The sequence below is a fragment of the Streptopelia decaocto genome, assembly GCF_964273445.1.
Source record: "Streptopelia decaocto genome assembly, chromosome: 2".
Lineage (NCBI taxonomy): Eukaryota > Metazoa > Chordata > Aves > Columbiformes > Columbidae > Streptopelia > Streptopelia decaocto.
In genome coordinates this window covers 104,103,332-104,391,689 of record NC_138655.1, presented here as the reverse complement: position 1 = coordinate 104,391,689, position 288,358 = coordinate 104,103,332, and the positions used below count along the sequence as shown (strand labels likewise).

General features: G+C 40.4%; 4 protein-coding genes across 12 annotated transcripts in view; 2 read left to right on the top strand and 2 right to left on the bottom strand.

The window, feature by feature from the left end:
• Positions 1-43,235, top strand: part of CNTNAP2 (contactin associated protein 2) — a gene marked incomplete at its 5' end in the record, with an annotated part of 1,159,740 nt that extends 1,116,505 nt beyond the window's left edge. Inside the window, 3 exons of the mRNA XM_082045698.1 lie at positions 20,111-20,341; positions 33,591-33,662; positions 34,596-43,235. Of these exons, the coding sequence (XP_081901824.1) occupies positions 20,111-20,341; positions 33,591-33,662; positions 34,596-34,795 (503 nt within the window). The 3' untranslated portion in view covers positions 34,796-43,235. The remainder of the gene's footprint in view (positions 1-20,110; positions 20,342-33,590; positions 33,663-34,595) is intronic.
• Positions 43,236-98,519: 55,284 nt separating this feature from the next.
• On the top strand, positions 98,520-159,805 carry CUL1 (cullin 1). Of its 2 annotated transcripts, none has more exons than XM_082046015.1 (22): positions 98,520-98,608; positions 113,493-113,785; positions 123,858-124,032; positions 125,161-125,328; positions 126,372-126,422; positions 127,388-127,478; positions 128,160-128,323; positions 132,094-132,256; positions 133,810-133,940; positions 146,235-146,342; positions 146,428-146,534; positions 147,701-147,749; positions 148,277-148,408; positions 148,948-149,065; positions 151,260-151,336; positions 152,530-152,661; positions 154,361-154,453; positions 155,744-155,791; positions 155,901-155,983; positions 157,398-157,503; positions 158,232-158,345; positions 159,245-159,805. In XM_082046015.1, exons 2-22 carry the CDS (start codon positions 113,646-113,648, stop codon positions 159,323-159,325), a joined length of 2,331 nt encoding a protein of 776 aa, XP_081902141.1. In that variant the 5' UTR covers positions 98,520-98,608; positions 113,493-113,645; the 3' UTR covers positions 159,326-159,805. The 2 variants fall into 2 exon arrangements, with proteins under 2 accessions (XP_081902141.1, XP_081902142.1); XM_082046016.1 differs by lacking the exon at positions 98,520-98,608 and adding an exon at positions 98,803-98,824.
• Positions 159,806-161,897: 2,092 nt separating this feature from the next.
• Positions 161,898-211,491, bottom strand: EZH2 (enhancer of zeste 2 polycomb repressive complex 2 subunit). Of its 7 annotated transcripts, none has more exons than XM_082044808.1 (21): positions 211,371-211,491; positions 192,881-193,004; positions 192,320-192,448; positions 190,377-190,454; positions 189,318-189,434; positions 186,039-186,177; positions 183,766-183,909; positions 183,120-183,222; positions 182,402-182,565; positions 175,953-176,044; positions 174,789-175,029; positions 174,210-174,379; positions 173,748-173,842; positions 167,496-167,536; positions 166,238-166,363; positions 165,680-165,858; positions 164,751-164,846; positions 164,062-164,143; positions 163,180-163,260; positions 163,000-163,084; positions 161,898-162,237 (listed from the first exon to the last, which is right to left on the bottom strand). In XM_082044808.1, exons 2-21 carry the CDS (start codon positions 192,995-192,997, stop codon positions 162,177-162,179), a joined length of 2,340 nt encoding a protein of 779 aa, XP_081900934.1. In that variant the 5' UTR covers positions 192,998-193,004; positions 211,371-211,491; the 3' UTR covers positions 161,898-162,176. The 7 variants fall into 7 exon arrangements, with proteins under 7 accessions (XP_081900934.1, XP_081900935.1, XP_081900936.1 ...); XM_082044809.1 differs by having other exon boundaries at positions 183,778-183,909; XM_082044810.1 differs by having other exon boundaries at positions 186,057-186,177; positions 211,371-211,490.
• Positions 211,492-265,617: 54,126 nt separating this feature from the next.
• PDIA4 (protein disulfide isomerase family A member 4) lies at positions 265,618-280,548 on the bottom strand. Of its 2 annotated transcripts, none has more exons than XM_082045051.1 (10): positions 280,355-280,548; positions 274,780-274,957; positions 272,864-273,069; positions 272,178-272,316; positions 271,449-271,654; positions 270,615-270,773; positions 267,784-267,935; positions 267,222-267,381; positions 266,898-267,131; positions 265,618-266,281 (listed from the first exon to the last, which is right to left on the bottom strand). In XM_082045051.1, exons 1-10 carry the CDS (start codon positions 280,452-280,454, stop codon positions 265,866-265,868), a joined length of 1,950 nt encoding a protein of 649 aa, XP_081901177.1. In that variant the 5' UTR covers positions 280,455-280,548; the 3' UTR covers positions 265,618-265,865. The 2 variants fall into 2 exon arrangements, with proteins under 2 accessions (XP_081901177.1, XP_081901178.1); XM_082045052.1 differs by having other exon boundaries at positions 267,222-267,378; positions 280,355-280,547.
• Between the last annotated feature and the right edge of the window lie 7,810 nt (positions 280,549-288,358).

Genomic DNA, 288,358 nt, shown 5'->3' with positions numbered 1-288,358 from the left:
CCATTTCCGTATTTCATTGATGATGTTCTTCTGAAGATCTGAAACAAAGCCCTGGAAACGCTCCAGTTAAAATGTTTTAGCTAAATCATCATCCCATTATATATTATTTAGAATTCCTACATGTTGTAAGTCAGAAATTTGTCAGAAATTTTTTTCATAGTTTTTTCCCTACTGTCAAGTATGTCTAATTTACTACCAAAATTGTCCTCTGTATGCCAAGAGCAACATCATTTGGCCATGTGTATCTGTATTCTCACACACATCCCATCCACAAAATTATTCTTCAATCTACAGTTCTTGCTTTTGGATCAAGCATGTGCAGGGAATAAAAACAAAAAACAACAACAACAACAACAACAAATACCCAACAAAACAAAACAAACAAACAAACACAAAACAAACCACCTCACAGTGACAATTTGCTCAAAGTTTCCATGACAGCACAACCATTTCTCAGATGGCTTCCAAAAGGAGCCTCCTTGAGATCAACTCTCTTAACATCAGTTGTCTTAAGATTGTATTTGCTAAGAGGATTTGCTGCTGAACCAATACCAGTGTTTAAAATGATTGATGAGTTTTCTTTTTTAATGTATGGAATAATTACTGGAAGCATATGACACATGTGATGCAAGAAGATGTTTTCCTTAAAGAAAGACTTCCAACGTCTTTTGTGTCTCTTTTCCTCATCCCAAGACAGTCTCCCCACATAATAAAAAGAAATATTGTGTTACTCAGTTACAAGATGGCCCTTGAGTAAAAATGATTAATTGTCCATGCAGCTGCAGATGTCAGAAAATAAAGCACAGGAGCACAAGAACACCCCAGCTGCCTGATTGCCTTTTGGGGAGAACTTCACTCAGGTTGTGATAAACTTTGAATAAGCCTTGTTGCACTACTGGAAAGGATTTATTGCATTCAGATAGAACAGTAGTAAATATGGTAAAGGCATTTAACTCTATTAAATATCCTTCAGTTGCTCTTAATTTCTCAGCCAAGGACTGGATGATACTTTCAACTCAACATCCTGTGCTATAACTTGGTGTTTTAACTGAATGAGCCGAAGTAAAGCGTCACTGTCTGCTTTCATTCAGTTGAGTGAAAGATGATGTTTCTGTCTTTTTCTTTCTCACAATAGAGAATGGCTTAGGCCTGAGTCTCAACCATGGTATTTCTATGTCAACACAAATTAACTGAGCTCATTCTGTAAATTTTCTGTTGTCCATTTTAACAGATTTTTTTTCTCGCTTTCTGTAGTCATAACAGCAAAAAGTAATGGCAGTACTCTTGGAATTTTAGTTAGTGTTTTTATCTTATTAAATAATAACAAATTTGCTTAGTGAATATTTATCCCCATTTACAGGTGACTATTTCAAGTTACTTGTCTTGCTGTAAACTAGCAGTTCCAGCTCTAGTAGACAGATGGCACTGCCTGTGTTTGGTATGGGATGGAAACAGCTGGAGCAATCTGGAGTTGCACCTTTAAAAGTGAAGCTAATGGGGCCTTTGCCCTTTGGCATCAGTTGAGCTTATGTTCAGGTTCTCTGTATCTAAAAGGGTGTTGGTTGCAGAGCTTTTTTGGAAGTTGGGGCTGTATTACTTCAAGTGTTCTGCAGATGTGTTTCAATCACATTTTCTTAAGTAGTTGGATCACACCTCCTGCAAGACACGTAGAATAGTAGAAAATTTGCAAACATTTTCTTGAACTCCAAGTGAGCAGTAGAGGTTGGTGTCATGAGCTAGCTAGAGACAGGCATTGATGTTCCAGTAGCATGCAAGAGGTACCAAAAATAATAATGAAAGCAAGGCCATGTTGCTCACATTCAAATACTCCATGGAAAAGCTCAATGTGCTTCTGGAACTGAAACACAGCATCAGGTGATGACAGGGTGCTCATAATTTAACAAGGACAGGAGCTTTTAATGAAATGAGTAAGCACTTGTGGTGAGTCCCAGAAATAATTCTGCTCCCTTCAATTAGAGCAGCTATCAGTTTAAATATAGGTTTCAGAGGGACTGAGAGGGAACCTAGATAGCATCACAAAACTCTAATGCTTCTGCTGAAGCACAACTTAACCATGCACTTTGGACCAAGCGGCATAAAATAACACAATGTAATCCTGGGCCTGGACCTTTTGAAATATTTTTTCATTTACTTCAGTAGAATCACCCTTAAGTCCCTAAAACATAGAAAAGGGCTGATTAAAACAGAAGTTCCCCTCCTCCAAACTGTGCTCTGCAAGTTGGATTTTTAGGAGTCATTTACTGAAAGAGCAAATCCTGTTCTTTTTTTCACTGTAAGGTGTATGCTGTCTCCGTAGATTGCATATCTGTCCAGATCCTTCTGTAGTTATTATTCACAGGGTCTTTCAGATCACACAATGGTGATATGCAGGACTGTCCATCAGCCTGAACAGTGGCAGAGAATGACTACTATAGCACATGCAATTAATATCTAATCACCATTTCAAAGTGCAACTTCACTGTGATAAACTACAGTTGATTTAAGAGAATAGTCCCAATATAATGACAAAGAGAAAAATACTTAACTAAGAAATAATTGCAATTATAGTCCATATTCTTCAGCCTCTCAGGCCTCTTGAGCAGATATGAGAGCTAAATGAAAGCTCTGACTTTTCAGCACATGAAAACTCTCTGTTGGTTCCAAAAACTTCCCTGTGTAAAACACATCTTCCAGAAAGGGCATCCATTCCATGTTTGAAGTCATCCCCTCCTTGGGTAGCTTCTTTCAACAGTTAGTCTACTACACCTTTAAAAATTGCAGTTTATTTCCATAATGTGTTTAGCTTTTGCTGACAGACACTGACTTTTCCTATGCCTTTCTTGGCTCAGTTAAAGAGCTTTTTAGCTCATTGTACCTGCTTAGGTAGCTTCTAAGCTTTTAAGCTTATGATCCATTATTTGCTTCTGCTGAGCATGTGCTATTGTGATATTGTGGATTCTAATTTCATTAATCCAACATGCTACGAAGGCACACACGCCTTTCTAAAATGTACTCCATCTATAGTTATCTAGCTTGGCCGAACTTGTACTCGAAGTCTGAAATTTGAAATTTATTTTAATAAAACATTTTTATTTATTCATTTATTTGAAGATTTCATTTATTTGGAAATGTCATTCATTTACTTACAAATTTTTAAATTTATTTGCTACTTTTAGAATTCTATATTTCTTCCACTGCTTTTATGAAAAGTGATATCAGGCTAATTATCCAATAGTTAATCATCTCATTTTTTAACATCATTTAAAAAAAAAAATACATTTTTTTTAAAGGACCTAGAGATTCTTCTGGTTTTCTGTAACTTCTCCAGTGCTTAAAGGTCTATCAAATGCTGTAGGGACAGTAATCTCTTCTATTTACACCCAGGAGGTGTAGGTGACGTATAGATCCACATAAGCATGTATGATTTAGATTTTGGTTTTTTTTTTTTTCTTGTTTCATGATACAAGCATAAAGTTTTAAAAGTGTGGAACCTTGCTCTTTGAGGTACAAGCTAGTCTTAAACATCCGCTTCCATCCACAGATTTCTTCCTGCCTCTCCTCCTTCTCACTGCCCTTCATTATTTGCCTTGGCTTTGGCCAGTTAGGCTTTTTAAAGCACATACATCACATATTAAACATAATCAGGTTATCATTGTTGGTCCCTAGGCAACCACCATCTTCTAGTCCAGTGATTAAGTCATCTTTATCCATCATAATGAAAGTCCAAACTAATTACCTTATGTCACAGTCAGTAAAATTTTTAGGGGATTTTTTTTTCCCCGAAATCTAATGATGCTTTACTACTGCCTACATGGGATCCCAGTACAATCAGCTCAAATGGATGTCTCCAGGAAACGAGAATGAGGAGATTTTTTCCACACACAGCAGCCATCCCTATCATCCCCTTTTCATGGACTTTATTAGCATACATTTTAGGACACCTCCATTTAGGATCATGGTGGCTTGAGGTACTCACCAACAGAAAACCACGAGTGATGTGCTTCTTCCCTTCTGTCTATCCCAAGCCGTCTTCAGCATTCTGTACCCAGAAATTAACATTCCTGTCAAGTAAGTTGTCTCTCAATAATGTAATTATAAGTGAGAAATTTCCATTCCCTTTGTTTTCCTCTCAGATTCAGAGCTTATGAATACAGGCAATTAAAAATTGATTCTGGTAGGGTCCTTTTCTACTAAATTATTATTTTATACTTCTAAGAGGTGGAATAAATATGCTGCACAGAGTTCTTTTCATCTGCAGCTAAAGTTTCCAGTACTTGGGCCAACTGAGTATCTCTAAACTGCAGATTGCCATGCTGAGACACCTTTCAGCTCTCTATTAAACTCTGCCTTCACTGTGTGTGGTTGAACTGCTGCTTGCACAAATTGTGTATTTTCTCTGCTAGAATTATTACAAACAACCATTCATCAATTAGAGATTCTTTATTTACTAGTTATTTTTTCATTATAAAAATGAACAAGTTCATGCATTAACTTGTGCAGACCAAGGATGCTCTCTATGAGTTTTCAATGTCAAATATTCAAACAGACCAGGACATAGTGTGCCTGTGCAGAACAGGACCCAATTTTATTACATCAAAGCTGACCTGTTTCAGAACAACCAAAGATAATGGACGTCAGTAAAATTATGAGGGCAGCTGGTTTACAGGTCTCAGATTGCAGCCTCCTCAGAAATACATAGATAACAAAACTGTCAACATAAGTTTTGTTCAATGAAGTCCTCCATTTTATGTTCCCATTTAATAAATCCAAATAGGAAAAAGCCCTTCGGTCAAGTATTTACTGCTGCTGCTATTTTCTGTCAGAAAAGGTAAGCCATGCTGAGTTTCTAGTCCAGAGGTGAGCATCACAGAATTTAAAAAATATGGTCATTTTATGATGATTTAGTGAGGAAAGTACCTGCTGCTGCATGCAGTGGTGTTAATGAAATGCTATGGCAAACACTCTTCCAAGAGTGAAGACTGATGCATCACAAATAAGAAGGAAGTGAATCAGATCAAATTAAAGAGGGAACTTTAACGAAAGTGCAAACAGTTGTAGTACCAAAAAAAAAAAACAAACCACACACTTCTTCCCTTCTTCCACTGAGTAGACTCCTTTTAACACAAGAAAAGAAAAAAATATAGAGCAAATAAACCCTTAAGAATATGTAGGCCATACTGTGAGGAATCCGGTACTGTTTCTCTGAAAACATGGAGAGGAGAAACTACTATTTTTTTCTCTGGAATACCAATCTAAAAAATACTGTGTGTAAGATGTTGCAGAGTTGGTAACCATGGCTGTTTCTCTAGCAGTAAGAGCTGAATGATTCAGCAGTGACCTTGTGAAAGTTTTGCCGTTCTGGGCAACACAGAAACCTCCAGGACAGGGACAGGACAGTGAAAGTGTCAGTTGAATTGATGTGGCTAAATGCAATACCACGCTAGCTGAATAGAGATCTTAGATGAGCTCCTGCTGATGAGTACCATGATCTCTGGTTTGATTCTGGAGCGACAGCATTTAGGTCTTATGATGGGAGACTCTGGTGCCACATTTCCTCCATCCTGGTTCCTCCTAGATCAATTATTCCCATTATGGCACACTTCTAGTAAAGTACTATTTAATTTTTTGCTTTACTTGCTCACTTCCCACTACTCGCCTGTATAATAGTTTGTCCCCTGGCCAGTGCATTTTGTTGCCTGCAGTGATATTCTTGGTCTGGGTCAGTACTGGTAGCGTTCTTCTCCCAAAGCCATGTAGCATCTACATCCATGCTGGTACCGCCACAAAGTGCTGGTAGCAGCGAGATGGGCAGCAGATAGCAATGGCCAAGCCCAGCCATCCCTCCTGAGCTGTAGCCTACATTATTATTGACTCTTCAGGGTTTATGTCAATCCCCAATTCTGATCTGCTCCTTCTGTCTTCCTCCTGTCCTCTCCAGCATGAGGGACCCTCTCTCCATTTGGCAGCTTGGGTGATGGTGCAGGGATGAGGAGGAAGGTGGTAGTGCAACTAGGGGAGAAGGAGAAAGCAAAGAGGCACTTGTCAGTCTGAGGAGGGGAGAGAAGGAAGAGGTGGTCTCCAAGTCTCTTTGCTAGTAAGTGATTATTGTGTTTGTAATTGGCTGTTTTAACCCCTGCTTTTTCCAGAGCCCTGTAGGCAGGCTGCTAAGTCTCTATTCTTTCATCTTAAAAGCGAGCAAGTGAAGTCAGCTCAGTAATTTCAACTTTTTAAAACCATTCCATGCAGGTTCTTATTTGGCTTTCCTCACCCTTGTATGTGAGTAAATTAAAAGCCAAAATATTAGAACAGTACCTTTCAAAACCCATTAAATACCACAATAACCTTCACAGAATCACAGAATGTTAGGCATTGGAAGGGATCTCGAAAGGTCATCTAGTCCAATCCACCCGCCGGAGCAGGAGCACCCAGATGAGGTTACACAGGAAGGTGTCCACAACCTCCCTGGGTAGCTTGTTCAGTGCTCTGTCACCCTCACTGTGAAGAAGTTTCTTCTCATATTTAAGTGGAACCTCTTGTGTTCCAGTTTGCACTCATTACCCCTTGTCTTATCATTGGTTGTCACCGAGAAGAGCCTGGCTCCATCCTCGGGACACTCACCCTTCATATATTTATAAACATTAATGAGGTCTAACATTAATGGTAAGCAACCTAGCTACCTTTTCGCTGAGAACGGCTGCTTAACAGTACCAGCTCTTGATGCTGAGCAGCATCTTCTACAAAGATGATTAATGCCCCTACTGCCCCTTTAGCACCACAAAAACCCCAAACCAACAAAACCAAAACTAAAAAAACAAACAGAGAAACAAACAAAAAAAACCCCCAACAACAAACAAAAAAACCCTACAAACAAAACCCACGATGCTGGTGAAAGAAAGGCGGCCGAGCCGGACCCGCACCTTTCCCCTTCTCTCCGGTGACCGCGGGATGAGGATCCAGCCGCACTCGGGGCCACGGCACCTCCCAGCAAGCGGGGAACCAGCCGCCGCCATCGGCTCCCCCGCTCGCCGCCCACTCTCACGCTGAATCCAGTCCGTGTTTTTCTGCCTCCAGGCCGCAGCAGGCAGGTCGGGGGAGGCTCCGCTCCGCGTTTCCCGCCCGCTCCCCCCAGCAGCCTCGCCGTGCGGGGCGCCGCTGCTGCCGCCGCTCTCGGCCAGGCCGCCCCCAGGGCCCGGCGGGCAGGGCCAGGAACACGGCAGGTAGCCTGGATGCGGGGAAGGGGGCGGGGGGGCTTGCCCTACAAGGCGAGGGGGCACGGCAGCCCGCGGGCTGCTCCTGGCGAGGCACCCGCCGCGGGGCTTGGGGCACTGGTGTGATGAGCTGGCGCCAGTTCTCAGCCTGGGGGGTGGGTGGGTGGACCGCGGTCTCCGCAGCGTTTGCCGAGTCGCCGGAGCCCGCCTGCCCCTGCCGGCGTGTTCGAGGCGGGGGGAAGCAGCTCTGCTCGGCGCCTGCAAGCGAGACGAGATAAATGACCACACGTCTTGTGCCAGAAACAAAGCTGCAATGCATGTTTCGAGGCACCCAGGATGCCCGTCTGGTGTTTGTGGTTTCCTGGCCTTGATTTATATGTTTATTTCTGCGTGGGGCTCATTTTACTCAGGAGGCTGGGGGTGAGGAGAGAGGGACGAGGAAGGGCAATCTGATTAAGACCATCTGATGCTGATCCTGTGACCCACCTGTAAGTTTTTGTTTATTTTGATACAAACTAGTTGTAAAGGAAGCAAGTTAATAAGCTGTCCTGTTGGACATATCCCCAGCTGATGTGAGTGTTTAATCTAGTACAAGATTTAAGGAACATGCAAATGGCAGTGCTTCTTGTCAGTGTAGCATCTTGAACTAACTTAATGTACTGTTTTAATGTATCTCTATGCTAGAACAAGCATAAGGAGACACTATAATTCTAATATTTTTTGTATTGATTTTCATTGTAGCTTGATCAAAGGTTCCCCTGTCCCTCTGAAGAAATCTTTTAGGTTTGAGGTTAGAATACCCAAAGCTCTGTTTCAGTATTTGAGTAGGAGCACTTGGTGCAGCTTGTTAACAAAGCCATTATGGTGCAAATGTCATTGTGTCCTCAAGACGCTATTCTGGAATATTTTTCCATGCTTGGATGTGATAATAATAATGATAAAGCATGGTGGTAGTGCACAGTTTGATTTAGACCAGCTAGAAGTGTTTGCCTTACATCACCTAATGAGATGTACAGGTAGTCACCAAGTTAGTCCTTATACATTGTCTGGTCCTTTTCATCCATCATCCTTCCACACGCCCAGCTCTGTGTCTTTTTGTCAAAATGTCTATTATCGTTGCCTACTGTGGATGAGCAAATCATGAAACTGTGAAAATGAGCATCCGAATTTTGACACAGCACAGTCCTGTAATAGTGGAGGCGTGCAGTGCTTTCCACAGCACAGGAGGCTGAGGCACTCAGTCACCTTGCCAGGCTGCATGCAGCCTTAAAGTGAGTGGCAAGAAGGTGGTTAGTGGCAGAGCTCAGCGCTGGAACTCACTGGTGTGGGATGCTGTGGAGGCCAGAACCATTGGTGCTTTCTGAAATGGTTTGACACTGGAGATAGTTCTGCTGATAGCTAAAAATAAAAAGCAAGATGCAGCTTCATCTCAGAAAGGTTTAAAGCCCGTGCTTTTGGGAAGCTGAAAAGGTATTCTAGGAGAGGATCATTTTACACGCTCCATGCTGTTATACTATTTGTGAATCATCTACTATCAGTCACCTATTTTTTTGAAGAGAAAACAATGAACTAGGTAATTCATTGATCTATCTAATGCAGCTGTTAAATTTTTATGATAATTTGATATTGTGCTTTGAATAGCAGTAGTTTTCAGAAGTAAATTTCTTGCAAGCAAGCCTGTTCCTGCAGAAGAAATACGAAAGAGTATTTCACATATGCGTATGTATAACAAAGAAAAGAAGGAAAAGCCTTTAGCATTTCTTGGATCAACCTCATCGTTGACTTTGAGACATAATAGAGACTGTTCAAGTATAAATTGCTCAGCTTCAAATTGTAAAGCATTCAATGTGGGGAAAAAAAGCATAAAAGAAATTGGTTATAAGAAATGAAATTATTTTTCCCTACACTGTTCTACAGTATTTTTCCAGTTGTTAAAATGAATGGTGTTTTTCAGGACTACACATCGGTTGATATTGTCTCTACACAAAGTATATGTTCTGATCTGAGAAAAAATAAATTCCAAGTGAAGGAGTAAAGCAAACAATGAAAATGTTAGAAAAAAATGACCTACTAAGTTACAGCATTCTCATCCTTGCTGGCATTCTGCTTTTCATTTGCTTGCTATTTCCAGGCTTTTGATAACTTAATTAAAACTGCCACTACTTAGAAAAGTCATTGCTTATTTGCAGTGTGATAGTCTGAATATCTTCTGCAAAATGTCAGTTCCCAAAAAAACTTTTATTTATATATGACATTGTATTGAAATCTGACATTGTAGGTGCAATAGCCATGGATTTCTTTCGAATTAAGTAAATAAAAATTATGTGGGAATGATGAAGAAGTTTTATCTTTGTGATACTAACACCCCTGAAAGTGGTTTAACAAACAGATAGCAGATCCTTACCTTTTTAATTTAAAAAAAACCCTTAAGAATACAGAAGGTTACTATTGGGCATACCTGGTATATAAATAAAAATAATATCTTACTGAAAAATCATTTTCCAGTTTTAGTTTCATACCATAAATCTTCTTCAAACAGTTATTCTAGCTTTTTCACCATCTCTAAGTGTGACAGTAATATAAGCAAGGGAAGAGGGAGGCAAGAGAGGGAATTTCAGCCTACCCACTCTTTGATGCAGCTGCAGTTTTATTAAGATACTTGAGGCTGGTAATATAGAATGCAAAGCATAGTATGAGGACATTTGCAAATAGTCATAGAATGGTACCCACTAAACGACAAAATAATAATCAGACTGAAATTGTATTATTTTATTATAGTTTTAACAAAAGCACAATATAAATAAATGCATTGGAGTTCGACCAAGACACATTATGTTTGACTACAGGTTGTAAGAGTCTTATTTGATTATTTATTTATTTTCTGGCCTCAAAAGCATTTGCTGAGTTATGTTGCAGCAAGCCTGCACAGACATAAAAGCGCATTTAGGCAAACTATATGAACAAAACTGCATATTTCTTTTGCATAGTAATGCTACCTCTATATATTTGTTTTACATTCTCCTCTAAAGGTTATGAAAGATGCTGTGAAAATAATTTATCATGAGCATAAATTAAAATGGGCTTATAAATCCTGCTGAAGTCCAGTGTCCCAGCCAATTCTGAGGATGTTTTCTATGTGATAACTTTTATTTTTTAATAGTGATATCTATGGTGATAAAACAATTATTTTTTGTTAGCCATTTATATTTGTGGGTTTTTTGTTTGTTTGTTTTAAATCAGCTATATAATTTCATCTCCTCCCCTATCGCAATGCTTTCTCTCACTCTGTTTAGAGCTCACCTGCAGACAAAAAGTAGATGAACCATTTAATTCTTTGTTGTGGATGAGACACCTAGTGGTAGCTCATTTTCTGCTGCCCTCCAGCCATACATAGCTCTTGCATCCTGTGAAGAGGATAGAGGACAGGGTAGAAAAAAAATCATTGCTCTTGAAGCTAATTATGAGATACTTCTTATGTGGTTTTGCCTTGAAAACTGCTGATCTCTGTAGCCTGGCTGGTGTCAGTGGGTACTGAGCACTTTGCTTGTCAGTCAGAAGATTTCCATTAGCACTCAGGAGGGTTTGCAGTCAAGGCACACTGTATGACCTGACCAAATGTTAGTGCCTCCTTCTGTCAGCTCAGGCTACCATCTAGGTGGGTCTCCTTTCTTTTAGGTCTCCTTAAATTTGGGATTCCTGCTTTAAACAACAGGCTGAGATTTTTGCCTCTGGTACCCAGGGAGAATGATTATTCATCCAGAGGAGAAATAAAATGCTGCACCAATTTGTGAAATGATTGTATTACCACTCATAGTTGGTTAAAAAGGGTAATGCACGGGGAGGTCTCTCTTCCCCGAGACCCATGGGTCCCACTGGCACAAAGCTGACTGTTCACTCCCTTTGAGGTTCTTCTCCCAGCTGAACATTTCCCAGGGGGCCATCCTTTAGTGGGAGCATTTGAAGACTTATGTCAAAATCAAGAGTTCCAGTTGACGTCTGTGTGTTAGGTATCATTCCTTGGTATCAAAAGGGTCTCTAAAAACTTGGTGTTTCTTTGCTTTTGCCCTGATTTTTGCATTATTCCATTATGCTTCAGTAAGCTTTATTTTTAATCAATGGAAATACACCAGTATGAACTGTGCCTCCATTAGTGACCTTTCCAAAGTAATGAGAAATTTGTGGCATGTTTAGAAAAAATATTTTATTATCATATTTAAAGGGAATGCCCATGTGGTTTTTACTTATATCTCAAAACATCTCAAGCGAGACACATCCCAACTAGAGGGCAGGGGGAATTCTCTATGTCCTACTAAGAGGGAGGGAGAGAGTTTGATCTGAATATCTGAAGTGACTCACTTAAGGTTATACAGCAAGTCAGTAACAAAATGTGAAGAACACACCTGTTTCTGTGAAAGAGTGCTGTTCACTTTTACTGTTGGCTTTAGTGTTGTCTTTTTACAATGCAATTACTAAGAACCTTGCAGCATCAGTTAATTCCCTTTTTGTTAGAAGGCAATGGGAATTACTGAATAATAACTTGCTGGTACACATGAAATTTTTAAATGGAAAATTCCAGGAAATCATACATCCGATGTAATATCTTGCAACATTCAGTAACTATACCATCAGTAGAGGAGAAAAAACCCAACTTGTTCTCAAACCATCTTCATATGTGGCAATGTGAAACCAGGTTGCTGTCAAATAACATCTCTAGTTTTTAGCATTCTTCACAGTCCTTTCTTTTTACTGAGGAGCTGCAGTTCAGCACTAGTCTTTATTATTTCTGCAATAATGGGATCCTGACAGGAATACATTTCACATCGTCGATTTACTATCTCCCATAGAGCATGACCCGAAAGTTCTAACTCCTCTGCCAGGGCCTGGGCTTTGGAAGCACTCCAGAGCTGTGGCACAGCTTCCAGGGTGGCTCAGGTTCTCTAATTCTGTGTATTTTTCACGTGGTTCAGTCATTTCCAGCTTGTGCAAAAGGTATCAGGAATGATTCATAAAGAAATGGCCTTTGGGCAATGCTGATAAGCTGCTGCTGCAACTGAAAAATGCAATCAGCTGTTACAGTCTTCCTGAGTAATTTTTCTCTTGTTTGCACTGTGGATAAGTCCATTTCTTAAGTGTCAGACAGCACATGAAAGCACCATGTGCTTGTCATGCAATGCTATCACTTGACACTGCTGGGTTAACGTTATTTCCTTTGGTTTCTGTCGCAGTGCTTCATAAACTGCAAACAGCATCTTCTCCATATGTCAGTGTGTGGTCAGTGAGTTTGTCAGTCTAGACTTAAATTGTCTAAACAAAATTACTCCATACAAGCTATAATTTCTTATAAAAGAAAATCAGAAAAGTTACAATAAGTAACATAAAGTTGCAAAGAAAAAGTTAAAATAGCTGTGGAAAGACCACGTCAAATGATAAGGCCATACTATGGGCAGTACCTGAAGGGTCTGGAGAGCAATCGGGTATAGGCAGGTATGAAGGCATCTGACTTTGGGATCTGATCAGGAGTCCAGGGCAGAGGGGATGGCAAGTGTCTCACAACACATGACCGAATAAGAAGTGACAGGATGGCTGTCCCAGCCCCATGGGGGCTGGAGACCACCCTGCTGCTTCTCATCATATTTACTCTGTCCACACAGGCCCCTGGGCAGCACAAGCGTATTAGCGTGACAGGAAAGGAACATGTGGGGAGGCACCCAGATACTGCCTGGCCCTTGCAGACCAGTAGATTAAAAAAAGCGTGTCTGCTATGTGGGATTTCAGTTTTTGCATAAAGAGGAGTTGGTAGTCATTTGCACTTGGGTCCTGTGAAGCTCAGGTCCCCGTTCTCAGGGATCACACACCCCTTCACTACCCCCAGCACCCCTGTAACAAGTTCTCTGTGACTGAGCATCTTCTGCTGCTGGCACGAGTGTCCTGAGAGCTAAATGCACTAGCTCAGTTTTGAGTAATGGACAAAATAAAGTTCCTGTTGTTTTTATGTTCAGTTCACGTACTAAATTTTAATTTAGAGGCTGAAATTAAAAGTGAAGGAAGTTTGAAGGCCATGGCAAGTCTTTACAGTACCTCAGTTTGGTGTCCATATGTGCCTCACGGTTTTACATCAACTACAGCTCCATTAAACATCATTCTGAACGTTTAGCTTCTTTGTCTCATACTGTGGATGTTGAGTGTCTCTGATGTGGTATCTACATGGTTAAGTTGTATTAGTATGCTTTTTAATAGAAATTGCTGATTTAGGACAGAGAACGTATAAACAGCCAATAAGCAAACAGATGCTTAGGCTTCATACTGGAGAACATTTATTTCAAGAACCAGCTGATGTATCAGAACATAATTTTCCCTTTTTCTAATATTATCCCCCTTTTTGAGTGTATAGTTGTTGCTCCTGACATGGATGTCTTAGCCCTCTTAGCCCCTTGGCTTCATTCTAGCAGGTTTATGTCACACCAGATAGGTTCTCCCTGTGACTATGTACTGCATGTGATTCAAGCCTCTTTTTTTTTTTTTTTTTAGTTGAAACACCACACCAGTCCTTATATATTGGAATGTGCCAGGGTTTGATATTGCATTGGACCACTGCAGCTGGGCATCAAATACTGCAAATAAGAGAAAGTGCTTTAGCAATCTCAGTGGCCTGTGACTTTTTGAAATCAATAGTTTCCTTTCAGGCGGAGTTTAAACTGTTTTCTATTATGTGGAGCCTGATGCTGTAGCACAGAGATGCTTAAGATGCCGACTGAGCTGATCTTCAAGCAGAGGGTAATGTAAGAAGAAATCTTTCTGAGTACAGGGACAAGAGAGCACATGGTGCTTTATTTTGCAGGGAAAATGTATTGCTAAGGTTGACCTGAAAGCAATTAGTGGTTCATTTAATTGAATCCATTAATTCACCTGTGCAGTCTATTATAACATTATATCGAGATAATTTAAGTTCAGTTTAGTACAGCTAGCTGAGGGGTTATAGAGATTTATAACAGATTACCTCCTATCTATCTGCTGAGTGGATGCTTAATTTAAATGAAAGAGCGTCCTGGTTGTTCAGCCATGAATACTGCCCTGTGGCAAACCTGGACTTTTCCCGCTAGAGATATGGCTACTCTCTTTCCAAAATCATTAAGCTGTTATATTTCTGGGCATACATGGGCACATGTAAAGAGGTCGTTGTCCTAAATCCAAACAGCTGAGTTTTTCATCATTTTTAAAGCAAAACTCAAATGTTGTCTTCTGTTGAGTAAATTGAACTGAAAGGGCTTTGGTTGTGCTGCTGAGACTTTTCTTTGTTTAAAATGCATCTTCTGTCACAACCAAAATCCCTCTACTATATAGTGCTTTTCTTCTCCCTTCCCTGCTATGTGCTGCTTCGGTCAGAGCTTTCCCACTGTCAAAGAAAGAACTAGATGGCTATAACATTTGGTGAGAGCCTTGCTTTGCTGTAAGTATTCATAGCTATGGCTTATTTCTGCTTTGAAGGGCATCACTGGAAAACTCCAAGGGAATTCGTAACAGGATGTTTATTACATACATTGTTGTGCTCACCCACAAACAGTACTTCGAGATCTATTACATTTCCTTCCTAATGGATAATAATTCACAATAAATGGATGCCTTGATCCTTTCTTTATGTATTGAACACCACGTAAGGTTCAGGATTTTTTATAACTTTTTGTATTGATCCGCGTTTCGGAGTCCTATAAAGAAAAAAATGTACAGATCAGTTAGAATAGAAAATGTATTCAGCACATATTATTAAGAAAAGCAGTTTTTATAGGTTTACAGAGATTAGCAGTGGGGGTGTTTACCTCTTCACTCACAGCCTACTCCCTCTTCTTCCTCTTTCCAAGGTCGGTGTTTAACACCGTCCAAGGCTGGCTGTCCACATGTGATATGACTATACTAGAACGGCACAGGGCTGTGCTGGATTGTACAGCTTTGTGCTGCAGAGCCTTGTATACATACAAATCATCCTCGGATCCTCACATAGGGAACCTTTCATAAGTAGAAACATTTCTGTTTCATCTATCAAAAACCTGCTCAGGACTGTGGGATCAAATGCATCTTATTTTTTTTTTCTGCCAGATCATGCTGTCATTTTTCTTTAGCTTTTCTAAGTGATGCTACAAGAATGTATAAAAAATAAATGGCAGAGTTAAGCAGAGCTGGACCTCTGCAGCAGTGCGATAACCTTTTATGCTGTTAGAATCACCATGACCTTTTTGGCTACTCCATAGATCTTTTACTTGTAGATAGGGAAAGTAGAGAAGGGAGAGAAAGAGTAGATAAAAACTATATTTGGCAGTGTGTCTGCTTCTACAAGTAGCTCATCAGATGCATACTAACTACATCAACTTTGGTAATAATCTGAACCGTACTGTTTATTTGTTTGCCTTATAATGGTGCCTAGGCAGGAGCCACAACCCTGCATCTCCAGGTAGCGTGGTAAGGCCAAAAAGGCTTTAAAAAAAAGATAACCTAATTACACTGATAAGTATCACTATGTGCTACTTATACATCTGTTACTTATGCACAGGTCCAGCCACAATTTTTTCCTCTATACAATTTATTTTTGCTTGTTTTCTTCTAGATTCATAGAATATTGAATTTCAGTTTGGTGGGTACTAATTAATGGTGCTTTGTGTCATCAGCAGTCTCAAAAATAGATACATCTTTTCACTTGAGTGGAAAAGAGCTTCTACACTAGTAGCGCATAATTTTCAATAGAGAAATAATAGTATTTTCACTATGTGGTGATGAAATCAACACCAGTAACTGAGGATTAAAATCCTGTATCTTTTTTACCGTTAAAGAAATAACAAAACATAAAGAATAAGTAATTGATGTTAAGTATATCTTCAGTGAATGATAACACAGAAGACATGGGGCAACTTAGTATACTGTTGGTTTACTGTGTTAGTATACTGTGGTTTAACCACAGCTGGCAACTAAGCGCCACTCAGCTGCTCACTCAAACCCCCCAGTGGGATGGTGGAGACAGAAGAGTAAAAGTGAGAAAACTCATGGGTTTACGTAAAGACAGTTTAATAGGTAAAGCAAAAGCCATGCACACAAGCAAAGCAAAATAAGGGATTCATTCACCACTTCCCATCAGTAGGCAGATGTTCAGCCATCTCCAGGAAAGCTGAGCTACATCATGTGTAATGGTTACTTTGGAAGACAAACATCATCACTTCAAACATCCATGCCCTTCCTTCTGCTTCCCCCCAGCTTTTAATTTCTGATTATGACATCATATGGTATAGAATATCCCTTTGGTCAATTGGGGTCAGCTGTCCTGGTTGTGTCCCCTCCCAGCTTCCTGTGCACCCCCAGCCTACTTGCTGGTGGGATTATATGAAAAGCAGAAAAGGCCATGACTGCTTAGCAACAACTAAAACATGAGTGTATTATCACCATTATTCTCATACTAAATCCAAAACACAGCACTATACCAGCTACTAGGAAGAAAATTGACTCTATCCCAGCAAAACCAGGACAGCTGCATATTAGTTATATGTATTTTTTGAATGTTTGAGTAATCAGGGTAGGTGTTTGCATAGTTATTGTGTGAACGTTCAACATTAAGGATTTGTATAGTGCAGTGCATTTGTGCTAGAATGGATTTGCCTGAATGGTATCTGTCTTGTAATCATGGTCTTCATCTCAAGTCAGCAGGTTCTGTGGCCAAGAGAGCAAATAGTTAAAACCATTTAAAGTTTAAGAAGGCCTATAAGTGGTATTTTTTGAAGTCTTTAATTACAGAAATGCTTGTGGGTAGAGTGCCAGCAGAAGATCGCTGCATCAGAGCTGAAAGCAATAATAGTAATGTTGCTATTAACTAATGCAAATACTATGTACTATGGTATATGACCTTGCACTGGCTTATGTGCTGAAAATTAGAACAAGGGAAAGTAGTTGCATTGTACACTTCGCTTTATTTTAAATGTGATTGTCATCTTTACTTTTTGTCCCTCCTTTGTTATAGGGAGAAAATTGAATTTTAGTCACGACAACAAAGGCACATTTCATTATGTAATCATTACACTCTCCAGGGATGGGTTTATAGCAAGCTCAACTACACAGGGAGGCAAAGTATAATGGCCTAATATCAAGAGAGTATCAGTGCACTGAGCCCTGTGGGATGTGCACGGGAAGGAATGTGGTCACAGTCTTAGAAGTCGATCTGTCTTGTTTTAGCACTGATGTGATGGGAGCCAGTGGTAAATTTCCCTGAGGTGACTTCCACAACCATCATTTGTGGAATGTTTTAAACAAAAATGCAGGACTTCAGCAAGGTGCCATCTTGGGGTTTTGTGTGTGTTTGTTTTCCTTAATTCTTTCAGGATCTAGTATCCATTGCTTATTATCCACAGAGTTGGAGAAGAATGGTGCTGAAGCTGCTAACGTAGCACGATCATATTCACAGATTTTCTTGTCATGTAGAATTGAGAGTGGGAGGCTATTAGCATTGCTGCATGAAATTCCACAGAATATATAAAATATGAAGAAAAGGTAATCACTAAACTGTTATTGACAGTTGTTACAGTGTTTAAAGAGAAATATGGTCTTCTAATTGTTCCTTAGTTTATAAGGATTACTCAAAATTGCAGCTATTCACTGAATATACCCTGAATATTTTATTGAAGTGAGATATAGTGAATATTGTAGTCAGATAGGAACCTTGTCTGAGTGGTATGGTCTACAAGTAGCATTCATTTGTATGAACACTTGCTTTTGTACAGCTTTTCTGCTAACAATGGAAAGTGTGTGTGGACATGTGGGGTTTTTTTATTTACTATCAAATTTTTGCGGGAGATGATGCTGTTTGGTTAAGCCATTGTCTTAAAGGAGAGCTGGATGAAAGACCCACATGACTAATACAGCAATTTTAATGCATTTAAGCTAGTCTCTGTCTGAGTCCTGAGCATGTTACAATTTTGTCACAGGTGACAGTCACTGCTTACTGACAGCCTGTGAAATGTGGCTATAATATTGACACAGACTGGATAAGCACTAGCAGAAAGAGAAAAAGGGAAACTGTGGGGGGCAGTGGGGGTAGAACAAATCTATTACTGTACAGTGGATCACATAAAGATCTAATGCAAGTAATTTTCAGATTATGCATATTCCTTTTGTATCCTGATGCTGGTGGGGGCAGGACTTACATGTTGTCTGCTTGTCACTCTAATGGGGTTACAAAGACAGATAAACATACAGCTTAGTTTAGCATGAAAACCAGTAAGCTGGTTTAATTGTGTTTAAGATTTGTCCAGTTTCTGCCAGTTCTCCCCCACGTCATGTTTAACATGTGAACCCAAAAAAATAAAGTGTACTTGAAATACCCTGCCTGCTTTGTAGCCTTGAAACTGCTCTTACATAGCCCTGATGCAAAACCCTCAGTACTCTGAGGAACAGCACGGACATATATAGCATGGTATTTTTTAGGGAGCCCTGATAGCAGTTCAGCCCTCATATAACTGATCCTGGGTTGGTTAGAGCTGAAAACAAATACATCCAAAAGTTTTGTAATGCATTTTCTGATAACTCTGATTTCATTTTTTTTGGTAGCAAAACTCAAAGACAGATGTGCTTTGCTTCCCAGCTCTTCCCCAAACTCTTACAGTAAAACTTTTTCCTGCTTTCTTCTCACACCCCTCAGGAGAATCCTCTTTCTTTTTTTATGGCACTATGTTGTGATTGGTATATGTAATTTTTTTCCAGAAACGCCATTTTTCAAGCCCTCATCATTGTTCCTATCTGAAAAGCTTGCCTTTGAACAGCCTGGGGCTGCACCCTGTTCTCTGTCACTGGGATATCATCTTGCCTTGCTCGGCTGAGTGTGATTTTTTCCACTGGCTTCAAGGACCAGACATTAACTCCTATCCCTGCTGACCCAGGGAAAGGGAGTTAAAAGCATCTCAGCGCCTCCAGAGCAATACTCCCTGGTACAGCACAAACATCATGCTGCCATGTTTCTTTTTCATTCACTCCATGCTACCATAGAAGAAAGGAAGCCAAACTCCTCACTGCCATGTAGATATTACATTGGACACTACAGTGATGCTTTGAAATGTTAATACCCCCTCAAACACAGGCAGCTGAGGGAGAGCAGTGGTTTGGTTTCTGTTGTGACTCAGACTGTCACAACAGGTCCTGGCAGAAATAAAATAAAACAGTCATGAGCGGCCTGCAGGCTCCTGGGTGGTAAGGGCATGTGCCACATTTTATGGCTACCATTTCAGAATCATTTTAACTGATGTGCCAGAAGTGAGAAAACCACTTGTCTCTCAGCCGACGTCGGCTCTGTTGTGGTGGTGCGGGGGCACACCTGCTGCTCCTCAGCCTGTGGCAGGGGTGAGTGGGCTCCTGCTGGCTCTCACCCCTGCCAGGGGAAGGAAGGAGGCTGGAGTGGGGCAGCTTTCCACCTTGGGCCAAAGGGACACTTGGTCTCCTAGTGAGGAGACAGGAGGCAGATGGAAGTAAATAGGGGTGGTCCCGGCCCACTGAGAGGGGCCAGAGGGTGATGGGCCAGGGTGAAGGAAGAGGCATGTCTCACAGCAGCAGCTTCAGCTGGGAGGAAAAACCCTGGTGATGACTGTCCCTCTGCCTTCTTTTTCACCACCTCTTCTTGTTCTCTGATGACTCCTTCATACAGGCCTTTCATTTTAATGATAGCGTAGCAGTGAAGCCAAGTCATACCAAGGCCTGAAGGCTTACAGCTTTAATCTGTAATGAAATGTAGAGAAACCTAGCAAGGTCTGACACATTCTCAGTCTCCTGAAAGAGAGACTTGGGAACTGAGATCTGGGAATCAAATGTTCAGACCAGTGTGCTTCCCAAAGCAGTGAATTGTTTTGATTCATCATTTTTTTTCCCCCCTTAATTTCCCATAGAAATTGGGAAGATTGACCAAGATATATATAAATACAACACCCCAGGATTCACTGGCTGCCTATCGAGAGTGCGGTTCAACCAGATTGCTCCACTCAAAGCAGCTCTGAGACCTACCAACGCGTCCTCTCACGTTCACGTCGAAGGAGAGCTGGTGGAATCCAACTGCGGAGCATCTCCACTCACCATTCCACCAATGTCGGCTGCTACCGACCCGTGGCACTTAGACTCAGGTAAGCTGGGGTTCATGCCACATTAGCTCAGTGGAGCAGTTCAGAGAAGAAATACATCCACCTTCCTCTGTGAGGAAACTAAAACTGAGTGGATGTGATTGATAGATGACTCTAGGACTGTAATCGTGATAGGAAGGGCGAAGCTGGAATGACAGAAATTAGCCACCACTTCTAAGTGCAGTTACAGGATATTTTCTTTGCCTTTTTTTAATACTCTACTTTATTTTTCTTTTCCGTAAGTTTACACTCTTTGAATGTTGCTTTTTTACCTCATGCTGTGATAGCACATTCATTGTCGTATTAGGTATGTAGTAAGCAAAAAGTTTCAGTTACAAATAAATAGGTACAGTAGCATTTCTTACACTTTATTCCTAATAAGTGAGTATATTGTAGTCAGTTTCATACAAAAAAAAAGCAAATCTAATTTTATGTGTAAATAGATTTATATGAAGTGCTGATTTGTTTTCTGAAATGTCTGCTTTCCTTAGGCCATGTTTAATGGGAAATCCCATTAGTCATGATGGCATTCATCTCATACTGAAAATGCTGGAAAGCTATAACAATTTTCTGATCTCAGCAATCTCATTCTGCTTTTGCGACTGAAAGTCTTTGAAAGTATACATTGTGCCTAATTTTAGAAGTGTTTTTTTTTTTCTCTCTTTGAATACTTAAAAATAATCTTTTCCCTCTAGATTTATAGGGTCAAGTGTTTGTTGACCTCTCTCTTGTATTTTGTCCTCATTCTGATTTCACTTGTAGCAGTGTAAATTAGAACCTGTAAAGGCAAAGCTGATGGGTTTTCAGTGGTATAAAATTAAAATGCTAGAGCAAAAACTGTGTCAATAATTATTTTTATTCTGATTAGTCTTTGTCTATTGTGTTTGGGGATACAACCACCCATTTTTGTATAGGAGGGGACAGGTATATATGTTTTTCTTAGAAGTATGTGCCAAGGTAATTCCTTTGGGGTTTGGATTTTTTTTTTTCCTTTAAATGTCGAGGAACTCCTTGCAGTATGTCCTTTCAGCTTTTCTTCAGTAGAGAAATAGGACAGATGTTTATAAGAGGCAGATATTCCAAGGCTGAGGGTCCCAAGCATCAACACAAGCAGCATCATGCTCTAAAACATGCCATTTCCTCCTTGCTGCCATGCCATTATAAGAGTTCAGTTCGTCTCTTCCCTTTTTATAACATGCAATCTCCTACTTGATTCTTTTCATTGCAACTTCATAGTCCCTTTCTTCTCTGAAATTATTAGGTCAGTTTGTACCTGAAGGTTGTGTTCTGTGCTTTTTCTGTAAAAGCACATTTCCTGAAGGATACTTTACTGACTCACGTCTTTGAAAAGTGTGCCATAAACAACTTGAGGATGCACTGCTGCTGTGAATCTTGTGCAGCTAATGGGTTTTGGTTGCTAATTTTCATTGGTTTATTTTTCCTGCACTTACTTTGACTGCAAGCTAGTAAAAGACTATGATTGGATTTATTCAAGATATTTGAACTGTTCCTCATAGCTCCTGTTGTTTGTTCTTTCCATGTGCTACTACACTCGTCCTTGTGTTAGCTAAATCTCCTTTTGAAAACTTTTGCTGGGTTGATTCAACTTTGTTGACCTGACAGATTACAAATTTACCTATTTTCTTCTGGATTAATTGTAGTATTTGATCATGGAGCCAGCCTGAAGGATATCAGGGAACATACAGCATGCAATTAGGTTGGCTCAAGCTGTCTGTTAATTTTTGCTGAGCAAAAAATCTGATTGCCGTAGCCAGACTTGACTGCTTCAAGTCATGGGCAGACAGAATGCAAGTGACCCACCTTCATTTTTGATTGTTATAAGCTTTAGTACGACTGTGAGCTCAGGACCCCTCCTATTATCCTCTCCAGTGTTCTGGAGCAGTAGAGGAAAAAGATCATATTGCTTTAAATAACTCTAGTGGGGGACTGCTGTACACTGAAGGGAACCACATTGTCAGGTGAGTCACAGTAGAAAGAGTTTTCACAGCAAGGGGGTGTTGTTTCACCGGGACAGGAGTGAAAGGGCATATGAGTGTGGGTGAACAATTCCTGACTTTCACTCTGAGTGACATTCCCGTGGCACAAAGAGGAGGCATCATGGCAACTCATTTATTGGTGTCAGGTAAGAACAACTCAATCTTTGTAAAAGTATCTCTGGTGGTCTGACACAGCCAGCTGTGTTTCAGTCTCAGGAAAAATATATACTGTAGACTGTGTAACCTCACACACAGGTGATCTTGATGACTGGTACATGGGTTTGGCTTCAGTGTCGCTTTGCTTTAGTACGTTGGCAGGTTGCACTGATGATTTATGTTTCCCAAACCCCACTACAAGACTTTCTAATACAAGTTGTGTTGAAAGAGAAAATGGAAAAATCAAAGGTATAAGTAATGTTTCCCATTGGCTCCAAAGCTGGAATAGTCTTGGTACTCTCAGCATGAATTTACTCCTTCACTAAACCAGCTGAAGTGGTAAAGACAAAAAGCCCTTTTGAAATTCACAGAAATAGTTGCAGTTGTGCTAAAACAAAAGCCACAGATGCTCTGCCACAAAGGAATGGTTGCAAAGAACATGGCTTTGAAAGCAGCAGTTACTTTGTAGAGGGTTTCTAATTTAAAAAATGTTTTCATCTGTAATTTTTATTGTTTTTCTTACTTCATTTTAAGTAGATGTTAACAGAACATGAGAGTTGAGGATGGGTGGTTCATAGTGAAAATATCAGGAAAAATTTTCTGGCAGGTGTCATGGTTTAAATCTCGTTCAGTGACATACTCCACACTTATCCTGATTCATATTTTGAGTTAAGTGTAGATTTGTAGGTTTGCTTCTCAAATACTGTAGAATTGAACACTGAGTATTGAAAAATGCTATAGGAGGGATCAAATAAGTGTTTAAATAGGACAGATACAACAGACAGCAAATGGAATGATCTTTTCACCTCTAAACTGCAGTGCTGGATCAGACCTTATGAGTAATTACCAAACGTTAAGCAGGTTCTGCCTGATGGGTGACCTACATGAAAGGTTTGCCTTAAACTCTTCTATGTAGTTACTCCATGGACGCCTCCTGCTAGCTGCAAAACATTTTGGATGCCTGAACAGAAAGGCTGAAGGGAAAATTGTAAAGACATGCATCAGTCACTTGCAGTTGACCCTTAGAAACAAGTTCAGGGGTTTATCAATAAGAAACCTTGTTGATTTACTCCCCAGACAAATGGACCTTACAGCTTCTCAATTCATGATCTTGCTCTTTCTAGTAGCCTTGAATTCACATATATTTCACATTCACAACATTTGTTCTTTTAAAATGTATTTGTCATTGTAAAAATGCCACTTCCCTCCCTCCCCAACCCTGGCTGGCATTTTGCCATGCTACTGGGAAATTATCTTAAACTATTATCTTTTTCAGCTTGTGAGTATTCTTACAATGCATAATCTTCCTGTTGCTATGGCAATCCTTTCTTGGTGTTGATGAAGTGCAGGAATTCCACAAGTCATTCTTTTCTAGCATATGACTTTCTAGTGATTTAAAAGTCAGTAATCAAACTCAAGCAGATCATCAATCTAGTTCCCTTCTTTTATTTTCCTCCCATCCGTATTATCTCAGTTCGTGTCAGACAGTCCGATTTGCCTTGGTTATATCAAAAGGAGTGTAGAAAGGAGGGAAAAGAGAGCCTGATCAATTACCATCTTACTTAAAAGTTACATGTCCTACCTTTACATGTTGTCCAAACCCAGCGAATTACCTGTCTAGCATACATTTGAAGACAAAAGTTATAACTGCATGCCTTTAACTATATCAGCATGCATGTTTTAATATCTATTACTGTAGTGTATGTAAAAAAAAAAAAAAAAACAAAAAACAAAACACCAAGGGGTTTTTTAATAGCACTCAGTTCAAATTAGCAAAGATGTATGTCAATAATAACTGACACCTTGCTCATTTTAGAGAAGGAAACAAAAGCCCAAACAGATGCTTATTTTTGTAGTAAATAAACTCCTATGATTGAAGAGCCCTGTACTTAAAATCAGCAGATACATATTATTGGGGTGGAGTTGTTTAGTTTGTGGGTGTTTTTATCTAAGATAAAGGTTCTGCAGTTTATTAATAAGGTTTTACCTCCAAACTTTTTTTATTTCTATAAAAAAGGATTAAAAAAATCCTACTACATGTATGTGCCTCTTCATTTTAGGTAAAATGTGCTCCAGCTTGCCAAGCTACCTGATCTTGAATTTAGTAAAAGCAAATGATAACAGAAGCATCAAGGCATATACAACAGTTGATAAACCATGCTTTAGCACCTCTAAGCTGCCATGGCACTGTGCAGCTGCAAGTTGCATTTATTCTGATTATGAACAGAATGGCATTTAGAGTATTTAACGTGGGATTTAGTTAAACCCTTATTAGCATCAACATTATAAGAATTAAATGGAGTGGGATTAAATGCTACATCTGGAATGTTCTTCCAAGTGGTGTCACTTTTTTTCTGACTGTATGTTTTTAAACCCTAAATGTTCTTTAGTTTTGTAGAAGATGAAAAGCCTAGCCTTTTAAGAATCAACAGCTTACTTTGAAACCTGTACTGAACATGGCCGGCAAAGACATTGTATGAAGCCATGCACCACTGTCACCAAGATTAAAACAACTGCCTGCAGGATTAACTCCCTTTTTGTTACAAATTCATCCTTTAACAAGTGATGGCAGAAGAGAGTGGGAGGGCTCAATATTGGCCGTATCATCCATGTTCGCCTAGTTGGCTAACTAGTTACCTTTGCTAAGCAAAAGATAGTAAATTTCTGAACTAAAAGAAAGTGCCACTCATGTGTTACTGGTGACAGTGATGAAGGTCACCTTCTGGATTCAGATGCCATTGGCTGGGTTGTTGTCCCAATGGTACCCACATCTCAGAGGGAAGAACAACAGCATCTGAGGAGAAGCTGTGTCAGACGTGCACTAGGATGGTTGTGGCAACTGAAAGGGGAAATAGCTTTTGCCCTTGTCAAGTACAGCACAGTGGGAAGGAAGGATCAAAGGCTTTACTTGCTGGAGGGCAGCCATTTAGCCCTCAAAACGGTCTTGGGTTACAAACAAGTGAACAAAAGGATATTCTCCTGACCACAGACATTGAAAGCCTCCTGTATGCATCAGTGAATCCAACAGCAGGAGGATTAGAGTCAATGGTAAGGTGTGATGCAGCACTCAGTCTCCCCTCTAAGGGACAGCAGGGGAGCAGGGTCTCTTCTCCGGGCTTCCTGCAAGGGGCAAGTGAGTTGGGTGAGAGGGACGGAAGAAGTGCACCACTTTTGTTCATGATGCAGCCTTACATATCTAAATTTGATCTCCTAGGTGCTAGCAAAATTAGAAATGGATGCGAAGGCAGTAGCTAGGATAAAATGATGCCCCTCCTTTTTCAAGCATAGCAAACAGAATTGGTTACCTGTACTGCAATCAGAGAAAGACGCCAGATTCTCTCTTTGAAGTTACTGATCACACAAGGTGGCTGGGTTTTTTAAATTAACGTGTAAACATTGGGGTGCTCTTTGTCTGCCAGTAAGCTAGTTTAATATTTATACTTCTTATACAAGAGATGGAAGATACACTTGCAACTTGCCCTGTGGGCGAGCAGATTCTTCCACTGACAGCAAAATCAGGTTTCCTCTTCTGGGAGTGACCAGCATTCATCCCTAGTTCTACCAATATAAATATTGTTTCTGAAGTCCGTAGTGTTGGCCTGAGTTCTTTTCAAACAGGGAGGTGGCATCTTTTTTTAGGCAGTCAGCAATTAAGTCTAGCAGAAATTCATATCTCAGTTTCTAAGCACTGAGTGTTTCTTGCAGGCGAGAAGTTAAGTAGTAAACATTGAGATGCAACAGCTTCTACTTTTTTCCTCCCCATCGAGTAGCTAACTAGGAAGAGCATCTGTCTGAAATTTGGCACAATCAGTGCTTCATCCTTGAATGGCTTAATTATTGTCTTTGAATTACTGTAAGTCTATTGATTTGGAATAAAAATGCCTCCTTCAGTCTCATCTAGTTCCTTCACACAATTATGCATAGTGTTTTCTTATCTTTAACAATATATAATTTCAGCGTGAAATTTCTGACACTGTCTAGTATGTCAGACAGCTGACAGACTGCCAAGCTTGTAAATTCTTCTGGCATTCCTTGAGTGACCAGCATAGTAGCTATTTCATAAGCAGTGATTTGAATGTTAATGCTGCTACCTAACATCAAGACAAGAAGGAGGTAATATTAAAAAGAGGGTGTTTTCCATCCTCTGCAAAGACTGTATTTTTTCCACAAGTACTAACTTTAACCAGGAACTTGGGGATGGCATAAATTAGGGAAAAAATGAAGTAGCGATGGAAGCATTTAGATGCCTGAGCACTTCATGCAACTGCCTTCTTTTTCCTTTCCTTAGGCTGAAAAGCACTTCGCTTCCTGTGTAAGAGGTTATTTGAGACTACAGTCAGGTCACTACAGGTATTAAAGTTTGTTTAGATTTAAATTCTCCAGTCTGACTCATTCCTCATTCCCAGTCCAAGCCTTTCTTTTTTATAAGCGCATGAATGCTGAAAGTGCAGAACCTGATATTGTTGTTCATATTCTGCCTGTGAGAAGCTTTTTCTTCCAATGACCTCAATAAACAGAGTCCATAATTTTTTTTCTAGCTGTCATAAGTTTACAGTTTTGTTTTGTATTCTTGTTCATTGGGTTGGATATTTTATTTTTTTGGTTTGGTTTGGTTTGGCTGTTGTTTTTTTGTTTGTTTCTTTGTTTCTTTCAGGTATTCCCTGTGGGTCCATTGTCAGCAATTAGCCATGTACAGCTAGGCTTTGATCAGCACTTAACTCTGCTGTTCCTTTGAGACCACCAAAGAGTTTCGTATTCTACATTAATTATAAAAGGAAGTATTTGTTTGTCTTCCTTAACAGGTGAAATGTAAGCACTGCTCATAAAATTTTCATGAAAGTGATAGCTTAGGCCAGCATGACTAATACAGTTCTTGTCTGGAGTTGTAGTGAGACCCACTGTGAGACAGATGTTAATACCAGGAGTTAAAACACAGGTGAGTTTAGGTCTTTGAGTGATGAGGATGCTCTAATATGCTGCAAATGAATTGGAAATTTGGCAAAGCAAATGTTCAAAATGCTGCTTCTGAGACAGAACTTGCTGAAGTTCAAACTGCTGATAAACACAATGCAAAAATGATGCTAACTGTCTGCTGTCATTTTAAACTAAGGAAGGAAATCCTGTAGTATACAAGTACTAGTTAGTAAAATGTTTTGGTCTTGCCTTCCACTACTTTGTACAATTACTTGCTTCTATGCAAAAGGAAGTGCCCCTCAGTTCAAGAAGGACAGGGAAATGCTTACTTGATTAAGGGAGTGGAGCATCTCCCTTACGAGGAAAGGCTGAGGGAGCTGGGTCTCTTTAGTGTGGAGGAGACTGAGGGGTGACCTCATTAATGTTTATAAATATGTAAAGGGTGAGTGTCAGGAGGATGGAGCCAGGCTCTTCTCAGTTGACAACCAATGATACGACAAGGCGTAATGGGTACAAACTGGCACACAGGAGGTTCCACTTAAATTTGAGAAGAAACTTCTTCTCAGTGAGTGTGACAGAGCACTGGAACAGGCTGCCCAGGGAGGTTGTGGAGTCTCCTTCTCTGGAGACATTCAAGACCTGCCTGGATGCCTTCCTGTGTAACCTCATCTGGGTGTTCCTGCTCCAGCAGAGGGATTGGACTAGATGATCTTTTGAGGTCCCTTCCAATCCCTAACATCCTGTGATTCTGTGAAGTGTAAAAGTTACTATTGGGAAATGACCATACAAAGGGCAAAGCAGAGGAGAAGCGTCTAACGCCTCCCAACCAACAGAACAGGAATGTGTTCCACGTTCCATATTTCATCTAGAATTGATTTGGGACAGTTTAAGCTGCAAAGATTGGTCTCCTAATGAGGCACAGGTTTTTCTGTCCCTTTGCTGGGAAGATTGCTTGTTAAGACTGAAAGAATATTGTACTGCCCTTTCAAAGCAAGCCATTCATAAAACTCCATTTCCTCTTCTACTTAAGGTTGTGGACAGCAAAGTTCACCTGCAAAATGAAATTCAAGGCCTAATAACACAGCTGGTTCAGAAACAACTATCATGACTTACTGAGTTGCCGACTGTCGTGTCTAGTGGTGAGAACTGGCATTGTCCTAGTTCATTGACCATGGAGTGGTCGATCATTGGAACATCATTCAGTGGATTTCCCTCCAGCGCTGCCGTTGTTCATTGTTGGCATTTCCATTGTTCGCTCCAAAATTCATGCTGTTTTAACAGAAACATCCAACTGCTCTTTCTTCTATAATCTGCGCTTACTTTCCCACACTGTCCCAGGCATTTGCATACAGAAGGGTTGTTCAGAGGACAATTTGCTACTAAGCCATGATTTCAGAGGATTTTAAAATTTATGCACATTTCACATTAGAATAGAAAGACACAATTGGAGACCCTTCACAACGAAAATGTAAAAAAGTGGGGTTTTTGTTTTCTGTCATATCTGTGCATGACTGTCTCTCTCAGCAGAGCTCACCAATAACTCAGTAAAAGCGCTTGCGATTCAGTGAAAAATTCTTAGAAAAAAAAATAACAGAAGCCTTCAAAATGTTTTTGATCTTACAGAACATACCTAAAAAAAACTTAGTTTAAATAATTGTTCCTAATAGCACCGAAGCATTGGAGGACTTTTAGTCATTTATGAACTTTTTTTCTCATTTTGTTTTCTCCCTTTCCCTCCCAGCAAAGAAGGTTGCAAAGAATTTAATAAATTTGTGAATTTTGAGCTTATGTTGAGGATTTCATGTTCCAAATAATTTGCATTACTGATGACAGAAGAAAATTACATTTTTAAAGTCAAAAGCCTGCATGTCTGTTCTGGTAGCTTCAGAATTACTATATGGGTGTACTTTTTCCAGTATCCCATAATTTACACCAAAACCATTATTAAGTCTGTGACTGTGAAGACTTCTATTTCCATAGAGACAGAAAAATGGTTCATATTAGGGATTTACTTGTGAGCGTCTAATGCTACAGTTGAGGCATCACTAAAAACTCAGGGAGTAATGATTGTCCCCCATGCTAGAACAAAAATAACTTTTTGCAAATAATATAGTTGTGGTTAATAATATCTCTCAAATATTTTATGGTTGGGTGTGGGTATTTTTTTTTAACTTGGAAATGCTTAATATTAGCTGCAGCTAAATTCTCAGTTGTATACTTAAGCTGATATCAGTGGTACTTTAATTAAACTCTGTTAACAGAGTTTAATGTTAAACAGTGCTCCCTCAGAATCTGCTCTCAAATGCCTAGAAAAGCAGGAGGAAGGGCAGTTTTCCTCCTTTCTCTGTTTTCAGCTTGGAGAAGTAGGAAAAAAATAGATGTGTTAATAAAGTTTAAAAAAAAGGGGGGAACTTTAACTTTTTGCCTTGGCAGCATAAAAGCACACAGTATTTTTAATAACGCTTCGGTTTGTTTTCTTCTTTTCCTGAAATTTACTTGTCATGGCTCTTCACAGAGCCAGGCTTGGGAGGAGAGCAGTGGATGAGACAAACATGGGCAGTGGGATGAGCAAGAAAGGGCAAGTAGAGTCTACAGATTGTGGTGTCCACCTTTGATGCAGGACTGTGTAATGGAGTTGTTTACTCCTGCTCCATCATTTCTGTGCATGTATTCAGAGTTTCTCTTGTAATCTAGTCCCCTTAGGAAGGGAAAATTGACTGTGACTGAACATTAGTTTCTACTATCAAGAGTCAAGCTATTAGTTTCTGTACTTGCAGGCTTTAATAAGGACTGCTCTGTGATCACGACATCCGGTTGTTACAGTTGTGTCTCTGGTTCATATTTATGTTAAAATATAGATGGTCTTAATAATGGGAGAATACTTCTCATAATTGTGGACATCTGTAAAGCTGACAGGTTACAGCAGCCTCGCAACCTATGTTAGTTTTAGGCTGAACAAACTCAGTTTCTAGCATTTCACAGGTTTCATCCATTGTTTATTTTAGACTTGTGATCATGTCCACCGTTCCTTTTGTGGAGCAAATATAAATGGTAGCTTCCTTTGTAGCATGGTGCATTTTAACTAAGACTTGCCCACTCAGTAAAAAATTTTAACTAAAAGAGTTACTTCTAATGGCTTATATGTAACAGTCCTGGCAGTGTATGTCAAAATGAGATTTGCCTTTTACTTTGTAATTCTCAGTACTGCTCTCTAGCTGAAAAGTTTCCCCATTTGTTGTTGGTTTTCCCCTTGCATTTACTGAACAGGCTTTTTCTGATTTCTCTGCCCACACCTACTTCCTGGACTACTTTTGTACTTTAACAGGGCCATTTTGGATTTCAATTTTGTGAATTTGTAGAAGGCTTTGTAAAAACCCTGCCTCTGCAAATGGCAGATGCAAAATCATGCCTACTGTGATGAAGCAACATTATTATTCACTCTGTTAAACAACCACATCTGTCATCTTTAACATCTAAATCCTAATCATGGTCTGTTTATTCAGTCCTGTCTCCCCTTTCCATTCAGCGAGTGCTGCTGAACTGCAGCTGGCTGTGGCAATGACCATGCCAAGCGTGCTGGATGATGGTAGGTCTCCTACTGCATTTTTGTGGTCATCTGAAATTTCAAATGTCATTAAAATGATGACCAAAACATGAATTTTGCCTGCAGTCAGTCTTTAATCACTCTTTTAAGTGCCGCAAAGTTTCTTTAACCCCATTTGCCCTGAGACTAATAACAGAAAGTTGAAAAGCGCAAAATCTAATAACAGGCTCTGTAGATTTACTCTATGCTTATTGCAACTATGGCTTCATAAACAGCATCCCATTAAAGAAAAAGCAAAATATGCTGTGTCCTTTTACGTAAGTTAGCTTCAGGATGATAGTGTTTGAAGCAAACCCAATTGCCTGCTGTGGGAAAACATGTTGCAAAGAACAGCATCACCCAGCTTGGATACTGGAAGGGAATCAGATGAAGTGATGTTCATAAGCCACAGATGAGCTCAGCATTTGCTGGTGCAGTTTGGTCTGTCCTCACACTAGCTGCAGGTTTTAGGAGAATGTTTTTGATGTGTCTGACAGCAAACTGCTGGCTCTGTGCCACAACTGTGTGAGCAGAGGATTTCAGGGAACTGGCAGCACATCTCTTGTGCCAGGGTTTTCCAGGCTAGCTCTCTGCTCTGCTTTTTATATTTTGATTCACACAGAGGAACGTAGGGAAGATTCAGAAAAAGCTCTCAAGGTAAGGAAACCTTTCCAGTACAGTCCCCAGACCAAATGGGAATCAGCTGTTCAAAACCAACTTTATAGGGCAGGTATTAAAGGAAAACTGAATAGTCCTATTTGTGGCCTCAGCTAACAATTAAATCACACAGTATGTAGGACAAGACTCCTGCAGTATCCTTCCCAAACCCACCTTATGTTCCATTCTCAACTCACTTGCTGTCCACATGGGCTTTTCAGAGTAACTACACACAGGAACTGCAGCTCCATGGCACACATTTGCTCTGGGCAAGTCATGACTTGAAACTGTTGAGGTAGACGTATCAGGCAGTGTGAAAGCGCTTGCTGAGATGTAGTAAAAAATGATGTCACAATGATAATAGAAGAATCTGAACAGGAAAGAGGTGTTCCCAACTGCGACAGAGAAATGAAGGTAACACACTTGGCCATTAGCAATTCGCCCTGTACTTCATCTGCATATTACAGCTATGCAAATTAGTTATTATACCACTGTGATTTAGATTCCCATGAAACATGAGCGTCAGTAGTAACAATACTAATTTTATCTGTCTAGTAATTTTAAAAGATTTTAGGAGTTACTCTTTACAACCTGCTTTTGCCAGAGCATCAGTATTACTGTTGCCCCTTTGTCAGCCTCCTTTAGCATGTTCTTTCCTTGTTTAGTTCCTGAATTTCAGCAATGATGGAAGAAAGAATCTCGGTTGTCTTCTTGACAAAGTTGCTTGATATTGCTGAGGAATTTGACCGTAGTAAGGTCAGAGATGAATCACTATGTGTTTGAATGACATAACTGCTATCTGAAATAACTGTACTTGGTGCCTATTGGTGACAGTGCTCTGTTTTTAAGCTCACCTTGAAGGGTCAAGGAATGTGCCCTCATACATTCTCTTCTGCCTAATTGCTGTGGCAGCCGCTACCCTTTTGCAGTTCTTAGACCCCTGGTCTGTAGCTATTTCGGATCATTTGAGAAGCTGCTGCTGCTCGGAAGAATTTCAAGGGATCTTCCACCTAAGAAAGAAAGTAATGAGTGCTTTTCTTCCTCCTCTATCCATCGGTAATAATACATTCAGTAAAAAACTGGTATAGACACTTCTGTAGCAAAAGGTATTCTATACCTCCACATTTGTCTGAGATTTTAGATACAATTTTTCAGTCAAACTAAACCAAACCATAATATAAAAGCAGGTAAGCAGGTCTCCTGCTGACACAAGAGTAACTGAACAGGATTTCATGAATTATGGTGATAATAATCTACCAACACTGCCATAGATGCTTTAAAAAAGCATGGACATCTAAGCTCATTTTTTCACGACAGCACTCCTGGTTCTCCAGCAGTTGCAGCAGGGTACAACTTATCCAGTCTCCAGTTAAATACATCTACCAACAATTCTTCTATTTCAAAATCAATGCCATAGTCCAGTGGAAGAGAATGATTGCAACCACTTGCTGAGCTCCCTGGGCCTGCTTAGTCACTGTAGTGTCTAGCTGGTATGTCTGACTATAAAGAAAATGTTGATGATAAGTTTGATGAGATTGGCCTTGAAAAGCCTCTGTGTTGTTTTCTGGGGATTAAAGCCAAGACCACCATCCAAATTCTACTTTAAACCTATACTGATTCTTTAAACCTGTACTGGTTTTGTTTGGTTTTGTGCTAAAGAAGTTTGCTGAATTTGTGTTAGTAGGGTAACAAAGTGATGTTCTGTGTTAACAGCAATGCTTACTGAGGGTAACCTCCTTTATTTTATTTTTAGTTTTCTTAAGAGGAGGAAGCAAGAAGTTCTGAGGGATTAGATAATAGTAAAAGATTTTTTCTTCTTCTTTGGATAAATATCTAGTGATCATGATTTTTTTTAAATTGTATCTGAGGATGTTGGATGTATTCTGAACTACTGTGTGAAGTTTCACTAATACTGCAACATGAATCTTTAATTCCTTATTTACAGCCAGTGCTGATTTCCCATACAACGGACAAGCTATAGGAGATGGAGTTAACAGAAACTCTGCCATTATTGGAGGTAGGAAAAATGTCTGCTTTTCTAAGAAATTTTGGACATGACAGTGACAGCTAAATTGCAGTTGGTAACATATTCAAACTATTTGTTAAGAGCTGACTATGTGGGAAAACTACACGTGAACAGAATAGAGATTTTTGTAAGTCAGTTCCAGCACATTGTCCTAGTGGAATGATTTGTTCTCACTTAGTTTGTCCCCTCAGACTCAGTTTTAACCAAATCAAAATACTCATTTATGTAATCCACATATTAAGCATCCATGTGGGGAGCTACTTTGCTGTAGTTACTTACGTTAACAGAGTGATTAATTTCTATGAAATGGCATGGGCACATTTCCAGTTACAGCAGATTCAATGTGAATCTGTGTCAAACACTAATGGCTCTTGACAAAAATCCCTCATGATTTTGCGTTGTTTTTTAGGAGCCAAGTTCTCCTATAACTTACGTGCCAGAAAAGGCCCATTCGGTGTGCTAGGTGATGTTAAGCAATACCAGAGTTGAACTTTGAATTAGCATTCAACTGAGTACATTCTGGCCAGCTGCTTCCAGAAATAGGATCCTGATTAATTTTATGTGTACACCACGCAGTTTTCTCTGCCCTGTCCTGCAGTACAGAAATGTTATACCATAACTCTTAATGGGAGAAATTTGCCACTGAAATTTGCCACATCAAATACTGAAGGCATATTAAAAAAATTATAAAGATCAGCCTCATAGCTTTCAGTCATATAAATGCCTGTAAAATGACATACTGGTGGTAGGTTTGTCCTTTCATCCACTAAGCTATGTATAAATATTAGAGTAGTGGAAACCAAATAACTATGGTAACATTGAACTGCCCAGGTAGCTTTGGCTCAGCTCAGAGTTGTGAGATCCTTTTTTTTTGTCAAAATTTGGTGTTCTCCTCACTAGTGGCATCTTTCCTCTTCTGCGTAGGCGTCATCGCAGTGGTGATCTTCACCATCCTCTGCACCTTGGTGTTCTTGATCCGCTACATGTTTCGTCACAAGGGAACCTACCACACCAATGAGGCCAAAGGGGCAGAGTCAGCTGAGAGTGCCGACGCTGCCATCATGAACAATGATCCCAACTTCACGGAAACCATCGACGAGAGCAAGAAGGAATGGCTTATCTAAGCCCTGGAGGATGGGGCCTGGGGTGGGACAGAAGCTGGGCCAGGGTGGGACTGGGATTACTCTTGCAATGGGGCGAGAACACTCTGTGTCAGACACGTGAGCATATGTACGGTAGAAAGATCAGCACAACTGGAGGAGCAAGTGACACGAAAATACCACTGAGACTGGAGGAAAAAAATTATATCTCAAGCATTTAAGAAAAAATACTTTTTAATATTTATTTACAGCAAATTGCCCCTTTCATATCCGAGCAACTAAAACAAAGAGCAGTTTTGCAGCTTCAGCATTGTTTAAAACTTTCAGTAATTCCTTTCTATTTCTGTGGGTGTTTAGAAGTGTTCCGGATACTTGCTACAAGAAAAAGGAGCCGTTTTTTTACATTTTTTAAAAGGCGTTTAAAACATTGGCAGTTCTGTCCTGAGAGCAAGTGGCAGGCCTTTCTTCCTAGCATTTTGTTCCCTCATGGCCAGCCACTTCCCCACAGGCTGCCCTCAGCCCCGCACCTTGTCCATATCACCATTCATTTTGGTGGTGTTGAGCCAGGAGTTCAGGGCTGGGGGTGGGACACGGAAGTGAGGATTAATGCAAATCATGCTCACCAGTTTTTCAGCGTATCATCAACCCATACCAACCTGGCAGGATCAGTCTTCTTGAGCCAGGCACTTTTTGGTTGCATACAATTCCCATCAGCAGTGTAAAAATACTGTTATTGCAACTCCTGCTACCAGAGAGGGTGATCATAAAGCACAGTAAGCTTTGGGGTTTTTATTATTATTACTATTCTTATTATTTTGTTGGTCTCTGAGGGAGGATGATGCTGTGTGAGTCTGTAGACCTAATCTGTTCCTGTGTCTTTAGTTATGGCACTGGTGACATGAGGCAGATGCCAGTTTAAACTTGGCTCTGCCTATGGCATATTGGCATATACTGTACTTAGGTGTAAGCATTGTAGTAGGGAATTAGAGCCAGACTTCGTTTGCTTCTGTTTCTTTTTTATAGGCTGTCACAGAAATACTAGCATAGCTCTAGTCAATGCATATGAACCCACACGCTTCACATAGTACTTTTTTTTCTAACTCTAGCATAGCAATTTATTCTTTAAATCCTTTGTTTCAGTCCCTTTGCGAGGAGAGCCTCTGCCAGTAGTGTTCGCAAAGGCAGGAACCTAAGGCAAAGGTGGCTCGGAAGCTCTGCCCAGAGAGCATGTGAGAAACAGAGTGCACAGTGGAGAGTTACTTTTCAATACAGAGATGTACCTATTTTGCTATTTTGCTGTCTTTGTAGGGCATTTTTAAGAATAGCAAGGCTAATTCCAATTGCAGCATTGCACCCCATACCCCCTTTCAGGCCAGGGAAGTTTTAGGTATCATCTGAGAAGCAGGCAGGCAGCTTGTAGGGAAGGCAAAGGGGCAGCCTGAAGACCTAATATCCCTTTATGGCAATAAAATAGCTTTAGCATGCTCTCTGCAGAGGAGCATGGTTCTCCAGTGGTCTGATTTGATAGGAATTTAAGGCCTTAATGGGCTGGTTTTACAGTGGAACAGAATGAAGGAATTGATGTATTGCAGGACATTTCTTTTGTGCTAAAAGAACAGAAACAATACCAAGATTTTCACTTTAGAAGGGTTTATGTTTCTAGATTTGCTATAATATTTCTGGGTTTTTTATGCACAGATTTAATCCATTTTTCTGTACAAGAAAGATTTATTTTTAACACATATCTGCAGTCTACTACACTGAGCAATGCTGGCATCTTTAATTTCCTTATATTTTTGGTTGTATCTTTCATTGTTCTAGTCGATGCTTTAAAATGAAAAAAAGAAAATCATGTCTTACCAGACAACGAATTTATAAGCACAATTTGTCAGACAGACAAGACGGAGTAATTTGGGTTTTAAGGACGGTAGCCTGAAGTTCTCTTCTGGATTCATTGAACACAGACATCAGAACAAACCAAACTCATTGATTTCTTCTGTTTGTGGATTTGGAATTAGCATACAAAAAAGTTGCCAGTTTAAAAAAAAAAATTACTGTTTCTCAGGTAACATTATGTGGCATAGAGGTTTGGGTAGGCATAAAAGTCACCTCTGTCACTCTTGTGTTCTGCAGTCTTTTGCCTTGCCTCCAGTTTTAACTTCTCCCTCTCTTGTGTTTAATTGAGCAGATGAGTCCTTATTCTTGTTTAATCATGAATGTAAGATAGATCTCCATCCCTTGGAGAGTATCAACATGGGGTAGATCTAGGCTGCATCACTAACTTTTGCAAAATACATAGCAATCACGCACGTCTTTGTAGGATTGAAAAGGCATTATCTTTTCTATATTATCTTACGTTTAATTTGCTTTTACCGTTATTTTAGTCCACTCTGAAAAACATCCTTGCCTGCAACTTTGAGTTACCGAGAGAAGTGAATATAGCATCATTTGCATAGTTTGGGATATGGTTTGCAGCAAAAAGTTACTTACTAAGCTGAACTTAATGTCTGGGAGGAGAATCAGACTTGTATGTCCTGAGAGATTAGAGTCCTCTGCTGCTTCATGTGGGAGAGACAGACTTAGCAGCCACAGCACAAATTTGCCAAATTCTGCCATCTGTGCCTAACCAAGTCCCCAGTGAAGCCAAGGGCAGTTGTCTGGGTTATGGTAGCAAGGCCTGTGGTACCTATTCACTGATTTTCTAAAAGTTTACCAACTAATCTCCCACAACCCCATAAGGCAGAATTTCTGGAAAACAACCTTTGACCATAGCACAAGCAATGGTTGTAAATTAGTGTCTTAAATTTGAAAAAGAAGTTTTGAATTTCTGAAATCAGGTTGTAAGCATCTGCATCTCTCCATTGACTGGACACCACGGACCTCTTTATGTGAAGTTCATTAGTGCTGTGTTAAAATGTTGATAATCTTCAATCTTGTCATTATTCTCATGATACAGTCACTTTTATAACTCTAGAAACTCTTTTAAGTATTAGAATCGTTGTTTCTTCTTAAATTGGACTGTAGACATGGTACTGTAGACTAACAGCTGGTCTCTGTATAGGCATTTGGTGACTGTAGGTGAATTCCTGCCTGTCTGCTTTGTATTTCATTTTTGAGAATGGCGTACATTTAATTCTAGGCAGTGGTCATTCAGCAGCCTAGCAGTAAAGCAGGAGAAGGCTCAGAGAAGTAGCTTGTATATTTTGCTAGCACTATGTCTATTCTGAGGACTTCTTCATCTGCAGACCTATTACGGAGGTTGAAACAACGTCTACAGTTTACTTCACCCACTCTTATTTGTGCCAAAAATCCATGTTGTTTGACAGGTATTAGCCACACGCCTGTAGTGGGAAAATCTGGTGGAGTGGAGAGTGGATTCTGCTTTTATAAAACTCTGTATTTTCCCCAAGGAATATTAAAATAGTCAGTGTTTTGTCACCTCTTTTTAGTTGTTTCACCTATTTGAACTGTGCAGGAAAATGTAGCTTTTTGTACTGGTTGGAGAACCAAAGTGTCACAGTTGTGTTTCTAAAAGGCTCATTCCTGATTCCACGGGAATTGGTGGCAAAACTGCCACCAGTGGTGTGAAGAACAAGACTCGACTGGAGACTAGAGCTCTCGGTTTTAGTGAAATAATGTAAGCAATATTTCAGATCCTCATTCATAACACATACAGACCACCAGGTAAAGAGTCATGGAGCTCCAAAGAACCAAAATGGTGGAAAACTGATTTTGATGTCAACCCAGCCTCGAGGGGAAGTCCACGATCCAATCTGGTGGTTTTGAATCAGGTCTTTCACACACCGCTTATTCCATATACTGATAGAAAATTCAGATGTATTAAATAGGAATATGTATCTTTAACTGGTACTGGAGTTATTTCTGCTTTGTATTTTTCCTGTCTTAAACATTACCTATACTTTATTTATCTCTTCTAGCAGTTACCACTTCAAAGGCATGGCAGCATTTTAATATCATGCTCTAGGTAGCATGGTGTATGTGAAAAGATGGTCATCATAAATATTTTACTAAGACCGCAAAAGCAGTGGTATATGAGGCATATGAGAGTCTAGTAAATAATTACATTTTCTTTAAAATGGTGCCCTTTAATGGCAGATGCATCTAATTTCCTGGGTATATGTTGAAATGTGAAGCTATCTCAGTTTGACAAGCAATAGCTTTTAATATGGTTTCTCCCTTAAATGATTTAACGTTCCATCAAGCATGGTGATCCTGAAAAGGTGTGATCTTTGAAGAGCAGAACCTAAATTCTGTCAATCAGATTTCATTATCCATTGTAGAGAAAAGAAACAGAAACCTTGCCTTCTAAAAGCAACAGCATGTAAACTAGAATGAAAGAAGGACAGTGTGTATGTACACCTAATATCTTCTGGAAATGTCTTTTCATCTAACTAAAGTTCTATTAGAAACCAGATTGGTAAATTAAAACAAACAAACAAACAAACAAAAAAGTAGTTTTAATTACCCTAACAGCTGTTTCCTCATACTTTGTATATTCTGATCTTTGTCTATATTTTTCCTTCTCTAGTACCAGGAAGTCAGTTTGGAAAGGCCAGAAGTTGGAAAGGCCTCTTAAAAAAAAGACCCAAAATACATGAGAACAGGGACCTCAGAACACAGTTATACATTAGAAGAGAGGCTTCTAAAACCAGAGAAGATGTACTGAAGTGCATGTATGTTCCTCCTGCATGATGCAACCCTGACTGCCTTTCTGAGATTTTTCCCTTTCTGATCACTTTGCAGATCTCAGCAAGCACTCTGCCATCAGTTCTGCTCACATTTATTATTGCAGGCTCTGTAGTATTGCCAGCTTCACAAGACTTACTACAAATGGCTGAGTGTGGGTCGTTTGCCTTCTTTTCCTACCATAGCCCTGTCCTTTCCTTTGTGAATGTGAGCCTTTTATTGAAGTTGACAAGAAAAATGTATACCTAGGTCAACAGACTTGTTTCTGTTCCTTTTACAAACTACCTTATGAGGCTTTAAAAAGTTTTTATGATGTGAAGCATTTTATAAAAGAATTACATTAAGTGCACTTGAATGGGAGAGCATGAAATCTAAGCAAAGAAGCATCAGTGTGAATTGCTTTAACCACCAACCCAAAGCCCTGACCCCATCAAAGACCTTAACTTACTTTGTGGAACACAGTAGTGGCAAAGTCCTGTTGTGATGCCTTGTGACCATGTTTTGACTGTTCATTTGTACTGACTTTTGTAACCCCTAGAAGAAGAGTCACGCTTTCTACAGAAATATTTTTCATTTTTATAGGAAAACTCTAGAACAAAGACATGGGAGCAAAGGTTCAAGTTTAAATTCCTTCTGATACTTGTACACTGTGACATGGGGAGTCTTTCCTCCTTTCTGTCACCATCTGTGTTTCACTGCAGTCAGAAGTGTGTGAGTGTGCACGTGCACCTCTGAAATCTGAGGTTATTTGGGATGCAATTTTTACAGCTCTTGGGTAATTACTCCTGTACTGTGGGTCTGTGGTGGATAAGATACCAAACTTGCTTCAAGTCCATGAGTCTGCAGTGATAGCAAAATCACTCACTCTTGAGATTAAGTGCAATTTTGGAGGTAAACTCAGACTTTGCCCTACAGTAGTAGGCACATATGGTTCCTCAAATGAGAGCAGGCTTGGACCTGGTTACTGAAAAGCATTTATTTAACAATCTGTAGCACGCTTCTTTTAACACCCTGTATAAGCAGACTTCTCAAAGCACTGTGCTCAAACCATTGATTATGCCAACAGTATAAGAACCAGGAAGAAAAGTGGCTGATTCGTGGCTTCTTTACAAATGAGGTTTTTTTAAAAAGTTACTTCACATCGAAAAGCTTGGTATCAACGGTTCTTTCGCAGACAAGTGTTTATTTTGACTAGTTTTCTATTTTCAAAACATCATATGAGAAAAATTAAGCAATTATTCCACATGATACAAAGTACAACCAGAACTGGTTTTTGAAAAAAAAACTTAAGATATGCTCTGGAAACATACACAGAATCAAGTTACAAATTCAGTGCATCCCACTCCTGTGATGCAGCAACTTCCAATAGTGTCTACTTATGCTCCCACTGCTACTTTTTCCTTAATGGAAAAACACCTGGATTAAACAACAAACATAAGAAAAATTGTGTACCCTTTGTTTTACCATAGATCTATGTTCTTACTTGATATGTAATAGGGTAATAGAGAATAGCAAATGGTTATTTCCTCAAATTTCATAGCATTAATTCCTCTGTCCCCAAGGGTCAGAGATTAATTATTAGAACCTAGAGGTATTTATACTGATAATATTAAAGAGCTGGCATTCTGGATTCTAGCAAAGGGCTGCTCTAGGATTCTTATTTATTGAAAACCTATGTCAAGGTGTAGATGATGTTTTCTAACAAGAAAAGTAAATTACTGGAATGGCACTAGAGCAGAAAGCATGTGACAGAATGTTTAGCATCCTGAACAATAAACTATACCAGAAAGAATTTCTTCTTGCCTTCCAGTTAGGGATTTGGGATGGGTACAGTGCTGCTACACCATGTCTGCATTGCCTTTTTGGCCAAAATATTTGAGGTTCTGCCATCTTTTACATGCTTTAAAACAGGCTGTTACGGGAATACAGCGGAAGACATGAAACTTAAGGAGGCTGCTCTAGGCTGCTGGTGAGAGCACAGAATCACAAGTCCCAAGCTCTTCTTCTACCTGCATGTCTGTCCTTGCTTAGAAGACAATTCTCAGATGTGTTCCTACCTGTCCCTGTCTTGTCCCCTTTCCCCCATCTTACAGAACCACAGAATAGCCCAGGTTGGAAGGGACCACGAAAGACCTTCTGGTTCAACCTTCCGGTCCAACCTTCCATGGGAAAGAGAGGCTAGATAAGATTATCCAGCATCCTGTCCAGTCACTTTTTTCCCCCCACTGGCTATCAACAGACTCTTGTTTAAGACAGACTGAAAGAGTCACTGGAGCGAGTCAACAAACTCTTGAATCAGCCAAAAAGCAGTAACTTTAGATGACTCACATCTAGTGGAAGCAGGCTTTATCTGGAAAATTTCCAGCCTAACAGCCCTCTGACATTTAGTCATAGCTTTGATTAGCAATGGAGCAACCAACCAAGTCTATGTAGTATTTCTTTTAATCTATGTGAAGGTAGGCAAGATAAATAAACTTGGCCGAATAAAGGTGAGGTAGTCATCCCCTGTATGCTAATGTTTATTTTCTAAACTGCACATCCTCACACGTCACTGAAGGAGTCTGACCTTGGCAGAGTCAATAAATTCACAAGCTTTGTCTTAAAAATCTCTATTGGGTAGATACTTTAAAATCTATGGTTTGCTGTCGTAAAGCACTGGCCACATATCAATGGCTAGTTGTAATTTACTTCCGTTATAAAATCAAGGTCTGTCTGCAGAGTTTTCTTATGTAACTTGCACTAACAAGACCTTTATCCCTGAAACATGAACTACTGCAACAGGGTGAGGTAGCAAAGAGAAATCAATCCCCCTTGCTGCACACCCTGAAACACAACCTAAAGTCCCTTTTGTTACACAGTTCCTGGTATAGGAGTAAGATCTCTATACACATCTAACGTTTCTTTCTTTGGGAACCCCTTACCCACCACTCCAAGGCCAGCGTGGAAAGGAATGTCTGACAGTTCTGTTTGGTTTTGTTTTTCTTCATCTCTGTTCCCCTTCAGAAATATTCCTTCTCACCAATAAATTCATGATCTTTTACTGTCATCTTTAAACTCCTTCTCAGCAAGGCTTGCTACTTTGACCAAGGTGAAGCTTCTCACCTTCCTAAAATGTGAGTATTGTAGTGGGAGAGTTTTATGCCACTAAATTCCTGCCATCTGTTATGTTTGCATCTGTTTTTTATCTATTTATAATACTCAGTGACTGAAAGTAAAAGTTTGGTTTCTGGCATCCCCAGCATTATTTTATAACTGATTTATATTTGGTTCAAAATCATGGTACCATCTGGCAATGAGAATCTGAAAATGAGGCAGCTGCACCTCTTTCCATTAAGCGTACTTGCTTTCTTCTGTTTGGTTCAAATTTTCCCAAGAGATATCAATACTAAAATAAATGCCTAGCAAACACCAACTTCTGTTTCCTTAGAGCCACAAGATTTCACAATTAACCCTCAGACATCCCTTTCCCTTGTGCTTTTGTGGCGTATGTAGAAGGCCACTGTAGCCTCTAAAAGAGGACACAAAAATAGTGACATTATAAAAGCCTCTAATGGTTTTCGTCTCTTGGAGTTTTAAAGGTCCATCTCAACCAGGGCACCTGATGAGCATTCTTACAGGTTTCAGTTACTAGCACATCCAAGAAAATTCTCAGCATTGGTTCTTAAAGAATTTTATTTTCATTGCACTAGCTTCTCAGAGACAGAAAAAAAATGCTTTTGTATTTGGAGTACCTGAGATATTATACTCACCGCATTGCGACTCCTGCATTGTGTCCAATCTTTTGAAGCTCCCAGCTACTTAAGGTAAGGGATCAGAGTCGCTTGGATAAAGAAGGCTAAGACATCACTTGATTCCCATTAACTCTGAAGCCCAGGGAAGTGGCTTTCCACAAACCTGCTTTACGTGGTCGATCTCACTCATACACTGGTAAGGAGGATCTTTTCTTTTTCTCTGCTTTTCAGTAGATCAAGACCCATCAGTGTGCTGGGTAGGTGTCACATAAAATATCTTCAGTCCTAGTGAACTGAACAATGCATTGAGCACTCCGAGTCCAGGGAGTTCCTCTGATACAACAGCATGATTTGGCACAATATTCTTGAAAGGCTTCAGCTCCTCCATCAGCCTGCTACCCAATTTGAATAGTGCTAATTACCAGGCGCCTGCTGGAAATCATCTGTACTGATTCAATCCTATATGTGGATGCCAACTTTAACTAAGAGCACTTCATTTCATGGGGATTAAATAGATTCTTCCCCATTATGGAGTGCTTGGGCTGTGCTCAGTCTGAAGCTTCTTACTAACATATATAAATAGAGATATAGAGATAAATAGATATTTTTATGGAGATGTTTTATAAGTGGCCTTTACTTTGTGCATGGTAATTATTGCCAAACTCTTGTTATTTAGGAGATACAGAGTGACTGGTTCTGGAGTTCTAGAAAGCAACCAGCCTTTTCTGTTGCAAGGGAGACTTGGGGTGTGGGCTTGGATTTTGATTTTTATTATCCAGCTATAATTTGCATGGTTTAGATTTGGGTTTTCTATCAGTGTCTTCTTTTTTTTTTTTCCTTTCCGCATTGGTTCTCTGGCAGGGACACACTGGGCTCAAGCACGAACTTCTCAGTCTTTGAGAGATGGATTGAAGCCATCCGTGTCATTCAGCACTTCAGAAACACCTGCTTGGCACAGCCTATGGTGTCGATCAGTATGAAAGCCTTGAAACACAGTTTCTTCAGCAGGCTATTGGGGTTTTCACAGTTCAGTGAGGTGCTCCGATTTCTCTGTCATTGCTTGGCAAGATAGCAAGCTAGCCACAGCATGGCTATGGGTATATAGCCTCATGAGCAGAAAAAGGGGTCAGGAGAGACTAGAACATGAATGAGGGTTCAGAAGTATTAATAGCTTCATGAACACAGCAGTAGCAAAAGACAGTCAAAATTGCTACTGAGGCAGGCCATTTTACTTCCTTTTTTCTTGTAGTCCTTTTTCTTTAAATACTGTTTGTACACCACGTCTCTACCGGCCAGCCAGCTCTCAACAACCTGGGCTCTTGGTTAGAGTCAGAAATGTGGTTGTGCTTTCCTGTCAGCCTCATTCCTGCTGCTGTGGAGTTGTCTGCACCCAGGAAAGGACCAGGGCCATTAGCTACTAGGAAAGCAAAACCAGCCTCTCAGCCCTTCCCTCCAGATCAGGTTGAAAGCCAATCCCAGGGTTATGTGCCTAAAAAGCTGGCCCAGTTTCCTGGCAGGTGAACCAAGACCTTGTCTGTTTGCAGTTATTCCAGTCCACAAGTTTCTTTCTTGAGCACAATTTTCCCATGGGAAGCATAACCAGGATGGGACCGTTACCCTATTTAAACAAAAATGTGTATATTAAAAAAAATCCTAATCTGAAAATATAGTGTATCTGAGATTCCTCTGTTATAGACATTTAGTCTACAGATTTATGGCTACATTTGCTATGTTATGCTTGAATAAACATATAATTCATTGAAATACAGAAGACTGATAAAAGTAACATGATCTCTTTAAGGAGAATAAACTGTTTGTAAATTTATAAAGAGTATAATCTGTTAGGCCTTATTTGAAGTATGTACTGTGGTTTGGTAAAAGTACAACATTAAAAGAGCCTTGCCAGATGAGGACTTGTTTTGGGGTTTTTGTGTGTGTGTGTGTACAGTTGCTTTGAATATTTGAAATCTTAATTTAACAAAAAAAAACCAAAAGCTCTGGCTGTATGAAAGCCTGAGATGATGTGCAGAGTGCTCTTCAGGTTTCTGTGTATCAGTGGCTCCAGGGAGAGGACAAGTGTTTCTGTTTTCCTGAATAATTTGGACCCAATTTTATTTGGAAACAAAAGTGGTTGGTAATGCAAATGACTGGCTGGAGATTTTTAAAAGAGGATTTGATAAAATTAAATTATAGTAAGAATTCAGGCTAATGCTGCCACTGCACACCCAACTGGCGTTTATTTAATGAGGGAAAGAACTAGGGAAGCTTTAGGCCCCTTCAGAGCAAGAGCTGTCGTGCCACTGCTCTTTTACCACACACCCTGTACACATCTGCCCTGTTTGGATGGAGTGTTTCCATCCATGCCCAAAAAACACCATGTGCATTTGAATAATGACTTTATTGCTCATGAGACTACTCATTAGGGGAATAGACATCCTGGAGACTGCTCTCCCTGCAGGCATCCTCCCGCCTGGTCCCTGTGCAGACCAACAACAGCTGTGTGGGACGCGATGGATGGGGACTCCTGCCAGCTCTCCCTCCATGTGCAGCCCAGCTGATACCCGTGGATACTGAAGACACACCAGTACTGCCAGCAGGACAGAAAACCATGCTCTTGTACACATGAAGTGCTGGGTGCTGGCACAGGCACAATGGCCTGCTGCCTCTTCATGCAAGGTTTTTGCTTTTCCTGGTGAAAGACCTCAGCTGGCTCCTTATCGCAGGCAACTCTGCCTCCCCCACACCACTATGTGAGTCCTTCCCTGCGACTCAGTCAGCAAGAGAAAAAAAGCATCTGCCTGGATAATGAGGGGACAGGGAATCTCATCTCTGACAGCCCTCTGGTTAATTAATTGCATCTCAGGAGATGCCTTCAGCTTTTCAGTGATGTAGCCCAGGGTAGGTCAGATCAAAGGTATATTTCATGCTGTACCCTGGTGTTGTCATGCCCAAAAGCAGATGCCTAGGGACAATGATAATGAGGTAAGTACACAGCGCAGTATACTTGTGATACTTCCTCAGAAGAGCCTCTCAGCTGCCAGCCGTGCGCAGTTTAAGGACTTTCTGGGCCAGAGGTGGTTTTGTATGTTAAGCTGTCTTTTTCATCCCTACTTGCCATGTGGTTGTGCAGAACAAGTGGCATCCTCTCACAACTCCAGTAATTTCAAAACAGCAAATTGCTGTGATATTTAATTCAAAAAACACCTAGCAAGTTTTTTCTTTGCTGGCTATTGAAATAACCTCACCATGTCTTTAAACAGAGATGCCAAATAAAATTTTAAAACCAAATTTGTGCTCTACACAGTTCCAATTACATCTCTGCATGTGCCCATAAAGATCACTGCATTTTATAATGATACACTGAGGACAAACTGCACAGTCCCAATACCCAGATACATCTGCAGCCCTGTGTGAATTGACTTCTGACAAGTACTTCACATCATCACCTAACAAGATTTGTAGCTTGATCCCATGTTCCATGTGCCCTAAAAGATTATTTTTTACCTGTGACTTCCTCATCTATCAGTGTCCATTGCTAGTCATGTTTCTTGTATGAGAGCCGGGCAGATGCTTTGCTTTTTGGAGCTGACTGCTGTTATCCCCCTGCTTAAAGGCAGATGGCAGAAAGAAGGATGGCAGAAAGAAAGTCCTGAAAGAAGGTTTTGGCAAGTCTGCTGCAACACAGGAGGGCCTGGAAAGTTGTTGAACTGAGGGCAAGGATGAAGGAAAGGGGCTGGCCTGGGAAGGAAATGCAGGCAAGGGAAAGATCTGCTCTGCTTCTGTTCTGAATCACCCATCAAAGCTGAGTGGTTGTGTTGTTTTGCTTTGTTTTCAGAAGTTCCCTTGTGCTAGTTTGATTCTAAATGAAAACTAACTGTGTGGTTGAACAGCACCTTTGGTATATTCATACTGAGGAAGAACTATAGGCAGTGCTACCTCAGAGTCCTGGCTGACTGTCGGTCCTGCTGCTATATGAACCAAGAAAAGCCAGAGGTGCCTGACCTCTCCAAGCCTCTCCATTCCTGTTTACCTTGAAACACCCCTGTGGTGTTTCATGATGTATTCCTGCAGAAGTCTCTTCCCAGGTGAGGGTTTTACCTGGCCTTGATGACTGAATCCTGCAAGTGTGGCAGTATGCTACAGGGGTTGGTGGCTGGCAGAGCTCCTGGAAGAACTGCTCTCCCCTCCCCATAGAGTCAAAAGCCACTGGAGAAGAGAACAAGATAGCTTCAGTTCTTCCACCAGCCTTTGTGCTACTCCTTCGTGCCACGCACAGCTTTTTGTACATCTCCATTTTGTTAGCATCCTTAAGCACACAGCAGATTAAGCATTGTTCCCAACACACCTCAGCTTCTGTCTTCAGTTGAAAGACCTGAAGGTCCTGAAGAGTTCCAGCTACTACTTTCCCTTCCAACAAGTGAGAAGTTCATTGATGCTGAAAACACATCATTGCGGTGCCTGCTCACCTGTTGAAGCCAGGTCTTTGTGACACCTTTTTCCCAGGAGTGTTCAGAGGGAAACCTTCACTAGCTGGAAAAAGGGCTCCTGTACCTTCTTTTTACCGATAGTTTGGTCACAAAGATGAGGTGAAGAACTGCATAGACACAGCAGTTTCAAATTACTAAGCATCTGAGCAGGATATGGCGAAGCAAAGGGTAGAAGCCAAGGGGTTAGATGCTTGATTTATAGGGGCTATGGTAAACGTGCGTTTTAAATCCTGTTGAACACTAAGTCTCAGAAGTCAATGAGACAGGATTTCCCTTTGCAGACTTGTGCTGGGTAAGCCTGTTAATCTCAAAATCCTTCCGTTGTTTCATGAAGGGATGTGGTAGGCAGGTTAGTGTTAACTGGCTTTTCTCCATTTCCAGGTGCCTGCACATGTTTATCTAGCTGGCTAAGAAGTGAAGTGAAAGTATTACTTTTGTATGTAAGGGATTTGTGGGGCAATACTTTCTACTGTCTGAAAGCAAGCTTAAAGGACAGGCATTCAAAATGTAAGGCTTATTTATGAAGTTAGATTTTCTTTTTGAAAGAGAGAGTGATACCAGTCCCTTAGATGGTTGAGGGAGGAAGGAGCAGGAGAGCATGGTTTCTGGAAGCCTCCTCATGTGCCCTAGTCTGGCTGCCAGCTTCGTTCCCTAGGCAAGCATTTCTCAGATTAAGGCACACGCCTGGTTTATTGCCAGTTATTCTGGTGGTCCACCAAGACCAGCTGTAAAAAACCTCCTGTAGGTCTTTGCAGTGCTGTGGTTGCCCATCTACACTGTCCCAGTGTGCTGGTTTGACTGAAAATGGGCTTGTTTTCTCTGTGCAGTTAGAAACCTTTCTTTTTCATAGCTACCACGCTCATTATTTGGACTTAGTTTGAGAACAAGAAGATAACAAGCCAGCACAGAGTCAATGTTTTTAATTGCTCTGGTCTGAGTGTCAAGGATGTTCTGAGTGCTCTGCCCACAGGTGTGAGGTATCGAGGAAGGGGGGCATGGATGGGGCAGAGCTTGACTGACATCCAGACTGATCAATAAGAGTATTCCATCCCATGAGTGTCATGCTTCGTATTTAAGAGACCTTCCATTTTGGGCTCTTCCAATCCCTCAGGTTCTTCTCTTCTTCCACTATCTCCCTCTCTCTGTGGGTAGCCGGGAAGTTCGGTCGGGACGTTTAGCCTGGCCTTTGCCATCCTGCAGAGGTCTCTGGGCTTTCTTTTCTGTCTCTGGGATTGGCTGTTCAGGTCAGTTGTGGCTTGCTGGGACTGGCTGCTCAGTTGTGGACAGTGTTCATGAGGAATTGCCTTGAGTACTTATTTTTTTTTATTTTTTAAATTTATATATTTACTAGTAGTGTATTAGTATTTTGTTATTTTATTGAACTGTGTTTATCTCAATCCAAGTTTCTCCCTTCCCTTTTGATTCTCTCCCCTGTTGGGGGCATGGGGAAGGGGGTGAGTGAGCAGCTATCGTGGTTGTACTGCTAGCTCGGGTTAACCCAGCCACCAGTCTTCACACCAAGCAATGTGTGGTGCAAGAACTCCTTTGTGGTTGTCCCTGTGTGCAGGAAGCTGTGAAAAAGTTGAACCTCTGTGTCATGACATAGAAACCTGGACATGGGGATTAAGGTGCCCTGAGAGTTACCATCAGGCATGACCTCACAGCTCCCTCCATAGCAGGAGCACCGTGGCAACTTTAAGTGGGACTGGCCCACTGGTCGGCAGCCAAATGGAAGCAAATAGGCCAAAACTTTGCTCACACCTGCTGCTGCCCAGAAGGAAGGTTTGCAGGTGTGCGGTGATAATGTTGACAAGCTAAAGGAGGGTGAGCAGGCATGCTCAGGACCTGCAGAAGTAGTGCCCAGTTTGCAGACACACTCCCTTTTTCAGTTGACGTTGATTTTAATTCATCCCTGGTGAGGCTGCCAGCTTTCCAGGACTGCTTTTCCAGATATGCCTCGGAGACCCACACTGAGGTTTTAGCTGCTGGCTTCCCACAACCCATTTGGCAGTGGATAAACCGCAGGGCTGCAAACACACCTCCGTGCAGCTGAGGATGCAATCAGATCCCCTCCCAGTGCAGCCAAGGCTAGAAGTCTTTTAGCCCTGGTTAACCAGGCACCAGCCACTGCACTCTGTCTGCAACAGGCAGAAGGGCAGCAGGTTTCACAAGCCCCTAATAAAGCAAATTGTTTGAATGGTGTTAGGGCTTCTGAACCTAACCAGGTGCTTTGCTACTGCCTAGAACAAATTTCTGCACTGCTCTCCTTCCACCTTTCTAGTTTTCTCCCATTTGTAAAGGCCACAAGGACTCTTTCACACGGGCAGAAAGAAGAATTACTCTGATGCATTGTAGTAAGTTGCAATACATTGCATTGACTTATTTTCCTCTTATTTTCCCACTTCTGCTTCTTGTACAACTGATTTCGGGACCAAGCATGCAATCCCAATTCACTCACAGTGCCACAGCATGGACCCAGTTACCTAAGAGAAAAAGGGGTTGGTAAAAAACTGTGAATTATTTCATTATACACCAAAAGAACCCATCATTTTTCTGCATCAGGCAAGAGTGAGTGTTGCCTACGAACCATAGATCAGGTAACACCATAAATCAGGTGGCATTCCAACCTTAGCTTCTTTTGAAATTCTATTCTACTCTTTTGAAATTATTAAATGCTTACATTTGCCTGTAATTTTGTAGGGTTTTGTCCCTCACCCTAAGGAAGTGTTCTGTGAAGGTCCATTACTGCTTCCTTTTCTTACAGACATCAACTGCTTTTAAGACCGTCCCTGGGCACACCGAGGAGTCACAAGCGGGAATTTGAGGGAAAAGAATGGGGAAAAGCATAATAATGTTATTGTGGCCTCTCACAAGTGTGATTAAGGCTGGCAGGCAAACAGAGGCAGAGGAGCAGAGGAAAGGCAGCACAGAGGACAGAAGAGTGACACTCATCGCCAGCAGCATGGCTGGCAGCTCCTGGCCAGAGGTGACATAGGGGTGGGAGGCCAGGCAAGCCTGTGTACCCCCGAAGATCATTTCATTTCTAATGGCAGTGAGGACGGGAGAACATAATGGCGACCATTCACACATGTAAAGAGGTTGCTGCAGATAGCAGTGTAAGGTATTATCCACTTTCTGGACAATACAAGAAGTAATAAGAAAAAGGACAGGGAGGAAAAAACAGAAATGCCAAAGTTGCTGGAGTCAGTTTAGGAGCTTTTGGGCGGCATTCTAGCATTTCTAATGCTAATGATAGACATTGTCATTAGAGGCTCAGACTCCATAAACATGATAATATTTATCAGCTTGCTTTCTCCATCTCACTTCTTCCATTAGTATTTCCACTTGCTGCAAAGGGTGCCCTTGAGATTTATGGCTGTAGAGCAATGGCATTTTGGACTTCTGTCAGGAATTGCATTTTGTTACCAGAAGCTTAAGATGAATTTTGGAATAAAGATCACTAAACAAATCTGTTTCAAACAAACAAACAAAAACACCCACACCACTAAATTGAAAATAAATTTATAAAATTTCCAGTAACCAAATAATCATCAGAAAATGAATATGCTAACAGCGGCTGACTGTGACTGATCTGTTGTGCACTGGCTGACTATGATCTGGGGAAAAGTCCTCTTCCCTCCCACCCCTGCAAGACTCAGTAAGGAGAAAAATTAGGAATGCTGATGTATAAAACATGCTATTCAACTTCTGTTCTCAGTTGTTTTACCTCTCTGTAAATCCACGCCACAGAATTAAAAAACAGTGGATTCAAACAGCCAACAGAGCCTCAAAGCACACTCTTTGCTTCTAAACAATAATTTCCTTCCAGAATATTTCCTGCTATACAACAAAGCAAGCGATTCTGAGAGTTTGTGACTGTAAATCCCCAGTGCAGGTATGAGTGAAATGAGCAGCAGAGTTAGTTATTTCCCTTTTCACACAATGGCAATATTGAGATCATCCTGCCAACACTGAATATTAATTCAGTTGCAAATTATGGATGTGCATGTGAACTCCCATGGCAATCTTTGCCTCCCCAGCAAAAGCACAGTGTGGCTGGCATCCTGGTATCACCAGCACCATCTGAGGTGCATAAATGGTTTGCTGTACTGTCAGATTATAAAATCAATGAACTGTTGGTTTTTCTTAGCCCTGTCACACAAACATTCAGTCGCTGCATTACTGTGCAGCACCTCCTAGTGAAGTTCCTTAGCTTTGACTACAGAACAAAATTAATTGGGCTGGCCACCTGCTCTCTGGATTAACTAGTTGCTGTCAGAGTGCATCGTCTAAGCATCTCAGCACGGCAAGGACCTCCAGCAGAGTCAAAAGGCAATGTCTCACAGGTGGAGATGACAGCCCCTCCATCTTGTTGTGAATCCAGAAAAGCGCCTCGAAAGAGAATTTCACAAATGCAAATTTAAAACAAAAAAAAAAGGGCCAGGCAAAAGGAGCACATGGTTTACTTCCCCAGCTGTGGTGTGCATTCTAACAAACGCAGAGCTCCTGTATGAGATGTCAAGAGCAAGGACTGAATTTTGCTGTTTCCCTGGACCTGAGCAAAACAAAGCACATCAGCAGGGCCTCTGTGGAGCTCTTCAGAGAGGCCAGAAAAGGAAGATAGAATGGGACATGGGAAAGCAAAGACGAAGCAGAGCGACAGGCTGGGTGCAGGCAGTCGTTGTGTGACTTTGTGTTTTTCCACTATAAAAAAGGATAGGAAAAAAATTATCATCCCGTTCTATTATTGGGAACATGCTATGAAAAACCTGTGAGAATGGCTAGTTCTTACATTGTTCATTTGTGTAGGTCATTTAGCAGTCTTGAAAGATGCAAGATGGAGAGAGCAAGCATCCATTTACTCTCGAGAGTTAAAAAGAGAGATGAGAACATTGGAAATACTGTGGTGTAACCACAAAAACCTAGAAACTCTAGATTTGTCCTCATACTCAGTTTCTTAGGTTGTTTTCTTTTCTTCTTTTTTTTTTTTAACTGTGCCTAAAATAAAATTTCAGATAAGCAAATTTTTATGGTTTATATATTTTGCTGAGAACCAAATATTGGTGTGGGTGTACAAATGTGCCTGTTTCTATTAATATAAAAATCACTTAGAGTAAGTTAATCTAAAGAGTGCCATCTACTGCTTGTAAGAACAAGTCACGTGCACAGCGCAGCAAAGTTGGGTGCTGGATGTGGCTTCCTGCATGAAGCTGGTGTTACGATATGAGGACTTCAGGTATCTCAGACCATTTAATTTCCTTCTTGGGACCAACCCGAAGCTGCGAGACCGGCTGCATGGGCCAGCGGTCCCAGCAGCACTGTAGTTCTCCTGCCAACAATGTTGCAAAGGATTTTTTTGTTTTTCCCTTTTTCTTTCTCAGGTTAGTTCTGAGTTTATCATCTCAAGGCAAGCAAAGCTTAACCTCTCTCTGCACCAAGACTTCCAGGCTTGGCTGCTGACAGGATGTGCAAGAGCTGGCAAAAAGCCTGCAGGCACACAGTAAATCTGACTGGTGACACAGGGTGACCACGGGATAGCTATTACCTGGTGTGCCAGTTGCTGGCATTGTCTCTCTTTCTTCATCTGAGACTGGCATTGTGTGACTGCTTCCCTTCAGAAAGCTCTTCTGCTCAGTCTCATGGTCCACCTCTTTAGAAAGAAAGTGGGACAGTTTTGTGAGAAGTAACTTCCTCATCAGGAACACAATACCTTCAGGAGACAATACTCTCCAAACACCGTAATAAAGCATAGAAAAAATCCTGGGCTTTTGGGGGTGCATCTAGTCCAATCAATGTGTCATTCAGAGACAAAATTAAGCACATGACACTTTTCACTTTACAAGTACAGACAGCAAAACCTGACCTGCTGGGAAACCAGGAAATTGTATGTGATCTTCCTGTTCACATTACATGTGGGGCATTTTTGGCAAACTAAATTACTTACTTCAAAGAGAATGGCAAAAAGCTGCAGGTAGTTCAGCTGGGGAAAGAGCCCCCTGAGAAGCACGTCCCACCAGGCCAACTCTGTCACACGGAAAGGGTAACATACATGGGACACTGAACCCCAGGCTCCTGCAACCGTGTTCTGGGCACTTTCACAAGAGGCACTGAAGAGCCCACTGTCCTCTGAAACAAGAGGAAAACCACAGCCAAGTTTTCGGAAATGAAACTCGAAACAGAGAGACAAACCACACAAGGATGAACTAAATGAAGGTACCACTCAAGGCTGCCCAGATGTTTGGTGTCCAGCCTCAAGCTGAGTGTTCAGCTCCAACCCACCCCGACCCCGAGGTGACACTGAGATCCCGTAGACATCAAGGAGAGCAACGGGGCTGGATGTCCATCCTGGCTGAGCTGTGGTGGGTGCCATGATGCACTGCTTGGGGCTGGGTGCTGGCACCTGCCTGCCCTATGGGACAGCAATGGGACAGACACTGAGACAGAGGAATGAAGACAGAAAAGAATGGGGCAAGAAGAAGGACAGAAGGACAGCGAGAGGAAAAAAGGGGCAGGGAACAGGACACGGGTGGAGAAAGAAGCAGTAGAAACAGAGGGATAGATAGAAAAGAAAAATATATGAAGAAGGACGTGGGAGAGAAAGAGAAAGACAAGGAAAAGGAGCAGGACACAGATCGTCAGAGAAACACAAAGGTAGAAGGACAGGGTGACACAGAGGGAGAAAAAAAGGGTCAGAGAGGCAGGACAAAGAGAGAGACAGGCAAAAACAAGAGACAGGGAGCAGGACATAGATGGAGGTAAAAAAGCCTGGACTGGGCAACAGGACAGAGATGAGAAAAAAAAAACAGCATTGGGCTGCAGAACAAAGGTGGAGTGAGTAATGACAGCAACAGGGAGCAGGATAGAGTGACAGAAAGAGAAGAAATATTGAAGCAGGAGCAGGAGAGAAAAGTATTGTGGGGGAGAGAAAGGGAGAAGGACAGAGAAACAGAAGGGGAATGAGAGGGGCCAGGAGCAGGACAGAGAGCAAGAAGGGAAAAAGAAATGGAAGGAGAGACAAAGATGGGCAGGAAGCAGGACAAAGGGGTGGAAGAAGAAAAGAATAGTGATGGGCTGCAGGACTGAGATGGAGGAATCTTTAAAAAAAGACACAGAGAGCAGGACAGAGCAACAGAGAAAGAGCAAAGGAACAGTGGACAGGACAGCACTGAAGGAAAAGGACAACTGTGATGGGCAATGGGACAAAGAGATGGAGAAAGGAAAAACAGAGCAAGAGAGAGAGGAAAGAAGGGGCAGCCAGCTGGACAGGGGGATATAGTGAGAAAGGATAAGACCTATAACAGGGCAGAAAGACAGAAAAAGGAAAAAAGGACAGAAGGACAGCAAGAGGGAAAAAAGGATCTGGACAAGGAGAAAGAAGCAGCAGGGAAAGAGGAAGAGAGGCAGAAAGAGGAAGAGGAAGCAAGAGAGAGAAAGAAAAGTAAGGGATGGAGCCAGGAAAGAGATGGGGAAAAAAGGCTGGGGTGGGCAGCAAGGCAGAGAAGGAGTAAAAAAAGAAAAGAGGTGGGGATAGGGGCAGGGAGCAGGACAGAAGGATATAGCAAGAAATGATGGGGCAAGGAACAGGACAGAGGGACAGGCAAGAGTAACAACAAGAAAGAGAAAACAAAGCACAGCGAGCAGCACAGATGGATGGAGAAAGAGAAATAGGAGTCAGGAGGAAGAGGTGGAGAAAACAGTCAGGGAACAGCACAGAGGGACAGAGAGAGAAGAGATTAACAGGAAGAAGAACAGGGATGCTGGGATACAGAATGTAAAAACACAGTGAGAGTGAACAAGAGAGAGTGATAGAGAAAGCAAGAGAAGTAGAAAGAAGGAAGGAGAGGGGAACGCAAGGTCAGGGAGGGAGATGTGCAGACAGAGACACAAAGAACAGGGAACAGGCCAGAGAGACTGTGAGAAACAGAGAAGGTTGCGTATCAGGACAAAGAGACAAAGAAGGAAAAAGCTGAGATGGCTGAAGGACAGAGAGAGACAGGAAAAAAAAAAGAAGAGGCACAGGGAGCAGGAAAGAGGCGCAAAGAGGAAAAGAAAGGTAGGATGACAAAGAGAGAGAGAGGGACTTGGAGAAAACAGAAATGAGGGACAGAGAGCAGAGCATAGTAATAGAGAGAGGAAGAGAGGTACAAGGAAGTGAAAAACATACAGAGAGGGAAAAGCCAGGGAGGCAAGGCACAGGGAGGTAGTGAGATGCAGCAAAGGGGTGACATGGTCCCAGGGGCCTGGGACTCACTGGAGCTCTGACTCTCTGCACTGCCAGGCAAATTTTAGAGTTCAGGCACTTCCCCATCTCGGTCTGTCTGTTCTTTCCTCCCTTCCTTTTCTGTAGCTCCAGTCACTTGCCTGTCTTCCACCTAAGAGAACACATCAGTGTCTTACAGCTCTTACAACACGAGGCTTCCCAGACACAAACCACACACACCCTCATACACACTGCAGGGCCATACCATACTTTTCCTGCCATACAGAGACCCTGTGGTGCACATACGTGATCTGCTCTGCTGAGGGCTGCTCACAGGGACCCTTCCTCACCTGGAGTGCACACTGTCTCTTGCCTGAAGCTGAAGGCAGCAGCTCTTGGGATCCCCTTCTTTTCATTCTGCAGGTGCTTTAGATTTTCCTGATCACTTCAGCCTCAGCAGCACCTCTCCAAAGCCAGCAAGTGCCCACCTGCACCTTTCCCCCTGCCCCAGGAGAACAAGGCCAAAGCAGCCCATGCACACCTGAGCCAGATGCAGCAACAACATCCCCAAGGCCCCAGTGCAGTGTCTGGCAGAGGAACAAAACAGCAACCATGATTCCTGCAGCTGCCCTGGCTGGATCCTCCTCCTGCTGCAGGAGCTCCTGCAGACCCTGCTCCTTTGCATGGAAACAGGTATGCTTATAAATGCTTGTCTGTCCACATGCATGTGCCTTGATATGGGCTCTATTCATCCATATGCTGGTGTGAGGGCACAACTGTGCTGTTTGTTGAAAAGGTACTACATATGTGGACAGATCAAAGGAAACTCTGCTAGTAAAGGAACCAACACAGAAGGAGGCAGAACTGAAAGGTGTGCCATGCTCTCTCTTTCTCTTGTCAGACTCTTCACAGTCACACAAAGAAAGATGCTTAGCAATCGATCTACAAGAGAAATGTAACAGAAGATGTCATAATGAGAAAGAACAGCAGGGCATCTGTTCACAAGCTTGTCTGTGATATATGGTTGAATGCAAAACTCTTCCTGCTTCTGTGAGAGTAAATACCTTTTCTGTAACAGTTTGGTAGTTTTGCAGAGGTCTAAGTGGTGGCACGACTGTTAATGTCTAGGATACCTACAGACTCGAGCCTGTGATTGTGGACACACTGTGCCTAAAAGCTGGGGTCTGTATAAGCACCTGCGGTATGTGTCCGACTCTCCACACGCATGTGAGTTCATGTCATTCTGTCAACAAGCACGTGTGTTAATGTCGCCGCATATGTACATCTGCTGGTGTGTGAGCTCAACTGCATGCGTTTGTTGAAACTGTGTTTGTTGTGCCTGTCTGTAACCCAACAACCATGATGCTCATCTGAACAGATAGAAGAGAAATCAGCTAGGTAGACGAAACAAAGCACAAACAAGGTAGAAATGAAATTTGTTCAATACAGTCTGTTTCCCTTCAGTGACTTCTCACAATTACACAATGAAAAAAGGTTAGCAGTAGATGTATTAGAGAAATGTTTCCAAACAGGTCATTTATTAGCAAAAGAACAGCAGAGCCCATGTTAAAGAGCTTTTTGTTTTGTGGCTGCATGTATACAAGTTCATATGTCTGTGAGTGTACAAACATCTGTGTAGGAGTTTGTCAGTCTGCACAGAGGTATATGTGGTTGTACGTTTATACATGTGGATAGTGATGCTTTTGGACGTGCTCCTGTGTGTGGATATGCATATATGTTGGTCCATGCCTGTGCACATGCATGTGTGTTTATATGGAAGCTTATTTATACAAGAGCTGTAGCATGTGCACAACTGTGAGTGTTTGGGAAAAAGTTTCTGTATATAGGTAGCTGACCTCTCCCCTGCTTGCGTGTGGACACACAAGCGACATGAAGAGAAGCTGCTAAATTAATTTATACTGTGATTAAGTTACGAAGGATGCACCCATCATTAACTAGTTGATGTGATAAATGCTTTCTAACCACCTGCAAAACAAGAGGATATTTTCCAAGTTTTAGATCCTTCTGCATGACAAGAGGGAGACAGAAGATTATGTAATACGTTGTTTAGAAGCAGACTGCTTAGCTTACATTTTACTAGTGATTAATAGACGTATTCTAAGAAAGAAACTCATCAATTACTTACGAGTTTTACTAGTTGTGCTTCCGCGAAGAGCTGCCAACGTGGAGAGGTCAGTCAGAGACACAAGAAGACGCTCAGAAGCCCCCCCGAAAGAGACTGCAGTACCTAAAAAGCACGCTAGAGGGAAGCAAAGACCGTGAAATAAATAACTCCACACTGACCTTATGTTTAAGCAACTATTTCTTAGTATAGATGTATTGTATGTTAAAAATTTCCAAAAATTGTAATGAATATGCAATAATTGTGTGACTTGAAGCAATGCAAGAGCGTCCAGTCGTTGGAGCACTTCAGGTGGATAATTCCCACTGTTTCCCAGTGCTGTTAATAAAGAATGCCTGCTTAACAATATAATTGACTTTGTTGTTAAGTTTATTTCTCTGTTTCAGATAGCTTCCACGAAAGTTTCAGAAACAGAAGAAAGCTGAACTGAAAGTTGTGCCATGCAATCTGTTTTCCTTGGCAGACTCTTCACAGTCGCACAAAGAACAATGCTTAGCTGTAGCGTTCAAAGGGAAATGTAATCAAAGAGCTTATATCAGCAAAGAACAACGGAGAGTGGGTGCAGAAGTGTGTGCCTGATATGTGGGTGTATGGACAACTGTGACCATTCTCATGTGTGCGTACTTTTTTTTGCTTTTGCACACAGGCATACATGACTGCAAGGGTATAAAGCTGTCCAGAATTCAAAGTTGATCTTCATCATCTGTTTCTCTTGCCAGAATCTTACACTTGCATGAAGAATAACACTATAGCACTAGGTCTAAAAGAAAAATGTAACAGTTTGGTAGTTTTGCAAAGTTCTAAGTGGTGGCATGACTATCAACATCTAGGACACCACAGATTCGACCTTGTGATTGTGGACATACCGTGCCTAAATGCTGGGGGGGTGTGTGTAAGCGCCTGCAGTATCTATCCGTCTCTCCACACACATACGAGTACATGCCTTTCTGTCAACAAGCAGGTGTGTTAATGTTCCTTCTACAAGGCATGAGCCACATACCTCCCCAACACCTACAGGGCTGCTTGGACAAACCCTGGGGCTGACAAGCAGCAGATCACAACATCACATGGGGAAAAAGAAAACCTTTCATGAAAGCATGTGATATGGCATTATAAAACACAGCAAAATACACTGAACTCCAAAGTCTAGGGGAATTTAAAAGAGAGAAGTTCTTTTTTTTTTTCTCCCTTCATCATGAAAGCCACCTGAGGAGATCCCCTGAAGACGGATGTTCAGGATGTCATGAAACTACAATAGCATTTTGGAAGTTGACAGTTTACAAAATCCTGGCATTTGCACGGGCAGAAGTGTGCAGAAGCTTGTGAGGTACGTTGTTTGAGTTTTGCTTTTTTCCCGCTTGCAGCCACAACAACCACTATTTGAAAAACTGAAAACAATTCCTCCAGCATTAACCCATGATGAATCATTCTAGCAATTATCCCCTGCAGCACCAAGTGTTGTGTTCTGTTTTACAGTACTTTGGCATACAGTGGTGGGAAAGCAAGTGGCAGTCTAAGTCAATGGCTTCTCTACAGGCTCAACTCTGAAGTTCTACAGCTAATGGGAGCTGGCTTCAACAGGAGGAAAAACAGCCTGGATGGGGAGACTAATCCTGTGCCCCTCAGATATCTTCTGAGGGGATCAGTTGGCATTTTGTATGCACCATTTGCAGCAGCACAGAGTGGGCCAGAGACCACCAGCATTTATGGATGAAGTTGCCACCATGTTATCTCCCAGTCCCAAAGACATTTGATGTTCTCAGTCACAGAAGGATGCTTGCAATAGTGGGGAAGCAGAGGAGGGACCTCACAAGGAAGCGAACCATTCTCTGAACGACCTACAAATGACAGATGAACCCTTGACTGCTACCCTGCAGATGCATGGATTTTGCTGCTGGATGCTTATCACAACATGCACCTTTTGATTCTTTCAGGTATCCTGAGGGAACAAAAGCTTTAGTTGCTTGTTTTAGCTCTGAAAGACATCCTTCCTGTCTCCTCATTATAAGGGCTGTTGTCTTTGACTTGGTCAGACCAATAATCCCAAGTAAATCAATAGTATAGCTGACTCTCTCTTTACTTGCCCTAATGGGCCTTGGAGATGAATACAGAGATTTGGTGTCTTTAGACATACTATGGTCCTCTGAAAATAGCATCACTGAGCTAAAACTATTGTGTGCTGTCTTACACAGAAATTATCACTACCACTGCTTGACCTGAATCCATCAGACTAGTTTTACCTGACCCAGCTGAGAGCAGACAATTGCAAGGTAACCAGAGCATGTTGGTGACCAGCTGTAGGGGAGTCCTGGTCTTTAACTCTGTCAACTCTTTTGTGCCAGGCCGCAGCAAAAAGTTACATAGTGCTCAAAACTAGCAAGCATGGCAGGTATTAGGATGGAAGAGAAGGGTTGGACGAAAGACTTATAGAAGTTGTGAGAGGTAGTAACCTTCAGGGGAGCAATATGGGCTGGCAAGCAAACAGCAAGCTTGTCACCAAAGACAGGAAGTCCCAAAGCAAGTCAGAGAGTCAAGGAGACAGGTACGCAGGGATGTAAACCACAAGGTGGTCACAACACACATAGGTTGTTTAGGAAAAGCTGAGAGACCTTCTCATATGGTACTATTTAACACAACTTTTTTTAAAAAAATGAAATTACTTGTATTTCCTGTAAGACTAGCTTATTCGTGTTTAAAAACATTGTATAGCCACCTGCATTTTTTTTTTTTCAGCTGGCCAAAAGTTGTAACAGTTTGAACACCTTCCCTTGGGTAAAACATTAACAGGAACATAATCCAATCTGAGTTGCTTTGATATAATATATTCCTGCCAATTGCCATTTTAGATTTTTCTGAAAGACCAGGGAGTTACGTTGTGTTTTAAGGGGGTGAGTTATGTTGCTCTATAAAGCTAAATGAAAAGTAAAGTACATGGAAAGTAAAAATGTTCAAGGCAATTTATATAAATCAGTGCAAGCAGAATATGAAGACTCAAGCCTTTTGGGGCCTATGGGAAACAGAAATGCTCCCAGCAGGTGAGTAGAAGCAAACAGTAACAGCACGATGGGAAATATTCTCTCACACACTTCATCAATTAAGGCTTCTAAAATCATAAATCCACAAGAAACCCCTCTTCTCAGTTTGTTTTCTGCTACTTCCATCTCTACTCTTCCTCTTCCTACCCTTATCCTTTCTGTTCTCCTTTTTTACCCTTAGGGCAGTATGAGCAGACATCCCTAAACCAGCTATTAACATAGATAAGCTGGTTAACAGCAGCAGTCAAGTCATAGGACATGTCCACATTATGTTTTTCAGGGAGCTATTAAATCACCTGCCCTAAACTCCCAAGGTGTTCTGACACCAGTCATCCCTGTCCTCGCCAGTAATCAGAGAAATTTGGGCAAAACTAAATAGGAAGCAAGCAAATCCCAAAACACTCTGATGGCTGTAGAAAGGAGAGATCATGTTTTATATGCTTGGCTTGCACAGTCCTACCAAACTGTAGTCTCAGTTTAACTTTCAATGAACCTCATGTTACCCTAGCAAGGGTGCAGAGCGAAGCCACCATGTTGGTGAGAGCCACAGCAGGTGACCAACCAGAGCATTGTTTAACTAAGTGATGTGGAAATGCACCAACAGCTCCTCACTTCCATATGTGCTGGGATTTCTCAAGGGACTGGTTGAACTGGTTGCAATGGCTACTTTATAGAAGCAGAGCAGCAAGAACTGATCACAGTAACATCAAAAAATCGTCAGAAAGCGCGGACTTATCCTGTGTTTGACCATGTAAAATGAGCCCCTTTTCAGTAACTGTTCTGTTCCTAGAGCGTGTACAAGCACAACTGCTGCTTTTAATAGCGAAGTTAAGATAGACACTAACTTTCTCCTGCTGATCCTCAGAAAAATTGCAAGCAATTGCTCAAGTACAGGTTCAGCCAGAGTGTGTGCAAACCTGACACTGAGAGCAAAGGTGTTTGGATGTAGCTGAGGGTTTATTTTGGTCCGGAGCATGGCTATTAATGACAAAAAGCATTATAAGAATGCAGAGTTCAGTGTCCCTAGCTAAGTATACAGGACCAAGAGTTAAAAATATCCTTACACATGGTGAAAGGTAAATACACATCACCCTCCATAAAAGCATTCTAATAATTTAATAACTATGATATTTTAATAATTTTAGAGCATGTCAAATCTTTAAAGTCATCCCGAACTGACAGGTTGCTTTACAGGTAGCATCACCCCTGCCTAGCTGACTTGGTGTAACATACACATAAGTGGGAGGAATTCAAGATTTAACTCAAACTCTGCATCTGTACAGATACTATAATCTGTAATGTAGTTAGTCTGCAACACCAAATTTCCAAAGTCTGTAAATTATTTCAAATTATGCAACTTTAGAGTGCATTTATGCAAGGCTTGTGAGATATGGTTACCATCTCATGAACTAAATATTTTGCTGTGCTATGCGGATTTAGTTGAGGAATAAATTATTGAGCAGTTACCATGGGTGAATGACCTTTTTGTGATTTACCACACACCAGTTTATAAAGTGTAGCTCCTGTTAAATTCAATACTTTCCCCTTCAGCTTTTAACTAAGAATGGCTTTTAAAGGTGCCACACATCTCTCGCATTCAAATTACCTTCCATCTGTCCTGGAAGAACTGAGAGAATGTACAGGCTGGAGGTTAAGTGCTAGTTTGGGATAAATCAAAACAAAACAAAACACACACCCCCGCCCCAACTTTAAAAACATTAAAAGCAAGTAGCAGAAACTACAGATGAACAGCTAATAAGCTAAAGAAAAAACACTTGGTTTAGCCCTCACGTGTGCACCTGGTCATCCTTGAGTACTTTTAATTGTCTTTGGGGTAGGTTTTCTTTTTCAAGTTTTACTGCTAATGCAGACATGAGATTAGCATTAATTAGAAGGTGCTTTTTTATTATTACTAAAAGTATTACCAACAGAAATTTTACTGTTGTTGTGCATTACAAATGCACAGCTGAATTCCTGCTTAATGTTCCAAAAACTTCATGTAGTTATTATGGAAACTTAGAAGCATTGCTAGGAAAGTACAGACTTGGATAGGAGTGATATGTCCGCAGGGTAAATCAGGACCAATTCTGTCATTTAAAATGTTCTATATATGCACATATATAGTATAATATATATGCACATATATAGTATATGCATATAACATATATGCACATATATAGTATAATATATATTACATAATGTATCATATAATAAAAAGTAACATTTTTAATATATAGTATAATATAGACTATATTACATTACGGATCTATTATATATTTTCTATGATATGTAATGTATTCTAGATATGATGTGTTCTATATGTGTTATATATGTTATTATTAATATGTTTAATCTCTCTTAATATTTCCTTAAGAATTGTCTATATTGGATATGTTCAGAAAGGTATAGGATCTACTCTTTTATCTTGCTTCCTGCAAAACAGTCCTTCTTTGACTGGGCCAGTCTTTCTGGGAATTCAAGTGCTTTCTTGTCCTGGTTTAATCAACTTCAGGAAAGCTACAGGAACTGCATGCACTGTCACAACAGAAGCAGTGGGAGCCTTTGCACAAAGCTTTACCATGGAAATGGGTTGTGAGGGAAAGGGAAATAAATTATTTTGAAGACAAAATCTAAAGCACAAAAGTAGCTTGCTTTCTGCCTTTCTGGAATTGCAAGGATATTGTGCTCTGACTTTATCTACTGTCTGGGAGTGTTTCATCTTTGGTCTATTCTGTAAAGATAACTTCCATGTAAATTGTTTCTTTGGGACTGAAAAGGTGGGCTGGTGTAGAAGGGGTCAGATGGTTGTTACTGTTCAAACAGTTTCAAGACATTTCAGACTTTGATTTAAAATTCTAATACAATGCATGAGAGAACCCTCTGGGCAAATACCATGGCACTTAAGCCACTATTTGATGGATATGTGTCTAATGTGTGGTATGCTTAATAAGTCACATTAGCCCATGGTTGGTGATAAAGAGCTCCTGAAAGCAAACAAGCAGTTGTGCAGCATTTTTACAGAAGGGTTGCTATTCCTGGCACTCAGACAACCTTGAGCCAACCTACAGAGTGCCCAAAGTCCACGAACATCCAAGGTGCCACCCATGAGGTTCTCTTGTCAGCTTGGCTTCTGCTCCTAAATTGTACAGGCACAGTAACGTCACAGAGCTGTTTGGCAGCACATTTGGGCTGAAATCCCATCAGAAGGCCATGCATGCTCTTTGCAGGACTAGATATGCTGGGCTTGCCTCGTTATGCCAAACCCTGCCAGCACAGTACAACTGAGAGAGTCACCACACCGTATGCATATTCCCTAGTTAATGTATTAAACTGGGAAGCCAGGTACAATGTGCTCTTGCTAGACGATGTCCAAACTACAGGGAGTTGAAGAGGGCAGGTTGTGTAGTGGGTGAAGATTGCACTAGAGACCTCCAAGAAAAAGTCACCATAACTCTGAAATTTGCCCAAAGCAGAGTATTTCTCTCTGTTTCCATTCTGCAAAATGACTTAAATATTTTGGCTAAAACTAAAATGATCTCTATCTGGAAATACTTATATATGAGTACATATTGTGTGCTTGAGTGTGTGCGTCTGCATATATATACATGCACCTGTGTGCATGTGTGTACATGCTTATATAAAGATACATGTGTACAAAATTTGGACAAAGAACAGAAAATTTCAGCCAATAAGCAGCTGATCTCTGAACTAAAAGCAATGAGCCATCTTCATCAGCAATGCAGAAACCACTTTGGGGGACACTGTTCTGGAGCCTATTCCCATTACAGACCAACAAAACCAGCTTTTGCCCTGACAGATATTACAATGCAGACAAGTCTTGCCCAGTTTAAAAAGATTACCAACAGACTTTTAGTTTTCCTAGCACAGATGAGTTTTATTTTTAAAGTTGTTAGGAATATCTAAAGTACTTTGCATCAGTCCTATTGCTTCACTTAAACCAGACAACACTTTAAGCTGATGCTGATCCAATGTTTCTCATTATACAGCCAGCCGCCTACTTAGCACAGTCTTGTGCTAAGGTCGTTGTAGGGATTGTTGCTCTTGATGCATCTATAAACTACAGTTAAACATAGTGCGGTGTGATGAAGTGACAATGAGTTGCCAACACAAGCAAAAGACACTGGTAAAATGCCTCTGATGTCTCACCCAGTCCTGGATTCCTCCCAGAGAAGCGTCCTGTGGGTTTGGGAAAACTATTTATTTCTTCCAGACAGCTGTAACCAAAAGAGATTGTCACATATTTTGCAAACAGAGTATTTCAGAAAGCCTCTAGCTTGTGTCAATGAAGCTAGGAAAGGTGGAAGAGGGTTGCAGAATGGCCCATGGGCTGGGTTTTCTGCTTGTCGCCTGCAGCATATGATGAGCTGGAAACATCTGGCACTGATGCAGCTTCATTCTGAAGGCAAATATTTGCTGTGCAGAGTACTTGCAGGGGGAGCAGAAGTTCTTGCTACCTGTTGCCAGACCAATACATTAACCAAAGGAGAGGAAAGACTTAATTATTCCTTTTATCACAGAAGAAGAGACTTAATAACGTACTTCTAGGATACCCCCATGCAATTAAAAATAGAATAAAATAAAATAAAATAAAATAAAATAAAATAAAATAAAATAAAATAAAATAAAATAAAATAAAATAAAATAAAATAATCTTAATCTGTACTTACCTAATGTGGATTTAGGTATGCTAAGAAGATCTGCATGGTGGTTATGCTCTGAGGGAAACAGCAACAGGGAGACAATCCACTTTCCTCTGTGGAAGTGCTTATTGCAACATACAGATACATTATTTGCATCTGATTGACAGCTTGGTATGAGAAGGAAGAGCTGGAATTTAGCCTATGTTTGCCCTTCACTGCTGATTCCTTTTTCTATTCTTTTTTTCTTCTATTCCTTTGTGATATAAGGACTGAAAACTACTTTGAAAAATTTTGTTATGGATGAACATACATGTGTGCACATCCATGTCTCTGCATGTAAAATAACCTAGTTTTATTCTGTATCTAGAATGAGAAATAATTGTCCTATAGGTAACTTTACAATGCATATTTTTAATATCACCGATAATTTGTCTTTACTTTACACAGTATCTTAGGAAGCAATTCTTGTAGCAGCAGCGCTACTGAAAGTATTATTTTTGGATAATCAGGACTAAAAGCCCACAGCTCTACCACTTTGCAAGAATCAAAGGCAGGTTTTCCCAGATAGGAAGGAGTATGAATCTATGGGGCAAAAATCCAAATCAGATTAAAACAAAACTCAAACCTTGTATAGCTGCCTAACAGATGTCTTGAGGAGGAGACAGTGAAGGGACATCTATGGAGCTGGTCAGCCAATACCTACTTTGTTCAGGGGCTGCTGGACACATAACTGAACTTATTACTTCCATTTCCTAGTATTTGTATTTTCAGTTATGACTGGAATGGAATTACAAGCAAGCATAAAGTATGGAGACTAGAAATTATTCTTCCCCAAACTGTGCTGCTTAATAGAGCACTGGATCATGATTTTTTAACAAGGTACAATTCCTGACAGCATTTTAAGTTTAATGACTTTAATTCACTTCTATCTCCATATCAACAGGAAGACTTCTAGTCTTACTTTTATAAGAACATTTCCAGTTGCTTCCCCTCCTGCATTGGTGTCTGGAAAGTGAGACAAAACAGAAGATTGCTGGTACCCAGTTGTGCATCACAATCTTCACTTGGTTTAAGGTGTGGAAGTCAGCAGCCAGCACAGGTTTATGAGCTACAAGTCCTGCTTAACAAACTTAATTTTGTTCTATGACAAGGTTACCCACCTAGTTGACCAAGGGAAGCCTGTTGATGTGATCTTTTTGGATTTCAGTAAACCCTTTGGTACTGTCTCTCACAATATCTTCCTGGACAAGAGGTCCAGCATACAGCCAGATGAACACTCACTGCAGTGGCTGACAGGCTGGGCTCAAAGGGTTCTAGTAAGTGGGGTTATGTCGGGCTGGCAAACAGTCACTAGTGGGGTTCCATAGGGATCCATCATAGGGCCAGCACTCTTCAATGTCTTCATAAATGACTTAGATGCAGGGCTAGAGGGAATACTAAGTAAGTTCACCAATGACACAAAATTGGGAGGAGCTGTTGACACTCTCGAGGGCAGAGAGGCCCTGCAGAGGGATCTGGACAAATTGGGGAACTGGGCAATCACCAACTGCATGAAGTTCAACAAGGGCAAGTGCTGGATTTTGCACGTGGGACATGGCAACCCTGGCTATACCTACAGACTGGGGGATGAGAGGTTGGAGGGCAGCTCCTTGGAGAGGGATCTAGGGGTTCTGGTCAAGGGCAAGTAGAACATGAGCCAGCAGTGTGCCCTGGCAGCCAAGAGGGCCAACCGTGTCCTGGGTGCATCCAGCACAGCATTGCCAGCCGGGCGAGGAAGGTGATTGTCCCGCTCTGCTCTGCACTGATGCAGCCTCACCTGGAGCACTGTGTGCAGTTCTGGGCGCCACAGGATAAAAAGGATATAAAGCTACTGGTGAGTGTCCAGAAGAGGGCTACAAAGTTTATTAAGGGTTTGAAGGGGAAGCTGTATGAGGAGCGGCTAAAGTCACTTGTTTTGTTCAGACTGGAGGAGACTGAGGGGAGACCTCATGGTGGCTATGGCTTCCTCGCAAGGGGAGGAGGAGGGGCAGGTGCTGATCTCTTCTCTCTGGTGACCAATGACAGAACCCGAGGGAATGGCAGGAAGATGTGCCAGGGGAGGTTTAGGTTGGACATTAGGAAAAGGTTCTTCACCCAGAGGGTGGTGGAGCACTGGAACAGGCTCCCCAGGGAGGTGTCACAGCCCCAAGCCTGGCAGTTTTCAAGAGACTGGACAATGCCCTCAGACACATGGTGCGAACTGTGGGGTTGTCATATGCAGGGACAGGTGTTGGACTTGATGATCCTTGTGGGTCCTTTCCAACTCAGGACATTCTGTGATTCTATGTTTTTCAGGTTGCATGGATGGGTTCTCTTTAAAATAACGATACTGACAATGACAGATTTGGTTTTGTTTTGTAAGATGTCAAAATCTTATGTTCCAAAGTATTTTGCTAACAGTAAAATAAATATATAAAAAGTTTTTTCACAGTTTTGTAATTAATAGCTGCACAGGCATTCATGTTATATAAACTTAAGGAGCAGTGATTCTGGAACAAATTCATTGAAAAAATTAAAACTAGTAGTTTTGTTTTCTGTTCCCAGATGCAACTAAAATATGAACATAGCAATTTCTAGAGCACCTGGAAAGAAACTGTGCTAGATATGATTAAAAAACCCAGGAATGACCCATGATTAATGAACAGAGTTGAAGTCTGGAAATCCCAGATTTGAATGACTGGTCTGCCAGGTTTTCTATGCAACTTGTAGTGAGCTCCTAGAGAGGAACATTTATTTAAAAACCAGTTGCCTAACTTTAGCTATTCTAATAAAGATGGTCTGTTTGCCAGAGCCACTGAGTCTGGTTGCTGAATTTAAGCTGTGCAGAGGCTGTGAGGCTCTCCCTATCTCTGAAAATCAGCCTGCTGTTTTTTCTTTTAGGTTACCAAATTGCCATATAGTTGAGTACCATTAGAAATTCAGCTTTGTAAACCTTGTTTTGTGTTTGTTTGGGTGAAATTTGCTGTGAGAGAGATCTTATATAAGCGAGAGAGATCTTATATAAGCATATAAAGCCTAGGTGAATATCAACTCTAAGTCGAGGGACAGGAGTTTTTGCGTATGTGTGTTCAACTGTAAAATGCAGCTATGGGTATCAACCTGATTGGCCAAAGCACATCCATTACATTTTGTATAATGCTTATCTTCTGTTTGAGTTTCTCCAAAATCGAAGATTTTTTGGTCAGTTGAAACTATGCCCTGAGTCTAGCCTTCACACCAATGACACTTTCTCATTTTGTGTTCCAAGGATTGTCTTTCAAGACTTTGAAGTTAACCTGAACTTTTTCTGTCATGTTTTGAGTACTATCATTCACAGTTCTCAAAGGTAAAGCTCATGGGATAAAACAGACATAAAACAGAGGTAAAGGAAGTTTTGAAGGATAAGAGGCAGTAAAAAGAAAGACACTGATAACTGGAAAACAGAAATACAAGTGAGCAAAAGTGCAAAAGAATAATACCAAATTCCATAAGAGAAAGAATACATCAGAGAGGAAAAGTCTGGGAATTAAAAATATTCAGAAAATCAATGAGAAATGTCCAGCAACAGTTTTGCTGTTTGGTTTGGTTTGGTTTGAATAGGAAATGTTATTTGGCCTTTTAAAAAGTCTAGAATTAAAAACTGTGGAAAAAACAAACAAACAAACAAACAAAAAACATTGGAGGACATGAAAAAGATTATTAAAGAAAGAGAAATGAAAATGGAAAGAAGGGAAAAAGAAAATGTATATGCTTATTTTCACTGTTTTTTAGTGATAGATATGAAAGGGATGAGGAAATTACAAAAAAAGACATCAGGCTTTATTTGAAAAGGGCATTGGTTACTACACAACTTAGTTGTAATGGCTTTTGGACTCCTCAATTTTTCATTGATAAAATGCTCACTACTCAATACCTACAAAGATTACAGTATCATAAAGTCATTGCAGCACAATCTCATTACTGTGTACATTTTAAAATGCAGAAACATAATATTAACACTTATTCATATCATTGAAATAATAGTAATAGTTATTTATAATGTTAATGTTTACTTAACATTATATTAATGCCGCAACTTTTCTGAGGTAAGATTGTAATTTTTCAGTTTCTTCTGTTTCAAACAAAATTCCCTCCCCAGACATATTTAACTGCTGAGCAGATGTCACTGTTTTCTTGTCTGACTGTGCCAGACCCAGCACCAGAAACAGAGTTCATAACCAAGTGGAGAAGGCTTCAAACTGTTAAGGAAAAGTAGGTATAGCTTCACAGACCAACAGAATCTATCCTGTTCTGCAGAGGAACTGCTCTTCCTATTCCTGGCTTTGATCCCATTTCCTAGAGCTCAAACGGGATAGGAGAGCTGCAGGCCTTGAGTAGGTTCATTGTTGGGCAGGGGTGGCGGGATTTATATCACTTCATTTTGCCACCAAGAAGGTTAGGTGTCTAATCTAAGATCTTCCTCCATCTACAGGATACAGACACACAGCATTCAACTTTGCTGGCAATTGTTTCCAATAAATCTCCAGCAATTGCTGGCTAAAAGGAGGGTCAGAAAACTTGGTGAGCACACTGACAGCTGTGGAATGGAGAAAAACTTCAATTTACAAAGGAACCGAGTCCCCCCTGGAATGCATTTCTTCATCTAGTAATCTCTGCACAGCCTGTGATGTTTAAGATCATAAATATTTGCTTTGCATATACATTTAAACATAAAGGCAGCGAGCAGATCCCACTGCTGCATTTGGTATTAAAAGGCCTGTGATTTTAAATACTCTCTGCCCAGCTAAGAGTGGGCTATGGTTCAGTCAACAAGACAATTATGTGTTACTTCAATATGTACTGTTCTCTGCACTGCCTCCATCTACCAGTACATCACTTGTTAATGAACACATTACATTTCTCCTATGACTCACTGTATTTTTCCAAATGCTTTCAGTACTGAGCAAATACTGTAGAGCTAGCAAGGAAAAGAGTGAGAGGGAGGTAATCAACTCATGCAGGCCTTTTGAAAGGAATTTATCTGTTTCAACTTGCAAATAGAAATTTGGGTGATATTGTTAACAGCACATCTGTACCTAACTTCTGTTTAAAACAAGAGGGGCTAGAAACATCTGCATTTGGGGAAAATCTACCTGCATACCTGCTGTGGTAGTTTAGCCCTGTCCCGTCCCCCAGCTAGCAGCTAAAGCCATAAGCCGCTTCACTCACCCCTCCCTGGCCCCCAGTGGGGTGGAGAGGAGAATCAAAGACAAAGGCAAAACTCATGGGTTAGGATAAGAACAGTTTAACAGAATAACAAAGGAGAAAAAACAAACAAACAAACAAACACAAACAAAACAAAAAACACCCCCCCCCCCCCCAAACCCAAACAACAACAAAAAACCACGAACAAGCAGTAACAACAATAATGTAAGAACCCACAAAGTGATGGACACCCAGCTCAATCTGTCCCCCTCAGCAACCACCCCTGCAATCATCTTACCAATATAATAGACCCAGGCAGGTTCTCTCAGCAAAGCATATTTTATTAACAATTTTGCAAGACCAGGTGTTCTACCTAATGGTAGGCACACAGAATAGGGCAAAAAGGCCCTGCTTATATCCCCTGCAAATCCTGGCCGCAAATTCCCTCCTCTGTTCCCCATTGGTTGGGTATTGCAGGGTTTACAGACTACCCAACACCTGCCTCAGTTTACATATTTCATTCATCTAATCCTAACAATACCCTTCCCCTTATCGATCTATTTAAAATATGGATTTCTGGCTCTTTGGCTACCCTTCCCCCTAGATTAACTTTTGTAGATACAGGTATCAGTATGCATTCCAGGATTAGTTCGAAGAGACTTTGTTTTACATTAAGGATTTATAGTCTGATGTCTCTCAGTCCTTGCTCGTCACTGGGGTCAGGCGCCAGGCCCTAGTTTTGTAAAAACAACATTTATTTGCTAATGGTTCCTTACACTGCTGCAGCTCTTGCTGAAACCCTCCCATTGCCCTGGCCATAGCTCATGCTGAAACCACTCTCCCCTTGCCCCAAACCGCAGCTCGTGCCTGAAATACCAAAGCACTGAACTGTGTGGTCAAGAAGGAGCAGACAGTAACTACCATCAAAAGTGGAAAAGAGAACAAGGGTCAGTACTGGGACCAGTGCTATTCAATATATTCATCAGTGACTTGGATGAGTGAATAGAGTGCACTGTCAGCAAGTTTGCTGATGACACTAAGCTGGGAGGAGTGGCTGACACGCCAGAAGGCTGTGCTGCCATCCAGTGGGACCTGGACAGGCTGGAGAGTTGGGCAGGGAAAAAATTAATGAAATATAACAAGGGAAAGTGTAGAGTCTTGCATCTGGGCAAGAACAATCCCAGGTTCCAGTATAAGTTGGGGAACGACCTGTTGGAGAGCAGTGCAGGGGAAAGGGACCTGGGGGTCCTGGTGGACAACAGGATGACCATGAGCCAGCACTGTGCCCTTGTGGCCAAGAAGGCCAATGGCATCCTGGGATGTATTAGAAGGGGGATGGTTAGTAGGTCCAGAGAGGTTCTCCTCCCCCTCTACTCTGCCCTGGTGAGACCACATCTGGAATATTGTGTCCAGTTCTGGGCCCCTCAGTTCAAGAAGGACAGGGAACTGCTGGAGAGAGTCCAGCACAGGGCAACAAAGATGATTAAGGGAGTGGAGCATCTCCCTTATGAGGAAAGGCTGAGGGAGCTGGGTCTCTTTAGCTTGGAGAAGAGGAGACTGAGGGGTGACCTCATTAATGTTTACAAATATATAAAGGGTGAGTGTCAGGAGCATGGAGCCAGGCTCTTCTCAGTGACAACCAATGATAAGACAAGGGGCAATGGGTACAAACTGGAACACAGGAGGCTCCACTTAAATATGAGAAGAAACCTCTTCACAGTGAGGGTAACAGAACACTGGAACAGGCTGCCCAGGGTGGTTGTGGAGTCTCCTACTCTGGAGGCATTCAAGACCTGCCTGGACGCCTTCCTGTGTAACCTCATCCAGGTGTTCCTGCTCCGGCAGGGGGAGTGGACTAGGTGGTCTTTCGAAGTCCCTTCCAATCCCTGACATTCTGTGATTTTGTGAACAGGCCCTTCGCTTCTCTCTCCTTTATACCTGAGCTTCACATTATATGGTATAAAATATCTATATGTTCTGGCAGTGCAGAAATTAACACCATCTTGACCAACCCAGCACATTCCACTCCTTATTCTATACTATTTATGTCATGCTCAGGTCTTACATGTACCCATACACTTCAACTAATTACAACTACCTTAAATACATACATACATATACACATATATACACACAGATATTTTCTCCCTTAGTTCATGGCATAGTCTCATTCCTTTGAAATATTCTCTGAGTCCATGATTTTTGGATCCTATCAGGATATGCAGGAAAAATGGCGTGTCATGCTGGAGTGTTGTTTGCTGCATGCTGCACCTGGAACAGGTAGTTCGTATTCACAGTTTTCATATCAAAGGCATCGACCTCGAGGAGGTGGCTGGATACCAGTTGTTGCAGGCAAGCTTTTGTTGCACCAAACCATGTGGTCAAGAAGAAGCAGTTCCAGATCAGCATCAAAAGTGGAAAATAGAACATGCCCCTGGCTTCTCTCTCCTTTATACCTGAGCTTGACCTTATATGGTACAGAATACCCAGATGTCCCGGCAGCGTAGAAATCAATCCCACCTTGACCGAGCTAGCACACTTGCCTTCATCTTCAGATATAAGAAATAGGATATTTAGACTTTCAGGTCCTCTTACAGTTTCACTTAAATAAAATTTAAAAAAAAAAAAAAAAAAGGAGATGCACTGTGAAGATAATTTCACAAAATTATCACTGAAATGTTCTTAGATTATCTCTTGTGAGTGTCTTATGAAATAAACAGAAGTGATAACATGCCTAGTTAGTTGTAACTGGTGTGGTTTTCCTGCTGCTGGTCTAATTTGGCACATTGATGGCTTTGATTTGACCTGCTGATTGCTTCCTGTTAGACAACATTTTTGCAATGATTTTTGGTATTTTGTACTTTATAGCAATTCAGACTGCACCTACTACAGGCACTATGTATTTGACTCCTTCATGCATCATTTTTTCTCTGGCACATACCAGAAGTCAGTCTTTTCGATAAGTCACGAGCTGCTGTAAAAATTTGATTCATAGAAGTCTGCACTTTCCACTAGTGACGCTCAGAGCTGAAGAGGAAAGAGAAAAGGCAACCAGCCATAAGGAGCACACTGCAACCAAAGACTAGGCTCATAATAAAGTCACGGAAGAATAATCTTACAAAACTTCTGTACTTTTTTTTTTAAAGATCACATTTTCAAACTTGGAGCCATAAATATTAGGCATTTCAACAAGGTGCCTTCAGTGCTGAATACCTACTACATGCATGGAAACATACTTGCTCAGCAACTCTAAAATTCAGTTTACCCATAATTTAGCTGCACAAATACGGAGTGATACACCTAACCCAGTTCTGAAAAGCTGCGCTGTGCTATGCCATGGGCTTCCAATTTAAAAGCGGGACATTTCAAAACCCTCCAGCTATGCTGAAATAGAAGCCATGCTTGTTAAGATCCTTTTATTGAAAGATTCGTTAGGAAAACCTTTCCCTTTCCACTCCCCACTCCCCAACCAATCCACTGTCTTTGGAAACACAGATGCTATCTGTTCTGGGCACCATAGACTACCAGTGGAGCAGCATCTGTGTATTAATAACAGCTTCAATGAGCAGAAGAAATCTTGATATCCAGATAACAGGATGACAGAGAGGGCAGGAGCTCCAGTTCTTCCCCATGCCATCCCACACATATGCACATCACTCACTGCCTAACAGCATACATGGGCTATGCTGCCTGGTACAGCCAGAGCTCAGCACCTACCCATCACCTCCTCCTGCCCCAGCACCACTGCATTTACAGCGAGAGTTTAATAGACTCATTGCTGGTGCCTGGAGCTTTGGAGGCCAGAAATGTCAAGGACAGCTAACAAAAACAACAGCCACCACACAATCTTGAAGAAGATCATACAAGCCTTCTGACCAGCCTCCCCAGTGTGAAGCAGCCGGGGCACTAGCATCTCTAATTCAGTTCATTTGTAATGCTTTGTAAAAATGGCTTTCCAAACTTAATAGGGGAAAATCTGCAGTGGTCTTTATCTTCTAGTCTTAATTAAATACTCAAAGTCTTAACAAGAAAAATGATGCTAAGATAGGAACAGTTACAGTAATAATAATTAGTTTCACAGTGTTCCCTAAATCCTTAAAAATTGAGAGGTCATTACAAAATGGGAATCACTGGACTTTACATAAGGGAGGTGAGCATTGCTTTGAAAAAAAATTAAAACAGATATTAATTGCTCTGTTAGAGGTCAGGGTATTTTTGCTGTTTCTTTCATCAGAAGTAAACTGAGAAGAGATCACACTTCTGAACTAATGCAGGCTTTCATGATGGTGACTGAGTCACTTCAAGAGTAAATGAAAATTTCTGGCTTGCTAGAGGTCAGTTTCATAGAAAAATAAGATCATAGAATACAAGGTTGGAAGGGACCTCAAAGATCACCTGGTCCAACTTTTCTTGGCAAAAGCACAGTCTAGACAAGATGGCCCAGCACCCTGTCCAGCTGAATCTTAAAAGTGTCCAATGATGGGGAACCTACCACTTCCCTGTGGATATTATTCTAATGGCTAACTGTTCCCATCATTAAAATCTTCCCTCTTGTGCCCAATAGGAATGTCCCCAGGAGCAACTTATACCTATTGCACCTCATCTTTTCCATGTGACTCCTTTTAAAAAGAGAATCTCTATCTTCTTTGTAGCCAACTTTTAAATACTAGAACACGGTGATGATGTCTCATGCATATGAGGTGGTTGTCCACCAGGATCCCCAGGTCACTTTCCACAGAGCTGCTCCCTAGCTGAGTAGATCCCAGCCTGTGCTGCACTCCTAGATTGTTTTCCCAGGTGCAAGACCTTACACTTGTCCTCGTTGAACTTCATAAGGTTCTTGTTAGCCCACTCTTCCAGCCTGTTCGGATCTTCCTGCAGGGTGGCTCTCCCTTCCGAAGTGTCCACTTTCACTTAGTTTGGTGTCATTGGCAAACTACAACAGGGTATACTTGATCCCATCATACAGGTCATTTATGAAGATGCTGAAGAGTGTTGGGCCCAATATTGATTCGTGGGGGACCCCACTCATGACCGGTTGCCAGTTTGAAAAGGAGTCATTTACCACCACCCTCTGGGTACAGCCTGTCAGCCAGTTCCCCACCCACCACAGCGACCACTTATCTAGACCATAACACAACAGTTTCCCCAGGAGGAGGCTGTGGGAAACCATATTGAAAGCCTTGGAGAAATTCAGGTAGACAACATCCGCCACTTGCCCTAGATCAATCGAGCATGTTACTTGGTTTAACAAATATTAACTTGTAGTTCCTCCTCACAGTGTTAATTTCTGACTCAAAATGGTTTCATTTTGAAACACCAAAATGCACAAGTATACATCAGGAAAGTAAGGTGTGAGGACATAGGTTCACGTAATAACCTAGAACTATCTCTAGGTATACTTTATTCATTTGGACAACAAGAGTGCTTCTGGAAATTTCTTGAGTGAGGTCTACTCTATGGGTAAGCAAAGAACAGTAGTCTTCTGCTACTGCAAATAGATCTCAGTTGCATTTCCAATATTAAATAATGGCACTCAGGATGGTTTTAATCAAATAGGAATTTTTTCATGTTTATGCCAAATAGCAGCAGTATTTAGCCTCTCAAGCAAGCACATATGTGTCAGCTGACCAGCTTGTGTATGTAGAACCTCTTTTGTGGTGGAACTTGGCTACAGTGATCCATCAGTTACTGTCAGACATCGACCAACTAGGCTGATGTCTAATATTAGGCAAAACCAAGACTGTCCAAGTGGAAAACTAAGCTGCACTTAGCATTTTATTCACTTACATGTTCTAAAGTATGGTAAGCCTTCCAGTTTATACAATCCATTAGACATAGGCTTTCATCTGCTTTACTTTAAGTGCCTTCCTGAACTTCTCAAAGATCAAAAAACCCAAACCAAACCAAAAAGCCAGAGCATTAAATCCAGTAGACATTGTCTAGATCATCTCGGTAATAATTAGTCCTAGTTTTATAATGTCATTTTACACAGCATGGAAACAAAATAAATAATAAGCATCATATTTAGTGGTAGAAACAGATAAAAATGTCTCCAGTCCAGCACCTGGTCTGTTTTCAGCCTACAACTTTACAGGTTGTGTACTATGAGGGTGCACAATGCATCTGTGTGATTGACTGACCTTTATGTCATTAGAATTATTTTCAAATGTTTTTATATGCTGTTCCTTAGGGATTAGTTGCCTTGGGAATCACTTGTATTATTTAACATTATTTTCCCTACTGGCATAGCATGATCTTGACAGATAGCCTTAAATGGTGCAGAAGAGGGGGCAGTGTACCTTTTGACCATCAATCTGATACTCCGATTTAACAAAATTGCCTTATTGAACTTAAGTAATCATTCCCAAGCATACAGCTAAGCCTGTGTCAAAGGATGAAAGTTTATGCTATTTTGTGTCTTGAGCAGAAAAAAATAAAGTCAGCAGGAACTAAAAGGTCTGAAGGGTGCCAAGGGGTGCGTACAGTGGCATAGCACGTATCCTGGGTATGGCATGTGGGCCTGAACACTACATGTAGCTCTTGAAAAATCATTTAGTTTTGTTGTCTTGGCAGATTGTATAACTGAAGTACATGTGGTTCATGCAGATAGGTGCAATAATAATAACAAGAGTTAAGTGGGACTATCTTGTTTTCAGAAATCAATATGTGAAAAGAGAGGAAAAAATTAACACAATTCAGCTTTTGGGCATATTTTTGTGTGTTTATTTCAAAGGGGGCAGATGTGATTTGGTAATGTCTTTAAGTAGATCACATTCTAAACTGTCCCAGATTTTAATCAAGTTTAGTGTTATCACAATTTCTATGACAAAGAGGCATTTTTTTCCTGTAATTACAGTTCAAGTGTATTTACAATGGCTTTTGAAGCACTAGGTTTTTCACATACTAATACTACTATTATTCATTTTATGCAGTCTTTTGTTCAGTGAAAAGATAAAAGTATTTGTTATCCAGCAAAGTAGGCTAATTTGCAATAATATGTGGGAGACCCACTGTAAATTGCTGAACAAAAAAACAAACCATAGTAACAAATAAGTAAAAGCATCAGTCATAAATAACACAATGTACTTTGTTTATTTTAGCAACAGTTCTTTTAATTCCTTCATAATCGGCTTGCAAATTAGCCCACTTAAAAAAAAAATAATCTGTTACTATCTGGGTTTAGTACTTGGTTATGAAAAAACTCCAGAAAATTAGGGAAAAAAATTATAACTTGCTCCACTGAGTGTAAGTCTGCTACTGCTTTTTCTTTGCAATAGTGTGAAGGTAGTTCTTATTAGCCAACAGCATAGGTCTCTTAGCTATAAAAATTCATTAGGTTTTCACAGACTTCTGGGATAGGAACATTAAGGCATTTTGGCAGCTCTCTCATTATGCAAATAACTAAAACATAAGATAACCCAGAAATCAGGCCCAGTCAGCATGGGTTTATGAAAGGCAGGTCATGCTTGACCTGCCTGATCTCCTTCTGTGACAAGGTGACCCACTTAGTGGATGAGGGAAAGGCTGTGGATGTTGTCTACCCAGACTTCAGTAAAGCCTTTCACTCTGTTTCCCACAGCATTCTCCTGGAGAAACTGGCAGATCATGGCTTGGACGCAGGTACTCTTTGCTGGTGTTGTGGTTTAACCCGAGCTAGCAATACAACCATGATAGCTGCTCACTCACCCCTTTTCCCCCTAATAGGGAAGAGAATCGCAAGGGAGAAACTTGGACTGAGATAAACACAGTTTAATAAAATAACAAAATACTAATACACTACTAGCAAATATATCTATATAAAATAGAAATAAAAGATACTCAAGGCAATTCTTCACAACCTCTGTCCACAACTGAGCAGCCAGTCCCAGGAAGCTGCACCCCGGTCTCGAAAATAGGAAAAAAGGAAAAAGGCAGAAAGGCCCAGAGGCCTCTGCAAAATGGAAGAAAGCCAAACTAAATGTCCTGCACTAAACTTCCCCAGCTCAAGAGAGAAAACGCCACAGAGCAAGAGTGAGAAAACACCTGAGAGAGAGAGAGTGAGAGAGAGAGCAAGAGAGGGAGAGAGAGACAGAGAAATGGGATGGAATACTCTTATTGACCAGTCAAGCTCTGCCCCACCCATGCCCCCCTTCCTCGATATCTCACACCTGTGGGCAGAGCGCTCAGAACTTCCTTGGCTGTCAGACCAGAGCAAATAAAGACATTAACATTGTGCTGTGGTGTTACCTCTTGTTCTCAAACTAAGTCCAAATAATGAGCGTGCTAGCTATGAAAAAGAAAGGTTTCTAACTGCATGAAGAAAATCAACTCATTTTGAGTCAAACCAGCACAGCTGGGTAAAGAACTGGCTGGATGGCCAGGCCCTAAAACTTGTGGTGAATGGAGTCAAATCCAGTTGGTGGCTGGTCATGACTGGTGTTCCCCAGGGCTTGGTACTGGGGCCAGTTCTGTTTGATATCTTTATCAATGATCTGGATCATTGGTAAGTTGGGTGGGAGTGCTGATCTGCTTGAGGGTAGGAGGGATCTACAGAGGGATCTAGACCAGCTGGATCATTGAGCCGAGGCCAGTTGTATGAGGATCAACAAGGCCAAGTGCCAGGTCCTGCACTTGAGTCACAACAACCCCAGGCAGTGCTACAGGCTCGGGGAAGAGTGGCTGGTAAAGCTGCCTGGCAGAAAGGGATCTGTGGGTGTTGGTCAACACCCATCTGAATATGAGCCAGCAGTGTGTCCAGGTAGCCAAAAAGGCCATCAGCATCCTGGCATGCATCAAGAATAGTGGGGCCAGCAGGACTAGAGAAGTGATCGTCCCACTGTAACTGGCACTGGTGGGGTGGCACGTTGAATACTGTGTTCAGTTTTGGGACCCTCACTACAGAAAAGATATTGAGGTGCTGGAGAGAGTTCAGAGGAGGGCAAGGAAGCTGGTGAAGGGTCTGGAGAACAAGTCTTATGAGAAGCAGCTGAGGGAACTGGGGCTGTTTAGCCTGGCAAAGAGGGTCTCTACAACTACCTGAAAGGAGGTTGTAGCATGGAGGGTGTTGGCCTCTTCTCCCAAGTAGCAAGTGATAGGATCAGAGGAAATGGCTTCAAGTTGCACCAGGGAAGGTTTGGATTGGATATTAGGAAAAAATTTCTTCATGGAAAGGCTTGTCAAGTGTTGGAACAGGCTGCCCAGGGAAGTGGTTGAGTCACTATCCCTGGAGCTGTTTAAAGGACATGTAGATAAGGCTCTTAGGGACATGGTTTGGTGTCAGTGTTAGGTGAATGGTTGGAGTCAATGATCTTGAAGGTCTCTTCCAACCAAAATGATTCTATGATCTAGACAGACAACACACAAACTAGATTTTTTTACATTTACTGATTGTTCTTCACCTTGAAATAGCAAATTAACTCAAGATTTTGGCTGTACTAGACCTTAAGAGTCTAGAGAGCATTATACTTAAGTACTGGGTTCCAGCTATAATAATTTTCAACATTCAGTTTCGCAACGTCTTTGTTTCTGATGATACCAAAGAAGCATTCTTGCTACCATGTTGTTCAAACACAGTTCAGACTGAAGTACTGCTTTGCCAGTTTCTACAACAGTAAAAAAACCTAAGCAATGGCACAGAGAATGTGTGAGCAGCTTCCCCTTGAAATGTCTGCCACATGCCTGTCAATGCTGAAGAGACACTCAGACAATGCCCTTAATACCATGCTTTAACTTTTGTTCAGTGCTGAAGTGGTCTGGTATGAGGGCTAAATGGTCAGTGTAGGTCCCTTCCCTTTCCTTCTCTTCTATGTGTTCACCATGAGTCAAATAACTACAATACTGTTATTTGCCTGTAATGCCAACAGTTTTTCAGCTCAAAAAACTCTTTCAGGGACACATATCAAAAAGGTTACAAATGGAAATAGGATTTGATGTTCTTTTGTTCTGAATCTGTTTCATAACCAATGCTCACAAGCATTCAGACAATGCACATATACAGCCAGGAGCAGGCTGACACATTCTTCAGTTTGGGTTGAAAAAGCGTCCCTTGCAGTCTGGCAAAGAAAAGCCACAGAGCCACAGAAAGTAGCAGCAGGAATACAGGCCAAGTAGTCCCTGTTTCCTGAAGAAGGAGAACTTGAAGAATGAGAAATGGTACCAACCATACACAAATGTGGAAGAAAAAGAAGGTGTGTGGTACTGTGGAGCATTTCCCAAAGTAGGACACATAGGGATGACAAACACACTTTTTGCCTTACAAAACTTGCTCCATTCTGCTTCTTGGCCAGTGATACATGACAAGGGTTCTTGTGCCTGCCCTGCACTTGTGTTGCACACAGCCAGAGCTGAACAGTGGCAGCTCCAGATGGTGCAGCAAGCCTGGAGCCCTTCCAAGCACAGGCTGTTTTGCACAGAAGAAGCCCTGGGAAAATGGAGCCCAGGAAAGAGCAGAATTCACTCCTGCTACAAACTTGCACTGGGCAAGAGAGCACCAGGGCACAAGTGGTGCAAAAGCAGCAGGCAAGAGCAGAGAGCTGAAAGAGCCCAGAGGGGCCCTGACAAAGGGCCATGGTCAGTGCTACAGAGGAAGGCAAAAAACCCCCCATGAACACTTGTTAGCCCACTGTGGGGGAAAAAAGCCTTCCTCCCCGCAACTGCAGGGCATGAGAGGCCATCTTTGTGGTGCATATCAGGCAGTAACTGAGCCAAAAGCGACCAGAGGAGCCCTGACAAGGGACTGTGCTCAGTGCTGCAGAGGAAGGCAAAAAAAACCTCAGGGACCAGTGCCAATCTGCCCCAGGGGAAAATTCCTTCCTGACCCCAGGACTGGCGATCAGCTGTTCCCTGAGCATGTGAGCAAGACCTGGCTCCTTGTCCCACAGGCTGCTCATGCCCCCCAGGAGCTGCCCAGGCCCTATTCTCCCTCAGTCTGGAGCAATTTCAGGAGCTTCTGAGAGTGGCCAAATGCTTCCAGCCTGATTCGCATTGGGGGCAAGAAGCCTTCCCATGCCTGGCAGGACAGCAGTGGCTACTCCAAAGAACTGGGACCCCTGGCACATCTCTGCATCCCATTTCTTATAGCTGCTGCCCATGGCTCTGCAGGGGATGATGACAACAAGCTCTGCAGTGCTCCACAAGAAGGCATTACCTTGATCTTCCTGCTGCTTTCCAGCTGAAAAAGATTTCTGTCCCTCAGATGTGCTTTGAAGTTGGTCCCGCTGGAATCTGGCCTTGGAGTGGGGAACCTTCAGCAGCTTCATCCAGCCTCCTCCAGTCATCCTGTCTCAGCCTACTCCAAGTAATTCCACCGGTTTTTGGGCTGTCCCCAGGCCAGCTCTGGCAGCTGACACGGGAGGATGGTCCCTTTTATCCTCTGCTGGGGCATTGTGACTGCTGCGTTGCTGGGTGGTTGCACTGTGACATGGGGGTGATGGCGCCTCCCCTGCGCAGCCTTGCCTGCCACCCCTCCACCCAGCATCCTATGGAGGAAGCCTTTGGGGTACTGACCCAAGGTAGCCTCTGTGCCCAGGAGGCCCCAGGGGCTGTCCCTGCCCTTGGTGACCAGGCACTGGGCACAGCTGCTGGGCAGCCCTTGTACATTCATCTGTACATTCAGACTGTGCAATAAGGGCACTGATACCATAGACATTCCTTTGGCTGTGGACATGCCAGAGGTGAATGAAAGCCATTTGGTTCCCTTTGCATAAACTTTGCAGAGACACAGATGTCGTGCAAGATTTCTTCACCATTCCTTACTAATGCACCAAGGGACACCTGCTACTAGCCTGCTTATGGTGAGTCCTGAACTTTTTTGTGTTCTCAACCACCTTTTTCCTTGCACTTCAGTAGTTCTTTTCCTTGTTTGGCCTTCACCCTTGATGTCTTCCTTGAAAGCAATGGCAACTCTCTCAGCCTTTCACAGAATCACAGAATGGTTGGGGACCTCTGGAGATAGTCTAGTCTAACCCAACTGCTAAAGCAGGTTCACCTAGAGCAGATTGCGCAGGAATGTGTCCAGGTGAGTTTTGAATGTCTCCAGAGGAGACTCCACAACCTCTCTGGACAGCCTTTTCCAGTGCTCTGGCACCCTCGAAGTAAAGAAGTTTCTCTTCGTACTTAGATGGAACCTCCCATGCTTCAGCCTGTGACTGTTGCCCCTCATCCTGTCGTTGGGCATCACTGAAAAGAGTCTGGTCCCGTCCTCTTGACACCCACCCTTGAGATATTTATAAGCATAAAAATGGTCCCTCCTCAGCCTTCTCTTCTCCAGGCTGAACAGACCCAGATCTCTCAGTTTTTCCTCGTAAGAAAGATGGTCCAGATCCCTAAGCATCTCTGTAACTCTCTGCTCAAGTCCCTCCAGTAATTCCTTGTCCTGCTTAGACTGGGGGGCTCAGAAATGGACACAGTACTGCAGATGTGGCCTCACCACAGCTGACTAAAGGAGGACGATAACCTCCCTTGACCTGCTGGTCACACTCTTTCTAATACACCCCAGGATACCATTTGGCCTTCTTGGCCACAAGGGCACATTGCTGAATTCATGGTCAACCTGTTGTCCACCAGGACTCCCAAGTCCTTCTCTGCAATGCTGCTTTCCAGCAGGTCAAACCCTAACCTGTAGTGGTGCCTGGGGTTATTCCTCCCCAGGTGAAGGACCCTACACTTGCCCTTGTTTAATTTCATTAGGTTCTTCTCTGCCCTGTCCTCCAGCCTGTCCAATTCATGCTGAATGGCAACACAGCCTTCTGTTGTATCAGTCACTTCTCTCAGTTTTGTACCATCAGCAAACTTGCTGAGGGTGCACTCATCCAGGTCACTGATGAACAGGTTGGACAAGACTGGACCCAGACTGACCCCTGGGGAACACCACTAGCTACAGGCCTCCAACTAGACTCTGCATTGTTGATCACAACCTTCTGAGCTTTGCCAGCCAGCCAGTTCTCAATCCATCTCACTGTCCACTCATCCAACCCACACTTCCTGATCTTACCTGTGAGGATGTTGTGGGACACAGTGTCAAAAGCCTTGCTGAAATCAAGGTAGACAACATCCACTGCTCTGCCCCCATCTACCCAGCCAATCATGCCATCATAGAAAGCTATCAGGTTGGTCAAGCGTGATTTCCCATTGGTGAATCCATGTTGACTACTCCAAATAACATTATTTTCCTCCACATGATTGGAGATGACATCCAGAATGAGTTGTTCCATCACCTTTCGAGGGATGGAGATGAGGCTAACTGGCCTGTAGTTTCCTGGGTCATCCTTCTTGCCCTTTTTGAAGACTGGGGTGATACTGACTTTCTTCCAGTACTCAGGCACCGCTCCTGTTCTCCATGACCTTTCAGTGATGATGGAGAGTGGCTTAGGAATAATGTCTGCCAGATCTCTCAGCACTCAGGGGTGCATCCCATTAGGGCCTATGGTTTTGTGGGTGTCCAGTTTGCCTAAATGTTCTCTATCCTGACCCTCCTTGACCAAGGGAAAGTTTTCCTTTCTCCATACTTTCTCTCTTACCTCCACAGTCTGAGATTCCTGAGGGCCAGTCTTAGCTGTAAAAACAGAAGCGAATAAGGCATTCAATAACTTTACTTTCTTCGTATCATCTGTCACCAGGGTACCCACTTCATTCAGCAGTGGACCTATATTTTCCCTAACCTTCCTTTTGCTGCTGATATACTTGAAGAAGCTCTTCTTGTTGTCCTTGACATCCCTGGCCAGATTTAATTCCAAGTGGAGCGTGGCCTTCCTTACCACATCCCTGCATAGTCTAACAGCAACCTAACATTCCTCCCAAGTGGTCTATCCCTTTTTCCACATTTCATGAACATCGTTCTTCTATCAGAGTTTTGAGAGGAGCTCCTTCCTTATGCTGGCCTCCTAGTCCCTTTACTTGATTTCTTGCTCACAGGAATGCATCGATTTTAAGCTTGGAGTAAGTGATGCTTGAATATTAACCAGCTCTCTTGGACTCCTTTACCTTCTAGAGCTCTAACCCATGGGATTCTTCCAAGTAGAACCTCCAAGAGGCCAAAGTTCGCCCTGCCAAAGTTCGTGGTTGTAATGCTACTTACTGCCCTGCTTCCTCCATGCAGAATCCTGAACTCCACCATCTCACAGTTGCTGCAGCTGAGGCTGCCTCCAGCCTTCACATCTCCAACCAGTTCTTCTTGGTTTATTAGGACAAGGTCCAGCATAGGCTCCTCCACCACCTGTGTCAACAAGTTATCAACAATGATCTGTAGGAACCTTCTGGACTGAGTCTGCTTAGCAGTGTTGTCTTCCCAGCAAATGTTAGGGTGATTGAAGTCCCCTGTGATACCTATGACTTCTGACTGTGAGGCTACTTACAGCTCTTTACAGAAGGCCTCATGAACTTCCTCTTCCTGATCAGGTCACCTGTAGTAAACATGCACAACAGTATTACCCTTGTTAGCCTGTGCCTCAGTTTTTAATCACAATGACTCAACTTATTCTTCGTTCCCCACTAAGCCTTTGTCTTGCTCCTGCTAGTAGTCTTCTATAGGTCCTCCGTGGCCCTGATCAACTGCTTAGACTTTGTTTGTCTTCATCCCGGATGGAACTGATATTTCTTGAACCTGAGGAATGAGAAAGGTCCCTAGTGGTCCAGCTGAGTTTGCACCAGGGCTTTGCACAATGCTTGCCTTTCCTAAGGAAATGCTTCTAGCACTTCAGAAATCTTTTTTGCATTTGGTACAGAGGGTGTTTAGAAATTTGCTGGTGTTTCTTAACCTTCTCAAGTGTCTACTTCAGGGATTTACATGTTCTGTTACTAGTATTGATCTTGAATGCAGTGCTTCACTGTTTCCTGCTTAATTTCATGTTGTTGACAGATCAAAAAAGCTCTTGCATCCCAATTTTGTTTGAGCCCCATGGACTGAGCAGGTTTTCCCTGCAACACTCAGGAAAAACAAGTAACTGGCTCAGTTCTGTAGATCAGTTTAGACAACCTCAGCTAAATATCACTGAAGAAAAAGGTACTGTACAGAGGGAAGAGACTGAGACATTGAGAACAAATCATGCCAGGAAGTTTGTTCACATCCTTTAAATGCAGAAGGACTGTTGGTCTCTTTCCCATGAGGCTGATTTCTTGAGTGGTCTGTCAGGAAAAAAGGAAAACCACCATGTTTGTTATTGGAGATGTTGCTGTAGGCTGCAGAAGACAGCCCCAGCTGAGTTCCTGTCTGAAATAAGGAAATGTTTGCGTCTGTCTGAACAAACTGTTCTTTAGGCAAAACACCATTATTCACACTGAAAACAACAGGAGAAAATGCTACTTCTTCTGCCCACTCCTGGTCAAAAACGAGCCTAATCACCTCTTAGAAACAACACGGAACAAATAATACATACACACACAAGCACACGCATACCTATACCTGTATCTATCTCTATATCTACCTCTATACCTATCTCCTGGGTTAGTGCAAGAAAACCCTCACATCACACCAGTACTAGTAAGTCCAAGGGAGGGCATGTGCTGAGCATACCAGTTAGAAACAGCAGGCAAGGCAAGGAGGAGACAAGCTGGAGGGAAATGCAGCAGCAGTGCTCTCGCAAGAGCTGTAGAGAAGCAAAGGCAGGAGACAGAAGAAGCCATGAAGGCATAGTACCAAACCACACGATGTCCTGAGTTGCCACCAAAAGAGAAAGGCGGGCTCTAGAAGTAAAGGATCAAGAAATAGTGACCTCCCTAGCCAGGCTGTTGGGGAAAGGAGACAATGGATCAAAATCTCTGGGTCAGAGAAACACATGGTATGCAGCATACATTTCAGAGAGCTTTTCAGGTATCATGTCTTTTCCCGACCACACTTATTAGAGACCACCTGCTTCGCAGAATTATGTTTATGGTGCCTAAACCTGATACTGATCAGAAAGATACTAATTCCCCCACAAGAGAATGTCCTGTGAAGCATCTACAAGGGATCACAGCAAGAAACATAAGCCTTGGAAGGTCAGAAGTTTCAGCCTGGGCAAGCATGCAGGAAGGATAAAATCTGCTTGTTGGACTAGCATGAGCCTTAACATGCTTTGCAGAAATGAAAAAGAGTGGGGAGCTATTATGCCATTCAGCTGGGAGGTGGGACCTCCTGCCCATAGTTCAAATTTGCTAATAGTTTGAGATTACCAAATTACAGCTGTCTTTTTTTCTGGCTATTACATTTGCCAAAAACAGCAGGGATTGTTGTGAGTGTTAAGAGAAAGCAGTATTATGAAGGCTGACATAAGGAATACACACCAACTGTAATCTTTATTATTCATATGCATTACCTCTCCAGAACCACAAAATATCCTCCTCTTGTGCTTTTCAATTTCCATGCTTAAACTCACGGAGTCTCAAAACAAAGCAAAACTGAGATTACATGCTTAGATGGTGTCAGCTACTTTTGTGTTGGTTTGTTTATCTTAATGAAGCACATCAAATCTGCCAATTATTGGTCATATCACTAGTGTTAAGAAGCAATACAATCACTGCTAGTAATGCCTAGTTGTTCCTGTGTGATACTGCATTACAGTACTAATACTTATATCTGGTAAAGGTTGCATAGCTGTATTGAACATCTCTTGCTTTTACTGGCAGATCCATTTTCCTCAGTGCTTTAGTCAGGAATGTTTGGCTAGGCTTACAAGTGATGGTTCCCCATTTTAAAGCTTTATTCCTGCCTTTGAGCGAAGCAGTTTTCCCCCCAGCTCTGAGAACCTCTGTTGGCTGAACTAGCAAGAGGCAGAAGCCATGTTTTTGCCCTTACTGTTCCTTCTTGTGGAGGTTGCAAGCTAAGATACAGGAAAAAACCAAAGTTTTTGGGAAAGGGATATATGGTTGTGCACAGTATTTGAACATACTGTGAAACAGCTACCAATTTCTACAGCTTTTCCGTTGAGTGGAAAATTTGAGTTTCAGGATTGTCCATCATCACTAGTAAATCAGTCTCGGGTTCACTGTTTTTGTGTGAACTGAGAAGAGAGATCACCTGTGCTTCCAGATTCAAAGGTGCGTGAAACAATCTATCAGTGGCAGATGATGCTCCAGTGCTCTACTGCTTCTTGTGCTGTGAACATTTACTGGAAGGTAAAAAAAACATTTGCAGAGATCACATTGTTCTTCACAAAGACCACCAACCTCTGCATGTGGAAGATGGGCAGTGCCAGACCCATATATTGAATAAAAAGGCAGTCTAAGAATGTTGCACAAATACAGTAACCTTTGATTAATCTGCTGCTACTTTTATAGCCACAGGCCAATGTTAATCCTGTCAAGCATAGGACAATGCTCTCACTCTGATAGAAAACAGAACTCAGTTTCCAGTACTTGTAGACAAAATTTTCTTTCAGATCAATTGAAATGCTTTCTGTCAAACAAACTGAAGATTTAGGAGGGGAAGTGGGACAGAAAAGGGAAGGAAAGAAGAACATAGAGGGTTCTTCTAGATGGAAAAAAACTTGTGAAAATTTGCATCTGCCATGATCTGTAACCATTTCTGAAAATAATTATCCACACAGACCTTCTCCTGGAAAAGAAAATGACTAGTAAGAATTTAATCCAAAAAAGGGTAATTCAAAGCATTCTGCCTTGAATTGTTTAATGCCAGATTCAAATACAAAACCCCCACAGGGTCTAGAGAAAATAAGACTTCTGAGAAAGCAGTTTAGTTAGGTAATGGACAAAATTGTCCTGATTCACAGGGGAAAGAGAATAGTTTTCATTGGCTTCTAGTGGTAAGTTGGATGATACTAGATACAAAAGATAGCTTACAAGTATCTTTTTAAGGACAAAAACAGTAGGAAAACATTTTAGGCTGCTTCCTGGAGGTAGAAGAATATTATTGTGATAATCCAGTTTACAAGAATGTATGAGACACATAGAAAATCTCTTCTGGTACATGCTCTTGATACACAAAAAGACTGAAATTTGGCCTCTGAATCTCCCAGATATTTGGAAACAGTATCTGCCATTGAGATTTTAGGATGTATGATTTAGTACCAGTATTCTGGCTATAAAGGAATATGAAAAAAACCTAGGCATTAAAGGGGTCTTTATCTACTGTGTAAAGTCAAAGTATCCAGAAAATAGAGCTGAGAGCACCTCTCAGCTATAGCCATACCTTGTAAAAATATGACCTGTGAAATTTTGGCTTTCAGGCTCAAAAAAAAAGGATTTGAGCGTAAGTCTAATAGCATTTGACTCTCTTAAATTTCTGAGGAGCTTTCATCAGTTCTCAAGGAAGAAGTACAGTGAAGAAAGTACTGTGCTCACCATGACTGGTTGGAAACAAGTACAAAACAGGCTTCCAGACATCCGCCTTTCCTCATGGCAGATTCAGGTGTGTGAGTCAGAGTTGTTGGTTCTGCCTGCCCCTGTGCAGAACTAAAATACCTTTTGGACTATGGGAATTCTTTACGTAGGGGTCTGAGTACTTCAGTTAAACCACTGATGGGGTCTCCCAGTCAGACATCTGACAACCTCTACACTGGCGCTCAGGGAGTTCCTATTCACAAAGAAAGAAAATATTGTAACACACTGGGATCAAATTTGACGAAAACCCATAGGCTTATACGAGCATAATCTTATACGAGCAGGAGCAGGCTGTCCTCATGTGCTGAAAGGTGAGCTTGCCTTCTTCTCGAAGGCTGGTCTGGCTGATCAGAGAGATGCAGCTAGAACTTAGGAATAAAAAGAGAATTTATAACCTTTGGAAGAAGGAGCAGGCTACTCAAGAGGAATACAAGAATTCTGTGAGGTTATACAGGGAGAAAACTAAAAGGGCCAAAGCCCAACTAGAGCTGAGTCTAGCTACTGCTGTAAAAGGCAACAAGAAATGTTTCTATAAATATATCAGCAACAAAACAAGGGCTAAGGAGAATCTCCTGATGGGTGCAGACGGAAACATAGTGACGGAAGATAACAGAAAGGCTGAGGTACTAAATGCCTTCTTCACCTCAGTCTTTAATAGTCACATCAGTTGTGCTTCGGGTACTCAGCCCCCTGAGCCAGAATCATAGAATGTCCTGAGTTGAGAGGGACCCACAAGGATCATTGAGTCCAACTCCTGTCCCTGCATATGACAACTCCACAGTTCACACCATATGTCTGAGGGAATTGTCCAGTCTCTTCCTGAACACTGTGAGGCTTGGAGCTGTGACTGCCTCCCTGGGGAGCCTGTTCCAGTGCTCCACCACCCTCTGGGTGAAGAACCTTTTCCTAATGTCCAACCTAAACCTTCCCTGGCACATCTTCCTGCCATTCCCTTGGTTCTGTCACTGGTTGCTAAAGAGAAGAGTTTGGTGCCTAGCCTTTCTCCTCCCCTTGTGAGGAAGCTGTATTCTGCCATGAGGTCTCCTCTTACTCTCATCTTCTCCAAGCTAAGCAAACCAAGTGACTTAGCAGAAGACAGGGACAGGGAGCAGGATGAAGCCCCAATAATCCAAAGAGAAATGGTTAGTGACCTGCTACACCACTTGGACATCCATAAGTCTATGGGGCCAGATAGGATACACCCAAAGGTGCTGAGGGAGCTACTGGAGGTGCTCACTAAGCCACTTTCCATTACCTATCAGCAATCTTGGCTAACTGGGGAGGTCCAAGTTGACTGGAAGTTTGCAAAGGGCTGGAAGGAGGATCCAGTGAACTACAGACCTGTCAGTCTAACCTCAGTGGCAAGGAAGGTCATGAAGCAGATCATACTGTGTGACATCACACGGCACATACGAGAAAAAAAAGCGATCAGGACCAGTCAACATGGGTTTATAGAAGGCCATTCCTGTTTGACCAACCTGATCTTCTATGACAAGGTAGATGAGGGAAAGGCTGAGGATGTTGGGTATTTAGACTTCGGTAAGGCCTTTGACACCATATCCCACAGCATTCTCCTGGAGAAGCTGGCACTTCATGGCCTGTATGGGTGTACTCTTCAATGGATAAAGAACTGGCTGGATGGCCAGGCCCAAATAATTGTGGTGAACAGAGTCAAATCCAGTTGGCAGCCACTCACAAGTGGTGTTCCCCAGGGCTCAGTATTGGGGTCAGTTCTGTTTAATACCTTTATCAATTATCTGGATAAGGGGATCAAGTGCACCCTCAGTAAGTTTGAAGACAACACCAAATTGGGTGAGAGTGTTGATCTGCTGGAGGCTAGGAAGGTCATACAGAGGGATCTCGATCGGCTGAATCATTGGGCTGAGGCCAACTGTATGGGGTTTTAACAAGGCCAAGTGCTGGGTCCTGCACTTGGGTCACAACAACCCCAGGCAGCACTACAGGCTCAGGGAAGAGTGGCTGAAAAGCTGCCTGGCAGAGAGTGATCTGGGGTTGTTGATTGACAGCTGGCTGAACATGAGCCAGCAGTGTGCCCAGGTGACCAAAAAAGGCCAACAGCATCCTGGCTTGTATCAGGAATAATGTGGTCAGCAGGACTAGAGAAGTGATCGAGTCACTGTACTCGGCGCTGGTGAGGCCCCATCTTGAATCCTGTGTTCAGTTTTGGGCCTCTCATCATAAGAAAGACGTGGAGGTACTAGAGAGAGTGCAGAGGAGAGCAATGAAGCTGGTGAGGGGCCTGGAGCACAAGTCTTCTGTGGACTGGCTGCAGGAACTGGGGCTGTTTAGCCTGGAGAAAAGGAGGCTGAGGGGAGACCTTATTGCTGTCTACAACTACCTGAGAGGAGGTTGTAGCATGGAGGGTGTTGGTCTCTTCTCCCAAGTAGCAAGTGATACGACAAGAGGAAATGGCCTCAAGTTGCACCAGGGGATGTTTAGATTGGATATTAGGAAAAAAATTCTTCATGGAAAGGGTTGTCAGGCATTGGAACAGGCTGCCTGGGGAAGTGGTTGAGTCACCATCCCTGGAGGTGTTTAGAAAGTGCATAGGTGAGGTTCTTAGAGACATAGTTTAGTGCTAGGGTTAGGTTAATGTTGGACTTGATGATCCTGAGGGTCTTTTCCAACCAAAATGATTCTTTTCTATCCAGCATGTTGTTGCAGAAAAACAAAACCAACCCAACCCTCTAACTGAATTTAGGAAACACAACTCAAACTTTTTTGTCTGTTTACCAGGAGATCTATCAGGCTAGGGAGGAGAGTTGCAGTCCCCTATCCACTAGCACTGCCAAATGCGATAGGAATGCTCTGCTCACACATCTCCATCTCACATGCACAGTGAAGTCTGTGCTATCGGCTTAGCACTAATTCTGCTCTCAAGTAATTTTTTCAGACTGGTAGCTGGCTAAATCTCCTCCTTCCCTTCTCTACCTAGCTTGTATATCTGACAAAAATATTTCAAATTTAGCAGATCATATTTAACAAATTCATTTTAGTTTCACCTGTCTACTCCTCAGAGTACCATTTTCCTAGATCTTTCAAAGCACAAGAGTATTAGCTAAAGCTCTAGATATCTGGTGATTTTCTGTATCTAGATGTATTCTGAAGGCCAAATTATCAATTAATAACTTATTTTTGCAGCTCTATTATATTATTGCTCCAAGCAAATCATATGAATGTTTTCTTAGTCCACACAGCATCCAAAGAATTTTCCTGACAGAAAGGAAACAGCAGTCTCCGTTCATCACTTTTGCTGACTGGTTGCATACTTAAAAATAAGAAGCACTGAGATAAGTAACCTAGATGAAAACAACACTAGTTAATGTTCTCATACCTTTAAGAAAAGTCAGATGCAGAGATAAAAGTTCTCCTTCATGTATAAATTCATTAAACACAGTGAGGACTCAAAACATTTGGTAGCTACATTTAGATACATTTTGTAATGTAACTTTAAAACTCAGCTATAACTCATCACACAAATGTATTGGTTATTGAAAAGCACTTTGATCAGCTAACTACAACTCCTGTACTTTAACAGAAGCAGTAGTGCAAAATTTTGTTATCTAGCATAGTTTTGGAAAAGGTCTTTGAGGGAGACTTTCTGAAGTCCTCCATCCCTGGGAAACTGATGGAACGACTTATCCTTGGTGCCATCTCAAGGCATATCAGGGATAAGAGGGTCATTAGGAGCAGTCAACATAGCTTCACCAAGGGGAAGCTGTGCTTGACCAACCTCATTGACTTTTATGAGGACATAACAAGGTGGATGGATGATGGCAGAGTGGTGGACGTGGTCTACCTTGACTTGAGTAAGGCATTTGACACAGTCTCCCACAGCATCCTTGTAGCTAAACTGAGGGAGTGCAGTCTGGATGATCGAGTAGTGAGGTGGACTGCGAACTGGCTGAAGGGAAGAAGCCAGAGAGTTGTGGTCAATGGGGTGGAGTCTAGTTGGAGGCCAGTATCTAGTGGAGTGCCTCAAGGGTCAGTACTGGGGCCTATATTATTCAATATATTCATCGATGATTTGGATGAGGGAATAGAGTATACTATCAGCATGTTTGCTGATGACACCAAGCTGGGAGGAGTGGCTGACACGCCAGAAGGCTGTGCTGCCATCCAGCGAGACCTGAACAGGCTGGAGAGTTGGGCAGGGAAAAAATTAATGAAATATAACAAGGGAAAGTGTAGAGTCTTGCATCTGGGTAGGAACAACCCCAGGTTCCAGTATAAGTTGGGGAATGACCTATAAAAGAGCAATGTAGGGGAAAGGGACCTGGGGGTCCTGGTGGACAACAGGATAACCATGAGCCAGCACTGTGTCCTTGTGGCCAAGAAGGCCAATGGCATCCTGGGGTGTATTAGAAGGGGGGTGGTTAGTAGGTCGAGAGAGGTTCTCCTCTCCCTCTACTCTGCCCTGGTGAGACCACATCTGGAATATTGTGTCCAGTTCTGGGCCCCTCAGTTCAAGAAACAGGGAACTGCTGGAGAGAGTCCAGCGCAGGGCAACAAAGATGATTAAGGGAGTGGAGCATCTCCCTTATGAGGAAAGGCTGAGGGAGCCGGGTCTCTTTAGCTTGCAGAAGAGGAGACTGAGGGATGACCTCATTAATGTTTACAGATATATAAAGGGTGACTGTCACGAGGATGGAGCCAGGCTCTTCTCTGTGACAACCAATGATAGGACAAGAGGTAATTGGTACAAACTAGAACACAAACGGTTCCACTTAAATTTGAGAAGAAACTCCTTCTCAGTGAGGGTGACAGAGCACTGTAACAGGCTGCCCAGGGTGGTTGTGGAGTCTCCTACTCTGGAGGCATTCAAGACCTGCCTGGATGCTTTCCTGTGTAACCTCATCCAGGTGTTCCTGCTCTGGCAGGGGGATTAGACTAGATGGTCTTTCGAGGTGCCTTCCAATCCCTGACATTCTGTGATTCTGTGAAGTCGTTCTCATTTTGTGAGCCCACGGAGCATAACAGAAGAAGTTAAAAATAGTAAGTACCTTCCCACTGGTTACAAAGTTAGAATACACTGGGGAATCTCTGTAGCATAGTCTTGACACTAACTTTTAGGACAGATACGAGTCTAGCAGTCACCTCTCTGCCATTATCTGTCCTCTAATCATATATTCTCTGCGAACACTAGTAACAATCTCAGTGTCTTGGAGAACTTTGCATCCAGGCTAGCTACTGTCACACAGGAATTTTCTTTCTAGTTTTTCAAAACTATTATTTGCAAGCTGGAGTCTAATATGGTGGTGGTTTTTTTTGTTTGGTTTTGTTTTGGTTTTGTTTTTTCCTTTGGGTCAGCATCATAATCAAATAAATACTTGTTTATATTCAAGCTGGCTGTAATTTATACAATACATCATGGGGTTTGTTTGACTGTAGTCACTACTTCATCATATCTTACAGATTCAGTAAATTCCAAAAAGCAGATTTGTCATGTTTGGTTAAACACTTCTGCAATATTGCCTCTCTCTCTCCATTGTTTGGTTGGTGATTTTTTGCTTGTTTGTTGTGTTCTTTTTTTTTTTAATTTAGTTTGGTTTTGTTTTTCCAGCCTGAGTCACTGGTGCACCAGCAGCATAATGGAAGTTGTATTTTACAAGAATGTGGCAAAAAATCTGGTGATCATCTACCCTTACCTTGTCCTCCTGGGTGTATTGAGGTGGTGATACTACTACTGGTTTCAGACAATCACTGTAGACATAACTAGGAGGGAAATTATCCCTCTCCACCCATCCAGTCTCCTGACAGTAGTAATAAACCAGCAACCACTGCACCTCTGTGCCTTTTCCCCTCTGCCAGTGGAGCTTCCTATTCAAAATGACAGCAAACGTTGTCTTAATTTTCTTGCTTGATGTGTGCTGATTCATTGCTGATGCAACAAGTGCGAAACCTGCAAGTTACTTTCAAAACAGGCCCCCCTCAGCAGCACTGCTAACTCATTTCGGTAAAAACAGAGTGGATTTCTCTCATGAGGCCTGCCCTCGAAATTTTGGCTGCCTCAGTCTCTAGGGAAGGTACTCTCATGTGAATTACATCAACTCCATTGGATGATTTAAAATGCATTAGCCATCCTCCTATGAGTAATTTGGTAATATTTATTTTGGCATTAAATTTCCTTTTCTCTCTGAGACCACTTATCTCAATACTGAAATTCTTTCAATGGATATATGAATGAGCTGTGTTACGCACCATGTCTAAAACGTCTAGTGAGGATTTTTTCATGGCCTAACTTTTCAGAGTGCCAATCAAGCTAGCACCATCACAAATAAATTCAGAGAACTGTGTGTTGCCTCTTTAAAGTATATGCAAATAATGATGCAACCCTAGAGGGAAAAAAAAAAAAAAAAAAGGAAACAAACCTTCAATACTCTATCTAAACTGTCAGATCTCAAACTTGCACTGTAGTTCATCACAAAAGCGAAAAAATCCCAGTCTAGTGCAGGATGGTGCTAACTCAGACCCTCCTTCTTCACAGATTTTCTTCCCTTCCTGTCATTTCTTTTTCACTTACCTTGCTTATCCATGGCTCTATCTTTCCCTTGGTTTAGGATTTTGAAACAATGATGGCTTTACCACTATGTAAATACAAGTGCTATAAAATACAGCATTAAACTTAATTTCCAGGACTGAAAAATCAGTCATTATTTTTTATAATCAGTCCACCCTCCTTTGGATTTGGTTCCCATCTCCCACAGACTATTTTTTTTGCCCTCACTCTTCCCAGTCTTTAACACACCATGCGTAACTGGACATGCTGACGCAGCATCCAGCATGACTACCACAAACTCTCCTCTAGTACAACTCACGTATGTTAGCAAGCCAGAAATTTAGTCATGCCTAGGAATGGTATTTGCAAAGTAAGTCCACATGGGCAAAATGAATACAAGCATTGCAATGCCACCCAGCTGACTGAGACATTAAACCAGTTCCTCAGACAGTGCTGCTCAGGTGCTAAGCCAGCACTGTTTCATTAGAAGAGCTGTGTCAATGACTTTGCTTGTGTTCAATTCAGTAGGCTGTGCCATAGTAAGGCATTATTATACAGGGAAATAATTTTGCAAGCATTTAGGTGACTGAGGACCATTAGCTTTGAGAAGGCCAATTTTCAAAAATGGTATACAGCTGGCAGAGCCAGGATGCACATGAAGCTTTTTGCAAAGCAAAGAAATATCTTTCTTTCTTTCTATTGCCTCCCTGTTTCTCTTTCCTTTCTATGAAGCTACTGCATTTTCTGAGTTGAACTCTTTATACTAATATAAACTATGACAACCTTTTATGACTTTGTTTGAATTGCTTTAAATGCTTCCTGGTATAATTCAGTTCAGAATCCGTCTTCATATTGGCAGGGAAAATCTGCATATCTTGTGAAAGTACAGTGCAGAGAACTGTGGCACTGCACAATACCAAGGATACACAAACCCCATTCTTTTTCTTTGCAGCACAGTTCCAGGAATGTAATTCCACAGTCCTGAGGAATAAATAAGACAGGACTGACTCTAAAACATTATTTTCTGAAAGCCGTCAAAATTTTGCTATGATTTTGCATCACCCATTTCATACCATTAAAAAGAAAAATTAACTGCCCCACTTGCAACCCACAGAAAGGCAACGCAAATGTGCTACGAAGTTTATATTCTATCATAATAAATTAATGCTACTGACACTAGGTATTTTTGCTCAAATTTATTCATAGATTACAAAAAGGTTAATGTAACTACATATTCCTAAGTCAGTCAGAATACCTTCACACATCTTCCAAACAGGTCACTGTTGAACAATAAAACTTCCTTTCTTTCAATTTCTATCCTGTTCTCTCTGCAATGTTGTTTTCCAACTTGTTTTCTTATCAATCTGAAAGTCACAATTAAAGAAAGATTTCCAACTATGTTGTTATGACAGCTGCGCTTTAATCACCATCACAGTTTTCAATGGAATGTTCACCTCGAGGTACTGACTCTCGATGTGAATAATTCAGAGAGCCTCGCAGCTTGGTTTAACACTTGCTTGACAAAGACAAGCTGTTGATGCACAGCTGTAACAGCCACTTGGGCCCCGAGACTGGGCATGGCGCAGCTCAGTATGTTCAGGACATGCCAGGAACCCATGTTTGTTGTAAATACAAAAGTGGCTGCGTAGTTATAGAGGGAAGTCTCATCACGTCTGATGGTGCCACCCTGAAACATATCCACCAGCTCTTCTAGCACTAGACTAACTTTAGGGGGGTCAGAGTGATGACCCCTGGGGCCAGGGCAGGGGCGCGGCGGCAAAGGTGATGGCTGTCGGCCGGACACTGCCCACGCCACTGACCTCCTGGCCCCGCTGGGCAGGCCCCATGCTTGGGCTGAGCCCCCCAGCCCCACTGCCCTGGGCTGGGAGCCGGTGGCTGGGCCCATCAGTCAGCCCAGCGCTGCTGCTGGCCGCCCAGTGGCTGCACCAGGCCCCGACATGCTCGAGCTCTTCTCTTGACAGTAAGGGAGAGAGGAAAGGAAGGGAGAAAACACAGAATCACAGAATGTTAGGGGTTGGAAGGGACCTCAAAAGATCATCTAGTCCAATCCCCCTGCCGGAGCAGGAACACCCATATGAGGTTACACAGGAAGGTGTCCAGGCGGATTTTGAATGTCTCCAGAGAAGGAGACTCCACAAACACCCTGGGCATCCTGCTCCAGTGCTCTGGCACCCTCACTGAGAAGTTTCTTCTCATATTTAAGTGGAACCTCCTGTGTTCCAGTTTGTACCCATTGCCCCTTGTCTTATCATTGGTTGTCACTGAGAAGAGCCTGGCTCCATCCTCCTGACACTCACCCTTTACATATTTATAAACATTAATGAGGTCACCCCTCAGTCTCCTCTTCTCCAAGCTAAAGAGACCCAGCTCCCTCAGCTTTTCATCGTAAGGGAGATGCTCCACTCCCTTAATCATCTCTGTTGCCCTGCGCTGGACTCTCTCAAGCATTTCCCTGTCCTTCCTGAACTGAGAGGCAGATCCGGAGAGGCGCCCGGGATCGGGTCACCCAGCAGCTCTCCCGGCCCCGCCGGCGGTGCGGGCAGTGAGAGTGGGCGCGGCAGTGTCGCCCCAGCCCCGTCCCTGGGCAGCGGCCCTCGCCCGGCTCCAGGGAAGAGGAGGGTGCGGGCAATCAGCCCCCGGCCCGAGACCCACGCACCTACCCGCGGGCCATGCGGCCTCCCCCCGCCGTAGGCCGGAGCGGGGCGGGGCGGGCGGCGAGGGGCGGTGCCTCCTTGTTCTCCGGGCCGCGCTGGGGGGAGGTGGTGGCAGATCCGGGCCTGGCGGAGGCGGAAGGGGCGGGCGGATGCGGCCTGACTCTGCGGGACGCGCGATGCTGGTGAGTGCGGAGAGGCCGCGGCGTTGTGTCGCAGCGAGGCCGGGGTGGGCCCGGGCCGAGGCGGCTTGGCCGGGCCGAGGCCGCGCGGGCCTGGCGGAAAGGGGCCCGGCACTGGGTCACGCCGCGGGGAGAAGGAGAGGCCCGGCCCGGCCCGCCCGGCCTGCTGCTCGCCTTTCTTCTCCCGGGCGCGCACCTGGCTCCGGAGCGAGGGAGGCGGCGGGTGTTGTCCGGTTGCTCGCAGATGCGGGCCGAGGAGCCGTGGGCCGAGTTGGAGGGAGGAGGCCGCTAACTGCGCACTCAAAATGTATTACCCCCGCTGGCCCAACCCGCCGGCTGCCCCAGACCCGCGAAACCTGCCCGCTGGCCGGCCGGCCTGCCTGTTTCTTCCCTCCTTCCCCGTGCCGGCCTGGCCCTCCCATCCGTCTCCCTGCCCTTCCCCCGTGACCGCGGTCCCCGTATGGCTGGGGCCGCCTCGGTGGCTGCTCCTGCCCGTCCCTCCCCACCGCGGGCTTTTAGACTCCGGGCCCGTCCTCCCGCAGCCCTGCTCTGCCCCTTCGGCCCCAGGACTTAACACCCCAGCCATCCCAGGCCCTGCTCGTCCCAGGCCTCTGCTCTCGTCTCCCCATGAGCTTTTGCCCATAACCTCACTGAACACGGTTTTTTGAGTGTTCACTTGCCTTCTGTCCTCTGTGTCGCCTCCTTTCGTCCTCTTGTGTGCCAGCCCAGAGCCCTACTGACACTCAGGTCTGTCTAGGAGCTGTTGGGTTGTACCCAGAGGAATTCCCCCACGTCCCCAGTACCATCGTGGTTGCTGGGAGATATTTCCCGCAGCTCCTCCTTGTCACCTTCTCCAGGTTTCTTTCACTGTCAAGGACTTGTGCACCAGACTTCCCTGTGTTTCCCCCTGCTGTTGTGACCTTACCAGAGAAGGTGCCCCCTGTAACCTTTTATCTGTTTGTGCATTTATTGCCTCCATCCACTTGATTAGTCCTGCAGTGTTTTTGTCATTGCAGATAATTGCCCCATTTGTTTCTCGGTGACTTTGGCATCCATCCTCTTTGAGGAAGTGGTAAGATAGGTACCATGGTTTTTACTCCAGAGATGCTGTTCCAATATTGTGTATTGATGGTTAGGTGTCTGTGTTGCATTGGCGCTTTATGTCTCTGCTGGTGACTCCAATATAAAGAACTCTTCCCTCTGCTTTTCTCTTGTTTCTCAATATTTGTCACCCAACTTATTATTTTACATCTTTTGTTGCTTTTGTTCTTAAGACTGGTTACATTTCACAATCGTATCATCACTGTGCATTTGAGGTGCAATTGAAATACTGGATGTAGTTGTCTCATGGAGATGTGGGGAACACACTTAATCTTGGGAGTATTTATATACCTGACTATAGAATCCAGCTCCAGTAGCTAGCACTGGCAGTTTCTTATTTTCTCAGCCGAGTACACACAGATCCTAGTAATTCGACAATGGCACAAAGCATCTGAACTAGGCTTTTGATCTGAATTATTCATCTGGAGGAGACTTTCCAGGGACCATGTAGAGAACAGTTTCTTAGCTTAGGCACCCAAATTACGCATATGCATCCCACTGCTTGGCTGACAAAACAGTTGTACTGGTTTAACGGAAAAAATTTTTCTTACACCTTAGTCCTTTTTACACTGGTTTGAACTTTCTGTATAACTTGGGCCTGTCACTTTGATGGCATGAGAAAATTACATTGTTTTAAATAATGGAAATTAATCTATGCCACATTGATGCACATCCTTATTTGGATACTGATTTTGGGGGTGGCTTTTTTGAATTTAGCTTATTCTTAATGTTGGCTTCAAGTCTTACATTCTAGCTGTATTGTTATGAAAACAATACTGAGTACTTTGAGGAAGTTATCTCAGATACTCAGCTTAAAAAGTGTTTTCTTACAGTTTGTGTTAAGGTCTCTGAATATTGCTTTTCATCTGTTTCATTTCTCAAGTAGTGCCTAATTTATGTCATCACAATTATTTCAGTAGGGCCCAACTTAATGATGAGTCACATCCTGGATGTCAGTGGTTGCGTGAATTGAGTACACCTGGAGTCTTTTCTGTTGGCATTGAAGTTGTGGTTGGTTGTTTAGCTTGGTTTTGTTTGATATTGTGGTGGTTGTTTCTTTGTTGTGTGGTGTTGTTGTGTTTTTTTTTTTTTCTTTTTAATTCCTAGTGAATGAAACAGCTTTAAAGATGTCCCACTTTTACTTATACCACTCTCAAGATAAATAATTTGTATCATGAATGTGAAGTGAGGGGGTTGTGCTAGCAAGAGGTCATTACAGATGGATACCAGTAGCATGTGTATTACACCTTTCAGCCAGAATTTTCTAACTTGGCAAAGGCAGAATCATGTTAAAGTGTAAGGTGTCTGGATCAGTGCTGATGTTGTTTTGTCCTGGCCATGCTATTGTACTTCCTTTATTGTCCAACATGGTCTGTCTGTGTCAGGAGAAAAACAGGATAGGTGTCCCACTTGAATGGGAATGCTGGGAGGATGTGCACAGGCAGTTCCAGCAGCCCGCTGGTTGGTACATCTTCCTGCTGCACAAAGCCTGGAGGAAAGAAGAGTGTGGAAACCTTAGTATTGGAAGCTTTTCATGTGTTTTAGGGATGCATGAACATGCTTTAAACTATGTATGTGCCAGCATTGTTTTTTGGTGAGAGTAAACTCATAAAAACCTTTTAATTACTGTATTTTTCTTCATGTACAAAAATGGTTGTTGCAACCAACAATTAGAAGCCTTGGTAAAACTTGTAACCTATATAGGGTGCAAACTTAAAGTACTACTTTTTTTTTTTTTTTCCCCCCAATATTATTTGTTACAGAGACCATTGAGTTTCCCTGACTTGTTGAAGGAGAATTTCAGTAAGGAAAAGGAAGAAAAGTTTGGAAAATTATAGAAAGCTGTTGAGCTTGTCTGTGAAAGTATCTTGCTATTTTATTATGAGAGTTGTAAGTTTATCAGGGGAAGAATGACTACAGATTGATTATTGATGGTTCTACAACAATGCAGTTCAGATCTGTTACCAACATGGCTAAATGTCTTGCTAATGAAAGTGTCCTGCTGTAATGCTTTCGCTTGTAGACTTTAACATAACTACAGAGATGGAATGTCGTCAGACTTAAACACTCGTTGCATTATCCAGCATGAATAGTTATATGAGGTTTAATCAGGGAATGGTTGCAGTACAGCTACTGGGAACAGCACTGTTGAGGAAATAATGCATGCCCCAGTGGGTAATTTTACCAGTTTTCTTTTTACCCACAGCACCTCTGATGCCACAGCAGTGAACTGCGTCATGTTGCTACCTCACTTCTTACAAATGATACAGGGCAAAATCAAATATTTTTTTTAAAAATAAACCAAACATTTGTTACATTCCACTTTATTTAATGTAAGATTTTTCAAAACCTTGAAAAAAACAATGAAGACCACTGTGAAAATAGGAAAATATCAATTCCACTTTGCATTGCAGGACACTACTATAGAGTCATGTATAAATTTTTGCCAGAGTTAGCGTCTCTGTACTTTATCCTCAAGATTGCCTTACCTTCTTTGCTAGCTGTATCATGAACTTGTAAAAAGAAGCACAACCAGCAGGTTGATGGAGGTGATTCTTCCCCTCTACTCTGCTCTGATAAGAGCCCACCTCGAGTACTGTGTCCAGCTCTGGGGCCCCCAGCACAAGACAAGACATGGACCTGTTGGACAGGGTCCAGAGGAGGGTCATGAAAATGGTCAGGGGGCTGAAACGCCTTTCCTAAGAGGAAAGGCTGAGAGAGTTGGGGTTGTTCATCCTGGAGATGAGAAGGCTTCAGGAAGACCTTATTGAGACCTTTCAAATATATAAATGGGGCTTATAAGAAAGGTGGGGAGAGACTTTGTACCAGGGCCTGTAATGGTTTTAAACTGAAAGAGGGTAGATTTAGATTAGATACAAGGAAGAAATTCTTCACTAGGAGGGTAGTGAGGCACTGGAACAGGCTGCCTGGAGAAGTTGTGGATGCCCCATCCCTGGAAGTGTTTAAGGCCAGGTTGAATGGAGCTTTAAGCAGCCTGATCTAGTTGAAGATGTCCCTGCCCATGACAGGGGAGGTGGGAACCAGGTGATCTCTAAAGGGCTGTTCCAACCCAAACCATTCTATGGTTCTTTGATTGTTGAATAAACAGTGTAACTAAGGTGTGATGTTCTTCCAAAAACTCATTAAAAAATGTCATCTCCCTTTCTTCCCCTTTTGATTATTCTGTTTTTTTGAGTCAGCAGGTTTCATTGCTGTAGCTTGGCCTAGCTGGTGTGAAGCAATGTTTGACAATAGTACAAAGAATAAAGACTCACTTTCTCTGTGGTCTTTGTAGTTATGCACTAGATTTGGATATCAGTTCAATAGGGTTGACTTCTGTTTTTCTTTAAATTAGGAGTACCTAAAGGTGATATAAAATGATCCTTGTCTTTGGGTTTTATTAGATTTGATCTAGTTAGTGTTACTATATGTTTCAAACTTGGTGTTACTGTGACAGAGAAGTGGAGATTTTTTACTCACACATAGGATGGTGAGGTTCATGATTGAAAGTTTTTATAGTGTGGGCTGCTGGTTATGCACTGATCTTTTGAAGACACAGATATGCTTCGTATCTCCTATTTTCATGGCTATACTGGTGGTTTTGCTGTTGGGACCCAGATGTATTTGATTCATTAATATAGAAGGTAGACAAAAGTTAATTTTTAAAATTCAAAAGCAGGGAGCTCCAAGAATTTGGAATGCACTTTCAGCCATAGCTGAACTCAGAAAATAATTGTTTGTATTTTTAATTTACATCTGATGTAACTTGGCTTTTTGTTGCTCTGTGTTAAAGGTTTTAATTTATTTTAATATGGATTAGAGTTCAGAAGTAAGGCTGCTGATGTGACCTTAGTTTACTCTGTTTTGCTTTGTAATTTAAACTTAATTTCCTATGTAAATTTGGAAGCTCCTCTAATCTTGCAGTAGTGGAGACTGTCATCTGGATGTTTTATCTAAAGTTTGGAGGACTGAATTGAGAGGTAAAAAGAAGGTTATAGGAAACAGTTCTTGTTTTGTTAGCTACTAGAATTGCTGTCTTGCTTTTCGTGGTAATAATGTCATGGGCTAACATTCTGCTTGCCTCTGGGTAGCCATGGGAAAAACTTTTCACAATTGAAAACGCTTTTTAAAAGTTTTTGCATTTTCTTAAGAAAACAGACTGTTCTCTTACTGTGCTTTTTTCAGACATACCTTTGGAAAGGTTTTGTATCTCTGAAAGTCTGTCTTTGCTAGAGTGCCACCACTAGTAGGAGTATTATAAAATAAAATTTATATGCTTAAGTAAATTAAATTGATTTTGTTAGGTTCTAATGTAGGCTTAGCTTTAAAAAATGGCGGTGTAAGCTAATTCAAATAGAAGGGGGATTTAAGTGTGGCTGTTAGGGGTGTGTATCAATTTTAACTGTTACAAAATTACTTTTAACTATTTCGCTTCCCTGCCCAGCTTGCCAGTTACAGTCATTAGAGGTCAAAACTGATGAAAAATTTTCTGAAATTGATACCGAATTTATGTGGAACTAGCTTTTGTGAGGCGGAAAGTTTTGCTATGAATTAGGGCTGTTACAGTTCAAATTTCATAGTTGAATTAGAAACATCATGTATTAATCCCTTTCTAGACTTTAATGAAAAAGTCCTCGGTTTTTTTTCTTGCTGGCTGTGGAAGTGAGGAAGTGCGCCTTGTCAATATTTAGGCATCTGGAATGTAATGTATAAGACCTCTACTGTTCATTGCTGACAGTGTTTGCAGCACTATATGGTACTAGGAATCTAGATCTCTAGCAGATGGATCTGTGCACTTAATGTAGACCTGATTAAAAAAAAAAAAGATGGAGGGGCAGCTTCTGCAGGGTAGCGGTTTTGCCACACACAGGAAATGAGTGCAACTGCAACAGTCCTTGGTATGTAGGCGTTTTACTGTTTGATAGTTGCAATCCTCATTGCTTCTGAATGAACATTAGCATGAAGGTGAATATAGGAGGAAGCTCTTCAGTATTTAAGCCATGCTATTGTGGTGTATTTGAACATCTGAAAATGTCAGACTGTTTGCAAGATGAATCAGTGTGACCATTATCTTTATTTATAAATAGAAGTGGCAAACTGCATTGCCTTGATCAGTTGAGCTCTTGCAAAAGTAACAAGATGGAAGATGCTGTAAAATTAGCAAGCTGTTGGGAAGAGATTCCAACCAGCATTGTTTTACAGTTGTTAACGTTAGTGCTTTTTAAAGTTACTGATAAGAATGACCACCTTCTGAAAGCCTGGGGAAACTTTGTATGGAAGCATTATTACAGATGAAAATTCCTGTTTGTGTCTAATAGGTCAGTATGAAAGTGTATGTTCTGGTGTACTAAATGCTGTTGTAATGGAGGGAACTTTGTGTTGGAGTTCAGAGCCTTGCCCTGCAGGTTCTGGCAGAGATCATGCTGTGTCTGGATTGTAAGATCGTACTAAGATTTTCTTTGTCGAGATCAGTAGGATCACAGTGTTTTAGCTTATTAAGATGCTTTTAGTTGAAGTTTTGATGGCTGCTAAGAGTTTTTAGGAAAGCAGTTTTGTGTAAGAATTGTCCTTGCAGGGTCATTAAGATCTCTAAACTGGTATTTCAGAGTTTCCAGAATCTTCTGTGTTTGTTCTTGCACTTGTCATCCCTCATTTTCCTTTTCTGCATCTTCCTGGCTGATTCAAGAAATCCATCTTCATGTCATCTGTCCTTCAAGGCTTATGTGTATTTGGTGTTTGTTTGGTGGTGGGTTATTTATTTATTTATTTTTAATGCAGGTTATATATATGAATTAAGTCAGAGAGAGCGGGAATACTCAAGATCCTTTGTTTTGTGTAAACCTTTCTCCCTCCTCTTCAGTGCTCTTGTTATCTTGACTTGATTCTCTCTGCGTGCAGTGTTGCTCTTTTCCTAGTCTGCTGACTTCCTTTTTCCCAGATGCAAGAGCTGAGCATAATCAGTGTTTTAAGAAGCTATGAAACTTATCACCACAGGCTCAGTTAAAAAACACTGTAGGGTCTGCATCCTGTTTGTAGCACAGGAAAACCTGAGACCTCAAGTTAGAAAGAACATGTTCAGTTTAGGAGTAGTCTAAAAACTTTGTACACAAGGATTACTTGAACAGCAAAAAAGTGAACTCTCTTAAAGGTGGCCAAAGAAAACCCCAGTGTAGTAGTGTTAAGGATATAGTCCCTTAAATTATTTGTGCAGTTGATGATGCAGTAAGACTACCATGAAACTTTTCTTGGTGGCAGGATTGTTAATACTGACCAAAGTTAACTTCAGCTGCTAGTGCAGAAGGGAGAATTTGCTTGTATAGATACATCAGCAAACCTTGTCTAGTCTAGACCTAGTCTCTGCTTACTAGGCAGCAGATATATTTTTTGTTTGTTTGTTTTATATTAGCTATTGCATTCCTGTAGTGAGATCTCGGTCAGAAGTTGCAGAAGCTGTTTTCTCAGGAATGACAAAGGTACGTGTGAAATCAAGAAGTAAATGAAAAAATGTGAAAGAACTAAAAAGTATAAGCAAAGGGAAGGGGAAAAAGTGGCACACTCAAACTGGCTTGGTGCTTTTCTGAGGGATAGTCATGGATGTTTTGGAAAAATCCTTGTAATGACACATCCAAATTGAAACCATGTCAGTTAAAAAGTCTGTTAGTAAACATGTTCATGCATAATCTAAGTAAATGAGAAAGGTGTAATTCCAAGTTACTTCCATATATTCTGTTTAAATTTGAAAATAAAGGTAAATGTGTCTTCCTAGCTGTGAAGAATGCATCCAGGCTTTTATTTTTTTTCAGTGGGCAACTGTGTCACTTGCACATGAAGTAACATAGGTATGTATTCCCTATAGCACTATAGCTATCATTGATCAGAGCTGTAAAACAGAGGAGGGGATGTGGGAAGAAAAGTGAAGCCCTGAATGAAGACATTGTCAGGGAGGTAAAATAGCAACTGCTCAAAACACCAAAATTCCACAGCTTGTTATTAAACCACTGGCAAATTGAGCCTGCTTGCTTCTACTCTAAACTACTTTAAAAAATGCTGCACAGAATACTTTTATCACCCAAAGACCACTTTTGAGAGGGAGGAGTGTATGCATATATGCATCTGCCTTTTTCTCATGAGACAAACAAGATTTAACTCTCTTGAAAATAAGATGAACTAAAGCTTTGTACACTACATGTAACTCAGTATTTTGTAATAATGCAGAGGAACTGAACGTTGTAATTTGTATCATTTGTCTCTTAGATATCTTTGATATTGAAAAGGGAGATAATATTCTAATATTTCTCTTCTGGTACTGATATGATTTCTGGAATAACCATTTCTTATAGTAGTTGTGGTTTAATTTTTCTGAGGCACAGTGGAAATGTCTGCTGTAGACAGATTCTTCAGATTTTTCATTAGTTATAAATTTTTAGCATGTAAAGTGCTAAAGACATTATGCGTTCTCCTAGTCTTGCTTTAAGGATTGGGTCCCTTTACATGCATAAACTGTCTGCCTAGTTTATAGTCTGTATATTTAGTGACCTAAAATACTTCTGGACAGAGATGTCAGTGCTACAAAATGTTTCATACAGGACCATGGCTCAACTAAGCTACATAACAGTTATAGTTTCGAGCACATAATGGTAACCACAGCTGTAGTCAAACACAATATTATTAATTTGTAGGTACATGGATATTAAAAAGGGTCTTTGAAATAATAATTTGTGAGTGCACATGATCATAGAGACAGAATTACTTCTCTTGTTTCCTTCTGCTCCATCAAATATTTGTGTGCTAGAGTGGAGGCTGTGTCCTTCAGGATTCAAGAGATGTTTTTTAACATGGAAAAAACTTTCCAAGAAATAGCTTGCAAATTGTAAAGGCAAAGAAGTAAAAGGCAAAAACCAAGATAATTTTTAAGTGTCTCCCCACCCTGCCCCAGTATTTTTATTGGATTAATCCTGTAGGTTGTGTTTTACAGGCTAACTAGCAGAGGAGGCAGGTATATTGTTCTCAGCTCTGTACTTTGCATTTACGTGCCTTTTCAAAAGGTGTGTGTGTGTGTGACTTCGAGAGAAATCTTAAACCTGATTTGTAGAACGGATTGTTTGCGATGTCCTGGCTGTGAAACTGTCCATGTTTGGTAAGAGAGGATATGTGAATTATAAATTGACCCCTTTGGTTATGAGAGGGGTTTGGTTATTTTTTGGTATGTTTTGTATCAAGCCTAACACTGAAATCAATAGATGTGCCTTTGAAGGCTTATTGTAAGGCAGAAACTTGCCAAACACTTTGATATTTGAACTATATTGATATTTTGATATTTTGAACTATAGCAATCTTGAAATTTGTGTGAGCTAGAGTATAAACCAGCATCCAATACCTTAAATTGTTTTTAAAGTAGTATAAGAACAAGCAAACAGCTTGTGTTAGAAAAGAGGTAGTGTTTCATGTGCTTCTGTTTGAATTTCTGAAAATACTTCTTGTGTGCTTGTGTTGTATGGCATCGGTTCAATCATTATTGCATATCTTGGGTAAATAACCTTAATAGTTGCTTTGAGTTAGTGTGGAGGTAGCAGAGACTTTGAGGAAGTAAAGCTGACTGGGAACCTTTCTGAGTGTTGTTCTTTGAATATAAGAGCATCTGTTGAATTTCTGGATCAGGCTTGCTGAAATACAGCAACAGGAGAGCAGAATAAAGTAAGTTAGAGGAATCAAGCAGAAAAAATGGGGAAGAAAGGGTTGGGCAAGAGGAATTTTTAAGTGTGTGGCTGTATTAAACTTATTCCTTTTTGTTATCTTTTGAAGCCAAAGATTGAATGTTTGTTATGTTTTATCCTTTTAGCACAGAGGGCTGATAATTTGCTTTTAGTGGCCATATAAGTGAAAATGGTCACTGCACTAGTTTTTACACAAAGATGTCAAACTGCAGCAGTGTCCAAATGAACTTGTACTGTGTTTTTTGTTACTAGGAAACTTGTATTCAGTTTTAGAAAAGGGATTTGAGGCAGTGTACAGAAGTGAAATTCTGACTTGTAGACCTTGGAAACCTTATAACACTAAAGGTCTTTGAACTTACTTTTAATGGCATTCATTCCACCATAGCTTATTAGTGAAATGTATTTGGTTTCAGTATGATTAAATGTGGTCATCTTGGCTTATGCTATTAGGTGTGACAGGAATGTTCTCCTTATGTTTTAAACTAGACAAAGGGTAAAATACTTGGAGATGACTCAGTCTAGGTCCTGTGCCTCCCTACTCTGTCTTTAAAAAAAAAAAAAATGCCATCTGGGCTCTTGAGTCAGCTGGAAAACCTGGCTCTGGAGCTATAAGTTCTTACTGGGCCAAGAAGCTGACAACTTCGAATTCTAAGCTATCTTGAAATCTGTGGTTCAGAAATAAGTGGTTGTGGAAGAAATACAGGTGATTCCAAGGCCTTGAGCTGTAAGGATGAAAGTTATGTTGTATTAGAACATAAAAATGAAGTAGTCTTTCCAGCGGATGGCTTGAGATGCTGCAAATCTGGTGGGTTTTATGATGTTTTTAGATAAAAATGGGGTTAACTTTAAGATTTTCTTGTAGGCATCATTCAGCATACACATAATTTTCCTCAGATGGGATATGTAAAAGAAATACCATTGATTATTAGATGATAAGTAAAAACAAACCCAGTGTTTTTCAGTGTGATATGTTTCCTTGCATATGAGGTATGTTGTGTTCTGTCTTCCCCAGTGATGAAAAGGGGGGGGAACTAGCATTTCCCTCTGTCCTTCAAGGATATTGTTCTAAAGTTTTGACAGAAATATTACCTCCTTTTGACAATTGGCATGGGCAGAAATGACAGTTTTGCTTGACAGGCGTTTTTGATTGCAGTACTTGAATGCAAGGTTGAAAGACAGGATGGCATTGAACATTGGCATGCTGCTGCATCAAATTGTGTATATATCAGCTGGAAACTATAGGGGTAACTTTTTCCATGTTAATATACCTAGTTCTGAAGATATAATGAAATCCGGGTTCTCTGGTCCAGAGCTACAGAACAGGTGTTGCAACTGGGGCAGGTGGTCATGTCCATGAAGCAGGTCACCAGTAAGTTTGATCTTCACTGATGTGAAGGTTATCACTTAGTGTTGAGGTTTTAATTTACCTGTAGCAATTCACAGTTCATGGGAAGCCACCTTGCTCTTGGCAAGCCCCCAGCACTGAGAAACAGTAAACTTCTAAACTTGCTTTTCCCTGGGTAGAGAGATGCAGTGTAACTACTGTGGACCGGATTTGACCTTCCAGAATTGTTTGCCCAGAAGAGCTTTTCTGTGCATGAATGACAAAAGTAAAGTTGAAAATTGCACTTTTCACATGAAATAAAATTTAATATTTTCACTGCATTTTTGTGTATAATACCAACTGTGCTGAGTAGCAAAACCTTGTTTTATCCCTTCTCTCTCTGTACATGTAACAACATAACTTAGTTTAACCACTGAGTAAAAATGATTGCTTTCATAAATATGCTTTTGTAGTTAAAGTATTCTTATGTAGTGAAACTTTACTCCTGTTAAGGTAATAATATTACATTTCTGTTCTTCTGCACATAAATCTGAAAAAAAAAAAAGTAGTAGTTTATAGCATTATTCATCTATTGCTTTATTTCCCAACTATGTTAACTAATAACTATCTGGGCAAAGTAAATTGTTTGAGTCTAAGGTGTTAGTAACGGCATGCTATGATTCTGTATTCACATCTTTAATTGCAAAATTCAAATTGGAAACCAGTCAAGGGATAGTGAGCTAATGTTGTCAAATGCAGTGGAATTTATTACTTATAAAGCAAAGTTATTTCCATGTAGTGGGCTTCATGAGAAAATAAAAATCAAATTTAAGTTCTTTCTCATTGCATTGTTTTTATTGGCTACATTCTGATTTAAATGTAGAGGGTTACTTTAGGGGGAGGGGTGGCAAAATTAGTGCAATGTGAAGAAGAAAGAGCTTGAGTTTAAAAGATTCTGGGTAAAGGTAATATTTGTAGATGCACCAAGGTACATAAAAACTAGGAGATGCTTAACTGGAGAAATAAGTTAAATATTTTCATTTTCATAGAGGGATAAACTCCACATCCACTGGGTAGCTGGTGACCTCAAACTTGCAATGGAAGAGTGGCTACATCTTAGTGGCACCTGGAGAGATGTCTGAGTAAGAGCCCTGGCTGTCACCCCTCTCTGTGGGCTGCCTGGGAAGGGACCTTGGTCCAGTTGTGAATTATTGTAAAGCTTATTGTGTTTTCTGCTAGCTAGCTGGGTGGGTTGGCCCTTTGTTATGCAGCACTGCAGTATTTTGTATTAGTTAGACCAAAATATTTTTACTAGAATGTGCTCTAATTCTAGGCTGCTTCCTTTTTGCAGATTAATAAGAGTAATGGTCAGTTACTTCTTACAGATACTGCAGTTGTAGTAGAGTTGTAGGTTGTGGAGAGTTCAAATAGTATCCAATTTAAGGAACCAGAAAGTTTCCTCTTTCCTGGATTGTAGACATCAAATTTATTTTTCTTGCTTCGTATTGCAATTCTGACTTAGGATCATAGTGCAAGATTGTGGGTGTGTAACATGCACAGTGTTTCCTTCTGTAGAGGCGATTGACCATTTGTGAACTTTAGTTTTTTTGGGCTTTCATTGCTCAGTTGTGGAAGTCCATCATCGTTAGTACTACAGGAGGTTCAATTTCCAGAAATTAAAGAAGTTAAATAAAAACAAGGTATAGTCTGTATTAGACTTCAGCATGATGATGCATTGTTACCATGTGTCTTTAATAAGCAGTTTGCTGTAATTATAGAAACAGAATGGCAAGGATAAATTTTAAGTGCATATTTTGTAAGATACATATTGATTTAGTTCTTGTTTTTCCACCTAATCTTCTAAGTAATTGTTGCTCATGTAAATAGAAAAATTAACTAGAGAAGCAGTTTGTCTGATTGAAATGAGACAGTACTTGTTGCTCAGACTGACATAATGTTTTCTACTTAGAGCTTGAGATTTAAATGCTTACAGGTGATGGATAGTAAAGGACTATGAGGAGTGGTAGCTTCTCTGTTACTGCGGTAAGACAGGTTCACTAACTGAAACTGAAGAAGTGTCTCAGTCTTAGTCCTTTTAGGGTCAAGGAGATAAGGCAGGAGAGAAGTCCTACAAATAACTTGGGCAGGGGAGGGTCAGGAAGGGTATAACAAAATACTTAATCTTTAAAACAGGGTGAGATCTGGAGGGGAATATCTAGCAACCTGGAAGTGGCTGTGACAAAGAACCTATGACATACTGTAGATCCTGAAGGAATAGCTTTATTTTCTGCTGCTCAAAGGCCAAAACAAAAAAATAGGATTTATCAGGTGTTAGCCTGTACTATCCTTGAAATTGTGGAAGGGTTCATAGAATCCTTGGCCAACAGTCTCCATTACATGACAGGTTTATCTCAAAGCTGTATTCTTCTTACCTATAGAAGCATGTAAAAAAGTCATTATGTGTTTCATTGTGTTTTGAGTATTTCAGTGAATGGGCTCTAGGGCACAGAATGGAAGGGACCTTTAAAGATCATGTAGTCCATGGGCAGCAACATCTCTCACTAGATTGGGTTGGTCAAAGCCTCATCCAACCTGGCCTTGAACACTCGCAATGATGGGGCATCAACAAGTTCTCTGGGCAGCCTGTTTCAGTGTCTTACCATGCTCTTTGTAAAAATAAAAAATAATAATAAAAAAATCTTATATTTAGTCTAAATCTACCCTTTTTCCAATTTAAAACCATTGACCCATGTCCTGTCACTACAGTCCCTGATAAAAAGTCTTTCTCCATCTTTCTTATAAGCCCCCTTTATATATTGGACAACTGCAGTAAAAGCTGGTCCTGACTTATTACGGTTCTGTTATTTATGGGTTATTTTTTTTTAAAATCATGTTACCTCCTTTGTAATTTTTTGATATCACCTTAGTTTTGTTACCACAGTGGATGTGACATGTTAAAATTGCAAGATATTTTAGAGACTCATGTAAAAAATGTATCTTCTCTGCTTGATAATTCTCTGTAGTCCTTTCCAGGTGACTGTTTTCCTACTCTGTCAAATCATGAGGCTGATGAATGATCACACAATCTTTATTTTGTGCATGCTATTAGTTGTTCTTTCTTCCCACCATCATTGTGTGCATATTCTCGTGCTGGTATGATAACACTGATGGAAGTGGTGTTCATTTAATTAGCAAATAAATTAATGTAAGCATGCATTTACTAGGTAGAAAAATTCTCAGCTCCCAAAATACCTTGGACTTTCAGGCTACCTGTAATAGACTCTCAAGTCTGGAAGAGCTATTGATATCCAAATAAAATTTGTTATTTTTAATATCTTCTGGCTCATCTTGGATATCCATCCAGATACTTGTTAAATAAGGAGTTACCACAGAACCCTGAGTTGTTTGGCAATACTGGAATTTTACTGTACGATAGGGAGGAAACTCTTCTTAGTAGGATAGCATCTGCTGCTCGGAAAGACTTTTACTGTTAAATTTTCTTATTAGCATTGATGTTTTATTGTCCTCAGCACTGACCTACAGGCTTTGGACAGATCTGGGCACTAATAGTCACATTTTGTAGTGGATTGCTGAATTGCAAAATTATGTTATTTAGTTCTCATATCTCATAATGGATTTGTCATCTGTGCAAATGAAAATACTTCAATGAAAATTACTTTTTTTTTTTTTTTCTAGTATGAATAAGTTTGGACTTTCATAATGTATATATTTTATTTTTATTTTGCAGATTATCTTCCTGGGAAACATCACTCTTTGTATGTAAAGAACATCTCATTGAGTTGCTGCATCTGAGTTTAGAATGCTACTTGACTTGTGATTCTGATGGAGGAATAACCAGATCTTGGGCTGCTGCACTGGAAGACTTTACAGGAAATACAACATGTCATCAAATAGGAGTCAGAACCCGCATGGACTTAAACAGATTGGTCTTGACCAGATATGGGATGACCTAAGAGCTGGAATTCAACAAGTTTACACCAGACAAAGTATGGCAAAATCCAGATACATGGAACTCTACACGTATCCTAATGTCTAAGCCGGATGGTACTTTAACAGTTAGTAGATTAGAGATAGCTTTTTTACTTTTCTAAACTCAGAATTGCTTCATAACTGTTTGACTTACTGGCTTTTAAGAATATGTTTTTATTTTGAAGATTAGCCTTTTCTGTTTAATCTTAACTGGCAAATAAGCAGGAGCAGCCTGTTGTCTGGGAAACTGTCATCATAATTATGGCTACTTGTGAATTTCAGGTTTGATTACTATTGTCTTTGGCAGAGCAGATGTTTAAAGTGATTTTATTGATAGGTCTAATTTTGAGTCCACAGTACACCAAAAGAAAATGGAAATTCTTTTTCCTTTATATGTTAGTCTCTGGCATTATGTTGCATATCTTATTGGTAATAATGTCTGGTTACCTGGAAAATTTTTATCTTATCAGCCTCAGAGCAGTACTTTACTCTTGAGTTGGTTTTATGATTTTTCAGCTAAAATAAGAATGTACCTGATGGATTTCTCTTTAATTCCTAGCTTACATCAGAGAGTTATTGAAATTTTCCAGCATCTCCCCATTCTGAGAGTTGTTATAAGATGCTAAAAGGGGGTTGTATTCATCCTTGTACATGTGTGCTGAAGTACTGTTTGGAATATTGTAGGAAACCTGTTTGTCAGGTAGTGCATAAGGATTTTTTTTTTTTTAAACTAATTTGAAAGAGAGATGTGCTTCTTGCTGCATTATAGCTTCAGTGTTTGACTTCAGGGCTTTGAAAAGTGAGAAGCCCTTCTTTTATCTTCCACCTATAAAGTGGCATGTAAATAGATATGATGAGGAGCCACCTCTGTTTTGCATCTATAGTTCTGTGTTCACTCTTGGAACCTTGTATTGTGCAGTCGAGTAAGCCCTGTAGACATACGGTGAAAGAAATTAATGAATGCATTTCCTATCTAACTTCAAGTAGTTCTGAGGGTTTTTTATTAAAAAAATATTGTTCTGATACATAAATTAACATCTAAAACTGTTGTTGGCACTGATTTGGAATTGGATATGAAATTTTAGTTTGTGTGAATTTTTTTTTTTGAAAGGACATAGCTTTTATAAAAGAAAGAGGAGCTCGAAGGCTATAAAGCAATTAATTCTGTAGTTCTCTGAACTGTTTAAGGAAATAGAAAAGTTTGACTCTGTGATTACATGTACAGAAAGCAATGTGTAATCATACCTGTGGCTGCAGAATCCATTCTGTTTGAGGATGTGGGAAAAACCTGCCGAGTGTTTCTGGGTTACTTCTTTAGTAGTAATGGGAAGGTGAAACAACATTTGATTTAGGGTCAGAACTTCTCCTAAGACTTAAAATGACTGATTTCTTGCAGTGCTAGGTTCAGTATTGTTCTTGGCTGAATGAAACAAGTCTGCAGAGCTGAATGTCTGATGGAAATCTGACATGTAGTAGAACCTCTGAGAATTATTTTTTTTTCTGAGTGCCTTTAATACATTCCTGTTTGTGGGTTCTATCAAGCAGGGCAGCTGAAGACTAAATACTTCCTACAGTTGTAATGTTAAAACACTTTTTTTCTTCTCCTTCTCTTGTTCCCAGATATTCTTGGGATGAAGCTCTAAAAGGGATATGTCATCTAATAACTACTCATTTCATGTTAGTTACTGCTTCAAGGAATTGTTTCATCAAAACCAAGTATCAAGAAATTTTCCTGCACTATATTTAACTAGTATAATTTTTCACAGTGGCTTACACAAAAAGCTGAATAACTTTCTGAAATTCCGATTTTCTTCATCCAAGGCACACATCAGCTTCTCAATTTCCAGATTTGATTGGTGAATGGAAAGTGATAGGCTTTAATTTTGTGTGTACTTTTTATTTGTCAAAATGACTTTTTTTGGGCATAAACTCATGCTTTCACTGTCTTGATTTACAAAACATAGTCTGAGAAGCATTTTTAAGGAAACTTTTTAGACAGTGTAGTTAATTTATGCCCATATGGAACAGAGGAACATTTTGTCCAGTTATAATATTTAAAGAAAATACAGTTGGGAAAAATAAGACTCCAAGTACCATTAATTTATAACAAATATACTTTTAATCTACATTGAGATCTTAAAAATTTTTCATTGGTAAGAAGAGGAGTATACAGTACTATGGAAGGTGTGGTGGTTTTACTAAAAGGTACATCTACAATGTCCAAATTAGCTTTCAGTGTCCTTCTGATCATACTGTTGATTTCAACTGTTCTGTAATACATCAGAGTAGTTATGTTTGGCATAATTATCATATAGCTCTTATTTGAAACTTTGACCTGAAGTGGCTGAATTTACTGTAACTTAAAATTTGTTCAAGTCTTACATCCCTAAATTGTATTCTACAGCTATTTCTATTATTGTTCCGTATTAGCCATCATAATTATTTTCAAAAGCAATTGCTTTAAGTATTTTAAAGTAAGCTTGGGTAAAAGTTAGGTTGTTCTGTAACATTTAATTATTTTATGAAAAATGTTTTCCAAATCTCTTTTATAAGATTTTTTTTCCTCAGTTATTAGCAAGTGGTAAAGGAAATAATTATTTAATGTTTAACACAATAAGCATAGTATGCTTACATTTTAAAATGCCAGGTGACTCAGGTTATCCTGTCTGTTCATAAAATAGAATGTATAAATACATTTAGCGTTTTTTTTGCCTGTGGATAGCTTCAGTACCAGTAGCATGTGTTCCCCAAGCAAAATCATGAAGCTCTTCTCTTGGCATTCATTTGCCCAAGGTCCTTTGTAGTTCCTTCTATTGCAAGCCTTATGCCAGTGGCTTTCACTAAAGTTCCTATATTTTAGTAGGTTTTTAGATCAGCAGGTGTACAATAAAAATGTGAGCATCTTTTATTTTTTGATCACATGAATCTGTTATGAGGCAGCTGGTATCTTGGTCTGTTTGGTTTTTGGTGTTTTTTTTTGTGGTTGTGGTTTTTTTTGTTGTTGTTGTTTTCTTCTGGACAGATTAGTCTCTTTTCTGTACTGAAAGAGCGTACAGGGGTGTTAGGGTATGCACTTCTTAAGCATCAGAAACTGTTCCACCTTCTCTTGAGATTCTCTCACTCTAAATCATCCTTTCGCTTTAATGCCAAATTGTTTAAGGTCACTCTGGATACATCAAAGCAATCTCTGCTGTGCTACTAATATTAATCCTGCCTATGTTCGATATGGTATTTTGTAGTGTGTTTCACATATCAGTTAATGCCTATGTGGAATGAGAAGGTAGAAGTATCTGTGTGTTAGAAGGGTACCGCATACACTTTTTCTTGTGTGGGAAGGCATGTATGATTATGTGGTTTTGTGTAATTTATAAAAATTGCTGCTTCAGTTTGAAAGAAGTACAGAATATGTTTATATTAGTGCAATCAGTTTTTTTTATGTTGTTCTTCAAAGATCATTTGCTGTTCTACTTGCTTTTCGTAGCAACCAAGAAAATTCTCCACAAAAACAGCTTCTGTCAGTGCAAAGAACTTTAAACTTAAAAGCAACCTCAGGGTGGTTCTTAAACTTCCTGGCATAAAGACTGTACACTATGAATTTGGCTTTGAAAATTTGTGTTTTTCTTGTAACTCAGTGCTTCCCTGTGATTCTTTTGAGTTTATGCCATGAAAAGGGAAACAAGAAATTATCTGTTAGTCTTCAAATGGCTTTTGCTGGAAGTTTCTGAGATCTCAGACTTGTAGAAACTTGCCTGAGCTCAGTTACGCCTGGATTTTTATAGTAGCTGCATGGATCATGCTGTAATAACTCTTTCGGTCTTTGTCCTTCCCTGAATAAAATTGGGATGGTTTAATAGTGCAATGGTATCTAATCTAAGGACTTAAATTTGTAACTGAACTTAAGATAAAGTATATTGAAACACAAATGGAGAATGTGTGAGGCTGGGGGCAAGGTCTTGATTTTTTTGTTTGTTTGTTGATTTTCTTTGAACTGCTTTGTGGGGTATCTGTAACCCTTCCTTACTGGATGACAAACTGAAGATACTTAAAATAGGCTCTTGCTGATACCTACCTGAAAAGAACGAAGGTTTCTGGGTTTTTTGGTTGTATTGCTGCTCCTCACAGAGCTGAAGTGGGTGTTTAAAGCACTTGTTCTGAAAAGATACTGATTTTTGGCAACCTTATCATTTGTGCAAAATTCCTTTATCTGTTTTACTGTTGAAGTCATGTAGGCATGCCCACTTCTCTTAGTAGCTTTACTTACGGATGAGGTGGTTTTGTGAGGCACTCACAGCTTATCTTCTAGACACACAGGAGTTGAAATGGCTTTAATAATTTTGAAGAAAATATTTAGAGTGGTTCTCTAGTAGATATAATAAGCTGTATTGCTTGCATTAGAAGTGCTTTTCCAAGAATGCAAACTTTCATAATCTTTCCTAACAATTTTCCTAACAGTATTTTTAGTATTTTTTTTATGTATTGTTCTTGCATGCCTTTGGTGTAATCTAGGAAAATACAGATTTTTGGCAAAAGTGGAACTAATCTCGACTTGTTCCTTTAGGCCAGCTGTTGAGGTGACAGAGCACTCAGCATAATTACTGCTTTAGATCTGTGAAACAGTGAATTTATGTCCAAAATTGATCTTTCTCATTACTTCTAGTTTCTTTATTATAGAGAAATTCTGGTTAGAGAGTTTTTCAGCTCTTGTTGTTCTTGCGTATTTCCTCCTTTTCAAAAGCTTTGGTGCGATTTCTCTTTGTGCTATAGTTTTGTGGTACATTGTGTTAATTCTGCTTCCCTTTCAGTTCCTTTTAATTTTACATATTTGTTCCTCAAGCAGACTTATTCCACTTGTGTTACTTTTTCTTAGTAAAATGAAAAAAAACATGAGGACCCAGCTGTCCTGCTGAAAGGGGAATAAGTTATTACCTCAGCAGAATGTTTTTCTTTATAAAAATTTGTAAGATTAGGGACTCATGAATAACCTGAGTAATTTGCACCAATTAGTGTAAAATCAGAGTGTTTTCCTGTTGTCTGTTGCATTACCAAACAGGTACTTGTCTGACATAATTTCTGTTTGCACTTGCTCCTGGAGGAAAAAAAAAGCTGTGTGGAGTATTTTGGTACTTTTCTGGGGTGGATGGTAGATTAGGGGTGATCATGGCACACTCAGCCCTGTGTTTTGATGGTGTACCTCCTCAAAAACTATATGCATTGCTACTGCAAGAGCCTGTTTCACTTCCCCTGTACAGACACAGAAGTTCAGATGTGCTTAGCCAAGGATCTAGGAAAAGGGGCAACAGTTAGTTGTAGTGGCAGTCACTTCCCCAGTTCAAATCACTGGTTACCTGCAAGAACTCCCATGCTACTGGAAAAGCAGGTGGCAAGTAGGGCCTCCAGGTAGATTGTGTGTCAGGATCATTTTCTTCAGTGGTAATAATCTCCTGTAAGCCCATAAATTCATTATGGTGTGACAGCATGGGAATGTTTCTTTTTTTTGTTTTTTTTTCTGTTTCATGGACCAGCTTTAGAAACAGAGTTGAAGTTGTCAAAAGCAGTGTAAATTAACTGCCACCTTTGTCTTCAATATAATTTGTCTTTTGCTGCTTCTTGTATCCCATTTTGAAGAGTTTCAGAGAAGAATAAAGTTCTGAAAAAGATTCTTTCATTTTAAACAACACAATGCTGAAAAAAAAAATTATTAACTTCCTTTTGGTCTTCTACCTCAAATTTTAATTTGGATAAGTAAATGTAGTTTTTTCTTCACTGTAAGGAAGGTGTAGAAGTTAGAGGAGATCTGTTCCTTCCATAGATGGTTTTTCTGTTTGCTGGGCCAAATCTGAACTTCAGCAGCCAGAAGCTTGGGGAACAATGCAGCTTTGCTGCAGTGCAAACTATTCTGTTGGTGACTTCTCTGCTTGTTGTACTATGCAAATTGCTATGCAGAATTATTCAGACACCCACAGAAATGTTTTCTAATAGCTGTTTGGATATGTATATGGCTTCCAATATACAAAGCAGTTGAGGGAATTAGTTTGCCTTCTGCAACCAAGAATTCTTTTCATAGTGTTCTCCTTGTAATTCTCAGATGGACTGTCATGTACTTTGTTGTAAGCAGCAGAAGTCTGATTTTGTTTTGAGTACGTCAGCCTTTCTGTCCATGGTTGGTTTTAGCAGATGGGGACACAGATTGTAAAAAATATTGTGTGAGAGGATTTTTTTTTTTTTTTTTAATGTATAATATGTCAAAGAGTTGTTTGCACTTACAAACGGGCTTCTGCACAGGCAAACTAACTTCAGTTTGTCTTGCATAGAACAACTGAACTAGAGCATTTCAAAAGTGCTGTCTTGGATACTTTGGCTAGGAAGACTCAAGCCAGAATAACAAATAAAGATGGACATTACTGGTATATTTTTATTCCAGCTGTGTGTTGATTATTGTCAGACATAGACAAAAGGTCTCTGTGTTTACTTTATAAGGCATCCTGGTTTTAACAGTAAAATGTGTAGGGTTAGAAAAAGGCCTGTGTTTTCTAATCGTGGTCTCTTATTTTTCTGAAGAACAGAAAGAATATTTTGATCAGGTAGTATTCACAAAAGCTGTAAGAACTGCCTATCATCTGGACAGTCCTCATATTTTCAGGCTTGCTCAAAGCCACTTGAGATGGGGGAGTTAGGTAAAGAAGGTTGCAAGACTGCCAACTGTGAATCAACCCTAAATCTGTTGTATCATGGTGGAGAGACTTTCCATACACAATTCAGAGGACCTTAAATATTTTAAAGTTAAACTGTGAGGTAAGCCCCACTTTTCTTATTTGTGAAAAGAGGGGGAGTTTTGTGTTTAAAGAAGAATTATTAAGAATTGTTATGCTGTATGAAGTTACTCACTTGAACAGGGGATTCTGAAATGAAAGAGTAGATGTTAAAGTAGTGACAGTGCTAGGAAAGTTGAACAAACAACTAGCTGGGAGCTGCAAGAAATCACTAAATGTCCAGGAAATAAGTGGCTTCATAGAGATAAGAGGCTGATAAAAGTTCAGTTGCTAAGCACAAATGAAGGGTTTATATTACTGGTTGATATCATGGAAAATCTAATTATTTGACACCTGGATGAGGTAACAGGTAAGAAATTGTGCTGTATGTTTTCAAAAAGAGTTAATCATAGGCAAAGAGCATTACTCTTTTGGACAGAATGTGATGACTTTCTGAACAAGTACCTGAGTATAGACCATTGGAAGGCTTTGCTTTCAGTTTGACACAAAGCCTTGTTCCTGGTGGCATGCAGAATACTCTGATCCTTAACCACAGTTTAAGGGTATGATTTGTCTGTGAAGCTTTTTTCTTTTTTTCTAAAGAAATTGCAAGAGAGTTAACTGGATATTTTAAGAGATTTTTCTACTTGAGCTTTACTGTTTAAGTACTAGAGCAAGTCGGTTCATAATGACTGTAATGCATTGTATATTTGGGGTTTCTAATGCCGTTGGTATTTAATTGTGCTGATGTCTTCCATTATATTGTGCTAGGCTTTCTGAAAAGAAAGATAAGAGGCATATTAATTTCCTAATATGTGGCATAGTGTGGAGGAAACCTATCTAGTGGTTAAAGCTTTGTCTATTAGTTAAAACACAAGTTAAAACCAAATTAGACCTTCTGGATTGCTTAATATTATGTTCTCTAACAAGGGATGTGACTCAAAACCCTGCCCTTGGACTGTCAGTAGAAGTGTGAGTGCTCAGTAGCTTTGTTCCTGTTGGCTAATTGTTGGCTGGGTGAGTCATTAGGGTAATTGTTGTCAGATCTGTGTTCTCATCAAGTTGAAGTTAAGTGCTACCAAGCTAGTTTATTTTCCTTGTTTGTGGAGTGCGTTTTCTTTCAGGATGCTTTCTTATTCAAAGTGTTTTGAGCAATGCAACTTCTACCTACTACTTTGGAAGAATTCTCAATATTTCAATGTTTTAGATCAGAAAACAGAATGGGTTTTTAAATGTTATGTTAACAGATACAGCAAGTCTTCCAGACTGTATTAGTATGTGAGGAAAAATTAATGCTACTGCATACTTAAATGCTGGGATTGTACTTGTAGCCTAAAATTGGGTTTTGGTGAATCTCATGGTGTGCATTTGGGAGTGCGTGTCTCACCATTACTGCTTTCTAGGTTTGTCTGCTGTCTGCCTCTGTTAAATGGCCAAAACTTTTATGAAAGATTGTGTTTGAAAGAATACAAAAATGCTCTCCTCTGTGTTTTCAACTGCTGAATGTTCCTTGAGGCTAGTGTTGAAATTTTTCTGTTCGAACGAAAGCTTATGTATTTGTAGAAGGCCAATATAATATTAGGTTGATGCAAAAGTAATTGCGGTTTTTACATTGTTGAATTTGCTGTTTGATATTGGAATACAGTCTTGAATGTGGCTGTGTTATACATAATTTTAGTATGCTTTTCTCTTTTTTTTGCTACTGAATTCTTACTTGCTGTTTATTTTATACTTATTTTAGACTATAGAAATGATGTTGGACAAAAAGCAGATTTGAGCCATTTTTTTATTTGAGTTCAAAGTTAGTTGTAAAGTAGTGGAAACAATTTGCAACAGCAACAATGCATTTGTCCCAGGAACTGCTAACAAACATAACAGTGCAGTGGTGGTTCAAGAAGTTTTCATAGAGTCATAGTATGTCCTGAGTTGGAAGGGACCTACAAGGATTATCGAGTTCAGCTCCTGTCCCTGCATATGACAACCCCACAGTTCACACCATGTGTCTGAGGGTGTTGTCCAGTCTATTCTTGAACACTGTCAGGCTTGGGGCCGTGACACCTCCCTGGGGAGCCTGTTCCAGTGCTCCACCACCCTCTAGGGGAGGAACCTTTTCCGAAGCTTCGCAAAGGAGGTAAGAGCCTTGAAGATGAGAAGCATAGTGGTCGACCATCGGAAGCTGACAACAGCCAATTGAGAGCAATCATCGAAACTGATCCACTTAGAACTAAACAAGAAGTTGCCAAAGAACTTGATGTCGACCATGCTATGGTCCTTTGGCATTTGAAACAAATTGGAAAGGTGAAAAGGCATGATGAGTGTGTGCCTCAGGAGCTGACCGAAATAATCATTAAAAAAACCTGTCATTTTGAAGAGTTGTCTTCTCTTATTCCATGCAACAACAATGAACCATTTTTTGATCGGATCGTGACATGCAACAAGTGGATTTTATACGACAAATGGCAATGACCAGCTCAGTGGTTGAACCAAGAACAAAATCAAATCTTTTCCCAAAGCCAAACTGCACCAAATAAAGGTCATAGTCACTGTTTGGTGCTGTCCTGCCAGTCTGATCCACTGCAGCTTTCTGAATCCCAGCAAAACCATTACATCTGAGAAGTCTGCTCAGTAAATCGATGAGATGCACCGAAAACTGCAGCACCTGCAGCCAGCGGTGGTCAACAGTAAGGGTCTGAATCAACATTTCAAAAGTTGAACAAATTGGGCTACGAAGTTTTGCCTCATATGCCACATTCACCTGACCTCTTGCCAACCACCTACCAAGCATCTTGACAACCTTTTGCAGGGAAAATGCTTCCACAACCAGCAGGATGCAGAAAATGGTTTCCAAGAGTTTGCCGAATCCCAAGGCACAGATTTTTATGCTACAGGAATAAACAAACTTATTTCTCGTAGGCAAAAGTGTGTTGATTGTAATAATTACTATTTTGATTAACGAAGATGTGTTTGAGCCTAGTTATAATGATGCAAAATTCACAGTCCAAAACTGCAATTACTGTTGCACCAACCTAAATAAATTACGTTTAAACCTTGAAAATAACCTTATCAGCAAATTCCCCTGCTTTATTTTCTTGATTTTTTTCTTGTTAAGTGTTAGTTAAATTTCATGTTGGCGTCTGTACTTACAGTGCATTTTGCTGTCTGACGCATTGCTGCTGCAGATAATTCTGCTGAAAATCACTTCATTTTCTTAGCTTTGGTTTGATTTTATGATTTTATGTTAATACATTTTGTAATGTATTATGGTTAGGTCATTTATAGTATTATAAAAATAGCTTATTGAAGTTAACATTCTGTTTTTCGTTGTATTTTTTGTCTTATGCTGGCACATACATATTCCTTAACTTTCCTGTCAGTCATGTCTATAACTACTGTACTAGTGTACACCAGTCTAATCAAGCACGAGGAGCTGGAGTACCTCCTTCTAAATCGAAAAAGGGCCAGACACCTGGAGGTGCTCAGTTCGTTGGCTTGGAATTGTACAAACGGCTAAAAGAATTTCTGAAGAACTACTTGACAAATCTCCTTAAGGTAAGATGGGGCATTAGGTCGATCGACATTTTGTCGTAGTAATGTGGGCTGGGTTGAGAGAAGCTTCTGTCAACAAAGCTAGAGGTGTATGCAGGCACTGAAAGTAAATTGAACGGTCTTGAAATTTGCTTTTCTCTTCAGTAGCCATTAGAAACTTTTATAGGCTTTACCTTGGGCACAGATCAGTTGCTAAGTGTACCTGTGAGCTGCTTTTCCTCTTCAAGCCAAAACAGTGTTTCTCGGTTTTCTAGAAGTAATGTAACATGCCATTTTAAGCTGTCCTGTATCTTGAACAAGAATAGCCAAACTTCATAACCAATTATCCAGCATATTAATAATGCTGAAAAAATGGTTGCCTGTAATGCTGAAAATGCCTGATGGTAACTCGTAATGTAATGTAATAAACTACCAATAGAGCAGGATGTTCAGCTGCATTGTAAGAGAATGGTTCCTAGTTATTTTTGGAAAGGAACTATGCTTTTAACTTTTGAGCTTTTAGTTTTGAGCAATAATAAAAGAATTATTGGTATCCTTTCAAGTCTACTGTGTAATTAATTTATCAAGCTGTATAAAGGTGTCTGACATCTTATCCAGAATGCCCTCCTGGTTTTATTCCCTTGTCCATTCAAGCTGTAGTGGTCCTGTTTGAAAAGAAAACTTGAACTTCCATGTGTTACAACTTTATATCTTTTTTTTTTTTTTTTCCTGTAACAAGAACAAATATGATGCTGTACCCATTTCCAAGTAGCAGCAGTGGGAGTGGGTGGCATGTTTTCTGGAGATTGTCATGTTGAATGCATTGCCATTGCACTGGTATGTTTTACGTAATGTCCTCACCAGTGTCGCTGTCTATTTGTAATGTGGTGCACCCTTTCTCTCTCACACAGGAGGGACAGAAGTGTCTTCAGGAGCTTTATCCATGCTGTGCATTTTTTCACCAGTGTTCTGATTTCTGAATCTCATACTGGCCTTGGGCTTTATTAATGCAGAAGTAAATGTATTAGCACTGTATTTCCTACAGACAGATTGCATGGCGTATATTTACTACACAGTCAATTTGTATACCCTTATATATCTTTGTTGTACCTTAAAATTACCCAATAGTACTGGCAAACTTTTTTATTTTAGGATGGTGAAGATTTGATGGATGAGAGTGTGCTGAAATTCTACACTCAGCAATGGGAAGATTATAGATTTTCAAGCAAAGTACTGAACGGGATATGTGCCTACCTCAATCGACATTGGGTTCGTCGTGAGTGTGATGAGGGTCGTAAAGGAATATATGAAATTTATTCAGTAAGTACCTTTTGAAGTGAGTGATATATCCATTCCTTTGTCACATTTGCACTATCATCCTGTAGATTGCTCCTTGAAACTTGTATGAAGTTTACAGAAGTTTTGAAGAAGAGGGCAAAGCAGAAATCTTAGCCTCTTTCCATACTCCCAACCCAGTATATTTGTTAAAATTCCATGGGTCTAAACCTGAGATATTCAGTCTGCCTTATATGTATTTGGACTACCACTATTAGACTGTGGAGGGTTGTCCCTGAATATTTGGTGCTTATACTGTTATTTGTGTGCATCATAATGGCCTTGTCGTTCCACATATAATTCAGTCAAGTTTTTCAAATATAAATGGAGAAGTAAATTGCATTTCTTTGTGTTGATTTCAATACATCTCTACAGTTTTTTTAGCACCCAAGCTGCTAAGATTCAGTGAACATTTGGTTTGTAGTTTAAGTTATTTTGGTGCAGTCCTGAAAGATTAATATGTGATCTTGCTAAATTTTTTGTAATGTAAAGTAATACAAACAAAGGAAGAACATAGCAGAAGTTCTGTATCTCAGATAACTAAAAGTACTTTTTTTTTAATAAAAGATAATTTTTGTCCTTACTGGTGAAGCAAGAAAGTGATGTGTTATATTACTGTTTCACTAAAATAACTTCACATATGGTAGAAAAACAGGTGATATCCTTACTTCCCTCTGTCGTAACTTCACTTGGCCTAGTGCTAAGGGACTGTGTCAGCCTGAAAATCACCAACAAAAAAAAGCTGTATATTCTCAAAGTAATTTGTAGGGTTTGTTAGTTTTCAGAGCTGGCAGTGGATCACAGTCAGAAAAGGAGATGTCTTAGGTAGAGTTAGTAATAACGCAAATGGTAATTTTATTGTGAAACTGTCTTATTGCATGAGAAATGTGTGCGCCAAAATATAATCATTAAAAAAGTTGATTATTTAACATACTGTATTAGGTTTCCTTAAGGAGTTATATGTATACACATATGCATGCAGGATATTTTCTTTATTCCATCTTTCATCTCCTTTCCTTTGCTTCTAGCTTGCCTTGGTGACCTGGAGAGACTGCTTATTCAGGCCATTAAATAAGCAGGTATATAAATGTGTATATATAAGTACAGTGTTGTTTTATAGGCTTAATTTTATATCTCAGTAGTAACTGTTCAAAGGAGAATTTAGAGGATGGAGCAGGGGTGGGGGTCAGACCCAGAAAATAAAAGGAAGCTTTCTGCTTCACCTTTGATCTTAAAAAGATAAATATTTAAGGGAAATAGATCTTTCTTCTGAGTGTGTGGTTGAAGCTCGATGCTAAGGCTGTTGTGTTATCTCTTTGCTGAGTAGACTCTTGAAGTAACAACTTCAGCTGTTTCGAAGCCAGACATGAGTACAGGCTGATAGTCATGTCTTGAGGTTTGAGAGTCAAGATTGTGTGAGAACAGATAGTGACAGGCCTGGGGTTTTTGTCTCTTTGGCTGTTACTGTGAATCTTTACATTTACACTGATGCCTGAGAGATTCAGATCAACCAAATATTTTTAATCAGTGAATCAGCACAATGTAAAACAAGACATTCCATCACAACGATGTATTATATTTATGTGTGGTGATTTCCCTCTTACCAGTACTTCATGATGAAAAGACTGTATTGTATTATGAAAATATTTGCTAGATTTCAGTTTAGAGGAATGGTAGTTGTAACATAGTATTTATCAACATAAGTACAGGTGGTTAGTTCAGCTCTTACTGCAAAGTTTTCTTGCATTTCAGGTATGAAACAAACAAAAATTTGGTTTAGAAGGTGCTTTTTGAAATTAAAAAAAAGGCACTTCCATACCCTTTTACAGCTCAACTAGTTGGACTGTAATTACATTGTAAAACTTGAAGGTGTAGCATACTCTGTGATGTCCATAGGAATTTTATATGTTCAGGTGTCCTTAAATTTTGTTCTCAAGGAGCTTGATTTGGCTTGAATATAGGAATAAACTCCTGAATAAATACTGTTTGACCTACCAGCTGCTTTTTTCTGTGCCTGACTTGCTTTTAATTCCTGTTTTCAAAGGTAACAAATGCTGTGTTGAAATTGATTGAAAAGGAAAGAAATGGTGAAACTATCAATACAAGGCTGATCAGCGGAGTTGTACAATCTTATGGTAAATGAGATTTCTTTAAGGTTTTATTATTCTCTTAAAAATAAATAAATTTATATCCCCTGTCAGAGCCCCGGAGTAGCATCTCACCTCCTTGGCTGTCCAAGAAAGATTTTTATGCTAAAATGAATGCAGTTATATATTGTTTAACTCACGTTTTTAAAGACACTTCACATAATTTCAGTTGATTATACCATATTTGTAAAGCTTGAAAGCACAACTGATAGACAAGAGTGTTCATTGTTTACAAATCAGTTACTTAGGAGATAAATCTGCAGGCGGGGAAATATAGTAGTTTACAAAGCAGAGTGGGACAGTGTTTTACCGTTTTCATGTAACTGGGAGTTTCATGAATAAAAAACCCCATATATCTGTATAATCTGCAAGTTGAAGGAAAAAATGGAAGCAGAATAGAACTAGCTTTTGAGATAGCGAAGTTTTTCAAATCCTGTCATCCATTTAGCATTGTATGAAGAAGTGCAGTTTACATGAGTGATGTTTTATCCTGCTTATTTTTTAAATGCAAAATAAATGTATATTTTTAAAAGTTTTAGAAAGTGATGCTGATACTGTCCCAGCCGATTACCTTCATGTAAGTTGGAATGAGGGTACCTGTTTATTTGCAAGAGACTGCCTTATAAAATACAATTTTGTCATTGCCTGCTCTTTTTTTTTTTCTTGTAGTTGAGCTGGGGCTGAATGAAGACGATGCATTTGCAAAAGGGCCTACACTAACTGTCTATAAAGAATCCTTTGAATCTCAGTTTCTTGCTGACACAGAGAGATTTTATACACGAGAAAGTACTGAATTCTTGCAACAGAACCCAGTCACAGAGTACATGAAGAAGGTAAGTTATTTAATAAGCTTTGTGGTTATTTTATGGATACAGATTTTTTTTTTTAGAGGTAAAGTTATATGAATTCTTGGCTTTTACTATCAGTTTCTTAAAATGCGGATTATCTTAGAGAAACAATTAGCTCCTTTTCCCTGTGGTGATTTGCTTCTATGGTTATCTGGTCTGAAGTTTGTTTACTTAGTGTATTTCAGTAAGTACAATCAAAGCTTGAAACTTTCTTAATGGGCAAAACAGAAGAGAATGTTAAAATAAATTCAGATTTTGTTAGACTTAGAGACACCAAAATAGTCATTCTGCTTCAGACCTACAAATTTACAGTTCCTATGCAAGGAACTGTGTTGGCACCTTTATTGAAATCTCCTACTGAGCAAGCTGGCCAGAAAGGTAAATCATTAATTAGCTTTAATTCTCTCAGAATATGTTAATGTAATAAACTTTACACAATACTTCTGATCAATGGAGGCCAGATTTAAATTCTTAGATAGTCTCTGGTTTGTGAGATCTCAGGGCAATTTAGAGCAAGCTGGATAAACATTGACTCTGTATAGCCTGGTTATTGGGACAGTCTTACTGGGTGTGAAAGAGATAAGTCATCTTCCATCCTGGGAAAGTGCTGCTTTCTATATTTTTCTCAGCATGTTTCCTCACTTTGTAAATTGCTGCACTTTTTTCTCTTTCAGTTTAATTAAGAAAAAAAAAAAAAAGAGAGCCTTTTGAGTATGTAATATGCAGAAGCACATATCTCTTTCTGTTATCTTTTATGTTTCTTTTGCCATAGAACACATCCTGTCTGAGTCTTGGCATAAAAGTCAATGATTTACCCCAAAAAGAGGGGAGTGGGAGCTGCAAGTTTTCCAGCAGTCCCACAGATTTACTTTTCTGTTGTTGAATTCATTATTTTTACTTCCTTTTTCAATTTCTTGTCTTTATTAATACTTTAATCCTAAAATATATAAAAAACAGATCAAGGGAATAACCTGAATGACTGGCTTACCCAGGCTTCCTTGGTACAGGGCAGTAAAAAGCTGTCTGGAGGTCATTGGTGTATCAAGAACTAGAGGTTAGTGGCAAGTAGAAAGAACTTACTAGTAACTCAAACAATCAAGACTTAAAACACCCACAAAACAGCAACTTGCTTTGATTGAAGCTGATATTGAAGCTGAAGACACATATAAAGCTCACAGAAGGCTGGGGAAATCTTCAGCAAGAAAGCCTTTATTCTCTATTCGAATTCATATACTAGAGATGTATACAAGGTATTTGGGTTGTTTTGACATCTCCTTACAGATAATGTGCATACACTGAAATCAAACTGAACAAGAAACTCTGTTTTCATTACTAATTTCCTGAAATTTAACTGATGAAACTGAAAAAGATGTGTGTTAGACTCTACATTAAATATGATCAGAGCTTGCAAAATGATACAAACTAAAGGATGTAACCTAATGGAAAGGGGAAACTTAGGAACTGAAGCTAAAAGCTAGTTTACTGAACAAATTGTCTGATTCCTCTAGTCTTCATGCTCTGCTGGAGAGGTCAAGAGAGGTTGTGCAAGTTTGCAGAGCTTAAACTAAAATTCGGATAGGTTTGTCCTTCAGTTTTATCTTACTTCATTAGGCATAAGGAATTCTTAACATTACTTAAAAATGACAGGCAGTTTTGTAAACCTCTTTTTTTTTTTCTGTTTGGGTGTTGTAGTCTTGCATGTCACTTAAATGCCTGGAACAGAGTAGTACTCCCCTGAATTATTACTTGTGTATTGCTAGAATTAGGTTATTTTCTGTTACAAAACACCTTAAATGAGACTGATGTGAAAACCTGCAAGTTTTCCAGCAGCCCCACGGCATACTAGCGGTAAGAAGGTATTAAACGTCATCTGTTGTAAGTATGAACTGTGAACTAAGTAATCTACTATTAGTAGGCTTACTTGACTTTCTCACTGAAGCACTGTGCATTGAGTTCTAATTGGAGATAAATAGCATTGCAAAATGAAAATAAAAAGAAACTCGTTGGAGTACCTTAGTGTACACCAGCAGTGTTACAATGCTGTAGTGGAATTCTGGTTGTTTCTTGTAGAGTACTCAATGAAATCTTAATTAGAACTAGGATATGTGTATGTAGTTGTACAGACAAACTTACTGAGCTTAGAAAGATTGTGAATTTTTCTTCTCAGGCCAGAACTCATGAGTAAAGCTGGCATGGCCTGATATGCTGTAGGGAGAAAGGTCAGTATTTCTTAAGACTGTCCCTTGAAATAGAGTCTCAAACTGAACTTTTGATTTTTATAGTTAAAATAGCCAAAGATATCATCTTGTGAACTAATTATTTTTCCCTTGTTTCTGAAATATGACTTGAAAAGGAAAATTGAATGATAAGAACACACAAAGTGAAAGAGTATATGCAAATTTTAAGTCAGAGTGAATGTTTATTTTCATAAAGGAGCTCAAAGTAAGAGTTGACTTTCACATTACACGTGAAAGTCTAAGGCTATTTTAAGAAGCAGCATTAGGAGTGGCAGAATTTCCTGAACTACAGAAATAAAGAACTTATTAAACATAAGTAGCCCTAGTAGTCTGACTTCAGTTTCCAGTGTTCATCAGAAAGATTTGCTGCTATTTGCTGTCCTTAAGGAAGTCACTTGTTATTCTTTACTGGTAGGAAACTGCAAGTAACCTGAAGCATGAACTTGTATCCCTATGCAAACTGTTCATTTTGTTTCCCTTATTTTGACCTGTACTGGTTTAACTCTAGGAAGCAGTAATCCAGGACCATTTCACAAGAGCTAAATGCAAAATTATTACAAAAATGAGTTAAGCTAACAGTGGCAGATATTATTTAAAGTCATCTGTATATGATGCAGTGGACTAGCAGTGAAATAGTTATTTTGTTGTTGTCCATGATATGATCTTAATCAGTATTCTAAAATACTAGGAAAATGCATTAATTTAATTTCCTTCTCTTGATGCCATTATTAATTTAAATAATTTTGACTGATAAGGGGACATATGTGCTTTATCCCTAATAATGTGCTGCAATCACAGATGGCTTGTAAAGTGAATCTTTAACACTTTTGCAAATAAAATAGAGGTAATTGCTATATAAACAACTTCAGTTTTAACATTTTGGCATAAGTACTGTTCCTCGAGTGACATTCAGAAATTTGGTTTGCTGGGAAGATATGTATATGTAGCATTTCATGTGCCAAATTAAATGCTAGTATAATTTAAATGATTGTGGATTACTGGGAAGCTTTTCTGTGTAAGAATGTAGATTAAAACATTAAAATAAAATTGTCATGGGCATATTGGTAAACTGATGATTTCTATGTTTTAGTTTTGTGGAGGCATTAAATGTATTCGTGTTTGTCTTAAACAGAACTGCTTCTATAGCTGGAGAGCTTGCTGATGCTAAAACTGCCAGCGTCTCTTGTCAGCAGCTTTCTTCTTTTCTGACAGCAGATTTCCATCTGTAAACTTCTTATTCAGAAGCAATGGGAGAACAATCTTGCTGTGATTCTCCTCCCCATTTAAAGAGTACATAATATTATCATCAACATAAACATCATTTGCATGTGTGTATGGAGGGGAGAGTCACATTATGATTCCTAGAAAAAGAACTGCTTAAGTTATTGGTGGACCATAATATTGCAATAGTGAGAGGTTTGTTGTTGTTGTTTTCTAGATTACTAAATAGTCATCTGTTTTGTGCTGTTGGATTTCTGTTCTGCCTTATGAACAGGTTTCATGTTTATCTCTCTGTAGGCTGAAGCGCGCCTTCTTGAGGAGCAGCGTAGAGTTCAGGTGTATCTCCATGAGAGCACACAAGATGAGTTAGCACGAAAATGTGAGCAAGTACTTATTGAAAAACACCTGGAGATATTTCATACAGAGTTTCAGAATTTGTTGGATGCTGACAAAAATGAAGGTAAGGAGATTCAACTGTTAGTTTTAGACTTAGAAATCCTCCCGGATGATTTGTGAATAATGTAAATTCTGGTGATAGCTAAATGTTCAGGATCTAGATTGAGAGAAGGTACTAAGTTGATTGACAAGAAGTTTTTGATTAAATTGGGATGGCTGCAGATTTTGCCTCAAGAAGCCTATTCCAATCCTAAATATTAAGGCAAAACAGCACTAACTTTGATCTTTTAACATGGCTGGAAGACCTTCAAGAGCATTTGAGCCATCCTTCCAGCAGGAGCTGAAGCTTGTGTAAGAGATGCGAGATGAAAAACAGACCCGTAGTCTTAGCAGCTGCTTCAGTTTAGTCCATGGATCTTTCAGTCAGCAATGAGAATTTTAAAATCCAAGTTGTCTAAAAGTATGTATAGGAAATGTTAAGAGGAATAGAAGCAGATAAGGAACATCTAAAATACAGTATGTAAAATAGGTAAAGGATAGGACATATAGGACACAGGGAAAGGGTGGAAATTATTAACTGATGAGATAATTTTGGCTGTGAAAATGAGTCTTAAGTGCCAGTAATGGATTAAGTTTATACCTTCACAGAGAACATACAGAATAAAGACTTCTTCAATGGTTCCTCTAAAATAAGTAGAGGTTATCAAAGAGTTGAGATATCTTTAAGGAACTGTCGATTGTATTGGTTCCTATGAGTTTCTTCAGGAGTTGATAACAGAAAAAACTAGGGCCAAATAGTTCCTGTGCATTGAAGATGATAAGGATGAATGGTGTTTCTGACTTTTCCAGTGGGGAAATTAATTCAATCTATATAGGAAGTCAAGGTAAGGCTCTACAGCTGAAACGCTGCTTTTAAGAAAGAGACGGAATTGAAGAGATGCTATGATTAAGTTGACACTGATGACACTATTTGAGAGTTGTGAATTGCAACTATGACTCTGTCTCTTTATGTATCAACCTTAAAAGAGCAACTATGAATAATTACTATAATCATTTTGGTAAGTAAGAGATGCTTCAAAATAGAAAAGGGCAATTCAGCATTATTAGTGGGTTAGAAGCTACCTGTTTCAAATGTAAATAGAAGATTTTTATCCTGTACTACTATTTAAGAGTGAGGTGTCTTCTGTGTTCGTAAATAAATGCATGTATTCTGTAATTGGAAAAGACTTTTGTGTAGTTTGGTGATGACTAATAAAATGACTTTGTAAAGATCTTCTGACAATAGAAACAGTGATAGCACAAACAAGAACATTTCCGAAATTTAAGTCTTTATCTTCTTGAGATTTATGTAACATTGTGAAGGTAAAACAGTTCTTTAACACGTTGTTTTCTCTTTGACTAGTCTTAGCTTTCCAGAATAGTGCTAAGATTGCTATACTGTATAATTTTTCTGCTGTGTTTTTTTATTTCTTTCTTTTTACAGGAGCATTTTCACGTATGTTTTTGTTGATGGTGGCTGTTTAACTCCTATTGGCAACTTGTAAATGAGAAATTGGAGTCATAGCTAATGCAAATGGGAGATGTTGGCTTTCCTTTTTATCTTTTTTCTCTTTTCAGACTTGGGACGCATGTATAACCTTGTATCTCGAATCCAGGATGGCCTTGGAGAGCTGAAAAAACTTTTGGAAACCCACATTCATAACCAGGGTCTGGCTGCAATTGAGAAATGTGGAGAAGCTGCTCTAAATGTAAGTATTACATCAACCTAAGTCTGTGTTTGGTTGCTGCCTCTTTTATATTAGAGGAGGGTGAATACTTCCTGATAAAATTTCCAGTTTGCTTGTGTTTTCCCTCTGACCGATTTAATCTGTGACGACTAGGCAATTCTTAAATGTTGATATTAGGCTTAAAACAGGAGTCATATCACTGTGGTACTACTTTCTGAGCTTTTGCGGGGGGTGGTTTGTTTGTTTGTTCTGGACTTCTTTTCCTTCTGAGTTTTTGCTCTCTGTCAGGATGGCATGCTGCTTGGAAATCTGTCTGTGCAAATACAACATCCTACACTTACAAATACACCTGGAAGTCCACTGTTTCAAGAATTATCTCCAGTGGGCTGTGTCTTATTTCATCTTCTTATAGACTTCTGACTTGGATTGGACTGTGTGGAGAAAGTCTCTGTTTCGTTTTTTTTGGTGAATAGTTTTATTCTATTAGGAAAAGCACAAGAAACATAAGAGGAAGAGACAACTGAAATGCTTGAGGAGGTCATAATATAGGGAGCAAGTCAGGTGTCTGCAACACTGTGGTTGTTCAGCCATATAATTGTCTTTCTTGATTTTTATCCCATAATTGTAATTTCAGACTTAATTTGCATCAATTAGGGTTGAATCTCAGCAACATGAAGTTGTTTAAACCCTTCGCTAACCTTTTTGTCTTTAGACAAAATGACGTTTGCTAGGTGGAGAAAAATAGAACAAAACATACACAAAACAAATTAAATTTCACCCTATGCCCCTAGGGTGAAATTGGTGTGCTCTGCTCGTTCCCTGGAATGCCTGTACACCAATGCACGCAGCATGGGGAATAAGCAGGAGGAGTTAGAATCCTATGTTTGGTCGGGAGGTTATGATCTGGTGGCAATTACACATGGTGGGATAGTTCACATGACTGGAATGTGGTCATGGATGGCTATGCCCTTTTCAGGAAAGACGGGCCAGCCAGCTGTGGTGGTGGAGGTGCTCTTTATGTGAGAGAGCAACTACAATGTACTAAATTCTGCCCAGGAGCGGATGAGGAGCGAGTTGAGAGTGTATGGGTCAGAATTAAGGGGCAGGCTGGCAGGGGTGACACTGTTGTGGGCGTCTATTACAGGCCACCAGATCAGGCTGAGGAAGTTGATGAGGCCTTCTATGGGCAGCTGAGAGTGGCCTCACAGTCACAGGCCCTGGTTGTTGTGGGTGATTTTAATTTCCCTGATGTTTGCTGGAAGGATCATTCAGCCATCCAGCCACAGTCCAGGAGGTTCCTCCGGTGCATTGATGACAACTTCCTCATGCAGATGGTGGAGGAGCCGACTAGGAGAGGTGCACTGCTGGATCTCATCCTCACTAACAAGGAGGGTCTGGTCGAAGCAGTAAAGGTTGAGGGCTGCCTGGGTTGCAGTGACCATGGGATGGTGGAGTTCAGCATCTTGTGTGGCAGGAACAGAATAGCAAGTAGAATTGCAACCCTGGACTTTAGCAGGGCAAACTTTGGCCTTAAGCAATTGCTGGGGGAAATCCCATGGGCAAGACTGCTTGAAGGAAAAGGGGCCCAAGATAGCTGGATTGCATTCAGAGATTGCTTCTTCCACACTCAGGATCAGAGCATCCCCACACGTAGGAAGTCAAGGAAGGGAGCCAGGAGGCCTGTGTGGTTGAATAGGGATCTGTTGGGTATGCTCAAGCAGAAGAGGAGAGTTTCCGAGTCATGGAAGCAGGGGCTGGCCACTTGGGAGGAATATAAGGCTGCTGTTAGAGGATGTAGGAAGGCAGCTAGGATAGCCAAGGCCTCCTTAGAATTACAGCTGGCGAGAGGGGTCAATGACGCGACTGAGAGACGGGGACGCGACTTGATACAAGCAAAGTGTCCACTTTATTGCTCAAAATGTCCACATTTATACAGAAGAAGACGAGCGTGTCTTATGCTGATTGGTTAATCACTTTGACAGACAGAAGGCTGGCTATCTCTGGCGGGAACACTGGTCAGGCAGTGTTCGCATGGCAACAAGACTGCCACTTCGTGGTCACAGGCTGCTTCCCGCCTCAGGGTGCAGGCACCGCCCCTGTACTTTGTAACTATGGCAACACTTAACCTTATACATACGGCAAACATACAACAAACCAACTTATTAACTCCAAACACAGAAACTCAACTTATCAACTCTAAATTTAGATAATCCACATCTCCCCCTTTTCTGTTTTAATTAACGGGTACCTCCCAAGGTCGGCGACCGACCAACTCGAGGACATCCTGTTTTACCAACACCTCTGTACTGGGGGCTTTTGTAATCCCTTTCTGATTTTGGTCCGCTCCTTGCTGCACAAGGAAAATTTTGTTCATGGAAGCAGTTATTGATTTTTGTAAACATTGCAATACACACGGGATTACTATTAATAATGTACAAATCATTAAGAAAACAGAGACTCCTTGTTTAAGCACATCTTTCGCCCATCCAGAAATACCATTGTTTGTCACTATATGATCTGCTTGTTTCTTAGTAACTGGCCAAGCTTCTTGGGGTATTACTGACCCATTAACCGAGAGAACTTGGGGTCTAAGCCTACTTGTGCCAAGGACAAACAAAAATCTGTAGTTCCAGTGCGATCTGCCCAGGTAAGCCATACATTAGTGCGAGGATCAACATGATGCAAATCAAAGCCGATAGCTATGGGCTTTGCAATAATCACAATTAAAACAACAATTAAAACAACTATTCTTTTGTCCATTTTTGTGACCTCTGGAACAAAGTTCATTCAATTATTGGTCGGCGGTGTCCTCTATATCAGTCGCAGGATCAGGACCAGAGATGTCTTCAGGAGACTGCTGTAGTGTCTCTCGGAAAGGTCTCACGTTTTTTGCTGGAATCCAACGAGGACCTCTCTCTGTGGAGATACAAGCATAGCCTCTTCCCCAAGTGACAAGGGGATAGGGTCCCATTATTTTACCTGTTTCTGGGTCCCGGATCAACACTGGCGGCTTAACTGTGGGCTCCAAGAGGGTGTTCATGCTAAAATGTCGAACTACTGGAGGGTTATTATCTACTAGAGAACAATTCAAGAAGTTAAAAACATATAAAGCTTTCTGTATTCGCTCCTCTGGCGTGGCGGCACCTATTCCCCCTTTTTGTTTTAATAATAAGCGTTTTAAGGTTTGGTGAGAGCGTTCAATTAGAGCTTGACCCGTGGGAGAGTGAGGGATACCTGTGATGTGAGAAATTCCCCAAGTGGTGAAAAAGGTTTTTATTGATTGAGAGGTATATGCAGGACCATTATCTGTTTTGATTTGGGAAGGTATCCCCAGGGTGGAAAAAGCACGCATTAAGTGTTTCCGCACATCACGTGCCTTTTCACCTGTATGACAGGAGGCGAACAAAGCTCCAGAGAAGGTGTCAATAGAGCAGTGAATGAACTTTAAACGGCTAAATTCAGCAAAATGAGTGACATCTGTTTGCCAGAGTTGAAGACTTTGTAATCCTCGGGGGTTGACTCCTCCTGCTATGGAAGGAAAAGAGTGCCTTTGACAATCAGGACATACCACAATGATGTTATGGGCTTGTTGTGAAGTAAGGTTAAACTGGCGTTTTAGGCCCCCAGCATTTTGATGGAAAAAGGAATGGCTGAGTTTAGCTTGTGCTAACCGATCTGGTAATATCTGCACTGGTAACGTAAGCAAATCCGCTTGTCGGTTCCCTTCTGCGATGAAACCTGGTAAAGAAGTATGAGATCTAACATGCATAATGAAATAAGGGTGAAGACGAGAGTCCAGTAAAAAGATAAGTTCCTGTAACAAGTCAAATAATGCAACATGAGAAACATCACGTAACACGGAAGCCTCGGCACGACTAACAATTCCTGCAACATAAGCAGAATCAGTAATTATGTTAAGAGGAACAGACCATTTGCGAAAAACTCGAACAACTGCAGATAATTCCACTATCTGAGGAGAACCTTGCACAATTTCTATATCTGAGTTCCACTGCTTCTGATGGTCATCCCACCAAAGGATAACTGATTTGTGAGATCTTCCAGAGCCATCTGTAAAGACAGTAAGGGCTTGTAAAGGTTGGTTACTTTTCTTTGGAATAGGTAAAAGGTGGAAATCAACATTTAGCAGTTTGTGGGAAGGTGGGTGAGAGGTAAGTTGACCTGAATAGTTAGCTAGAGCTATACCTAATGCGTCTGATTGCTGCTGTAGCCACTGTAAATAGACACTTGTAACAGGTAGGCAAATAAGGACAAAATCAGTCCCTGCTAAGGTTAACAATCGCTGTCGAGCTTTGATGACCAAAGACGCAAACATTTCATGCTGTGTTGAAATAGTCTTTGTGGCTTGATTGGGTAGAAAAATCCATTCAATGATCAACAGAGGGTCCGTTTTCTGGCAGTCCCATTGGAAAATGAGGGCATGAGGTTGTCGGACAGGGTTTAGAATAATCAGTTGAAAAGGCAATTCTGGCGCCCATCGATATACTTGCCTACGGGCAATCGCTGTTGCAACCTTATTCAGAGAGTCCATAGCCTCAGAATTAAGGCTTCGCGGAGCACACAAATCTGAGCCTCCTTTGAGCATCTCGAATAAGGGACCGAGGTCTGCATTAGTAATTCCCAGTAATGGTCTAACCCAATTGATTGTTCCTAACAGTTTTTGCACGTCATGTAAAGTTTTTACATTTGCTTGTATTTGCAGGGGCTGAGGGACAATGGTCTGATTTCTTATACGCCATCCTAAATATTTCCAAGGTGGTACCTTTTGAATTTTCTCTGGCGCAATACAGAGGTCTGCTGATTTTACAGCAGCCACGACAAGGGCTACGGCTTTCTCCATGACTTCATGGTATTGTGCTGCCACTAGGATGTCATCCATATAATGATATAGCAAAACAGTAGGCAGAGCAGCTCGAACAGGGCTAAGTATTTTTGCCACATACCACTGACATATTGTGGGACTATTTTTCATCCCTTGTGGCAGTACAACCCAATGATATCTTTGTAAAGGGGCTTGCATATTGACGCTAGGGACTGAAAAGGCAAATTTGGGAGCATCGTCCGGATGCAGTGGAATGTTGAAAAAGCAATCTTTGAGGTCTATGATAGTTAAGTGCCAATTGCGAGGGATCATAGTGGGTGAGGGGAGCCCGGGTTGCAGGGCCCCCATATCTTCCATAGCGTCATTAATTTTTCGGAGGTCATGGAGCAAGCGCCACTTGCCAGTCGGTTTTTTGATTACAAAAATAGGCGAGTTCCAGGGGCTAGTGGAAGGTACAATGTGCCCCATAGATAGCTGTTCGCTAATAATTTCTTGGAGGGCGTGAAGTTTTTCTAGTGGCAGGGGCCATTGATCACTCCAAATAGGAGCATCTGTCTTCCAGGTTAACTTTAGGGTTTCACGCCCTTCAATGGCCCCACCTAAAAATGTGTCTGAATAGACACCCCCCACTGAGATAAAACATCACGCCCCCACAAAACCATAGGAACTGGTAAAACAAATGGTTTGACTGAGGCAACTTGCCCTTCGGGAGTTCGTATTTGAATCATTTCTGTGCTCTGGCGGCTAGCTCCAAAACCTCCAATCCCTGCTAGTGTTTGAGAGACATTGGCTAAGGGCCACTGTGGAGGCCACTTAGCTTGAGAGACTACAGTAACATCTGCGCCCGTATCGATAATTCCGCTTAACATAACTTGCTGGTCTCCGTGAATAAGGGTGCATTGGCACACAGGACGTTTTTGAGAGATGGTTTGGACCCATAAAATTTGTGATTCTCCCGTGGAACCAAAATCTCCCTGTCTCCGCGGTAGCGGTTGGTCAGGGATTGGGATATAATCCCCCTTAGGAAACAGTATTAATTGCGCGATGCGACTGCCCTTTGGGACAGTGCAAGGAGGAAATGGGGTCCAAGCCATAATTTTGATTTCCCTAGTACTATCGGCATCGATCACTCCAGGTAACACAAAAAGTCCTAACAGAGTTGTGGATGACCTCCCTAATAATAATGCTTGCGTTCGAGGGGGCAAAGGACCTGCAACTTCAGTAGGTAATAAATGAACCGAGGAGTCAAGCAGAGTTATTGTGTGGGCGGTTGCCAAGTCCAGGCCGGCACTCCCTGCTGTTGCTGGACTGAGGCTGGAAACACTACTGTTTCCTGCGCTCCCTGCTGTTGCTGGGGCGCTGGTCGCGGAACTTGTCTGTGCGCGCCGCAGACCCGCGCTCCGCGACCAGTTTCCCTGTACGGGACGTCCTTGGGAGTTATATTTAGACCGGCACTGGCTGACCTGATGGCGCCCTCTTCGGCACTTGGGACAAACTGTATGGGGCGTCCTGGGGTTTGCCCCAGCCTTGGCACTAAGGCAGTCTTTTTTAAGATGCCCTGGCTTTCCACACCCATAGCAGTTTCGCTGTGGGTTGGCGCCCATCGGGCCGCGCATGGCCGCAAAAGCAGCAGCCATGGCCTCATATTTATGCTCCATAGTGCCAATTCTGTTGCAAGCCTCCACCATTTCAATTAAGGTAGGGTTTTGATTTGGGAGCGATTTTAAAAGTTTTTTACAGTCAGCATTAGCGTTTTCTACAGCTAGCTTAAGAAGCAGAATCTCCCGAGCCTCGGCATTATCTACTTGCCATTCCAGGGCTTGCTTTAATCTATCTATGAACTGCATATATGGCTCGCGAGATTCTTGAGTAATGCTAGTGAATGCTTTTTGGGGCTTACTAGAATCAGGGACTCTTAGCAGGGCCTTTTTTGCTTCCTCCCGGATTGTTTCTAAAGCCTCCCGGGGGATATCTCTAGCTTGGCCAGCCGGATCAGAATGCTGCCCAGTTCCGGTAAGGTGTTCTATAGTTAATCCAGCTAGAGCAGCATTCGCATGACCTGCGTACCCCAACAGAACCGTCTGCAATCCAGCCCTCCACTGGGACTCCCACATCGTATATTGTGTTGGTGTTAACAATAACCGCGCGAGGGATTTTAAATCATGTGGGGTCATAACATATGTATCAAACACAGAGGACAGAAGGCTTGCAAAATAAGGAGAGGACAACCCATGTTCAGTAACTGTACGACGTAGTTCCTTAATTACCGAAAAAGAAAGCGCTTCCCACTGAGCCGCCCCCCCCCCGTCCCTGGTATATCACCGGGGCTACTATAGTGCTTGCTATTTCTAGCTCCCCCTCCTTCAATGCTTGTCGCTTTATCTCTCCCCAAACTTCACGAGGGTCAGGGGGGAAAAACTCAGGCTCCTTTTCGGGGGCAATCGGACTCGAGTCCGAGAGATACCCAGCCGCACAAGCTAACGGTGGCGAAGCGGCGGCAGCGGCACAAAATGACGGCGAACGCGCCCGCGGCAGCGCGGCGGCGGCGCCACAAGATGGCGGCAGTGCGCAAGATGGCGGCAGCGCAGAGGGTGGTGAGGCGGCGGCAGCACAAAATGGCGACCGCACCGAGGCGGCGGCAGCACGAGGTGGCGACCGTGCCGAGGATCCCGCCCCACCAGCGATGTTAGGAGGGTAGGGAAGGGGTGGTTGAGCTGTCTCCTCCTGCTCCGAGGAGGGAGCTCGCTGATTTTGCTCCTGTGCCGATACGGCTTCAAAAATTTTTCTCCAGCTAGGGAGCAAACGCAGCGCTTCCTCATTTCCTAAGGTAGCTGCATCCCATAACTTTATCCCCACATTATCCCAAAGTCCACGTGTAAAAATTGAGGAGGCAGTAACCGTGGGGATTTTAACCTGCACCCATTTTAGGATGATCTTAAGATCTTGTCCCGAAAGAGCTTTTTCTCCCTGCTTTTTAAGCAGAGCTTTCATTAGCTCATAAACGTCTCTCTCAGGGGAACTCTCCTGATTCCCCATCCTTTAGTTTCCCGCAGCAGCTCACCTCTCGTTCCAGACGGAGGGAGTGAATCGCCGGCCGGCTTATCCTTTCAGCAGCTTACTCCACGTTCTGCGGGACGTCGCGCCCTGCCACCTCGCCCTGGGCTGCCTCCAGGCAGGCGGATATCTGACCTGCGTTCCTGTCACGGACGATCACGTCGGGGTCACCAATTTGACGCGACTGAGAGACGGGGACGCGACTTGATACAAGCAAAGTGTCCACTTTATTGCTCAAAATGTCCACATTTATACAGAAGAAGACGAGCGTGTCTTATGCTGATTGGTTAATCACTTTGACAGACAGAAGGCTGGCTATCTCTGGCGGGAACACTGGTCAGGCAGTGTTCGCATGGCAACAAGACTGCCACTTCGTGGTCACAGGCTGCTTCCCGCCTCAGGGTGCAGGCACCGCCCCTGTACTTTGTAACTATGGCAACACTTAACCTTATACATACGGCAAACATACAACAAACCAACTTATTAACTCCAAACACAGAAACTCAACTTATCAACTCTAAATTTAGATAATCCACAGGTCAAGGACAGCAAAAAGAACTTTTTCAAATACATAGCAGATAAAACTAATACCAGAGGCAACATAGGCCCACTGATGAATGGGGTGGGTGCCTTGATGGCAGAAGATACAGAGAAGGCAGAATTACTGAATGCCTTCTTTGTCTCTGTCTACTCTGCCGGAGACTGTCCTGGGGAGCCCTGTACCCCTGAGACCCCGGATGAAGCCAGGTCAATGGAGGAGTTTGCTTTAATTGATGAGGACTGGGTTAGAGAGCAATTAAATAGTCTGGACATCCATAAATCCATGGGTCCAGATGGGATGCATCTGTGGGTGCTGAGGGAGCTGGCTGAAGTCATTGCTGGACCGCTCTCCATCATCTTTGCCAAGTCTTGGGAAACGGGAGAGGTGCCCGAGGATTGGAGGAAAGCAAATGTCACTCCAGTCTTCAAAAAGGGCAAGAAGGAGGACCTGGGTAATTATAGACCGGTCAGCCTCACCTCTGTCCCTGGGAAAGTAATGGAACAGCTTATCCTTGGTGCCATCTCAAGGCATATCAAGGATGAGAGGGTTATTAGGGGCAGTCAGCATGGCTTTAGCAAGGGGAAGTCATGCTTGACCAACCTCATAGCCTTTTATGAGAATGTAACAAGGTGGATGGATGATGGCAGAGCGGTGGATGTGGTCTACCTTGACTTCAGTAAAGCCTTTGACACAGTCTCCCACAGCATCCTCACAGCTAAGTTGAAGAGATGTGGTCTAGACAATAGAGTAGTGAGGTAGGTTGCAAACTGGCTTAAAGAGAGAAGCCAGAGAGTGGTAGTCAATGGTGTGAAGTCTAGTTGGAGGCCTGTATCTAGTGGAGTGCCTCAGGGGTCAGTACTGGGGCCAATATTATTCAATATATTCATTAATGATTTAGACGAGGGAATAGAGTGTACTATCAGCAAGTTTGCTGATGACACTAAGCTGGGAGGAGTGGCTGACACGCCAGAAGGCTGTGCTGCCATCCAGCGGGACCTGGACAGGCTGGAGAGTTGGGTGGGGAATAACCTGATGAAATTTAACAAGGGAAAGTGTAGAGTCCTGCATCTGGGCAGGAACAACCCCAGGTTCCAGTATAGGTTGGGAAATTACATATTAGAGAGCAGTGTAGGGGAAAGGGACCTGGGGGTCCTGGTGGACAACAGGATGACCATGAACCAGCACTATGCCCTTGTGGCCAGGAAGGCCAATGGCATCCTGGGGTGTATTACAAGGGGTGTATTACAAGGGAGAGGTCCTCCTTCCCCTCTACTTCGCCCTGGTGAGACCCCATCTGGAATATTGTGTCCAGTTCTGGGCCCCTCAGTTCAAGAAGGACAGGGAACTGCTGGAGAGAGTCCAGCACAGGGCAACAAAGATGATTAAGGGAGTGGAGCATCTCCCTTATGAGGAAAGGCTGAGGGAGCTGGATCTCTTTAGTTTAGAGAAGAGGAGACTGAGGGGTGACCTTATTAATGCTTATAAATATATAAAGGGTGAGTGCCACGAGGACGGAGCCAGGCTCTTCTCGGTGGCAAACAATGATAGGACAAGGGGTAATGGGATCAAGCTGGAACACAAGAGGTTCCACTTAAATTTGAGAAAAAACTTCTTGTCAGTGAGGGTGACAGAGCACTGGAACAGGCTGCCCAGGGTGGTTGTGGAGTCTCCTTCTCTGGAGACATTCAAAACCCGCCTGGACATGTTCCTGTGTGACCTCACCTAGGCGTTCCTGCTCCAGCAGGGGGTTTGGACTAGATGATCTTTTGAGGTCCCTTCCAATCCCAAACATACTGTGAAACATACTGTGATACTGTAAGATAATAATATAGATTCTGGTAAATTTTATTCAAAATGAGGTTCCACTTTGATTTTTGACAGTTCATTTTAACCAATTATTTGCCTTAGATATTTTTGAAATAGCTTCATTAAAGCAGTAATCTGTAATGACTACATGCAGTGTCTGTTCACTTTTATAGTTTTAAGTGCATAGCTGTTTAGCAGTGTTCATCTTTTATGAGTCATGAAGTAACTTCAGGAATATTCAGCTAAATTTGTAGACATCACCTTAAATTCTGAAATCAGTTGTGCTCCATGGTTGACAGAACCCCCTAGTGGTCATCACTCTTGAATTTCTTTGTCCTTAGGCCTTGAAGAATTTCCCAGAAAAACAAAAGCTCTTTCTCCAGGAATTAATTAATCTTTGACAGGGGAAGCCTGAAATTTCTATGTATTAGTTCTTTTGACTTCCAACCATCTACAAAATGATCTTCCTGATCACGACACTTTTTCTCATTTCTTCATCTTTTGTTTCTTTTTCCATATGTTTGTTCCTCATTTTCATAACAATATCTCTGGCTGTCTTCCTTGGAAACTACCTTGCCTCTTTCTCCAATATCCTTCACTCCACTCTGTCACTATTCAGCATTGCTTTGTTAGCCCTCTGTCACAAATACGACTGATTCTGCCTAACTTCTTTTTTTCTGTACTATGTCTAAACAGATAGTCAGCAGGGCAAACACTTCTCAGTTTCTCTGTAGCCAGTGGAGAGAAATAGTCATACCAGCTTGACTTATCTGACCTATTTTAGATTTTCACTGCAGAATGAGTTGTGCTCTAAGCTCCATTAACTATATTAATAAGACTGCTCTTCAGTCAGAAGATTACTGCTTTCAGTACCTTTGGTTATCTTTTTTTGGAGTCCTTGTACTTAGTAGATGCCTTTCTGAATGTTCTCCAGTCCACTTGAATTTCTTGTCTGGGAGGTTCTCAGTAATCTCAGTTCTTTATCTCAAGCACAGCATGGTGGTACACATCGTCTCTGTCTCCAGGATCCTGATACAACCCTGCCCATCTTTTGCCATTTGTTGCCAGCATCCAGAATTCTTACAATAGGAATGTTATAGGAGTACATCTATGCCCAGTCCTTTTAGTTTTTACTTATGGGCCTGATGTCCATGAGTTTGTCTAAATCCATTCTTGAACCTGCTGATATTATCTGCTTCCAACAACCTCCTGTGGCAGCAAGTTCCAGAAGTCTACTGCCTTATATGTAAAGATGTTCTTTTTCTGTGTTAAACTTGTTTCCTATCACTTTCATTAAGTGTCCCATGGTTATAAAATGTGGCTTTTAGTGGTTGTTCACCTTTTCAGTTATCCTCATGATTTTGTAAACCTTAGTCATACGTTCTTTCAAATTTACCATCTCCAAATAGAAGACTTCTGGCCTTTTTGGTCTGTTGCATAGTAGCTGCCCAGACTGCCTGGTGTTTTAGTGGCCCCTCGCTGTTCCTACTCTGACTCCACTCCATCTTTATTGAGATGCAGAGATCAATGGCACATAGAACTCAATATGTGAGTGCCATAAACTTGATGTTTATTGGCCTTTGGCTGCCACTGGGATTTGAGCGGACAGTTTAAGAACTGTCATCAATTACTAAGGTCTAGTTACGAAATTGCACTTACTGGGGATACACTTGTTACATTCTTACTACAAAGATTTATTTTAACAGTTTCTTCTATAGCAAATGGCATTTTATGATTGTCCAGCTCTCTCAGGTCTGATACAACCTAAGCTTATGTCTTTGAAAGGTCCTTCTTGGAAATGTTTGCAGTGGTTGAGAAAGTGGTTTTATCTTCTTTTCTTATATTGTGGTACATGCTGCACTCTGGTTGCTGTAAATCAAAGCTTGCACTAGTATATGTCAGTCCCAGACATAGGACCTAAACTAGTCTGGATAGTATTTGACCTTAAAAATATTTCTAATATTTATATATTGTCTCTGTAATGATTTGCTTGGGCTAGTGTGTAGCTCTACTTTAGAGTAAGTAGAAAGCAGAAAGTCAATGGGTTGCAAAAAACAGTATCTCTTTATTTCAGGATCCAAAAATGTATGTACAGACAGTGTTGGATGTCCATAAGAAATATAACGCTTTAGTCATGTCTGCATTCAACAACGATGCTGGCTTTGTGGCTGCACTAGACAAAGTAAGTATATGTAATGTCATACGGTGTACTTTTCTTTTTTCATTGTTTTGTCTCCCAGAATTTCACTGTATTTTGTGATTTATAGGCTTGTGGTCGATTTATAAATAACAATGCAGTGACAAAAATGGCTCAATCATCCAGTAAATCCCCAGAGCTACTGGCACGATACTGTGACTCTTTACTAAAGAAAAGGTACGTCTTCAAAGACAAATTATTATTTCAAGTTGGGTTTTGTTTTAAAAGGTTTTAGTATCTGAAGTTTTATATTGTGTCTTCAGAAACGGAACTTAATGTTTCAAGAAGAGTTAATTATACCAAATTCTGAATACAAAAATTTCAATAGGACTGTTCCTAAAGATTCTATGGAGTTCACTTTTCTTTTTTTAAAGAGGAGAGGGAAAATAATAAAAAATCTAAGACCTTTATTTCTTTATAGGAAACTAAATTCTATTTTTTTAGTAAAACAGAAGGTTTTTTATGTGCTTTTTTTTCCCCCAAATTTGAGTTGTGTTACATATTGCAAAGAGTAGATGTACATTCCCTTTTTCCATTAAAATTCTTGTTCTCGTCCTGTTACTTTCTCTATGTCATCTTTCATCTGGGCAGAGACTGAGGAGGATAAAAACTGCTGTCTAATCTCTCGTCGTTTGTAATTTAATTAAGGTATTTTGCTTCAGATGATTCAGCAGCTCATACACTGAGTTGGTATCAGTTCCTTTCATACTGGATTGGTGTCAGATTTGTCACTGGCAACTTTTCTAGCTTTTTTGGGGAAGGAATAAAAAAACACCACCAAACAATGCAAAAACAGAAGAACTTGCTCACTTTTCCCTTCCCCTACCTTCCTTCCTTCAGCAAAGGGTTTATTTTCCCCTGTATAAATACTAACTTTCTGTGGGGCAGATTTGGGGGTATGCCTGATGGACAAGCATGATATGGAGGATAACAATGTGAGCCTGAGCACTTATCCAGGCAAGACCCAGCTCTCTGAGCTGTTTTTTTTCCACTGTAAAAAAGAATTTAAAAGAATCTAAAATAAGAAACTAAGATAGCATTTAGCAGCAGAAAAAAGGCAGGGAGAGAGAATCCATGTTTGAGCCCTTAAGTCCTGATATCAGGAAGTCTCAAGCAATTCATGGTCCAGGACTTCAACCTGTTGCTTAAAAATCCCTTACTTCAGAATTGCTGACATGTGGAGTAGTGAAGTGTTCATTTCAACTACACTGTTTCGTCTTTAAAGAGTCTTTGATTCCAAAACTACTCTGTGTTCCTTTATTTATGGAATTCCCATATACATCCGTATGTTGTTTAAATTTGGCAGTTTGGGCCTCATTAAAAATGCACTTGTTTAATTACAGCTCAAAGAATCCAGAAGAAGCAGAATTGGAAGATACACTCAATCAAGTGGTAAGATATCTATAAATACAGTTCTTGTATGTGTAAGCTTTGACAAGTTAGTAATATGCAATTGTCACACAAGTCAGATGAGAGAAGACCTTTTATTTTGAATGTTTGATTTCATTACTTGATAATTCAGCTTTTCAGTAATAGTCTTTATCTCTGTGTAGCTTATTGGTTGTGTTTTTTTAATTAAAAAAACCCTTTACAGCAGATTCAAAGTGGCCAGATGGAACTTATGCTTTTACTTTATTTTTATATATGCCTATAATATATATAATTTCTACAATATATTTTTTATAATTGCCTATATGCGATATGTATTTATTTGTATATAAGGCTGTACATGTGGAATGTACAGTCAATGTGTTTAAAATAGTAGCCACATTTAAAACAAACACCACCACTCTCACTGTCCACAAAAAATAAGCCCTGCCCTGAAAAATTTAAGTGCAAATGAAGTAGCTGCTGCTACAGCTTTTTCAAGACAAATGCTTAAATATTTTTTTTCTTGCAAATTTTCTTGGCTTTTCCAGATGGTGGTTTTCAAGTACATTGAGGATAAAGATGTGTTTCAAAAATTCTATGCTAAAATGCTGGCAAAAAGACTTGTACATCAGAACAGTGCTAGTGATGATGCTGAGGCAAGCATGATCTCTAAACTAAAAGTGAGTATTCCATGACTGTCCTATGTTCTACCATATTGCAGGTCTTCAGGCTGCTAGAAAGCGTTTATGTATGTCCTTTCATGTCATTATTTTGTGTACAATAGAAAAATACACAATAGAGGTCTCCATTTTTTGTTTGTTTGTTTTTCTTCAACTTCCTGGGAAGTTACAGTGCATGTCTCTCTGGAGTTAAGCTTGATTATTCTTATCCATATGAATGACATAGATACAATTATCCAGGGGAATTACTGTTGCTTAATTTCATTAGTGCTTGTTCATTCAAGGTCAAGCAAAATATGATCGTATACTCTTTTAGTAGTCTGTTTCATTGTCTGTTTTGTTTTATTTTTGAACAAAATTTTCTTCTTTTTTTTTTTGATAGTTAGAGGTCATGTCTAGCTGGGATCAGTACTTTGATTAAGGAAAATACTGAACCTTTGTACATCTTTGTTTAAGAAAACAGGGTCAGATACTTTGTTCTTCTTATTCTCACATGTCAAAAATGTGTCTGCTGACATATCTGTGCTTTTAAAATACAGCAAGCTTGTGGTTTTGAGTATACCTCCAAGCTGCAGCGGATGTTCCAAGATATTGGTGTAAGCAAGGACTTGAATGAGCAATTTAAAAAGCACCTGACCAATTCAGAACCATTAGATTGTAAGTAATACATTTACCTAAGTTACTGTTCAGTAGTTTAGCTTCCTCTTACTTCCAAACAGCTAAATAAGGGGGAAATATTTGATGTAGACATCATACCCCTAGAAATTAGAGTTAATATTATTTTGACCAAGATAATTAGGATTTTTAAATTAGTCTTATAGATCTGTACTTTGTCTTCTAATAGCACTTTATATCTTCTGTTATGGGTAGTCTCTTCCTAATTTTGCAGCTCATGTTTAGGTATTAGGTTGGTGTGAAAGTAATTGCAGTTTTGGACCTTGAATTTTAAATCATTATAACTAGGCTCAAACACATCTTTATTAATCAAAATAGGAACCATTACAATCAACACACTTTTGCCAATGAGAAGCAAGTTTGTTTATTCCTGTAACATAAAAATCTGTGCCTCAGGATTCAGCGAACTCTTGGAAAGCATTTTCTGCATCCTGTGGGTTGTGGAAGCATTTTGTCTGCAAAAAGTTGTCAAGATGCTTGAAGAAGTGGTAGTTGGTTGGCGAGAGGTCAGGTGAATGTGATGGGTGAAGCAAAACTTCATAGCCCAATTTGTTCAACTTTTGAAGAGTGGGTTGTGCAACGTGTGGTCAGGCATTTGTTGTGGAGAGGTATTAGGCCCTTTTTGTTGTCCAGTGCTGGTTGCAGGTGCTGCAGTTTTCATTGCATCTCATTGATGTGCTGAGCAGACTTCTCAGATGTAAAGGTTTTGCTGGAATTCAGAAAGCCGGAGTAGATCAGACTGGCAGCACAGCATCAGACAGTGACCGTGACCTTTTTTGGTGCAGTTTGGCTTTGGGAAATACCTTGGAGGTTGTTCTTGGTTCAGCCACTGAGCTGGTCATTGCTGGTTGTCATATGAAATCCACTTTTTGTCGCACGTCACAATCCGATCAAGAAATGATTCATCTTTCTTGCGTGGAATAAGTGAAGATGATACTTTAAAACGACATTTTTTTATTATTATTATTTTCGTTCATCTCCGGAGGCACCCATTCATCGCACTTTTTCACCTTTCCAATTGGCTTCAAATGCCGAACAACCATAGCATGGTTGACATTGAGTTCTTCAGCAACTTCTCATGTGGTTGTAAGAGGATCAGCTTTGATGATTATTCTGAATTGATTGTTGTCAACTTCCAATGGCTGGCCACTATGCTTCTCAACTTCAAGGCTCTCATCTCCTTTGGAAAACTTCTTGAACTGCCACTGCACTGTATGTTCATTGGCAGTTCTTGGGCCAAATGCGTCGCTGATGTTGCAAGCTGCCTCCTCTGCTTGAACTCAAATAAGAAAATAGCTTGAATTTGCTTTTTGTCTAACAGCGTTTCCATAGTCTAGAATAAACAGCAAGTAGTAAGTCAGTAACAAAACAAACCAAAGTGAGAAAATGATGTATAACATAACCACATTTATTTACAAATTAATTCCGATATCAAATGGCAAATTTCAGCAATGCAAAAACTGTAATTCCTTTTGCACCAACCTAATATGTAATTAATTTAAGTTGAATCCTCTCTGGTTTTCTTTAAGTAGTTTTGATTTTGAGCACAAGTTGGCCTAAGTTCATACTTATGTTAAAGTATTAAGGAAGAAAGAATGTTCTAGTTTAGGCTGTTAGACAGCCCTTTAACTTTTTTTTATAAAGAAATATTATTTTCATTGAAGCACATTGAAACAAATTCTTTAAAGAACTGATAATGATTTGTTGGATTACATTTGGAGCTGTGTATTGGCAAGCTTAAGTTTTACTTAGTTTGTGTGTTCTCACTGACTTGCCCAAAATGCCTTGCAAGTATAAATGTGCAATGTTTATTCTTGCAGTTGTGTACTGTGAAGTGATGAGTTTTAGTTATGCATAAAAGTGAATGCTTACTATTTTTCCTCTTGCATCAGATCTGTTGTAGGGATAGAATTGGGGTAATAACTTCTACAAATGAGAGAAAATAGAGTGACTGTCACAGTAAATCTAGACCTGTCCAACTGCAGTGACATCTTATGTGAATTCCTTTGGTTTATGGTCAGAATAAAAAGAAATATGTTGCTTAATGATTTTTTACCATGTTAGTCTGAGCAAGGCAGAACTATGTCTTGTTTGTGTTAGAATTGGGACTGTGTGTTTGAAGAGGCAGTGGGAACAAGGGGGATAATGCAGCTCAGCCTCTTTACCTCTCTTCCAGTGGATTTCAGCATCCAGGTGCTGAGTTCTGGATCGTGGCCGTTCCAGCAGTCCTGCACATTTGCTCTGCCCTCTGAGGTGAGGTTCTTGCACTTGGGTCATTGGAGTGTGGAATGCTCATGTGAGAAATTTGTTTTACATAGCTGATGTCTCCTGGTTTTGCTGTGTGTCAGAGGGGACTGGAGTTGTCTCTGTGGTGGTTGCCTATTTCACAGAATCACAGAATGGTTGGGGTTGGATGGGACCTCTGGAGATCATCTAGTCCATCCCACCTGCTAAAGGAAGTCCACCTAGAGTAGACTGATTGCACAGGAATGTGTCCAAGCTGATCTTGAATGTCTCCAGAGAAGGAGACTCTAAAACTTCTCTGGGCAGCCTGTTCCAGTGCTCTGGCACCCTCAAAGAGAAGTTGTTTCTCCTCATACTCAGATGGAACCTCCCATGCTTCAGCCTGTGCTGTTGCCCCTCATTTGGCACCACTGGAAAGAGTCTGGTCCCATCCTCTTGACACCCACCCTTAAGACATTTTATAAGCATTGATAAGATCCCGTCTCAGTCTTCTCTCCATGCTAAGATGACCCAGGTCTCTGAGCTTTTAATTTATCTTTATTTGGCTGGAGGATATTTGGAACAAGATAAGTGAGCAAGGTAGTAGGAAAGAATTGTGTGACATATATAAATGTCTTCTCCTGTGGAAAGACCCTGGTTAATGACTCTGACTTCAAAACATTCAACAGTAACTGAAGCAAATCTTTGGCATATTTTTCTTTGTGTACTTTTATTTAAGAAACTTATTCTTGCCATTGCTTTGGTTCTGTACAGTAAAAGGTTTAGATATTATAATAATTAGTTTTCTGTTGAGTCCTTAACTAGAATAGACAAGACACAAATACTTAACATAAGAAATAAGTCACTGCTGTTACTTGAAGGATGAAGGTGAATAAAAGAGATTGCCTTTCTAGCCTAGCTTCGTCTATAATAAATGGAAGAATAGAACTTAAATGCTTATTTGGGTTTGTGTTGTTAATGACACTTGAAGGAGAAACTCATAACAAGGGGAAATTTTCAACCAGTCTGAAGAATTTGAATGCTCTGGATTTCTGTTTGTCTTAATCAGACAACATGGCACTGGAGAGTGATCTGATTTGTTTCTCCTTTGCTGGTTCCAGAGTGTGATCTAGTGAGGGTAAATGAAGGTTAAAAAGATAATTTTTTTTTAATATACTTATTTATTGTTGTTGTTTGTTCTTTTTTTTTTTTTTTTTTTACAGTTAGAAAGGAGCTATCAGAGATTTACTGCATTTTATGCCAGCCGTCATAGTGGAAGAAAATTAACATGGTTGTATCAGCTGTCCAAAGGGGAACTGGTTACCAACTGTTTCAAAAATAGATACACGTTACAGGTAAGGATAACACCATGCTAACAGAAGCACTTGGCAATGGTCGCATTCAGAGAACTGGATGCAGATGATCATTTAAAGGACATGTGTTCCCACTCTGTTCTACTGCTCTTATGCGATCTGAATGAGCTGCTCAGCGTCTTTTCTCATCATTTGGAGATAATTGCTTTTCCTTACTTTAAAGGACCGCTGTGCAGGTAAACGTGTTTAAAATGGTGAACTGTGTAGATGATGAAGTAGTGGAGTTCATGTGAATAACTGTGCCTGCATCCAAAATAATTTTAATAGGTAATCATAGAATCATTTTGGTTGGAAGAGACCTTCAAGATCATTGACTCTAACCGTTCACCTAACACTGGCACTAAACCATGTCCCTGAGAACCTTATCTATGTGTTTTTTAAACACTTCCAGGGATGGTGACTCAACCATTTCTCTGGGCAGCCTGTTCCAATGTCTGGCAACCCTTTCAGTGAAGAAGCTTTTCCCGATATCCAATCTGAACCTCCTGTGATGCAACGGGAGGCCATTTCCTCCTGTCCTATCACTTGCTACTTGGGAGAAGAGACCAACAGCCTCCATGCTACAACCTCCTTTCACATAGTTGTAGACAGTGATAAGGTCTCCCCTCAGCCTCCTCTTTGCCAGCCTGAACAGCCCCAGTTCTCTGTGAACTGAGCTGTATTTTATGTCAAAATACTCATTAACAGGATGTAATGATCTATGACGAGTATTTTAAATTATTCAGTTCCCTAATTTGGGGGTGTGTACATGTTCATACATATGCATATATGTATGTGTTTAGCTACTACTTACGATGCTCACATGCTTTCATTAACTCCTGCGAATAACGGTGCTGTCTTGAAATAAAGCAAGGCACAGATGCAAGACCTGGTGGCTGCAGCTCTGTGTATTAATGAAGTGAACATAAATGCTAGCCCTCTCCAGATGGCTGTTGGTGTTATGATTAACTGAACCTTCACTGTATGTTTATTTGCTTTAATGATACTTAAGATCTATGTTTAAAAGAAAATTAATTAGGGAAGAGAATATTGGACTAGTGGTTTAAACAGGTGTTGAACTGGGTTGTGTGAGACAACTGCAGCCTCTTTAAGATCTCATGTTGCTTATACTTTCATGTCTGCTTTCCCTCAAAAAGTAGACAGAGGGGAGGAGTTCACAAGAGGGAAAAGAAACAAGATATGTTAACCCCGTGGCGATAGACTTGAATAAGCCACTGATAGCTGCCTTGTTTATAAATTTGGCTTCATTATTCTACTGGAGTTGGGAGGGTTGTGAGGGTGACGTCAGTAGTCTGTAGGTTTTAATGAAGATCAAATGAGTAACCCTCTGAGTTACAGAGGAAAGGAGCTAAAAGTTACATTAGCACGTAGAAAGATCAGGCTTTGACATCATAATAGAAGATCCAATGAAGTGTCTGCAGCTGGTTAAATGATCATAATCTTAGAGTTTCTGTTCAGATAATGCTAGAAGGTAGAGTTCTGGTTGTATAAGTAACATCAGATTTTCCTGTATTGTGTAATGATAAGCACTAGTTTGGTATTCTCTGTCATCCAAATATTTCAGTATATGCATTAAACTGCTGAATTTTAGGCTGTTCAAATTCAGAAAGTGTGTTATTCATTCTCATTTTCTGATTTTTTCCCCCCCCTTTCCCTTCATTCTCTTTTTTTCATCTGTTAGGCATCCACATTCCAGATGGCGATTTTACTGCAATACAACACAGAAGATGCCTATACTGTGCAGCAGCTGACAGACAGTACTCAAATAAAAATGGTAGTGACTTTGCACGTTTTACTACGCTCTTGTGAACAAGTGTTTTGGTCTTCAGGGTTCTTCCTGCTATCGTAAGAAATTGGAATTAGACATGCTTGAAGCCAGAGTTGGTTTCTGTCCTGAAGTTAGACAGATGTGCTCTATTCTTGGTCAAGTTACTTTCCTGGTTTACTTCCTAATAGTTAAAACTGCCTAGTCTTCTAATGAATTTTAGTGTGTATATATTCTCCTGTTCACGACTAGAGTGAATTGCCTTGCTTCCTGCTGAGCTCTGGTAGTAAGTTTTCAGTGTTTTGCTACTTACATTTTAATATTAAAAAACATTCTAGGAAAACCAGCATTTTTTTTCCTTAATTGGTTGATCTGTGCATCCATTCTTTACATCTCAGGGTTCATATACATGAACAGAGACAATGAAACTGCAAATTTTACTATCTCTTGTGGAAAAGGTTCTTCCAAGTAGATGTAATGGCCCAGTTTATTTGGCATTTGTGTCCTTTACTAGTAGGTTTGAATCAAGTCGTCTGTGACTTCTGGAAAGTTAGGCAATGCCTGGTCAGTGAGACCTTTACTTTTGGAAATGCATATCTAGAAAGTTACTGCTGCTGATGTTTTACGGTAACCTCAGAAGCCTTATGGGGTTGCCACTTATTATAGATGCTTGTTTGCAGACATATATATATATATTTATTCATGTAAAATAAATATTTGGCCCAATCTATGATCAGACCAGAATAAAACTCTTTATACAGCTGAAAACTAACTGCATGGAACCCAGAAGACTTCTACTGTGAGAAAATAGCAGCTTTGAAAGCCTGCACAGAACGCTGCCTATAGTGTAGCCTTCTGGGTGACTGGCCAGTGACAGTAACCAGAACAGATCCTTGGTGTAAGCAAGAAAACAAACATGTTAATCAGAAGGCAGAGAGTGTTTGCTTTCTGAGGGTTACATCTGCCATGGTATCTATGGTTCAGTGGGGAGAGACAAAAAAAATTTAATAATCTGCTTGCAAAAAAACAGCAACTGCAAAGATCTCTTGTTTGGAATTAGTCTTTGTAAAGAATTTTATGTTATTTGGCTGACTGCAAAGGGTAAATGGCTTAACACCCAAAAAGGGCCTTATTACATTTTATTTCTGTGAACTATATTTTTACTACATTTTGTTTTCACTCATTTTGCAGTGGTTTGCACTTGCTAGTTCTTAGTATAAGCCTATGTATTCTTGTTGAAATATTTTAAGTTAGAGAAAGATGCTTTCTGTGCTGATAACATTTTCTGTAATTTTGTAGGATATCTTGGCACAAGTTCTACAGATACTGTTAAAATCAAAATTGCTTGTAAGTATAAATCAAAATTGCTTGTAAGTATTCTTTTTTATGACCTGCTCATCATTCAACAGAATGTATTAATGAATATTTATGTATTTATTTTATTCACTTCTTGCAGGTTTTGGAAGATGAAAATGCAAATGTTGATGAGGTGGAGTTAAAACCAGACACCTTAATAAAACTGTATCTCGGTTATAAAAAGTAAGAGAAAACTACAGCAGCATACATCATTTGTGTATAATGCTCCTTCCCTGCTTTCAAAATTTGGGTAAAACCTAATACTCCTGGGATGAAAGCTCCAGGGTTCAAGTGCCGATTTAAATACAGATCCAACATACCAACTTTAAAGGAGAGAGTTGGCTAGTAGGGAAGATAAGGGAAGATGCCAGCTCTCTGACTTAAACTTTTATCATAAAGTCTGTCAAGGCCTGAACATATTTTCATATCTCCTTTTTGTTCCTTGTTTCTTGTCTAATTCTTGTAACATTTATTTCTGGTAAGAAATTGTGCTGGTTTTTACCAGGGTGCATGACGTTGCTTGCAGTCAGCAAGTACATTATATTTTACAAGGTTACAGTAGTGTGTGGTGACCAGCAAAGGTCAAAGTCTCATCCACTGGAGATAACATGAGAAGATCAGCAGGCTCATTTTAGAACTTCAGAGCGTACAGTGATTTGAAAACTTAGTAAACATGATTTTCAGTAGTTTTTATTATCTAACTAGTGTTGCTTTTAATGTTTGTATATTTTAAGCTGTTCATAGTACTGCAGTGAGTGTTTATCACACTTACCAGAGTATAGAAGTAAACAGACATAAATTCAGTGAAGAGTTCAGTACTGCCTGAGAATAAGACGGCAAGTGAAGGCAGCGTGTTGAAACCTTTCCTTGTAGTACACACTTTATCTGCTTCCTTCCCTCCTTGACCAATAATTAAAGGTTTGAGAATTCATGGTCAGTTACATTAATATGGTGATGGAAACAGCTCGACATTGCTGCACTGTGTGGCTTGGTAGTTTCCAATTTATGCTGCACAAGACTATGCTAAATAAATAACAGATCCCCTCTCTAGGGAAGCATCTGGATCTCCTGCCCCACTCGTGACATGTCAGCTTCTCTTGACAGTGGCCACGTGTGATAGTGGGGAGCCTGTGAAATGAAAGGCAGGATTCAGTTTTACAGAACAAATGGATTTTTCCACATTATGGTCAGAATCCAGTCTGTACATCAGAAAGGTGATTCTGTTTCCACTGAGTTTCTTTGTTCCATTTGCTGACTGGAAGCTTCTTATTAAACATAGAAATCTTTCAAATATAGCGTAGTTATACAGCACTGATTTGACCCGACAGATCACTAGGTTTTATTCAGTAAGTCATGAAATACATGAACAAATTGGTTGGGGTTGGTTAGTTGTGGGGTTTTGGGTTTTATTCATTTTTTTAACTTGAATAAGATTGTCTAAAATTTTCAGAAGTGCCAAAGTCCCGTTTCGTTGTAAAGTAATTGTGGTTGTGTGGTTTTTATTTTGGAATTGGGTTTTGTTTGCAATTTTTTGTTTTCTGTTTGTTTGATTGTCTTTTAAACAGGCCAGTTGTTTTATTCCTGGTTTTCTTTACAGTAAAAAGTTAAGGGTAAACATCAATGTGCCAATGAAGACTGAACAGAAGCAGGAGCAAGAAACTACACACAAAAATATAGAGGAAGATAGGAAACTGCTGATTCAGGTGACTTGTATTACAGAAACGCTGCCTTGCTGTGAATTACAACTTTGTCATCCTTTAATGAAGCTTACTGTGGGGTTTTCTTGATTTTTATGAGAAGACAATATGCCATTGCAGTGCACTGTTTTGGAGCTAAAAATATATTTACCATACTCCTAAAGGCGATTGGAGTCTGTAATGGAAAACATAGAAGGGTGTGATGGGATGGTGTTCCTCACATTTTTTGTAGTGTGTTGCTGAGTGTTTGGTTTCCAAGGCTGTACACACTCACCAGGCCTCTGTCCTTGGTGAAAAGTAGTAATACCTAGGCAGTATGAACTTAAGTGTTTTTCTATCAGTTCATTTGGAATCTACTTGAGAAGCAAAGGGGCAGGGGAAGGAAATACAAATACACTACTAAAAGAGTATCACAGTGAGGTTAAGTATATAAATAAGGCTTTTTGTTATGTAAGTAGTTTCAGGTTGCTCTTGGTACCAGTTGGTTCTATGCTTGTGACCGACTGTAAGCCAAGTAGTTCTTAAGTCATGTGTCAAAACCACTTCTGATGCTGTGTTGAGTTCTTAAAGTCTGCGTGAGTAGTTGACGTTTGTAGGTGTGTCTCCCCACCTGCTGCTCAGGTTTGCTGTGACAATGCTTCTGTGCCAGCAGATGCGATCTGCTAGGGAAGTAAAATGGCTTTATCCAGAAGGAGAAGTAGTTTGCTCCTAAGCACACGTTTCTGACTTTGCAGGCTGCTATTGTGAGAATCATGAAAATGAGGAAGGTTTTGAAACACCAGCAGCTGCTCGGAGAAGTGCTAACACAGCTGTCCTCAAGGTTCAAGCCACGAGTTCCAGTAATTAAGGTATGTAAGATCCGCATCTCTCTGAACCTGCATTCCAGGAGGTGCGGAGGATGTATGTAGATAAAATGCATGCTTCTGGATTAAAAAGGGAAACCAAGGAGATGGGATGCATAAGGAGAGATTTTTGGAGTTGTAAATAAGTAGGAAATATTTTAACTAGAAATACTGTAGTTCTCTTATGGTGACATGCATGTTTTGTATTGTTGGCACTGGTAAAACAGTAGCTTGGTTGCATCTTTTCATATCACTGCCAGCTTACAGCAGCCTCCGCTCCAGCCTTACCTCTTGTTCCTGCTCTCCCAGTTGTGAGAGAACCAACGCTTGTGGGCTGGCCCAAGAGAAGAGTTTCCCGATGTATTCTGGAATAAAAATGCTGGGGAATGAGGGTCATATTTGTTTGTTGTCATCCATTTGTTTAGAGGTCCCACCAGTGATTGTTACATCCACGGCAAAGGGGATGGATGGGGCAGAAGACAGGCAATGGAGAGCAACTGCATAATTAACTGGCACAGATGCTGAAAGCTGCAGCCAGTCAAGCCGTGAAACAGCTCCTTACTGCAACTGCTGCTTTTAGTAACAGTACAATAAGCACTCTGCATCTTGGTTTAGCTCTTTATTCACTGTCTTACTATGAAGTTGCTCAGCCTACTGATGATCTCCCAGTCACTACCCTGGAATGGCATCAAGTAAGCGTAATTCAGTTTAGTTGATTAGCAAAGTCTCCTAATTGGATGTGGTCAGAAATGGGAGATTGGATTGCCATGGTTTGTGCCCTCTGCCTACTCCCATCCTCTACTTGGCATGAAACTCAGTGGCCAAAATTGTTCAAACTTTGTAGCAAGCACAGAGAGGGCTTTTTTCTGCTGGTGTCCTACCGCTTATGCTTGTTTCTCCCACAGAAATGCATCGACATCCTGATTGAGAAGGAGTACTTGGAACGTGTAGATGGCGAGAAGGACACCTACAGTTACTTGGCTTAACATTTTTATTAGCAATTACTTGACTGTGTGACACTCAGCAAATAGGTATGTGATGGAACGAATGAAAGCAACAGAACTTCATAGCAGCCACCCTGCTGCCATTTGGACCTCCCTTTTTAATAACTGAGACCAGGACTCCCATCAGCCAGTCTCAGATTTACATCAGAACTGCTCAGGATTGATACATTTCAAGTATGTAAATATGGACACCAATGCCATTTAACCTAATTTAATAACAGAAAGGAATCAAACCCTTCTCCTTAAAGGGTTGCATGCTACTGCATTTAAATCAATACATTGGCTATATGATAAACAGCTGCCATCACAGGCAGCACTTATAAATGTTGGCAGCACTTTGAGAGCAAGTCTGAATGGACCCATGTGTAATCTGCTATGAAAAAACATTTGTATAGTGTGTTTCATTTTTTAATGTGTGATAAATAAAAAAAATTAAAAGATTTCTGTACAAGTTGCATTTGGTTTTATTGTTTTAAGTTTCATGACTTATCTTTCTAAATGTAAATAAAAGGTATAATGGTTATGAAAGCTATAGAAATCGGTTTTGCTTTTCCTCCTTTTCCCTGTTTTCTAGTGGTTTAAAGCACATTTTGTTTTCTGAAGAAATTGTCAAGCATCATCCAAAGTGCATGTTATTTCCTTTTTAAGAGGAAATGTCTGTGTTTTGGAAAGAAAGTTGTGATGATTTCATGATATATACAGAACAGAAAATACTTAGAATATATGTGGCAATACTTGGCCACTTGAAATTGGAGCTATTTTTAATAGTGTTCAGTATGCTATAAAATGCATCATACTTGCCTTAATGCTACCCTAAATAAACAAGGTTTAGGCTGCCCATTTTGACTAGAACAGAAAATTGAGTGTGTTCCTAAAGATTAATTCCCATGAAGTGCAATCTGTGGTGGGAATTACTATTTCTGAGTGCTATTACACATCTATTCATTGGCCAGGCTTACTCCCATTTGTCTCACAAGGTTGGGCTCGGTATATACATGTGCAATGTGTATGTTTTCCACATGCTACAAAGCAAAATGCTACCATCCTCACCACCAGTCTCGTTTTTGTTAATTTATATTTCCTATTCTTGATGGTGAAAATAACCTCTCTGAAGCCAAGCCCTTTCTTCCCCTTAGAATTTGTGGTATGTTCAGTGGTTGGGCATGAAGAAAATAGAGCTATGCTGTGTGTTGATACTGTTTTTCTCTGAGGGAAACAAATTTTTAATGGTTACAGCTGAATTCTGACCGACCAAAATGTCTGGGGTTTTAAAAAGGAAAAAGTAATTATAAAGTGGCATTATATGTGATCCAAACTAGTTTGGAAAATGGGGGGGGAAAAAGTCTCATGCCCACTTGAGATTTTGAACGGTTGCTATTCCTATTCCAAAATAACTTTAATTGCACTGAAGCCTGTCAGCCTGGGTAATAGGAGCATCTTGCTGTTCAATTTTCAAATTGTTTTTTGAAATTTAGGAGAATGGAGCTCTTGATGCAGAAAGCATGTGTGTTTGTTTTTTGTTTTAAGATGCTTGTTTTTGTGAGAGCTAGTAGATTTTTGTACCAGGAGGCAAGAGCAGCATGGTGACAGAGCAGCAGGCTGAATGATTATCACATATAGAAGGCCAGAAATAACCTGCTCTGAGTTGCCTCTCAGAGCCCAGCTTTAATCCATCACTGTATATGTCATATGCTGTTTCTTGCAGAGCTCTACTTTTAAAACCCAACTGCTGTCACTCTGGCTTCAGATCACAGCCATGCTTTACCCAAGCAGGGATGTTTTGTGTTGTTTGGACATGATTTGGTGTCTGGTGTGGTGGTTTGTTGGGTTTTTTCCCCCCCTCATGAGGGGTAGAAAGTCAGTTCCTTGGCCACCACAGTGAGATGGCTGTGACTGCTGTACTTGAGTGTTTTGATGAACAGGAAGGGTGAGTTGGAGCACCCTCAGTGTAGAACAGGCCCTGTCATTAGTTGACAAGATTTCTTGCAGTCAGTTTTGCAATAGAGTCCCTGTGCCTGCTCTCCCCACCCTGCTATTTTGGCTGGAGCATGGTGTTCAATCTGGTACTAGGCTGCAGTGTTCACAGTCAGCTGGCAACTCAGAAATAAAGGTGGTAGCCCTGTACAAGACCCAAACAGACAACTAGCTGCAATCTAAAGAATTTTGGATTAAAACATGTATATAAAACATTTGTAAGAGGCAGTAACTGTGTAACAATAAGAAAAATAGTTGCTCACAGATTAAATACCAGATGCAGAAGAGAAATATATGTGTAATTATTGTTGCTTTTCCCCTCTTATTAAATGCATCTACTGCTGAGGGCCAGACCCCTTGTTGGGACTAAGGACTGATGAGTGTAGCTGATATTGGGATTAGCTATAGGAACAACTGTGCAAGTTTCTGAACTGCAACCGCTGCTTTAGTGAATGGGAAAGTGGGTTCTAGCCAAAGGTTTGTGAAAACTGCACGACCATGACTATTTTACTTGGATGCTATCCTGAAGTTCCCACCACCAGCTTCCTCAACTAGATGATAACACAAAATTCCAACTCAGTTCCAGTAAAAATGAAGAAGTTCAAGTATCCTTTATTCAAGGTTGAAAAATGTACCACACCACATTATTGCAAAAGTTCATAGGTATAAAACACTTTGCAGCTGGTGAGAAGGCAATAAAAAGTTGGGTTTTTCTTTAAATTTGTTACTATAAATTACTATTACAGTACTTTGCAAATACAGAATTTCAAATTGCATCATTTTAATTTTTCTAAAATCGCCCACAGTACTAGAAATTCCTGAAGATAAGGCAGCTGTTTAAGAGAAGAGGTAGCTGGTGTCAAGGGATTTCCATTTCTCTTTCAATGCCCACATACTTAAGGGCATCAGCTTGGCTATATCTAAAATAAAAAAAAAAAAAAAACAGTAACATTGAACATTTCAGCTTCCTTGTTCTGACATAACAGCACAGCCTAGAATACCCCCATCCTTAGGTTTCCTATAGCTTCCTCGCCACCCTGGGCCTTTATTCCTTGTGTGAATTAGCAGATGCAGATCAATGCTGACCCCCTCAAGAAATTGCTTTTAGAAGAGTTTGACTATGAGGAAACAAAATGCTAAAATTTCACACTTTTTCATCTCAAATCTCACAATACTTAATTTCGTTTTAGCTAGTGGAAAACAACTACATTTCTCAAGGTAGACTTAGTTACATAGTATCATCACTTAGTTTTCTTGTTGATTTTACAGTAAAGGATGAGAAGAATCTTAGTAAGCACTTCTTTGTAATGACACAGAAATACTACTTGCCCATTTCTGAATGACAGCAGAGAAAACCCATACCAGTACCTAGGGAACCCTACCAGATAAAGTTCAATACACAAGTCTACCAGGAAAGGCTGTGCAGGTCTCTCCCCATTTGTCACTAACTTTTCTGTATAAACTTTTCTCTAATCTTCTCAACAAGCTGCTGTTCCAAACTTGTGCTCTTGACCAGTTGCTCTGCTAATGTCAGTCTTACTGTGGTATGTGGCTTAAAAAAAAAAATGCAAGAGGGCTGCTTCACAGCTGCTGAGACCTGAGGTGGCAAGGGGGAAGGCACTGAAAATACGCTGAAAGCTACAGTTATGATAGGAAGAAATGACAAAAATCCATTTACCAACCTGTAGTCAAAGAACAGTTCTTCACCAGTCTGAATGGCTCTTTTAGCAAATATTCCTATTCTGTGATCGCCGTTAACCATCATAACTGTTTAAAACAAATTTATGCTCACATTAACACAAATACTGCTAAGATACTTACAGTAAACATCTGATAACGTTTCAAGTAAATTTAAAACTTACCTTTTGCATAGCAGTTGGGATTTACTGAATGGTTTGCAAATCTAATTTTGTTGCCCTTGCGTGTTGCATCAACCACAAAATCTGGGGAGGGAAGAAAAAAATAAAAAACAGCAAACACCACAAATGATGGATAGATCACCTACATTTTTTGTGTCTATTCAGTACCTATTGTGCTTGAATTTTAGGAGCTGGAAAAGCCAACTGCTCATGGAAGAGCTGTCACATCATCCTACCATAGTTATATTGTTCTGCAAGACTCCAGCTGTTCCTGTTGTCCCACCCTGTTCATTCCATTTATCTCCTGCCACAGTGGCCCTACCTTAGTTTCTCATTTGAAGCTTCTCTAACTTTATTTCACAAAGACAAGCTCTATAAATATGTTAATTCAACATTGACATAAATCAGCTTTTTTTTCCCCTTTTCAAATATTTTTTAGTATTGCACACAACACAGTACAGTCTGTATATTTCTCAAGTGGCAGTAGCCACGTCTGTCTGTGCTTTTTATTCCCTTAATACAAAATTATCATCATAACTTTTACTGCTAATTTAAGTCACCGTGAATTATTTCAGACAATACTTAGCAAGCTTTTTCAATTTAGGCTACTTTACTAGTGCTTACACATAATTTTACTCTATGAAGTTCTACTCAGCTCATCTTGTATATTCGGCTTCTGTAATAGGCTCCATCACTACTATCTAGTTGACTTGCCTTAAGGAAAAAAAAAGCACTAGCTATTAATATTAGGAATCCACACACTACTAGGAAAAGATCTACAGAAGGAAAAATTTCTTAATGTTAGCTGCTGCTTGCAACAGAACAGAGCTGAACAACATGGTTATTTTATTTATGCTGCAAGGGTTGTGATTAGTACATACATACCATTATTCAAGTTAAACAGAAAGCTGCACATGTATTTGTCGTATACTTTTCCTCTTCTGTCTGCCTCATCCTGAGAAATAATCTGAAAGAAATAGTACTTGTAAAAGGGACCATCCTCTCCCCTTCTGTAGCCTTAGCAGCTTAAGGTCAAAAAGCCCATCAGACATTCTGAAAGAAAGGTGTGGTTTTTTGTTCTCTGGGACTGAAAATACTCCCAAACATGAAGTACTGTTTTCAGCAAGTATTCAGCACTCAACCATGGTTTGCTCTTAGCAAAAAGCACAGAACAAAAGAAGGAATTGGCTTCTCATCTCAAAACCAAGACTGCATACCTGATTTAGGATTTTCTTATTACAATAGCATATAATTTAGTGAAAGTACCAACTGAGTTTTAGTACTACACTAATGATTTTGCATAAAATTTCAGGCACGTCTAAATTGAAATTACATCTAAGATAAAAATGACACTCCAGCCACTTCTCACAATAACCTATGTCAAATTTTTTGTGACATGTCAACCATCTAGCTCCTGGGCTTTGAGCCTCTGACAGCAGCACCTCTATAGTTAGTCAGTCACATCTCTCCATCTAAAGAACACGATACCAAGTTAGAGACAAATCTCTTCGTCCTTGGCCGACACACAATTTTACCAATTAAGCTTATATGTAACCAGTGTTCCCCATTCTTACCTCACCACAGTATTCAGAGATGAATTCGTTCTTCTGTACAGGATCTTTGATGAAGATTCCCCAGCCTGCCACATCTGAAGGTGCCAACAGCAAGTGCTGCGTGAGAGAAAATAAAGAGATTTACACATGTTTGGTTTGGATTTGTTGGGGTTTTGTTTTAGGGTTTGGTTTTGTTTTTAATTTTATTACTTAATGAAATGTACCCTGGGGCTCCAGGAGAGAGGACAAACATGTACTCTAATTATCAAATGCACACCAAAATTACACCTTGTGAATCAGATGTTGCATGTGAAAGAAAAAACACATGAAGTACTTGAAAACCAATAAAAAATTTAGTTTAACTTTGAAATGAGGGTGTTACATAAAAACATGCACACTAAGGACTTCAAACTAGAAAGGTCTGCAGACAGGAGCCCAGTACTGATTAGCTCAGTATTTGAGAGAACTCATTTGTGAGAAGACGTTCCAGAGCAGAAATAAACCTTGGTTTCTTTATCTATGTATGTGTTTAACAGAGCTGAATGGGCTTTTGAGATATCTTCAGTAGACTGTATACAAGTTTGTGTCTTAGAATCAACAACTGAAGAAAGAAATGGCCAAACTTCCTTATGCTGATCTAGGGAAAGACTGACAAACTATCAATTTAAAACAACAGCCTATTTTCAAGTTACAAGCAAAGACTAAGTGGGGAAAAGGAGATATTCTACCACAGTGTTACACAGAAAACACTAACTACTTGGTACATGATGAAATGTACACAGAGCTTAACAGCAGCACTAGAGAACCTAAGGTGACAGCCACCTCCCTTTCTGTTTGTTTTGGGTTTTTTTTTGTCCTGTGTGACAGCATGAAGGCAAAGAAATTCCATTCTCTGGCATAAAAATACAAACCTACCTCAAAACCAGAAATATAATTGTACAACTACATACTTTTTTGGATCCTCTCTGAATGCTGCAGTTCTTGCAAGAAACATTTTTGCTGTCCCAGTGGTCGGCTGCTCCACATGTTAAACAAAGGTCAGGATCACATTCACGTACAGCTAGGTAACATGGACACTGCTTAGTGTTGCATTGTGCTTTACAACGACATCCAGGAAATCTGTTTTGGCCTAAAAAGGAATATGGAATACAAAAAGGCCAAGTATGAAAAAAGTACATTATAAAATTAAGAGTGCAGATTATAGCATATCAGAATATTAGAAAAAACATAGCCATTGATATCTGTACAGGACTTTCAGAAGCACTGTAAATTTTTGTCTAGTCTGATTTTACTTTAGTCTTCCTCAGTTTTACGTCTTAATACTGTTTTTTACTTCATTCAGTGGCTAATTAGGAGGGTCAAATTAAATTGGACATGTGCTCACTTCTCACACAACTTGACGTGATTTGCTGCTCTTGCAAACACGGCAGTTCAGGTTGCCTGCTACTACAGTTAGATGTTGGCACAGTGATAGGAACTTATAGATAGCTTTTAAATGTTCTACTTACATTCTGAGCTGCACTGGCAAAACTTCTCACAGAAGTTTTGAGCAATTACACATGGACATGAGCTGTCACAAGGCTGACGTGGATGATCACATGGCTGATAGTTGTAAACATGATTCGATGACCCATCTGAATAAAAATAGCAACATTTTACCAAGTTGAAAGGTGCAAACAAAGAATAGGCAATTCCCTTCACTCTTTAAAGCAAAAAATCCCTTTTAGTCACTTACACAGAAAACCCCAAAAAATGAACAAAAACCCCCCAAACCTATAATCAGTGGGATTAAAAAAAAAGAAAAAGACACCAAACCAGAACTGTAACGTTAGTTAGGTGCTTGTCACCATTAGTTGCCCGCTTCCTAGTGCACTTCATTCTTCCCATTACTTAGCTGCTTCAGGTATTCAGAGCTGAAAACTACCTCCTGCGGAAAACTGAAAAACGAAACTACAATGGTATAATTTCCTGTGTGAACATGTTCTAGAGTAACACTGATATCATTCAGCAAAGTAAATTTGCTCAAATACCCAGTCATTTTTACTCTGGAGCAACAGTCTACTTTCAAACAGACACACTGGCAAAATAATACCTGGTCATTATACCACTGTGCTTTCCCAAGTCAATTTTCCAATACAGACAATGCTGACATCTTATATAGGCAAGGAGGGACTATCAGGGACAAGTCTAGAGCTCTACCTATAGAGCAGCTAGGAGAATTCAGTGCTATCTAAGTTATATTTGCTGCTAATACTCCTGAGTTTGTGTTGGGTGTGCATGTATTTATAAAAATGCTCATTAGCAATCAGCAACCAAAAAGGAAAGACACTGATTATTTCTGTTGCTAAAGTCCCAACCACTCAATAAATTTTAAGATAACTATTTCTAAAATAACCTGTTTCTAAATAACAAATGCCACTTTTTAACACAGCTCCTGTTGTTAATATCATTTGTATTTGTGCTTCAATGAGGCTGTACTTAAAGGACTGTAAATTCAGTCTCCATCCCAAAACGAGAAGGAATTATACAGAGCTCTTCCAGTTACATAAACCAAACAGTACCTTTTTTCCCCTACAACCTCTGTAATGAGAGATTACTTTTTTGTTTTTATTCCCCCTATACTCTCTAGCTCCCCATGGAGCGTATATGATGGCCTAACACTAAAAAAAAAAACCCACCAACCCAAACCCCCAAAAAAACAAAACCAAAAAAGCAGTAGTAGGATCTTAGAAGTTCAGGACATAAATTGAATGGAAAGATGCTAACCCTTTTTCAGCTGTATCTTTCTGCAATGAGCAGCCCACAACCTGCAAAAACACAAAACAAACACAAGAAGGTTGACAGGAACTCCTCCTGCAGTGGGCTGGGAAAGGCAGCTGCATCTCATACCCACACTTGACTTGAAATGGGAAAGTTCCTGCTAAGTGCACCCAAGTTGCAAGTGGTTGCAGCAGAACCACCTCACCCCAGCCTCTTGGAGCTGACAAAAATCAACACTCGGCAGACTGCTCCCTCCCCCTCCCCACACCATGCCTCTAGTCCCAGGATTGTACAGACAAGCAGCCCCACCTGGCCCAGGCTAGAGGTGCTTAAATTCAGGTGGCCTTTAAGGACAGCCTGCAGAGAGGAGGCTACTGGAGCAGCAGCAGCCGCAGGAAGGATATGGAATTGCAGATGCACGAGGGACCTGCCAAAAAAGGAGAGTGAAGGTCTCTCCACTGCTTTGCGGGACTTGGACCCAGCACCACACTGGTGGTCTCCTACAGGTCACAGCCAAGTATTGCCCTTCATGTGCTGAGCTCCAAGTATATGACAACAGGAGATCACATCTGACGCAGCCATACTGATGCAATATCGGTATTTCTTTTCTCCTCTTTCCCTGTCAGCTTGGCTAGAAGTGGCAGGTTTTTGGTTTTGTGTGTTTTTGTTTTGGTGTTTTGGTTTGTTTGTTTGTTTGTTTTTAAGAATAACATGCTTTTAGTCATCATAACATAACTCACTATGCTTTAGAGTTCTTGTAAGTTACAATTACTCCTTTTATTTTGTATCCATTTCAGACTGCAAGCTCTTCAGGCAGGAAATATCTACTATTCCATGAATGGCAGTGTCAGACACAATCAACCAAAGATACCTGTCTGGACCTTGGGTACTAAAAGGAAAACCAGACTTACATCTCAGTAGTCTTAAAATTAAACTAAAAACATTGATTTATCCTTTTTCTCCAGTTTTATCCATTTCAGTTAGCACTTGAATTTAAATGAATAAACATAATAAAAGAATTGGACTAAGGATTTTCAAAGTTCATACTTCTTGGAGTTTCTTAGTATGTCATATAGCAACATTAAGAGAATGTGGGAGAAGCCTCACTGCCTGGCTAAATAATACATGGCTAGCTGCACCTAGCAACCTCACTTTCTGTGCAGATTTACTTATAACCGGTCCAAAATACTAGTGAACACATGCACACAGAAATTCCCAGCACAGGACACTTAGAAAACTCTTCTGCCTTTCAGTGAATGCAACACTTGGAAGTTTGCGCTCTGAAAAAAATATCTCCTGCTGTAACTAATTAAATAGGAGTTTTTAGGTACTACTTCTTTCATAAAAGCATGATACCAATTTCTACTTCAACCAAACAGTGTGCTGCACTCTCCCCAGCAGCTGTAGATAAGCAAGAGTGTCTATGTAATTGCACTTTCAAAGCTTTATAGTTAGACTTCATGTTAAGTGCTAAACAGCCCACTTTCTTACCAGCATTTGAAGGAACCCATACAGGTTAGAAACTTAGAGAGGCAGAAACTGATGTTGAGGGGAGGGCACAAACCCAAAGACTATCAGCATTACAAAGCACTAATAAACAGATGACACTGCTATTAAGAGTGGCTTACTCTAGGAAAAAGGATACCAACATATATTTCTGAGTTACGAGACCCTGACTGTTTGTAAGAAGGCAGTTCCCATATAACTGAAAGAAGGAGTCCAATTTTGACTTAGTCTAATGTACACTGGACTACTTTTCTTTTTTATCTGGCTGGTATTGGCAAAGGTAACATTTACCAAATTTTCAAACAATTTTACACAGAATCTTGTCTCTCAGCCCAAGATAATAGGGACCTACTAGCATACCAAACCCTTAAAAGCTTTCTGTGGATAGACTCCTTAAAACACCATTTCATTAGCAATTAGTATGAGCATTTTTGGTGGGTTTTTTTGGGTGTTTTGTTTGGTTTTGTTTCTTTGGTTTGTTAGGTTTTGTTGTTTGTTTTTGTTGTTGTTTGTTCGGGGTTTTGTTTGTAATCTGTGGTACTACTTTAAAAGTAAAATGCCACTTGCTGACTAGTTGCCACCCAAGACATTTTGGTTTCTATGGAAAAGTATAGACCATATGGACAAGGTCACCCGAATGTGACAAAGATTGCCATCATCAACAAAACTTTCAGTATGCCAACAGCTCAGATAGAAAATTAAATACAGCAGTCACAACAATGAAGGCATCAGCTGAACCACTCTTGTAACAGAGCCTGGTGTCACAGGAGGAAGAGACCCTGGCAAGAAAGGAACTGGAGACATACAGTGTGAGCAGGTATTGCAAAGAATGACAGAAAATAACATGACGCAAGCTGCCAACACTGACTAAATTGTCAGGAGGTTTGATTAACAAAATTAATTTTACGTTCATTAGCTTGTACCTTTAAAAAACTGCCAGTAAGCACTGCAAGTTCCCCTAATTACTGCACAAAGCTGAAGCCTGAATGAGCACCAGACTAATTTATCTATCTGCCCTATAATCTGCTATTTTGACCAGAAACAAAAGGCAAGGTTCCAGTTTCATGCACCAGGAAGCAGAGGCAAGGAAAAGACAGAAAAGCTGAGAAAGCACTTGTGACTCAAAGCTTCAGAAAAAAAGGCAAATTGGAAACTCAGTGGCAGATTTCCAAGCAAGCAGGTGGATTTGTACATCTGGTTGCTGACTTCTGCAGGACAGCCAGCTTATAAAACAAGTGTCACCAGAAGCATTATGTCAGAAGCTGTCAAAAATATTGTTCTTCTCTGCTAACAACCTACTAGATTTTGCCAGTGTTTTCAGAAGGCACCAGTATCAGCTAATCAGGCAGCAGAAATGCATTCTTCAGAAGAAGCTACACTAGCATTTCTTCCTCTGCACAGGGATACTCTACTATCTGAAATAGCACTGAAAATTCAAAATAGATGCCAATTATGTCAATATATCTAGTTTTGTCTCTGTGGGGTTTGATGTTCTGGCATCACTCCAACAAAGACTTCTTTTCAGTCCCCTAAATCATATCACATCCAAGGCCTGCCCCCCACTCCAAGACTCAGCCTTCCAGCCAGGTGGCACCTAAGGATATCTGTGCCTGTACCTTTTGCCTGGTAACAGTGAGAGTTTAAATCCCTATAAAAAGACACCCTGAACTCTATGCAGAACCACGTAAGCTACTCGAGCACATGCAGTGAGCAGTAGTCCAGCGGAAGGTAGTGACAGGAAGAGGAAAATGAGCAAATGGGAAATGAGAAAATACTTTCACATAAAGCTTACTAAGTAAACTCACATCCAAATAGGGGATGAGGGAGGGGAGAAAAACAAAAATAACCAAGAAGCAGCATTACATGGCCCTGCAATCAATAACACATCCTTATCAATCCTGAGGAATGAGTGCCAATCAGTTAAAGCAAATACAATTCATCTCCCAGCAATGGAAGAAAATGCACATGTAAAAGAATGAACAGTACTGAAGCATCCACTCTCTATGCACACGCTTTTCTGAATTCATTCTTAGTTTAGATTTTTCTATTGGCTTCTATGCAAAGTACTTACTCCTCCAGCAAAGGAGAGTTTTCACAAACTGACAGGTTAATACATAGGACAGGACCTAACACTTTCTACGTAGTTTTTTTTGGGACAGCCAGTAAGTCTCCTCTCATTTATAAGGCTTATTATGGCTGTCTAGTAAAATTCAGATTGGAAGGAGGGAGAGAATATCTTTTACCATCCAAGAAGGTTGCCAAAAAGTCTCACCAGCTAATTGCTCACCATGCTTATATGGGTACAGCAAGATCACATGGGAAACAGGAAAAGTCTGTAAGAAGGCCTGTAAGAAAGTCTGCATTCAAATCAGTTAGAAGAGGCCATTAAAAGCAAACTTCTGCTGCTGCTCTTTGGTCAATGTTGCTTCTGCTCAAAGGCTGTCTACTGCACATACAGATGGAAAACCTGCAGACCACCAAGTTCCCTGCAATGGAAAAGTGCAAACAGGACAGAAGGGTGTTCCTGGCTCTAGGACTAGATTTACTCTAGGAGTGAGTAAACTCAACTCAAAGAAAGTTAGGAAACAGAGAAAGTGTTCCAGATGTTTTTCCCATTTGCTAGATGTGCAAATGCTCAGGTTACAGTGGTTATGTAGGCAGGCTAAAAGGTCTTCCTTTTTTAAGACTACTGCACATAGAAGAATGGAGACAGCTTGATTGCCATGTATTCTGTGAAATCAAATGAAAAATTACCTCCTTCCTTCAATGAGAGTTAAAAGAATTAAAAGGTGTTTCAAAACAAAATTGCTAGCATAAAAGTTTTTATACTGGCAACTAATAAGAACAAAATAAGATCAAGACACCCCACATAGTGGTATGTGCTTTCATTTATTTGGAGAAAAACAAACAAACAAACAAATCAACCCAAATAAAAAACCCACACACCACACATACAACCAACAACCAAATCACAAACCAAAAAAAAGTCTCAAAATTCCTCCAAAACAATGTCAACCTGGTAACTATACAATCTAGTTTAGCTTCAAAACACATTTGAGCCGTTTAGTTGCACTCTTCAAATAGATGTAGTGGCACTGTTTTCATAGCAGTTTGCATGAAGCTGAAAGCAAAGCAATTCCTAACTGCACACTCTGAATATGCACTATGGCTACTAACTCTGGATTTAAAGAGTCAAGCATGTCAAATGCCAAAAAAACTTGAAAACTGTGCCAAGACTATTAAAGCAATAGTTTTTGCTCAGAAAATAATCTCTTCAAGATGCTCACAGAATCTTCTCCTAGCTCACACCAGTTGCCTCTACGCTACAAAGCAGAAAAATTCTACTCCATGCTAACAGTAGCTTTGAGCCGGTATCACAAATTTCACTAAGCCTGGAAATAATACTTAGACAAGCTAAGACAGAAATAAGAACTGATGGGAGAAGAACTAGAAGAACAAACTTGGGGGAAAATAAGGATAAATTAAGGGGATAAATAGGCAACTTTATGGAAAAAAGTTTACTTATTGCTTGCAGAAATAAATGTTCTTGCCAATTTCCAGTCAGCTTTTTATCTCCTGTGTTCTTATCCCTGGGAATAAAAATAATCAATGAACAGAAATTGTTTCAGATGGTCTTTGTGGCTCTGGCTTGGTTTTGTTCTTCATTGCAGCTTCACTTTAAGTAATAATTTGTTAACCCGGTTCTTGAGTTGCAGTTCTAGTTGATGATAAAACTAGAGTGCTGCAAACAAATAGAGTCTCTTAAAGAAAAAAAGGCAATCTGACTGGTTTGCTACAACATTTTTGTTTACAGATTATCTTAATCTTATCAAAGAATCATAGAATAGTTTGGGTTGAAAGGGACCTTCAAGGGTCACCTAAGTCCAACCCACTACAATGAGCAGGGACATCTTCAACTAGACCAGGTTTCTCAAAGCCCCGTCCAGCCTGGTCTTGAATGTTTCTAGGGTTGGGGCATCTACCACCTCTCTGGGCAACCTGTGCCAGTGTTCTACCACCATTACTGTAAAAAACTTCCTCCTGCCTAGTCTGAAACCTCTCCTTTTCTAGTTTTAAACCACTACCCCTTGTGCTATTGCAACAAGCCCTTCTAAAAAGTCTGTCCACATCCTTCTTACAGGCACCTTTTAAGTACAGCAAGGCCACAACAGGGTCTCTCCAGAGCCTTCTCTTCTCCAGGCTGAACAAACCCAGCTCTTTCAACCTGATCTCACAGCTGAGGTGTTCCAGCCCTCTGATCATTGGACTCTCTCCATTCTTAATACAATCTTAATGGAATACCTTCCACCATAAAAAAATCCATGAGTTTTAATTTACAAAACACCATATAATTATTATTGAATCCCACTATAATGCTCATAAATTTATTGCTGAAAGAAAATTAAACTGCAATATCTTGAATGTTAATTACAACCAGCTTTAGAGTATTTCTAAACTAAACTTCAGTTTGATTACCTGCAGCAATACACCTACAAGAATCTGCTAACAAGAATCGGGCTGTTAAAGAGGTTAAAAAGAAGGGGGAGGGCAACAGAAGTGGAAGGGTTATACTTGCCAATGTGGTAGCACTTTTGTCTGAAACCAAAATGCCATTTTGTTTTATTGCTGCAAATTTTGTTTTTGAAAGCAAAAGGAGAAGAGTTGCATGACTTTTCCTCCAAAATGCTTTCTGTTCTGATCCCCTGTATCTCAATTTATTGTTACGCTAAGGTTATTTAGTAACAGATTTACCTGTGTTTCCTTTTCTTCTTTCTGGGAGGAGTATCAACATCTTCAGCAGGGACTGGAGCAATAATACTAGATTCCTTTACTCTAAACTCATACACCTAACAAGAGATACCATAATACATCCACGATAAATCTCTCACTAGTACAAAGTTGCTCATTTTCTAACTTAGCATGAATTCCTTCAACCAACAACTTACAGATCCAGTCATAGTCTCTTTTCAATACATTTAAAGCTGTTTATTTTTGTCATTTAAGAACAGATAGTCTAATCTAAACCTGTAAATTTAATTTAAAAACAGTTTTAAACCTAAGTTTTATATAGCTGTGTCACGAGTTCTGGATCATAGCATTCTTGGGAAACCCAAGAAAATTAATTTTCTCTTTTAGTAATTAATACTGGTATTACTATACTTCACTTTAAAAAGTAAAAGCTATTGTCCTTTGTAAGAAGCTTCCCTTTCTTACCTGCCTGCACGTTTTGGTCCCAATTAGTCTGGCAATTGCACAGAAGTTGTCATAGTATGTGCCAATAAGAACTCTAAACATTGAGGCTTCTGCACCACTCCATTCCACATTCTCCGGAGGCTCAATATTTGGCTTCATCTTTATCGGTGTTTGGCACCTAGAATTCGCTTCTGTAATAAATAATTGAGAGTACGGGTCAATGTAAGGCCATGTTTCAAAAATTCACACAGCCCTTAAAAACGTAAAATTATTAACTTTAGTTAAAAACATTCCAAGTTGCTGTTGTTTTCTATCCAAATGCCACAACAAAACAGTACTTTTCACATGGCTCTTAAAGAAGTTAAAAAATAGGTAACACTAACCTGTTGAAATTACACAATCTCATCTCTATACATAAATTGAGACAATCTGGAAATTTTGTTACAGGGTTCTATTTCTTTAAACTCATATTCTTACTCTGTCTTTTCACTCAGTCCCGTACATTCCACATACACGGCTTCTAAGATCACGTGGCTCAACTTGGTTTTATACTCTCAAGCACTGCAGCTAATTGAATAATGAAGCATTGAGTAGCCTTACCAGAGGAACTGGACGTTTCATCTTTCTTTTCTTCTTCTTCTTTATCATTGTTTTCTCCTCCAGTTTCAGTTCCAGCTTCTCTATCACTATCTGTGTCTTTTGATTCCAATACATTTATTGTCGGTGTGCTGGGTCTGCTGGTGTTGTTTGGAAGTCTTCCCCTCCGGCGGCCACCTGGGCGCTTTGGTGGTGTCTTTATACGCTCAGCAGTCAAGGCAGCTGCAAACTCCTTTGCACCTTCCTAATCACAAACCATTGAAATTATTTTAATGAAAATTGTAGTGTTTTCACCTGTGGTCAGGGTTGGGGAAGAACATGTTCTACTTGCATACTGTGTAACTTTTAATTATTCTACAAACTAATCATGTACACACAAATTCCAGTTAATTGTACTCTAATCATGAAAATAAATACTTCTGATGCTAACATGAAAAAAGAAAATCTACCTTTACAAAATACTTATATCAGTAATTTAGTTCCACTTTCAGTTTGGCTGCCAAGTAGAAAGTAATTTAGTAATAAGTTTGCATTTTTCTAGATCACGGGAAAAAGATAATTTCCCACAGAGAATACCTTTCAAAATACAATAATTCTTCTTGCACATGGCACCTACAAAATACGTATTCTGCATTTTTAAAAATCCAATCACTGGCAATTTGTTTTCTAGTGGAGAGGGGTCCAACAATGCCTATCAAGTTTTTGGATTAAAAAAATTACATTGTTTTGCATACTAAAAAATTACTGAAAGTAGGAAAGAGATTTGAAATTACATTACTAAGGATTTCCCCTTATTAATTTCCATCTTGTTGTTTCTTAAGAGCATATATACTGGATGGAATCCATCTTCGGCAAACTAAAAAAAAACCCTACAATTTTTTGTTGATACATAACTTAGAAGCGAGCTAAGTCTGTAAGACCCAGTTCTTCTGACCAGATGGGAGACAGTAAGCAGGTTACATCTAATAGAGCTAAAAATTCCTTCTACTTAAGACTTTCATTTGCTGATTAGAAGTTCTCTTTTCTTTTGAAGATAACATACTTGACTGCAAGTGGCCCACAAGTATGCATACTATCATAGATCCAGCATGTTCTTACACAAAGTGTAGCTTGCTATACTGCAACTAGCACTGCTTTAGTGAATTCTGACATTTGAAATTATCTTACCAGATGTTGATAACAGTGTGGTCCACAAGGCTTATTATCTAATGCTGTTTCTGTATTCTTTCGTTTATATGTATTAGGAGTTGCATGGAATGCTGTTGAATCAAAACACCACATTTGTAAGTTTTAATATTAAAAACACACTAAATATCTAACCTCAAACATTATCTAAAACACAAGGTTTATCAGAACTAGAACAAAACAAACAAAAAACCCTGCACACAAATGGGAAAATCCCACAAAACAAACACCATCTAGTGACATTTGACTTACCACATAAATACAGACAGCACATGGATAAGTTTTGCATGTGCCCATTTACATCTGTGAAGATGAACATCACGTTTGTTTCATGTATCAAGGAAGGCTTGCTTTATCTCCCCAACAAACAGAACAAACTTTATTTCCACTGCCATGTTAAACAATTACTCAGGGCTTCTCCTACTAACGCATGAGCATCTCTCAGTCCATAAGATGCAGGTGTTCACTTTCTATCTGGTCAAAAAAATCCAACCCCACAAACTTTGGAAAGGTAATGGACCCACTTTTCATTTTTGTTAGTGAGAACTACAGAAAGGAACTTTTACTCCAGTAGTTTATCCCCACTCCAGCTAAGCTGAGAGGTGATAAAGAGTTCAGTTCCTATATCCCAGCTGCAGTGTAAAAGTAAGTAAGCATCACAGTCACTACAGATCAGAACTACCCAAATTAAGTCTGCAACTTGCAGAGAAGTGTCTGCTAACGTATCTGATGGTCTCTGTGTACATTGCAGAACAGCAACTCAAAATGGAGCAGAACTGAGTACATTACAGATGCAACATGAGCACTTTTATAAGTTTCCTACCCATTCCCTTTGCCAGAGCTATCTCTACCAGCCCTCCCTTTGTGCAATTTCTGCCTCCCCGCAAGATGCTTGCAGAGACTGACTTTCCTGGTTTTGCTGAAAGTCTTGGGAACTCTTCCATATCCTTTACTTAACTGAAGACTGGAAAACTTGGAGCTGGACTCTCACCAGAACTCGTATACTCATGTTCCCAAATTACATTAGGAGCTTTCTAAAATAGCATCCTTAGTTTTCTGCAATTTTTTTTTTAAATTCCTCCATGCTGAAGGAAAAAAAAAATTTTTTTTTTGTTAATATCTAGAGATAGGTATTAAGATATCAATAAATACTCTTCCCCCCCCTAAATGTGCTAACAGTGGCATATACAACTGCATGGAACGAAAATGAAGAATATACTCAAGTTTAATAAGAAGACTACTCGATGCTAGCTGTTTGTTTCCTAAAACTCCACGAACACCTATAAAAGATGTCTGTCTGAAAATATATGATGCCAAGCATTGTAAAAGCACTTATGCTGCACTTTTGCCACAGCTGCAGTTAGGCAATTGTGACTCACAGTTAAGTTTTTCAACACTCAGTGAATAAAGCACTCATGTTCAAACCAAAAGAAGAAATCCCTCCCCTCTCACACATATTAGTCTGTAAGGGCTGTTCTGTACCAACATCACACACATCTTTCTCCTTTGTTAAGCCATCACCATAGGCTTTCCTACTCATATCTAGATTGTGCGTGAAGCTTCCCTTTACAACAGTCTACTAAGCTTTCAAGACTGAACTTTTTAAATGCATTTCCTCCCTTTTTAAATAATGTGGGCAAAGCTCACATGTCTTCAGACAATGTTTTTAAAAGCAAATCTTGTTTCAGTGATCTGGTTTGCAGCGCAGCTCCGCAAGTGCTTGTTTTGGCACCAGTGGGGTGGGCGGCCAGTGATGGTGAGCACTTCTTAAGCCAGCTTCTCTGATGAAGCCACTCTGTCTTGGAACCATCACTTCATGCTCCCCTTCCACAAGGAAAGGTGTGCTAGAAATCAAATAATAAATTCTATAATTTTATGTCTGTATTAGTGACAGCAGCACATGGGAACCTCAGGGAAACAAATGTATTCTTCCAAGACTTTCTTAAAAAGGTACACAAGATATAAAAGTGTCGCTAATTAAATATTGCATCACTTTCACCAGGGAAATACATTCCATTTTATAAATCTGGAAACACACAAAAAGCTATAATTTTCCACATAAAACACATATATACATAAAAATTATTTACAAGCGAGTATAGGAATATGATACATGCACATTGTTGCTATTAGCACTCTTTCCTCTCTTCCTCACATTCCAGTTAAAAGTTTTTGTGTGGCATGTCACTTCTCATATGTTCATACATTCTGTAGGTAAAATATGTTAAATAATAAAGAAACCTTGCAATTTAATGCTAAGTTATTCCAACTTTTTCCAGCTTTTAAGAAACAATAAGATGACAGGAGCCCCTCACCCAAAAGTGGTGGGGAAAAAGAAAAACAACACATTTTTGAACACTGAATCTTTAAATTTGCACAGTATACTGTTTCATTTATCCAGGTTTGTGTTTGTTTGGGTTTTGGTTTTGTTTTTCACATAACTCTTTTACCCTGTCTTCATACCACAAAGAAAATAATTTTGCAACAATGCAAAAGAACAGTAAAACATTTGCAACCCATCATCTGTATCAGAATGCTACAATGTGCACAAAACGAAACTATTCTCCTTCATGTCACTTGCAAACACAAACATCTCTCTCAAGTTCATTTGTACAAGGTTCTAAAATAAGTGTTTATTTTTAAGAAAATTGTTTTCCTTCAGACAATAAAAAAATGTTTAGTCTGTAACGCAGTGAAACAAGTCAATATTTGACTTTTTAAAACAGCGAGACCTCAAAAATATGCTATATGTGTTACTTAATACTAGAATAATATTGTGTATTCCACTATTTCGAAAACACTCAACATAGTATAGTACTGACAACTATAGTCAGAATCTACCACTGTTGCAAGGTATTTTTTGGGAGGCTTGTTACAAATAAAGGACCAGAACAAGAACAAAACTGTATAGCTGTATTATAAATCTTGCAAATACTAATACTAAGGTTTTTTTCAAAATCAGAAACAACACTGCAGAATTTCATAAATAAACTACGTTTTTCTTCAATAATTTCCCTAGGAAAGTAATTCTAAACCTGCTTCACTAAGCATGTTTTCTGTCTTTGAGATTTATTACCTGTCTTATCGCCAATGGGCTCAAGTCTCATATTTTTCATAATGTGAAAGTACACAGGCAATAGTTTAGCCTGAAATGTACATTTTCTTCATAGTCAAGCTATTTGGGAAATTCTCCCTACCTGATATTTTTCCTTCTTCTAAATTCTTTGTTAGTCCAGACATTTAGGCATAATTCCTTGCTGCCAGCAAATGAAGTCGGTACACAAGTTTTTTCAGTAATGTCATCACCTGCACATAAAGGGATTGCCAGGTCGTCAAGGGGACTTGATATGTTAAAAATCTAATGATAACTTTTCCAATATTTAACTCAAATGTTCTAGAATAAAGATTTGAGACTACATAAAATAAGGCTAATCTTAACAAAAATGGAACCTAAGAGGGGAAATTACAAAATCAAACCCACATCTAATAGAACTCCTGTATTTTTTTTAATTTTCTTTGCTTTCTCCAGAGATTTGTGCCTTTCAAAGTACACATCTGATCACTATAGCCCACCACATTAATAAGGTAATTAAACCCAAAAAGTCATCTGCAGAAGCCAGGACATCATTCTGTAGTGCTTGGCAACTGTATGAAGTAGAATACAGGGGCAACTGATTAGGGTGCTAGTAAAAACGTTATGAACTTTTTAAAAAAAGTTAAATTGCTAATGCAGCCTTCGTATAACCAGAGTAGTCTTTTTTGATAAATTACTTGCTCCCAGCAATGAATCTGGTGGATTTTGACCAGCAGCCTTACAAATACATGGAAAGTGAAGAGGTCATAAAAGTGGCTCAGTTCTCAACAGGTAAATTCCTAGCAATGGACAGACACGCAGACAGACAAACACCAATCCTCTTTCCTTAGTGTTACTAAAGAAAAAAGCAGAAGGAAGCAATGCATCCAAAGCAGTGACCAGCCATTGCAGAGGTGGGATTTGGATATGTCTTCAGGGAATGGTGACTGAAGCATCAGTTTACTACATTCAGTGTCCGGTCTGGAAGCTATTACATATAGTAAAAGTGCAAATCAAGCTTCAGGAGATCTCTTTGCAGTGATCAAGTACCAAATACACTTTTATCAGTGACAAGGTATGTGCTGCATAAGCTGTCACGAAGAGCATCAACATAACTGGTAACTTCACACTCCATCTTGACACAAAGGTACATCTTGAATGCCTCCACAGAAGTGTTATTCTTCCTTCTTTCTGCTATGGCTCTGAAAACCTGAAGAGATGACTTAAAGTTTGGGCCTTTTTTTTCATGAGGCATGATTTAAAATAAAGCCTTGGACATACACCACTTTGGAAAGAATACTGACTTGTTTAGGGGCTTATCAAAAATCACTATCAACGAGAACGTAGGCAATCTTTTAGCATAAACACTTTGTCTTCCCTCCAAAGGTTATGAACACAGAGAAATGGGGCACAACACATTCAGCTAAAGGATGCTGCTAGTGTGAGAACTGAGGTCCTACAGCCAATCAGTGACATGACTCTGGACTATAACATTGCCTGAATCTGGCACTTAAGAACGTGTGAAAATGAACAACACTATGAACCCATCCCTTCACAGCACTAGGGCAAGTCTCACAGAGATGGTGCTCCAAAACTGTGTACTGGTAACACCTGGCTCCTCAGAGTGGTAGGTACCAAAATGTGGTCTGTGGATTCTTTCAGCTCTATTTTTAACAATCTGCAAAAATTACTATGAAAAGCAAATCTACATAAACTATGCAAGTAACCAAATACATGTGTATTTTAAAGGAGCAAGACATCTTCACTGGAAAACACCTAAAAGTTCATAAAATCATAAAGTGAGAAAAATAGCCTAAAACCACTGCTGCAAAAGTACCTAAAGTCTTCTGGGGTGCTATTGTAAAAAGTTTGTTCCCATTATGTCTGGACAACGCTTTCTCAATGACTTAAAAACCAAAATCCTTTTGTCCTGGTTTTGTTATTGGTGGCCTGTATGGGGATAAGAGAAACCGTGACACCTTTTGAAGAAGTAAAACTAGACTGGTGCTCAGTCTCCCTGGTAGACTATTGAGAGTGTCAAGAACTTGTAAAACCACTACCACACAAATGCATTTGCCAAGAGGTAGAATACAGCTTCACTTCCCTGTCCTATAGACTAAGGTTGCACACAATGCTTCTTAGTATGAGTCATCCAGGCAACTAAGATACTTCTAAACAAAACCTACAGCTTCACAGAACACGCTGTTTTGAAGCTGGTTAGACAAGGCAGCTTAAACATTATTCAGAAGCAAGAGCTTCTTTCTTTGTATTTTCAAGCAAGGCCTGCCAACAGAATGCAAGGAGAAAGTGAAACTAAAAGACCTAAGTCCAAAAGCCGCAAATACTAAAGAAACTAGGAAGAGGAAAAGCTTTTCCCCTCCACCATCTGAGAACTACTCTGTTCCTCTGCAAAACTGAAAGGCAACTAAGCGATACTAAAAAGCAGCAGCACTGTGTAAAGCCTTCAGTGTGAAGTACAAATACAGTTAGATTGCACGTGTGCTGGATAAGGAGCTGCTGACAAAGCACAAAGATTTCTAAATGAACATGCATGCACACTCACAGTGGGACATGCAAATGAACAGTTAAGTCAAAAGAGAAAATTAATTTGAAATAGAGCTCATCATAGCATTTGACTACAAGTCGACTGTTTGACTGTTAGGTTCCCCTTTACCTGTGACTCCATTCTCAGAGAAAGAGTTATCTCAAGTAGCACTTTAGAATCGCTCTTATTCTTCATGCTTCGCAAATGGAAACTAACATCATTGCTGATGCTCTTGTTAAATTCTTGCCCCCAAAGAACAAGGCAACATGAAAGCAATTCAGTAGAAAGAATATCACAATTTCTAAGACTCTGAAACTATTCTTCAAATTACCAGGTACAAGTAAAGTAGCTAGAAAGTAACCTGAGAGAATAAAGAATAAAACTGTTCATGGATATTCATTCCACCTGCTGGAAAGTGAAGCAAGCCTGATGAATAACCAGGTATTTTTAGGGAGAAATATATTCCATTCTCCATGCACAAACTGAGGAAGTGTAACACTGAAACAGCAGTAGAAAACAACGTAGTTTCCTTGAGGATCATGAAAAGAGAAGTAATACTACAGGTTGGTCCAAGCCAGGAATTCTATATGAGCTCCTAAATGTAAAAAGCAGAACAAACTACCCCAAACAGGTGCATTCAATTTTTTTGAGGTATAGTTTTCACTGTAAATAGATGTTAATATGCACACGTTGTTTTCCTAAACTTTAGCAATATTACTGCTTTTATTTTTTCTTCTCTTTCCTTCCTTCTGTACTGCATCTTATGGTACTTTTAAACTAAGAGATATACAAGCACACTATAATTGCACTTACGATGTAAGAAGCAATCATATTTAAAACAGCGCCTGCAGAATAGTGTGTGAAACGAGTGCAGGCTTTGCTCCCTCTGAACAGATTTAGCATTTGGTCCATCTATGTTTGGTGTACACTCAGGAGGAAGAGCTCCGGGAAGCTGCTGCTCAGTGAGTTCTTTGTATCTTAAAAGAAAGAAAGAGAACTTATTTGTTCAGTATAATGAAAAAAAACAGTAATTTTTGATTGCAGTACCACTTTGCATTTTCAGTGACAAATTAAAAAAAAATTAAGAAATATGTGCCAGCTAGAGAGGTAAATCTGTCAGTGACATGACAAGTTATTGATTCCATATTCATTAACACAAATATAAAATTGGCTAGGAAATAATGCGTTTGTTTTCTAAACCATCATCTCCTCATGTATATTACTTACTAACTCCAAAAATGAGACTTTTTAAAAGTTTTTATATTACCACCTCAAAAAAATAACCATACATCATTAAACACATGCAAGCACACACTTTTCAATAGTTTAAAGGGAGGCTAATAAGCACCTCTGTAGTTTTTGACTCTGTGGGAACAGCCAATTCCCTTCAAATGTCACTTGCAGAAGTTACACAACTGCCATAGAACCTACCTGCAAGGGAGACCGTTCCTAACTGACAAATATTTAACAAAGTCAAGGAATCTTGTTTTCATAATGCAACATAGCAATACATCCTAAAATACTTTCTTACTTCTCTTTCAATTCTTCTGCTGTACCCTTGTCTGGAAACATTGAGGAAATGGCTTCAAATATCTTGTCAGAAGGAAATTTCCGAGGTGGGTGGCTTTCTTTCTCTGTCAAAGAAGCAAAAAATTTGGAAAACAAAAAAATTATATTTCTGCTCCTTTGCTACTTCAATGAGGTGTTGAGAGAAAGGGGGACTTCGCCAAAATCCTAATAAAAAAAAAGAAGCAAAGGTTTTCATTTCTAAATTACAGACAACTTAAACTGCATGAAGCAATCTTTACTGCTGAGAGAACTCTACTAGTAAAATGTGGAGAAACCATTTTTTCACCAGCTGATGGAGATGGCAATTCAGAACTCTTGCATAATTTAGAATAATGATACTTCATTTTCTGAGGAGTACACAAGCATTTATTAGACAGATACCAAACTGACTTTTGGTGCATTTGACTGTCCCACTACGGAGATAAACAAAAATTGGCAAAAGCACCTTTCGTGGTACTCTCTGTACAACTCTTGAACTAACTGATAAATGAAGAAAAGGCCATTTTAAACCTGAAAACTATCAAGCAGAGGGGTTTGAACTAATTTATTGAGTGATTAAAGAAAAGGGTTTTATAGTTTTAATTTTTGAAGTTGGCAGACAGACATACCCATTCTGTTACCTTCCCGATCTTTTTGCTTGTCATCTCTTTCATCAGGATTGTCATCTCCATCATCATCATCTTCATCATCACTATATTGACCAAGTGCATTGACCAGCTCAACAAATATTTCATCATTGATAAATCCACATTCTGAAATTCAGCAAAAACAGAAAGGCATGAAGTGTATACGAAGTATTTTTAATCCTCCCTCCACTTGAATTAAATTATGTCAAATGTTGTAATTTATGAAAAAAAAAAAAAATTTCCCCCTCTCAGTTTCAATGTAAGAACTAAGAATTAAAAATAGTATATATTTCTTAGACTGACATGTGGGAAGGGGAGAAGGAAGGATTTTTTTATTTTCCCAACAGCCTGTGCTCCATACCAGTAGACATAAATACATCCCTCTTCCTTGGAAGATTTAAAAAAATACTTGCTAACTATTTAAGAAATTTTATGCCAGAACCCCTGGCAATGCATGCAACAGTCTATGAAGCTATTCTTGGACAGCTAGGGAACCTCTAGAGAGATTTTTGGCTGGTTGCTCCGTAACAGCCACTTCCCCACTATAGAGCCCCTGGCAAGGTGATTAAAAAAAATAGTTATATAAAAAAAAAAAATCAAGAGAAAATTGAATGATATAATGCTGCATATATTTGCCTATTAGCTTATGTTCTGATGTGAAATTCAGAGGGCAGCAAAGATGGACAATAAGGCATTTCTGCAGAATGCAAAACTGTAGTTAGTGTTGACAGACACTGGTGTTCTTTTTCAAAAAAAACCTGTGAACTGTGTGGGCCATCCTTTTGAACCTGGACTCAAGTTCAACTATAACTTGGAGGAATCTAACAGTTTTATTCCTCTGTGGACAATGAAAACAGGCAGGTACTTAGTTTGGATGTTTTAAGCAGAACTCTTCGGGTACACAACAGGTTAGTACAAATTGCTCTCCCAAAAGTCCAATTACAGAGCTAGTTTACAATTCTAACTCCTACATGGGAATGCCTCTGGATTACATATTCCCACAGCATTTACATTTAATTACAGTCGCACAAGAATACTAGTTATTAGGAGACTAAAAAAAAAAAGTTCTACTTTCCATACTAGTTTTGAAGGACCCATAACAGTAATTGTCATCATAAACTTGGAACCTGAGACAGTGAAACGAGATAAATTTTAAAGCTAAGCTCATTTAATAATAAATTAAATCAATAACAGAAGACATTTACTAGCAATGTTACAATTCTGACATAACCAGTTCTCCGACAAGTATGTCAGCAATCAGTAAATCTGTAAAAATATCCAAAGGCAAAACCTCATGAAACATTTCGTGTTCCTGATGAAATATAAAGGCACCAGCTCTTCTGAGGACATTAACAAGACTGGTGTAGGACTGAGTAGTACTTATTATTGAATCGCAGCTTAACCTTCATGAGTAGCACACAATGTACTCAAAAATGTAGTTCTTTCTCAGTCACTCCAGCGTTAACGGGAATATAATCAATTTTAAGAAACGATTCTCCATTTGTGGGGGGAGGGGTGGTGGTAATGTTTCTGTGAAGGGGTAAGCAGAGTAGTCAAAGAAACTTTTACAACTGTTAAGTTAAGGCTTGTATAAGCCAGTTGTGAGTGGGCACACAGCGCAAGTGAAAGGCAGCTACTTCATCGAGACTTTAGCAAACCAGGAGACAGATGACATCACATGGAGTCCAGCTCCCACACAGACTAAGAGGTAAACTGCCCCTAAGAATACATATATATAGTCTACCAACAAAAGGATACAGCTCTGTTCTATAAGTCAACTTATAGAAAAGAGGTTTTTAAATAGCTAATAATTTTCTTAAAGGAAAAAAAGCAAAACCCACAAGATGTTATTCTATCAAATTGCATTTGCAAGTGTTGTCATTATCAGAGTTTTGCATACTTCTCCTGTCACTTTCTGCTAGGCAGGACACATGGAGGGACATTCCATTATTCTATTGCAAAGGTTTGAGCATAAAACTGAAGATGAAGAACTTTTCTGTGTTGCACCTAGGCATTGTGATTAATTACTGTATCGTCTAGGGAAAAAGTTAATGTGTTTACTTTCCGTGTGCTACTATTTTAACACTCACAACCTTATGAAAATGCAAAGCAATATAAATAAATAAGGAAGTCTTTTATACCCAATGTTTACACAATGTAGGGATTCTAGAGATACTACTCTAACAATCAAGCATCAAGTTTTAACAAGCAACATTGACAACAATTATTTATGTAGGAAGAAGTAATTAGTATACCTGAACGTTTGGGCTCACCTCTGTCTCCATGCACTTTCCCATCATAGTTCTTGATCAGTTCTTCAATGAAGGTACCATCCTGGTCAAGCACCTCGTCTCCCATATATGGAATGTTATGTAAAACAGTTTCATCTTCTACCTAATAACGACAGTTATAATCAAGCAATTAAAAATTGCATTTTCAGTTGACCATTTCTGTATTGCCATTTTCATGATCTACAAGCGTGTAGCTATCACAGTTAAATAACTGGCTTCACTGCTTTAGCACATTTACCATTAACTAGATAAATAAAACAAAACTCAACTTCAACAGTTTCTTGCGCTAGTGTTGAGTGGCTCAAGATACCGACACTAGCTCCAAACATTAAGGTTAAGCAGGGTGTTTCCACAAAGCTAAAACACAGGAAGATTCCTAGCTTTGGGAAGCTTGCCTTTAATAAGTTAATTCTCCCTTCCTCAGTTTGCTTCATTGCTTTTCCAGAGATAAGAAAATGTGATACAAAGAAAGTATAAATTCAAGTTGTCTAAAAAGCAAGCACAGACATGCTTCGCAATTTAACCTGAACTTCACTGTCATTTTTTTTGTCCACATATAGACTAAATGCATTAATACTCCCATGTTTTCTCAGTAGAATTTACAGACCTTGATTCTCAGCTGTATCCCTATGAGGAAGAAATCAAGTAAAGGGAGTAAGAGGCCAGCATGGATGAGTAAGGAACTTCAGTCAAAACTCAGGTGGAAGAAGGATGTTTATGTAATATGGAAAAAGGGACAGACAACCTGGGAGGAATACAAGGAGGCTGTTAGAGTATGTAGGGATTTGGTGAGGAAGGCCAAGCTCCACTTAGCAGAAATTCTGGCCAGGAATGTCAAAGACAACAAGAAGGACTTCTTCAAGTACATCAGCAACAAAAGGAAGATTAGGGGAAAATGTAGGTCTGATGCTGAATGAGAAGGGTGCCCTGGTGACGGTTGATACAGAAAAGGCAGAGTTACTGAGAGAGTTGGCAGATGTTATGGTGAAGCCATTCTCCATCATCATTGAAAGGTCTTGGAGAACAGGAGAGGTGCCTGGGGACTGAAAGAAAGCCAACATTACTCCAGTCTTCAACAAGGGCAAGAAGGATGACCCAGGAAACTACAGGGCAGTCAGCCTCACCTCCATCCCTGGAAAAATGATGGAACAACTCATTCTGGACATCATCTCCAAGCATGTGAAGGAAAAGAAGGTTATCAGGAGTAGTCAACATGGGTTCATCAACGGGAAATCATGTTTCACAAACCTGATAGCCTTCTATGATGGTATGACTGGCTGGGTAGATGAGGGAAGAGCAGTGGACACTGTCTACCTTGACTTCAGCAAGGCTTTTGACACTGTCTCTTACAACCTCCTCATAGGCAAGATCAAGAAGTGTGGGCTGGATGAATGCATGGTGAGATGGATCATGAACTGGCAGGATGGCAATGCTCAGAGGGTTGTGATCAGTGGTGCAAAGTCTGGTTGGAGGCCTGTAGTTTGTTCCCCAGGTGTGAGCGTTAGGTCCAGTCCTGTTCACCTTGTTCATCAATAACTTGGATGAACAGACTGAGTGCACCCTCAGCAAGTTTGCTGATGATACCAAACTGGAAGGAAGGGCTGACACACTAGAACACTGTGCTGCCATTCAGCGAGACCTGGACAGGCTGGAGGACTGGGCAGAGAAGAACCTAATGAAGTTTAACAAGGGCAAGTATAGGGTCTTGCACCTGGAGAGGAATAACCCCAGGCACCACTACAGGTTAGGGTTTGACCTGCTGGAAAGCAGCACTACAGAGAAGGACTTGGGAGTTCTGGTCAACAACAGATTGACCATTAGTCAAAAATGTGCTCTTGTGGCCAAGAAGTCCAAGAGTGTCCTGGGGTGCACTAAGAAGAGTGTGACCAGTAGATCAAGGGAGGTTATCCTCCCCCGTTGCTCTCCCCTGGTGAGGCCAAATCTGGAGTACTGTGTCCAGTTCTGGGCTCCCCAGTTTAAGAAGGACAAGGAACCACTGGAGGGAGTCCAGCCGCAGGCTATGAAGATGATTAGGGGCCTAGAGCACCTCTCTTTCGAAGAAAGACTGAGAGAGCCGCCTCAGTCTGTTCAGCCTGGAGAAGAGAAGGCTGAGAGGGGATCTCATCAATATTTATAAATATCTCAAAGGTGGACGTCAGAAGGATGGGACCAGACTATTTTCAGTGGTGCCCAATGATAGGATGAGGGGCAATGGGCACAGGCTGAAGCACAGGAGGTTCCATCTGAATACGAGGAGAAACTTCTTTACTTTGAGGGTAACAGAGCACCTAAACCGGCTGCCCAAAGAGGTTGTAGAGTCGTCTTCTCTGGAGACATTCAAGATCAGCCTGGGCACATTCCTGTGCAATCAACCTACTCTAGGTGAACCTGCTTTAGCAGATGATCTCCTAGAGGTCTCTTCCAACCCCAACCATTCTGTGATTCTGTATCTTCCAATACCACAGAAGAAACTTCTATTGTTAAGAAAATAAATGTAAACTTTCCTGCTGATCATGATTCTGCAGCAGTGCAAAATATCCACACACTGATTAATTGAAAGCAAGAAAAAAAAGTATGTGGAAGAACTCTGCACATATACTGATAACTTTGCTACAATTATCATAGTAACCAGTCAAAGGTGATCACATACAAAATGATGTGACAAAGATTTGTAATAAGCTAAGCTTTCAAAGAAGTCAAATATCTACATCAGAAATCTAACATCATGGCTTTTGCATACAGTGAAGCTAATCAGAAGAAAAGGCTATACTCAGTTGCTACATAAGAATAACCATTATGTGGGGAGACTAAGTTCTCTTTATTTCATAAAAATTATTATTCTGCTCCAGGTATGCAGTCAATTGTGTTACATAAAGACATTCATATCCCTCAGAAAATATTTCTCATTACACTAATTCTATGCTTCCAAATAAATCTACATTTGTTAAACGCCATACAAGACGCTTGGTCACCTGAATTAAATAAACTTAGGGTCTCTTTGGAGCAAGATTTTAGAGATACTTCAGTTCACTGAGGACAAAGGTTTACTTTGCAATCAAAATTACTTTTTCTTTTTAATTTATTTTATTTTGGGGAGCCTATTCCTGATTATTACTGCCCTATTACCAATACCAAAAAGATAGGGAGGGTAGCTGGCAACAGATTTTGCTGGTTTATTTCTAAAATCGGCCCTCCATTTTCTCCATACCTTTCTCCTCCCAGCACTATTTTAATTACACTTACCATAAAATTCTGTTGAAGAGGTGACCAAGAATACATTATAGGCACAGAAGCAACAGCATTGAGAGTCTTCAGTGGGATGACTTGTTTTGGAAAATCTATGTCACTGGTAACAGAGCACTGAAATAAGGAGGTTGAAGTTACAATTACATAGCAACATTAGAAACAACAAGAAAAAAAATCACTGCAGAACACCCTACAACATATGAAATTCCAAGTGTTCGTTGAAATTAGCTTTATCAGCCTTTGAAAAAATGCATCAGATTTTTAGGACATAATAGTAAGAAAAGGTCTAGCAAGAAAAAAAGACACCAGAATTATTCATATGTCAATACCTTTGCCCATAGATCATTACATCTTTTTCCATTTAACAAGTGACTCTGATAGTATTTTACTCAGACTATTCAACCTACAATACAAATTATGTTTGGTATCTCAAAACAGATTTAGCACCTGTTGCTGCTACACTGTTGTTAGAGTATTGACTCTGGCCATCAGAGATGCAACTGAATTCCCCTGGCTTCAGGTCAATACACTGCAAAAATCATCCATTATTTATGTTAAAAAAAATAAATAAAAAAAATATATTAAAACACCTTTAATGCCAGCGAGACATCTTATGGAAATAAACCTTCCATATATCATGTTAAATCCTACCCTGTTTCCCCATTATTGTCTGCTTATTTTTATCCTATTCTCAAACCTTTGATTATGGTCACTGCTTACAATGAAAAAATGAAAATTTCTCTTAATAGGCAACTCTGAACATATCAATGAGTTTTTCAGCTACACGTCTTTTTTTGAAGAGATTTGGAGGTTTATGCAGCCTAGAAAAGATAAACATGCCATACAAATACAGACAACTTCTAGTTTATTCTTGCACCTATTCAACAGTTAATAGACACAGATCAACTTTTCTCAAATACTTGGACAGCAGTGTGAAAAACTCTGAAAAAAAGTTATTATAGAAACAAAAGCAGACAGGAACATACAAAGCTAGGGAAAGTACAAAGAGGATTCGGAGGTAGGTAAAAAAAAGTTTAGAACAGCTGTCATAGCTACCTGAAAGGAAAAAAAGGAAGTGGAGACAAAAGATCTTTCTCCTTTCCAGAAGGAAAAGATGAACACAGCTTCACATTTCTAAAGAAATACACAAAGTAATGTAACAAACAGTATACAGAGACAGCATCCTGGTAGAATGGCACAAGCCAGATTTTTTTAATTTTCCTTTTAATCCATAGGAAATGAAATTAGGTTTCTGCTGTGTAGATCAATATTCAAGACACTGTCCTATGCTAGCTCTTTATTCCCATTTCAGGCTAATGTTTGGTTTTCTAGCAGCCATCTAGAATATTTTTCACTTATTTTTAAAGAAAAATTCAAAAGTAAAAAATAATTACTTTTATCTTTGGAACTAGAAGTCTCATGCTGACAAATGAGCTACGTCAAAATGACTCAAAGTGTTTGGTACTAAGTCCTAGTTATGTTGCCCCACTGTTTTGGTGCAGAATTCAGTTTGATGTATAATGTGCTAGCACAGGACATTATGGTCTCTGATTGATGCTGAATGGACCAGCCATTAGGGAAAACCTATGCTACCAGTTATGCCCTTCAGTCTTCCCCAAACACATGAAAGCACTCCCAAAACCTGCCCATCAAGTGACTAAACTTCTAGCCAGTGTCTTATGCAATGCTGAAGAAATTGAGCACATTAAGAAAAAAATATTTTGAAGTAATCTTGTAAAACCACACCATTTATTTGCCTTACTTCTCTCATTATAAATTATGATAATCTTAAATCAAGTATTAGAGTTCTGATTCATGAGACAAAGATTGGATTTGAATGCAGTAATTGGCGTGCTCTAACAATTCAGGCAGGAAATTAACATAAAGGAACAGTGAATCAAAGTAAAAAAAATTAAAAAGAAATACAAATGATGAGGAATGATCTTTTACTGACAAAAAGAAAGTGAAAATTGGATGTGTACCTGTGTCAATTACTATAAGAAATTCTGATCCTACAGTACCATAATAGGTATAGAGCTGTACAGGAGTAACTGCATATTCAATCGTGTTTAAAAGAAAACTCTCAGGCAAAAGTCCTTGCCTGTTTGCATTAGAACATGCATGCACACAAATACACCTCTGTGGCACACTTCCAATTCCCCACTAAAATTTTAGGAAAAGGGAATCTGACAAATTTTCTTGAAGAGAAAGTGCTTTGGTTTGGCTTTTTCTTTTAAACCTATTCACAATAAAGTCTCTTAATTCTCATCCTACTGAAAAGAGTTAGCTTTTCAGATTATTACAAATGAAACATCTTTAAACTCGCTTATTTTGGAGAAGTGCCTAAAAAACAAGTAAGAAAAAGATAAATTAACATGGGCTGAATACAGAAAGATGAAGTAAGCTTAAACCACTGTTTGAGTTTACCAACACAAAAGACAGTTTGGATGCTCAAACTGCATCACAATCATGGAAGTGTTTTTCACAAATTTAACATCCAATCTGCTTGTGGAACACAAGAGTGGATTAACTCAACTAGCTCCTTTTAAAACCTTTGTGGTTAAATGACTTAAATATAAAGACGACCTTGTCACAGCTTTCATGTGCTTTAACTCAGTAAGTACCAAAGTATTCATTTATACTGCTGGGGAGAACTCCAACAGGAGCAAGATTAAACTCCCAATATTAGTGAGACAAAATGGTTTGATTAAAGGACGCTGAGGTATGATCCAAGTATTATCAGGAGTAAAGAAGTTTCACTTTTGTGCATTGTTCAAAGCTAAGTAGCCTGCTACATATTTATTGTTTTCATATCATATATCATCATATGATCAAAGTAAACAACGAATAAATTCTTTAAGAGACTCATAAGAAAAATATTTTGATGCCACGTCATGTCATGCTGGAAAAAAAGTAAAGAACAGTCATCTTTCCAGTAACGAAACAAAAACGTTCTAACAACCTTGTAAGTGGAATTACCACAACACATGTTAACCAACCTCCCTGGTCCCGCGCAATGAGCTCACAGAAGTCATGATGTGAACAGGCTGTATCCTACGTTGTTTCCATTCTTGATTTAAGATTTCAGTTCTTTCCAGTATCTTCTGACGATTAGAATTAAACATACTCTAAAAATTAATCACAATAAACATTACAACATCTTACGGCATTATAACATTTACTAAAGAAAAAAAACGTCAGCGAGGGTCAATATAGTTCATTATCCCTTTCTTTTACTCAAGCCATGTTCTCATGTTTAGAGACTTAGAGGTTTAACATGGAATTAGAATCTAAATGGAATTAGAAAGAGTATGTGGCTAAAGAAGTTGCCATACTTGCTCTCTACAGTACTTTCTGATATTTAGCATGCCTGATTCAATTACATATAAATGTATTGTACCTGTTTCTAAGATCACAAAGTTAAGACAAGTTATCAGTATGTTAACAAAGTACTTAATGAAATTGTTATTGCAAGTGTTAACTGCAGTACAACTCATACTTCAGAAGAAAAATCCATTTTTGTATCTTTTTTTAAACAAGAGAGTCAAAAGATTACATACTTTTACTTCATCTGCACGCCGGAACCTCTTGAGCTGCCTCAGTCTCATATATTCTGATTTCACACGCTTCCGCCAACAAATTGGTCCCTTCTCAGATTTTTTTCCGGTTTGACCCATGATTATCCTACAAGAGACAATGCCATTTTAATATCACCAAATCTGACACTGCTGCTTAAAGAGTTAGTTAAAGCAAAGTTAGGTAGGACACATTCCTTTAATTCCTTTCAATCAAACAATTATAAAAAGAAATACACCACACAAACAAAAAACCCCAACACATTTAACTGAGACAAACTGGAAAACAGTAATTTTAATTACAAATCAGTGTGACCATTCACATCTGCTTTAAGCACTTCTAATACCTCTATATAGAGAGGTACCTCATGGATTTAAAAGGGTGAAGCGGAACAAATCAAGATTCCTACAGCAAAGACACACATTGGAATCCTTGTAAATTAACTTCTGGACAGCTTTGCTCATTCATGGCATACAGGCCTTTCCCTCCTCACAGGAGTGGTCCTCTTCAATAAGATACCAACTTCTAGAACAGGCTTCTGGAGTTGATTTCAAGTGCAAAGAGGTACTCCAAGTACAATCCTCCTACCCAGCCACTCAAAGTGTCAAAATAATCTAGAAGTTCAGAGAGAGTTTTGAAAGAGCCAGAATCGGAGACCTTGCTCTTTTCTCAAGTATTGTACACAAACCCAAACTGTTCAACTAGCTGCAAACAGGACACTGATTCCACTTTAACTGATCACCCGCCTAGTACCAAGTGCTTCGTTTTTATGTTACAGGACTGTTGGCAATCAAGTTGTATTTTTACATTATAATCCAAATAGGTTGCTAGAATATGCCAATCTGCTCAGCATTTTTCAGAATCAAGGACTGTATGCTGTGACTATGCTGGCAATTACTATTTTGACAGCATCCTGAAACAAGGGAAACACAAGACGAGGGCAGGGTTGCCCCAAAAACTATACATTTAAGAAACCAAACCTGAGAAATGAGGATAAGAAATGTCACAGACAAGGGCAGCTCATGCTGGGTCAAGACTGAGGGAGCAAAAAATGAGAAACTCTTACAGAAGGGTACTGGACACTACCTCCATCCCTGAAATGAAAACTAAGGGACTTCAGGGAAACATCAACATAATCTCTGGGACAAATTCAGGACTGTAGATATTGTCTCAACCAACTATTGGTCCACTTTTACAGTAGTACCTATGTGTAAGAAAAACCTTCCCCAAACCTCTTTATTCCACCATTTCTACTGTTCACACTTGTAAGTACTCTGAGATGTAACAAACCACACACTTTTCATTTTGCTAAACAAGAAAAAAGCCTATACGTTTTCATTAAATTATGTTGTCTGGGGTTTGCAGCTAGAATTGCAGAGCAGAAAAGCTAGTGAATTTTAAGATCCATTTGTCAGAACGAGTCCACTTTTCATATGAAGTTTCAGAATATTCCCTACAGCAGCACAAGTGGCACAAGCTAAATCCCATCAGTTTAAGAATAGTTAAGCCTGTCTTAAGAAGACAGCAAAATGTTAAACAGTTTCCATGTAACAAATAAAAACATGATACTGGATTGTCTTAGTGCAATGGTCTGATTCTGAGACCCCTCAGGCCATATCCCTCTTCTCTGTCCCCATTTGCCCTCTGAATCCTGCCTAGCTGTTTCTATTGTTCTAAAATCTTCTTTTGGACGTTTTTATCCTCTTCACACCACCACCCTACAGAAACTACCTAGCTGCTGAAGATCACAGTCCTGAGAACTTTTGTCCAAAAGTAAGAAACTATGTAGCAGTTAACTCCTTATTCACAGGCAGATTATCTGGTCCCCAAAATAGATACAAAAAACCAAGCATGACTCTAAAGCAGTTACATTGTTTCTAGAAAAAGCTCACCCCACAGCAAAGAATGACTCCCATGCAGAACCTGAGCTAACATTGCCAGATCTTACCAGGCACCACAACTAAGGAGAAAAACCTTGCCATGACTCCCTGCACCCTCTGTGCAGAAGAGGGAACACTGGGAAATGTAGTGAAACATCCCAAGTGATTCTAGCATCAACCTGGTACAGCCACAGACAAGGACTGTTTCATTCCAGACTGGGCAATCATGCCAATGCCACAGCAAGCAAGGAGGTGGCTTGTGCTGCCCAGGGAGGTTGTGGAGTCTCCTTCTCTGGAGACATTCAAAACCCGCCTGGACGTGTTCCTGTGTAGCCTCATCTGGGTGTTCCTGCTCAAGTTGGGGGATTGAACTAGATGATCTTTCGAGGTGCCTTCCAATCCCTAACATTCTGTGATGTGCCACACTTAAATACAAAGCCTTAATAAATACCTCGGGTCCAAAGGTGTGCTTAACCCAGCCAGTCCTCTCAAAGCACAGCTCTGAAGAACTGAAGTGACCCCACACTGCATATTCCATACATACAGCTGACTGTTTCTACACTCTGCTCGCCAGCTCTCATACCATCCATATTTTTCCATTACTTGTAATATTATAGCTACCCAAGTGCCTGAGTATATCCATGCACAGTATACCTAGGCATGTGGGTAGAATTGGACATTAAATAATTTACAAATTAGAAGACAAATGTAATTGTAAACAGACCACTATCAAATACAAGAAAACTAACAAAACTAAATATTTTTTGGACCAATGAGGAGTTTGAACTATGGTTTTAGGAAAGAGACATACTGAACCCACCTAACACTGATTTAAAAAAACAAACAAACAAACAAACCCAAACCAGAAACACTACAAGGACACAAAACCAAACATATCCTTTTAATCTATTCTTTTCAGTTTCTACTCATGCTCACATGGCTGGAAATAAAAACAACAAAAATCAGCAGTGTCGTACAGCGTATAAGTTTGTGTTTTAAATAAACTCTGCTAAGCATTTCATAATGATGTACTAGATCCACATTCTTTACAATAAATTTTAAAGAAACTTCATGCCTATAAGCTTAAATCAGCTAATAGTTGCTTTCATCAGCCAAAGTGTATACAATACATTGAGAATTTGCAATGGGAGACGAAGAAGTGTTGTAAAGTTTCAGCTCAAATTTCTCCTGTTTTGACTACAGAACACAGAAGTAGTTTCATTTAAAGAAAACATCCTATTCTTCTTCAATCACTTTTGCAATATCCATCAGTAACAGACAAGCACACAGATAATTCTCTAAACTAGGCAGTCTATTCAGGCAGTCATACTGCTGCCCAAGACAATATTTAAGCTCCTCTGGCTACCCTGCAGAATTTCAGGGGAAAAATAAAAAAATTATGAAAATTTTCCAAGTGGAAAGCAAGGGAGAACAAATGAGGGGGTCTGCCCTTTTAAAAGAATGCTATGAGTTTGTAATTGTGTTAAATATTATACAATATTCAAAACCATACCGATATTACATTACCTTCCCCCTACTCACCATTAGCATGCCCACAGCAACATACTTACACTAAGTTCTCTGGACTGGATGCACTGGTAAACTCAAAGCATGCATCTGAGCTGGCTTCATGAGCTGCCACTTCAGGTACCACAAACTTACCGATTTAAATTCAAACCTACATAATGAAGGTATCTACTCAAGTAATTTCTTTGGCAGCAATGGCATCTTACAATCACTCAGAGCAGACACTCTTCTTTAGGGCATGCACAGCAAGCTGGGTTAAACTGACCAAAACCAAATAAAAAGATCACTTTTGTGATTGATTGTTTTCTGAAACACAGATCAGTTTCATGATCACAACTGTGGATTCCTGTGCACAATCATAAAATAAGGAAGGAATTGATAGGAACTCAGACCAACACTGAGGAAAAACTAGTATGGGCAATTACACCACAACCAGGCACTGGTTTTATACATTAGTTTGCTCAGGAGTGTCATGTAGGTGTGCTCTTTAACGGTAAACTGTTATCAGATCCAGACAGCATATACGGAGAAATATGGAGACAGCACAAATGGAGAAATTATTATATACTAAACCCTATCTGAAGTCATTATTGAACTTTAAGCATCCACATAACTTGGGTTTTAGTCTAAAAAAAGAAAAAAAAAAAGCAACAACAAAAAAAGAAAAAAAAAAGGGGGGGGAAACAACACCACACCCCACCACACCCTCCTATGGTTTCTCAAACTAAAAATATTTTTGCTCAGGCAGCAGAATTTAGGACAACTTTCATGCTCAACTCAAAAAGCAGAATTTTAGCAATGGAAGGGATTAACAAGATTTCTTTTTTTTCCATAAGCCTGCAAAAAAATCCATACCTGCTATAAAACAAACAAACAAAAAATCAAGTATTAAAATAATATTTTTTTAAAAATCAATGCATTAAGCTTAGACCTAAAGTTGTTAACTTCCCAAAAACTACCTCATTAAAAAAAACCTCAAATGATCTTTTATGTTACAGGATTTTACATAGCATAATACAACAAAATTATTCTTCAACTGTAGCTAAGTATTTTTCAGCTATGTTAAACTAAAGTTTTTACTCATAAACTCTTGAAATTTACTTTTAGTGTATTATTTCATGCACCCTAAACGCAAAACAAGACAATACTCTCTATGAACCTATCTTAAACCTTGCCAGAGTAAGCAGCTTCCAGTAGACTCTTGTTAAAATTATCAAGCACCTGAAAATAAGCTATCAATAAAACACATACATATTGCCAGATTTCAAAAACACTGACTTGAACATTCATTATAAATTAACACAGTAATCTGCCAGATGTATCTTTTTTATTTATAACAAACTTTTGTTAACAGCATGGAGAGATTAATGAAAAAAACTATGGTCAAGAAACAATATTACTTTCCTAGGCTAAGTAAGCAAAATTGTTCACTGCTGTGATTTCAGAGCTGCTATTAATAAATACTACCACCACATTAAGTCATGCAAGCTGCAGGGGTGGGGGGGAAGAATGACACTCCCAGAACCTCAAAGGGCTTTTTACCTGAGCTATTAGCAGACCCACACACACAAAAAAATATGCCTTGAAATTTTATAGTTGCTTACTACTCTACTTTCTGGATTTTCTAAAGCAAAACAAAACATGGTTTTATTTCAAACTTATCTATGTAAAGGAGCACATTCACATTTCCATGGGAAAAAAAAAATATTCCCAAGGTCACTGACCATTTGGGTATTTCAGATACCAAACCAGACTGACTGAAAAAGTCTCTCGCTCTGAATACAACATAGAAAAGGTTAACATAGTTTATTAGTAATATTTCACTACAAAACCACATTTATTCTTTTACAGAATTAGTGAAACAGATGGGAGTAAACTGTAGTGTGTTTTTTCACTATTCTGTATTATAGGAATGAGGTATTTTAAGTTTATAGTGCAGATCAACCTATTTTTAATCAAGAAATACCTAAAGACACTTATCTATACTTTAAAATTTACCTCATGTTGTTATTCTGTATGTTGAAGTTCTATATCATTAAACGATGTTTAAATTTAGAGAGAGAACTTATATCAAGTGCTACCATCAGTTCAGCTACCTTCCTAAAATGCTATTTGGTGTCAGTTTTATCTGGAAAAAGACATCTGTCTATTGTACCATTGGCCCCTGGTCACTCATTTCCACCTTTGCTTAGCCTTCTCTGGTGTGAAAGCTTTAGTGCTTATGATTCCACCAATAAAACTAGGTCAGGAAAAAAATCTGTCTGCACAGCCCAGAAAATAAACACATTTTGTTTTCAAATACAGTTTTTCAACAAAATCAGCTTCACATGCTGCTTTGGTTCAGCAGCCACATTAATTTTTGAATCAACACAAGTTAAGGGGGGGCAACACTGGGGCAGGAACAAGACCCAAAGAATTGAAATTGGACATTTTAGGCTTCAGCAGAAGTGTTTGTCAAGCCACGTCATCTCTCTGCCACTCAGTTTTACCAATACAGAAAAATTATACTTAACAACCAGAAACAGGAAACATATACTAATCCACCCATGCCAGCTGTACCACTTTTCAGGCAGATAAATGCCAACAGGTTTGTAACAGCATACAAAGGCTTAACCTCTTTTGGGCTCTGTTTGGCAGTATCTAAATGAAATTAGTCAGTTAATGAACTGAGCTAAGCAGGTAACTCCAAACAGAGGAAGGGACAGTTCACCTGTCCCTTCCTCACTCTGACAGGCTTCAGCTGTTGCAGATGAAGTAGGTTACAGAAACACTCATCATTAACTCTAACAAGATTCCATGTTCTGGAATTTGAGAAAACTGTGTGAAATCAAATATCCAAATCTCAGAATACTTCCTCTTCCTCCCCACCAAGTTAGCAGAAAAACCTTGAGTTGCAAGCAGAATTAAAAGCCTGTGTTTCAATTGTATTGTATTTTGGGTGACAACCACATCCAAGACCTTTTACTGTCAACCCCAACACCAATATAGACTGATGGCAGCTGTAGGCCTTTCAGGTAATATGGCAACACCAAAAGCAGAAGGTCTGCTGCCATAAATAGGCATACTTTTGTGATGAGCAGTCTCATCACAATTAAGGTCCTATTATTGTGATACAGTTAGTAACTTGCAATTATTATTTGCAACACTAAAACACATTTCAATTAGTGGAATCCCTTCAAAAGTAGCACTCTGTCACTACAATATTGCAGAGTGGTTTATGCACCAACAACTTAAAATCTTTGCCTCCACTGGAACAGATTTGTCAAATTCACTCTCTACTCCCTGACATAATCAGTGGCTTCTAGCATACTAACTGTTACCTAACAGAATTTAACTTTGAAGAACATCATCTCAACTTAACTAAAACTAAGCAGCACATTCACTTACCTATTTGGTTTTGGAAGCTGACAACAAGTACATCTCTATGTATTTCTTGACTAGGACTGGGAAAGTGGGATCCTAAAATGGCATACATTGTTCTCTTCATTGTCTGTCTACACTACTTCCGCATCTCAGCTAGAATTTATATAGCAAAAATGACAAATTTTATTTAGGTGATCAGTTACATCAAATCAGATCTTTTCTGCACTCAAAAGAAGCAGAGTTTCATAATTGAACTAAAAAGTAAAAATTGCTGATGCTGGCCTGATAAGCACACGAAGAGAAACTCCGTAACCAGAAGAGTTAAGGGAAAGAAGCAAGGTCTCTCCCTGTCAATGTCAGCAAATGATTAGAGAATATCATCCACTTGTCTTAGCCTATAACACTTACCTTCCATGGCACATACAACATACTATTCATGTTGTAATTTTTTTTTCTTTACAAGGCTTTGAGCAATCAAAGCAGTTAATGTGGCAAACTACTGTGCAAGTATCTTTCAAGAAGCGTGTTTCCTGCTATCCATAGGTCAGCTAAAGATTGCTCCAAAAAGTGGCAAAAAAACAGCAGGAACCACTTGTAACTTGTCTACATTAGTTGCCAGTGCAAGACAAATACAGAAGATGTGTATAACAAATTAAAATCTAGTGTAGGTTTGTTCAATTCAGTTCTGCCTCATATATACCACCACAGCCACTCACAACAACTGCATGCATTCAAAGAAATGGTTAACAATGGTTATTTTCCATTTCCTGTTATTAGTATAAGTCTAAGACTTCAAGGCATGTTCCATTTATTCTTAATAAAATTATTTAAGAATACAACATGTAGGATCCTGAACTCCTAAACAGTCTATTTAAAAATGTGTGTCATGGTTTTGCCTCTTTCTGGGCTTTATCAAATTTGGACGAGTCACTTCAAGAATTTCAACCAATTACTTCCCTGAACAGCTTGCTTTGTTACACAAATGAGACCTAAACCCAGATGACCACAGAAGTTGAGCACTATTCTAGCTCTTCTACTGAGATATACTTATCTATTCTAAATGAAAGTGCAAGAGGCAACAGACAAAACATAGAAAGAGTTTTCATTTCAATATGGGAAAAAAATTCTTCACCAGGAGCGTGCACAGGAATGCATCAAGCAGAAACATGCTAGAATCTCCAGTCTTGAAAGCAGTTCAAAAGTGGTCTAGAAAAGACAATTTCAGTGTTGGCCTTGCCTGAGCTGGAGACTGGATCACATGATTTCTAGATGTACCTGCCAACCTAAACTATTCTACAAGTCAATACAACTCTGAACTAGGCCAGCCATCCCAAAACCAAGGACCATGCTAATTTTAAGGCTGATGCTATGGAGTTTGCTTGGCTTTTAAATTCCAGTTTAATATTTCAGAGGATGAAAACAATCACCACTCTATTCTAAAATTCTTGGTATCTCAATCAGCTACAGGTACAATTTGGAATACACTACTACTATCAAGGGAACAACAATTTGTGAATTAAAATGCATAAGAGTTTAATCAGACTGAACTCTTTGGTGTGTAATCACTGATTGTTCTAATCAGTAGAAATATTTGTTATTTTACAGTCTTCCTTTAGCAACTCTAATAATTCTATCAACTAGTCAGTTCACGCACTCCTTCCCACTACTATCCAGTTCATTCATTTGAAAGAGGCTTTCTCTGCTCAGCAGTACAGTTGGAACCTTCATGTCTATCTCTTAGAAATCATAATTAAAAAGGACAGATCTGAAAGTTCTTCACTAATTAAAAATGTAGTCTAACTAAAATGATACATACTTGCTATAAACTTACCATTATGTTTAAAATAAAGAGGGCTTTTTTTTCAAATTAGTTGTCTTCTTATCCTAATGGGGTTCTGTTTCTCTTATAGCCCAACCTTCATGCCTTTGAAGTGTCACTCAGACCTTTTGCTTGCTGTTGTTTAAGTGACTACAGCTTTGCTTTGCACTTGGTGCAAAGAAAAACAGGGGCCTGATCTCTACCCCGCAGCATTAATGGTTGGTTGTGTTTTGGTTTTTTGTTTGTTTGCTTGGGGGGGGTTGGTGTTTTCCTTTGTTTGGTTTGGGTTTTTTTGTTTGTTTTTCTTCAGACTTCAGTTCCACCTTTTTCATTTTTAAGTAAACTTAAACACACTCTAGAAGATACACATATGCAAGTCAGCAATAGAGATGTTCACAATACACAACTATTCTATGACCTGCTTCCCTGACACTTGAATAACATGCCTCTGCAGTTATTTCTTTCCAAGCACAATGTTTTTCTTCAGCCTTGTTACTATCCCAGCAGCTTCTTAAGTTAATAGCTCCCAATTGACACTTCAGGATATTTGAGACTACTGAGATGCTTTTCTGTATCTTTTGATTAAGAATTTCAGCTTATTTCAAAAGAGGCTTTAAAAAAAAAAAAAATTAAATCAACATTTTGTAGCAAATTCATATCTGGTCACCACATACTACTTTGATCAACATGTCTATCATAAACAAAATAACTGTATACAGCCTTTTATCTTACAGCTGTATGAACAGCTACCAGTGAACTAAGACTACGGTTTCATGACATATTTAATCCAATTAAACTATTTATTTGCAGTAGTACTACTACCAAATTAACTTATTAATTGTAATGACTATATTTTTATTTGCAATATTATTCCCCAAACTAAAAATATTTGGAGTGGTTACTAAATTATAACATAGGCAATACCTTGCATCTGTAATCAGAATTCCCTCTAAATGGCTGATTTTCAGCTCTCCTATGATAACAAGGCTGTTGTATCCTTCTGCATACATCCTCTACAGAAACTTAGATGCAAATGGCAAACATAAATCAAATGTGACATGGCATACAAATAACTAAGTTATGTATGTTTTCTGCAACAGATTCATGAATGACTGCAAGTGTCATGGCATTGTGAAAAACTGCAGTGTGAACTCACATTATATATATTAAAAAAAAAAAAAATCCCAAAAAACAACAACAACAGGAAAGTCATGAAAAATAAAAACCAATTACTAGGGAGAAACACCACTTAGGGCTGCAGACACTGATGTACCAACAGCAGCAGACCCCTGCCCAAGTAATGCCATTGCAGCTAACCACGATTCAGAAGACTCACTGCCATATCTGCTCTCTGCTCCAGTATGTAATGTAGTTACATACACTACTACAATTCTGCATTGTACCCCTAGATTTTGCTATAGAATGCTCCTATCTTAGCTATTAGGAATTCTAACCTTCTGTTCAATTTCCAGATTTGGTAGGATAGGGTTTTCACTCCCTATACTTAACTCCTGACTTCTGCTTGCCTTGAGCACATCTACTTTTCTTTATGAATTATTGTTTCTAGACTGTTTTTAACTGTTAAATTAGTCTCTTCAAACACAGTTTCTCATTACTGCCAAAACATACCAGACAAAAACTGCATGGAGGACCAGACAGATTGGACTTTCAAGCATCACCCCTACTTTATGCTGGCATTGCTATAAAAAGAAGCACTTCTACCTGCCACTCGTTCCTGAAACTGTGCTATGATTTCCCTCCTGACAGCATGAGCATTTTTGCAGTCAGACACTGACAGAAGTAAGGAAGTTCTCTGGCTGAAAATATCTTTGCTACTTTCAAATGAAGAAAAGTGAGCATCCAGCCACTCTGTCCCCATCTAAAGACACTAAACTCTGGCCTTAGACATGCAAGTTTCAGCTCCCTGTCGATGTACTAAATGCCTAAGCCTGCAGATCAATTTCTGCATGTGCTGAATACATTAATTCATACCACTTTTATAAAATGCTTATTTCACATAGTTAATGAGAGCAGTTCAGTTGCTGACAAACAAGACAGGAGGGAAACAAGTCAACTCTAGGGCTCACAGAACTCACATTTTCTTCAATCATGCTCACCATCTGATTTAACTAAAAAAAAAAAAATTGTCTCCCACAATATTTTATTTCTTGCTTTCTCCCCAAACAGTTAATTCACACAAATAGTGCAACACTACATTGCTTGAATATTCTTTTCAGGAGTTTCTACCACTATTATAAACTGATCAGGCAGACATTAGTAACTCCAGCTCTTTACAAAAGTCAAGGAAGGAAAGAGAAGAATGAGAAGTCAAGCAGCTCTTGGATATTAAAGAGAAGGAAATGTGCCTCCACTCCCTTTTTCTTCCTGGAAAAACACGTGGAATCTTAATTTATCATCTTGCTGGTTTTACATTAGAATTTTTTTTTCTGGATTAGAAAACTACCGAAGCAAAGCAACTACCAGATATTCATGATCTCTTACCCTATCTGCCAGCATGCTAAAAACTTTGCAACTCAAGAGTTTATAAATAATTCAAACCTTCCAGAAGTATTTCAGAAAACATAGCCAAAGTTGTCTGTGGTTCTTAATAGCTAAAATAATTTTAATCAATCTGATTCAAAAATTTAAATAACAAAAGGAAAAAAAGTTTTTGACACTAACTATACATTGATAAAACATGAAGTACCTGAGTAAGATCCAAGAGCAGAACTATTCTAGAAAACAAGCTTATTTCAGATTTTCTACCAAACCATAAAGAAGGAATCTTTCATTTAGAACATTTACTCTTCAAGAAACAATGATATGGGTACTTCTCAGAGCTTCATTCTCTTCAGTAGAGAATAACAAAATGATATTTCAATACAAATAATCAGATTTCAAATATATTTCCTTACACAAACAAGAGTAGAACAACAAAAAAAAAAAAAGAGTAGTAAAATTTGTTTTCAGACAGTCATTAAAAGATAAATCTTTATTAGAGTCTTCAATCAGTCTGTATATGCAAGCCTCCAACTTGCAAAAGTATTCTTCCCTTCAAAAATCCAGTTCTTTCTCTGTGTCCCTACAGCTTCAGGATTTAGAGAAACAAAACCAGACATGAAATAATTACTGAATACTACATAAGGAGTAAAAGTAACCATTTCAAAGAAAAATTTTCTGAGTTACCTATAATATTGCTTTCTTCTAGAACATTTCAACATTTGATACTTTTAGAAAAGTACTGGTTTGGAAATAAAAATAACAAGTTCACATACTCATCTACTTGGCTGGGGAAGAGAGGGAAAGAGAATAGGGAAATCATAACCAATTATTTTATATTAAAGATCAAACTAAAACTAGCACTAACTGAAAATCAACTGAAATCACTTAAATGTGGGGAACATCAGCAAAACACTGTGCAGCAGATAATGCAACACTTTACTTTTTACTTGGATATCTGCATGTATAAACACTATATTTGCATGTGTGAGTAAGACTATTTGGATCAAAAACTAAATAAAACATTTTAAAACTCCAAACAGCAGAACAGCAAGAAAAATTTCAAGCCTGATTTTGGTCATGCTTTTTACAACTCACCACTAAAATCATCCCACATTTCTTATGTAAGACCAAGCCTGGCTATTTGTCAGGAGAAAGTAAAAGTTTTATGCATAAAATTTGAACTTCACCTTCGTGTTGTTCAAATGCATACCTCTGAATTTCTCCAGATTAATTCACAGACACCCAGAGGAGTTAGATGACTCCCACACACATTCCACATAACCTCTGTTGCCTAACACCTCCGTCTCTTAAAATTTAGCATTTTGATAGCCTGGGTAAATCTGGCAGAAAAAGTAACACTTGCTGGGAACACTAAAGGCATGTCTCCACAGGCAAAATAATTTAGGGTGTGAATTTGAAGTGCACTGACTGTTTCACCCGAACTTGTTTTGTGGACACACCTTTTTTACTCTAAACAGTCTAAAATAGCCACAGGTTCTTCAGCAAAATGCATACACACAAAAGCATATTGGAAAAAAAGCCCTGCCACATAAGGATCAAGTGGTTCAATAGCTATTCCATACTTCTTTCCCTGCATAGGCAAAAGGCCTAAATTTTGAGGGACTTTATGCATTCATGTATGCAGAATTTATTGTAGAACAGCCTAGCAGATTTTGGAGCTGAACAGGTATTTGCCAATTGTCTGAAAAATTCCAAAGTGAACTTCAAATGATGAGAGCAACGATAAGAGTTATTGACACAGCTCTCATGTTAAAGCCCTCAAAATAACTGGGTCTACTGTATGGCATCCCTATTCTATAAGGTATATGGGGATGAAACCATCAACACGTTAGACTAAGTGTTGCTTATAAAGGGAAAAAACAGAGAGACTACTTTCCCGGAAGCTTGATTTAATGGAGAAAATGAATGAGAAACAGTATATCTTAAAAACAGAATAAAAAATCTGAGCCAAAACAAAGAAACAGCAAACAAACCCCCAAAACGCCATACCCTTCAGTGAAAAACTCTGCTCTCTTAGGCTGTGGAAGGGAATTACATATTCAAAGGATTTGGAATGAATTATGTCTCCCAAGTTTCAAAGCAATGATGGATTGAATACCAATAATGGTTAAACTGTTTTAAGAATAAAACAACATAGTCAATCTCTTCTTCTAATAGCTAAACAGTGGGTTTAACTTTGCACTACATACATTAGTAATAAATACTCACTAGAAACATGGCACAAACATATAGCTGGAAGAAGTTATCACAAAGGACTAATTCTATGCTGCCCACGGCTATAAATTGTATCATTAAAAAAGAGACAATAATAACCTAATGACTTTAAACCATTTGCCGTGGTATAGTTTCACAGGCATATCAAGCATCTGTAACACACATCTGCCGGATTTCTGACAGAAGCAAACTGAATTCTATCTCTAGAATTTTTTATCTTACTAGTAAAAAATGAAGCCAGACAACTACACACAAAAATATAAAGCTTGTCAAATTTACTCACGCTAAAGAACACGAAGAGGAAACCAGCTCACATTAAAAAAAAAAATTATATGAGTGTTAAGATTTGAGTTTCCTTCCCTTGAAAGGCTTTGCTTCTTTAGATTACATCTGATTTAAAGCAAACACACAGGCTGTGAAAAGAGAATGCATGGCAGGAAAAACTGAACCAATCTCATCAAAGGCAGAATGGGAAGGAGTCAGACACAACAAAAATTGTCAAGGGAAATAGCCCTGGTTCTAGATTAAAAAATAATTTAAGAGTATAAGGAAATCATACCCCCTTGAAGGACTTAATTTCAGTTCACATCTTAGAAATCCCAGGATGCAGACTGCAATTTGTACTACTTTGCTTGCATAATTACACATACAACATCATTTGATCAGGCACCATATGCATATATAAAAAATAAAGCTAAAAGCAAATTCTCAAGCTCTTCTGCAATTTAATATCAAGAAAGTCTTTATTTGTACACAGTAAGGTGTCATTTTTACCTCATTTATTGATGAAATTGTATATATCCAAATTAAAAGTTTTGGAAGTACTATATCACATTTTCAAGCAAATGACAATACTGCACTGATCCACTCACATCATTACATCATTATTTTTATCCACAGCGTTCCAAATATGCACAGTATCTGTCTAGATTTCCAAATGGCCTTCTCACCTTAAAAGCATTACTGATTTTACCATTAGAAAGGAAGCACAGAATGCATTTTAAATCTTCCCAAGACAACAGCATTTTTGACAAATTGAGCAAAAGACACAATTACTGAAACATCCTCTATACAGACATCAGCCAAAAGATTCCTAAAATAAGGGCCTGACCCACATTAATGTGAGGGGGAGTTGTTGTTTGTTTATAATTTTTTCTGGATACAGCAGGGATGTTAATATACATCCTTTTCTCTCACAATAATTTTTAAATGACAGTCAATTTACAAGTCTGTGGTTAAATAATTCATATATATTTAATAATTCCTTTCTTTTTCCACTATTTAAAAAAGAAGCTTAATTTCTCAGTATTATATACAAATTATACTTCTACTTTGCACTCTTCTTCTCAAGAGTTGCCTCAAGCCATGGTTACTAGTTTATCTTTTTAATTTATATATTCTGACTATAACACTGGAGGCAGTTTTCTCTGTTTCACTGAGGATCCAGACCTCAAGACTATAGTCTGACACATCTTAGTGGAAATCTAGGACTACAATGAGAAAGAGCCTGTAACATTCAAACTACCTACTATTATCAGTTACAGAACACAGCATTGTCACTAACAAGTTTTTGAAAACTTCACTGTTTCTTGCTTGGATCTCAGTGGAACCTATTCTCTCCTTTAACAAATTTCACTCTCTAGTTTCACCCCATCCATAAATAGACATACACAGCATCATCCCAAAGTCTTTAATTTCTGTGAGAACAGGTAAAATATCTATTTAATAATTCTGTACATTGTTTTCCTTTTAATCCTTAGTTCAACAAAACTCTTGAGCATATACTCAGACCTAAAAACCAAACCCAAGCAGTCTAACTTGTAACCAATGTTTTTATCATTCCCCTGTGAAACACCTCTCCCTCTTTGCATCCATTTTATACAAGGTTTTTCCTTGTGTCACCTTTCTTCCTCTCAGACAAAGTTACTTTACTGAATTTATCACATAAACTATGTCAGTACCGAAGTAACTCATCCATATAAAGACTGACTTAGCCATTCTAGAACAGTTGTACAAGTCATAGAGATAGATAATAAATGTACAGCTACATTTATAAATTTATAGATACAGACAGAGTCTGTCTTCAGATACCATTTCCAGGAGCCCAGCACTGCTATCCACAGACTTTGCTGATAGTATAAACAGAAGGTGGGTAGCAGCTTTAACATTAAAGTAAACCTCCTGTTACTGTTCTACAGCTTCTGTTAGCAGCAGTCTTGTTTCCTAATGTATTATTCAAACACTTCATCAAATCGTTAAGAATTAGATTTACAGTACGTAGTACATTTCCTCCATGTTTTTAATCTAGTAAAGTGAATTTTACTTGAATACGTAATTCTCTAAAGATGACATACTTAATTCAGTAAACTTCCTTGCTTAGCAGAGACAAGTTCCTATTCCTGAGATTTTCAGCATCCCTGCTGAAGAAAACTCTATTCCCCCTTAAGTTTCACAGATAACTTCTCCTCACGTTAGCTAAGATGCACCTATATGCATTAACAGTAGAATTGCAGAACTTTCAGATTCCAGATGACACTAAAATTTCCCACAGCACTTCCGCTCAAATGCAACATAAAGCAAACATTTATTAAATATGCCTTCTGTCATTAGTGCAGCCATTTTAAATATTAACTCTCACTGGTCAATCACATGAACATAGTACATTCATCTAAAATTGTTAACATTATAACTGTGAACTTATTAAAATGTATACATGGTATATACAGCTAAAGAAGCAGAATCTTCTTGTGAATGTTGACAATAACTTTTTTTTTTTTTACTAACTTTGAGAGGAATTTTAGAGTGCACCATCTTTCCTGGGAATATTGTTGGAGTGTGCTAAATGCCAGATGTACGTTATTCTGACATAAATCTCTTTACAGAAAGCAGCAGATAGCTTGCGCTCTTTCTATATAATACAGTTAGTGCATTCAATCATACATTTTATGACCTTTTGACAACATCTGTCTCTTTTCAGGGTGAAACTACATATTAAAAAAAAAATCTCTGAAAAAGTTTTTTCCCCCCCACTTTTTTTCCTAAATTAGAATCTTGAATTCTTTTAAGTTCCAGATGAAAATAGCTGTTGGTATCTCATAGAACATCTTACTGTCACAGATTTCTCTACAGGTTGATTAACTTTGTTACTTTCATTCCTCATGTAGACAGAAGAAGAAAAAAATAAAACACAACTATTTTTCCTCTCTTTTTTCTTTTTTTTTTTCATAAAGGAAACTCCACAACCCAAAATGTAACAATCTTAAAGCCAGTACTTCATAAAGCACTAGATTTCAAAGTTAAAAACATTCCACATGTCACACAAAACTTTTGAGTCATATCTCCTAAAATACTGGAAGCATGCTTTCTGAAAGACTCTCTAGATCTGGAAATATGCTCTCTGAAAGACTCTATAGTTCTTAAATATTCACATTTTAATAATCTAAAGTGAGAGTAGTTATAGCACACTATGTACAAGTAATACTCACCCTTCTGAAGATCCTTTATTGTTACCACAAATAAACATTACCCAGAATCTGAATTTGATATAGACTGGGGACAAAGAAAGAATGGCCTTTTAAATTGATAAGTCACATAAAGAATCTGAACATGCCAACCTCTAAAAAAAGATGAACCTATCCATGAGGAAAACCCATTTTAGAAGTGAAGATTACACTAAAAATGCTGGTAAAACTCTTCACTGAAATCTGTATTAGTAAGAACTAAACTCATAAGAGCTGAAACTACAGTTGCTAGACTTAAAGACAAACCAATCCTGCAACCTTTTTCAAACTGTTACAAGCTGTCAGAGATCAAAAATCTGAACTTCCAGCTCCATAATTAAAAAAAAAAAAACACACACACCTTTTCTTTAGCTCAATAAAATAAGGATAGTGCTTCGTAAGTTAGAAGTAAGTATCGCAATGTACAAGTTTATTATCCCATTCCTGCCGCATCTATGTATAGACTGCTTTTGTTTTGTCTGCTAACAACAATTTCTGAATCGCCATGAATACCTGTTACTGTCGAACACATACGCATGATGCCGCAACACACCGATTTCTTTATTCAGTCATACATTTGTTGCTCAGGGACAGCGCTGCCCAGTACACTCCTCCACGCCTTCTCTGATACCCTTGTTTTAAAGAGCGCTCTGTATACCTGTGCTTAGCGACATTAGATCCAAAAAACAGAATTTCCAGCTCCCTATGAACTTTATTGCAGTGCTCTGGTAAATCAGGACTGTACAGTGCCCTTAACGATTAGAAAGTTCTCCGGAGCCGCCGCATGAGTGATTTATCCTCCCCCTCTCTTAAACTCCCTCCCTGAACCGCGAACCCTCCCCAAGGCCGGGAGCCCGAAAGGCCCAAAACCGGTTTCCAGGGCAGCGGGGTGCGGGTGGGCGGCCCGGGCCACGCTCAGACTCCCCGCCCGGCTCGCCCCGCTTCCGGGGGGGCTGAGCACGCCTCAGCCCGGGGTGGACCTGCCCGAGCCTCCCGGGAGCCCGCCTCAGCAGAGGAGAGCCATGTGCCACGCTGGTCACCCGGGGTACACTGGCTCCTTCGCCGGGCACTCCGAGAACTCGCCGTGTGAATACTGGGCACACACATGTCTCCCCTCCACCCCTTCAATCAAACCGCGCCTGAAACAGCCGCCGCCGCATGCAGTCAGCAGGAATGGGGAGGAGGGGAAGGAAACCGCCGGGTCTTCCCCATTCTCCCGCTCCCTTCGCAACGCTGGCCCCCTCCCGCCGCCGCCTCCCACCCTCGGAGCGGGGAATGACGAGCTAAGCCTCCTGCCTGGGGCTGCGCTCCGCCGAGCTGGGGTCGGAACACGAACCGCCGGCCGGGCTGGACAGAGCCAACTTAGACAAAGGGCACTTCAGACTCCATGTCTCTCCCTTCCAGCTGTCACCGGCCGGGAGCGCGCGTCTTGCCGCCGGCGCCCCCCCGCGCCTCTCGCTGCGCCCGCGGGAACGGGACGGGAGGAGACTGCTCCTCGGGAGTCGGCGCCCCTCTTCCACCCCATCCCCTCCCTCTGCGCCCTCCTCCCCTCCCCCCACTACAAAGAGAGCCGGTTATAAATAGCCGTTCCCAGCGCCAACGCCTCAAGCCCGCGAGGTGTCGCTCGCTCGTTCACTCACTCACTCACCCGCCCGGCGGCCCCGGCCTCGCGCTGCCGCCCGGTCGCCGCCGCTGCCGCCCTCAGCTCCGCGCCGCTCGCTCTCCCTCCCCTCAGCCTCCGGCTGCCGGATTCACCCTCCCGGACCGAGCGCCAAACGCGGTGGCCCAATCGGCATCGCGCTCATTGGCGAGCGCTGAGCACCGCCTCGATTGGATGGACGCGGACAGAGCCCTCCTCGCCAATCAGGCGCGACGGTGGGCGGGGCGAGGGGCGGGAGCCCGCTCCCCACGTGCGGGGGGGTGGCGGAGGCGGGCGGGAGAGTTCTTTGTTCTCGCGCTGTCCGCGGGGCTCGTGCTTCGCCGTGTCCTCCGTCCGCCCGCCGGCCCGGCCTCGCGTCTCCGGTGCCCCGGCTCCCCCTTCACCAGAGCGGGGACGGGGCCGGCGCACACCGGGCCGCAGAGGCTTGAAACTCTCCGCCGCCTCACGTGGAGGGTGGGAAGGGAGGAGGGAGGAGAGAGGATTGGCGGGGATCGGGAGACAGCGCGGCGCAGCCCGGGGAGGGGCCGCGCTGCTCGCCGAGTTTGAATCAGTTCGAAAGTGAGAGCCGTAACGGTTTTAACAGTCCCGCCGGCGCGCGAGCGGGGGTGGGCAGCCCTGTGGGAGAGGCGCGGGGCTCGCCAGGCATGAGGGCGGGAAAGTCTGTGTGAGCGGCAGCGGGCGGGCGGGCGCTTCCCCGCAGCTTCCCCGCCTGTTGCTTTCCTGGCGGTCAGGGCGGCTCTCTCGCCGGCTCGCCCTCCGGCTCGCCCGCCGCCCGCCTCGGCGTCCGCCGGGGGCTCACGGCACCACAACGAAAGAGCCAAGGGTGGGCTGCGGCAGCCTGCGAACCCCCGCACACCCCCGGTCGGGCGGCCGCGCTCCTCCCCGGGGCCCCAGCCTGCGCACCCCGGCGGATGTCGGCTGGCTGAGTCACTTTCCAGAGCCGCGTGGCGCGCCTTCGTTTTGTCTCGTTTGACCTTTGCTTGCCCAAACTTTACCGGCATCTGCCCTTTTTATCGTGCATCATGCTGTTTCTCTTGGCTTTTTCTCTGCTCTCAAAACCCTGCCCAACCCTGTCGTGGGAGCCGTAACAGAGCTGCAGCAGCAAGGTGTCTGCTCCACATCAGGCTTGGGTCATGTTGCTTGTTACCTGCTGTCTCCAGCCCCTAACACTGCTATCCTTCTCCGTCGTTTTTAATCTGTGAGCCATGCTCATCATTCCTGTTGCCAAAGTTGTGTTTAAAATTGAAGATTCATGCTCCTTTAGTCCATTGTCATCCCGCTCTTGGGCCAATCCAGCCTTTCTTCATCTTCAGCAGTGAAAAATAAAATTGTGACTATCAGTTTTCTGGCTAGTACTTTGGCCTTCCTTTGTGACTGTATCCCTTTCCTGTCTGTCCTGCACCAAGTGCTGCTTCCAAGGTGCACTGGAGCATCAGCCACATCGTCACTTCCAGTATATTCCCATCATCCTTCCTTACCAAATAGCAGATCCTTTCTCTGTTGCAAATGCTTTGGTACATCTTCAGGGTCAAAGCTCAAAAAATAAGGAGCATCCACAGTAATGAGGTCCTGTGTGATAAAAGTCACTTGGAGGGGAAATAAATCACAAGTGCAACCTCATTCCAAAATCATGCAGTTGGCTTTCATGTCAAATGAGGCTCAGTGTTCTTCTACTTAAAGGTGATGTTCTTGTGTGCTTTTATGTTCTGTCTTTCTGTGTATAAGTCCTTAAAATTTCCAAACTTCATCACATATTAAACTTGCAATAAAATCTGAAGAGTGGGCATTCGTATACCACGTGTTCTCAATTTACTTCATGGCCTTGAAAAGAGGTTTCTACTAGTAGCTTATTTTTATTTTTAAGTCTGGGTTTTTTTGTGAGTTAATAGCAAAAAAGGTGCAGCAGAAATTATCACCTCTTATGGTTACGTGTCAGAGTGTGGTAAATTGCCATACACTTTCTTTCATTCCAGTGGAATGGCTGACAATTGAAAATATTCTCTTTAAATTATTAGGTTGGTGCAAAAATAATTGCAGTTTTTACATTGCTGAAATTTGCCGTATGATATTGGAATATGTTCTTAAATAAATGTGATTATGTTATACATCATTTTAATGCACTTTTCTGGCTTGATGGTTGTGGTTTTTTTGCTACTGACTTATTACTTGCTGCTTATTTTATATTTATTATAGACTATGGATATTATGTTAGACAAAAAGCAAATTTGAATGCTTTTCTTATTCGAGTTTAAAATGGGTTGTCAAGCAGAGGAGACAACTTGCAACATCAGCAATGCATCTGGCCCAGGAACTGCCAGTGAACGTACAGTGCAGTGGTGGTTCAAGAAGTTTCGCAAAGGAGACAAGAGGTTTGAAGATGAGGAGCGTAGTGGCCGGCCATCGGAAGTTGACAATGACCACTTGAGAGCAATCATCAAAGCTGATCCTCTTAGAACTACATGAGAAGTTGTGGAAGGATTCGACGTCAACCATGCTGTGGTTGTTCGGCATTTGAAACAAATGGGAAAGGTGAAAAAGCATGATAAGTGGGTGCCTCAGGAGATGGCTGAAAATCAAAAAAAAAACAACTGTCATTTTGAAGTGTTGTCTTCTCTTATTCTACACAACAAAAATGAACCATTTCTCAATCGGATTGTGACATGCAATGAAAAGTGGATTTTATATGACAACTGTCTATGACCAGCTCAGTGGTTGAACAAAGAACCTGCACAGCATTTCCCAAATCCAAACTTGCACCAAAAAAAGGTCACGGTCACTGTTTGGTGCTGTGCTGCTGGTCTGATCCACTGCAACTTTCTGAATCCCAGCAAAACCATTATATCTGAGAAGTCTGCTCAGCACATCAATAGATGCAATGAAAACTGCAGCACCTGCAACCACCGCTGGTCAACAGAAAGGGCCCGATCCTTCTCCATGACAAATGCCTGACCACATGTTGCGCAACCCACACTTCAAAAGTTGAACAAGTTGGGCTACAAAGTTTTGTCTCATGCTCCAGACCTCTTGCCAACCAGCTACCACTTCTTTAAGCATCTCAACAACTTTTTGCAGGGAAAATGTTTCCACAACCCGCAGGATGGAGAAAATGCTTTCCAAGAGTTCATCAAACCCTGAGGCACAGGTTTTTACACTAGAGGAATAAACAAACTTATTTGTCATAGGCAAAAGTGTGTTGATTGTAATCATTCTTATTTTGATTAATAAAGATGTGTTTGAGCCTAGTTTTAATGATTTAAAATTCGCAGTCCAAAACTGCAATTACTTTTGCACCAACCTAATATCACATGTGCAAAATACTAGTAATTTCTGGAAATTCAACTATTTGAATCTGTTCTGCCCCCAGATGGCTGCCACCACCAAACTGGCTACCCAGTCCATTCACAACTTAGGATTCATAATTTATTTTGTTAGAGTTGCACTTCATGGTACCCGGCTTTAGTCAGCAAGTATGAATAATCATTGATAAATAAGCATAGGGTAACTTAATATAAGTGGTACAATCAGCCACAAGGTGGAAAAATCCATACTGTAGAATCTGCCCTGTGAATTAGACCTCAGCACAGATCACTTTGGTTTTCTCTCTTGTACAGAAGATTATTCTTCTGTTGTACCTGAAAGTAATGCTTACTGGAAAATTAAACACATTTTGAATTGAGTTACTTTGTCTCCTTTGCTCTGTAGCAAAACAACCTTTCTACCAAGGCTCCGTTCTAGTCTCTGAAAGTGATGAACTCCTCAGCAAGGAGCTCCATTTCTGATCAGTTGTTCAGGCTGTCTTACACAACCAGAAGAGTTTTAGGTGCTGTTTTTTTCTGCACCCAGCAGTTTAATGTTGCAACAAGCCCCATACAGAAAAAATAGGTACAGTGCTATAAAGCAAAATTAATACCTGAGTGGTTTCTTTTAAAGATTTTGACATCTCAAATAAAGTGGTATTTCGAAAGCATAGATTATTCTTTATGCATTATTACCCTAATGATTTCCTTGCAGTCAGAATCATGCGGCATTACTTCCATCTGGCTGAGGGAATTAAGCAAGACCAGTCAGGGAACTGCCTTAGCCTGAAATAACCACAAATGTTGGCCAGTTTTTCCGTTGTTCACTCAGCTTCATTAAGAAGAAGCACAGGTCCCTGCCCAACCATTAGTAGCCCTGAGCAGGTGGGCCAGTATCTGCATCTCTGGTTCTTGTAGTTAAGTGTGTGACTTGCTGATCGCAGTGTTGTTTCCATTTGCGCTTCAAGATCTTGCTGTAACAAAGCTGTGTGCAGCTTTTGGGTGGGTGTCCTCTGTGGTGCAGTCTGGTGGACTTCACATATTGGCCACACAGCCTGGAAAGGTTCAGTCTGATTGCTTTTGAGCTCAGTTGCTCCGTGGTCAGGAGAGAAAGAGGATGCACACCCTGTCCTTGTTATACCTACCCCTACAAGCAAACCTCTAGCACTGCATATAATATTTCATCAAGCAGGCTGTTTATAAGCATAGTCTTTATTTCTTTGTTTGTTTGGGGTACTTTTTTTTTTTTTTTTTCCCCTTAAAACACATTCCATGTCCATTTTGGCAGATATGACTTCTACACACTTCTCATTCAATTCCTAACACTGATCGGTACTTTTACTGATACCTTGGCTTGTTTTGTGGCTTAAATTCTGCATTTTAGTCCATGTGAATTTGGTAAGATTTTACACAAAGTTTACGTACTTGGAAACCTATGCACAGCCTAAAACAATAAATCTGTAACAGCATTAAACTGTTACACACTGCAATGATTACACAGAAGTCAGCACAGACCCTTTTTAAAGAGTTGGCCTCTTGTTACATTATTATTGAAAAAGCAGTTATTTTGTGCTAACTTTTTAAAACAAGTAATGACTGCATTTTGTAACTAACCATTTTGAGATCAATGGTTTTAAATGTTTTTGCATTAATATCTTAATAGTACTTACAATACTATTGATAGTACTTTCCATTAATATCTTCATAGTGCTTACATTTCCCCCAAAGTACTTACATTTCTGCTCAAAGGGCCCCTGCTAGCAGAAGTTATTCCTTCTGTAGACTCTTCCCCTTTTGTACAACCAGACGTGGAGTTGCCATTTGATTTGATGCACTTGTCACAAGAGCCAGTACCTGGGAACTCACATAGTCAGAAAGGGCTGAGAGGTGTGTGCAGTCAGTGTACAGTGGCAAGTGTAAGTGTAGTTATTGTCTAACACGAGTGCACTATGACATTTAAATAGGCTGTGTGCATGAAAAAAAGGTACAACAATAAGTACATTGCTTAACATGACCAAGATCTGATGAAGTGCTCTTATAGGAAAATGCATAGATTTTTGTGGCCTTTAGGGGCTGTCTGCCTCTGATACTGTGGAGGGTAACACATGCAGCTGGTTCTTAGCTCTGTAAAAGCATGTCTGCCCCACACCTTCCCAAGTAACAGAAAGCTACCTGACCTTTCACTGAATGTTTGCCCCATGTATCACGATAAAGGTATGTAATGTATTTTATACTAAGGGTAAGTGCTTTCAGCATGCTGGGCCACCTCAACTCTATTACACTGAGTTCAAGGAGATTTTTTTGAGGGAAGGGGATGCAGGACAAGTAAAGGTGGAAGTGACAGTGATGCAAAAAATTGACTCAGACTATGGCTCTGTATCAAATACAGGATAGTATCTTTTTGGCTAAGGAGAAATGTTGCTGGAAAGAAGTCTAGTGTTGTTTTTATATAACAACAGAAGCAATATAAGTGGCTTTCTATCAGCTTTTTTGTAACAGGCAGACAAATTGCATGTGATCATTCATTTCAATTTGTGAAAGGGATTAACTAACTTCCCATGGCTTCTGTTGGAAATTAATTTGACTTTAAAAACTATCTGTAGGTAATGGTTTCACTTGAAAGAATCTACTTTTGTTTATTTTATGGTCACAGAAGCTGCTTAAGTTGTGTAAGAAAAATACCTTCCCATCTTTGTCTGCTTGTTTTTCCCTTTTCTTTTTATTGTTTACCTGACCTGCACTTACTGTTCTATTCAAACCACTTAAAGGTCTAAATGATCTCATGTAACAAAATTACCATGAAAGCATATGCTTGAGAACTTAAATTCCAGAACTCTGTCCCCATTTCCAGGCGTATTTTGAAGTGCAGTTGTATGAAACTGCTGGGTGTGTCACTCACAGTGAAGGATTTTGCCCAGACAGAAAAAGCTGAAAATTTAAAGGTTCAAGTGGGCATTCTATCAGTGTTGATGGATGGTCTCCCGTCAGGCCAAATCCAAGATTAAAAGCCTGAGCTCTGTTTGAATATTCTGTTTCTGAGGTGTCAAAAGTGTGCAATCGCAGTGGCTGAATTACTGTAGCAGATAGAGTTCACAGACTAGAATCAAATCTTTTTCGGCTGCAGAAGGTACTTCTTCAAACAGCAAAGTTCAATATACATAGAGTGGTAAGTCAGATTGTTTACAAAAGTAAATGCCCTTTCCTTCTGTTCATAATTTCACCTCTCAGAAGTATTACCTCCAAATGTAGCCACCCTTCCATCTGTGTGTGAATTAGCCATGCGTAGGTCTCCATTTTTGGCATTATTTACCCCTCCCAATTCTCTTTAAGGTATTTATAGTATGTCTACTTTCAGCCCTTCCTCTGTAAAGGTGCAGTCCTGTCCTATCCTAGAATTACTTAATCCTGACATCTAAAATAGTAGAAGGTATTTGCAGTGGCACTGACCTTACCTACCTTTTTAAAAAATACAGTAATGCATATTATGCAATGTGTATATACATATGATCTGACATACTCAAGGTTAGTAAATCAATAAAGGTAAAACTGAAAATATGGTTTAGCAACATAAACTCGATTAAACTAAAAAAAAACCCCAAACTCCTGGTCTTCTTGCCTTTACAAGAGAAGACTGGGAATACCGACAGTTCTAAAGTGGATTACAGGTCACAGAAAACCAGAATGTTAGGGATTGGAAGGGACCTCAAAAGACCATCTAGTCCAATCCCCCTGTTGGAGCAGGAACACAAGAATGTGTCCAGGTGGGTTTTGAATGTCTCCAGAGAAGAAGACTCCAGAACACCCCTGGGTAGCCTGTTCCAGTGTTCTGTTACCCTCACTGTGAAGAAGTTTCTTCTCATATTTAAGTGAAACCTCCAAGGTTCCAGTTTGCACCCATTGCCCCTTTTCTTATCATTGGTTGTCACCAAGAAGAGCCTGGCTTCATGCTCCTGACACTCACCCTTTACATATTTATAAACATTAATGAGGTCACCCCTCAGTCTCCTCCAAGTAAAGACACCCAGCTCCCTCAGCCTTTCCTCACAAGGGAGATGCTCCACTCCCTTAATCATCTTTGTGGCTCTGCGCTGGACTCTCTCGAGCATTTTCCTGTCCTTCTTGAATTGAGGGGTCCAGAACTAGACACAATGTTCCAGATGTAGTCTCACCAGGGCAGAGTAGAGGGGCAGGAGAACCTCTCTCAACCTACTAACCACCCCCCTTCCAATACACCCCAGGATGCCATTGGCCTTCCTGGCCACAAGGGCACAGTGCTGGTTCATGGTCATCCTGCTGCCCACCAGGACCCCCACGTCCCTTTCCTCTACACTGTTCCCTAAAAGGTCATTCCAGGTTTCTAATTCCTGCTTAATCCCCATGCTGCATGCATTGGTGTACAGGCATTTCAGTGAGTGAGCTGAGCACAGGGATTTCACCCTACGGGTATGGGAGGCCTCCCAGCCTTCATCAATACTAAAGTGCTGCCCCACTGGTGCAAGCCCAGCTACATCCCCATCCCCCTTTGAATCTAGTTTAAAGCTCTCCAAATGAGCCCTGCTAATTCCTGTCCAAGCATCCTTTTGCCCCTGTGAGATAAATCTTTTCCATGTATTACTGTGGTGTCTTATAAAACCAGACATTATCAAAGCCCTGCCTGTAACACCAGTCTCATAGCCAAGCATTTATGGACTGGATCCTTCTATTCCATCTCATGTCATCACCCAAAAATGGAAGGAGGGAAGAGAAAATAACTTGTGCCCCAGACTCTTTCACCAACTGTCCCAAGGCCGTGAAGTCTTTCTTCATTCCCCTCAGACTACGGGATGCAGCTTCCTGCCCATATGTCTGGAAGATCAGCAGTGGGTTGTAGTCTGTCGAGTGCACCAGGTTGGGGAGTGTCCTGGTGATGTCCCTGATCCAGGCTCCAGGTAGACTGCACACTTCCCTATGATGAGGGTCAACTCTGCATATTGGGCCCTCTGTTCCTCTCAGAAGGGAATCACCCACTACAATTACCCTTCTTTCTTTCTTATCAGAGGCAGTCGAGGTGCAGAGTCAACTGCCTCTTCCTTTGTGACCTCATAGTTGGGCCTTCCACCACATCCTCACCTACCTCTCCCTCAAGATCCAGGGCCTCAAACCTATTACAGAGGGGCACCTGGGGAAGCAAGGCAGGTAGGGAGTGGAGTTGCCCATGATGCTGAAGTGGGACTTGCTCCCAACCCTCCTCCTCTTTTTGGTCCTCTACCTCTGCCCGACAGGGCAGGGGGTCCATCACCTTTTGTGGGGGTATGATCATGGGGCCTTTCTGGCTGGCATGCCAGGTAGTTTCTCCACCAGTCAATCTCCTTCTCATACTCCCTGATGGTCCTCAGTCTCTTGACCTCCTCCTTGAGTTCCACCACCATGCTGAGCAGATCTTGCACCTGCTCAGACCTCACGCAGGTGGAATGCTGCCTCCCTCCCCTGGCAGCAGGAGCCTCTGGCACTCCCTGCAGCCAGAGACCTGAACAGACACAGATCGGGGCAGGGCCTCCGTCTGGGTCACCACAGTCTTTGTGTGACAAGATCTCTGTCTGGAGGAGACCAGGATTATTTGATAATCTGTTAGATCTTTCCAGGACTAGTAAATTATATTGTCAAAAAAGGTCAATTTAAGAAGATGTATGGTAAAGACTACCCTGAAAGTAAAAAGATTGTTGTACTCATCCTGTCATTAAATCAACTTTGTCTAGTGCAAGCCACAAAAATAAGATGTTCTTCACAAAGATTTGTGGAGATATATGAAGTACAAAATATGTATCCTATCTGAAGATGCTTCAGAGTTGTGTTAGCATTTCTCGTGATGCAGGAGCCTTTTCAAATGATCGTTTATTCCAAATTTCATCCCTTGGGCATGGGTTGCAGAAAGCTTCTCTCAAGTCCAGGATTATACCACATTGCTGCCCAGTTCTGCTTCCTTGTTTGCATATTTTTGGAGAGCCTGGAGTGAGTTGAGATGCTGGTCCCTTCCAACAATGAATGGCAAAGCCTTCCAGCACCCCTGGCTTTTTGTTTTCCCAGCCCTCGATGAAAACATTCACAAATAAATGCAAATTTTAAAAGAGGATTACTCAGACACATTCACTGCTGTGACATTGTGTCAATGAGTTTACTTTCTAATTATTTGGCAGTCTTTTGTGAAAAATGTGGTTCTTTATATCCATATCTCTGAAGATCAAAATGGTAAAACCAAAAATCACTCTATTGCTGTTATGTGAAACTATTACTGGGAAAGCTATGTTTTATTTCTAAAATCAGTAGATGGTAAGAGTTGTTTGTGCTTTATGGCAGAAAGGATCACCATTGCAGTGATTTATGTGTGTGTACAAATAAAGACAGACCTGTACATTAACATCAGTCATGCAGTGATGTAAGACTTGGTCATGAGATGGGCAGACAACATTACATTTCAGGTGTCAATTGAATATGCTGGTCAGATACATAATGTAAAGAATCACCAATTTGAGTGTGTACCAAACTCATATCATAGAATAAAAAAGGCAATTGGTTTAACAATTGGAAAATGTTACATAATACTTTCCTCTCTGAAGCCTTAACACTTGGTATGAAACACACCATCAAGAGAAATTAAGGAAACTGGTCTTGAGGAAAGAAAATTTTGAAACAAATGAGTGTCTGCACAGACTGATGCTGAGAAATTCTTTATGAAGGATAGATTGTTGGCAACTACATGAGTGCTAAAACCTTGTCTATTATTTAGGTGCAAAAGGCCACATTTTGCTTTCAATAATACTTACTTAAATAATACCCAGGGCAGAATCACATTTTTTGCTTTCAAAGCACGAAAGGTAAAGAGGAGAAAAAGAGAAAGCTAGGCAAGACCTGTGTGGCACTAAATTTCTACTTAAGACAGTAAAATACCTCTAAGTCACACTGAGAGATTGTTTAATGAAGTTTAGTATCTATTAGACTGAGGGTGTAATTCTGACTTTGTCCATCTATGCGGGTCTTAAGCAAATTTTAATTAGCACTACTCAATGGGAAAGCAAGATGAGATTCTAAGTCTGTAAGTATGAAGGACTGAGGCAACCAAGCGAGTGAAACAGTGACTAACTAATCAAGTGAATGAATGAGCACAGCATTGTTTGGTTTTGTGATCGTTTCTATGCATGAGTGAGCGGCAGGGCTGTTACATCCATGTGAATGAGTGAGGTCAGGGCTGCTGAACAACCCATACATTTGTGTGGTCCTTCCATCATTTGATTAGACTAATGAGCCAAGCATTTGGAATATTAATACACGTAGACTAGAGCTAAACTTGTTATGTAGTTTGGAGTAAAATTTAAAAAATATGAATGAGAACTTGCCAAAATCTGTTTTCAGTTGCACAGGTGCAATGCTGCATTGAGTAATCAGCTGCTCCATGGCAGGTTGCTTTCAGCCCATTGGCATCAGGGAGCTGAAAAGTACACTATTACTTCTTCCAGGATTAGTGTTATAAGTGACTTTACCAACCATGCAGTTTATTGCAAATCTCATCGCATAATATAAACTGAAATATTATTTGACAATGAAATTATTTTCTGTCGTATTACACTTTCATAAAGGAACAGATTTGGCTATCTTTATTTCAACTACTTTGCTTTCAAAGTGATTAACAAGGCTAACAATAATTTTGGGACCCTACAATCTTCTTCCTTCAAATAGCACAAACAGAAGCAGAATAGAATCTTGTTCTATTGTGTCATATATAAATCATGTTCTATTGTAAGTTTTCATTTCATAGCTGCATGCAATTAAGAGAACAGGAGTCAATACTATGCTGCTAAAATCCAATCCAATCACAGGTGTGATGCATGGTAATAAAGAAATAGCCTAGAATCTTGGAAAGTTTAGTTTTTCCCTCCTATAGATTTTTTTTTTTCCTGAAAACCCACTGGCTTTCATTGCCCTGCCATTTTTCTCAAATAAAGAAAGAAATAAATAAAAATTAGTAACTTCCAGTGGTAAGAAAGGTCAAATAAAATATATGAAGCATTAGTAGTTACCAGCATTTCAACATGTCTTGACCTGAGCTTGGGAATACTTTTCATTATCATTAATTATTCTGAATTTGAAAACTGAGGTCATGGGAAACGTGTATATTATGTTATTAATCCTACAGGTTTTTCAGGCTTTTTTTTGCATGTCACCTGATTGTTCCAGTAGAATATATTACCTGATCCTAAGCCAAAATCTGCCCTCTCATCCGCACTGCACTGTTTCAGAAAGTTTCAGTAAACTGAGCATCTTGCAGTATTTTTTCATGTATCTTATGGTCTGACAACATTTTGTCATTCTTTAAAAAGCAGAAATAATTTGCTTTTTACATCCTCTGGGTTTGGGATGGCAGTCCTCCAGAGAACTACTGATTTGGCAAACAAACTGTGATTTAGCAAATTGCTGATTTTCTGCATATGTTGCCATCTTATTAAGTGTATTTGATCTTGATTTAGATGCCTGAAACTATGTGACTATCTTTAAAGAGAGCAAGAATTTTGGGATTTTTGTAGTTTCACCTAGCCAAAAGAGCTATATGACTTCTTCAGCAAAACTAGTCACTATGCATGTGCAAGACCAATGCCAAAGGCAAAAAAATTGTGACTTCTGTTCTGATGGAAGTCACACAGGTATGTTCTAGTTATTCATGCAGTGGTAAAACTAAGGTGGGATTCCATTTAGGTCTCATGACAAAAATGATCAAACCCAGAGATAAACAAGGACAAAAATTATTGAAAAAGTTTTTAATGTCAAAACTTTTTTATAGAAAACTGAGAATTATCAGTCTATGTATTAAACTGATTGGTTAATGTCCTGGTTTTGTTTAAAACAAGACCAGTTTATCTTTTAATGAATTTTCCTTTCAGCTAAGTTCTTCTAAGTAACTGCACTTTTCTGAATTTGGCTGCATGTTTTCAGATACTGTTCACTCCAGAGCTGATAATGGTAGCAATGGTATGCAGAAGAGGCCCAGGTTTAGACTTATTGCTATGGCAGCCAAGGTTATTGATAAATTTTACACATCCCATAAGTGAAAGGGGTGTATTTCCAAGGAGGGGTAGACAGAACAGGTGACTAAAATTGACCAACTAGGTATTCCATCCCATACATGTCATGCACCCTATAAAAGTGGGAGGTCACAAGGGTCTCACTCTCTTTGACTATGGCCGGCATCTGAAGAGGACAATGCCTGTCGTGCGTGTGATCCAAGGCCTGGTTCCAGACCCTGCATCCCCGAATCCAGTTCTGGTTTGTTGCTGAGTCCAGCCCAGGACTTCTGGGTGCCTGCCCTGCAGTTGCTGGAGCAATGCCAGCTCCACCACGGGCAACGCTGCACTACCCCAGGAAATTCAAGATTGATTTAGTAAATTTTGGGGTTTTTTTCTGTATTTATTGGTAGCATTAGTAAAGCATTTTTAACTTTTCCAACTTGTCTCTCTCCCTTTTCCCCCTATTACCTTTCCTAGTGGGGAGGGTGTGGGTTTAACAGAGAACATCTGCCATGGTTTTTTGTCGCCCTGCAGTAAACGGTAACAGTAAACAGCAGAAATTTTTTAATTGACCTCTTCAATCAAAACATGTGGTCCTTCCTAAGGCTACCGTTAGCATACTGAATCTTTATAAAGTGCTTTTGATGCCTAGAGAAAAGGAAGCTTAGCATCTCAGGATGTCATCACTAGAGTGGAAACTTACCATAGTTAAGTTGTCAGTGATGCTCATATTTGTGAAAATTTAAAATTATTTTCAAAGTACTTTCTGTACTGGAAGATGTGAATCCAATGTTGAAATACAGTATCAGAAGATAAGTAGGAGTTGAATCATGTCATATATGTTTTGAGTGGCCAAGTAGGCAGAGAGAGAAACCTTGCCCACAGCTGGATCAACTTTTCAGATAAGAACGGACAATGTGCCATGTTAGTTGCAGCATACAGCAAGCAAATGCTTGTCTGCCTGTAGTTCTTGTAGATCTTCAAAAGGTCATAATCTGGCTGTGGCTTGATGTCTACCACGGATCATGGAGAGTAGCTGCAGAGTATTTGCTGCACCCAGCTATCAGATTGTGCTCTGTTTCTTAAACTAGACTAATAGACAAAACTAAATCAAAATGTGAATGATTCATTTCGTATTTGATCTTCAGCCTCATAGCAATGCCTGCACAAAAGCAGAACCTCATAGGGTTGTTAAGGTTAATGGACTACCCGCTGGAAGTGCTGTACTTTTCCACCTTCTTAGCCCATATGCCATGTAACCAACTCTGAATTCTCCTCATACTTCCTCAGAGCGTGGAAGTCAAATGCATAAGCTCTGCACATCATGTGCTCTTTCATAGTGCCTCTTTGTCGAGGGTTAAGATTGCGGGGTGACAATAAAACCCTGGCAGAAGGACAGAGAGAAGAGAGTTGGAAAAAATTAAAGATGTTTTACTAATGCTACTAATAAGAATAGAGAAAATAATACAAAATATACAAAACCAATCTTGAATGTCTCAGCAACTGCAGAGCCGGCACCCAAAGTCCTGGATTAGACTCTGCAGCCAACCGGAGCTGGATTCAGTCTCTCACTAGGCCTCAGTTCTCAGGGACGACTGGCAAGATCCTCTCCTAAGGTCGGCCATAAGCAGAAGGGAAAAGGGACGAGATCCTTGTGATCTCCCACTTTTATATAAAGTATTCACGTGAATGGAATGTTATACACAGTTGGTCAGTTTCTTAGTCACTTGTTTCTCGTCGCCCCTCTCGCGAGATGTCCATCCATGCTTATCAATAAGTTTGCATTCCATTGCTAGGTTTACCAAAACATGTGTCTGGTTCTCCAGGAAAATGCAGTTAATATGAAGGCTTTAGCTGACAGGCAAAATTCACTGAAAGAGAAACTTGTTTTTAACAAAACCAGGACACTCTTCCACAAAGTGTCTCTCACAGGTCAAGAAGTTCACATTAGTGTGAAAGTAGAGAGGATCAAGAATAAAGAACAGCTGCCATTTGATACACTTTATAAGTATCCAAATTTATTTCACCATCTTTTTCTGCCATTCTCTCTGTATAGATTCAAGAGACCAGAAAACTGCTACAAGAGCTGCATTTTTAAAACCAGTTTTTACAATGATACAGGAATGTCCAGCATGAACAGCTTCAGATGCATGCTTTGAATAAATTTCACACATTCTCAGAGCTGTAGTATGTACAGTGTTTTCCTGAGAAACTGTATGGAGGCAGGTAAAGAGAAACTTTATTAATCCTGAGATTGAAGCTGTATCCAAAGGACAGTGGCAGTTCAGAGGGGTCTTCTAAACTGTACAGTTGAGAAATACTTATCCCTGTGTGCCTTATCCAGCATATAGAGAATACCACATCAAAAGCACCAAATCAGCTTCATCGGACTGCAGAAACAGAAGGCTTCATGTTTTTATTTGCTCTCCCTCTTCAAAAAAAATAACAAAACCAACAAAACCAACCAAAAATAACAAAACCAACAAAACCAACACTATACTTAGGAAATTAAATGCAAAAATAAATAAACAAGACACTACATTCAAACACACACAGTTACACTGTTAAAACGTAAGAAGTCAGGAAATGCAAAAGTTAATGTTCTAATGTCAGCTCTGCTGCACTGAATGGAGTCAGGCATTTTCATCCTGTTTTCATTGTTGCATTTATTCATATTTATGGCACCTCTCTCAAATTGTAGAAGCTTCACAATTTTTGAGAATAAGATATTCATATCTGGAGCACATTTACATTTATTTACATTTATATTTCCCACATTTATTTGGAAAAATAAAATTAGACCCTTGCCTAGTAATAAAATACAACTCAGTAATAAAATTAACTGAATATATTGATTGCTATAATTTTGCCATTTAGTGTGTACTGTAAAAGAAACCAGATGTACATTGTGATCAAATTGATATTGCTGTAGAAGCTTAATGTTTCCATTTGGTAGTTGCTAACACCCTGTGTTAGTGAATTAGAGAACAATTCTATGGTGTGGGATTATTTTTGTAAAGAATCTACTTGTAGCCTAAAGGGAACAACAACCAAAAAATTAGTAATCACGAGAGGATTCCCAGCACCTCTCTGCCAAAGGAGCTTTGAAATGTATACTCTCCTAGGGACTACTGAAAGATCTGTATGGTTTAGCATGTTCTTCATTAAATAATGTGTGATATTTGGCAATGTATTATCTGAAAAAAATTCACAGACAATAACACATAAATAAAAGCTTGGGACCTGACTTAAGTGGTTAGCAATCTTTCCAAAGCATTTTTATAATATCATTGATCACTACTATTGCATACTCTGCTGAATATATGAAGAATTTGTCTCAAACTGGTTTTGCCCACTGTATATTTATAAAAGACCTCAGGAGAGGGTTCCTGGTTTTGGTTTTTTTTTTAAGGGAGGGAACATCTGAACCTTTACTATTCACTATTGTTCTAAATTTAATAGTGGATATTAAATTTGACTGAAAGAACCAATAGAAATCACATGTGCAGAAAATCTCCAATTATATCAGGACAAATACTGCATTGCTGGCCCCAAAGCTGCTTATAGTCATGTCTTCTAGTTGAAGTCAAGTCTGCCAAGAAAAACATAATTTCGATCTGTTTTAGTAGAAACAGTCTTATATGTTAGAGCTGGATTTGCAATCTAACTTGAATATGTGCATGCCTTGAATATGTGAATGTTTCAAATTAACAGCTAGTCCCAAACTTCTTATGTAAGTCTGCACTGGGTGCTGAGTAAAGAAAAACACAGCTTGCAGAAACAAGTGGAGACCTTGAGTAGCTGTTATTTGGCCATTCAGTATTCATTGTCCATAGCAAATGGCAGTAAAAACTTGTATGAACTCTGACCATTACCCATGGGGATAGCAATGTAAGAATTGGTAAACCAGCACTTTATTTTCCATTTATGCATTATACTATATTTTCTAAAGTCTTGATCATCTATACGTTTCAAAACATTATGTGTATGTAAAGAAATAAATTATTTTTTATAATACATGTAGACTACAGACTACACCAATTTATCAACTGCCATAAAATTTACTATTTCATTTCAGAAATCTGTCCCTTTTTAAATCTTGTCTTCTCTGAGACATTTACTTAAAGACAAGAAAAACAAAACCTATGCACACATCATCCATAGAACAGAAGGGGGGATCAGAAGAGGATTTAGTCCCTTTTGTGGAATAGCTGAAATTTTCACAGCGATCTCATAATCAGTAGAGACTGCTTTGGCACTAGGTTTGAAAAATGCTTAGTCCCAGGACCGTACATATACCATAATATATGTACAATACTAAATATGGGTATAAAAGTTGATAGTTGGCTATAATTAAAAATGATAGAGGGCGCTGTTGTGGCTCCTTTATGAATATCTGTACTGCCACATTAGATGTGCAATATAGAGACTGTAGGCCTGTAGAAATAAATCTGTAAACAGATTTTTTTTTCCACTTTTCTGTTACATTAACATTCTGTTTGTCATAATGAGTGAAAGCCAGAGATAACAGATAAACATCTGTTCTGCAAAATTTCTCTCAAGACATATTGGTTGGCCTTATTTTTTCCCCTCTACATGTAAAATTAGTTTATACATATATATCTATTTTTTTCCCTGGTGCTGCAATCTTTCAACAGGGGCTGCAGAAAGACTTACAAACTCTTAAGATGGCAATCTTATCTTCAGAAGAGCAGCTGTTGAGCTGACTGCATGTCTGTCGCATCGGGGCACTGCAAGGTCCCCACAAGTGCTATGTTCAATCCAGAGGAGTGTGTCTGCGACCAGCTTGCTGTTGACTTACTCAGGGCACGTGCTTGTTCAGATGGTGTATTTTCTCTGCAGGTTTTGCATCAGCCACAGTAAAACGGAGAGTCCGTAAGTAATCTCAAGGTCAGAGTAGCTCAGAGAGATAGAGTAACTGCTTTGGCACTAAAGCCTGCCACTGCAAAGCTCACCATCTGAGGCTGTAAACACATTTGAAGCAGCTGGGAGAGTTTATATTGGGTCAGTGTTTCAAATGACATGTTCATTGTGGTTTTTATACAGTGCTGGTGAAAGTGTTAAATTCAGTTTTAAGATACTATGAAATCACAGTCTGACTTTAAACTCATTTAGCACTGCATGCAGCAGTGAGATGTGATCATACCTCATTAAGCTGCCAGAGATCTAAAATGGATTAGACCAAAATGTTAGCACTGCAAAGAACCAAAAATGCTGCATGGTTTCTTTTCTTAATGTCAATAACATTTTCTGTAAGCATACATCTTGTATTTTACTGTTAATTGAAATTATTTTCAGCAGTAAATGAAAGGGGCAACTTATTTCTAATTACAGGACTTAAAAAAAAAAAAAAAAAACAAAACACAGAGAGACAAAGCAGTACATCAGTAAGTTAAAATACCAAGACAAACTCTGGAAAGGATTGTGCACCTGCATTATCACTGGAAAGCAATAATAGATGCAGCAGCTTAGTTCAGCACCTTTCAAAATTTAACAGACTATTTGAATCTGCCTTGTTTCAATAAAACCTTAGCGTTGTGTAAATAGAATGATCCTAATAATTTTCTAGATTGTTTCCAAATGCCTAGTTTTTTTGAAGGAGATCAAGTAGCTGAAATGTCAAAATTCAGAAACTAACAAACATGCTATATCCATTGTAAAACATTTGTCTTGCTTGATACTTAATAGGAATTTTTATATTGTGAGATGATGATACTCCATTTCATCCAAGTGCTTCAGGGCTTTATTGGCTAAGTGGTTTTTATTAATACCTACACTTATTTTGTAAGTATAAACCTATGCAAATCCCTCCCACAGTGTTTCGTACCAGTGGAAGAGCAGAGAATAATATAATCTATTCTTAAAAAGAAATAAAAATATCAAATTCATTAAAAAGAAGTAATAATTACAAATACCAGTCTGGTTTAAAACTTTGAAAGATATTATTTTGTCAGATTGCATAATGCTCTCACAGTGTACTTCATTCTACAGTTCAATGAGGATGATAGATACAGTTTTAGAATTGCTGATACTTTTCACTGAGTTCTTTATATATTGGATTATTATCCTTTCTAATCATTGGTTTTCAGCTATTTCTCCCTGATTTTGTTTTCTGTTGTGTTTTACTTAAGCTTTTTACCCGTGCATAGATGAATCCACACATTATCTTTTCTGTTTTGCCTGAGCATCCTTAAAACTGGCTCTTGAGAACAGCAGTTCAGGCCTAACAAGTAAATGAGATGCTTCAAGGCTACAGATACATCACTACATTATGGTGTGAAACAGCCAAAAAGGGATTATCTTTTTACCACTTACTGTATACACATTCAAAATTCACAAAGAAATGTATAATAAACTGGAAAGAGTTGAAGATGTTTGGGGTACAGGTGTGCAACCTTTCTGATATTTCACAAAGTGTATATACTGTGACAAAAAATTACAGCAACATTTTTCATGCAGCTGATTTAAATCAATTATAGACTGTCGGACTTTGTTGAAAGATGAAAGAGGTATTTACCATCTCAATTTGCTTTTTTAAGTTATCAAATCAAGTTTGTTTGCCTTCACAACCCAGCCAGTAGCTTACTCACATGCCCAGACTTTGGGTCCGGATGCTGAGACCTGCCGTAAACCTCTGCTAGAGAAAATATGCATAGTTGTAGAAGATCAGGGAATAATATCAAAACTTGGCTCTTAATGTTATAGAGAGAAGTTGTTTTTAGCAGAAGTTACGATTTTGTATACCTGCATATATCAATGAAGGTATATACAAAGCATAAATTATGATGTCTTAAAGTTATAGGCCCTTACTCAGCAAAGTCTGTGCTGAACGGGTGCCACATGTGCTACAGTGTTCATGTTTCCTATGGATTACAGCTGTCTGAAATAGCTCAGTTGCTGAAGTAGCACCTTTAAAAGGGATGTGCAGCACATATGCCTTAACCTGCAGGTAGATTTGTCCTATGAAAGTGTAATTTTAAACCTTTTTCAGGTATTTCGGTTGGAAGTACCAAGAATTTTCAATATGATATGGAAAATTAGAAGGCAAAGGCTATTTCTAATATTCTTTTCCCCCACAGTTATATGGATAGAAAAGGACATTTATTGTAAGCCCTTATGTGCATGTTAACCTCAGCTTACTGAATGGCCCCAAACTTTGGCAAATTAATTGTCACATAACTAGACCTCAAGCAAGAATTTTATTGAAAGGGAAACGTATAGAGGAAAGTTTACAGCTGTGAAATGTATTATCATCGAAGACCAGAAGAAACAATGTTTGTATGTGTCCATTGCTTCTGGAGTTTTGCCACTGACATCAAGACATACAGCCTGGTATGGCTGTATTATCTGATCAAGAGTCAATCTGCTATGGACTTCCCTGCTGGAGAAATCTGTGTCTCCCAGTAAGTTATTGAAAATCTTCTTTATCCATAGACATCTACTAAGACATAAAATCATCCACAACATGTTATGAAAATGGCTAGAAACAGACAAAGCATGAATAAGTGGAACCCAAGATACTGTAGACACAGTTAAGTATTATTTAATACAAAAGATGTGCTTATGCACATATGCAGGACTGGTGATACTGTATAATTTAACTGATGACTGAAACAAGTTAGTTATATGTCAAAATATTAAGACAGTGGCACAAATACACATATATATTCTATTTTTATAGTTAATCAATAGACTAATATTCCAGTTTCTAATTTAGTATTAATGCAAATAATTTTTAAATAAAGTCAAAGTTTAGCTGATGGAATAAAATTCTACTTACTTACCAGTAAATTCATTCATTTAATAAATCAAATACTCTTTTTTAAGGTAAATGTGAAATTACTCTAGAGAGTCTAGAGAGCCCATGGATAGCCAAGACATCACTTCAGCTGCAAGGTGCAAAAGGAAGTAAATTTTGTCTAGTATAAATAGACATTTAAGAATTAATTAGGTAGCTGGGGGTTTCCAGGGTTTCATTTTATTGAAGCATTTTTAAGTTAATCTGGTGCTCCTCCAATACACTGGAAGGGTTCAAAGTTTTGCCAACAGTGGGCCTTTCACCAAGATGAAGATGCCCTAGTGCAACCCATAAGGATAAAAGAGAGAGGAAAGCAGCAGGACGGAAGGATTTCTCTGCCTACTTGTTCCCCAGATGAGAAGTCAGTGTGGAAAAGAAGGAGGAAATAAAAACATGTATTGAGTGTAAATGAGTGAAATGAGTGAAATCCAGAGAAAAGGGGGGATTCACAGAACAGGGAGGGAAAAGCTCTGAGATGTCAAGTAGGTTGTAAATATGCGAAAGGAGTTCTGGACTGAGCTAGGGTTATAATGTAGGATCTAGTGCTTGTTGCAACCAGAGTCTTTCAGCTGATGAGCTAGAAAATAACATTTGAGATTTCTGTCCTAAATATACCATCTTAGTAGCCCTTTTGTCTTTGGGGGATTACTCTGTGGGGTATAACGCTGATTTCATATTCTCTCTTTGCTTTTGGTCTCGTTTTTTTAAGTTGCACATATGTCTGTGTATACTAAACATCTCCTGCAAGGTGCTGATGGCTACTTGTCCTTTTCATATCTCACTGGTGCTGTTCTTCATTGATGACACAAGAGAGGAGACAGTTATGAGTCAGGAGGCCTTGGGTTTGTTCTTTGCTCTCCCAGATGCATCATTGTGCTTGGAGCAATTCACACTTTTTATGTTTCTGTTTCTTTATGTGTTATCAGAGACAACAGATGATGTGGGCTTTTGTAAAATAATTCATAAACATTGGATGGCAGAATATCAGAGACATAATAATTATAAGCTAAAAATTGTTTTAATTTTCCAACATTATTTTTTAATACCAAATACTCCCTACAAACCCCAAGGAAATAGAAAATAATAGGAAGAATAATAATGATGATGATGATGAAAATTCACAGCTTACTGCCCTTAAAGTTTTTTCCTGCTTTTTACTGCTGCTTAATTTCAATCATTTTTTCTTATCAAAGTAAAATGTAATTAGATGTCAGAATGCAAATGCTCAGATTGGCTTCATGTAAATTTTGGTTGACTGCTTTATGCAGGAAAATCAAATAGTGTATTACAATGTATTCCTTCTGGATTAAGTAGTATTTTTAACATATATAATTAATTACAGCAAGTTATGCAATGGTAATAATGACAATGGACTGAATAAGTGATGGTGTTATTTCCTGGTTTGAGTTAGTGCAGGCAAAACCACACCATTAAAATCATAAAATCATAGAACAGTTTGGGTTGGAAGGGACCTTCAAGGGTCATCTAGTCCAATCACCCCTGCAATCAGCAGGGACATCTCCAGGTAGATCAGGTTGCTCAGAGCCCCATCCACCCTGGCCTTGAGTGTTTCCAGGGATGGGGCATCCACCACTTCTCTGGGCACCCTGTGCCAGGGTTTCACCTCATTATAAAAATTTTCTTAATCATGTCTGGCCTGAATCTCCCCTCTTCTAGTTTAAAACCATTGCCCCTTGTCCTATTGCAACAGGCCCAGCTAAAAAGTCTGTCTCCATCCTTCTTATAGGCCCCATTTAAGTACTGAAAGGCCACAATAAGGTCTCCTCAGAGCCTTGCCTTCTCCAGGCAGAACAACCCCAACTCTCTCAGCCTGTCCTCACAGGAGAGGTGTCCCAGACCTCTCATCATCTTGGTGGCCTCCTCTGGACCCTCTCTAACAGGTCCATGTCTTTCCTGTACTGAGAGCTCCAGAGTTGAACACAGTACTCCAGGGGGCGTCTCACCAGAGTGGAGTAAAGGGGAATATTGATTTAGAAGCAGGTTTGTAGTTAGAAAAATAATACTTTCAGAAAAAGCCACAGTTAAAATACTTGTATTCATAATTAAAGTATTATTTTTAGAATACAATATTTATAATCCATCAATACTTAGACAATGTAAGGATTTAAAATCTTTGTTTTCAACATTTAAAAAAATGTTATTTTACAACATGCTCTATCTATTCTCTCCCTGACTTTCACATGGTGGCACTGCTGACAAAACTAGACCCTTAACTACTGTTAACACTAGAGATCTGCGCAGCTGATGCAGAGTCAGCTGGGTTTTACTGAGACTTGTGAATCCCTAGTGAAATTGGCATTTACATTCTAATTCTCTTCCTACCAGCAGCAGTATGTGAAGCAGAGTGAGCGCTCAGATCATTGTCAGATGGCAGTAAGCAATGCCATGCGATAATAGGAATAGAGATATTGCAAGAATCTCTTAGGGTACTCATGCTACAGGCTTCTTATGGTGCAGTCAGGAGAACGCTATTTAAACGTGTTGCTCGAATACCACTTGGCATATACACGGCTGCTCACAGCAGGGGATTTGTAAAAAAGGCCATCCAGCATCCTGGAGTCCAGGAAATCCTTGCCAGCTTCTTTTTTTGACTGAGAAAAAAACCCAGTCATTGTCTTGACAGACATTAAGAAATTATCTTTCTGTGGGTTCAGGAGAAATGACAGCCAAGAGAATCCATGTTTATCAAAATGTGTTGCACGAATAAATGCAATAATATCAAACCCAAACTACTTCATACTCAGAACTATAGATTTTTCTACAGTTCTTTGGATAGCTTGAAATGACTATTGACTCATACATTCAAATTCTAATTCTAAGTGTCCACAGAGACTACCCACTTAACATCTTGTTTTATATTCAGGTTTAACCATCACTTCCAATTAATATTCTGTTTAAGCCTGTATAGATAGTATATATAATGATTTAAAATAGAACAGTTGAAACAGTAAAAAAAGAACCAGATGAAATTTCTGCGCAGTGCATGCCTTTTACAAAACAAATTCATGTAATCCAATGCATTTCCCATTTTTTAAAATATTTTCCTGCCTCCTACAGAGCATAAATATATAACTCTAAGATCATAATTTATTTTATTTTATTTTATTTTATTTTATTTTATTTTATTTTATTTTATTTTATTTTATTTTATTTTATTTTATTTTATTTCATTTTATTTCATTTTATTTTATTTCATTTTATTTTATTTCATTTTATTTTACTTTTGACATCTGTTGTTTCATTGCTTGAGGCCGATTTTTTTTAATTGTCCCTTTGGCATTTTGGTATTTTTAGAAGAATATATTATCCCTTTTTGAGTCACTGTTTCTTGTAATTATGCTTTCCAATATCTCTGCATTCATCTGCAGGGGAAATAGAGTACTACCTTATATCTTACCCACAGAATGACCTGAAAAATTGACTGCAGTATGGCTTATCACTGTCAGATCATTTCCGGTTTACCATATTCAAAGCAAAACCTAAATTTAGAATTGTTTTTCAGAAAATTGAGAGTATTTAGTTTATGAATTTGTCTCAGATGATACCTCATAATATAATTGATTTGAGGTTTTGAGGAAGTATTGTGTGATACTTCTCTTAGAGATAAAAAATAGGCCATAAAAAGACACTAAAGTAAATTGATAGGCATAGTTTGAAACTAAAATCCACAAAATATAGGAAGAACATTTTCACTAAACACAGGTGTACCTAAGCACTCAGCCAGCAGTAGCAGATCGTATGCTTTATGCCTTGTTGGCTGGGAAAAATTGGAAGATTAAATTTTATGTTAAGGACATACCTAAGATAATGGAGATTAATCTTCTTATCTTCTCTGTGTTTCATACATACAGTGTAATAATACCTTTTAAAAGGCTAAGGGGATGCCGTTGTAGTTACACTGAAGCCTATAGATGATTTTCCGTAAATGCTTAGATATTCATGCTGAATACGGCTCAGAACAAGACAGGTTTTCACACAATTTCAATTAATTTGTTTTACAGCCAGTAGCATTCTTTTACATCCATCACGATACTGACAAAAAATAGAGTTTTGCTTTCTCTCTAATTTCATTTTCATTGACTAGTTCATTGCAGAAATAGCTTTTCATGAGGGGTAGCACCAAGTATGTAGATATACGAAAATAGTAATTTTAAGAACACCATACTGCCATTGTGAGAAGGAAAGCGTTACACTCCACGGTGACCTGAGCTGTCAATGATCTGAGCTGATGCCAGACAAACAGAAAAGATACATGGTTCTCTAGGTCAAAATAGTCATACTAGACTCTGCTTGGTTCTCTTCTGAATGGTTGCAGTGTGGTGGTAGCATGAACTTTGCAAGACTCTTCCTAGATCAGCTTCTCTTTATCCAAATATTTTTGCTTAGACTCAGTTTTAATTATTTCACTTACTAGAATTGCTGAGCTAATGAAACTGGGCTCTATATTCATAAGTTTAACCTGCAACATAGTTTCTGTTAGGATATCTTAGTCTAGCTTGCAGTAGATGAGTGTTGTCATTATCATCTAATGATTGTTTTTTTTTTCCTGCAGAGTTGGCTGTGACCAAAAAAGATGTCATTAAAAAAAAAAACCAAAACCAAACAGAAACAAAACTTTCATTTACTATTCAGTTACTTTCTATTCATTTACTTTCCTGGCCACTGATGAAGGTAAAGAAAGCATTACTGCTCCTTTAAAAGAAATACTTCTCAAGGACAGTATTGTCTTCAGGTGTAGGTATTAAAGAGCTTTACCCAAACACTGGTCACTGATGGCATTCCTGAGAGAAAGCCTAAACAAATCCTGCAGGTGGGCCTGAGGAACACTGCATTAGGTGCTGCCTGGGCTTTGCCAAATCACAGCAGTTTGCTTCTGTCCTTAACATATATGAAATCATGAGGCCAAAGAGCTCAGAAAACCAAAGTATATAAAATTAACTGTCTCCTTCCTAACTCCTAATCTCAAAGTCATGCTCAGGCTTTTTTTCGAGACCGCTTGGTGACGACTGTGTTTCTGGAACCGGCCACAGGAACCTCTCTGTAGGGGGTTTCAACCACTGCTGCAGCTGAAAGCACATGCCCCAGCGTGCACCAAGATCATATTGGTTGTGCGTAATTCACGGGACTGTAAATCATGTGCACTCTAAAAGGCAGCCACAGGTTGGCTGAAATCGGAGCATCATAGCCCGTTTTCTGACGGCTGGTGTCCAAGCCAGCTTGCAGCTCATCGCCTCTGGCAATGCTGGGTCTCACCACCCCACAGCCAAATCACCAGGGCAGCCACAACACCCTTGTCAGAGGTCGCAGCCCAACATATTAATGCAGAACATCACTGATTGTGGGTTTGATACATATTTCAGCAGTGGCTGAAAATTGGATGCAGCACCGTTTAGCTAATTCTGCTGAATCTGTCTATTAAAGCTGGGTCTTACATTGCTCCGACACAAACCTCACGGGTTGTGACTTGGAGCCTGGAGTTACTAATCTCACAGAAAAGAGAATGAGCAGGAACATCATGGAAGTGAGGAGAGGGAAGGACTCAGGAGACCTCCTTCCTAAAGGTCTTCTGAGCAGCATCAAATGGAGGGGTTTTATCCCTTGATTTTTAGTCAAATATTCTTGGGATGCCAAACATTACATCATCATCTATTGAAATACATCAATAACACTTAATGTTTCTCAGTAAGGCATGCCCTATTTTAGCTGAAAATTTTTATACTTTTTGCAGGAAATATATGATGAAATTCTGTAACCGATAGCATTCAGGAGAGTTGTACTGTTCTGTCTTTTCCAAATAGGCATGAACCCATGTGGTACTTCTTTTTAAAAGCCATTAAATTTGATTTCTCTCATTCACACTTTTAACTGATGATACGGGTGCTTTAAAAATACAGCTAAAATGAAGTCAAGATGACATTCTTTTTTTGAGTAGGTATGTCTTAATATCAGCAGCTATTTATTTTCAGGTTATTTATTTATGCTGACAGCATCTCAGTGATGTTCTTTTGAACTTGTAAAGGCATTCAGCTTTGAATCTTTCTGCCTGATTTTTGATTTGAGACTCTTGCTGACAAAAAGACCAAAGTGAGTCAAAATCCAGATGAGTAAAACGGAGACATCAGCAGCTCTAGACCAGCCAGTGTGAGGAAGGGTGAAGTCTGTATGCTCAGGGTAATCCTGAGATAAGCAAAGGATCATGTTTCCTTTGTACATTGCTGCCATCTGCTGTATTTTATCAACAGGTTTCAGGAGTGTTTTTTTTTTTTTTTCCTTAATTATAGCCGGAAGAGCTCAGAAAGTAAAACAAGCCCTACAAAATCCATCTCTCTGCATCATTTTCAAAGCACCCAATATTATTTTTAAACCAGTAACAAAACACACCTCTCTCCTGATAGTCGCTCAACTCAAACAACGTTTTCGGAGCACAGAAGAGTTTACAACTCAGTCATTTGCTTGTATTTCCCATCATGCAAATTTGTTGCAACCCAAGAACTAGTTCCGACATCTGAACTGCCAAAGAAACATGGCAAGGGGACAGAGAGGTTCTCTATTGGTGCTCGTATATACAAAGTGTATACTGTACATTAATCATCTGCTTTACTTGGATTAGTTAGAAAGATCATCCTAACCTGGGTGGGACAGTGATCTGAGTAATTTATATAAAAGCCAAAGCAACACATTAGGCAGCTGGTCCGATGGTAGTGGGTTAAAAGAAATTATTACTGTTAGTGAAACTAACCTTTCTATATTCCACCCCACTGCTAACCTTGACTGGTCTTTTTAATGCCTTTTAGGCATCTGCTTTTCCCAACAGGTTGACCACCACATCTATTAGTCTGTAGTCTGTATCTTCTCAGATAAACTCTTAGTGCCGTGACTGTCAGTTCTTACCACCATCTGCAGCTTTTACAGGAGATAGTTCAGTATATGGTGCATTTGCCTCTGAAACAAAACTGAATAATTGTTCTACATATGGTGTACAGAGCACTGAATTTCTGGTGTTGGCTTTTTTTGGCAGAAGTAAAAAAGCCATGGTTCCAGGAGACCATCTGCAAATAGAGATGATACATCTGGCTATGGGACCAAATTGAAACCCTAGTGATTAACCCTAGTTGTCTGATTTGTACAGTTTCCGTGGACGTTTCAGAAGGTTCCTAAGTGATTGTACAGTGCTGCTATCTGTAGCTAAGCTACTGCCAGGTATCACAGCAGAAGTTCAGCACTCCAGTGGCAGGGGAAATAAGATGTCTCTTCTTGATTGGCAGGTCTGGACCTCCGAAGCTGACTACACGCTTCGCTTGAGCACACTGATGAATCCCCCTGGAATCAATGCATGACAGTGTTTTCTATAAGTGTGTAATATCATATAATACTCCACAAAGAGTTGTTTTTTTACCTTCCTCTGCCATTTGTTACAAGTAACTACTTTTTTTCTCTCTAAAGCTTAGCTTTTCATTGAATTAGTCAACATCCTCCCGGTAAATTGTTACTTTGCCAGTATTTTATGGCCTACTTTGAAGTACAACTCTTATATTTCACTCTTTTGAATACAAAAGGGTGCTGATGATGGCTTTAGATAAAAGGCAACATTAAAAAATAGTACTTGCGCCTGTGTAAGATTTAGGTAGTCAGTAAGCATTACCTAACCTGCAGAGAATAAAATAGAACCAGGGGAAAAAAAAAAAAAAAAAAAGAACTTTACTTTTAAGAAGCCAAGGAGAATTGGAAGGGAAATACTGCAGTAGAAAAATGCAGGTTACACCCAGATGGGAGATGGTGAAAGGTGGGGAAGAGCATAGAGTGTAAAGAACTTACAGAAACATTTCTCTCTAGTAAGGGTTACCAGCATCCAGAGAAGATATTTTATAAGGGAGGTCACATCTGTATGATTGTTTTAAAGGTGGATGCAGACTGATTTCTCTATCTTTGCAAGGGTGACTAGGAAAAAAAAAAAAGTACATGACAGCTGATTTTAACAACAACAAAAAAATCTAGAAAATAAAAAAATATTGTCACTGAAAGCTGAACAGCAATTTAAACCCTGGTCTTGAAGTGAACAGAATCCAGAAAGGAAAGATGTACCTGCAGAAATCCAAGCTGGCCAATTCAAACATTATGTCAAACATTTGTATGGTAGTATCATGAGTGTGTAAAAAATTCCTTTTCCTTTGATGCAGTTCTCCCTGACATTGACAGTACTGAGGGTATGGGTCTGTTATTTGGGACAGACAGAGAGAGAGAAGACTGTAAGTGCTACTACCTATTTGGCAAAAAAGGTAGAGGGTTATGGTCACTGGGACAAGATCTGGGTAGTAAGCCTCGGTGAAAATCAGAGCAGGGCACATAAATTCCGTTCGCCAAAGAGCAGTCAGCATAAGTTTTCATGTCTAACAGAAACAATTGTAAATATGTGGTTTTCCCAATGTGTTCGTGATGACAAATTATCCACTTTGTCATCTGCTGCCATGTGTTTTCTGTTTCTGTATCTCTGTTGCTGTGAAAAGGTCTGCTAGGGCAGGAGGATTGAAAGGAAAATGGAGGGTTTAATTATATTTTCACTCTACAGAGGAGTTTCTAGTATCTGTCACAAAAGCTATGCTTTAGATTTGTTTACAATGTTTGTGTTATTTTGATTCAGATTGCAAGGTAGATATACCTTTCTGGGATCAACCCATCACAGTTGCTCTATATCATTTGTAAAACAAAGGAATCTACAACAAAAAATGCTGGCCCTTTCTTCATCTGTCTACTTTTCCGGAAGTCTTGGGACTTGCATCTGCCTCCCTGTCCAAGTTTCACTCTTATTGACAATGGCAGTAAATTTACCAGCTGGACTTACAAGTCCTTGTCACTCGTACTCAGTAAGGTGAGTTAATTACTTCACCTCAATTTTTTATCTCATTAGATTTTTGGAGCAGCAACTGAGGAAGACAGACCAAGGATAAGCATCCTTACTGACACTCAGGTGTACCAAGTGAGTGGCCCATTGGCTGGGGTCACACTCTGAGCAAGACTGAGCAAACCAAGAAGGGGACATTATGCCTGGTATTTATAATAAGACTTCAAAGTGTGATCACGTCAAAAGTTAAAATCATACAAAAGTCCAGATAATGTCTTCATAGTGACTTGTTTGACTGTTGTCCTATGAATGGCCTACAAAGCACCAATGCAGACACAACGACCCAGTGGAAGCCATGAGGAAACATATGTATACCGTTTGATGAAAAAAATGTATGTAACAAAATAGAAAACCTAAGCAATGCAATGGATAACTCAGTGGAAGTGCCTGCTCCACTAACAGCAAGGGTCTCAGCATGCAGATGAATCATCAGGACCTATAAAAATGGAAATGAGCAGGTTTCATGGCAAACTATAAGTTAAGCCCATTCTTCAAAATGAAGTTGTTATTCATCTGTGCTTTCTGAATAAAACCAAATCAAAACAACACAGATAAGGGAAGTAAAAGATTTGTGGAAAAGATGGGCCTGTTTAGAGAAAAAAAGAGATGAATAGATGGAGATATGAGAGAGGGATGTAAAATTATAGCAGAGACGAAGTCAATTTGGGACCCTACTCACACTCATTAAGAGAAGAGATGAGTTTTAACAGTGATGAAAGGTAATCAAGGTATAGAAACAAACCATCTTTTACTTCAGGCATTGGTGAGTTGTGCACATTCTTGCCATACCAGGGGAACAAAACTCACGTGGCGTTTTTGTGGGTAATGATCTTGCACAGAGGATAATTTTTATGCAACAACAAAAAGCTAGAGAGCATTAGAAAAAAATGCCTTTTCTTGATTAGAGGTTCTTGCATACTTCTGTAGAAACTGGTCTCTTGAGTATTGGCCTTGGTTATGAGTTATCATACCAGATAAATGTTCTCTGTAGAACTGTGAAAAAATTTGCTTGTTTCTCAGCATCTTTTGGTCCTCAGACATATTTTGATTTTTCCAGTAACTTTTAGTCTGAGAATTTCCTCTGCAGGGCATTACATTGCTCTCCAGAAGTCAGGATGGTTCAGGGACCACTATGTGAAATCAGAGAAAACTCTCAAATCAGCAGGAAAAACTCCCAGTAAAATGGGCCAAGTATAGTTATTTAATTAACCTGGCTCTCCTCACAGCAGTTCATTGTCAAGTAGCATTTTCTGGGTAGAGAGGGAAATAGAATAGAAACGCATAAAGGAAAATTCTTCACACATAGTAGTCTGAAACATAATCATTATCTCAAAATGTTTTTGTTTGTTTCCTTGCACTAGTGGTACAAAACAGCAGAGATCACAATTCTGAAATGCTGGGAGAGCTAATTTTTTCCAGCTGAGACACAATTCACAAACTACATCTCACCACATATATATTGCATCAAGGAGGATACTGGGCTATTTCCTATAGCAAGCTTTGTCTGTACTATGCAGTTCAAGTATTCTAACCAGCATCAATCTAAAATTGATGTTGTAAAACAGCCATGAGCCCACACTGTAAACACGTAAGTTGGTTTATGCCTTTTACTGAACTAAATTACATTAATACAAGCAAAGCAATCTTAATGGCTCTACATTAGATGTTCTTACCAGTTTCTACAGGAATTTTAAACAAGTGGGTAAATAGCAGAGATAGGAAAATGTTACTATTGTAGCTGGTAATCTAAAAACTATGTTTCCAGGTATTCGCTCAACTTGAACAAAAGTAATGAAGTATGTTCTCACAAGAAATAATCCAATATTTTTGATATAAAGGAATACTATTTTCAAGGAGAAATACAAACACACAGGTCTTTTGTACTGAAATCTGCCTAAATGCTGTGGTTTGAACCCAAACTCAGAAGGAACTTCAGCTTCTAATCCTACTTTTAATGTAACTGACCTTGAAAAAGGTTTACAATACAAGGAAAGTCTAGAAGGAAAACCTTCTAAACGAGAATCTCTGGCTCAGATTTTGAAAATAGCCTAAACATTACTATAAATGTAAACTGCATCCAAACATGGCTCCCTTAGGTCATTCCTGACTTTTGTAGCAACATAAGCATTACTTGTGCTTGAATATATACAGTAATGTGTGTGTACATTCTTGCCCAGTGCTATTCAATGCCTTATTAAAGTACTTTCTCAAGGACCACATAACTGTCAGAGGACCTTCAACTGAAGTTAAAATTTCTCATTAGCCTTGACTGACACCTTAGAATAAAAATTTAAAATGGATGCTGTTAGTTTAAGGGTAACATAGTGATGATTATTATTTTCCCCCCGAAACAAAAAAACATGAGTATTTTTTCCAAACTTTGAATCCTTCTATCCTAGCTCACTGCAGTCTTTAAAAAAAAAACTGCTTTCATATTCCTTAGTGCATTTTGGAAGCATAGAAAGTAGCTGTTATTTAGGTTTCTAGCATACAAAATGTCTTATTTTGAGTATTAACTTTAAACCTAGGCTGCAGGGGAGAAATAAGAGTTAATTTTGGTTAGTTGCTTCAAAGCCATTCAGCAAACTGTTGAGACCCACTTTTGCAGATGTGTTGAGGCATACAAAATTCAGGAGGCATTCCTCACTTTCTTACCAAGGACTGAATTATCCTAATTTTCTTGTGTCTCTAAGCCTCAGCCTTTCTTAACACTACGGTTTTGAGGGGGGTTACTGAGAAACCAGCAAGACGAGAACTGTTTTCCACTTGGAACACAAATGTGCAGTTTGCCAAAGCCTTTACAGGATAACATCTGTAACAGAGTCTAGACAACCAGCACAGATGAAACACTATATGGCCTTGATTCAGCATTACACTGATGCACAATATTTTCAATATCAAAAGAAATAACTGCATGCTTACAGTACCGCCAACATTGAAGAATTTTGCTAGATCAGAACTTCGGTTGACACTGTTACTATGTAAGATTTGACTAAGCAGCGCTGTGCCATAAACCATTTAACTGCTTGCATATGATCATAAACTGACTGTATAGTAAAAGGTTGTAACCTGAATAAAAAAATGTAGTGTAAATAATATCTTATGCAAAGAGGCATCTTTTTTTTTTTTTTTTAATTTAAAGGCCATCTTAGTGTGAAGTTCTGAGAGATAAGATTATTTGAAATACTAAGTTGAAACCATCATGTGCTAAGCACTTGTCAGGGTTAGCCCTAAATCTTTGTTAGCTAGAACAGAGATATTTCAGAATATGATAGTATTGACATCCATGGCCATAATTTGTATTTTTAGTTTTAAACCCATATTGTCACCATAGCAAAGTCTTATTCCCTGATCAGGCCTACCAAAAGCAATTCAACACAGATGTTTCACGTGACAAATATAATTGATATATCAGATTATATGGGCATAACATTATTTCAGCATCTATAAGTTTCTGAATAAGATGACATGTCACCATATGTTAGGAAATTGCAATATCGGTTCATCTCTAGATGAACAAGTTGGATTAGAAAGATGAAATATAGAGAGAGGCAAGAGACTTATTGGTAGAAAATTTAAACTGAAATATATTTTTCTGAATGGAAACGGTCAGGCCCATCAGAACAAAACAATCAGCAAGATAATTTTCTTGTCTGAAATTGATAGAAATCAGTTTTCATGTGGCTTTTCCTAAAGTTGTCTGAACAGAAGTAAATAAAATGAACTTTAGTCTTGGGACAGATTATTTTCAAGTAAGATAATAATCATGAACATTACAAGTCTTTAAATATTTCTGTCATGATCTCTTGCCTTTGGAGGCGGGAAAGCTTTTTGCTGTGAACTAATAATTCTAATACTTTTTAACATTTAGCTAATTCAGCACACTAAATCATGATGTACCTTTAAAACAGAAAGTGAGAAATTAGAAAAACATTTTTCACCATGTCTGGAAAAGCTCAAAAGATGGTATTTCTGTTCCACTTTCCAATTACGTAACTGCCAATTTGTAAGCTTTCCCTTAGATGAAACAACAAAGTCCCTCTGCCCAACTACATCATGTCTCATTACTCCTTCAGTCTCTGAAATGTCCTGCCATTTATTACTGCATTTATAGGGAAAGAAAAAAAAAAAAAAAAAGTAGTCACTACACATGGTTTCTGGTAATTTTGAAGTGTTATGGGCTTATTACATCTCCTGGGAGGAAAACCGAAGCAGTATATACTAATGAGAAATTTAGTTAGCCTTGTGATATCACTTTGTCTTCAGTGGACTCTTCTAAGTCTGTAATGAATTGGAGAGCTTTGCCACCATGGTACAGAGAACAAAAATAAGTTTTTCAAATAAAAAGAATGGCATACTGTCATATTTAATTGGTTGATTTTGACCAGGAAGCTCAGCCATCACTGGGAAATTTACATCACCAAACATGTTTTTTACTACTGCTTCCTGGCCACAGTCGTGACACTTTTAAAAACTGTATGAGTCTAGGGATGCCCAGGAAAAGATTATTAAAAATAAACTATGTGTTTCTCTTAGGAAATATAAGGTAAAGGAGAAAAGAGATGTCTTTGGGACCTTATCTCCATCCACTGCAGCCCTATTGCCAGATTAGTTCACTTCGAAGACTCATTTATTGGCTCCAGACTCCTGTATTTTCTTTAGATGATTAAGGTTGCATGGAAATCAAGCAAGGTTTATTTCTCAGTGCTTTGAATTATTGTCCTGATGAACAAAGTTCCTTCCTGAGACAGGAGCTATACTATTGTTTGCCAAGATCAGCAATATTGATAAAAGATTTCTTCTCAAGGAGAAGTTGTTTTTCTTGAGGATAATGCTTTCACGAACATTAGCTGCTTTTCCATTCCTACACAACGGAAGGAGTCACCTCTTATTGTTTACACTGGCAGATGCAAAGAGCTTGTGAACACGCTTGTTGAATCATGTGTTGTCTTGCATTCCTCAAGCACTCTTGGGAATGTGTTTTATGGGACATGTTAAAGTGTCAAATGAGGTAATTTGCTGCTTTTAGCAAATGCCCATAGCCCCATAACTAACACTTGACATTGCAATGTTGTGTAGCACACTATATTTGAAGCACACTGTAGAATCTTTGTCACCTTTTTTCAGTCAGTCAAAATTAATTCAAAAGTAACCATATATAAGTAATCATAAAAGCTTCTGTAGCAAGATTAACTCCACCACTTAATATGTCAAATATTTTTATTGTAGTTTTAATTTATAAAGACACAGCTAAACACACAGTGGATAAGGGAAAGGGAAGAAGTCAGCATTAAACTTAACAGGGCTAGTCAGGAGAGCAGTGTTTCACAACAAACAAATTAACACAAGCTACATAAAGAAATTCTCTTAAGTCCTTCTTAAAGACCTGTCCTAGTATATTAAAAGTGGGTCTTCACTGCAGATGGGGTCCTCTGGAAGAGATAGCAAGGCTCCAGCCTGTATTATTACATGTATATTGAAAAAAAGTAGTATAGAACATGACATACATACCCTACTTTAGCCCTGAACCCCAGTTCATGATGCTAAAACAATCCTGAATTTGAGGCCCATAGGGATGTGGCTGGACCAAGGCCAAAGATGAAGGTAGGAGTAATGAGCACAGGACCAATCTTGATGTCTCCCTGTGTGTTGGTCCAAGGTTCCCATTGTCTACCAGAGTTTACAAATACTTTGAGTTTCTGCAATAAGGGATTATTCTTACAGGTCTGATCCTATCACCTCTTGAAAATCTCTGCAGTACATAAAAGATGTACTTGTGAAGGTAAGTAGGTCCCTGGTGTGAAAAAATATACATGAATATAGGGGTAAGAAAACTCAAGGAAAATATACGATCCCTTTTAAGGGTGAAAACTACTTGCTGTAGCATTGGCACAAAAGCACTGAGAGGCAGCTGAGAGTGGCTCAATTTCGCAACTTTTTGAAGAAAGTAAATTCCACAACAAAACAGATTTTGAAGTAGTAGGAAATGAAATGGGTTCCAACTGTGATATAGTCCAAGAAGACGTTGTTAGATCAGGAACTTGTTTGAAAAGCCTGAATACAATATTACTGATGTAAAACATGGAAAAGAACTACTCCTTTTTTCCTGCCTCCCTTTCTGCTCAGTAGATTTATCTAGCCAAAAGAACTCTGCAGGAGGGAAAAAATAAATTTGAAAAAGCATTTATGAATTCCTGGCAAATCAGGAAAGGTTAAAAGGTCCTGGGTTTGAGGAGGAAGACCAAAGACAAGAGATCTGGCTTTTGTTGCTGGCTGGACACTAGTTTTCCATAAAAGAGGTGCTGCTTCAGTGCCCCTACTTATGTCATACTAAGCTTTCTCAGACCCAAGCTGGACCTGCTGGGTCTCAAGCACAACAGACTGATATGTCTTCTGGAAGAATAATTTGGATGAAGCTATAACTCTTCACTTCCTGATTTATTTGGTTTCAGAATACAACATTCTGGTGCTTAATGACTACTGGAATGAAAGTGCAGCACTGTTCTGAAGAAATTAATCCGTTATTTGTGGTGCCATAGGGATACCAGTATCCCTCTACAATAAAAATGAGACATTTTATTTTGGTTCCAACCTAGTATTATAAATACAGAGGCCAAATTTGGTTAAATGGGCCACATTTAAAAATTCAGTCATTGTTCCAAATTTTAGAAAACAATTTAGTTTTCTATTCTGGAAACCTGCTTGGTCTGAAATGTAGCAACGTCACTTTTTATGGCCCAAAGAAGCCTGATACATCATAGACATCAAGCTGAATTGAGCCTCTGGACTATTTTAAGCCAAGCTCTCTGAAATCAGTAGAAGCTATATTAATATTTGCTTTCTTTATGATTATTTAACCTCCTCCTCAGATGAGACAGTGAGCTACTGCACACACAACAGTTTAAAGACTATAAAAACCCATACTCCTGAAGATTTTCCAGGGCAATTCCAGCCTTTCTGTTTTTTTTTTTTTTTCACTGCCCTTTTGCAAATGCACAGTGAACTGGTCAGGCTAAAAAGGTAACATTAGAAGTATTATTTCCCCATTGTATCACCTCCTGGATTAGCTGTGTTGATGCAAAGGAGAGAGTGGGACTCTGCAACCAGGGAATCCCGAAGAAAAAGTGTGACTTCAGAAGCTTAGAGCAGGCCAAAGCAGGGATGTATCTGACCAGGTTCAGGAATATTTCAAACACCACACACATGTAATCAAACATTCCTCATTCTGCTTCTACTTTTCAAGTACTTTAGTGACTTTAACATTTTTTCTAAGTCCTGTTCCCTTTAATTTGTAAGCTGACAAGCCTTTTTTTGTTAGGCTCTGATTTTCTGGAATAAATGAGCACTGAGTCAAGAATATATTTTTTCATCTTAATCCCTCACGGACTATGCTTTCTTTCCTACTCTCTTTGAGAAGATAGTGCCTGCTACTTACTTGATTTTTACCATTGTTAACAACACAGGCACTGTGCTTCAAAGGCATTTCTGCAATAGCAGTTCAAAGCATTACTCACCGCTGGGGGTAGAGGAGGAAAGCGGAGTCACCTGAGATTCTTCTTTAATTATATGGTTTTCACTTTTTACAACTTCAAGCATGCTTTTCACAGATTAATCAAATGGAATAATAGTCAAAGGATAAATAGCAAAAATAAAGTGATGGCTGCCTAAACCTTTCACATCTAAGACAAAAGAATTTCTGCCCTAGGTGCTTTAAGTCAATGGGCCATTTGATTGCCAAAGAACACAGCAACTGAGCAAGGTGGAGGCATTCACTTTATGCAGAAAGGTATTTAATTGTTGGCTTTCATGATCCTCAAATACTTCTTTGACGATCACTTCTGACATGTTGCTGCTCAAAGCTCTTAGCCTCGAGCTGTCTCCATCCCTTCTTTCTAGGCTGGGGGGGATATGTGTTGGTGGTTTTTTTTAAGTCAGCTGTGAGATGTTAATTGTGCTGAGAGGAATACACCCCCAGCCACTACATATTTATTTTCTTGTAGGTTCCTTATATGAACATTTCTCATCTATTTGAAATATACATTTATTTCTCAATTATTGATGCCTCCTAGCTAAAGTGCTATTGCTCTTGTTTATCTTTCTTTTCCATTACCCTTTAGTGTTTTTTGTTGTTGTTGTTGGTTTGGTTGGTTGTTTTTTTCCCCACTACTTTCCTTTCAATCATATCTACCTTGTGAGTGACTTACAGCCCCCCCAAATACATAGCACACAAACTAAAGTTTCCTTTTGTGGATTGAGCTTTAGAGGCACGGTTGCACTACATAGTCCTATTGTAAGGAGACACTGAAGGAGGAATGTTGTTTTTACAAAACCAGGGACCTGGTGCTTGACCCCAGCAGAGGGGAAGGACTGAGAGACATCAGACTATAAATCCTTAATGTAAAACAAAGTCTCTTCGAACTAATCCCGGAATGCAAATTGATTACTGTATTTAAAAAGTTAAGCTAGGGGGAAGGGTAACCAAAGAGCCAGGAATCCATTTTTTTAAATAAATCAATAAAGGGGGATGAGGGGTGGGGCAGGGAGAGTTGTTAGAATTAGATGAATGAGATAGGTAAACTGAGGCAGGCATCAGGTAGTCTGTAAACCTTGAAGTACCCAACCAATGGGGAAGAGGGGAGGGAATTTGCAGACAGGATTTGGGGAGATATAAACAGGGGCTTTTTGTCCCATTCTGTGTGCCTACCTTCAGGTAGAACACCCGGTCTTGCAAAATCCTTAATAAAATATACTTTGCTGAGAGACCCTGCCTGGGCCTATTATATTGGCAAAGTAATAGTTCCCTACACTATCACCCTCTCCACAACCTCCCTCACTGTGTCCACAGGCTGAACATGGAAAGGCTGTGAGAACTCCCTTGTGCTCACATGGTGCAACTGCTCCACAAGCTCTGCAGGCACAGCTCTAGAAATCAAGAACCATTATGACATGAATGGTAGGAACCTACATGCTGTCATAGATTTAAATCCCATATATAATTCCTCTGTTGTAGTATTTCAGTACATCCCTTCTCCAAGGGTGAGAAAGCTTTTTCTTAATGAGCACTGAAGATAGCCTTCCAGTAACTCTCCTTTGCCACATACCAATATTTAACTTAGCACTGTTAATAAATGTGATGATAACTGTGCTCCCTTTCCCAGCCCTATCATGGGTATGGTGGTTGGAAACACTCAGCTCTACCTCCAGTGCAGGGCCCTGAATACTTCCCTACCTGTAAGCCCTCTCCAGCATACGACAGGAACATGGTCATTTAAAATCCCAAGGGATTTGGGCTTCAGGAGTAATGCTGAGAGCCTGGTCCTGGTTATTGGAGTTTGTATACGAGGCATCCCTCTGCTGAGCTGCTGACCAGGCACCTGCTGCCCATCCAGCTGTGCCCGCTGGGATCCCAGTGGAGACGCTGCCTGTTCATCCCATGCTGCGACATCCACCTTTGAGTAACTGGTGTCCTGCCAGGTGTTTTGCCATGCAGGCAAAAATTACAAAGCTGGTTCCAAACTCAACATCATGTCTTTTCTGGGGGGAGGAGGGGTTGCAAACACCTGGAGGAAACCCTCGAGTCGCCCTCACACTGGGTCTCCCACTGCTCCAGCCTGGCCAGCTGATCCTGCAGGCAGCCATGTCTCCATCAGCCTGGTCCATGTGTGGTGCTGCAAGGGGCAGGGTGGCAGGTGGGAGCTGCAGGGAAGCAGCTACCTCTGCACCTCTGTAAGGGACAGGAAGCACCCATCCTCTTCTTTTTCAATGTCAGCTTTTTTTTCACTGTGGTGCCACCCCACCTGCACAAGCAATGGCCCCCAGCCACTCTTTGGTGGACAGGCCTCAGTGCCATTTTCTCTTCTCTGCCTCACCCCAGCTTTCAGCAGCCTCCCTGGGCCCTGCCTCCTCCTGGGGCTCTGCCTGCCTCCCTGCAGGGCCTGAGGGCCTCCCATGGGGCCTCTCCCCTTGCTGTGTGGGGCTGGGGTTTGGCTTCAGCCCACTGTCAGCTCTGCCATGCCTAGGGCAAGAGAGGCCATGTCTGAACTGTCCCACTCTTCTGCAATGTGCTATGTAAAATCTGTGTTACTGCAGAGATATTTAATAAAACCTATGCAGTATCCAGTGTGTGAGGAAAGGCATCTGCGTTATTCATCACTGCCTTCAGAGGTATTAAATTTTTAAAATTATTTTACTGTATATGATGCCAGATTGCTCTTCTTTCACGTAGAGTTTTCTTCTCCTGCTTTGGAAACGCAGTCTTGATTTTGTTTTTTAACCACTGCTCCCTACCACTTGCCGCATCCTCCAGGCAGGCATGCTCATTTTGAAAGAAAGCCTCTTAAAGAAGTGAGACCCAGCAGAATCCTCCCTGGGACCCTCGCAGCAATCACATGTAGGATCAATCTCCTCTTCCACTTCGGCCTGCTGTACCCTCCTACCATCCCTCCCAATGCACCACTCCTGCTGGAGACAGTCATGCCAATGCACCCACAACCCCAGCTGCTGGAGCTGAATAGGGATCTCTAGGCATAAATAGCATATTGGTTGTTTTCTTTTTGTAATCACCAGCTGATCTTCTCCTTGCGTTCACTTTAATTGTTGAGACACTGAGCTTCACTGGGATTCCAATATAAGGCAATATATGGTCTCATTTCCTAGGACTTACTGCTATGTGAATGTAAGTTGCTAATATCTTTTCCTTTTGGGTGCAAGAAGCTTAAAAAACACCCCCCTGACATCCATGCTCTGTCTTTTGCCTCTTCCAAACATGGAGGCCTTTTTTAAAATTCAGATACACTGAGGGGTGAAAGTTAAGTATTCTGCTTACCCTGGTATTGCAGCATCCAGCCCTGCTGTGACACAGTTCAGCAAACCTCTGAAGATACAACTAGGTCAGCATTATTTTAAAAAGCCTTAACAACCCACCCTTCCTTCAAACAGAAGCAGTGATTAAGTTTTATCCTCATCTGGGAGGCCTGTGCAAAACCTGTGGTAGTACGTACACTCTAAATGTAGAAACTACACCATTGTTTCCCAAAATAGTCCTGGAGGTTACAAATTAGGTGAGGAAGAAAAGGCAATCACTGTAAACAGTAAAGGCTGCATGTATACTAGTTACAAGAAATGTAGGAAAAGGTCACCCTAAAAGCAGTCTCTTCAAAAAATAAACTGTTGTGAATTGAAGGGGAATTAAAAATTTAAATTTTTAAACATTAGGACTGTATGACTTCAAGTTTTCGGAAGTCTGCTAAAAATGTATCAGCCAGCTCTGCTGATTACACCTGATGGTTGGCTTTGCAGTCACTACATCAGCAGATAAATTCCTACTAAACATGACTCACCATGTATTTTGGACAGCAAGTCTTCATACTGTACCTTATGTTTGGAGGTAACTATGCCACAAAGTGCCTTTTATATTTGTGTGATGATTATTTTTATAGAAATACCTTCTCTTCAGAACATTTTTAACCTATGATGTTTGTATTAAGCTACTAGGTTTCAAATGAAATTTTATAGACTGGTTTATTAATTACTCAGAGTATCAATTATAAGAATATTAATTACTGGAATATTGTGAAGGAAAACCTAGTGAACTTTTTATTACTATGTGATAAAACCTGCAACAGCTGAGTCTCACACAAATTAATGTGACATAAAGGTCAGTGATAGGGAAAGAGGTATTGCCACATGCAATCATGTGCTCTTGGTTTGATCACTCAAGTGGAAATTTCATTAGGAATTTTTAATCGCTTCTCCCAGACTTATAGGTCTTTTTAGGATTAGAGTAGCTTATTTACCAAGCCACTGTTTTTCTTCATTTCAGACCCATGGAGTTTAGCAGGAGGAAAAAAAAAATAAAGGTTAAGGTAACTTAATGAATACCACTGAAATATCCACTGGGGAGACAAAATGCAGCCATCAGCCACTAGTCTCGGTTCCGGAGGCAGATGCTAGAGAGCTCCTCCCCGTTCCTTTACCTTCTGCACAACAGTCTTTGTGCCCCAGAAACATTGCTATTTTTCTGCCAAAGGGTTATCTACACCGGTGTAGGAGGTCCCCAAAATAAGCTGCAAAAGGAAAACCGTTGCCTTCCTAGCATTCACAGCAGTCTTTAGACTAATCACAATTGTTTTGGCCACATCTACACCATAAACCTGTAAGAGTCAAATGTGGTAACCAAAAATAGTAAAAATAATATCCTCATGATATACCAAGTTTCTTGTAAAATTTACTCAGCTTCTTTGAGCTGAGTGATAGGGAAGTAGCTTAAGGCTAACGGCTTACAAAATTGTCACATTAAGGCAAAACAAACACTTTGAACAGAACATGGCTCAAAGTACATAGGCCAAGTTACCCTTTCACTAGAAGTTTGTTTTGTCGTTTAAACTGAATTCTGGAAGTGCAAACTTAGATGATTAGTGTAGGAAATAATAATTGCAAATATGCTATATCATTACCTCAGCTGAAAAAGCTGAGCTATTTCTTTAGCAAGCATTCCCTGGGGAAAGGTATTAGAAGACTCTGAATATACAAATGCCTATAGCCTGCAGAGATAAAGTAGTTTTAATTAATTCCTAACAGAGAGAGAGTCCTCCCAAAGTCTAAATTGTATGGAAACTATGAAAGGAAAAGAAGACACGTTGTGTAATTCCAGATATTTCACGTTTTTTTTCCAACCCAGAAAACACACTAAGTTTTCACAGAGATACACGGTATTTCTCTTAGGACTGAAACCCTGAGTAGGGGAAAAAACAAGAAGTGCTGCTAACAGTGTCACCTAAACCAGTTTTCACTGTTGTCTTGAAAACACCGATCTACAATTTAAGAAGTCATTCCACACCAATTTAAAACAGTTGTGGGTCAAACATCTAAAAGAAACACGCCTTAAGAGCGCGCTGCGGTGTGTATCGCTCCCTATCACTATCCCAGCCGTGAGATCACTCTACGGACCGCAGCTGAAGTAAACCGGAACGCGTTAAAGCTCTGTCTCTCGCCCACTGCGCCTGCGCAAGCCCCTCCTCCGGGGACGGGCGGGGCGGTGAGAGCAGAGGCCGCCCTGATTTGCATACTGCCTTCCCAGAATGCAGCGGGGCCACTAGCAGGAGGAATTATGGCCTTTTGTTGAGGTTCTTAAAAGTGTTTCTTTGCAGACATGGCTTTCGTTGCTCTTCTTGGATATAGAGAAGAATATATTGCCAGAGAAAAACTAGGAACAACTCTGCCCAACTAGCCATGATCAGACAGTTATCCAAGCAGGAGAGCTCTAAATAGCGTAGGAGGCGAGCATAGTATCGGCTGGTCCGAAGGTAGTGGGGTATCTCAAATGATTGTTCACAGTCAGTTACAGATTGATCTCCTCGTTCTCTCTTTCCCCCCTTCCCACTACTGCACTTGACTAGTCTTTTGCACCATCGAGCAGACCCGGCAGCGTTTTATTTTGCATACTGTACTTGCAGTCTCTCGGTTTGATTTGCTGTAAGGGAAAGCACCCGAAAAGATAGAAAGCAAATTTGAGATTAGTTTGGTGACATGCCGAAAGCACAGGAGGGTGGTCCTGGCAGAGGTGACCCTTTGAGACAGAATGTACTACGTAAAGCATAATTGTGCCCTACGGCTCCTAACACTGTGTTGGAACAGCTGAGTGCAATGCACGGTGGCCAGCATCACTCCTGCCTGTCTAGGGACCAGGGTGGAAGAAAGGATGGAGAGGAGCTCAGATACAAAAGGCACATCTCTTCTTGTGGCTGCTGCCCTGACCTTAGCTGGGTGTGTGAGCCAACCTGCTGGCCTTTGCACCCCCTTTCCCAGGGCTGTGAGACGGAAAATAGGTGAGAAACAAATCAACAGCGTAGTCCAGGTACGAAATCTGGCTCTAATACAATTAAGGGAGTTTAATGAGGGAGAAACTATGGGGTTCTAGAGCTTCAGGCAAACTTGAGAGCATATCAGGTTTGTATTTGTTAGGAGAAATTCTGAGTTTTTGTGGGAAGGGAGGGACTGGTGCATGATACAAAATGTGGACTCACGGAATGTGGACACATCATGAGGGGCAAAGAATGAGGAATTCAGGGCACTTCTAAGTAAAAAGTGGTTTGAAGGAAGCTTGGAAAGCTCAGAGCACTAGAGGTGTTACTTTTCTTTTTATTTTGAAGTAATGGGCATAGACTTGTCTGAACTTCAGGGAAAAAAAGAAAGAAAAAAAGGATGTCTGAGGAAAATGGAAATATCTGCAGCAGTTAACTTCTGTTTGGAATTGTATTTATGAATACAAACACACTTATAGATACATACCATTTAGTTAGAACAATTAAAAGTATTGCTAAGTATTTCTGTGAAGCAGTATAGGAATCTTGAATGTATACCTGGACAGATAAAGGAAGGTTCAGAGTCCATTGGAGCACTTCTAAAGGTACATTTCATCTGTTAGTGCATCTCAAATCACATCATGTGGGGGGATGAAATTTAAAGATATCAGTAGTTAGGTTGTCTGGAGCTTGATGAGGGTGACAAAAGGGTTGACTGTTTATGGGTATGAATCAAGGGGGAGGCCAACAAGGCGGATATGCTGGTGGGAGTCTGTTACAGACCAACCAACCAGGGTGAAGAGGCAGATGAGATATTCTGCAGGCAGCTGGAAATCTCACAATCGCTAACTCTTGTTCTCATGGGGGACTTCAACTTCCCAGATGTCTGCTAGAAATACAGCACAGCAGAGAGGAAACAGTCTAGGAGGCTCCTGGAGTGTAAGGAAGACAACTTCCTGACACAGCTGGTCAGTGAGCCAACTAGGGAAGGTGCCTCACTGGATCTGTTGTCTGTGAATAGAGAAGGACTTGTGGGTAATGTGTGAGTTGGAGGTTGCCTTGGGCATAGCGATCACATTCAGAGAGCTTTGGCCTGCAACTGGGGAATAAGAGGAGAATTTATAACCTTTGGAAGAAGGGGCAGGCAACTCAAGAACACTACAAGGATGCTGTGAAGTTACGCAAGGAGAAAATTAGAAGGGCCAATGCTCAGCTAGAGCTGAGCCTAGCTACTGCTGCAAAAGAGAACAAAAAATGCTTCTGTAAATCAGTTGGCCACAAAAGGAGGGCTCAGGAGAATCTCCACCCTTGGGTGAATGTGGGGGGACATAGTGACAGAGGATGAGGGAAAGGCTGAGGTACTAAATGCCTTCTTTGCCTCAGTCTTTAATAGTAAGACCAGTTGTGCTCCAGGTACCCAACCCCTGAAACAGAAGACAGGGATGGGGAGCAGAATGAAGTCCCAATAATCCAAGGGGAAGTGGTTAGCAGCCTGTTACACCACTTAGACACACAAGTCTATGGGTCCAAATGGGATCCATCCAAGGGTGCTGAGGGAGCTGGTGGAGGTGCTCACCAAGCCACTTTAAATTTATCAGCAGTCCTGGCTACCTGGGGAGGTCCCAGATGACTGGAAGTTGGTGAATGTGATGCCCATCTACCAGAAGGGCCGGAAGGAGGATCTGGAAAATTACAGGCCTGTCAGTTTGACCTCAGTACCAGGGAAAACTATGGAACAGATCATCCTGAGTGCCATCATGCACCACATACAAGACAAACAACAATCAGGACCAGTCAGCATGGGTTTATGAAAGGTAGGTCCTGCTTGACCAACCTGATCTCCTTCTATGACAAGGTGACAGGCTTATTAGATGAGGGAAAGGCTGTGGATATTGTGTACTTAGACTTCAGTAAAGCCTCTGACACCATATCCCACAGCATTCTCCTGGAGAAGCTGGCAGCTCATGGCCTGAACAGGTGTAATCTTTGCTGGGTAAAGAACTGGCTGGATGGCCGGGCCCAAAGAGTTATGGTGAATGGAGTCAAATCCAGTTGCAGCCAGTCATGAGTGGTGTTCCCCAGGGCTCAGTATTGGGGCCAGTTCTGTTTAATCTCTTTATCAATGATCTGGATGAGGGGATCGAGCACACCCTCAGTAAGACTGCAGATGACACCAAGTTGGGTGTGAGGGTTGATCTGCTGGAGGGTAGTAAGGCCATACAGAGGAATCTGGACCAGCTGGATTGATGGGCTGAGGCCAGTTATATGAGGTTCAACAAGGCCAAGTGCTGGGTCCTGTGCTTGCATCACAACAACCCCATGCAACACTACAGGCTTGAGGAAAAGTGTCTGGAAAGTTGCCTGGCGGGAAAGGATCAACAGGTGGCTGAACATGAGCTGGCAGTGTGCCTAAGTGGCTAAAAAGACAAACAGCATCCTGGCTTGCATCAAGCATAGTGTGGCCAGCAGTACTGGGCAAGCGATGGTTGCCATGTACCTGGCACTGGTGAAGTCCCACCTTGAATACTGTGTTCAGTTTTGGGCCCCTCACTACAAGAAAGGCATTGAGTTGCTGGAGAGAGTTCACAGGAGGCTGACAAGGCTGGCAAGAGGTCTGGAAAACAAGTCTTATGAAAAGCAGCTGAGGGAACTGGGGCTGTTTAGCCTGCAAAAAAGGAGGCTGAGGGGGGACCTTATCACTCTCTACAACTACCTGAAGGGAGGTTGTAGCATGGAGGGTGTTGGTCTCTTCTCCCAATAAGCAAGTGACAGGACAAATGAAAATGCCCTTAAGTTGCACCAGGGAAGGTTCAGATTGGATATTAGGAAAAATTTCTTCACAGAAAGGCTTGTCAGGTATTAGAACAGGCTGCCCAGGGAAGTGGTTGAGTCACCATCCCCAGAAGAGCTTAAAACGGGTATAGATGAGGCTCTTAGGGACACAATTTAGTGCTTAGATATATGTTATGGTTGGAGTCAATGATCTCAAGGGTCTCTTCCAATCAAAATGATTCTATGAATCTATGTGTCAGCTGATTAAGTATTGCATTATAACACTCTCACTATCTTTGCTTTTCCTACCGGTTGGTTTCTTTATCTCTCCTTATGTTCCTATTCTCAATGGTTCTTTGTTCTCTTCCATCCATTCTTTCCTTTCTTTTTTCTTGCCCTCAGCTCACTACTTTCTTGCCTCATCCCCAACTTTTTAAAGCCCTTTAACTTCAGAAGTCTTGCACTCAAAGCAAATAGCCCAGAAAGGTAATTCTCAAACCACTGTTTCTCCATCCTGCTTGGCTGTATGTGCAGGGATAAGGAGGAGATGCACCCTCCAGCATCCCCTGAGCCATACAGACTATTGTCTGGGTGGGCTGGGAGCAACAGCCCCATACACCAGATCTGGTAACAGAGTAATCGCCTCTCTCCATGCTCTCTTGGACTGCCTTGTTCCAGCACAATATGGGTCAGATCTAACTACTGGGTGAGAAGGACCTGCCTGCCCTGCAAACAAAGACAGTAAGCTGGTCTTTTCCATCAGGTATGCAGTAAAGATTTGTTTTCTTTCTCTAACCCAACCTCCAACAGATGCTACAGAGGGGACAGCCTAGCTGTCTCTGATGGGTAAAGAGCTAGAGTATCCTCTCTGATAATTTTTGGGAAGAAAAGGGGAAGATACCTCCTTGACTGTGGGCAGTTGCTATAACCACTGCTACAGAAATCATGGAGGGGCACACCTCCTGCTTAAGGAGAAATTATTGGATGGAGCACATCAGTCACCCACTTTCCAGAGAGAGAGTTCTGTGCTGAGGATCACAACAGACTGCAAGCCCATTCCCATGACCTCAAGAAATCTATCTAAGCCTGGAAGAGAGGTGGCTTTCAGGCTCTTTCCTCAGCATCTCCTGCAGGCTGGAGGTTGATTGCCTCTTACTCTCCACCTGTTTGTTTCAGATCTTGTCTGAGATGCTTAATTTTCTCCATCCGGAAGGATTTTTCCCCTGTAGGTGCATCCCAGGTATCAAACTTCAGACTTCACATTCCGCTGTAGGAACCAGTCACCTAATTTTTAGGTACTGACTCTTTTACTGCATTTAATAAATTGTGACTTGGGATGAGTAAAACTTTGTTCAGACCATAATGATGGATAAATCTTTCTTATTTTAAGAGGTCAATACTCCGTTCAACATAATAAAAGAGAAAAAAGAAAACTTGACCTAGCAGAAATGTTGTAGACAGCAGAGAAAAACATAACCACTTCTTTCTGGTCTCAAACAAAAGAGTCCAGCAGTGTATTTTTAAATGCATTCGATGGACCATCTGAAATCGAAGTCTATGAAGCAACTACATCTAGCTGTTAGTTTCTTTGCCTATTCAAGGAGCACATTTCAAGTCAGGCAATGCTCCTCCAGTCTTTGATCACCATTAAAAATGTGTGGTCTAAGTTAGTTACTGATTTGAGCTAGTGCTAAGATGAAAATTAGGAAGGTTTCAAACCAGTCCAGTTCCGCTTTTGTTTTTTCCCCAAACAGTAATGCAAGATCCATAATTCCCACTAGAACATCTTCATACTGGTCTACTTATTCTATGTCTGAGCTGATGCATATCTCAGACTAAATGTTTTCCCAGATTTCCTTGCACTCCCATAGTTATTGATCTGTATTTGCTACTGGCATATATGGGTAATTGGCTGTTACTCATGATTACATATGTGTTGTGATTTTTTTTTTTTTTTTACACATTATCTTAACAGCCTCTTTCCAAGCAGTACATTTTCCATCAACAAGTTAGAGTTTCAGAGTGCAGTGTTCCACAGCCAAATGGATGATTCGTTCCTTACATATCTATAGTTCAACAGGATCCCCTCAGACTGAAGTTAAGTACTCTATGTCTGCTGAAGGTTGACCATTTCCACAATCCTCAGCAGAACAGGCTGCATTATTAGGGAAAAAAACCCACTCAAACACAGAATTGTCATGCAAGTAAAAGAATAAAAAACAAAGCCCACTGCGATCTTTTTTATTTAAAATGTGACTTTTCTATGCAAAGATTGACGAGTTTGTCCAAATTGAACATTGAGGGTGATTTCTCACAAAAATAAAGGGGCAGGCAGATCAGTAAGGCCACTTTTCGATGGATTGGTTAGTACACCAATAAGCACCTCTCTTGATTTGCATCTGCTGTAGTTATGTGTTCTATTTCTGCTCCTTCAGGCTTGTTGAAAGGATCTTGAATAAATCTCAACACACCTGGCACTAGGTTGTCAGGGAGGATCTGCTGGTTGGGAATAGCTACAGCTTAATTAAGGTAGTGGAGTTTTACTGGCTATCTTTCCATTGTTAGCTCATCTTGAGACTGTAAAATACCCAAACCAACTCAAAGTACAAAAGAAGAGCCAAATTCTGCATTAAAATATGACTAAAAATCTACTGTCCAAAGGTAGAAGCAGAAGTAACATGAAATATTTCACATGTCAAGTAAATGCACAACTGCTTTCATTACCCAAAGAAGTACCATTTTCAAGAGACATGTTCCATTTTCTGAATCCGTTCTGTGGTTCAGAAGTCAGTATTAGTTTAGCATCAGCTCTTAACAGAGTTGTGGAGCTTTGGTTGTGTCGCAAACTTTTTTAGAACAGATGCATAGATTAAATACAAGTTATTAAGCTGAATATGGAAAGCAAACAGCTGAAAACTTGTGGCCTGATATGTGAAGTATTCAGGATAGGTGAGCAAATGCTCCCATCTAGCCTTGGTTTCTCTGACTTTATGGAAATTTGCGTTATCATTTGCCTTTTTCTGAGCCCACCTTCTGCTGCGTTTTCTTACTCTGCTTCTGTCTTTCTGAGCAGCAATTTACCAGGCTGCATTGCAGAACAATTCCCACCTATTGTAAGGCGAAACATACTGAATTTCAGGAAGGCTCCTGTAACTTAGACAAATCAAGGAGGAGGGCATTAATCAAAAGCAGGCTGACAAGAATCAGCTTTTACTATAAAGAAACAACCAGCAGTTCAAAACCCAAGCATAAGGAAATCCATCAGAGTATTGGGTTACCAATTGCGATAAGGGTTTTCTTTGCATGATTGGATTAAATGTATCTTTATCTCATTTATGTTTTTGTTAATCAAGCCACACACAGCTTGGGATTTGAACAAACAGCATTTCTGAAACTGAAACTTCCACCTTTCTGAAGTAAGGATTCATGGTAATTCACAGAGCAGATCTCTTCCTCTCTATACACAGAAATGAAACTGGAGAATGGCCACGTCCTTCCAGACCCAAGCAGTCTCACCCAGCCTTTGCAAAGACACAGCGTTCACAGAGCTTGTCCAGACGTTCAGGAATTGTGCAGAAAGCAATGCTGCAAAGGGTTAGACAACAGCACAGTGGCTTCATGACACAAACTCCAGCACTAACATTAACATGACATCAGTCTGTGGCCTCTGAGAGCATGAACAGCTGATTCTAAAGGAAGAGGCTTCAGCACAGAGCAACCTCCAGAGAAAAACTGACTTTGTGAGCTCTGTGGGATTCTGGGTACAGATATCAAGACAGGTCATGCATGCTAGGAAAACCCTTCTCCTGCCCATGTCTGCATGACTTCCTGTGACCCACCAGAGGTCCATGCAGGAAAAGTGGAGCTTTTCATAGCTGGTAATGGGGAGACGTTTCCCCTGACAAATGCACCACAGTGATGTGCAGTGATTCCTGCGACACCTCCATACACAAGCTGTGCAGCACTACTAGCTGAAATATCTGCCAACATAGGCAAGATGCTACAGTATTGCAGTGCCTCCTGCTAGGGTTGCCCACAGATCCCTGCTCTGCACTGAAGAAGGTCCCCTTTTACAGCTTAATCACCGCAAAGCAAAACTGCTTAACAAATACAGGGCTCTGTAACAGTTTGACTAAGTGGATTACATACTTGTTTGCACAAGGCTTGATGTACTCATTACCCCACATCAAGGGCTGAGTATACACACTACAATACTTAATCCTCTGATCATTGTCTATTTCCAGCGCGGGCTGTCAGTAAAAAGCCTTCTGGAGCATGGACAGTTTGCAGTAGTTTCTCTAGCCTACCACAAAAGAAATTACAGAATTCTGACCACTACAGTTAATGTTGCTTTCTGTAGAGCCTTTAAACTGTATCATATGTTCTTATTCGCATTCTGCTTTTCAGAAGCCCATTTTCTCAATGCATAGCCTCAGCTACAAGAGGACGGGTAAACTTTGTGGAGTAGTCTCCAGCTCTGCAGTGTCTTGCTTGCTTGCTACCAGCCAGATCTTGAGCCATATCCAGGCATCACCATAATTAATAGTTCTGAAGAACAAAATTGTTTAAAGTAGAAACCAAGTAACCTCAAGAAACCTCAATTGCAAAGAGGTATGTCCCTCTACTGTTAATAATCTCTTCAAGTACCAAAAAACATAGCACTTAATGCAGTATCGAGATCCCGGACCAATATTTACTGTTACCTTGAATGTCCTACACAGTACTGACAAACTTACTCCTCAAGGAGCCCTGGCTGTGCTAGAGTTGCTGCTTACCATAGTCATAGAATAGTTTGTGTTGGAAGGGACCTTCAAAGGTCATCTAGTCCAACCCCCCTGCAGTGAGCAGGGACATCTTCAACTAGATCAGGTTGCTCAGAGCCTAGCCTTGAATATTTCCACCGACAGGGCATCTACAGCCTCTCTGGGCAACCTGTTCCAGTGTTTTACCACCATCATTGCAAATTTTTTTTGCTCATGTCTACCCCAAATCTCCCCTTTTCTAGTTTAAAACCATTACCTCATGTCCTATCACAACAGGCCCTGCTAAAAGTCTGTCCCCATCTTTCCTATAGACCCCTTTCAAGTAACGAAAAGTGGCAATAAGGTCTCCCCAGAGCCTTCTCTTCTCCAGGCTGAACAACTCCAACTGTCTCAGCCTGTCCTCACAGGAGAGGTGTTCCAGCCCCCTGATCATTTTTGTGGCCTCCTCTGGACACTCTCCAACAGGTCCATGTCTTTCCTGTACTGGAGACAGCAGAGCTGGACACAGCACTCCAAGTGGGGCCCCATCAGAGCAGAGTAGAGAGGCAGAAGTCCTTCACCCTTCAGGGAAAGGAAGGTGCCATGAACAAGTCTTAAGTCTGATTACTTAAAAGATATACTACCATTTACAGAAAAAAATTTGTTTTGCAGAGGATGCATGTGTGAAGTATATTTACACCAGGTCAGGCTCCTTGGAGCCCACCTGGGAGCTGTTATTACTACACAAACTGGTCCTGTGCCAAAGTATAAACTGTAGGCTTTCTTCCACCTGAAACTATAATCAGAATGATGCCATATACTCATGCAGGTGTGGGTAAGGGCAAGCGAGGGGAGCTCCCTTGATGTGCATTTTTTTTTTTTCCTTCTGTAAGAAGGGAACATCAAAGCTAATCAGCAGCACTTAGGTCATACTTTAATGGAGTTTAGGATACTTAGGAAAACAACCTAGTGCACCAGGAAGGGAAAAGCAGAGATGCATAATGCATTTAATGAATTCCAAAAGATCATATTAATCATATTAATATAGTTTTCAGGTAGAGAGCTTTATCTCTCTACAGAGAGATAACAGACTTAATAATGTAGCCATCCCATTGAGTTTCACAGAAAGTCAACACAATGTTGATAGTGCAAACAGCAGGGCATAGGATACCAGAGCTAAGGAAAGCAGTTTGCTTTCATGTCTGACTTTGCTCAAAGTTGAGAGGCAACAATATCTTCATATTATTGGGAAGTGATCAAGATAAACACATTAGTTATGGGGTGCAGATGCAGAAGTGTGCGGCACAACCAAGGACTTGGAGGAAACGCAGCCAGATGGCACTACTGTAAAGATGGATCAAATCCTCATTCTCCCTATTACTCATAACCCAAACCCATAACCTGCTTGGGGTAACACTACCTGCTCTTGCAGCTCACAGTTGTCAAGAGACTAAGTTAGCAATACTACAACTAGTGTATTCCTCTTCCTTATTTAGCTCTGACTTAAGCACTGCTGCTCCAGAACAAAATTCAGGTCTTTGAGCACAGCCCTGAGTAACTGTGTACCAGGCTGCCTCCACCAGGAAGGCAAGACAGAGGAGCACCATGCAAACATATCTTCATGATCCCCTGGGCCTTGTGCCTTTGATACCATGAGGGCTCCCAGCAGGCTGGAGAGGTTGTTTTCAACCCAGAGTGGTACCAGCTCCTGCTGGAAAGAAGTCTACAGAAAACAGGACAGCATTGGTAGTGATGTTAGTAAGTTAGCCCCTGCAAGAACAGAGGCGAGAAGCTCTTACAGTCAACTTCATTCTTTTTGGGACAATAGGTGTTAAAGCTTCAGCCCTGGCTGTAGTCCCCAGCACCAATAAGGAACTTTTCGCCCTCCCTTCCACATGTTCCATATTTACCTGTATCCTTCTGTTGATTAGGTGACATCTCGTTTTGGAATAAATCCCTATAAGACTACAGCTAACTAATAAGCAGGAGTAATTTACTTGTTCCCTGGACTATTAAGGGAGGTATTTGCTCAGGGATATAAGCTTAACTATGTTTAAGAACTGATTTAGAAGTCTGTGCCTACTTCTTTGCAGAACTGAGTCAATCTCAACTTGCAGACAGGACAAAGCTGGCTACTTGGCTTATGTGTACTTTCTAAAGCTGAAAGAAGTCTCCTCTAGAGCAAGCTGATGCTCAGCTAAGTCTGATCTTCATCCTGTTGCCTACGCACAGTTAGCACAGATCATGGCCTTTGAAGGCTCTACAGAAAAGCTGCAAACAGAAATGGCACATGATGGGAAAATAACAAACTTGGTAAGAGTCTTGTAGGTGAAATATTGCCTAAGCTTGGCACATATCTGTACATTTAAGGACAGTAGATAAAAAGCCCTCTACCATAAAAAGAGGAGACAGACAATGCCAGGGCCTGAAGTGAAAGACTACACTGCTTTAACACAAAGCAGCAATTGACAGCTGATCCTGAACAGTTGCTTAGCACTTCTCAGCTTTTGCTGATAAACAACAGGAGCTGCACAGCATTCAAGCGCATCCCAGCACTCAGAGATTTGATACCATCCCCTTTATTCATAATCTGCTGGTGAGCTTTGTTCGCTAGCTTCAGACAAATTGTTAATTATGAAAAACCTTTGTGCAGCTTTAAACACCTCTGCAAGAATAATTGAATAGTCATGCTTTGTTGGGCAGGTCGTTAACAGTCAGTCCCCCTGTGAAGGCAGCAGGGAAGCACATCCTTTCAACAGGGATGCAAAGTGCAGAAGGAAATAATGTAGGGATTAGGTACCCCCTTGCAGGTCCTTTTGGGTCCTTGGGCAGTACCTTAACAGCTGTCTCCTGGACATGCCACATAGAAGACTGTACCTCCCCAGAAGAAAAAGGATTGGGCAGTGCATTTAGATTTGCACACCCTCCAAAAAGCTGAAAACTAATACAACAAGGAAACGCCAAAAGAAGACTGATGATATTGGTCTTTTGCAAGACAGAAATCAGTGCTGCTAGGAGAGAAATACCACCTGTTAAACATAATGCAGATCAAAACTGCCTCAGTGACACTCAAGTCACACACACCACAGCATCACAGCTCTGAGAAGAGGCAGACAGTGCTTCTCAAGTATACAAACCTGCCAGCCCAACACGGCCCATAAGTTTGTGAATGTATCTGAACTAGGACATTCAAGATCGAAATCCACTTTTAAACACCCATACTGCTAAGTGGAGCACAGAGTACATGCAATCATCCTTTGTACCTGCAGGAACTGCCACAGGAATAAAGTCCACTAGAAGGATTCAGTCTGCTTCCCCAAAAAATAACTACCAAACAAACTTTCCTCTCCGCAAAAGGAAAGGAGACAGTAACATGCATCTGATACCAGCATTCAAGTGTTACCACCCACTAGATGCTCTTTCTGCCACACTCCAATTACTCCAAAACATACATGGGAAGACTAAGGTATAAATGGGCCAATATGCACTAGTAAAGAGAGGTAAATTAGAAAAACTTGTTATTTTACCATCACGCTCTCTACAGACAGGTCTAGAGCACTTTCAGGTAGCAAGTCACTGTGTCTTATCTCAATAGGAATGAATAATTCATCCACACTTTAGAAAACTCCCATTCTTACCCTTAGCAATGAATACAGTGATGTAGTCACATGAGTAAGTACACAAATATAATGGAAGAGAGACAGGCTCAAAACACTGCTCCTGCTAGTAAACATACCAACACATAAGACAAAGAAATCTGTTTGGCAGAGGGATCTGGTTCTCTCTTTTTTTTTTGTAATATCTTTTAACTTAAAAAGTAGCTGCATTGGAGTAAAATAACCAAGCTCAAGATAGTCACAAAAAATAAAGGATGTATTTTTCTCCAAAGATCAAAACCATAACTAACATAAGACATTCATATCAGAGAAGTTCAGTGTCCAGAAAAACTTTTCTGCCATATAAAAAAAAGATACTGTAATTGCTTTACTGCTCAAGAATTTCTTTGCTCAAACTGCTTAATTCTTCTCTCACAAGTTTTGTCAGTAACTTGCTTTTAACTACAATGTACAAACAACTATTTTTTACCACCCTCATCTTATCTAAAGCTCTTCTTTTGTTCTGGAGAGTGTTGTTGAATGCTCCTCTATAAATTTGCTCAAATGCTCTAAATCTCTGTCCCCGCCTTCAAATTTAATAGGGTTGTTCTTCTTGTCTCTTGGAGCAAAGTAGATAGTAGGGAATCCTTCCACTTTGTAGTGGTCACTCATCACATCGTTGGCAGTAGCATCCATCTTGGCTATGACTAGATTTTTCTCATTCTTGTATTTTTTGCCTAGCTCGGTATACACAGGTTCTAGTTTCTTGCAGTGTCCACACCATGGGGCATAGAATTCTATGAGAACATCATTCTTTGGATCCATTACTATGGTATCAAAAGTTTTACCCACTACCACTTTCACAGGCCCTTTATTGTTTTTTGGCACTGGTTGGGACTTCACAATAGGCTTCAGTTTTCCTAGAAGGAAGCAAAACACACACCATTGTTAGAATATAGTAAGAGCAATCCTTATGCTTTCTCCCAAAAATAAAGGGCAGAAGCATGTCCTCCCACCAGGGAAAATGCATTGCACCAGTAAATGAGCTCAACTCTGCATGAAACATAGGTTAGCTTGCTGGTGACTTTTTGGCACAATAACTTTCTGAAATACGGGCAACAACCTGTTTCACAATTCCCTTGAACCTTTCTCCCTCTATGGCTGTCCATCTACAACTTATTAGACAGTAATTTATTATACTAGTCCCAAATATGAATGATCAGCTTGCACTTCAAAGCTGCAAGAACATTTCAGGCTTGCCAAACATGTTTATTGTTAGAATATAGCTAGATGCCACAGCATAGTCCAAGCAAAGTTAATGAACTGAGATTAAGAAAAAAAAAAAAAAGGAAAAAAAAAAAAAAGAAAAGAGAAAACCAAGAAAACCACAAACACACAAGAAATATCCAAAAGCTTTAAGCCATAGAGTACTGTAAGGCTTCACATATGACTTTATTGTACTCACAGCCTCAGGAAAAACTCTTGGAAGGTAAAACAAAGCAAATGGCTTAGAGAACCCTACTTGTAAAATCGTACCTTTCTTGAATGCCAGTACAAATTGCCTGAGTACATCAGAGTCAAACTCTTCTGGCTCCATGGCGTACTTCTTGCCACCTTCATCCAGAATGGCGACATTGACATCCTCTCCACTCTCAAGGAGACCCAAATCTTTTATTTCAGAAGAATAATCTTCCTCATCAGAAACAGCAAACACATATTCAGGGTAGTCCTTGGCCACTTCCAGGACTTTGCCTCTCCAGTACTGAGTAGCTGAAAAACCAGAACACAATACAATTGGTAATTTCTAGTTACTGCTTGCTTCCTCCCAAAGTGGAGAATGGGTAATCTTAGCTAACTTACCAACACGATAGTCAAAACTAAAGTCTACAGAATAATAGACAACCACTAGAGGACGCTTAGCATATCTTTTAGCATCATTGGAAGGCTTCCGATGACCAACTAGAGGCAAAGCATGTTTTAGCACATGCTCTTTAATCTCTGATCCATCTGTAGAGTCCTGCTTTAAAAAAAAAAGATGAAAAGAACCTTCAGAAAAATGGATTAAAGTGGCATTTCTGTTACACAGTACTGGAAACTAATATTGATGCATGCATGAATGAGAAAGAGGGGCATGTTATAAACAATGCCATCACCTTATTCTTCAAATCCTTGAGCACTAGAGACAATTTAGTATTCTACCCCTAAAATGAATATTGTAATGGAAAATCATTATTTGATTACATAACCTCCAGGTTTATTTTATAAAGCTTTCTCAAACAAAGCAACAGAATTCCAGGCTACAAACAGGCTGCCTCATATCTAGTGGAGTACTTCCAATAGGAAGATGCCAATTGCTCGCATATACAAAGAATGAAAACCTTAAATCCATGCACAAACCTTCTACTTTGGACCAGCTACTCACTTTAAGATCCAAAATATGCATCTTGGGCTCGTGCTTTGACTGAAATTTTTCTGGCTGCATGACAACCACTTTTCCTGGAGATACCTTCAATAGTTTTGCAATCTCGCTGCTGAAGGTGTGGTGGAACTTGTAATCTTCTCTTAAACCATTAGCTGAAAAATTAAGGTTAAGGAGAAGAAAGTCATCACAAACTGAACTGAGAGCCTCCTGACTGAAACCCTGAGGCTGAACTGCAGGGGAACTCTTTTCCTGTTTTCAGTGGGACATGGAACAACCTAGAGTCTTGGAGAACAGCTCTCATCCAGGGGTGAGAAGCATGTGAAAACACATACAATTCGAGTAGCTGTTCAACAACCTATGTGCTTGATGAGATAGTCTACATATGTAAAACTTTGAACAGCTTCCAAAACGTATACAGTGAAACAGCTAATTGTTTATCAGCCTCCGACCTTTTGGATTCCCCCCCAAATGACAGAAAGTGGAGTTGGAAAGGAATTCACAAGGTCACCTAGTCAACCCATTTGCTTTGAGGCAGTCTGGGAAACAGTTCTTTATCTTCACAAAATCACAGAATGGTTGGGGTTGGACAGGACCTCTGGAGATCATCTAAGTCTAACCCACTTGCTAAAGCAGGTTCACCTAGAACAGATCACACAGGAATGTGTCCAGGTGAGTTTTGAATGTCTCCAGAGAAGGAGACTCCACAACCTCTCTGGACAGCCTGCTCCAGTGCTCTCCTCATATTCAGGTGGAACCTCCTATGCTGCAGCCTGTGCCCATTGCCCCTTACCCTGTCACTGGGCACCACTGAAAAGAGTCTGGTCCTGACATCCTCCTGACATCCACCCTTGAGGTATTTATAAGCATAAATATGGTTCCCCCTCAGCCTTCTCCAAGCTGAAGAGATCCAGCTCTCTCAGTCTTTCCTCCTAAGAAAGATGCTCCAGATCCCTAACCATCTTTGTATCAGGTTGGTACAAAAGGAATCATGTTTTTTGCATAACTGAAATTTGCCGAGTGATACTGGAATACATTCTTAAATGTGTGCCCAATTCTTCTCCACAAGAACGCCCAACCACACGTTGCACAACCAATGCTTCAAAAGTTGAACAAACTGGGCTACGAACTATTGCCTCATCCATGATATTCACCTGACCTCTCACCAACTACCACTTCTTCAAGCATCCCGACAACTTGTTGCAGAGAAACCGCTTCCACAAACAGCAGGATGCAGAAAATGCTTTCCAAGAGTTTGTCAAATCCTGAAGCACACACTGTTACGCTACAGGAATAAACAAACTTTTTTTTGGCAAAAGTGTGTTGATTGTAATGGTTCCTGTTCTGATTAATAAAGGCATGTTTGAGCCTAGTTATAATGACTTAACAGTCCAAAACTATAATTACTTTTGTACCAACCTAATAGCTCTCCACTGGACACTTGTTAGTAATTCCTTGTCCTTCTTAAATAGGGGAAGCCGAAAACTGGACACAGTAGGCCAGAAGTGGCCTCACCAGGGCAGAGTAGAATAACCTCCCTTGACTCGCTGGTCACACTCTTTCTTATGCAGCCCAGATTACCATTTGCCTTCTTGGCCACAAAGGCACATTGCTGAATTCATGGTCAACCTGTTGTACACCAGGACTCCCAAGTCCTCTGCAGTGCTTCTTTCCAGCAGGTCAACCCCTAACCTGTACTGGTGCCTGAGGTTATTCCTCCCTAGGTGCAGGACCCTGCACTTGCCTTTGTTGAATTTCATTAGGTTCTTCTCTGCCCAGTCCTCCAGCCTACCCAGATCTGGCTGGATGGCAGCCAGATACCTCCCACTCCTCCCAGTTTCATATCATCAGCAAACTTGCTGAGAGTGCACTCAGTCTCTTCATTCAGGTCACTGATGAATAGGTTGGACAAGACTGGACCCAGTCTGACCCCTGGGGAACCCCACTAACTACAGGCCACAAACCAGACTCCACACTCTGCCATCCAGCCAGTTCCCTGTCCATCTCACTGTCCACTCATCCAACCCACACTTCCTGAGCTTACCCATAAGGATATTGTGGGACACAGTGTCAAAAGCCTTGCTGATGTCAGGGTAGACAACATCTTGCCATGCCCGAGCAACCAAATCAGCTCCTAATTAAACTAGAAATGATGGCAGCCCCAGAAGCATGTATAGCCAGAGGAGACAACTTGCCCATATTGCTCTCAAGGCTCTGGCAAAAAAAAAGAATGGCTGCAAGTGTTTTGATCATGTGAGATACAGAGATTGATTAAAGTGACTGAGCACTTCGAGTGCTTAGCATCTTCTGTGTGGTAGCCAGTATCATTAAAAGGACTGTAAATGTGTCATGTTAAAGCAGTTTTTAAGAATAAACATTATGAGGAATGGTTTAGCTAAACTGATCAAAGATGGACGATGATTCTTTCTCCAGGCTGCCCACTCCAAACAAGTTTGGGAGAGCCCAGCCTCTGGAACTGTCAGATATGAAACAAGCAATAGCAGATGACAAAGCTAGCAAGATTTTAAGCCAAGAAGTTGCAATTTTCTCCTCAGCTAGGAATTTTGCTTCCTTCTAGTCTGCATATTTTTAGGGACACAGTACCAAGAGAAACTATTTCCTCTAACTGGCTGATATGGTAGTTATAGTCTCACAACCTGGTGTGAGCTTTTTTTCTCGAGTACAAGTGAAAGATCATCTTTCAGTCTCCTTCCTCTTCTTCCTCTCCAACCACCCCCACTGAACCAAGAGCAGAAATAAAGTATCTCTCCATGCCCAAAGTCCTGGACAGGATCTCAGCAAAACACACATTAGTATTTTAAAACATGCTTTACCTGCTTCCTGATACAGCTGGTAGGCTTTGTCATTTTCACCACTAAAGACACCAATGATGATGACATCATCCCCATCCCTCAGAAATTCCTGTACCTGCTTCGTAGCCTGAATCTGTTTGGATGGAGGACCAGCCTGTTCAATCATGTAGTCAACAATACCTATGAAAAAAACCCACCCCCAAAAAGTTGTTTAGAACATGTATCCAGCTGAAAGGTTCAGGCATTCAGTCTACAACATCATTTAATACCACATTTTCCACAGACACCTTTCTTTTGGTGCAGCCCTCCCACAATAACTAAAAGACCAAATCAGCAAGACCTCAGTCCAAGCTTTTAAAGCTGCAGTTCTGGATATTCCTTCAGGCTGGTTTCAGAAGAGGTGACCAAGCACCAGTTCCATGCATCTCAGCTGATCTTTCAAGTAACCTTCCTTTCTTAAGTTCTGGACCCTTCACTGTCTCCTGACCCTGCTATGAGCCAAAGTTCTACTTGGATAGTCTCAAGTCTTCTCTCGTATTAAAACCTAATATTGAGCACTTTGCCAGTCCTTATGGCACACTCCAGTGCAAACAAAGGCTGCCCATTTACTTGTACTGCCACTGCTTTGCCATGTGTATTTTACTTTATATCAAAAGGAGCTTATAATACCACTGTAAGGTGATGCAAGGATTAAAGACTAATTAATACTAGTGGCCTATGTAGGTATGAGAGCACATTTTTTCAGGTTTCCCCAACTACCATTGCTATGATAACTAGTCTGCAAGTCCTATAGGTATGTCAAAACATTTGTGGTCAAACCCTCAGAAAACTAGAAAAAACAAAAAAATGCAGTACCGTATTTTTCCCGTGGACCATTGTAGTCATAAGGTTTGCCCTTGCGAAAGATTTTCAGAGTTGGGTAGCCTGTAACATCGAATTTCTTTGCGAGCTCAGTTTCAGCAGTGGCATCAACTTTAGCCAGGGGAATAGGAGGTGTGCGCTTGCTGAGCTCCTGGGCAGCCTTCTCGTATTCTGGAGCAAGCCTTTTGCAGTGTCCACACCTAGGGGAAGAGAGAGGAGGGCTGTTTTTACAAGCCATGGGTCCTGCTAGGTACTTTCTACCTCTGCATTGGCAGAGTTAAGTCTTCCCCAATGGAAGAAAGTAGAAATGGAGTTATTCAGTCTACAGAGGACACTTCAGTCTAGGAAGACTCTCCAATCTGAAACTAGCCTCTATGTCTGGTCCCACACTACTACAGGTAGTTTCATTTTTAGAGGCCACTTTTAAACCAAGGACCAAACCCTTTGGTTTTCAGTATCTCTCAAAATGTTCCCAAATTAGTAAATAAGGAGAATCTTCAGTGAAGTTTTGGAGACTACCCCTTGCGGAGCAACAGATCCTGTCTAGTCAAATGATTTGTAATGTGAACCTAGTTCCAGATTAGAACGAAGGTACACCAGAGCTACACATATCTGCACAAGGTAAGCCTCTTTAAAAAGAGGCATAACAACAGAAAACAAGTTCACCAAGCGTGTTCAGGCCAGCTGTGCTAGGAAAGTACAGGTGGCTGCCTTCTTGCTTACCATGGAGCATAGAACTCCACCAGGATTATGTCAGCACCATTCACGACTTCATCAAAATTATCCTGGGTCAATACTAGGGTAGTTTCTGGTGGAGGGGTCCAATTGGGGTCAGAAACCTCCTTTACTTTGGCCACAATTGCTGAAATACAGTTCAACAGTTCAGTTAGCAAGTTCGCATTATCATACCAAATGCAACAGTTGGTATCAAGAATGGTCTTAGGCCAAAGCTTGCATGTCAAGCTTACATGAGAACACTTTATTAATCAAGCTCCTCTGTGCTTTATTTCATTGTTGGTATTGCCAAGAATTCCATCTCAAAACAGACAGAAAAGGTTGTTTTTCCTCTCTGACTGAAGCTGGACACATTCATTAAGCAAGAACATCAGAACAAGTGGTTTTGAATATACAGACCAGATGTTTCTTAATAGCTGATTCTTCAGCAACTATCCTCTTCTAGTCAAGTCCTATTTCTAGAAACCTTCCATCGCTAACAGCACTACGCACTACCTGCAAATTTGGCCTTTAGCATGCAGCCAACTTGGAAGGCAGGCAAAATTTCAGCCTTCATATTATTCTGCTTAAGATAAAGTAACTTGAGATCAAAGTCCTTCAAAACAGTCACATTAAGAAAGAAAACATACACGTCTTTGGCTTCTTACAGAGAATTGCAAAGGACTAGTATTTACCATCTTCTGTTCGAGAACCGTCATAGTCAACAGGCTGGCCTTTTTTCAGGATTTTGATGGTTGGGTATCCACTGACATCAAATCGACTTGCTAGTGAAGTGGCTGTCGTAGCATCTACTTTGGCAACTGGAATGGGAGGGTCATTTTCCTTCAGAGTTTTGGCTATCTTTTCATATTCAGGAGCAAACTGCTTGCAATGCCCGCACCTGTCAGAGGAAGATACAAGTAGACACATAAATGAGTGGCAGACCCGCAGGAATATTTTGCTATTCTGCATTTTCCGAATGCCTTCCGACAGATGTTCACAATATCAACATAAGAATGCTTGTCTTGTTATATTTTCAGATCACGAAAAGGTAGAGAGTAACTGTAGCTAATGTGCTGTTTTCTCAAATCCCGAGTTTTTTTTTTTTTCCCATTCAAAAGGTAACAAATGTATGTTTTATAAAGCCACTGCAAAAACAAACAAACAAAACAACAATTCCTTTCAAAACAAAATTTCAGGCCTTGTACTGCACTTTTCCTCCCTCCCTGTCCCTCCAAATATGGTCTCATTCAGACTTCAGCTTCTGCCTAATCTAGGTTCATCTTCTCTACACAGCACCCTAAATTGAACTTAGGGGAAAAATGAACCAGTAGTTAAGTTGGTCTAATGAAATCTCATACCCATCACAGCATCAAAATGCCTGCTCTCTCTCTGGCTAAACCAGAATCTTTGGGAAGAAGAGAGGCTTCTGCTGCAAAAGCTGGCATGACAGAGGATACCAGTGTAAGGAAAGCTTGACAAGCTGAAGAAGAAACCAGGAAAATTAAGAAAAATTTTAAAAAAAGGGAAAGTTCTGTGTAGCAGATAGCCTGTACTTCTCAGCCTCTCAAGTGGCAGGAGGAAGAGAAAGAAGATAAGTGCTTAGTCTGTGATGACTACACATCTTTCTGCTCAGATATATTAAGCTTCATGTTCAGTTTTCATGCAGACAAACTACAGCTGCAAAAATAGTACCTACTGCCAAGCAGGGATGGGTTTATCTCTAAAGAGAGTGGTTTTATTTAAATGCAAATCCACCTCAAGCAAGACCATTTTCTCTCCTCTGTTTGAAGACTAGAAAAGGACTAATGAGTATGTCATCTTTAGATCAAAAAGCCACAAATGCAGAGGTTTTGACTGCAAAATTAACTCAACAACTTGACTGCAAATATATTCTCCTCCTGTTTCCCCCCCCACTAACCGTTCCTATTATTTTCATCCATAAGAATGCAAGACAAGATAAATTCTGGCCTAAAGTCTTTGTCTCAGTTGTATGCAGGTAAACCCATTGTAGGTCTCCTGAGCATACCAGTGTTATTCTGTGTACCCTGGTACAGCAGCAGAATTATCATCGTCAGGTAGATGCATGAGGCACTGTTTAAATTGACATTACAAACAAGCTATGTCCTCATTCACACAACACTCTTCTGGCAAGGACAGCAATTTGAACTTCAGAAGGAAAACCTTATAGCAATTTCCCTGCTAAGGAAGTCCCCTACATTCCTTCATCTAGACGAGTAAGTACACAAGTTCTTAATGGGCCAGCACAAGGACATGATAGCAGGCTGCAAGACCCCACTGCATAACTTCTCTGGGGCTAACTGGGACTGTCTCTGCTCCCTGACAGGCACAAAGCAGGAACGGAAACAGAAAGAGCCGGCTGTTTTATGTTGCACTGCATGAGGACAGGGAAAGGGTTATCTCCACACCACCAGAACTGCCTCCCACCCTGGACTATAGCAGTCCAATGCTTCTCCTGCAGGCAAGCTACTCCTATGTCACCTTCAAAACTGCAACCCAAGCTCAGTTTTTAGGAGTGTGTCCTGTCAGAGAAGCCCTCAACAGCCACCCCATCCTGCATCCAAAGAGGTACCACAGGCTGTGAACTCACCATGGTGCATAAAACTCCAGCAGCACAGTGTCCTTGTCTGCAGTAAAGGTATCAAAGTTTGCATCATTCAAGACTAATACGCCATTTTCTTCTTTAACTTCAGAATCATCATCTTCGTCGTCTTCGTCATCTTCATCAGCAGCATCATTGTCATCACCAGTGTCTTCTGTAACAGATTCTGGAAAAGTAAAAATGCAATAGGGATTAGATTATGACAAGTTCAACACTAAAGTAACACTACCAGGTTAAAGATAATATCCTGTGGTTAAGAAAAAGTATCAACATAGGTTAGTTCCTGCTCCACATGACAGCTACCTCAGTTTGCAAAGAGCTTGGACTCTGACATTTGACCAGTCCCATCTTTGTCCACGCTATGCCAGCTAACAATATCAATATTTCAGTAATGTGTCAACGTTTATTCCACTCTTCAGGACAAACTAACAAAACAGACACAACAAGAATTAATGCATACAGACCTATGTGACAATCCCTACCTGTTGGGCAGCTTGTTGAAACGTGGAAAGTGTGGCACCAGACATGTTTTCTTGGGCAAGAAGGACACACAGATGATACCTGAATTCAAAGCGAAGCCCTCCATCATGCAGCAAACCAGCTGTCATTCAAACCCAGCAATTTGCGGTTTGAAAAATTAGGTATCTCGTACTAAAATAGCAGATGTTATCTGTCCCCAGTGCTTCTGTTGTACCCTTACTTGCTAAATCTGTAGCACAACAATTGCTGTGCTCTGCCTTTCTGAAGGTCTAACAAACAGACAAACTTGCTATAAACTCAAATGCTACCTTTTCACTCCTAGCAAGGTAGTTTAGAAGCAGCATTTCAAAATTATGTTTCTGTTTCTGACTGCTCAATCCCACCCCCTGCCATCTCAGTATATCTTGCTTTCAGTTACAGTGATGTTTCAGGTCTGCAATTCATTAAAGAGGCTTTCCATCCGCAGGAGCATGACCCTGCTCTGGGTCAGCACCAGGTTGCAGTGTGAGTGTAAAATCAAATAAGTAAGTGATTGTCGCCGGAGTTCCATGAAAATCCATTCCTATATACTTGGCAGATGCAAGGTACTCTTCCAAAATAAACTGAGTGAACACTTCTTCCACAGAACTTTTGGGGAGGCCTTTGATTTAAGGAGACCAAAACTGCTGGTCCAGAACAGGCCTTTCAAGGAGAAAGCAGATTTGCTAAATTACCAAAGCAAAATTAGCATATGAAACCTGAAGCCAGCACATTTCAACTGGTTCAGTTTTTGTTGACTTGGACTTTGAGATAGTTTCTTTAATATCTGATCTTTCAAATGTCCCTTTAAACTTTTTTTTTAAAAAAAAAACCTGCTATCATTTGAGGCAAGCAGACCTTCTTGAATGACTTTAAAGGAATTTCAGTCATAGAACCAGTAATGAAAATGCCTCATCCCAAATGAAAACTGTGCAACAATGAAGCTAAGGCCCTTTCAACTCCTGGGAGTGCCAGGATTTAAAAAAAAAAAAAAAAAAAGTTTCTTGCTCAAAACTATTCTCAACTTTAATTGGCTTTTGACTAAGCCGATGGGAATTACTGCAGTAGGACAGAAAATCAAGTACATGTAAGTTACTTATTCAAGACAAGAATTCTGAAAATACTGTTTTCACCTGTTAAACTGCAATAGCCATTTTCTGTTTGAAGAAGTTATTAAAAAAATAAGCCTATATGATCTCAGAAAACAATATGTGCCCCTGGAGAAAAACACGTTAATTTTAATTAGAACCCAACTTCATACACCATAAAAATATTAAAGCTTCTGATGAGGGGACAGATCACAGGAGATCATTTATCACACAACAGCAGCCACCTAGATTAAGCTTCTTTAATAATTACTATTGTTTCATCTGATCTACAAAGCAGCTAAAAGCACAATTTGCATGTGAACAATGCCTCCTGTGTTGCTGCCTCTGGGTACTTGCACTGAAAGGGTGACTGAACCTACAGCAGTCATGTACTTGTTGCACTGGTGAAAACACTGGTTTTCAGGGGTTTCAGCAGTCAAAACTTCTGCTTAATGTGTGCCCAGCACTTTTGAGGGCTACATTTCACTGCAGGGTGTTCATGGTTGGTCTGTGCCTGAACTCCCAGTGAGTTGTACAGTGTCCATTGCTTTTCCAAGCAAATTGCTTCAGACTTGATTTTTCCTGACACAAAGGAATGTGAGCAAAACTAGTTAGCCAGTTCTGCTCACGCATTTCTGAAACTAACCACCAGGCTGTGACTCTCATTCCTGCTTACTATGCTAACTACCCACCCCCAAAAAAGAAAAAAAGACCACTGCAGCTACTGTGGGAGAGTTCAGAAAGCTGAGAATAAACTATCACCTACAAAAACATCCTGCATAGCTGGAAAATGTTAAACCCCTAGATCTGTGTCTGTGTAGCCTGCCAACATAAAACTTCCTTGACAGTGATACATTGTCACAGGCATTATACACATCTACTCCTACTCCTCCTCCTCCTAGATGGAAACAAGGCAGTAGCACCCAACAACAGGATACCAGCTTTTCCCAGCTGGTTTAAGGAGGGAATGCATTTCCAAAAACTAAGTTAACCACACCTAAAAACTTAATTTGTCCTTAACAGTGCAAACTCACTCTCTTTAGTCTCCAGCTTCACTGACACCTAGGGTTATCATAGCTGCCTCTGATGTGCCTTTTAGTGTTGGGACTGAAAGACCTGCTTCAAGGACCTGGCCAAGTGTAGGAGAAATGGGGCTTTTTTCATTAAGAGCAAAAAACTTCCCTCTGCATTAATGACAACAATTTGAAGAGAACAGAGATAGAATGAGTCTAACTGTGACACCTGAAATGGCAGAAGTAGCTAATAAATATTTGCATAAGACAGCTCATGAAAATAAAAGAGCTGAACCCAAACTGAAGTGTCTTTGTTTCTTAAAGCTACTTGCAAAGCAGGTGGACAAACCAATCAGCAACAGCTGTGGCTACAACCTGCCCTCTAGTAAAATATGGACAACTCCCTTTGACTCCAACAAAGCATTTCAACACATTATTAAACATGTCAAAAAACAAGATGAAGGTGACACTTATTTTAAGACTTCAGGTACATGCTGCTGGCTGGCAGGCCTTCTTCAGGATGACAGCTACTCTAACAGAAATTAATTCTTACAGTAACTTCACTGATCTTTCACCATTTCTCAATCAAATGAAGTCCATTTTCAGAAATGCAGAAGTCTTATAATCTGTTGCCAGAGCATTCAAAAGCTTTTTTTTATGAAAGCAGTCTTTCTCAGTCTTTTCTGTAGCGGATCCTCTACACCCACTCCTGCTACATTTATAGTCCTAAAATTACATCTGGCCTTTTGAAGGCAACCACGAGGCTGATGTGGCCCGCGGTAAAAATGAGTTTGACACCTCAGCTCTACACGATCCTTTTCCTTCATCAGGATGCAAAGGGTGTAATGGTCATGACCTAAGCTAACCTTGCTGGAAGCATATTTACTTCATTGTCTGAGTCAAACTTCACTTCCAAAACCATCCAGTTCAACAAGCCTGGTTTCATTTGAATTTTTCATGTCCTGAACAATGAATTTACATAAGGTTACTTGCTTGGTGCAAATTAAATTTGTTCAACTTCAAACAGGTCTGCATTTCAAGTGCAAAAATGGAAAACTTTTATTACCTGCATTTTTAAAGCAAAGGCTAAGTAAAGCCTAGTTCATGATACATACACCATTTTGAGATACCCAATAGAAATAGAAAAATTATTTACATTGTGCAATGGATTAGTGTTCAACTTCCACACAGGAGGAAATACTTTCATCACTGTGCATCTCTGATCCCAAGAACTCATATAATGAGAAGAGCACACATGAAAAACACTGATGAGAGCGTGACCCATGAGACAGGTAAGCCCAGGTCCTGTGGCTGACAGTAGAAGCTCCATTGTAACATCACAGGTGTTACTTCATCATTTGAAGGTAGTAGAGGAGATCAGTACTGGGCTTTGCCACATGCTCCAAAGTGATGAAAACCAAGTGTTCTAGTTAAAAGTAGAGAAACAAGCATAATACAGAATCTTCATGTGAAGGTTTTCTTTAATTCTAAGCTGAAATACAGGTATCTCCTTACTGCAGATGCTATATCCTGTTTAAAAAAAAAAAAAACCAAACAAACCACAACCAAACCCTCATCCCTACAGATCATGCAGTTGGTCACACAGATAAGGTACCTGAAATAAAAGCATTTGGTCAAGTTTCAGTACCTGTTCACTGAGCAAGAATTTGCAAGACAGGAGTTCAGGAGGTCACCCATAATCCCATCTCCTTGAACACTCTCTAATACTTCACATACGGCAGTGTTAATGTAGGATTTCTCAAAATTCACATGTCAGCAAAAAAGCAGCACCTTCAAAGGCCTGCCTCCTACATACAGGCACTAAACTTCATAAATCAGAGCAGCTCTGTTTCATCTAATTTTGTAAAGGAGAAGACACATACCAGTGAAATTCAAAGACAACTGGAAGAAATACCAAGAAACTAGCAACACAGGGCCTTCCTTCTGGGAAAAATAAACCTTCAGTTTGAAACACAGAGTGCACAGATCCCCCGAATTAAGGGGTAAATAAAAGAGCGCTCCCTCTGATAATGAAATTACGAATTTGTTGGTAATTTAAAAGCCGGTATTACCAGCATGGCTAATTACGAGCTTTTAATTCTGTGTTTATAAGAGGCAAGGCAGATCTGCCGCACAACGGAGAGACGAGCAGCACTTTAACAAGCAGCGTTTCCCAGAGAGCGGCACCTTCAGGGCGGGGGATCAGCGCTCTGCCTCCGCCGGCTCAGCCCAGCGGCCTGCGGGGAGCCGCGCCCCGCCAGCCCAGCCCCGGCGGCGCTGCACAGGGCCCGGGCTCCCCGCAGCGCCCAGCTCCGGGGCCAGGCACCCGCGCCTCGTGTCCAGTTCTGGGCCCCTCAGTTCAGGAAGGGCAGGAAACTGCCTGAGAGAGTCCAGTGCAAAGCCACGAAGATGATTAAGGGAGGAGATCATCTCCCTTATGAGGAAAGGCTGAGGGAGCTGGGTCTCTTTAGCTTGGAGGAGACTGAGGGGCGACCTCATTAATTAATTATATAAAGAGTGAGTGTCAGGAGGATGGAGCCAGGCTCCTCTCGGTGACAACCAATGATAAGACAAGGGGCAATAGATATAAACACAGGAGGTTCCACTTAAATATGAGAAGAAACTTCTTCACAGGGAGGGTAACAGAACACTATGGAACAGGCTGCCCAGGGAGGTTGTGGAGTCTCCTCTGGAGACATTCAAAACCCACCTGGACACCTGCCTGTGTAACCTCATCTGGGTGTTCCTGCTCCGGCGGGGGGATTGGACTGGATGATCTTTTGAAGTCTCTTCCAATCCCTAACATTCTGTGACTCTGTGATTGTCTCGCCGGGGGAACCAGCTCGCACACCGGAGGCCGAGGCACCCCCGCGCCTCACGGTCGTCGCCGCCAGCCCGTTCCCCACCTCACCCGCACGCAGCCCGCCCCTTGCCCACGCTCACTCCAGGGTCCCCCGCACTCACCTCCGTCACCGTCCTCCTCGGCCGCCGCGCCCCGCGCCAGGAGGGCGATCTGTGCCAGCCCCACCAACAGCAGCAGCACCCACAGCCCCCTCGGCCTCATCCCGCCGCCGCTCCCCAGTGCGCTCCGCTCCGGCCCGCACGGCACGCCGCGCCCCCTGATTGGCTACCACCCTACGGCACGAGCGCGGCCTGCCGAAACAGAGGGCGTGCGCGCCGCCGTGCGTAAAACCAGACGCCCGCTCTGAGGTGCCGCTCCCCCATTGGCTGTCCGGGGCCGCCAACCGCCGGCTGCCACGCGGCTCAGGCGCAGCCACCCTGGGAAAGGGGGCGGCAGCCGGGCAGGAGGGAGACCCCCAAGGGCAAGAAGCCACATCGCCCTTCGGGATTGGCGGGCTGCCGCCAGGGGGCGGGAAGAAGGCGGGGCGAGAGAGGGGGCGGGGAGGAGCCGGCGGCGGTAGCCTGTGAGGATGCGCTACGTCTCTTGATGGGCGGGGCTTCTTCCCGCAAGGGAGCGTGGCGAGGGGCTGATCTTGGGGGCGGGGCAGGGGGCGGGGCCGTAACCGCGGCCAGCCGTGATTGGGGTTCCTGGTGGCGGAGGCCGCCAAGGTGTATTTAAATAACTTATTATTTAAATAACTCATTATTTAAATAACTTCTCATTACGGTTTACCTGAAGTGTTCGATAGTGGCGTTGCGCTTGCGGCCTCCCTTAGCGCTTTTGCCAGGCTCGGGGATCAGGCGCGGCAAGTCCGTCTCTTAACACCGTAATCAAGGGCTGTAAGCAAAGCCGTTAACAGGCCTTGGGCACCGCAAGGGGGCGCACTGCTGCCTGTCTGAATGTCTTAGTGCTTAATTTCTTGTGTTTCCAAAAAGCTGTGGTGAAATCAGCGTCGTTTATGTAGGTTATAAGAGGGCAGTAATTTGCAGAGTCAGGTTTTTCCAAGTTTATGTGCCTCCTATGAGTCAGTAAACCCACAGACAGAACCCAGCCTTGGGGTGGTTGATTCTTCCTTTCTCCTTCCCAACATAGCTATGGCACTTTTAGGTTTTGTTGTTGGTTTTGTTTGTGGGTTTCTTTTTTTTTTTTTTTTTGTAATAATTGCACTTATCTGTTTTGCTTACTGATGGTAACTGGAGAGATATATCAGCGTAATTTCTAGCAATGATTGTTCGACTGCTTATCTGGCCAACATCTGAGATCTAATAAGACAGCGCTAAAAACTAGGGGTGGGGTGCTCAAATTGCCAGTTTGGCCACCTGCTTGGAGAAATCACAGCTCTTTGTAGGTTCATGAAACAATTATTTTGTTTTTAATAAAATTTCTGGCTCTTGAATAGTTTTAGAGCATAAAGCACTGTTACATTCAGTGCACGATATTCATACTTCAAAGTGGTAAATTAGCTTGTGATAAGCAAATATCTTCAAGACCTTGAAGTGCAAGGTTAAAATATAAAAACCATGACTTAGGGAGCTGAGAACACGTGTTATTTTGAAAGACTGTTGATGCATCTAGATCGCCATTTGGTATTTATCGGTTTGTAGAAAATAGATTGGAAAAAAGACATTAAAAACCTGCCTTATTCTATATTGCAAAGTTATAGAATGGGAACCAATGCCTTCCCTCCACTCAGCTGTTAAACAAGTTATTTTGAAAATACAGTGGCTGATAACCGTAGAAGTTTTTCCACTTATCAATATGCCATTACAATCAAGTGGATCTTCTGTGAGACTTGATCTGAACTAACTTAAAGCAGTCTTGATCCTGTCTGGTTTTGGTATCACTATTAAAAAAGGCACATAACTTGTTTTGATTATTAGTTTGGTTAACATAGGTATTTAGTAGTATCATGATAGCACATAATCAGATTGATTATGGGAAAACTTGAGACTATGGAATGTTTTTATTGAGAACCTATTCACTGTTTGGGTTACATAACCCTTGATTTTAATATTGTGTTGATGTATGTAATATTTACTGCCTTCCTTATCAGAGTTTATAAGAGAAATAGTGGCTATTGTACTCCATTTTATTCTGACTCAGGTTGGAGTTTATCCACCTGACTGTGACCTGTCAAGGTAGAGGAGTTCTGTCAGGCCCAGTACTTCATGACTCTCTTTGTCTAGGCCATTGGAAAACAGGTTAAAAAAGCTTGTAGGAAGAACAGGCATATAAAATGGGGAAGTGGTACAAATATTGCTTTGTCTGTTAGAATGTGAAATACAGGATTGAATAGATTTTCTTTTGTGATGGGTAAGTTTCAAGATTGTTGTCTTTTACATCTATACATGTTAGCCAAGTTGAAAAATTAGATCAGTAGATTTCCTAGGCAGCTGAAGGTGTCAAACATGAACATCCAGCTGGACAGTCAAAAGGAAGTGCAAATAGTACAAATATCATGGGGTTTTTTTTGTTTGTTTGCTTGAACTGCAGGAGGAAAGCCCCTGTAATCCCTGCTCAGCTGAGGATGGTCTTATAATGTGACTGAGCAATTTGCTAAATTGTAGGTTAATTGTATGGGTAATTAACCCTACTGGTAGCCCAGATCGTAGGCATATCCCACTAGACAAACAGGGCCTTGGTAAAGGGCCATAGTCTTGTCTGTTGTCAAACCAATGGGGTTGTGCCTGTCTTCCTAGTTCAGGGTAACAGAGGGTAGCACGACGAATCAGAACTAGCACACCTTAGACCAGCTGGTCTGTAAGCTCAGTGCAGCTGTGAAATATACTGGGCACTGGAGTGTGCTAGCTGTGCAGCTTATCCAAGAGATTCCTTCTTGCTCTCTAAAAGCTTGCTTACATCTGAGGATGACCATATGAAGCTGAAAATCCTCTGAACTAAGCACTACTGGTAAAAGCACTGCTGCCTTTTGCCAAATACTCATTCTTAACTTGATTTGGTGGCATGAAAATCCTCCTCTTTACCAGGAGGGTCTCTGGGCAGAAGGTAGGTGGAACAGAGCCTAGAACAGATCAGTATAGGGTCATCTGCAGGTTCGATGCATGGAAAAGTGAACGGCACAAGTCCCTTGCAGCATGTCTGATGTGAGAAACTGGCTATACTTACAAGTCACTTCTGCTGCATACATACCTGAGAAGAAACAAGCACTGAAAGTATGAGACCTCACAGAGCATCCATGGAGCATTTTCTGTGTAAAAGGTATTTCTGTCTGATAGTATCTGCTATGCTGTAGAAAAACCCAGGTGTTGTGTTGGCACACTTTGGTTATTTAAAAATGGACTATGTTCTGTCCATACTGTGTTTTCATATACTTATAAGCTGTTAGCGTCACCATTGGAAGGCTTGTATCCTCAAGAACAAGTGGATGATCATGCTTCTTAAATATGCTTTCCTCAGGAACATTTGGCAAGAGGCTTTCTTGTTGGTTTAAGTTGTCAGTGGCTACCTTAAAGTCTTCACAGATAGCACCAGCATTTTCCAGTATCAGTAAGTGGTGGACTGTAGAAATATCTCTTTGTACCACACTGTAATTTTCTCCTTCAAAAGATGGCCTAGACACTAGTCATCTTCTGCAAATTCTGTGGAGTACAGTTGTTGATCCTAGGAGAAGTATGTCAGCAGTAATTGTCAAAGAAGAAAGAATCATAGAATGGTTGGGGTTGGAAGGGATGTCTGGAGATCATCTAGTCCAACCCACCTGCTAAAGCAGGTTCACCTGGAGTACATTGCACAGAAATGTGTCCAGGCAGGTTTTGAACGTCTCCAAAAAAGGAGACTCTACGACATCTCTGGGCAGCCTGTTCCAGTGTTCTGTCACCCTCAAAGTAAAGAAGTTTCTAAGAGACAGTGTTCTTTCACAAAAATCATGAAAATTGCAAGGCATGCCAGACTAAGCTACATTAGTCTAACTTCTGCTGTTAAATTACATTACAGTCTCAAAAGTAGATTTGAACCTACTTGGCCTTTCACAGTGTGATGATACTGAGTGGCTTACCTGTAAGGATACTGAGCAAATACAATGGTCTTACATATGTGGTAGTTGCTTTAATTTATTTTAATTCTTAATATCACAGAGTGATGCTGACTAGATACTGACTGTCTGAATAGAGGTGCAACAAACTAATTTACTATTTTTAAATATGAATTTTGTGTCTGGATGCTATACTAAGTTGTTGATGACAATTAGACAATTGGAAATTCATTTTAATAGGATGTGTGCAGCCACAGCATCATGATGATAGTCAACTAAAACGTTGAACTGTGATGCACAGCATTTTCAGTAGGACTGTGTGAGAGACCACTTTATCTTTCTGTGATTTTTTTTTTAATAGAGTATTTGTTCCATACATCATGAGCTGATGGCACTCTTGATGCCACCCACTAGCAATCTAAAATATGGCTGAAATGCTGGTAGTACACACTTGACATTGCAGCATATGCCCAGTTCTGAATAGTTTTGGGAGGATGCTCTCAAAACTTGTTTTGGATTTAATTTAAATATAGAAACAATTTAGAGAGAGAAAACACTTGTAGAACTCACTGTTGTTTTTTGATCAGTGGTCAGTGGTTGGTTCATGTATTATGATGCTTATTTTAAAATGCCTTTCATTAATTTTCAGTAAACATTGTATAAACATGACAAAAAGGTTGATGTGAAAGTGTTTCACTTCAATACTACTAAATTCTTGCAAGTTAATTAAACACCGTAAGTCACACTAATATAAATACTATTGATTCCTATATTGCAGTATTGTTTTACTGAAAAGATTTTGAGTGTCTGTCCAGATGACTTATTTTTTCCAGATTTTCTTCTGATTTTTTTTTCTTTTTAAAGATATTTTTGGTTTGGGTTTTTTTTTGGTGGTTGTGGGTTTATTTATTTATTTAATTTATGGACTTGCTGCTTAGCTCTTGGATCTCTGTGCCACATTGAGTTCATACTTACTATCATTTGATGTCCTCAGCTCAAATAAATTTTTATGAACATATCAGCTGAAGTTTAGCATCTGTCATGATAAAATTCTGGATCTTTTCATCTGGAAGTGGAAACTTCTTACGAATGGTGTACAATCTTGAAATTAGAAGGTGAATATATTGGTAGGTAATATTCATACCTCATTTCAGAAGCAAATGATACAAATACTTCCAAAATTAGCATATGTAAACTGTTTACCTTCAGTTATTATACTGATGTCATTAAAGAATTGGATCTAGGGCTTCAAAAAACATTTAGAAATTAAAAATGACAACTATTATTTAACTTCTTGTAGCTGACTTCACCCAGTACATATTACAGTTTCTGACATGTAGAATCACACAACCATAGCATGGTTTGGGTTGGAAGTGACATATAAAGATCATCTAGTCCAATCCCCTGCCATAGGCAGGGACATCTTTCACTAGACCAGGTTGCTCAAAACTCCATCCATTCTAACCTTGAACACTTCCAGGGAGGGTGTATCCACAACTTCTGTAGGCAACATGTTCCAGTGGCTCAACATCTTTGTTGTAAAAAATTCATTCCTTACGTCCAATTTAAGTCTGCCCTCTTTCAGTTTAAAACCATTACCCCTTCTCTTGTCACAACAGGCTGTGTGAACCAACGCAGGCACGTCGCAAGAAGAGCCAGAGGCCACGAATGCATTGCAAATAGCAAGTTTTATTTTAGTTACTTCTATTGGGGGATCTCCGAAGTAGCACCTAAGCTCCCATGCAGAGGTCACACAAGCGGGAACACAGGCACTGCAGCAGTTCAGCCCTGTTAAGATCACTGGACCTGCTGAGCTCACCTGTGTTTCAAGGCTTCAGGCAGGTGCAGCCTCCCTCTTTCTCACAACAAAGCAGAATCTTGGACATAGTGATAAGTTGTCTAGAGTTTCTCACAGGTCTATGTTATCTAACACATAGGTTCTAGTCATCAAGCATATAAGGTCAGTAAAACAATTACTGTGATGTATGTGCTTTTTCTACAGACAGCTGCAAGTCACTTGAGCATATTTACATTTAACCAACCTCCTCACCAATCTTCTGATATATTCCCATACACAGGCCTTGGTAAAAAGTGTGGCACCAGAAATGTTTTGTTGGGCAAATAGGACACACAGATGATACCTGAATTCAAACAGAAGCCCTCCATCATGCAGCAAACCAGCTGTCATTCAAACCCAGCAATTTGCGGTTGGAAAAATTAGGTATCTTGTACTGAAAAAGCAGATGTTATCTGACCCAAATGCTTCTGTTGTACCCTTACTTGCTACATCTGTAGCACCACAATCACTATGCTCTGCCTTTCTGAAGGTCTAATAAACAGACAGGCTTGCTATGAAGTCAAATCTTTTCACTACCACTGAGGTGGTTTAGAAGCAGAAGCATTGAGCGCAGCCCCTTGTCAGGGCTCCTCTGCGCCCTTTCAGCTCCACTCTTGCCTGCTGCTCTTGTACCTCCAAGGCTCTACTCCTGCCCTGGTGCTCTCTGGCTCTCTTACCCAGTGCAAGTTTGTAGCAGGAATGAGCTCTGCTCTTCCCTGGGCTCATTCTTCAAGTTCTCCCTCTTCAGGAAATGGACTGCTTGGCCTGTATGCCTGTTGCTGCTTTCATGTGCCAAACTGCAAGGGATGCTTTTTCAAGCTAAAGTGAAGCCAGCTCCTGGCCGCACTTTGTGCATGGTGAGCTTGGCTCTGAAACAGGTTCAGAAAAAAGAACACCAGAACCTTTTTCCACTTGAAACTGTTCTGATACGTGTCCTTGAAAGTAGTTTTGGAGCTGAAAAACCCCTGGCATTTCAGGCAAATAACAGCCTCACAGCTATTTGAGTCATGGTGAGCACAGAAGAGAAAAAAATTGATAAGAATTTACATCAACCATCAAGTCCAACTGCCTGACCACTTCAAGTCTCATCAGGAGTTCAAGCATGGCATTAAGGGCATGTCCAAGTGCCTCTTAAACATTGACCATCATGCAGCATCCACCAACTCTCCAGAAAGCCTCTTCCAGGGTTTGACCATCCTCTCAGTGAAGATATGTTTCCTCATGTCAGGTCCTCTTACCAAGATCACAAGCTCCCCATGGGCAGGCTAGTAGCAGGTGTCCCTTGGTGCGTGGGTAAGAACCGGTGAGGAAATCCTGCATGCTCTCTGTGTCTCTGCAGACTTCATGCAGAAGGAACCAAGAGCCTTTCTTTCACCTCTGGCATTCCCACAGCCAAAGGAATGCCTATGGTATAAGTGCCCTTCATTACACTGGCCTGACGTACAGGGCTGCCCAGCAGCTGTGCCCAGTGCCTGGCCACCAAAGACAGGGACAGCCCGCAGGGCCTCCTGGGCACAGGGGCTGCCTCAGGATCAGCACCCCGAAGGCCTAAATCTGAAGCATGGTGGGTGGAGCAGCAGCAGGCAAGGCTGTGCTGGGGATCCCCTGTCACCCCCATGTCACAGTGCCACCACCTGGCAAAGCAGCAGTCACAATGCCCCGGTACAGGATAAAAGGGACCATCCTCCCGTGTCTGCTGCCAGAGCTGGCCCGGGGGCAGCCTGAAGACATCCGAGAAGAAGTCCTTGAGGAGCCAGTGGAATCACTTGGTGGGGGCTGAGAATGAAGACCCACAGGAGACTGGACAAGGCTGCTGGAGGTTTTCTGCTGCAAGGTCAGTTCCCCAGCAAGGGCCAACTTCAAACCTCATCTGGGACAGAAATCCTTTTCAGCTGGAGAGCAGTGCAAGAGCAAGGCAATGCCTCCTTGAGGAGCACAGTGGAGCTCATTGTCCTCATCCCCTGCAGAGCCAGGGGCAGCAGCTGTAAGAAATGGGATGCAGAGATGTTGCCAGGTGTTCCATCTGGAGCAGCCACTGGTATCCTGCCAGGTATGGGAAGGCTTCTTCCCCCAAAGACAGATCAAGCTGGGGGCATTTGGTTGCTCTCAAAAGCCCCTGAGATGGCTCCAGGTTGAGGGAGGACAGGGCTTGGGCATCTCCTGGGTGGTGTGATCAGCCTGGGCGATGAGAAGCCAGGCCTTGCATATGTCCCCAGGGAACAGCTGATTACCAGTGCT

What these genes read in the sequence shown, in the direction of transcription:
- CUL1 (XM_082046015.1), top strand. Translation starts at nt 113,646, where the DNA reads ATGTCATCAAATAGGAGTCAGAACCCGCATGGACTTAAACAGATTGGT. An exon ending in TCACAGAGTACATGAAGAAG is followed by an intron (nt 128,324 to 132,093) that starts GTAAGTTATTTA and finishes ATCTCTCTGTAG; the next exon opens with GCTGAAGCGCGCCTTCTTGA. An exon ending in GTGGAGAAGCTGCTCTAAAT is followed by an intron (nt 133,941 to 146,234) that starts GTAAGTATTACA and finishes TCTTTATTTCAG; the next exon opens with GATCCAAAAATGTATGTACA.
- EZH2 (XM_082044808.1), bottom strand. Translation starts at nt 192,997, where the DNA reads ATGGGTCAAACCGGAAAAAAATCTGAGAAGGGACCAATTTGTTGGCGG. An exon ending in AGGTGAGCCCAAACGTTCAG is followed by an intron (nt 183,910 to 186,038) that starts GTATACTAATTA and finishes GCTGAATTTCAG; the next exon opens with AATGTGGATTTATCAATGAT. An exon ending in CACACTGTTATCAACATCTG is followed by an intron (nt 175,030 to 175,952) that starts GTAAGATAATTT and finishes GTTTGTGATTAG; the next exon opens with GAAGGTGCAAAGGAGTTTGC.
- PDIA4 (XM_082045051.1), bottom strand. Translation starts at nt 280,454, where the DNA reads ATGAGGCCGAGGGGGCTGTGGGTGCTGCTGCTGTTGGTGGGGCTGGCA. An exon ending in CTGGAGTTTTATGCACCATG is followed by an intron (nt 273,070 to 274,779) that starts GTGAGTTCACAG and finishes TTCCTCTGACAG; the next exon opens with GTGCGGGCATTGCAAGCAGT. An exon ending in CGGTTCTCGAACAGAAGATG is followed by an intron (nt 272,317 to 272,863) that starts GTAAATACTAGT and finishes ACTGTATTTCAG; the next exon opens with CAATTGTGGCCAAAGTAAAG.